Source organism: Pan paniscus, chromosome 20 (genome assembly GCF_029289425.2).
Source record: "Pan paniscus chromosome 20, NHGRI_mPanPan1-v2.0_pri, whole genome shotgun sequence".
Classification (NCBI taxonomy): domain Eukaryota; kingdom Metazoa; phylum Chordata; class Mammalia; order Primates; family Hominidae; genus Pan; species Pan paniscus.
In genome coordinates this window covers 53,974,658-54,213,275 of record NC_073269.2, presented here as the reverse complement: position 1 = coordinate 54,213,275, position 238,618 = coordinate 53,974,658, and the positions used below count along the sequence as shown (strand labels likewise).

Sequence of the window (238,618 nt, the reverse complement as noted above, 5' to 3'; positions counted from 1 at the left end):
ATTACGGCCTCATATCTATTTTTAAAAAATAAGAATTCAAGCTGGGTGCGGTGGCTCGCGCCTGTAATCCCAGCACTTTGGGAAGCCGAGGCAGGTGGATCACTTGAGTTCAGCAGTTCGAGCCAGCCTGGCCAACATGGTGAAACCCTGTCTCTACTAAAAATACAAAAATAATTAGCCGGGCATGGTGGCAGATGCCTATGTTCCCAGCTACTCGGGAGGCTGAGGTAGGAGAATCGCTTGAACCCAGGAGACGGAGGTTGCAGTGAGCCGAGATTGCACCACTGCACACCAGCCTGGGTGACAAAGCGTAAGACTCCATCTCAAAAAAAAAAAAAAAAAAAAGAATTCAAAACCCATCGAGTTGGGATGACGCTTAGTGCTGGGCTTCAGGAAGAGTAGGCAGGAGGGTAGTATGGGAGGTTTCTAGGAGCCACTCTTGGAAGCGGTGCTCCCCACAGATGCCCCATTGCACTGACTGGAACTCGGTCACATGACCACATAACTCGCTCACATGACCACACCTAGCTGCAAAGGTGCTGGGAAATGTGGTACCCTGTTGGGAGGCCACTTCTGGGCTTCAAACCTTCACTGTGAATGGAGCTCACAGGCTTTCTAAAAATGGACATTAAATGAACCAGAGTTGGCCCTAAGGATCTGGCTCACTGCAACCTCCATCTCCCAGGATGAAGCACCTGCCTCAGCCTCCCGAGTAGTAGCTGGGATTACAGGCACACGCCACCATGCCGAGCTAATTTTTGTATTTTTAGTAGAGAAGGTGTTTCACCATGTTGGCCAGGCTGGTCTCGAAGTCCTGACTTCACGTGATCCGCCTGCCTCAGCCTCCCAAAGTGCTAGGATTACAGGCGTGAGCCACCACGCCTGGCCTCAATATTTCTTTTTCTGGGTATTTGAGTATGATATTATATATGATGGTTATTAGACAGCCAGTTGCATAGGAAGATTAGCTAATCTGTTTTGAGGAATACTTATCTCCAATATAGTTATATAACGACAACATTCTTTTTTTGAATACTGGTCTCGGGTGCCTAATGACAGAAGGGTGACATCACTAAGGAAGCCTGGAAAGTCCCAGCCCTCCACGTGATCCCACGGATGAAAATAGCTCCGGGTGAGCTCTGGAACAGCTGAAAAAGCTGGAGCAACCAAGCAGGGCCCACAAGCCGAGGAGGGCTGTATAAAAGCGCAGGGGCCATTTTACCTCCAGGTTGGCCCTGCTCAGGACCAGGAGGAAACACCTCCAGCCCGCGACCTCCTCCCACAGGGGGAAAAGGAAAGCAGGAGGACCACAGAAGCTTTGGCACCGAGGATCCCCGCAGTCTTCACCCGCGGAGATTCCGGCTGAAGGAGCTGTCCAGCGACTACACCGCTAAGCGCAGGGAGCCCAAGCCTCTGCACCGGATTCCGGAGCACAAGCTCCACTGCGCATGCGCACACGCCCCAGACCCAGGCTCAGGCAAGCCGTGGGGGCAGGGAGGGCTGTTTCATCCCGCTGGGGCGGCCATAACCAAGTACCAGGGATTGGGTGCAATTAAATAACAGGATTTCTTTTTCTTTTTTATTTTATTTTATTTTATTTTATTTTATTTTATTTTATTTATTTTTTTTGAGACAGCATCTCGCTCTGTCGCCTAGGCTGGAGTGCAGTGACGCGATCTCGGCTCACTGCAAGCTCCGCCTCCCGGGTTCAAGCGATTCTCCTGCCTCAACCTCCCGAGTAGCTGGGATTACAGGCGCACACCACCACACCCGGCTAATTTTTGTATTTTTAGTAGAGATGGGGTTTCACCATGTTGGCCAGGCTGGTCTCAAACTCCTGAACTCGTGATCCACCCCACTCGGCCTTCCAAAGTGCTGGGATTACAGGCGTGAGCCACCGCGCCCGGCCAGGAATTTATTTTCTAACACTTCTGGAAGCTAGAAGTCCAAGATCAAGGTGTTGGCAGGGTTGGTTTCTCCTGAAGCCTCTTGCAGAGGCCCTAATCTCTCCTTATAAAACCAATCAGGCTGGGCGCGGTGGCTCACGCCTGTAATCCCAGCACTTTGGGAAGACGAGGCGGGCGGATCCTGAGGTCAGGAGATCGAGATCATCCTGGCTAACACAGTGAAACCCCGTCTCAACTAAAAATACAAAAAATTAGCTGGGCGTGGTGGCGGGCGCCTGTAGTCCCAGCTACTCCGGAGGCTGAGGCAGGAGAATGGCGTGAGCCCGGGAGGTGGAGCTTGCAGTGAGCCGAGATTGCGCCACTGCACTCCAGCCTAGGGCACAAAGCGAGACTCCGTCTCAAAATAAAATAAAATAAAATAAACCAATCAAACCAAATTCCAGGCCACCCTCAGGACCCCACTTTAACTTAGTCACCTCTTTAAGAGCCTATGTCTGGCCGAGTGCGATGACTCATGCCTATAATCCCAGCGTTTTGGGAAGCCAAGGTGGAAAGCTCTCTTGAGCCTAGGAGTTCAAGACCAGCCTGGGTGACATAACAAGACCTGATCTCTACAAAACATAAAAAATTTAGCTGGAGATGGTAGCATGTACCTGCACTTCCAGCTACTCGGGAGGCTGAGGTGAGAGGCTCGCTTGAGCCCAGGAGGCTGAGGCTGCAGTGAGCCACGATCACACCACTGCACTCCAGCCTGGGTGACAAAGCAAGACCCTGTCTCAAAAAGCAAACAACGAAAAAGAATCCTATGTCCAAATACAGTCACATTCTGAGGTTCTGGGGGTTACAAGTCCAACATATGAATTTGGAGGTGGTGGGGGGAAGCTGATTAATTTCATAAGGGGGGTCTTGAAACTGCCTTCGCAGAAATGTAAGTAACGAGAGAAAGCTAACATGACTGACCATCTTGTTTCTAACCTCACAGGCTAGATTTTTTTTTTCTTATTCTAGTGCAGAGGCCAAAATTACCATGAGAGGAATTTAATTCATAGTTAAACTTTGAGACAAAGAAAACTGACCCCCAGTCCTTGTTGAGAGATTGAAGCCACATTCATTTACTTTTTATTTATTTATTTATTTTTGAGACAGAGTTTCACTCTTGTTGCCCAGACTGGAGTGCAATGGCATGATCTCTGCTCACGGCACCTCCACCTCCTGAGTTCAAGTGATTCTCCTCCCTCAGCCTCCTGAGTAGCTGGGATTACAGGCGCCCGCCACCATGCCCAGGTAACTTTTGTACTTTTAGTAGAGATAAGGTTTCACCATGTTGGCCAGGCTGGTCTCCAACTCCTGACCTCAAGTGATCCTCCCACCTCGGCCTCTTAAGGTGCTGGGATTACAGTCATGAGCCACTGTGCCTGGCCTGAAGCCACATTCATAAGACAAGGTTAGAATCATGAAGGTGCTGGAACTTTGCTAAAGAACAGTCGTGGGTTGAAGAATGACCTGCCATCCCTTAGCTTCCTTTTCTATATGTGCTCCAGAGTCACGTAACCAGGGGTTGCATGACTTATAACTTCCCCAGCTACTTCTATAAATAATATCACTGTCGTGAAACACAGAACTCAGCTTTTTAGTGGGGTGTGGTAGCTAACACCTGTAATCCCCACTTCTTGGGAGGCTGAGGCAGGAGGATTGCATGAGCCCAGGAGAATGAGACCAGCCTGGGCAACATAGTGAGACCTCAATCTCTACAAAAAAATTAAAACTTTGCCAGACGTGGTGGTGCATGCCTCTAGTCCCAGCTACTCAGGAGGCCAAGGCAGGAGGATTGCTTGAGCCCAAGAGTTGGAGGCTGCAGTGAGCTATGATTGCGCCACTGTAGGGACCAGCCCTGCAGGGTCTGTGGGTCTTTCTCCCCATGCGCGGAGACGAGAGATCGTAGAAATAAAGACACAAGACAAAGAGATAGAAGAAAAGACAGCTGGGCCTGGGGGACCACTACCACCAAGACGCAGAGACCGATAGTGGCCCCAAATGCCTGGCTGTGCTGTTATTTATTGGATAATAAGGGGCAGAGTAAGGAGTGTGAGTCATCTCCAATGATTGATAAGGTCACGTGAGTCACGTGTCCACTGGACAGGGGGCCCTTCTCTGTTAGGTAGCCAAGGCGTAGAGAGAGAGGACAGCTTATGTCATTATTTCTTTTATGTTCTTTTCAGAAAGATCAAAGACTTTAATATTTTAGTACTTTCACTCATTCTGCTACTGCTATCTAGAGGGTGCAGCCAGGTGTACAGAGTGGAACAGGAAAGTGAAACAGGAGTGTGACCGCTGAAGCACAGCATCACAGGGAGACGGTTAGGCCTCTGGATAACTGCGGGCGGGCCTGACATCACTCAGGCCCTCCACAAGAGGCGGTGGAGCAGAGTCTTCTCTAACTCCCCCGGGGAAAGGGAGACTCCCTTTCCTGGTCTCTAGGCACTGACGCAACCGCTAGACCAAGGTCCGCTAGGCAGTGGGCGTCTTCCCAGACGCTGGCGTTACCCCAAGACCAAGGGGCCCTCTAGTGGCCCTATTCGGGCATGACAGAGGGCTCACACTTGTCTTCTGGTCACTCTTGACCTCAAGTGATCTGCCTGCCTCGGCCTCCCAAAGTGCTGGGATTACAGGCATGAGCCACTGCTCCTGGCAATAATGTTTCGTTTTGTTTTTGTTTTTGTTTTAAAAAAAAAAGGACTTGTCTTTGAGATAGTTTTCAGAGTGAGCATTTTGGCAGACCAAGAGCTACCACCTGGTCCTGAGACCCACTCCCAGGAACTGACTCAGCTATACAAAGATAGTTTTGGACATACCTGTGATTTCATCCATAGCCGATCAATTGTTTCAGTTCCCTCAGCCCCTTGCCCACCAAAGTTTCCTTAAAAAACCCTAGTCTCAGGCCGGACGCGGTGGCTCGTGCCTGTAATCCCAGCACTTTGGGAGGCCAAGGCGGGCGGATCACCTGAGGTCGGGAGTTCAAGACCAGCCTGGCCAACATGGAGAAACCCCATCTCTACTAAAAATACAAAAATTAGCCGGGCATGGTGGTGCATGCCTGTAATCCCAGATACTCAGGAGGCTGAGGCAGGAGAATCGCTTGAACCCGGGAGGCGGAGGATGCAGTGAGCCGAGATCATGCCAATGCACTCCAGCCTGGTCAACAAGAGGGAAACTTCATCTAAAGAGAGAGAGAGAGACAGACAGAGACAGAGACAGAGGCAGAGAAAGAGAAAGAGAGAGGAAAAACCCTAGCCTCCAAATTTTCAGAGAGACACGCTTGAAATATTTCTCCCATTCTCCTCGCTTGGCCGCCCCTGAGATTATTAAACTCTCTCTCTTTGCTGCAACACCTGCTGTTCGCATTGGTTTTGTCTGGGCAGTGGACAAGGAGAACCCATGAGCCCGTGACAGTCCCAGCCCTCCCCCACTGTCTTTGCTGAGCCCAACAGTGGGCACAGGACTAAGAAGAGCCATTTCTTTGGCAGGAGGACTGAGAATTTTCTGACGGCAGTGCACCATGGGAAGGTAAGTCCTCTTAGAGCTGACCACTATGGGGAAGCAGAGCATTTGTGTAATGGAATGCATAGTGAGTGTCAAGAGGTGAGGGCTGTGACAGTTCCTCTCGCTTGGTGGAGATAGATGGAAAGAGCTGAAGGTCGGGCATGGTGGCCCATGCCTGTAACCCCAGCACTTTTGGTGGCCGAGGCAAGAAGATCTCTTGAGCCCCAGAGTTCGAGACTAGCCTGGGCAACATGGTGAAACCCTATCTCTACAATAAAAGAAAATATTTTTTAAAATTAGCCAAGCATAGTGGTACACACCTGTAGTCCAAGCTACTTAGGAGGCTGAGACATGAGGATCACTTGAGTCCCGGTGTTCAAGGCTGCAGTAAGCCATGATTGCACCACCGCACTGGTGGTGGGCAACAGAGCAAGACCCTGTCTTATCGTTGAACCGGGGAGGTGGAGGTTGCAGTGAACTGAGATTGCACCACTGTACTCCAGCCTGGGCAACAGAGCGAGACTCTGTCTCAAAAAAGAGAGAGAGAGAGAGGGAGAAAGAAAGAAAGAAAGAAAGGAGGGAGGGAGGGAGGGAAAGAGGGAGGGAAGGAAGGAAGGAAGGATAGAAGGAAGGAAGGAAGGAAGGGAGGGAGGGAGGGAGGGAGGGGAGGGAAGGGGAGGGAGGGAGGGAGGTAGGTAGGTATGTCACCATGTTGGCCAGGCTGGTCTTGACCTCCTGGGCTCAAGTGATCCACCCACCTCGCCCTCCCAAAGTGCTGGGATTACAGGTGTGAGCCACCGCGTCTGGCCCCACAATTAACCATTTTGAAAAGTGAATAATTGACTGGCATTCAATGCATTCACAGTGTTGTACAACCATCACCTCTATCTAGTTTCAGAATATTTTCCTCACCCCAAAAGGAAACCATGTACCCGTGGGCTGGTGGCTACCTGCTTGGACAGACCAGTTCTAGGTCAAATTCTGTGTTTTATCCCTTTTCCCTGTGAATTTTCTGGACTTCTTTGTGTTTTCTCCTGGGAAGCTCTGAAGTTTCCGTAATTCCTGGGCTCCAGAAAGAAGAAAAGGCGGCCGTGGAGAGACGAAGACTTCATGTGCTGAAAGCTCTGAAGAAGCTAAGGATTGAGGCTGATGAGGTAAGTGAGGGGAGGAGGGTGGCCCCAGAGATCCCAGAATCGCCCCCTCTGTGCCCAGTGTCCAGGGCCCATCTCAGCCAGGGAGAGCTGGACCGAAGGATATGAACTTCTATGGGACAGAAATAGAAGGATATGAACTTCTATGGGACAGGCATTGCCCCTGCCTAAGGGAGATCCTAGGTCTCCTTCTCCTTCTCCTCCTCCTCCTTTCTTTTTCTTTTCTTTTCTTTTTTTTTTTTTTTTTTTTGAGACAACGTCTCGCTCTGTCACCCAGGCTGGAATGCAGTGGCATGATCTTGGCTCACTGCAACCTCCACCTCCCAGGTTCAAGCTATTCCCCTGCATCAGCCTGCTGAGCAGCTGGGATTACAGGTGTGTGCCACCACGCCCAGCTAATTTTTGTATTTTTAGTAGAGATGGGGTTTTACCACATTGACCAGGTTGGTCTTGAACTCCTGACCTCAAGTGATCCACCTGCCTCGGCCTCCCAATGTGCTGGGATTACAGGCGTGAGCCACGGTGCCCGGCCCCAGGTACCCTTCTTCTTGTTCCCACCTCCATCCTCAGGCTCTAAACCTCTGATCGATTTTCTCCCCAATGCCTAGGCCCCAGTTGTTGCTGTGCTGGGCTCAGGCGGAGGACTGCGGGCTCACATTGCCTGCCTTGGGGTCCTGAGTGAGATGAAAGAACAGGGCCTGTTGGATGCTGTCACGTACCTCGCAGGGGTCTCTGGATCCACTTGGTAAGCATCACTCATGTTTCAGATTGCTTTCTGACACATAAATGGGATTATTTTTTTCCTCCTGACACCAAATGTGTGTGGTTTTTTCCAACGCTGCTTCTCGAGCTCTCTGGTACTAGCTGGGTGTCCTACAATTCTGAGCAATTCTGACGCTGGCTACCTGGAGTTCACATTAGATTCCACAGGTGAAAGGGGCTCAGTCCCAAAAAACTGCTCCCACTTCAGACACGAGTTGCAATTACCTAGCCGCTGGTGCTTCTGACCGACTGGCAATAGTTTGGGGTTTCCCACAGCTTCCGCCTCATGTTCAATAATTTACTGGAATAGCTCACAGAACTCAGGAACACACTTTACTTACAATTGCTGGTGTATTACAAAGGATGGGCCAGGTGTGGTGGCTCACGCCTGTAATCCCAGCACTTTGGGAGGCTGAGGCAGGAAGATCGCTTGAGTCTAGGAGTTTGAGACCCAGGCTGGGCAACATAGCAAGACCCCATCTCTACAAAAAGTGAAAAAATTAGCCAGGCGTGGTGGTGCATGCCTATGGTCCCAGCTACTCAGGAAGTTGAGGCAGGAGGATTGCTTTAGCCTGGGAGGCTGAGGCTGCATTGAGCTACAATCACACCACTGCACACCAGCCTGGGTGACAGAGAGACCTTGTCTCAAAAAAAAAATTTTTTTTTCTAAAAAAGAAAATTCCAAGGGTTTTAGGAACTCTGCACCAGGAAGCAGGGGAAAACACCAAGTATCTTTCTTTGCTACACAAAGCCATGGACAAAGCATAATAATACTACCTTCTGACATTAAAGGAGGATTTACATGTTCAGGTGCACTTTTCACACTGCAGGTGGATAGAATACAGCCCTTTTAACTTATCAGCCTCTATGATAAAGTATTGCATTAATCTGTGTAGGACTGTCTCATTCAGGAGGCCCCAGATGGCAGGTATGAAACACTCATGTCTGCATGTTTGTTGCCAAGCCCAGGGAAGACATGACTAATCGATCTTGGCACATTTTCAGAGCAGGTGGTAAGGCTAGGCAGAGCAGCGGAGGCTCGAGTGAGATAGGCAGGGCAGAGGCATGAATGTTGAGCCTGGCTGGCCTGATTTGTTTTCCTTTCTGTGCTCAAAGTTTGATCTGGAGCTGGGTTCTGAGCTGGATGTGGAGGATGAGGTTCATGGAGACGACAGCATGAAGAGCAGAGCTGCAGAGCTTGGCAGGGGGAAAGGTCCTGCAGAGTCACACCGGACCCCTCTATTCCTCCAAGGCTCATCTAACATGTTGAGTGACATGGTGTAGGGGTTTAGCCGTACTGCACATTGCAGAACTCCAGGGGGCGCTATTGAGATAGGAACTCCATGATTTCTTCTGCAATCTTTCCGAGACTGCTGTGGTTAAAAAGGCAGGCCTGGCTGGACACAGGGACTCACACCTGTAATCCCAGTACTTTGGGAGGTCGAGGTGGGAGGATCTCTTGAGCCCAGGAGTTCAAGACCAGCCTGGGCAACATAGCAAGACCCCATCTCTACAAACAACAACAACGAAAGCCTTATATTTCAACAGCTTTGGGTTAGTTCCTGGAGCTGTCCTTTGTGGGCTGTTATGAGCCCAGACATACTTCTTTGTGCCTTGGTTTCCTCCGCTGTTGAGCATTGTAAGTGTGGACGATGAAGACTGGGAAAGGATGTGTGTGAGGAGGTCCTTCACAGGAACGCCTGCCTCGTGGAGAGGGTGACACACAGAGGAAATGGAAAATTTACATGAAATAAATATAACTGCCGAACGATCAAGTTCAAAGGAGCACTCAAAATCATCTGGGACAGTCCTTCCATTTCACAGGCAGGAAAATGAGAGCACGATGGGAGAAAGGCCTCATCAGAGTCAAATGTTTTTTGCAGCCAGCATTTATTAAAGGTTTACATGTGACAGCAACAAACTGTGCTGATCTCACAGGGCTGTTTGAGAATTAAATGATGAAACACATGCAAATCGTCCCAACCTGAGCTATCAAGTAGAACTATGTAACATGAGCCACATCTATTCTATCATTTAAAATTTTCTTTCTTTCTTTTCTTTTCTTTTCTTTTTTTCTTCTGGAGACACAGTCTTGCTCTTGTCTGTCGCCCAGGCTGGAGTGCAGTGGCGCGATCTTGGCTCATTGCAACCTCTACCTCCTGGGTTCAAGTGATTCTCCTGCCTCAGCCTCCCAAGTAGCTGGGATTACAGGCACTTGCCACCACACCCAGCTAATTTTTGTATTTTTAGTAGAGACGGAGTTTCCCCGTGTTGGCCAGGCTGGTCTCAAACTTCTGACCTCAGGTGATCTGCCTGCCCTGGCCTCCCAAAGTGCTGGAATTACAGGTGTAAGCCACCATGTCCGGCCCATTTTAAATTTTCTAGTAGCCTCTTCTAGAAGGTAAAAAGAAACAGTGAAATGATCCATTTTCTTTAACCCAATATATCCAAAACATTAGCATTTTGACACATCATTAAGAAAAAAATTGTTAATGAGATATTTGACGTTCCTTTTGTCAGACTAGGTCTTTGAAAGCTGCTGGGCGTTTTATACTGAGCGCATTCCAAGTTGGATGCAGAAGTCTCCTTAGATGTTAAAGGAGGCCCGGGGCAGTGGCTCACACCTGTAATCCCAGCACTTCGAGAGGCCGAGGCAGGTGGATCACCTGAGGTCAGGAGTTTGAGACCAGCCTGGCCAACATGGTGAAACCCTGTCTCTACTAAAAATACAAAAATTAGCTGGGTGTGGTGGCACGCACCTGTAATCCCAGCTACTTGGGAGTCTGAGGAAGGAGAATCACTTGAATCCGGGAGGCAGAGGTTGCAGTGAGCCGAGCTCAAACCACTGTACTTCAGCCTGGGTGACAAGAGTGAAACTCCGTCTCAAAAAAAAAAAAAAAAAAAAAAAGATATTAAAGGAAAGAACTTTTCATACCCAGCTTGTTCCAAACATACTTCAGAGTTTCCCAATAACTGAATGGAGTACCAGTGTTTAAATTTAAGCTAATTAAAATGAAATAAAAATTTTAAATCATGCTAGCCACACTTCAGGGGCTCAAGAGCTATGATGTATGTTTAATACATTGGATGGTGTGAGGGTAGATAGCACCCGATAAGCAGCATTAAGAACATCAAAAATTTTTATTGAGCCCGGGCACGGTGGCTCACACCTATAATCCCAGCATTTTGGGAAGCTGAGGTGGGAGGATTGCTTCAGGCCACAAGTTTGAGACCAGCGTGGGCAACATAGTGAGACTCCATCTCTACAGAAAATAAATTTAAAAATGAGCAGGGCATGGTGATGCACCTGGTGGGTAGTGGTCCCAGCTACTTGGGAGGCTGAGGTGGGAGGATCATTTGAGCCTGGGGGTTTGAGACTGCAGTGAGCCAAGATCATGCCACTGCACTCTAGTCTGGGCAACAGAGCAAGACCTGTCTCAAAAAAAAAAAAAATATATATATATATATATATATAGACTCTATGTGACACACCAGCTCCCTTGCCTTCTGCCATGAGTAGAAGCTTTTTGCACCATGCTTCTTGTACAGCCTGCAGAACTGTGAGCTAAATAAACCTCTTTTCTTTATAAATTAATATATATAATATATATTTATTGAGTGAACAAATGAATATAAAGTCTTTTTTTTCTTTTTTTTTTTTTCTTTTTGAGATAGAGTCTTGCTCTGTTGCCCAGGCTGGAGTGCAGTGGCGCGATCTCGGCTCACTGCAAGCTCAGCCTCCTGGGTTCACGCCATTCTCCTGCCTCAGCCTCTGGAGTAGCTGGGACTATAGTAGCTGGGACTGCAACCACACCCAGCTAATTTTTTGTATTTTTAGTAGAGACGGGGTTTCACCATGTTAGCCAGGACAGTCTCGATCTCCTGACCTAGTGATCCGCACACCTTGGCCTCCCAAAGTTCTAGGATCACAGGCGTGAGCCACCACGCCCAGCTTTTTTTTTTTTTTTTTTTTTTTTAGATGGAGTCACGCTCTGTCGCCCAGGCTGGAGTGCAGTGGCACAATCTCAGCTCACTGCAACCTCCGCCTCCCAGGTTCAAGCGATTCCTCTGCTTCAGCCTCCCGAGCAGCTGGGACCACAGGCGTGTGCCACCATGCCTGGCTAATTTTTGTGTTTTTAGTAGAGACAGGGTTTCCTGAGTATCCGGCACTAGAGGTACCCACCACCACGCATGCCACCACGCCTGGCTAATTTTTCTGTATTTTTAGTGGAGACGGGGTTTCACCATGTTGGCCAGGCTGGTCTCGAACTCCTGACCTCAGGCAATCCTCCCGCCTCGTCCTCCCAAAGTGCTGGGATTACATGCATGAACCACCACACCTGGCCCCGTTCATTGATTTTCTAGGATTATGTGAGTTAATAGGTATAAAAGACTAAAGACAGTTTGTCGCTGTCACATATAAACCTTTTAATAAGTGCTGGCTGCAAAAAACATTTGACTCTGATGAGGCCTTTCTCCCATCGTGCTCTCATTTTCCTGCCTGTGAAATGGAAGGATTGTCCCAGATGATTTTGAGTCCTCCTTCGAACTTGATCGTTCTGCAGTTGTATTTATTTAATGGAAATTTTCCGTTTCCTCTGTGTGTCGCCCTCTCCATGAGGCAGGTGTTCCTGTGAAGGACCTCCTTGCACACATCTTTCCCCAGTCTTCATCGTCCACACTTAAAATGCCCAACTCACTCTCTTCCTCTGTCCTCCAGGGCAATATCTTCTCTCTACACCAACGACGGTGACATGGAAGCTCTCGAGGCTGACCTGAAACATCGATTTACCCGACAGGAGTGGGACTTGGCTAAGAGCCTACAGAAAACCATCCAAGCAGCGAGGTCTGAGAATTACTCTCTGACCGACTTCTGGGCCTACATGGTTATCTCTAAGCAAACCAGAGAAGTAAGTCATTCCCAGCTGGGGACCTGGGGTGGGGGTAGGAGCAAGGGGTCTCAGGGTGTGGGGTTACCAAAGATGCTGACCAGCACCACCTTTTAAGTCCTTCAGGATTTTCAAGTCATCAAAATCTGGGCACTTCGGTTGATGCCTCAAAACTAAAGTATATCAGGATTACTGTGGTTGCAAGTGACAGAAATTGACTCTGATTCGTTTATGCAACAAATAAAGTGATATGATTTACTAGAAAGATACACAGACATCCAGGGCAAGAAGAACAATGAGGACTTATGATGGAATAAGGCAGAAATAGGGAAAGTGTCAGACCCAAGACAACTTTCCTCTCCATCTCTGCTTGGCCATTTGATGTCTTGAATTCACTATTTTATTTTATTTCATTTTATTTTTGAGACAAGGTCTTGCTCTGTCACCCAGGCTGGAGTGCAGTGGCAAGATCATGGCTCACTGCAGCTTCGACCTCCTGGGCTCAAGCAATCCTCTTGCCTCAGCCTTTTGAGTAAGCTGGGGCAACAGGCATGCACCATCGTGTCTGGCTAATTTTTAATTATTTTTTTTTTGTAGAGACAGGGATCTTGCTATATTGCCCAGGCTGGTCTCAAACTCCTGAGCTCAAGCAATCCTCCAACTACTGGGTTCAAGTGATCCTCCTATCTCAGCCTCCTGAAGTGCTGGGATTACGTGTATGAGCCACTGCATCCAGCCTATCCTAACACTTCGGGTTTTTGTTGTTTTTTGTTTGTTTTGTTTATTCTTGAGACAGGGTTTCACTCTGTCGCCCAGGCTGGAGTGCAGTGTTGCAATCACAGCTCACTGCAGCCTTGACCTCCTGGGCTCAAGCAATCCTCCCAGCTCAGCCTTCCAAGTAGCTGGGACTACAGGCACACACCACTGGGCCTGACAATTTTTTTTTTTTTTTTTTTTTAGAGACAGGGTTTCACTTTTTTGCTCGGGGTGGTCTCCAAATCCTGGGCTCAAGTGATCCTTCCACCTCAGCCTCCCAAAGTGCTGGGATTATGGGTATGAGCCACTGCACCTAGCCTATCCAAGCACTTTGGGTGGCTGAGGCGGGAGGATTGCTTGAAGCCATGAGTTCAAGACCAGCCTGGGCAACATAGCAAGAGCCTGTCTCTATCAAAAAATAAAGTAGCCGGGCATGGTGACATGCATCTGTAGTCCCAGCTACTTGGGAGGTTGAGGCGGGTGGATTGCTTGAGCCCAGGAGGTTGAGGCTGCAGTGGCCCATTATTGTACCACTGCACTCCAGCCTGGGTGACAGACTGAGACCCCTCTAAAAAAAAATGTGGCCTACGTGCAGAGGTTCCACCCTGTGGGACCCACATGCCTCCCTCACACTGTCTTGGCACCTTCTCCCAAAGCTGCCGGAGTCTCATTTGTCCAATATGAAGAAGCCCGTGGAAGAAGGGACACTACCCTACCCGATATTTGCAGCCATTGACAATGACCTGCAACCTTCCTGGCAGGAGGCAAGAGCACCAGGTAAGCAAACATTTAGAGGGAGGGAGAGGTAGTAAGGGATGGAACGGCACGGAGTGGAATGGAAGAATGTTTCCCTGCCCTTCCCTTGGGGAGCCCAGGAAGAGGGAAGGGCTCAGGATTGCAGAAAACAGGGTGCTCAGCTTAGACGAGAGAAGAGGGAAGTCCCAGAAGTGACCAGAGGACGTGCACTTGCTTTGCATGGATCAAGAAAACCTTTAAGAGGCCAACATGGTGGCTCACGCTTGTAATGCCAGTGCTTTGGGAGGCTGAGGTGGGAGGATCGCCTGAAACCAGAAGTTGGAGACCACCCTGGGCAACATAGTGAGATCCCATCTCAAAACAACAACATTAAAAAACAAAACAAATCAAAAAACACAATAAATTAGCCAAGCATGGTGGCAGGAACCTGAAGAATCTACCCAGGAGACTGGGGCAGGAGGATCACTGGAGCCCAGGAATTCAAGGCTTCGGTGAGCTGTGATTGCACCATTGCACTACAGCCTGAGTGACAAAGTGAGACCCTGTCCCCCCAAAAAGAAGAAGGAAAAAACAAAACAGAGGAGAGGAGGGACAAAAGAAAAAAAGGGGCCGGGCGCAGTGGCTCACGCCTGTAATCCCAGGACTTTGGGAGGCCGAGGCGGGTGGATCACGAGGTCAGGAGATCAAGACCATCTGGCTAACACAGTGAAACCCCGTCTCTACTAAAAATACAAAAAATTAGCTGGGCGTGGCGGTGGGCGCCTGTAGTCCCAGCTGCTCGGGAGGCTGAGGCAGGAGAATGGCATGAACCCGGGAGGCGGAGGTTGCAGTGAGCCGAGATCACGCCACAGCACTCCAGCCTGGGCGGCAGAGCAAGACTCCATCTCAAAAAAAAAAAGAAGAAGAAAAAAGAAAAAAAGGAAAGAAAACTGTAATAAGGGATGTTTGAAGGATGGCGGGGTGGGTGGGTGGGGCTGTCTCTCACTTTTTTTTTTTTTTTTTTTGAGACGGAGTTTCGCTCTTGTCACCCAGGCTGGAGTGCAATGGCACGATCTCGGCTCACCACAACCTCCGCCTCCCAGGTTCAAGCGATTCTCCTGCCTCAGCCTCCCGAGTAGCTGGGATTACAGGCATGTGCCATCACGCCCAGCGAATTTTGTATTTTTAGTAGAGACGTGGTTTCTCCCTGTTGGCCAGGCTGGTCTCGAACTCCTGACCTCAGGTGATCCACCCGCCTCGGCCTCCCAAAGTGCTGGGATTACAGGCGTGAGCCACCGCACCCGGCCATCTCTCACCTTTTAGATGTCTTCCTTCTCCATAGGTCCAATTATCACCCAAATGCTGGCAGCTCTCCAGACATTCCAGTTTCTCTTTTGAGCTCATCTCTCTCCTGAGATCCAGACCTCCTTACCCTATTTCCTAAGCATAAAATGCACTCACTTGTTCAGCAACTGTGTCCTGGTAAGTTCTCACGATACATCAGGCAATGTTACCAGTTACCTGTGGTTGGGCGTCTCCTGGCATCTCAAGGCTCAGAAGCCCCCAGTGTGAATGGTGTTTGTCTGTTTGTTTGTTTGTTTGAGACAGAGTTTTGCTCTTGTTGCCCAGGCCGGAGTGTAATGGCACGATCTCGGCTCACTGCAACCTCTGCCTCCCAGGTTCAAGTGATTCTCCTGCCTCAGCCTCCCAAGTAGCTGGGATTATAGGCATGCGCCACCACGCCTGGCTAATTTTTGTATTTTTAGTAGAGATGGGGTGTCACCATGTTAATCAGGCTGGTCTCGAACTCCTGACCTTAGGTGATCCACTGACCTCCGCCTCCCAAAGTGCTGAGATTACAGACATGAGCCACCGCGCCCGGCCATGAATGTTTTATATCTCTCCTCGGTGTGGATCCTTGTGCTGTTTTCTCACCAGAGCAGATACAGCTGACTCCGTCCTTTCCATAAGCCCCACAAATTCAGTCATTCCCAGACCTAGAAATCACCCCCTCCTCATTTTCATCCTTTGTGCTCTTCTACATCACCCCCAGACCAGGTCTCCCAGTCTCCTGGGAGACTCTTGTAATTAGTTCCTCACTGGCCCACCCATCCCAAGCTGTCCACCTCCTTCCCTGGCTACCTGATGGAAGTTTCCAGGATGAAAATCTGATCATGTCATTTTCTTCCCTGGAATATTCTAATGACTCACATTGGAATCATGCATTAGATTTATGCCCACAGACAATCCTCCATGCAATCGTGTGGCCACACTCTTCCTTTGCACTCCAGGATTCCATGGAGTTGCAGCCACAATGAGAGGGAAGAGAGAGGCAGGGCTGAGGGTTCAAGCTCTGGAAAATATTGGAAACAGGCTGCTGTGGAAGTTATGAGCTGCCACCAGCAGCGTAAAGACTCAGGTCTGAGGATGAGATCCCCAGTGGTTTCTGATACAACACAGTCCATCTCTAACATTCTCCTGTCATGGTTGTAATTCCTCATTAATAGATTTCTTTTTCCTGCACACCCGCTACATTCCTGGTTCTGTGCTGGGACTCACTTGCCCTTGTATTTCCTCTGCAGAGACCTGGTTCGAGTTCACCCCTCACCACGCTGGCTTCCCTGCACTGGGGGCCTTTGTTTCCATAACCCACTTCGGAAGCAAATTCAAGAAGGGAAGACTGGTCAGAACTCACCCTGAGAGAGACCTGACTTTCCTGAGAGGTCAGCGCTGGGGTCAGAGGGGATTAAAAGGGGGTGGGAAGTGGAGGAGAGGCAAGAATTTTCCTTCTGAGGGTCTAGTTTGCCCAGCTCTTAAATTTCTTGGGGGAAAGAAAAGGACTTGGTAGGCTTCCGGAAAGAGGAATGGTGTATTCCTTCTGCTGAGTCTTCAGTGTCTCTCAAAGGTCTCCTTAATGCGGCAGATACCTGATATCCTATCAAACAATCCAGGAGAGGGAGCTTAATAGAGGGGCTCAAGTCCAGGGCTGTGGCTTCCAATAAGCAGATTCAGAATGTGTTTGGGATTACATGGTGCTTTGGGAGGCTGACCTGGGAGGATCCCTTGAGACTGGGAGTTTGAGACCAACCTCGGCAACATAGCAACACTGTGTCTCTACACAGATTTAAAAATTAGCCAGGCATTGTGGCATGTGCCTGTGGTCCCAGCTACTCAGGAGGCTGAGGCAGTGGAAGGATCACTTCAGCATGGGAGTTCAAGGCTGCAGTGAGTTATGATCGCCCCACTGCACTCCAGCCTGGATGACAGAGAAAGATCTTGTTTCAAAACAAACAAACAAACAAACAAACAAACAAAAAACTAGAATGTGTTTTGGGCACCAGCAAAGCAAGGGGCATACAATTTTTTTTAAATAGGGTATTTCCAGAAAAAATTACAACAAAAACCAAAAACAAAACAGTCATAGTGAGTAAAATCAGAACTTGATTAAATGTCCTTGACTGTAGCTTACACACTGGTATCACTTTTAGTTGTGGCTTCATAATCTTCTCAGCATTCGGGGTCTGATGGCGTTACCCTGCTGGGCAGACAGCTCTCCTACATAGGACCAACCATGCCAGCTTGAGAAAGTCATTAATGTTACCTGAGCCTCGTTTTTCTCATGGGGAAAGTACTTACCTCAAAATGTGGGTGTGAGAGTTAGGTATGATCCACAAATAAAACACTCAGCCCAGTGCCCAGCACATGGTAGGAATTTAAGGATGGTTGAATCTCCATGATTTTAGCATACACTTTTGAGACACACTAGGAGCCTGATACTATTTTAAATGCAGGGGATTCAGTCATGAGCAGGACAGTGAAGGCTCATTCCCTAATGAAGTTTGCACTCCAGGGAAGGAGATGATGAATGAACACACACAAAAATAAGTATGTATTATAATGTCAGATCATAGTAAATGCTATCTTGAAAAATAATTCATGGTAAGGGACTGGAGAGTGACTACAGTATTATTTTTGATTGGTGGTCAGAGCTTCTGACAGGAGACGGCCTTTGAGCATGGACCTGATGAAAAGTGAAGCCATGCAGATATCTTAGAGGAAAAGCATCATGGACAGAGGGAAGAGCAAATGCAGAGACCCTGTATTAGTCCATTTTCATACTACTATAAAGATACTACCCGAGACTGGGTAATTTGTAGACAAAGGAGGTTTAATTGACTCACAGTTTCACATGGCTGGGGAGGCCTCAGGAAACTTACAATCATGGCAGAAGGTGAAGGGGAAGCAAGAACCTTCTTCACGTGGTAGCAGGAGAGAGAAGAGCAAGCCAAAGAAGAGCTGCCCAACACTTATCAAACCATCAGATCTCGTGAGAACTCACTCGCTATCACGAGTACAGCATGGGGGGATCTGCCCCCATGATCTGATTACCTCCCACCAGGTCTCTCCCTCAACATCTGGGGATTACAACTCGAGAGATTTGGGTGAGGACATAAAGCTTAACCATATCAGACCCTAAGCCAGGACCATGTTTGTCTTACTCTAGAACCAATGAGAAGACCAGTGAGGCTGGAGCCTCCTGAATGAGGCTGAGAGAGAGGGCTGGAGAGGTAGGCAGGGTCCAGATCATATGGGACCCTGAAGGACACAGATGAAGTTTAGTTTGGATTCCAAGTGCGATGGGAGAGCCAGGGAGGCGGTTTAATTAGGGTGGTGACCGATTCAGTTTATATTGTAAAAGATCTCACTCTCTCTCTCTCAGCATGGAGGATTCCAAGTGCGATGGGAGAGCCAGGGAGGCAGTTTAATTAGGGTGGTGACCGATTCAGTTTATATTGTAAAAGATCTCACTCTCTCTCTCTGAGCATGGATTAGGGGTGGGTGTGTAAACTTAGAAGTTGGGAGCAGTTGAGAAGCTAATGGTCCTGGTGACAGATAATGGCAGTTTAAGGTTGGGTACCAGAATGGATATGGGAGGGAAGTGGATGGACTCTGGAAACCTGGAGATGGATGAAGAAGAATTACACCTGGATTGGATGTGGAGAGTAAGGAGAATCAGAGATGACATCAAAGGTTCCAGCTTCTGCAACCTGGTAGATGGAGGGGTGTTCTCAGGGGAGGAGAACGAGGTAGGATGAAGGGGATCTTCCCCTTTTCTCTGGTCTGGACAGACGGGGTCCTTCACATTGCCAAGCCTGGCTCCTGTCTCCTATCCCCACCATCTCTTTGCTAAATCTGGTCTTGGGCATCAGAGATTCTGAAATTGTCACTCCCAGGTACTCCCTATGACATTATTATTTCCTTAGATGTATGTATCACCTACTGAAGGGATTCTGTACATGTATTTTATCCCTCCCCTCACACACCAGGGTGCTTTTTATTTATTATTATAAAATAAACATAACATAAAATTTGCCATTTTAACCATTTTAAAGTGTCAAGTACAGTGGTATAAATACAATACATTCATAATGTTGTGCAACCATCACTGCCATCCATCTCCATAACACTTTTCATCTTGTAAAACTGGAACTCTACGCCCATTGAATACTAAGTCCCTGTCACCCCCTCCCTTAGCCCCTGACAACCACAATGCTACCTTCTGCCTCTACGATTTTGACTACTCTGAGTATGACATGTAAATGGAATCATGCGGTGCTTGTCTTTTTGTGTCTGTCTGATTTCGCTGAGGAAAATGACTTCGAAGTTCATCCATGTTGTACCATGTGTCTGAATTTCCTTCCTTTTTATGGCTGAATCATATTCCATTGTATGAATATACCACATTTTGCTTATCAATTCATCCATCGATGGACACATGGATTGCTTTCACCTTTTGGCTGTTGTGAAGGAAGCTGCCATGCACGTGGGTCTATGAATATCTCTTTGAGACCCTGCTTTCAATTCTTTTGGGTATATACTCAGAGGTAGAATTGCTGGATCATGTATGTGGTAATTCTACTTTTAAAATTTTGAGGCCAGGTGTGGTGGCTAATGCCTGTAATCCCAGCACTTTGGGAGGCCGAGGCGGGTGGATCACCTGAGGTCGGGAGTTGGAGACCAGCCTGACCAACATGGTGAAACCCCATCTCTACAAAAAATACAAAATTAGCCAGGCATGGTGGTGCATGCCTGTAATTCCAGTTACTCGGGAGGCTGAGGCAGGAGAATTGCTTGATCCCGAGAGGCGGAGGTTGCAGTGAGCAGAGATCGCGCCATTGCGCTCCAGCCTGGGCTGTCTCAAAAAAAAAAAAAATTTTTTTTTTTGAGGAACGACCATACCATTTTCCACAGTGGCTGTACCATTTTATATTCTGCCCAATGGTGTCCCAGGGTTCCAATTTCTCCATGTCCTCATCAACACTTATTGTTTTCTGGGGTTTTTTGGATACCAGCCATCCTAATGGGTGTGTCTTTTTTTTTTTTTTTTTTTGAGATGGAGTCTCACTCTGTTGCCCAGGCTGGAGTGCAGTTGTGTGATCTCTGCTCACTGCAACCTCCCAGGTTCAAGTTATTCCCCTGCCTCAGCCTCCCAAGTAGCTGGGACTATAGGTGCATACCACCAGGCCTGGCTAATTTTTGTATTTTTTAGTAGAGATAGGGTTTCACCATGTTAGCCAGGCTGATTTTAAACTCCTGACTTCAATTGATCCGCCCACCTCAGTCTCCCAAAGTGTTAGCATTACAGGCGTGAGCCACCGTGCCTGGCTGATTATTCATTTTTTATGTCTCCCTGTATCATATACAAATGTGTTTGGCTAAAAGTCACTAACCAACCACAGTGCCCCGAGGAAATGTGGGATTAATTTTCTTACAAAAGAAAAAGACCGGGCACCGTGACTCACAGCTGAAATCTCAGCACTGTGGGAGGCCGAGGCGGGCAGATCACTTGAGGTCAAGAGTTCAAGACCAGACGGGCCAACATGGTGAAACCCCGTCTCTACTAAAAAAATACAAAAATTAGCAGGGCGTGGTGGCGCATGCCTGTAATCCCAGCTAGTCGGGAGGCTGAAGCAGGAGAATCACTTGAATCTGGGAGGCAGAGGTTGCAGTGAGCCGAGATCACACCACTGCACTCCAGCCTGGGCAACAGAGCGAGATCCCATCTCAAAATAAATAAATAATACAAAGATAGGTGGCTGGTGACATTGGTTTAGCTGTGCAACATTAAGCAGAAGGACCCAGGTTTATTCTAGATTTTCTGCTCCTCCATCCTTAGCATATTAAGTCACCCTCATGCTGAACTCCTCCACACCACAGGATGGCGGCTGCATCCAATGAAGCTGCAACTTTTTTTTTTTTTTTTTGAAGTCAGGGTCTCTCTCTGTCACTCAAGCTGCCGTGCAAAAGCACAGTCATAGCCCAATACAGGTCTCGAACTCCTGGCCTCAAGCGATCTTCCTGCCTCAGCCTCCCAAGTAGCTGAGACTAGAGTTGCATGCCACCATACCTGGCCTGCTCCTTCTGAGAAGGAGAACAAGCACTTTGCAGAAGTCCCCCCAGCAGTGTGCATGGACCAGAGCTTGACCTTCCCCTAGCTGCAAGGGAGGCTGGGAAATATTTGCCCTTCCTGCCTGTGTGCTGAGAAGGGTTGGCATGGAAGGGAGCTTGAAATGGCCTTGGGGTAGCCAGTCTACAGTGCCCGGCTGGCTCCACCCATAGAAGGTTCGTGAGGACAAGGACCTTATCTGTCTTGTTTCCTGCTCTATTCCAACAGCCAGAAGAGTGCCGGGTGCCCACTAATTGCTTCATAAATATTTATGGAGTGGAAGAATGATCTTTCTTCCTGCTGCAGATCCCTGCAGTGCTTTATGCCAGTCTGCTGGTGCTTTGAATATCAAGCATGACAGTCACGTGATGGAGAATGTTTGAATTTTATTGCTCTTTTCTTGGCAGGTTTATGGGGAAGTGCTCTCGGTAACACTGAAGTCATTAGGGAATACATTTTTGGTGAGTATTTGGGGAACAGAAAGGTCAAAGCCTAGAGATATTTTATGCAAGGAGATTCACAGTACTTTTCCTACTCATGGCAGAAGAGAGACCTGTGTGTAATTGTTCTAGCAACTGCTTTTCCTGACATTTATTCTCATATAATTGGGCAGCCAGGATGACCACAGAGTGGATGAGAGTACAGACTCCCTTGGAAGGAATGTTGCTCTGGTACATGTAAGCTTTGTGACCTCCAAAAAGTTACTTAACCTCTCTGTGCCTCGGTTTCTGCCTCTGCGCCATGCGGGTGATAATAACAGTAGTTATGAATATTTGATGAGTTAATTTATTGAAAGCTTGTAGGACAGTGCCTGGTAGATAACGGCACTCAGTAAACATTAGCAATCATTACCTGGTCCCTCATTTAACATTTAACCCCTTCAATACCCTAAGAGGCAGACGCTTTTGTCCCTTCCATTTTGCTGAGATCCACCAAGTCGTGGGAAGGATGCGTGACTCACCCACACTGCTGGTCAGTGAGTGCAGACGCGGGGATCTGTAGGAGAACGGGGTGGTGGATCTCTAGGGGAATAGTGTGGTGGTTCTGATCCAAAGCCTGTCTGCCTGGATCCACATCCCGGCTCTGCTTCTCCTGCACTGCTCACTCTGGAAAGCTGCTTAAATTCTCTGTGACCCAATTTCCCCTTCCTAAAATGGAGACAATAGTACGTAGTCGCAGTCTCGTATATTTGATGTGGGGTTTAAATGACCTCATGTATGTAAAATGCTTAGAGCCAAGCCTGACACACGGGAGTGTTTCATTATATGTTAATCTTATTTTTAGGATCATTATTGAGTTCACACCCTAAACCACTCGTCATTCATTTAATGTATATTCATGGGACCTCCTGTGTGCCAGGCACTGTCCTAGTTCTTACGCTTTGACTTTTTTTGTTGTTTGATTTTTTGAGACAGAGTTTTGCTCTGTTGCCCAGGCTGGAGTGCAGTGGTATGATCTCAGTTCACTGCAACCTCCACCTCCCAGGCTTAAGCAACTCTCCTCCCGAGTAACTGGGACTACAGGCGCACGCCACCATGCCTGGCTAATTTTTGTATTTTTGGTAGAGACAGGATTTCACCATGTTGGCCAGGCTGGTCTTGAACTCCTGACCTCAAGTGATTCACTGCCTCAGCCTCCCAGTGTGCTAGGATTACAGGCGTGAGCCACCATGCCCAGGCTGATGTTGTTCTTTGACATTGGTGTTCACCATAGCTTGGTTAAAAACAAACCTAAAAAGGGAATCTATCTATATCCAACCTCCAAATGGCTGACTGAAGGTGTGAGGTGGGTCTGAGTGTTACTTCTCCAGTGGGTCTGCTAAGCTTTCTCTCTAAAAAACAAAAACAAAATTCCTGATATGTAGTGTTTGCCAATTCCTGTGGTGTAAATGTTCCCACCGTGGCCAACTTCAGGCTACCAACATGAGGTCACTGAGCACAGAGTTGGAAGAGAGGTGCAAAATTGGCTCTCGAGAGCCATTGGCTGCCATTGGAGCCCATGGCTGCCATTTCTATTAATGAAATATCCCTGCAGGTCATCTGTATTTTTTATATTATAACTAGGGACTTTGTTGTACAGATAAACATTCCTCCTGCTTCTACTCTTTTGCAGACCAGTTAAGGAATCTGACCCTGAAAGGTAAGCATCCTACTTCGTCATGAATCCCTGATGATAATGGGGACCGCACACTTGCTTGAGGCCAGTCATTGTCCTAGGAACATTACATGTATGATTCATTTGGTGCCCCATTTGAATTCTTTATCTGGTATTTCAAAGATTTCATCTTGATTTGGATCTGTTGCTGGAGAGGTAGTGTGATCTTTTGGGGGTGCTGTAGAACCATGTTTTGTCATATTACCAAAGTTACTTTTCTGATTCCTTCTCATTTGAGTAGACTATTTCTTTTAATTATTCTTGAATTTATGTTGGATTTGACTGTGTTTTTTTTTTCTTTTTTCTGCTTAAGGATGTGACTTTAATGTCCCTAGCTAATTATAGCCTAATTTGGTCCTTGGTGCTTTCAGGGGTGAAGACTGTAAGAGTTCCTTGGATATAGGGAGTCTTCGTGTGATGGCTTTCTCATGTGCTGGTTGTAGAAGCGATGTGCTCACTGTGTGAGCAAGTTCACTGTTGCCTACAGGGCTGGAATGGTAGAAGTCTCTTGAAGCTTAACTCATTCCCCACAAGGTATGCAATTTTTTCCCCAGTATTTTATTGACTGGTTTGATGGTTCAGGCTTCAGGTCTGTAGGGGAGTGCATAGGAAGTGATTGTGGCCAAAGCATGTGAGTAAATGCAGCACCCAATGGTGAGCAAAGGTCCCAGCCTTGACAGAGTTGGCTGGAGGAGCTCTCAGTGAGTTGCACCGAGATTTTTTTTTTTTTTTTTTTTTTGAGACAGAGTTTGGCTCTTGTTGCCCAGGCTGGAGTACAATGGCAAGATCTCAGCTCACCCCACAACCTCCGCCTCCCAGGTTCAAGGAATTCTCCTGCCGCAGCCTCCTGAGTAGCTGGGATTACAGGCACTTGCCACCATGCCCAGCTAATTTTGTATTTTTAGTAGAGATGGGGTTTCTCCGTGTTGGTCAGGCTGGTTTCGATCTCCCGACCTCAGGTGATCCGCCCACCTCGGCCTCCCAAAGTGCTGGGATTACAGCCGTGAGCCACCGTGCCTGGCTGTGCACCGTGGTCTTATCAGGCAGAAGGGTTGGAGCCACCTCAGCTCCCCTGCCAGGTCAGCCAGAAAGCCATCCATCTCTCAGACACACTCGTGATCCAGTGCTCCAGCTATTCAGATCAGACGGGCACCTCTTTTCATCTGTAGGAATGTTGGTGTTCCAAGTAGAGAGGAACTGTGAATCTGTCTCTTGTGCAAGCCTAAACCTAGAGGGGCTCCTCCTGCGGGGATGCAGTCACCCTGATGTGTTCCAGAAAGGCTGTCTATAGTTGTACCCATGCTGAGCTCCCATGGGAGAAACCCCAACTGTGCCTGTGGCAATGGAAGAGAGGGGAAAGACATCCCCTTATCCAAGACCCTTCACGCACACCAGGGCTGTCTGATGGTTGGGTTAGAGCTGTGGGCTTTCCGTGCTGAGCCCAGCACTGAAACTGTGTCCCTGCTGAAAGAAACTTCCCACCAGCAGAAAGATCTGATTTTCAAGGCCTGCTGTCCAGATTCTTTTGTCCCATGGGATGCTCCCTTGATGTCGTGCACTCCCCATTCCCCTAGGATAGGAGTCACTGAGCACCAGACTACAGTGAGTGTTATTGTTCCTCTGGGTCTAGCCACCCAGTGAAGCTGCCACACTTCAGGCTGGTTCTTGGGAATGTTTCCAAGGAATCCGGTAATGTCACCTGTCCTCGAGACTCCCAGCAACGGGAAGCAGCACCAGCTCTAATGGGGGTGGCAGGAGAGAGACACAGGCTCTGTGAGATTCCTTGCTGATAGACAGCCTTAGTAGGTTGGCTTCCTTGAATGCTAGTTATAGTAGTAATGAACTGATCATGTGGACAGACTCAGGACCTCCTGGTTAGCCAGAGTGGTGCACGCAGTGGTGATAGCTGAGGACATAGAGTCATTTTCTCCTTCCTGGGCCCAGTGTTATCCTACCAGGAGATGCTGTCATGGACTGTGTTGGTTGGCCTCCACCCAGCAGGTGGAGCACCAGCTACAGGAGTAGCAGTGGGATATTCACTTGCCCTATGTTGCCCAGGGTGGCTACTCTTGTTTCTCAGGCAATGGGCAGAGCCATAGAGTTCCCAAAAGTTTCCGTCCTTTGTATTAAAGCCACCAGGGCGGGTGGCAGGGCAAAGCCAGGTGTGGGCTGGGTCAGGCAGTTTTGTGCTCTAACTCTCCCTGTGCAGGGCAAGCAGCAGCTCCTGTGGGTATCAGGGGGTGGGGGTGGTTTTCAGACCCATGTGCTGATAATCCAGAGAGGAATGTTTCTGCCTCTGCTACACAGAAGAGTTTGTGTAGGGAGTGGGGAGTGGCAGGTGGCAGTAAGCCCCACGCAGATCCCACACACTTGGCGAGGCAGATCCCCTCCCACCCTGTTCCACTGGCAGTGGTGAGCTAAGTTCCAGGCAGCCTGTGCTCAGAACTTGCAAATGCCCCCAAGTCATAAGCTTTCCCTGCAGAGATAGCAACCACTGCTCTCAGGCCATGCCCCTCCCCATCTATCCCACCTAGCCATGTGCCAGGGTCCTGCACACGTGTCTGCAGCTTGCTTTTCATTCACCCCATGTGGGTGGAGAAGTTCACCTCCACCCACAGTTATCTCATGAAACCCAGCTGGGGGCTTCTTTCAACCTGTGACCACCCACCTGAACTTTTTGGCTGACCACTGCAGGGTGCCCTGTGAGGAACAATAAGGAATGGCTTCCCTGGGTCCATACTGGGATCTGGGAGTGCATGCAGGGTTCTTCCCACAGCTGCTACTTATATTCCCAAGTCATATCCTGCACTGAATAGGGTTAAGGCCTTACCGCAGAGACTGGACTTTCAGGCTCCCTGGTGTGGTGGGGGCGTGTGTCCTGCAAACAGTCTTTCCCCATCTCACACCCTGGGGACTCGCAGCCCTTCACTTGAGTCACAGTATAGGCTGCAGCCCGTCACTTCCTTCAAAGGGACTGTGGATTCCTTCAGATTTCCTGTCTAATTCCTGAATCACTTCTTGAAAAAAAAGTTCACAGTGTGAATCTCTACACAGTGTTTTGTCCTTCCAAGTGGGAGGGGTATGCCAGCAATGCCTCTAATCCAACATGTTTGCTATCCTGCTCTTTCATAGTAGGACAGCTAGGACTTTCCAGAAGTGCCCCCATAAATCTGCATGGGCCAGAGCTTGACCTCCCCCTAGCTGCAAGGGAGGCTGGGAAATATTTGCCCCTCCTGCCTGTGGGCTGAGAAATGTTGGCATGGAAGGGAGCTTGAAATGGCCTTGGGGTAGCCAGTCTACAGTGCCCGGCTGGCTCCACCCATAGAAGGTTCCTGAGGACAAATCTGTCTTGTTTACTGCTCTATTCCAACAGCCAGAAGAGTGCTGGGTGCCCACTAATTGCTTCATAAATATTTATGGAATGGAAGAATGATCTTTCTTCCTGCTGCAGATCCCTGCAGTGCTTTATGCCAGTCTGCTGGTGCTTTGAATATCAAGCATGACAGTCACGTGATGGAGAATGTTTGAATTTTATTGCTATTTTCTTGGCAGGTTTATGGAGAAGGGCTGTTGCTAATGCTAAAAGCATTGGACACCTTCTTTTTGGTGAGTATTTGGGGAACAGAAAGGTCAAAGCCTAGAGATATTTTATGCAAGGAGATTCACAGTACTTTTCCTGCATGTGGCAGAAAAGAGGCCTGTGTATAATGGTTCTAACAACCACATTTCCTGACATTTATTCTCATACACTGAACATTGATTATGGGCAGCCAGGAAGACCACAGAGTGGATGAGAGTACAGACACCCTTGGAAGGAATGTTGCTGTGGTACATGTGAGCTTTGTGACCTCTGAAAAGTTACCTAACCTCTCTGTGCCTCAGTTTCTGCCTCTGTGCCATGTGGGTGATAATAATAGTCGTTATGAGGATTAAATGAGTTAATTCATCAAAAGCACATAGGACAGTGTCTGGTAGATAAAGGCACTCAGTAAACATTAGCAATCTGGCTGGATGCAGTGGCTGACACCCATAATCACAACACTTGGGAGGCTAAGGCGGGCGGATCACTTGAGGCCAGGAGTTCAGGTTTCTGATCCTGGCCAACAGGTGTGTGGAGCTGGTGCCTGCTACTTCCAGGCCTGGCTACAAAAGGCCTTCTGTGGCTCTCCAGCTCTCTCCTCTCATGGAACAGACAAGGAGACCTTGTGCCAAGAGGAGAAGCTCTTAAACCCAGGAGGCGGAGGTTGCAGTGAGCTGAGATCACACCATTGCACTCCAGCCTGGGCAACAAGAGTGAAACACAGTCTCAAAAAAAAAAAAAAGAAAAAGAAAAAGAAAAAGAAAAAAAAGACATGAAACAAACAAAAAGAAAAGAAAAGAAAATCAACAACAACAAAATTCTCTGTGACCCAATTTCTCCTTTGTAAAATGGATACAATAGTGCATAGCCCCAATCTTGTATATTTATATCAAATAAATGTAAATATACATCAAATATACAAGATTGGGACTATGTACTATTTGATGTGGGTTTTAAATGACCTCGTGTATGTAAAGTACTTAGAGCAAAGCTTGACACATGGGAGTGTCCTCTTAAATGTCAATATTATTTTTATTATGTCTTGTATTGTTAGAAAAAGCAAGCCAGGGCCAGGCGCGGTGGCTCACGCCTGTAATCCCAGCACTTTATGGGGGCCGAGGCGGGTGGATCACGAGGTCAGGAGATCGAGACCATCCTGGCTAACACGGTGAAACCCCGTCTCTACTAAAAAATACAAAAAATTAGCCGGGCATAGTGGCGGGCGCCTGTAGTCCCAGCTACTCGGGAGGCTGAGGCAGGAGAATGGCGTGAACCTGGGAGGCAGAGTTTGCGGTGAGCCAAGATCGAGCCACTGCACTCCAGCCTGGGCGACAGAGTGAGACTCCGTCTCAAAAAAAAAAAGAAAGAAAGAAAAAGCAAGCTGGGCACAGTGGCTCACGCCTGTAATCCCAGCACTTTGGGAGGCTGAGGTGGGTGGATCACTTGAGGTCAGGAGTCCGAGACCAGCCCAGCCAACATGGTGAAACCTCGTTTCTACTAAAAATATAAAAATTAACTGGGCATGGTGGCGGGCGCCTGTAACCCCAGCTACTCGGGAGGCTGAAGCAGGGGAATTGCTCGAACCCGGGAGGCAGGGGTTGCAGTGAGCCAAGATCGCGCCACTATACTCCAGGCTGGGCAACAGATCGAGACTGTGTCTCAAAAAAAAAAAAAAAAAAAGAAAGAAAGAAAGAAAGAAAAAGAAAAAAAAGCAGACAAAATTTATTTATTGACAATTCAAAAATTTGAAAAAGAAGAAGCAGAAGCTTGACCTAACCGACATGTATCAGGACTCAGCTTTCTATTGCATTTTCAGCACATGTGGAAAAATTGAATTTTGATTTGGCCTCAAGTAAAAATTTATAACATGTACAATATTTTAATTATAGGGATCAACACTGCTACTATTAGGTAATAATATTTTGAAATATTAAGATTTTCTTGTTTTTTTTGAATTTTTACTTCAATAGCTTTTGGGGTACAAGTGGTTTCTGTTACACGATGAATTATGTAGTAGTAAATTCTGAGACTGTAGTCCACCCATCAGTGTATGTTTTAGAGTATGTTGCATTCAATATGTAGTTTTTTGGTTTTGTTTTTTGAGACAGTCTCACTCTGTTGCCCAGGCTGGAGTGCAGTAGCAAGATCTCGTCTCACTGCAACCTCTGTATCCTGGGTTCAAGTGCTTCTCCTGCCTCAGCCTCCCTAGTAGGTGGAATTACAGGCACGTACCACCATGCCCGGCTAATTTTTATATTTTTAGTAGAGATGAGGTTTTGCCATGTTGGTCAGGCTTGTCTCGAACTTCTGAGCTCAAGCAATCTGCCCGCCTCAGCCTCCCAAAGTGCTGGGATTACAGGCATGAGCCACCACACCTGGCCCCAATGTGTAGTGTTTTTTTGTTTTTGTTCTTGTTTTTTGAGACGGAATTTCACTCTTGTTGCCCAGGCTGGAGTGCAATGGAGCGATCTCTGCTCACCGCAACCTCCACCTCCTGGGTTCAAGCCATTCTCCTGCCTCAACCTCCCGAGTAGCTGGGATTACAGGCATGCACCACCATGCCTGGCTAATTTTGTATTTTTTTAGTACAGACAGGGTTTCTCCATGTTGCTCAGACTGGTCTCGAACTCCTGACCTCAGGTGATCCACCTGCCTCGGCCTCCCAAAGTGCCGGGATTACAGGCATGACCCACCACTCCTGGCCCCAATGTGTAGTTTTTTATCCCCACCTCCCTACCCTCCTCTTTCTGAATCTCTGAAGTCCGTTATGCCACTCTGTATGCCTTTGCATACCCATAGCTTAGCTCCCACTTATAAGTGAGAACATATGGTTTTTGGTTTTACATTCCTGAGTTACTTCACTTAGAATGATGGCCTCCATCCAAGTTTCTGCAAAAGACATTATTTTATTCTTTTTTATGGCTGAGTCATATTCCATGGTGTTTATATACCACATATTCTGTATCCACTCATTTGTCAATGGGCACTTAGGTGGGTTCATATCTTTTTTTTTTTTTGAGACAGTCTCACTCTGTCACCCAAGCTGGAGTGCAGTGGCGCGATCTCGGCTCACCGCAAGCTCCGCCTCCCAGGTTCACGCCATTCTCCTGGCCCAGCCTCCTGAGTAGCTGGGACTACAGGCACCCACCACTGCGCCCAGCTAATTTTTTTTTTTTTTTTGTATTTTTAGTAGAGACCGGTGTTAGCCAGGATAGTCTCGATCTCCTGACCTCATGATCCACCCGCCTCAGCCTCCCAAAGTGCTGGGATTACAGGCATGAGCCACTATGCTCGGCTGGTTCCATATCTTTCAATTGTGAATTGTGCTGCTATAAACATACATGTGCATGTGTCTTTTTTTTTTTTTTTTTTTTTTTGAGGCAGAGTCTCGCTCTGTTGCCCAGGCTGGAATGCAGTGGTGCAATCTCACTGCAACCTCCAACTCGTGGGTTCAAGTGATTCTCCTGCCTCAGCCTCCCAAGTAGCTGGGACTACAGATGTGCACCACCGCATCCAGCTAATTTTTGTATTTTTAGTAGAGATGGGGTTTCACCATGTTGGCCAGGCTGGTCTTGAACGCCTGATCTCGAGTGATCTGCCCTCCTCGGCCTCCCAAAGTGTTGGGATTACAGGCGTGAGCCACTGCACCCAGCCCACAAGTGTCTTTTTCATATAATGGCTGCCTTTCCTTTGGGTAGATACCCAGTAGTGGGATTGCTGGATCGAACGGTAGATCTACTTTTAGTTCTCTGAGGACTCTCCATACTGTTTTCCATAGAGGTTGTACTAATTTACATTCCCACCAGCAGTGTGTGAGTGTTCCATTTGCACCGCATCTGCACCAACGTCTATGGTTTTTTTTGAATTTTTATCAATGGCCATTCTTGTGGGAGTAAGATGGTATCTCATTGTGGCTTTCATTTGCATTTCTTTAATGATTAGTGATGCTGACCATTTTCTTCATATGTTTCTTGGCCACTGGAATATCTTCTTTTGAGAAATGTCTATTCATATCATTGGGATGCTTTTCGGTGGGATTATTCGTTTTCTTCTTGCTGATTTCTTTGAGTTCCTTATAGGTTCTGTATAATCGTCTTTTGTGGATGCCTAGTTTGCAAATATTTGCTCCCATTCAGTGGGTTGTGTGTTTACTCTGATAATTATTTCCTTTGCTGTACAGAAGCTTTTTAATTTACTCAGGTCCCATATATTTATTTATTTTTGAGACGGAGTCTCACTCCTTCACCCAGGCTTCAGTGCAGCAGCATGATCTCGGCTCACTGCAATCTCCGCCTCCCAGACTCAAGCAATTCTCCTGCCTCAGCCTCCTGAGTAGCTGGGATTACAGGCATCCAACACCATACCTGGCCAATTTTTGTATTTTTAATAGAGATGGGGTTTCATCATGTTGGTCTGGAACTCCTGACCTGAAGATCCGCCCAGCTGGGCCTCCCAAAGTGCCAGGATTACAGGTGTGAGCCACCATTCCCATATATCCATATGTTTATTTTTGTTTTTGTTGCATTTGCTTTTGGGCTCTTGGTCATGAACTCTTTGCCTAAGCCAACATCTAGAAGAGTTTTTTTGATGTTATCTTCTAGAATTTTTATGGTTTCTGGTCTTGTATTTAAGTCTTTGATGCAAATTCACATTGAATTTGTGAGTTGATTTTTGTATAAGGTGAGAAATAAGGATCGAGTTTCATTCTCCTACATGTGGCTTGCCAGTTATCCCAGCACCATTTGTTGAATAAGGTGTCCTTTCCCCCACTTTATGTTTTTGTTTGCTTTGTCGAAGATCAGTTGGCTGTACGTATTTGGCTTTATTTCTGGGCTGTATTCTGTTCCATTGTTCTACATGCCTAATTTTATACCAGTACCATGCTGTTTTGGTAACTATAGGCTTGTAGTATAATTTGATTGGGTAATGTGATGCCTCCAGATTTGTTCTTTTTGCTTAGTCTTTGCTTTGGCTATGAGGGCTCTTTTTTGGTTCATATGGATTTTGGGATTGTGGCTGGGCATGGTAGCTCACGTCTGTAATCCCAGCACTTTGGGAGGCCAAGGCGGGTGGATCACCTGAGGTCAGGAGTTTGAGACCAGCCTGGCCAACATGGCGAAACCCCGTCTCTACTACAAATACAAAAATTAGCCAGGCATGGTGCATGCGCCTGTAATCCCAGCTACTTGGGAGGCTGAGACAGGAGAATCGCTTGAACTTGGGAAGCAGAGGTTGCAGTGAGCCGAAATTGGCCATTGCACTCCAGCCTGGGCAACAGAGCGAGACTAAGTCTCAAAAAAAAAAAAAAAAAAAAGAAGGATTTTAGGATTTTTTAGTTCTGTGAAAAATGATAGTATTTTGATGGGAATTACATTGAACTTGTAGATTGCTTTTGGCAGTATGGTCATTTTCACAATATTGATTCTACCCATCCATGAGCATGGGATGTGTTTCCATTTGTTTGTGTCATCTATGATTTCTTTCAGCAGTGTTTTGTAGTTTTCCTTGTAGCAGTCTTTCACCTCCTTGGTTAGGTATATTCCTGAGTATTTTATTTTATTTTTTTGCAGCTGTTGTAAAAGGGGTTGAGTTCTTGATTTGAATCTCAGCTTGGTCATTGTTGGTGTGTAGCAGTGCTACTGTTTGTGTACATTGATTTTATATCCTGAAACTCTACTGAATTCATTCATCAGACCTAGGAGCTTTTTGGATGAGTCTTTAGGGTTTTCTAGGTGTACAATCATATCATCAGTGAACACTAACAGTTTGACTTCCTCTTTACTGGTTTGGATGCCCTTCATTTCTTTCTCTTGTCTGATGGCTGTGGCTAGGACTTCCAGTACTATGTTGAATACAAGTGATAAGAGTGGGCATTCTTGTCTTATTCCAGTTCTCAGGGGGAATGCTTTAAACTTTTCCCTGTTCAGTGTAATGTTGGTTGTGGGTTTGTCATAGATGGCTTTTATTACATTGAAGTATGTCTCTTGTATACCGATTTTGTTGAGGGCTTTAATCATAAAGGGATGTGGGATTTTGTGAAATGCTTCTGCATCTCCTATGATTTTTGTTTTTAATTCTATTTCTGTGATATATCACATTTGTTGACTTGCATATGTTAGGCCATCCCTGCATTCCTAGTATGAAACCCACTTGATCACATCATGGCAAATTTCAAGCTACCAACATGAGGTCACTGAGCACAGAGTTGGAAGACGGGTACAAAATTAGCTCTCCAGAACCCGTATCAACAGACTCCAACCCATGGCTGCCATTTCTATTAAAGAGATGTCGCTGCAGGTAATCTGTATTTTCTATAACTAGTGACTTTACAGTTAAACATTCCCCCTGCCTCTGCTCTTTTGCAGCCCGATTACTGAGGCTGCAAGAAAGTTCACAAGGGGAACATCCTCCCCCAGAAGGTAAGCATCCTACTTTGCCACGAATCCCTAATGATAGTGTGGACTGCACACTGGCTTGAAGCCAGCCATTGTCCTAAAAACTTTACGTGTCTGATTCATGTGATGCTCCTTTGGGAATGGAGAGGAGCATGGACTCTCACAGGTGCCTGAGGCCACGCAGCCAGGAGGGGGCAGGATCGGAGTTCAAACTGACACTCTGTGAAAAACGATAGTATTTTGATGGGAATTACATTGAACTTGTAGATTGCTTTTGGCAGTATGGTCATTTTCACAATGTTGATTCTACCCATCCATGAGCATGGGATGTGTTTCCATTTGTTTGTGTCATCTATGATTTCTTTGAGCAGTGTTTTGTAGTTTTCCTTGTAGCAGTCTTTCACCTCCTTGGTTAGGTATATTCCTGAGTATTTTATTTTATTTTTTCGCAGCTGTTGTAAAAGGGGTTGAGTTCTTGATTTGAATCTCAGCTTGGTCATTGTTGAGGTATAACAGTGCTACTGATTTGTGTACATTGATTTTGTGTCCTGAAACTCTACTGAATTCATTCATCAGACCTAGGAGCTTTTTGGATGAGTCTAACCATAGGATCCATGTACATAGTCGTCAGATATACCCTAGGTATGCCTAGGATCCAAGTGTCAGAGGCAGAAAATGGGAACAGCCTGAGGCAATTAGCAAATTGAGAGGAAAAATACTTCCAAAACTACATGGGTTGGGAGTCATGAAGGTGCCAGACTTGACCCATGGTGGGAGTATGGAGAACAAGAACAAAGTATCAGATGAATTCTGTATGGAGAAGTTAGATTATATTATGGAGGAGACTATATTTGTTCAGGAGAGGCTATGCTGCGCAAAGAAACCACAAATTGCTATAGCTTAAGACACAAAGGGTTTATATTTTGCTTACCCAAAAAGCAATATGGGTTGAGTGTTCCTCCAGGGCAACTTGGCTCCATGTGGGGACTTAGGCATCCAAGCTGTTTGCGTCTTTTTTTTCCTTTCCTTTTCTTTTTTTTTTTTTTTTTGGAGACAGAGTCTAGCTCTGTCACCCAGGCTAGAGTGCAGTGGCACAATCTCAGCTCACTGCAACCTCTGCCTTCCAGGTTCAAGCTGTTCTCCTGCCCCAGACTCCTGAATAGCTGGGATTACAGGCACCTGCCACCACACCTGGCTAATTTTTGTATTTTTAGTAGAGACGAGTTTTCACTACATTACCCAGGCTGCTCTCGAACTCCTGACCTCAAGTGATCTGCCTGCCTGGGCCTCCCAAAGTGCTGGGATTACAGGTGTGAGCCACCGCGCTGGGCCAAGCTGCTTGCATCTCGTTGCTTCTCCTCTTGGCACAAGGTCTCTTTGTCTGTTCCATGAGAGGAGAGAGCTGGAGAGCCACAGAAGGCCTTTTGTAGCCAGGCCTGGAAGTATCGGGCACCAGCTCCACACACCTCCTGTTGGCCAGGATCAGTCACATGGCCCCAACCTAACTACAGCAGAGGCTGACAAAGGTGGTCTTCCTTCCAGTTGTGGAAGATGCAAGTGTGGCTTTTTCACAGGTCAACAGTCAGGTACAGAGTGAAGGTAGGTTCTGAGCACAGCCCTGCATCCACTTCATGCCTCCCTCCCTGTTTTAGTTGTGAAGGCTGCCAGAACAAAGTGCCATACATAGGCTGGCTGGCTTAGCAACAACAGAGATTAATTTCTCAGTTCTGGAGGCTGGAAGTCCAAGATCAGAGTACCAGTAGGGTTGGATTCTGGGGAACCCTCTTCTGGGTTGCAGAGAGCCAACTTCTTGCCACATGGCATGCTTTAATGTTGTTTTTTGACGTCAGCATTCACCATATGCTGGTTATAGACAAGTCTGGAAGGAGAATCTATCTCCAACCTGCAAATGGTTAACTAACGTTGTGGGATGGTAGGCTGGTGATTGTACCACTGCACTCCAGCCTGGTGACAGAGTGACAACCTGTCTCAACAACAACAACAACAAAAAAGAAATGGCAACCCCAAGGTGATGGTATTAAGAGATGGGGCCTTTGGGAGGTGTTGAGACCATGAGGGTGGAGCCCTCTTGATTTGGATTAATCCCTTATAAAACAAGCCTCAGAGAGCTCACTCCAGGGAATGCGGTGAAGGTTGAAGGGTAGAATTTATGCACAATGCCAAGATGAGCCTGGCAGGTGACGTTCTCAGCAAATGTGAGCAGAGCTATTATCAGTGTGTGTGTGTGTGTGAGAGAGAGTTGAGCATCACCTAATTCATGAGTGTGGATAAAAATAAAAGAGGGGATGCCAGGCATGACAGCTCAATGCCTGTAATCCCAGCACTTTGGGAGGCTGAGGCGGGTGGATCACTTGAGGTCAGGAGTTCGAGACCAGCCTGGCCAACATGGTGAAACCCCATCTGTACTAAAAATACAGAAATTAGCCGGGCCTGGTGGTGGTGCGTGCCTGTAGTCCCAGATACTCCAGAGGCTGAGCCAGGGGAATCGCTTGAAACTGGGAGGCAGAGGTTGCAGTGAGCTGAGATTGCCCCATTGCACTCCAGCCTGGGCAACAGAGCAAGACTCTGTCTCAAATAAATAAATAAATAAATAAATAAATAAATAAATAAATAAATGGAAGACTTTGCCTCCAACCCTGAAGAAAATAAGCGTGCAAAAGATGAGTAGAGGTGGAGGCAGAGATGAAGGAGCTAGAAAAAAGAGGCCAGAAAGTCAGAGAGAGTGAGGTAACATGGGGGTCAGCAGAAGGCAAAGGGAGAGAGGGTCACCTGGAGAAGGAGGTCACCTCGGGAGGAACCGCAGGGCACTGCAGAAGATGAGGCAGAGCAGGGTCTGTGATGTTCTTGGTAGGGTACTTGGACAGTGTCTGAGACCACCTGGATTTCTTGACGTAGATGAAGGCGGTGAGCCTGAACACACCTGGCTGACTGAGATGCTCGAGAATTGGACCAGGACCTCCCTGGAAAAGCAGGAGCAGCCCCATGAGGACCCCGAAAGGAAAGGTACCATGTGTAGTGTGATAAGTGTCATCAACAGTAAGTGCCACCAACCTTCTCCCCCCTCTTGCTCTTCCCCACCCCTGTGGGCCAGTCCTGCAGGGGACATGACAAGATGTCCCACTGGTACAGTTTGGATGTTTGTTCCCTTCCACATCTCATGTTGGAATGTAATCCCCCAATGTAAATTAGTTCAACCATTGTAGGAGACAGTGTGGAATTCCTCAAGGATCTAGATCCAGAAATACTATTTGACCCAGCAATCCCATTACTGGGTATATGCCCAAAGGAATATAAATCATTCTGTTAGAAAGATACAGGCATGTGTATGTTCACTGCAGCACTATTCACAATATCAGAGACATGGAATCAACCCAAATGCCCATCAGTGATAGACTGGATAAAGAAAATGTGGTACATATACACCATGGAATACTATGCAGCCAGAAAAAGGAACAAGATCATGTCCTTTGCAGGGATATGGGTGGAGCTGGAAGTCATTATCCTCAGCAAACTATTGCAGGAACAGAAAACCAAACACCTCATGTTCTCACTTATAAGTGGGAGCTGAATGATGAGAACACATGGACGCAGGGAGGGGAACAACACACACTGGGGCCTGTTGGGGGCGGGTGGGGAGAAGAAGAGCACCAGGAAAATTAGCTAATGCATGTGGGGCTTAATACCTATGTGATGGGTTGATAGGTACAGCAAACCACCATGGCACATGTTTACCTGTGTAACAAATCTACACGTCCTGCACATGTATCCCGGAACTTAAAATTAAATTAAATTAAATTAAATTAAAAGAAAAAGAAATGTAATCCCCAGTGTTGGACGTGGGGCCTGGTGGGAGGTGATTGGATCATGGGGGCGGATCCCTCACGAACGGCTTAGCGTCATCCTCTTGGTGATTAGTGAGTGCTTGCTCTGAGTTCATGTGAGATACGGTTGTTTAGAAGTGTGTGGCACCTTCCCCCTCGCTCTCTTGCTCCTGCTCTCGGCAAGTGATGTGCCTGCTCCCCATTCACTTTCCATCATGATTGGAAGCTTCCTGAGGCCCCACCAGAAGCAGATGCCAGCACCATGCTTCCTATACAGCATCCAGAACTGTGAGACAATTAAACCTCTTTTCTTTATAAATTGTCCAACCTCAGGTACTTCTTTATAGCAATGCAAGAATGGACTGATACGCCCACCCTCTATCCACCCAACCGGCCATCCATCCATCTAGGATGTCTTGAGTCATTAGCATGAAATAATAACTCTCCTACTAGCAGGCTGGGGGTAGGGGTGACAAAGGGGAAATGTCAGACCAAGTGCCTGCCTGGAGGACTCATGGTCTAGAGGACGAGATGGAGAATAGACAGGTAAGCCAACCACAGGCAAGTCCATCCCCGACTGGGCTAATTTCTATGGAGAGGGCTGGGTGCAGTGGCTCACACCTGTAATCCCAGCACTTTGGGAGGCTGAGGCAGGAAGATCACTTGAGCCCAGGAGTTCAAAACCAGCTTGGGCAACATAGCAAGACCCCATCTCTACAAAATGTTTTGTAAAAAATTAGCTGGACATGGTAGTGCATTCCCATGGTCCCAGCTACTCAGGAGGCTGAGGCAGGAGGATCACTTGAGCCCAAGAGGTCGAGGCTGTAGTGAACTATGATTGTGCCACTGCATTCCAGCCTGGGTGACAGAGCAAGACCCTGTCTCGAAAAAATAATAAATAAGTAAATTATATGGAGAGACAAGGAGAGGTGAGAGCAGGTACCCGGTGAAAAATTCTGAGAGTGAAGTAGCGTGGATGAGGGACAATGAAGACAGTTGGTCGCTAAAGCCACTGCCTTCCTGAGATGACCCAGGGACAGCCAGTCTCACCCCCAGACATCCAACCTCTCACCTCTGTGATGACCTGGTGTCCAGGCACAGACACACCCAGAGTCCTCCCAACCAGCTGATCAGCAGCTCACCAAGGAAAGGAAATCAAGGTGTCCTCTCTTCAGACTCTAGATTTCCCTTCCTCCTCCTTTTATTCATGTTACGTAAATTCCTGTTTTTATCTCTGTTGGATGAAATCAGTCTATTCTCTGGTTTCCTTTGTCTACAATTTAAAGAGGGAGCCGACTATTAACTTGGTGTCTCTGAGCTATTGTTGGCCAAGCTCCCCTTAGATGGGGTTAATGAAGAAGCCTCCTTTTCCAAGGTGATAGCTCAGAAGCAACTTGAAGAATGAGTGACAATGAGCCTACCCAGTGGAAATGTGGGGAAAGTCAGCCAGAGTTCATCTACTGACTTCAGTCTGGCAGATGAGAGGCTTGGGTTTACCCCTCCGGTGGGTAATGGAGAGAGACGGAATGTGCCACATGAAGCCTCACTATGACTTTCTATAATGCCTGGCTCCTGTGCTGAAATGAGAACATACATCCTAGCCGGGCATGGTGGTGCGTGCACCTGTAGTCCCAGCTATTCGGGGAGGCTGAGGTGGGAGGATTCCTTAAGCCCAGGAGTTGGAGGCTGCAGTGAGCTATGAATGCACCACTGCACTCAGAGACCCCCATCCCTTAAAAAGTTTTCTTTTAAAGAACGTACTTTTTTTGTTTTGTTTTTTGTTTTTGTTTGTTTGTTTGTTTGAGATGGAGTCTCGCTCTGTCACCCAAGCTGGAGTGCGGTGGTGCAATCTTGGCTCACTGCAACCTCCGCCTCCTGGGTTCAAGCGATTCTCCTGCCTCAGCCTCCCGAGTAGCTGGGACCACAGGCATGCACCACCACACCCGGCTAATTTTTGTAATTTTAGTAGAGACAGGGTGTCATCATATTGGCCAGGCTGGTCTTGAACTCCTGACCTTGTGATCCACCCACCTCAGGCTCCCAAAGTGCTGGGATTACAGATGTGAGCCACTGTGTCCGGCCAATTCTTAACTTACTATAAAATATACTTGAGCCCAGGTATTCAAGACTAGCCTGGAAAACACTGTGAGACCTCATCTTTTTTAAACAAAATTAATAAATAGATAAAACATTTTAAAAAGCCAGGTGTGATGGCTCACGCCTGTAGTCCCAGCTACTCAGGAGGCTGAGGCGGGAGGGTCGCTTGAGGCCAGGAGTTCAAGACCAGCAAGCCTGGGCAACGTAGTGAGACCTCCTCTCTAAAATAAATAAATAAAAATATAAGATAGAATGGCCGGGTGTGGTGGCTCATGGCTGTAACCCCAGCACTTTGAGAGGCCGAGGCGGGCGGATCGCTTGAGGTCAGGAGCTTGAGACCAGCCTGGCCAACATGGCAAACTCTGTCTCTACTAAAAATGCAAAAATACAAAATTCGCCGGGCGTGGTGGCACATGCCTGTAATCCTAGCTACTTGGGAGGCTGAGGCAGGAGAATCACTTGCACCCGGGAGGCGGAGGTTGCAGTGAGCTGAGATCGTGCCATTGCACTCCAGCCTGGGCAACAAGAGTGAAACTCTGTCTCAAAAAAAAAGAAGAAGTATGGAGTCCTCAGGCCACATTTAGTTTTCTTTAACATGTTAAATATTAAAGGGCTATCAAAGCAATGTAGGTGTGATTTGCTTTTCTGCTGCTAAACTCTTGTAGAAGTTAATATTTATTAAGTGCCTACTATTTGCTGGATGTGTTAGGTTTCTTCAGAGAAACAGAGCCAATAAGATATCTATCTATCTATATCTACCTATCTATGTTTCTGTCTGCCCAAATCTATGCATCTATATCTATGTATTTATAGCTATCTATCTCTATCTGTCTATTTAACTAGAGATATTTATTTTAACAAATTGGCTCATGGGATTGTGAAGATGACAAGTCCAAAATCCATGGGGCAGGCCAACAGGCCGGAAACCGAGACAGGATTTTTAAAAATTTAATTTAATTAAGTTTGAGGATACATGTGCAGGACATGCAGGTTTGTTACCCAGGTAAACGTATGCCATGGTGGTTTGCTGCACCTATCAACCCATCACCTAGATATTAAGCCCCACATGCATTAGCTGTTTACCCTGATGTTTTCCCTCCCACCACCCCCTCAACAGGCCCCAGTGTGTGTTGTTCCCCTCCCTGTGTCCATATATTCTCATCATTCAGCTGCCACTTATAAGTGAGAACATGTGGTGTTTGGTTTTCTGTTCCTGCATTTGTTTGCTGAGGATAATGGCTTCCAGCTCCATCCCTGTCCCTGCAAAGGACATGATCTTGTTCCTTTTTCTGGCTGCATAGTATTCCATGGTGTATATGTGCCACATTTTCTTTATCCAGTCTACCATTGATGGGTATATTTGGTTGATTCCATGTCTTTGCTATTGTGAATAGTGCTGCAATGAGCATACGCATGCATGAGGCAGAATTTGACGCTCCAGTCTGGAGGTAGAATTTCTTTTTCTCTAGAAACTGTTTTGCCCTCAAAGCCTTCAACTGAGTAGATGAGACCCACCCACATTACTGAGAATAATCTTCTTGAAGTCAACTGGTTTTAGCTGTCAACCACATCTACAAAATACCTTCACAGCCACATCTAGGCTAGTGTTTGATTAAATAACTGGTTACTGTGGCCCAGCCTAGTTGACATGTTAAACCATCCTCCCAACATCCTAAGTGCTATAGGCAGGCTCTTACTTATTCCTTATAAATCTATAAGGGATAGGTGTTACTCTCTTCCTGGTTTTACAGATGAGAACAGAGATGTTAAGTAACTTGCTCAGGGGCCCGGTGCAGTGGCTCATGTTTGTAATCCTAGCACTTTGGGAGGCCGAGGTGGGTGGATCACCTGAGGTCAGGAGTTCGAGACCAGCCTGACCAACATAGCGAAACCCCGTCTCTACTACAAATACAAAAAAATATTTAGCCGGGCGTAGTGGTGGGTGCCTGTGGTCCTAGTTACTCGGAAGGCTGAGACAGGAGAATCACTTGAGCCCAGGAGGCGGAGGTTGCAGTGAGCCGAGATTGCACCACTGCACTACAGCCTGGGTGACAGAGCAAGACTGTCTCAAGAAAAAATAAATAAATAAAAGTAACTTGCTCAGGGTCACACAGCTAATGAGTGATGAAGTCAAATTCAAATCAGCATCTAGCTCAAGCACCCACCTCCCTACTAGCTTTGCTCTCTTGCCACTCTGCCCCTGCTGTTCAGAGAAAGGATTGGAGCTGAAAAACCAGGAAGAGGGAAATCAGGGGGGGAGGCAGTGTTGCATCCTGGATGGAAAAGATGCTGCATAAGGTACTGGCAGATGAGATTGGGAGGAGCAGAGACACTGAAGAGGAGGTGGAATTGGCAGGTCTTGGTGATAGTCCAGGGTGAGGGTGAGGAAGAGGCAGGCGTCTGGGATAATGACCTGGTTTATCCCTGACTGACTTGGCAGCCTCGTGGGCTGGGGAAGGGAGCACGGGAAAGTGTGCTGGGCATTTTGGAACAGCTCCTGGAACATTCTGCATCGTTCTCCCCCATGAACCTAAAGAGAACAAGCTCATTTCCCCAGATACACAGGTGATCATACAGTCATTAAATCGCCATCTTTTCCTTGCCAACTCCCCCAACCCCAACGGCTCAAAGTCATCTCACCTGTGGCTCAATGATAGATGCTGGATCTGATGGCCAGGACCCCCAGGCCCCTGTATGCCAACCTTTCCCAGCTCACCAGATTTGTCAGCTCTGCTGCCCTAACAAAAGTTGAAGCGAAGCGGGGTGGCTTCAACTATAGGCTTTTATTTCCTCACCGTTTTTTTTTTTTTTTTTTTTTTTGAGATGGGGTTTCACCATGTTGCCCAGGCTGGTCTCGAACCCCTGACCTCAAGTGACCCACCCACCTGGCCCTCCCAGAGTGCTGGAATTACAGATGTGAGTCACTGTGCCCGGCCTTATTTTCTTACAATTCTTCAGGCAGGAAGTCCAAGATCAAGGTGCCAGTGGGGTCAGTTTCTCCTGAGGCCTCTCTCCATGGCTTGCAGAGGGATGGCCGCCTTCTCACCGCATCCTCTCAGCCCAGCCTTTCCTCAGTGCACACGCATTCTTGGTGTCTTCTTTTTTTTTTTTTTTTTTTTTTCTTTTTTAGATACAAGGTCTCCCTTGTATCTAAATGATCTGAGTGATACAAGTGAGGCTGGAATGCCCAGGCTGGAGTGCAGTGGCACAATCATAGTTCACTTCAGCCTTGAACTACTGGGTTCAAGTGATCCTCCTGCCTCAGCCTTCTGAATAGCTGGGACCACAGGCATGCATTAATATGCCCAGCTAATTTGTTTATTTTATTTTATTTTTGTAAAGATGCGGTCTCGCTCTGTTGCCCAAACTGGTCTCAAACTTCTGGGCTCAAGCAATCCTCCCACCTCGGCTTCCCTAAGTCCTGGGATTACTCTGGTGCCTGGCACTCTTTCTCTTCTCATAAAGACCCCAGTCCTATTGAATTACGATCCCACTCTCATGACCTCAGTTATCCTGAATGACCCCCCCACTTTTTTTTTTTTTTTTTTTTTGAGATGGAGTCTCGCTCCGTCATCAGGCTGGAGTTCAGTGGCACGATCTCAGCTCACTTCAGCCTCTGCCTCCCAGGTTCAAGTGATTCTCCTGCCTCAGCCTCCCCAGTAGCTGGGACTACAGGCATGCGCCACCACCACGCCCAGCTAATTTTTGTATTCTTAGTAGAGACAGGGTTTCACCATGTTGGCCAGGATGGTCTCGATCTCTTGATATTGTGATCCTTCTGCCTCGGCCTCCCAAAGTGCTGTGATGACTGGCGTGAGCCAACGCGCCGGCCCTGAATGACCTCTTTAAAAGTCCTGTCTCCAAATACAACCCCATGGGGGATGAGGGCTTCCACATATGACTTTGGTGGGGGCAGAAACCACTCAGTCTCCTGAACTCACCTTGGCTGTCTCGGCTTCTTTCCCTAGGCTCACTCAGTAACTTTATGGATTTTGTGAAGAAAACAGGCATTTGCGCTTCAAAGTGGGAATGGGGGACCACTCACAACTTCCTGTACAAACACAGTGAGAAAACCCTCCTCCCACCGCCCTGGTCTGTCTTTGCGTGTGAATGGGCTGGAGTAGGGGAAGGGGGCGGGCCTGAAACAATCCCAGGCTGGTCCTTCCCCAGAGCTTTGGAGGGGGGTGGTGTCAAGGTGCCCAGGGATCTGATTAGGGGAACTTTCGCTCAGTGGTGTGGTCCATACTGAAAAATGTGTGGCCTCGCTGTGAGTCCCAGTCATCGTGAAAAGCCTCACTGATGGCTTTCTCTGGTTTTGCAAAAATGCAAAAAACCCTAATTTCTTGTCAGCTAGTCCTAGGACCTGGTCTTCAAAAACACTTGTATGGGCTGGGCGCAGTGGCTCATGCCTGTAATCCCAGCACTTTGGGAGGCTGAGGCAGGCGGATCACTTGAGGTCAGGAGTTCAAGACCAGCTTGGCCAACATGGTAAAACCCTGTCTCTACTAAAAATACAAAAATTAGCCGGACAGGGTGGCAGGTGCCTGTAGTCCCAGCTACTCAGGAGGCTGAGGCAGGAGAATCGTTTGAACCCAGGAGGCAGAGGTTGCAGTGAGCCGCGATCATCCCACTGCACTCCGCCTGGCAACAGAGCGAGACACCATCTAAAAAAAAAAAACCACATACACTTGTATGGGTTTTCCCTTCAGGGGACTGACCCTCTCATTCGGGTGGAATTGATGTCAGACTCCTGGGAACTCACACTAAGGCCATTTAATAGTCTCCATAAGCTCCAATGTTCATAGCTGGTGGAGATCCTCTCCTATGACCATGCCAGTCCCTGCACCACTCGTGTATGTGTGTGTGTGTGTGTGTGTGTGTGTGTGTGTCTTGCTCTGTTGCCCAGGTGGGAATGCAGTGGTGCAATCATGGCTCACTGCAGCCTCAGCCTCCCCAGCTCAAGCAATCCTCCCATTTCAGCCTCCCGAATAGCTGGGAACACAGGCACACAGCACCATGCCCGGCTAATTTTTCTTTTTCTTTTTCATAGAGATGGGATCTCACTATGTTGCCCAGACTGATCTTGAACTCCTGGGCTCAAGCGATCCTCCCACCTCAGCCTCCCAAAGTGCTGGGATTACAGGTGTGAGCCACCCCATGCCTGGCCTTCCCCACTCTTTTGTTACAAGACTATCGTGAACATCTTTATGTTTGTGGCCCTGTTGCCCTTGTGCAAATCAAGAAAAGGTGCATCTTCCAGGGGGGTGAATTCCAAAATGTGCCCCCCTGGCCAGGGCTGTGTGTGGCCTGGGAAGGGAACCCTGGCTGGATGTCAGTCCTGCTCACCTCTCCTGGGGTGCTTCCTACAAGGCACACAGGACTTCAGCTGTGTCTGAGCACCATGCCATGCAGCTGCCGGGTCTTATGGCCTCGGAATACACCATCAAGCATCGAGTCACTGGATCATGGCGATGAGTGTTTTAGCATCAAATTTCTCCCTGAAGCGGTTGGATGAAGTCGCTTTCTCAGTAGCAATATATGAGAGTATAAACCAAAAATAAAATTCTAGCCCCCCACCACCCAACCATCTGAATAGACCTCTCCTGTCAGCCAGGGCACTCCAAAGTTAACCTGAAAAATGGGTTCAGTCCCTGATGGGAAGTGGGGGTCGGACATGCCTCCTTATACCCTCCTCCCTTTTGGAATTCAGGAAAAGCCGACTAGCAGTCATGTCAACACAATTTTTTTTTTTTTTTTTTTGAGATGGAGTTTTGCTCTTTTTGCCCAGGCTGGAGTGCAATGGCGCGATCTCAGCTCACCGCAACCTCGGCCTCCTGGGTTTAAGCGATTCTCCTGCCTCCCGAGTAGCTGGGATTACAGGCATGCGCCACCACGCCTGGCTAATTTTGTATTTTTAGTAGAGACAGGGTTTCTCCATGTTGGTCAGGCTGGTCTCAAACTCCTGACCTCGTGATCTACCCACCTTGGCCTCCCAAAGTGTTGGGATTACAGGCGTGAGCCGCCTCAACACAGATTTTAAGTCTGATAAGAAACATTTACATTCTGTTCTCTCTGAAGCCTGCTACCTGGAGGCATCATATACGTGATAAAACTTTGGTCTCCACAACCCCTTGTCATAACCCAGACATTCCTTTCTATTGCTAATAACTCTTTAAACCAATAGCCAATCAGATATTTTTATTTTATTTTCCATATATTTATTTATTTATTTTATTTATTTATTTATTTATTTATTTATTTATTTATTTTGCGATGGAGTCTCGCTCTGTCACCCAGGCTGCAGTACAGTGGTACAATCTTGGCTCACTGCAACCACCACCTCAGCCTCCTGAGTAGCTGGGATTACAGGCACATGTCACCATGCTCAACTGATTTTTGTATTTTTAGTAGAGACAGGGTTTCACCACATTGGCTAGGCTGGTCTCAAACTCCTAACCTCAAATGATCTGCCCACCTTGGCCTCCCAAAGTGCTGGGATTATAGGTGTACAGGTGTGAGCCACTGTGCCCAACCATCAATCAGAAAACTTTAAATCTACCTATAACCTGGAAGCCCCCCCACCGACCCCTCCTCACCCCTCACCTCTACCCCTCCACGACTTCAAGTCATCTCACCTTTCTGGACCGAACCAAGGTATATCTTAGATATATTTGATTGATGTCTCATATCTCCCTAAAATGTATAAACCTAGGCTGTGCCCCAACCACCTAGGCCACATGTTCTCAGGATCTCCTGAGGACTGTGTCACGGGCCATTGGTCACTCACATTTGGCTCAGAATAAACCTTTTCAAATATTTTCCAGAGTTTGACTCTTTTCATCAACAAGAGGAACCATTCCCAGAGGTACTGTCTTAGTCTGCTCAGGCTGCTGTGACAAAATCCCACAGACTGGGTGACTTAAACGACAGACATTTATTTTCTCACAGTTCTCAAGGCTGGAAGTCCAAAATCAAGTTGTCTGTGGGGTGAGTTCTTTCTGAGGCCTCTCTCTGCGATTTGCAGACAGCCACCTTCTCATATCCTCATATGGTCTTTGCTCCATGTGTGTCTCTGTTCTAATCCCCTCTTCTTAGAAGAGCACTAGTCATTCTATTGGAATGTTTCAAAGTTTTATCATGCAGATGTGTGAGAGGCATTGGAACCAGAGTGACTCCATCTTGAATGAGGGCTAGGAAAAATGAGGCTCAGCCTTGCTGGGCTGTATCCCCAGGAAGTTAGGCATTCCTAGCCTCTAGATGGTTATGGTTAAGGGAACAGATTAATAATGTTTACTAAACAGACTCAGACCCAGGAATGTCCTGATATCCTGATATCTTGAGAACAGACGCATTCCTAATTTTGCTTTAAAAATAATAATATAAGTTCTTGTAAAATATAGTAATTATGGTTTTTGGGTTTTTTTTTTTGAGACAGAGTTTTGCTCTTTGTTGCCCAGGCTAGAGTGCAGTGGCACAATCTCAGATTACTGCAACCTCCGCCTCCCGGGTTCAAGCGATTCTCCTGCCTCAGCCTCCCGAGTAGCTGGGATTACAGGCAGGTGCCACCACGCCTGGCTAATTTTTGTGTTTTTAGTAGAGACAGGATTTCACCATGTTGGTCAGGCTGGTCTTGAACTCCTGACCTCAGGTGATCCACCCACCTTGGCCTCCCAAAGTGCTGGGATTACAGGCGTGAGCCACCGTGCCCGGCCAAAATAGAGTAATTATGAAAATTAATCCTTTATCACAAATACTTGTAGCAGAGCACATCTCCCCATGTTTTTTTTTTGTTGTTGTTTTCCTATATATAACAAAAGGAGGAGGTGGTTGCATTTCTCCTCTTACTTTCCGTAACACCCTACTCTGTGGAGTAACTATTCTTTCACCCCTTTGCTTTCTTAACAGACTTGCTTTCACTTTGCACTGTGGACTCACCCTGAATTCTTTCTTGTATGAGATCCAAGAACCCTTTCTTGGGGTCTGGATCGGGACCCCTTTCCAGTAACTGATGAAGGCTCCAGGTAGCAAGCTTCAGAGAGAATAGATTGTAAATGGTTCTTATCAGACTTAAGCTCTGGGTTGATATTAAATGCTGGTCAGCTTTCCTTACATTCCCAAAGGGAGGAGGGCATCATGAGGCATGTCTGACCCTCCCTTCCTGTCACGGCCAGAACTAGGTTTTCAGGTTAACTCTGGGGTGCCCTGGCCAAGAGGAAGGGTTCATTCAGATGGTTGGGGGGGTGTTGTGGGGGGGTAGGAGTTGGGGAGGGTGTTGGCGGGGGGACGGGAGGGACGGGGGTGGGGGGGAGGGGCTTATCATTTTATTTTTGGTTTACGCTGTGAAAGGAAAATAAATCTTGGGACCCCAAAATCACCAAGTTAAAGGGAAAAGTCAAGCTGGGAACTGCCCAGGGCAAACCTGCCTCCCATTCTATTCAAAGTCACCCTCTGCTCACTGAGAGAAATGCGTATCTGATTGCCTCCAGTTGGAAAGGCTAATGGAAACTCTAAAGAATGTTGGCCGGCCCTTGGCTCACGCCTGTAATCCCAGCACTTTGGGAGGCAGAAGCGGGTAGATCACGAGGTCAGGAGTTCAAGACCAGCCTGGCCAAGATGGGGAAACCCTGTCTCTACTAGAAATACAAAAATTAGCTCAGCATGGTGGCGGGTGCCTGTAATCCCAGCTACTTGGGAGGCTGAGGCAGAGAATCACTTGAAGCCAGGAGGTGGAGGTTGCAGTGAGTGGAGATTGCGCCACTGCACTCCTGCCTGGGCAACAGAACGAGACTCCTTCTCAAAAAAAAAGAATGCAACCATTTACTTCTTATCTACCTGTGACCTGGAAGCCCCCTCCCTGCTTTGAGTTGTCCCACCTTTCCAGACCGAACCAGTGTTCATCTTACATATATTGATATCTCAGGTCTTCCTAAAATGTCTAAACCAAGCTGTGCCCCAACCGCCTTGGGCACATGTCATCATGACCTCCTGAGGCTGTGTCACGGTTGTGCATCCTTAACCTTGGCAAAATAAACTTTCTACACTGACCGAGACCTGTCTCAGAAACATGGGGTTAACAACACTCTCACATATTGCTGCTGAGAAGGCAGCTTCATTTGGAACTTCACGCCAAAAACCCCATTTTACCTTAATTACCTCTTTAAAGACCCTGTCTCCAAATACAGTCACATTCTGAGGTACTGGAGGTAAGAGCTTCAACATGTGTTTGTCTGTTTATTTGTTTATTTATTTGAGATAGAGTCTCGCTCTGTCACCCAGGCTGGAGTGCAGTGGCGTGATCTCAGCTCACTGCAACCTCCGGCTCATGGGTTCAAGTGATCCTCCTGCCTCAGCCTCCCAAGTAGCTGTGATTACAGGCACCCGCCACCATGCTGAGCTAATTTTTGTATTTCTAGTAGAGACAGAGTTTCCCCATCTTGGCCAGGCTGGTCTTGAACTCCTGACCTCAAGTGATCCGCCCGCCTCAGCCCCCAAAGTGCTGGGATTTCAGGCATGAGGCACCGCACCCAGCCAGGGCTTCAACATATGAATCTGGGAAGAGAGAGAAGTCAGCTCCTAGTCGGCAACCTCACAACTGCTGTCTACACTGACAACGATCATTTTCCCATCCCCCTCTCTGCCTTCCATTTACAAGTCTTGCTTTCAGTCCCCGGAAGCAGCTGATCCTCTTTCTTCCTGGGCACCACAGGTGGCATCCGGGACAAGATAATGAGCAGCCGGAAGCACCTCCACCTGGTGGATGCTGGTTTAGCCATCAACACTCCCTTCCCACTCGTGCTGCCCCCGACGCGGGAGGTTCACCTCATCCTCTCCTTCGACTTCAGTGCCGGAGATCCTTTCGAGGTAATCGAGAAGGGCCTTGGGGCCGGTCCCAGGTGGGAGGTGGGCTGCGGCGAAGCTGACTTTGCGGAGGAACTGAGGACGCGGGCTGGGAAGCGGGCAATGGGGAGGTGCTGGCTGGGAAGTCCAGAGAGCAAAATCAACTCACCCATCGCTCCCGAAGCACCCGCAGTCGGCCACATCCAACGAACTTCTGATCCAAAGCCATCCCAGACCTTCCCGGGCCCCTCTTCCTGGCAGATGACTCTCCCCGCTTCTGCGTCCTGCCTGCCCATTCATACCAGTTTGAACTGCAACAGCCTAGCTCCTCACCTGTGCACCTCCTTCCCCAGGTGTGCACGTCTCCAGCCCCGAGCGCGTGTCTTCCTGCTCATCTGGGTTTCCTGGGCAAATAGTGGCCCTCAATAAATGTTTGCTGAGTGAGAACATATGCAAGTATATTTGTCTTAGCACATATTGCACCTTCCCAGTGGCCACTAGGATCCGTTCTCCCTGCCTTCATATCCCATCTCTGCCACTTACCAGCTGTGTGGCCTGATCCAATGTGTGTAACTTCTGTGCATGTCGGTTTCCTCAGCTGTAAAATTGGGCTAACGATGGCTCCACCAGGAGTTGTTCTGTGGATTAAATTAATACTTGTTAATACATGTGAAGTGCTTAGCACAGTATCTGCCACTTACTGTGGGGTTTATAAACATTTTCCTCCCCTCCCCTCCCCTCCCCTCATGGCCTCCTTTCGAGACTGGGTCTTATGGTGTGATCATAGCTCACTGCAGCCTCAACCTCCTGGGCTCAAGCGATCCTCCCACCTCACCCTCCCAAGTAGCTGGGACTGCAGGCACACACCGCCACACCAGGCTAGTTTTCTAAATTGTTTTAGAGACAGAGTCTTGCTATGTTGCCCAGGCTGGTCTTGAACTCCTGGCCTCAAGCGATTCTCCCACCACCCAAGGCTAGGATTACAGGCACAAGCTGCCCTGCCCAGCTATTTTATTAAAAAATATATACACGTACATAATATATAACTATATCTATTACATGATACATACCGATACATAGTAGTATATATAAAATAATCATGGTAGAACATATCATCTCTTATATTTATGTGTAATGTAATATATATTTATATTCACACACTTCTATCAGTTTACATTCTATAATATGAATTAGGAACATCCATCCTCCTCCCCATACCATGATCCAGAACCAACTTGTCACCATCTTTCTAGACCCTTGGCCCAGGAATACCCAGGCTTTCTGGTCTTAGGATTTCTGCTGAAATAAATATCCCAAGACAATATGATAAAGGTGGAATGAGATATCAAGGTCTTGGGAGTCCTTTTCTGCCGAATCTCTGCTGCATGAGCCCGAGCGACAGGCGTAACCTCTGAACCTCAGTTTTCTCATCCTGAAAATGGGAACCACATCCTCTGGCTCGCAGGAGATCTGCAGAGTCTCTGCACCATGCCTGGTCCATAGCTGGTGTTCAGGATTAACAACAATGCTTATCTGGTGATGATGAGAATAGCAAGAGTAATAGGAAGAAACCCGGCAGCATTTGTTAAACTTCAATCAAAGACGACTTCAGAGACCTAAGCTGTCCACTACAGTGGTTGCCGGCCACATGTGGCACTTGAGCACTTGAAATGTGCCTGGCCCAAGTTGAAGTGTGCTATGAAGATAAAATACACCTCGGATTTTAATGACTGAGTATGGAAAACGCATGTCAAAGACCTTATTCGTAATTGGTATATTGACATACTAGGCAGGGCTCTCCAGAGGGACAGAACCAATAGGATCTATGTCTAGATGAAAGGGAGTTTCAGGATCACAAGGTGGAGTCCTACAATAGGCCGTCTGCGAGCTGAGGAAGAAACAAACCAATAGTGGCTCAGTCCGAGTCCGAAAGCCTCAAAAGTAGGGAAGCCCAGCCAGGCGTGGTGGCTCACGCCTGTAATCTCAGCATTTTGGGAGGCCGAGGCGGGTGGATCAGAAGATCAGGAGTTCGAGACCAGCCTGGTCAACCTGGTGAAATCCCGTCTCTACTAAAAATACAAAAAAATTAGCCGGGCGTGGTGGCAGGTGCCTGTAATCCCAGCTACTCGGGAGGCTGAGGCAGGAGAATCACTGGAACCCAGGAGGTGGAGGTTGCAGTGAACCAAGATTGCGCCATTGCACTCCAGCCTGGTGAACAAGAGCAAAATTCCATCTCAAAAAAAAAAAAAAAAAAAGTAGGGAAGCCCACAGTGCAGCCTTCAGTCTGTAGCCAAAGGCCGTAGAGCCCCTGGCGAGCCTTTGTGTAAGAGCCACTGGTGTAAGTCTAAGGGTCCAAAGGCCAAAAAACCTGGAGTGTGATGTTCAAGGGCAGGAAGGATCCAGCACAGGAGAAAGATGAAAGCCAGAGGACGCAGCAAGCCAGCTTCTCCCACCTTCTTCTGTCTGCTTTGTTCTAGTCACACTGGCAGCCAATTGGAGGGTGTCCGCCCACACTGTGGGTGAGTCTTCCTCTCCTAGTCAACTGACTCAAATGTTCATCTCCTCTGACAGCACCCTCAGAGACACATCCAGAAACAATACCAGCTTTCCAGGCACCCTTCAATCAAGTCGACACCTAATATTCACCATCACAATTGATTACACATCGAGGCAATCACACTTTTGACATATTGCATGAGATGAAACTTTTTCCTACAAATTAGGTGGTTACAAAGTAATAAACAGAAATTTTTTTTTTTTTTGAGACAGAGTCTCGCTCTGTCACATAGGCTGGAGTGCAGTGGCGCAATCTCGGCTCACTGCAACCTCCACCTCCTGGGTTCAAGCAATTCTCCTGCCTCAGCCTCCTGAGTAGCTGAGATTACAGGCATGCGCCACCACACCCAGCTAATTTTTGTATTTTTAGTAGAGACGGGGTTTCACCATGTTGGCCAGGCTGGTCTTGAACTCCTGACCTTGTGATCTGCCCGCCTCGGCCTCCCAAAGTGCAGGGATTACAGGCGTGAGCCACCACGCCCGGCCAATAAACAGAAATTTAAGCAAGACATATCTGTAACAATTTAACAGAACCTGATCGTCTAAGTTTTTTTCATTTTTCTCAAATTCATCTTTAATTCTTTCCATGATGGGGCTTATAAGGAAACTAACCAACATGTAGCTACTATAGTTGAATGTCAAATCTTTTTTTTTTTTTTTTTGAGATGGAGTCTTCTGTGTCGCCCAGGCTGGTGTACTGTGGTGCGATCTTGGCTCACTGCAACCTCCGCCTCCCGGGTTCAAGTGATTCTCTTGCCTCAGCCTCCTGAGTAGCTGGGATTACAGGCGCGTGCCACCATGCCCGGCTAATTTTTGTATTTTTAGTAGAGACGGGGTTTTGCCATTTTGGCCAGGCTGGTCTTGAACTCCTGACCTCAGGTGATCCGCCCACCTCAGCCTTCCAAAGTGCTGGGATTATAGGCATGAGCCACCGTGCCCAGCTGAATGTCAAATCTTTAGAAGGTACTTATGACAGTAAATTCCTCTGTAATACAGGTATGAAGCACCTTCATGATATTTCTGTTTTATGTGTAGAAAAGTGGCTGGGTGCGGTGGCTCACTCCTGTAATCCCAGCACTTTGGGAGGTAGAGGCGGGTGGATCACCTGAGGTCAGGTGTTTGAGACCAGCCTGGCCAACATGGCGAAACCCTGTCTCTACTAAAAATACAAAAATTAGCCAGGCATGGTGGCACATGCCTGTAATCCCAGCTGCTAATGGGGCTGAGGCAGGAGAATCGCTTGAACCTGGGAGGCGGAGGTTACAATGAGCCGAGATCCCGCCACTGCACTCCAGCCTGGGCAACAGAGCGAGACTCTGTCAAAAAAAAAAAAAAAAAAAAAGAAGAAGAAGAAACACTTGTTGAGACTGCATCTCCTTTTGCTAATGAGTGGTTTCTAGTTGTAATATCACTCCTCTGAATAAAGAAGCCACCTTTGAGTACATAAGGAAAAATAACCACATGTTAAAAGGATAAGACATTACTCCGACATCTCTACTGGGCCATCTCTTCCTCTAACACTTCAGAAACTTAGAAATTTAAAATATTCTTACGTTAACTGCAAGAACAAGATAAAGGAGAAATGCCCTTTTTCTTGAGATCGCAACTATGAAGTCATATGCTTATGCAACTTCTGCATTTGTGTGCAAAACACAAACACACTGATCTTTTTTTAACTTTTAAGTTCAGGGGTTCAAGTACAGGTTTGTTCCATAGGTAAACTTGTGTCCTGGGGATTTGTTGTACCGATTATTTCATCACCCCAGTATTAAGCCTAGTACCCATTAGTTATTTCTGCTGACCCTCTCCTTCCTCCCGCTCTCCACCCAACGCTAGGCCCCAGTGTGTGTTGTTCTCCTCTGTGTGTCCATGTGTTCTCATCATTCAGCTCCCACTTAGAAGTGAGAACATGCAGTATTTGGTTTTCTGTTCCTGGAAACACATTTATACATTTATCTTTTTTTTTTTTTTTTTTTTGAGACAGAGTCTCGTTCTTGTCGCCCAGGCTGGAGTGCAGTGGTGCTATCTGGGCTCACTGCAATCTCTGCCTCCCATGTTCAAGCGATTCTCCTGTCTCAGCCTCCCAAGTAGCTAGGACTACAGGCATGTGCCACCATGCCCGGCTAATTTTTTGTAATTTTAGTAGAGACGGGGTTTCACTGTATTAGCCAGGATGGTTTTGATCTCCTGACCTCGTGATCCACCCGCCTCAGCCTCCCAAAGTGCTGGGATTATAGGCATGAGCCATGAGCCACCATGCCCAGTCTCTTTTTTTTTTTTTTTTTTTTTTTTAGACGGAGTCTTGCTCTTGTTGCCCAGGTTGGAGTGCAATGGCGCTATCTGGGCTCACTGCAACCTCTGCCTCCCGGGTTCAAGCGATTCTCCTGTCTCAGCCTCCCAAGTAGCTGGGATTACAGGCACCTGCTACCATGCCTGGCTAATTTTTGTATTTTTAGTAGAGAAGGGGTTTCACCATGTTGGCCAGGTTGGTCTCAAACTCCTGACCTCAGGTGATCTGCCCGCCTTGGCCTCCCAAAGTGCTGGGATTACAGACATGAGCCACCACGCCTGGCCCACATTTATCTTAATTCTCCTTGCTTAGTTTTGTCAGTCAGCTTGCAGGACTTAACAGATGCCTTTCTAAGACACAGAGACTGAGATGTGTTTTATGTACGTTTAGTAACCTCAGTGCTACAGTAATGAGACATGCAGTGTCCTTTTGCTCTGGTTCAGGATAGCACGGAAGGAGGTCACAGGAAAGAGAATAAATGAAACTTGTTACAACTGAGAAACTACTTCTCATTAAGTTTCCCCATGGTGTCACCTTTATTTAATACTTATTTTTAAAATTAATTTCTCCTACTTCTTTTTACTTTCTTCAAGTGCAGCAAGTAGACAATTGAAAAGTACCTTTACGGCTGGGCACAGTGGCTCATGCCTGTAATCCCAGCACTTTGGGAGACTGAGACGAGCGGATCACCTGAGGATCACCAACCTGACCAACATGGAGAAACCCTGTTTCTACTAAATATATGAAATTAGCCGGGCGTGGTGGAGCATGTCTGTAATCCCAGCTACTCGGGAGGCAGGAGAATCGCTTGGACCCGGGAGGCGGAGGTTGCAGTGAGCTGAGATCGTGCCATTGCACTCCAGCCTGGGCAACAAGAGTGAAACTCTGCCTCAAAAATAAGAAAAGAAAAGAAAAGTACCTTCACGGTGACATTATATTTCTGTTACACAGTGATGATGGAGAATATCTCATTTATCTTCCAAATACCCCTGTGAGGTGGCTATTACAGAGATCCTTTGCAGAGGTGATGAGATGCACCCATACCACATATCTCGTTGGGCTCCTGGGCTCAAATGATCTTCCCATCTCAGCTTCCTGAGTAGCTAGGGCTACAGGTGCACGCCCCCATGCCTGGCTAATTGAAATATATATATATATATATATACTGTAGAGATGAGGTCTCCAACATCTTTCTGTGGCAGAGCTGGGATTCAAAGCCTCATCTAGGCACCATTTTCCTTGCCCTCTGAGTCCCGCAGCCCCCAGCCCCAAAGGTTACTCTCTAACCTCGCGAATGTTGTCTCTAGGTGGGCTGGGGAGTGCGGGTGATGGCAGAGGCTTACTCTTTCCCTTACGGAAGATGTTGTCCCTGTCCAAGCTGACCCTTGCTCTGTTGTGTGTCTGGGCTGTTAGCTGAGGTCCCGTTGGGTCTCCAGGCCCCAGGGGTCTTCTGGAGAGGTCTTGCAACCATTTCTTATTGCCTCCTTCTCAGACCATCCGGGCTACCACTGACTATTGCCGCCGCCACAAGATCCCCTTTCCCCAAGTAGAAGAGGCTGAGCTGGATTTGTGGTCCAAGGCCCCCGCCAGCTGCTACATCCTGAAAGGAGAAACTGGACCAGTGGTGATGCATTTTCCCCTGTTCAACATAGATGCCTGTGGAGGTAGGTGCGGGGAGGAGCAGGTGAGAAGCCACCTGTATTAGTCCATGCTCACACTGCTAATAAAAACATACCTGAGACTGGGTAATTTACAAAGGAAGAAGGTTTAATTGACTCACAGTTCAGCGTGGCTGGAGGAGCCTCAGGAAACTTACAGTCATGGTGGAAAGCGAAGGCCAAGCAAGTCACCTTCTTCACAAGGCGGCAGGAAGGAGAAGTGAGTGCCAGCAGGGCAATTGCCAGATGCTTATAAAATCATCAGATCAGCCGGGCGCGGTGGCTCATGCCTGTAATCCCAGCACTTTGGGAGGCCGAGGCGGGCGGATCACAAGGTCAGGAGATCGAGATCATCCTGGCTAACACAGTGAAACCCCGTCTCTACTAAAAATACAAAAAAAAATAAATAAATAAATTGCTGGGCTTGGTGGTGCGTGCCTGTAATCCCAGCTACTCAGGAGGCTCAGGCAGGAGAATTGCTTGAACCTGGGAGGCGGAGGTTGCAGTGAGCTGAGATCGCGCTCCTGCACTCCAGCCTGGGGACAGAGCAAGACTCCTTCTCAAATAAATAAATAAATACATACCATCAGGTCTCGTGAGAACTCAACTCACTGTCACGAGAACAGCATGAGGGTAACCACTTCCATGCTTCAATTACCTCCCACGACACTTGGGGATTATGGGAACTACAATTCAAGATGAGATTTGGGTGGGGACACAGCCAAACCATATCACCACCAGGCCAGGCCAAATGGAGCTGTGCTGTGCCCTGGGGACATCTTGTTACGCTCCAACATCTGATGGTTGAGTGAGTCATCCTGTCCACCCTTGGGCCTGGAAGATGCCAGGCTGCCTCTCTCGGTCTTGCATGTTTATGCATGTTGCTGCCTCTCTCTGCAGCCTTCTTGTCCTACCTGAATATCCAACCCCTTCCACCTGGGCATCCCACATTCCTCATCCAGTCTCAGGTGAGCAGCTGCTTGGAAGGCCTAGCATCCAGGATGGGTGGTCTTCCGGGGCCTGATTGTGCCACTTCCCACAGTGGGCTCCTTTTAGCTTGTCAGTCGTGTCTCCTGCGATGAGACTCCCATTAGGGATAAATTGTGTCTGTTTTCTTCCTTCATTTAACGAACATTTATTGGTTACCTATGCTGCATCAGCCGTGGTTCCAGGAGAGGCAGGCTAGAGTAGTAAAGAAGACAGGAAGCAGGGGGCCGGGCGCGGTGGCTCACGCCTGTAATCCCAGCACTTTGGGAGGCCAAGCCGGGGCAGATCACCTGAGATCAGGAGTTTAAGGCCAGCTTGGCCAACAGGGTGAAACCCCATCTCTATTAAAAAATACAAAAAATTAGCCAGGCGTGGTGATGCACTCCTGTAATCCTAGCTACTTGGGAGGCTGAGGCAGGAGAATCGCTTGAATCTAGGAGGTGGAGTTTACAGTCACCCAAGATTGTGCCATTGGACTCCAGCCTGGGAGACAAGAGCGAGACTGTCTCAAAAAAAGAAAAAAAAAAAAAAGACAGGAAGGGGCATGGATCATAAAAATATAGATAAATCCATAACCTCATATGTCAATAAAACTTTATTTATAAAGCCAAAGTAGTGGGCCGACTGGATTTGGTCCACAATTGTAGTTTGCCAAGCCCTGATGTAAATAGACAAAATCTGCAGAATTAATTGTCCAAACTCACGATGCATTTTCTTTGTTGGTTTGGTTATGCTTCAGGTGATATTGAGGCATGGAGTGACACATACGACACATTCAAGCTCGCTGACACCTACACTCTAGATGTGGTGGTGCTACTCTTGGCATTAGCCAAGAAGAATGTCAGGGAAAACAAGAAGAAGATCCTTAGAGAGTTGATGAACGTGGCCGGGTAGGTGGGAGACCATAGTCACTCTGATGCCTATACTCGTTCAGTAAGTATCTGTTGGAGAACTTTCTCTGCAACAGGCAGGAGGGCTGCATGGGTGCAAAAAGATAGGCAGTTTCTCCCCTACTTGAGCTTGCATCTCAGTAGGGGACAGACCATGAACAGGGTCAGGAGTGAATGGTTTTCTGAAGAGTGAAGCAGGCTGTGTTCGTTTGCTAGGGCTGCTGTAACAAAATACCTCTAGCTGGGTGGCTTCACAGAAATTGATGGTCTCATGGTGCTGGAGGCTGGAAGTGTGAATTCATGGTATCAGCAGCACTGGTTCCTTCTGGGATCTGTGAGGGAGAATTTGTTCCATGCTTGTCTCCGTGTATATTGGTCCGTTTTCACACTGCTGTAAAGAACTACCCGAGACTGGGTAATTGATGAAGAAAAGAGGTTTAATTGACTCACAGTTCCGAAGGCTTAACAGGAAGCATGGGTGGGAGGCCTCAGGAAACTTACAATCATGGTGGAAGGTGAAGGGGGAGCAAGCACATCTTTACCATGGCAGAGAAGGAGAGAGAGAGAGCAAAGCGGGAAGTGCTACACACTTTCAAACAACTGGATTTCATGAGAACTCCGTCACTATCACAAGAACAGCAAGGGGGAAGTACGCTCCCATCAATCACCTCTCACCAGGCCCCTACCCCAACACATGGGAATTACAATTTGAGATGAGATTTGGGTGGGGACACAGAGCCAAACCATATCTCTGTGAAAGGAAAATGAAATCTCAGGACCCCAATTCACTATGCCAAAAGGAAAAACTTAAGCTGTGGCTGGGCACTGTGGCTCATGTCTGTAATCCCAGCACTTTGGGAAGCCAAGACAGGAGGATCGCTTGAGCCCAGGAGTTCAAGATCTGCCTGGGCAACATAGTGAGACCAAGTCTCTACAAATAATTTTAAAAATTAGCTGGGTGTGGTAGCACAAGCCTATAGTCTCAGCTACTCAGGAGGCTGAGGTGGGAGGATTGCCGGAGCCCAGGAGTTTGAGGCTGCAGTGAGCTATGATGGTACCACCCCACTCCAGGCTGGGCGACAGAGCAAGACCTTGCCTCTAAAAAAAAAAAAAAAAAAAAAAAAAATTAAACTGAAAGCTTAATTAAGCTGAGTCATGCAAGAAACTGTCTTTCCTTTTGTTCCTAAGCCACAGATAAAAGGCCACAGATATCTCCACAGGTAACTTACTCTATCGATATGGTTTGGCTCTGTGTCCCCACCCAAATCTCATCTTGAATTGTAATCCCCACATGTCAAGAGAGGGACCTGGTGGGAGGTGATTGGATCTTGGGGGTGGCTTCCCTTATGCTGTTCTCGTGAGAGTGAGGGAGTTCTCACAAGATCTGATGGTTTTTAAGTGGCAGTTTCCCCTGCTCTCTCTCTCTCTCGATCTCTCTCTCTCATCTCTCCTGCCACCCTGTGAAGAAGGTGCCCTGCTTCCACCATGACTGTATTAGGTTGGTGCAAAAGTAATTGCGGTTTTGCAACTAAAAGTAATGGCAAAAACCACAACTACTTTTGCGCCAACCTGATAAGTTTCCTGAGGCCTCCCCAGCCACATGGAACTGTGAGTCAGTTAAACTTCTTTTGTTTATACGTTACCCAGTCTCAGGCAGTGTCTTTATCGCAGTGTGAGAATGGACTCATACAGTTCTAGAAGTCAGAAATCTGAAACGAGTGTTATGGAGCAAAACCCAAAGCGTTAGCAGGGCCAACTCCTGCGGAGGCTCCAGGGGAGAAGCTGTTCCTTGCCTTTTTCAGCTTCTAGGGGCCACCCGCATTCCTTGGCTCATGGCCCCTCCTTCAGCCTCTTGCTTCTATCATCTCATCTCCTCCTTGCTCTGACCTCCCGCCTTGCTCTTATAAGGAAAGATCCATGGGATTCCACTGGGCCCACCCAGATACCCAGGATCCTCTCCTCATCTCAGGATCCTTAGATTAATCTCATCTGCAGAGTCCCTTTTGCCATGGAAAGTCATGTACTGGCCAGGAGCCGTGGCTCACACCTGTAATCCCAGCACTTTGGGAGGCTAAGGCAGGCAGATCACTTGAGCTCAGGAGTTCAGACCAGCCTGGGCAACATGGCAAGACACCATCTCTACTAAAAGTACAAAAAAATAGCAAGGCATGGTGGTGTATGCCTGTGGTCCCAGCTCCTTAGGAGGCTGAGGTAGGAGGATTGCTGAACCCTGGGGAGCAGAGGTTGCAGTGAGCCCAGATCACACCACTGCACTCCAGCTTCGATGACAGAGCGAGACCCTGTCTCAAAAAAAAAAAAAAAAAAAAAAAACCACATACTCACAGGCTCCAGGGATTAGGATAGGGACATCATTAGGAGACATTATTCAACCTGCCACAAAGACACAGACACAACCAGATGACAGAAGCCAGGGGAAGAGTTGGAATATTATTCTGAATATGGTGGGAAGCTGCTGTTAAGTTTTGAGCAGGGAAGTAGCTTTATCTGAGTCACCTTTTCAAAGGCCCACCCTAGCTCCTGTGCGGTTGGTCCCTAGGTGAGATAATTAGCACCCTGAGGAGCAGTTTGGGTCAATGACCTCAGGGTCGCAAGGTAGAGGGAAGAGAAAGCCATTCTGGGCCTCTGGACCAGTCTATGTTCCCCAGAGAGTTTCCCCAAAAGCCCTACCTGGCATGGGGCAGGGCGGTTATTTGCTGCTCATCTGTCTTCTAATGAGGGGTTGTATATTAGTTTGCTGGGGCTGCCATTAAAAAGTACCACAGAGGCCGGGCACGGTGGTTCACACCTGTAATCCCAGCACTTTGGGAGGCCGAGGTGGGCAGATCACGAGGTCAGGAGTTCGAGACCAACCTGGCCAACATGGTGAAGCCCCATTTCTACTAAAAACACAAAACTTAGATGGGCATGGTAGTGCACACCTGTAGTCCCAGTTACTTGGGAGGCTGAGGCAGGAGAATCGCTTGAACCCAGAAGGTGGAGGTTGCAGTGAGCCCAGATCATGCCACTGCACTCCAGCCTGCTGACAGAGGGAGACTCCGTCTCAAAGAAAAAAGTACCACAGATCAGGTGGCTTAAACAACCGACACTTATTGTCTCACAGTTCTGGAGGCTGGAAGTCCAAGATCAAGGTGTGAACAGGGGTGGTTTCTCCTGAGGCCTCTCTCCTTGGCTTGCAGATGGTGCTTCCCTGTGTCTACACATGATTTTCCTCTGTGCCTGTCCACGCCCCACCTTCTCACCTGTAGAACTCAGGGCCTATTTATGCTTATTTGTTGACTCTCTCTCCTCATAATAAGGTGTGCAGCACTGTGGGGTCAGGAACCACATCACTTTGCTCACCACAGTGTTCATTCTTTCATTCATTGATTCCACAAACATTTCCTGGATGCCTGCTAGATCCAGTCTGCCCAGGTTCTGCAGCCATGGCTGCATACAGGTCAGATGAGGCTCTTGCTCTTGTAGAATGTACCTCCTCCCGGGGGGGCAACATGACATAAACAGGTAAACAAAGGAGTCAACTGGATGGCCATGGAGAGTAAGTGCCGTGGAGACGACCGAACGTGCGGTGTGCTGAGGAGTGAAGTGAAGGCTTTTTAGGAAAGGGTCTGGGGGTCTGGGAAGGCATCCTGAGGGAGAGACCTTTCACCTGGGGCTGAATACTGAGAAGGGGTGGCCATGAGGAAGTCTTGGGGAACAGAATTCTGTGCGAAGGAAAAGTAAATGCAAAGTGTCTGGAGTGGGAAAGACCTTGATCTGTGTCTTACCTATGTCTATAACATTCTGTACTAATATAAAGGCATATCTGAGGCTCGGTAATTTATAAAGGAAAGAGGTTTATTTGGCTCATGGTTCTGTAGGCTGTGCAAGAAGCATGGCGCCTGTATCTACTTCTGGTGAAGGCTTCAGAGAGCATCCAATCCTGGTGGAAGGGGAAGGGGGGCTGGCGTGTTACATGGTGAGAGAGAGCAAGAGAGAGAGAAGGGAGGAAAGCACCAGTTTCCTTTTAACAACCAGATCTCAAGTGAACTAATAGAGCAAGAACTCACTCATTACCGCAGGGAAGGCACCAACCCATTCATGAAGGATCCACTCCCATGATCCAAACATCTCCCTCTGGGCCCCACCTCCAACACTGGGGATCACATTTCAACATGAGATTTGGAGGGGACGAATTTCCAAACTATATCAGTCTATTCGAGGAACAGAAGGAAAGCTGTTATTGCTGGATCAGGGTAGGGGAAGCACGGAATGAAATGTGATTGGAGAGATGGACAGAGATCAGATCTTGTGAATTCTGGCAGGTATCATGACATTCGATGTAGGCCAAAGAGTTACCTCCTAGCCCAGCTCCTGATACATGCTTAATAAGCGTAGTGTTGGATAAATAAACGTTTACGTGGTAAAAGTAGATCACAAGAGCTCCACAGGAGGAGGTGGTGGAGCTCCAGCTCTTCTCAATGAATGAAAGAATGGATGAATGTCTTTCTCCTAAGTCATGTTTGACCTGTAGAGGCTTCCAGGTCTTCTAATCTTATCCAATGTGCAACACTGCCTACAAAGCACAGTGGTAACTTCTAACTTTCCTTTCTCCCCAGGCTCTACTACCCGAAGGATAGTGCCCGAAGTTGCTGCTTGGCATAGATGAGCCTCAGCTTCCAGGGCACTGTGGGCCTGTTGGTCTACTAGGGCCCTGATGTCCACCTGGCCTTCCTGTTCTTCACTCCCTTCAGCCACACGCTTCATGGCCTTGAGTTCACCTTGGCTGTCCTAACAGGGCCAATCACCAGTGACCAGCTAGACTGTGATTTTGATAGCATCATTCAGAAGAAGGGGTCCAAGGAGCTGAAGGTGGTGAAATTTGTCCTGCAAGTCCCTCGGGAGATCCTGGAGCTGGAGCATGAGTGTCTGACAATCAGAAGCATCATGTCCAATGTCCAGATGGTCAGAATGAATGTGATAGTTCAGACCAATGCCTTCCACGGCTCCTTTATGACTGCACTTCTAGCCAGTAGCTCTGCACAAGTTAGCTCTGTAGAAGTAAGAACTTGGGCTTAAATCATGGGCTATCTCTCCACAGCCAAGTGGAGCTCTGAGAATACAACAAGTGCTCAATAAATGCTTGCTGATTGACTGATGGATTAGCTGTGTGTGTGTGTCTTGGTCTGCCACCACCCCTGCTGCGGCCCTTTTCACCCTCTGTGTACCCTTTACTTGTTCCTTTCTTCCCTTCCCCCTTTCCTTTCCATCTTCTTCCATCTATAGCTCAGCAATTAAGCATGGTGGTTCCACAGCTGGGTTTGGATCTTACTTCTGTTATCTGCTTACCATGAGAACATGGGCAAGAGCCTTCGCCTCCATGCCTCAGTTCCATCATCTGTAGAATAGACCATCACGGAGCCTGTATCCTAGAAAGGCTTAAATGAGTTAATGAGTCTCAAGACCTTAGAATAGTTAGTCTGGCACCGACGGAGTTCCAGAGCAATTATTATTCATACAGGCTTTCCAGAATTAAAGCAGGACTGTTATGGGATGAATTGTGTGTCCCACCCCCACCAAAAGATGTGGCCATTGTAACCCCCAGTGCCTGTGAATGTGACCTTGCATGGAAATAAGGTCTTTACCAATGTAATCAAGTGAAGATGAGGTCATTCGTGTGGACCCTAATCCACAATGACTAGTGTCCTTATGAAAAGGGGAGATTTCGCCGGGCGCAGTGGCTCACGCCTGTAATCCCAGCACTTTGGGAGGCCGAGGCAGGTGGATCACAAAGTCAAGAGATTGATACCATCCTGACCAACATGGTGAAACCTCATCTCTACTAAAAATACAAAAATTAGCTGGGCATGGTGGCACACACCTATAGTCCCAGCTACTGGGGAGGCTGAGGCAGGAGAACCGCTTGAACCCAGGAGGTGGAGGTTGCAGTGAGCCAAGATCATGCCACTGCACTCCAGCCTGGCTACAGAGTGAAGACTCTGTCTCAAAAAAAAAAAAAAAAGAAAAAAAAAAAGAAAGAAAGAAAGAAAAGGGATTTAGGGGAGGGAGAGCATTACGACAAATACCTAATGCATGCAGGGCTTAATACCTAGATGACGGGTTGATGGGTGCAGCAAACCAGCATGGCACATGTATACCTATGTAATAAACCTGCATGTTCAGCACATGTATCCCAGACTTGAAATAAAATTCTTTTAAAAAAGGAGGGGGGATTTAAAGACAGAGACAGGCATGTATACAGAGAGGAAACCATGTGAACATGGAAGCAGGGATTGGGGTGAGGCTCTACTGGCCAAGGGCTGCCAAACTATTGCCAGCAAACCACCAGTCATCCGAAAGAAGACCTTGATAGCAGAAGGATCCTGTTCAGAATTCTGTGTTGCATTCAGTCGTAGCTTTTTTTTATTTTTTTTTGGACAGAGTTTTGCTCTTGTTGCCCAGGCTGGAGTGCAATGGCATGATCTTGGGCTCACTGCAACCTCCGCCTCCTGGGTTTAAGCGATTCTGCTGCCTCAGCCTCCCGAGTAGCAGGGATTACAGGCATGTGCCACCATGCCCGGCTAATTTTTTTGTATTTTTAGTAGAGACGGGGTTTCTCCACGTTGGTTAGGCTGGTCTCGAACTCCTGACCTCAGGTGATCTGCCCACCTCAGCCTCCCAAATTGCTGGGATTACAGGTGTGAGCCATCGCGCCCGGCCTCGGCCATGTCTTCTTAGTCTCCTCCAATCTCGAACGGTTCCTCAATCTTTCCTTGATTTTCATGACCTTGACATTTTTGAAGCTTACAGGCCAGTTATTTTGTAAACCATCCCTCCATGTGGGTTCATCTGACGTCTGATTATGATGAGATTCAGGAATCTTACAGAAGCGATGCTGTTCTCGTGACATCCTGTCAGGTGGTGTGAAATTCCAACTTGTCACGTTACTGATGATGTCCACTTTCATTGACTAAGATGGTGTTTGCCACGTTTCTCCACTATAAAGTAACTCCTTTGAAATTGGTATTTTGTAGGGAGGTATTTTGAGCTCTGTAAATATCAAACTTCCCACTTAGCTTTTTATTTATCTGAGTATGGACTCCTGGTTTCTCCTGTGGTCCTGTATAATTTGTTATTATCATTATTTATTTTGACTCTCAAACTGCCCAGTATGGCCAATGGAGCTTCTTCAAGCAGACTCCTGTGTTCTTTCCACATGTTCTCACAACTCTTTGAGCAATTTCTTGCTTTAAGCATAGGACGTTTGTAGGCTCATCTTGTTCTTTTTTTGCTCTAGACATGGAATCAGCCAAATTTCCTAGGCACTCTGGTTCCATTTGATGGAGAATGGTATATAGAAGTCAAGATTTGGATGCTAGTGGTGCTCATTCGTATGGGCCATCACTGTTTCTATGTTCTCTTAGTGGAGAGAGCTAGAGAATATGTGTACAAATGTTCCTATACACACTGAAACTATGTGTTTATTTTTATCTCTCTATGTGTAATTGAGATCCATGAAGACATACCAATGCCTCCAGTTATAGTCCAACACCACAGGGCTCATTCGACTTTCCTCCTTTCTGTCTTAGTAACTCCCTTTTCCAACAGTAGGAGACCTGGCCCCCATTCCCCTTACTCACTGTGTGTAGCCAATTTCCCTTTTCCTTTGCCATTTCACCCCTGTGGGGATGTCTTTCCCAGCCTAGTCTGGCTTCAACACCATACACCATGCTATTCCCATGAGTGGACATTTCTCTCTCTGCTTGGGTTATGACAACCCATGCCAGATCCCCTCTATGTGGCCTCCTTCCTAATTGCCTTACAGTGCAAACCCCCACCCCAGACAATGCCTGCATATAAATGCCCCCGCCCCACTCAGCTCATGTTCCAACATTGCACACCAAGCTGCCCATCTGTGGATTTATCCCCACCATCTCCAGCCCCAACACCCTGGGTCATGCTGCCCCTCTATGTGGACTTCTCCTCACCCCACTACCCCACTGGAATGCTGGCTCTCCACGCCAGATGGCCCCCAGCCCCCTCCTCCCCTAACCCTACCTAGTGTGGAGTCGCAAAACCCCTTTGGGCTTTGACACCACCATAACTTCACACCCTCCCTGACACCCCCACCTTGCTTTTTCCCTCTAAATCATTCAGGAAAGACAGAAGGAAAGAGATGAACAGAGGAAGAGCAAATGCCATGCTCTTAGTCACCGTGTACGCCCACTTCCTGAAGTCCATGCTTGCATCCTGCTCACTCTCACACATTCCCGACTCACCCAGGAAAACTCCCTGAGGCCAGGGGTGCTGTGCTCTCCATCTCACTGCCCAGAGGCCAGTGTTGGAGTGACCCTTCACATGCTTGTTGGGACATTGAATAAATGATGCCATCTGCTCTAATCCTCCATTTTCTTTTCTTTTTTTTCTTTTTTTTCTTTTTTCTTTTTTTTTCGAGACAGGGTCTCACTATGTCAGCCAGGCTGGAGTACAATGGTGCAATCGTAGTTCACTGCAGCCTGGAGTGCAATGGTGCAATCATAGCTCACTACAGCCTCGAACTCCTGGGCTCAAGTGATCCTCCCATCTCTGCCTTTGGAGCAGCTGGGACTACAGGTGTGCACCACCAGGCACGGCTAATTTTTTTATTTTTTGTAAAGACAGCCTCTCTGTATGTTGCTCAGGCTGGTCTCAAACTCCTGGGCTCCAGCAATCCTCCCACCTCAGCCTCCCAAAGCGCTGGGACTACAGACGTGAGCACCACATCCAGCCTCTAATCCCCATTTATAAAATGCACTTTCCAATTCCACTCTGGGGATAAAGGCGTCACAGAACCTGACTCTGCATTTCCCCACCCATATCATTCAAGCCAGATGGGGAGGCAGGGACAGCTCTGATCCCTCCCCAACCCGGGTAGAGATTTCCAGCCCAGCTGTCACAGCTCTAAGACACAGGGACCGAAGGAGAAACCAAGAGAGGCAGGAAGAGGTGGCAAAGGAGTGCTAGAGAAGATAAGGAGGCTGAGCTCCGACAGGGAGCAGGGAGGAGGGGCCATCTTGAGACTGGTGCCCTGCGAGCTCCACCCCACCCCTCCATGCAGTTCCCCATGGGCCCTGCCTGCATCTTCTTGAGGAAAGGCATTGCTGAGAAACAGCGGGTGAGGTGGGGAGTGAGGGGGAAGGGCGGTGGGCAGGGCAAAGGGAGCAGGGGTGTGGGACAAAGAAGGGGACATGATGGTGCCACAGAACCAGGGGAATAGGTGGATAGAGCAGGAGCTGAGAAAGTACAAGAAATTCCAAGGACCCTGGTGGGGTCATGTAAGCCAGTGAGATAAACGGGTGGGGGTAAAATCAAAAGTCAGGAGCAAAGAGAAGGAGAGAAAAGGAAGAAAAATGAAAAGGGAAAGTGGGATGATGTCATTGTTGAGATTACCATCATTCTTTTCCATGGATGCTCATTGTGATAATGGTGGTGATGGTGATGGTGAGATGGTGGTGATGGTGAGATGGTGGTGATGGTGGTGGTGATGGTGGTGATAATGACGAGGTGGTGGTGATGATGATGGTGATGATTATAGTGGTGATGGTGATGGTGGTGGTGGTGTTAATGATGGTGATGATGGTGATGATGGTGTTGATGATGGTGATGATGGTGTTGATGATGGTGATGATGATGGTGGTGGTGGTTATGATGGTGGTGATGATGGTGATGATGATGGTGGTGATGGTGATGGTGGTGGTGATGATGGTGGTGGTGGTGGTGATGGTGGTGGTGGTGGTGGTGGTGGTGATGGTGGTGGTGGTGGTGGTGGTGATGACGGTGGTGGTGGTGATAGTGGTGATGGTGGTGGTGGTGATGGTGGTGGTGATGGTGGTGATGGTGGTGATGGTGGTGGTGGTGGTGATGGTGATGATGATGATGGTGTTGATGGTGATGATGATGGTGGTGGTGGTGTTAATGATGGTGTTGATGATGGTGATGATGGTGGTGGTGGTGGTTATGATGGTGGTGATGATAATGATGACGTTAATAACAATAGCTGCCATTTATTAAGTCATTGCTCTGTGCCCAGCCCTGTGCAAAGGGATTTGCACACCTGATGTTATTTACACCTCAGAACAACTCATGAGGTCAGTGACTTTCATTCCCATTTTACAGGTGAGGAAAGTGAAGCTCTGAGTCATGAAGTCATTTGTCTTAAGCTTACACAGTTAGTAAGTGGCAGGGTCGGCCAAGTATAGTGGCTCATGCCTGAATCCCAGCACCTTGGGAGGCAGAGGCGGGAGGATCACTTAAGTCCAGGAGTTTGAGACCAGCCTGGGAAACACAAGACCCCATCTCTACTAAAAATACAAAAAAATAGCTCAGCATGGTGGCATGCATCTGCAGTCCCAGCTACTCAGGTGGCTGAGGCAGGAGGATCGCTTGAGCCCAGGAAGTGGAGGCTGCAGTGAGCCCTGATTATGCCACTGCACTCCAGCCTGGGCAACAAAGTGAGACTTTGTCTCGTTAAAAAAAAGTAAGTGGCGGGGTCGGGTTTGCTTGATTCCTGTGGGCATGCTTTTTAAATTTTTTTTATTTTTCCATATATACCAACTTGTCCAGATATGTGGGCATACTTTTCATTGTTAGGCTTTAAGATCACCAAAAAAAGAGAATAAAAAAGGCCAAGCAGTGGCTCACGCCTGTGATCCCAGCCCTTTGGGAGGCCAAAGCAGGTGGATCACGAGGTCAGGAGGTCAAGACCAGCCTGGCCAAGACGGTGAAACCCTGTCTCTATTAGAAATACAAAAATTAGCCGGGTGCAGTGGCAGGCGCCTGTAATCCCAGCTACTCGGGAGGCTGAGGCAGGAGAATCGCTTGAACCCGGGAGGCGGAGGTTGCAGTGAGCCGAGTTCGTGCCACTGCACTCCAGCTTGGGTGACAGAGCGAGACTGTGTCTCAAAAAAAAAAAAAAAAAAGAGAGAGAATGAAAAAAAGGGTGATAAGGGACTGCAAGGAGGGGATCAGATGAAAGAGAAGCTGAGGGAAAGGCTCCAGGGATAAAGGGAGATGGGAGGCTAAAGAGACCAGAGGTCAGTAGAATTTCCTTGTTAACATGCCATGTATATGTAAGCCCAGCCCTTCAGGTATGTGCAGGAGTAGGTGGGGCAGCAATAACTGGACATTCTCAGAGTGTTTAGGAACTGGTCATGCTGGCAGTGACCCTCCTGCCTGAAAGCCATTGAATGCTGTTTCCATGCACAGAGATTCTAACCTTTGGCAGGAAGATTGGAGGCAGGTGAGAAAGGAGTGAATGGGGGCTCGTGTGAAGAATTCTGACTTGGGAGTCAGGAGCCCTGAATTCAAATCCCAATACTGTGTCTGACTTGCCCCATGACCTCCAGGGAGCAGGTGAATGCCTTCCTCCCTTGGGAGGGGATCTGCCGCTTGTGAGCTGTGTGACCTTGTGCAGGTTCCTTAACCTCTCTGTTCCTCAGCTTTCTCATGGGTAAGATGGAAACGAGATGTAGATCTGCATCACAGAGCAGTACTGAGGTTTAAATGAAATGATTGTGGAAACTGCCTGGCACAGAGTCAGCACTCTGAATGAGTTAGCTGTGGTTGTGAAGTCTCGCTTTTTTCATCTGGAGATGGAGGAGACTGGACTCCCCAGTGTTTAAGACCCCCTTTGACACAATGTGATGGATGTTTGTCTAAGAAAGGAAGAAAAAGGGAGATTGGGATTCATGGGTGGGAGAGAGACGTCGAGAGGGGGGTGGGGAGCCAAGAACTGTGGAACAGGAGTCAGGAGATGGGAAAAGGAATGGGAGGGATGGAGGAGGAGAGAGAGAATGGAAAGAGAACCATGAGAGAGTGGGGAGGAGCTTGGGAGAACAAGGAGATCCTTTGGAGAATGGGTGACCCTCTCTCCAAATTCCCTCTCACCTGCATTCCTTTCCAGGAAAGACCACTGGGACAAGATGAGATTGAAGGTAACACCGTCTTCCCCAGTTGCTTCCACGTTGCCATCCACCCACCTGACCTGCCCTCAGTCCCTTTGTGCATTTCTGTATAAATTCCATTACATGGAATTTTTACAATCCCTCTCTCTTCCCACTCAACTGTAATTTTGTAGAACTCTTTCTCGTGGCAGTTGAAGGACCTCCCAAAGTATTTCGAAGGCATATCCATCCTCAAGTGTCTCCAAGACTCAGGAGTGAAAACAAATGAGTTTCTCTCTTGGTGACTTTGAGGTTCCCCATAACTTCATCCAGGAATCTGGAGGACGCCAGTGCTCTCATTTAGTGGTCTCAGGAATGATGCCTCTTTTGCTAACACATTTCATACATCACTCCTTTTTGAATTTTTTTTTCTTTTTTGAGACAGAGTTTTGCTCTTGTTGCCAGGCTGGAGTGCAATGGCACGATCTCCTCTCACTGCTACCTCCGCCTCCCAGGTTCAAGAGATTCTTCTGCCTCGGCTGAGGCAGCCTCCCTAGTAGCTGGGATCAAAGGCATGAGCCACCATGCCCAGCTAATTTTTTGTATTTAGTAGAGATGGGGTTCTGCCATGTTGGTCAGGCTGGCCTCAAACTCCTCACCTCAGGTGATCCACCCACGTCGACCTCCCAAAGTGCTGGGATTACAGGCATGAGCCACCACATCCAGCCTTGGTTTTTTTGTTTTGTTTTGTTTTGTTTCTAATGTACGCTCCTTTAAGGAGTCTCTAGTTGGAGCCTCATTGATAGCTTCAAGAGATGCCACTCTTCCCCACTGACTGCTTCAAGTTCCCCCAAAGTTCTCTCTTAACTTTCAGAGCTGCGGGAAGCATTTCTTGAGTTCGATAAGGACCGAGATGGGTTCATCTCTTGTAAGGATCTGGGGAATCTCATGAGGACGATGGGTTACATGCCCACGGAGATGGAACTGATTGAGCTCGGCCAGCAAATCCGCATGAACCGTGAGTCCAGGGAATGGGAGGGATGGCTGGGGTTAGGGAAGGGATCAGGGCAGAATTGGGAAGGATGTAGAGGTTAAGAGTAGAGTTGGGGGTGGAGAGGAGGATGAGAGGGACTAGAAGTCTGGAAGAAAACAGGTCAGATTCGACTCAGGAAGGCAGCATTTGAAGTGGTTAAAAGCTTTTAGAGATAGGTCTGGGTTCAAATCTCAGTTCTATTATTTACTAATTACAGTCATTTTGAAAAGTGAAGTTATCCGCTACTCTTGAGTTTCCGTTTCCTCATCTATAGAGGAAGATGCCTCTCTCCTTACCTCATGGGACTGTGGAAAGGAAGAGATAAAGATGCTGATGCAGTTAAAGTCTTAGCCTCCAGTAAATTCTTATTAAATGTAGTTATTACTATCACCACTAAGATTCATCAGTGGAGCACGAGATTGGAGCTGTATTGGATGTTGGAAACAAACTTGGAGCTGGAGCTAATGTTGGTGAATACAGCTGCAAAAAGGATGGATGGATTTTTGGATGGAGATCATAACTGATTTTGAGATTTTAGCTAGAATAAAATTCCTATTGAGGCTGGGCGCAGTGTCTCACACCTGTAACCTGTAATTCCAGCACTCTGGGAGGCTGAGGTGGGCAGATCACCTGAGGTTAGGGGTTTGTGAACAGCATGGGCAATATGGTGACACCCCGTCTCTACTAAAAATACAAAAAATTAGCCAGGCGTGATGGCGTGCACCTGTAATCCCAGCTACTCGGGAGGCTAAGGTACGAGAATCGCTTGAACCCGGGAGGCAGAGGTTGCAGTGAGCCGAGATCGCACCATTGCACTCCAGCCTTGGCAAGAGAGTGGGACTCTGTCTCAAAAAAAAAAAAAAATAGCTATTGGGTTTGCTTCTGGGCATGTAACGAACTAAACAAGGTTGAACTCAAGGTAATGATAGTATTCATATCTGAAAAGAATCTGTATGCTCATTTAATTTACGCTCCCCTTTCTACGGGTCTACAGAGGAGGAGAAACATCTTAACCAACTGTCTGAAAGTCACACAGGCAGTTACTTCCACCATACCACACCCTATCCACTCCTGTTCAGGCTAGAGGGACATGAGTTTGGAGCTTGGAGTTAGCTGCTGGAGGGAGGAAGTCAAAGACGGCTCTTATAGGGCAGGGAGAAGGGAGCTGATCTAACTGACTCGAAGCACAAAGTGAGGTAACGGAAGGCCGGGGCTTGTGGGGTCTCGCTAATCCTGTGCCATCTTCCTCAGTGGGTGGCCGTGTAGACTTTGATGACTTTGTGGAGCTGATGACCCCCAAATTGCTTGCAGAAACAGCTGGGATGATCGGTGTCCAGGAGATGCGGGATGCCTTCAAGGAGGTGAGTTAACAGTGTCATGGTGCTGGTGATGGTAGAGGCAGACCCTCTGGGGTCTGCCTGTAATTAGCCAATGCCATGGACAGCACCCACCAACCAGGCCCCCATCTTTTTTTTTCCAGCCATGGTGGGATCGATAAATAGGGAAGAAAAATAATGTATTCCAAACACCTGCAATGGATCAATGCCTCTGTATACTTTATCTGATTTAATCCTCAAAAAAACAAACAAACAAAAACAAAAACACACACACAAACACATTAGGAGTAAGCAAGCAGTCATGTATCCCAATTAAACAGATGAGAAAAGTGAGGCTCATGAAGATTATAAATCGTATCCAAGATCCTGCCATCTCTAGAATAAATGTTAGGACTTTTTTTTTTGAGACGGGGTTTCACTGTTGTCCCCAGGCTGGAGTGCAATGGTGCAATCTTGGCTCACTACAACCTCTGCCTCCCGGGTTCAAGCCATTCTCCTGTCTCAGCCTCCCAAGTAACTGGGATTACAGGTGCGCGATACCACACCCAGCTAATTTTTGTATTTTTCGTAGAGACGGGGTTTCACCATGTTGACCAGGCTGGTCTCGAACTTCTGACCTCAAGTGATCCACCTGCCTAGGTCTCCCAAAGTGCTGGGATTACAGGCATGAGCCACCATGCCTGGCCAGGGCCTCTATTCTTAGTGCCTGTAACAGGAAGAATCCAAGAATTTGAGATCCCAGAAGGGAATGCAAAGTGGTCATCTGGTACAAGCCACTTGCTGCAGACATACTAAAAAATATCAGACCCAGTGAGAATAACAGACTTGCTTATATCCCCTGATAAAATACCTTCTCGTTCTGAGAGCTTTCAGCAACACAAGGTGAAAATAGAGTAGTAGAGTGTTTGGGAGCAAAGGATTTGGAACCAGGCAAACATGGGTTCAAATCCTAGGAGGCCTCCACCTATTGGCTGTGCAAGTGCCTCTCCCAGCTTCTTATAAAGATCTACAGCTGGCCGGGCTCAGTGGCTCACACCTGTAATCCCAGCACTTTGGGAGGCCGATGCAGGTGGATCACAAGGTCAGGACTTTAAGACCAGCCTGGCCAAGATGCTGAAATCCCGTCTCTACTAAAAATGCAAAAAAATTTAGCCAGACATGGTGGTGGGTGCCTGTAATCCCAGCTACTTGGGAGACTGAGGCAGGTAATTGCTTGAACCTGGGAGGCAGAGGTTGCAGTGAGTTGAGATCGCACCATTGCACTCCAGCCTGGGTTATAAGAGTGAAACTCCATCTCAAAACAAAAAGAAAAAGTTGTCTGGATTGAGAAGTGCTGTAAGTGTAACGTGAACACTGGATTAAGACTTAGTGTGCTAATATAATTAGCATAACGTACTTGTATACTTAAGTAAACTTCTAGGCTAAGTATCCTAATTAAGCATGCTAAGCACCTACTAAGAACTTAGAACTTACTGCCTTATGAAATCCAGTGTGCATAAAAAGAATGCTACTTACATAGCTAAATTAATAATTTTTAAGTGGATTACATGATGAAAGGATAACACTTTAGATATATTGGGTTAAATAAAAGAGAATATTAAAAATTAGTTTCATTTGTTCCTTTTAACATTTTTTTAAACGTCACTACTAGAAAATTTTAAGGCCAGGTGCAGCGGCTCATGCCTGTAATCCCAGCACTTTGGGAGGCTGAGGCAGGTGGATCACCTGAGGTCGGGAGTTTGAGACCAACCTGACCAACATGGAGAAACCCCGTCTCTACTGAAAATACAAAATTAGCTAGGCGTGGTGGTACATGCCTGTAATCCCAAGTACTCAGGAGGCTGAGGCAGAAGAATCACTTGAACCCGAGAGGCAGAGGTTGCAGTGAGCCAAGATTGCACCACTGCACTCCAGCCTGGGTAACAAGAGCGAAACTCCACCTCAAAAAAAAAAAAAAAGCTGAATAGTATTCCATTGTGTACTTATGCCATGTTTTCTTTATCCACTCTTCTGTTTTGATGGACACAGGTTGCTTCCATACCTTGGCTATTGTGAATAGTGCTGCCATGAGCAGGGGACTGCAAACATCCCTTTGATATACTGATTTCAATTACTTTAGATACATACCCAGAAGTGGTATTGCTGGGTCATATGGCAGCTCTAGGTTTAATTTTCTAAGGAACCTCCATACCATTTTCCATAATAGCTGTGCTAATTTCCATACCCAGCGAAAGTGTACCAGGGTTCCCTTTTATCCACATCCTCACCAACACTTGTTATTATTCATCTTTTTAACAGTAGCCATCCTAACAGATGTGAGGTGATATTTCATTGTGGTTTTAATTTAAATTTCCCAAATGATTAGTGATGCTGAGCATTTTTTTCATGAACTTGTTTGCCATTTGTCTGTCTTCTTTAGAGAGATAGCTGTTCACGTCTTTTGCCCATTTGTCTTCTTTAGAGAGATGGCTGTTCACGTCTTTTGCCCATAGTTATTAGATTGATGCAAAAGTAATTGTGATTTTGCCATTAAAAGCAATATTTGTCGTTATGCAGTATTATTAATTATAGGCACAATGCCACACAGCAGATCTCTAGAACCTATCTTGCGTAACTGAAACTTTACACCCATGGTACAATATCTCCCCATTTCCCTGTCCTCCTAACCCCCAGCAACTATCCTTCTACTCTCTGCTTCTATGAGTGTGGTTATTTTAAGTACTTCATATGTAAGTGGAATCATGCAGTATTTCTCCTTCTGTGTGGTATATATTTAAATGCAATATTCAGCCTTACAAAAGAAGGAAATCCTGCCCCACACAACAACACAAATGAACCTGGAGGACAGTATGCTGGGTGAAATAAGCCAGGCACAGAAGACAAGTATTTCTAAGTATCTTGCTCGCTGCTCCGTGCTCAGTCCCAAGAACGGTGCCTTCCACATGGGCACTATTGACACTTTTTTTTTTTAGCAATATGGATACATATATGTTGAATTAATGAACTGCCTCCAAAGCTCTGCCCTGCACACCCTTAACTAGTCTACCAGAAAGTCTAGTACGTTCAATTTCCAAAACATCGGGGAGTGAACTCTCCTTCTTGAGCTCTGCTGGTGCTAACTGGCTCAAACCACAACCATCTCCTACCAGGATGATCATGGCGGCCCTCTAATTGGTTTCCTGGCTCCCATCGTGGTCCTACTGTGGTCTGTTCTCTACACAACAGGGTTTCATGCTCACATTCTTTTAAAATGTATATCAGATCTGGTCACTCCCCTGCTTAAAATTCTCCAGTGGCTTCTTGTCTTACTCAGAACCAAATCCTGACAACGTCCCATGACACACAAGCCCCTACGTACTTGGGCCCTGCCTTCTGCAACACTGAGACCTTGTCTACTTCATGCTCATTTCTCCCCAGCTCACGCCTCCCTAAACACTCCCCGCTTCTGCCTCTTCCTCAAGTACACCTTCCTGCCTTACGGCACTTGTTAACTTGCAGCTTCCTCAGCCTATAGCTGTGTCATCCAAAATAAATACAATGTAAGCAGCATGGGTCATTTAAAATTTTCTTTCTCTTTTTTTGAGACAGAGTTTTGCTCTTGTTGCCCAGGCTGGAGTAGAATGGCACAATCTTGGCTCACCACGACCTCCACCTCCCAGGTTCAAGCGATTCTCCTGCCTCAGCCTCCCAAGTAGCCGGGACTACAGGCATGCGCCACCACGCCTGGCTAATTTTGTATTTTTAGTAAAGACGGAGTTTCTCCATGTTGGTCAGGCTGGTCTCGAATTCCTGACCTCAGGTGATCCACCCGCCTTGGCCTCCCAAAGTGCTGGGATTACAGGCATGAGCCACTGAGTCCGGCATATTCAGCTTTTAAAAAGAAGGAAACTCTATCATTTACAACAACATGAATAAACATGAAGCACATTATGCTAAGCTATATAAGCCAGGCACAAAAGGACAAATACCACATGATGTTACATGCAGAATCTTAAAAAATTGAACTCATGCAAATAAAAAGAAAGCTGGTTAGCAGAGGCTGGGGAGCCACAGAGAAGGAATGGACAGTTGCTTGTCAAAGGGTACAAAGTTTTGGTTAGACAGGAGGAATAACTTTTGAGATCTATTGCACAGCAGGATAACTATAGTAAATAATAATGTATGTTTCAAAAATCACTTAAAAAGTAAGTTTTAAATGTATCGCTGGGCACCTTGGCTCAGGACTGTAAGCCTAGCACTTTGGAAGGACAAGGTGGAAGGGTTGCTTAAGGCCAAGATTTTAAGACCAACCTGGCCAAAATAGTGAGACCCCGTCTCATTAAAAAAAAGTTTCGGCCAGGCACAGTGGCTCAAGCCTGTAATCCCAGCACTTTAGGAGACTGAGGCAGGTGGATCAACTGAGTTCAGGAGTTCAAGATCAGCCTGGTCAACATGGTGAAACCCTGTCTCTACTAAAAATACAAAAATTAGAGGGGTTTGGTGGCATGCGCCTGTAATCCCAGCTACTCGGAAGGCTGAGGGACGAGAATCGCTTGAACCCAGGAGGTGAAGGCTGCAGTGAGCCGAGATTGCACCACTGCACTTCAGCCTGGGTGACAGGGTGAGACTGTCTCAAAAAAAAAAAAAAAAAAAGAAAGAAAGAAAAAGAAAGAAAAGAAAAGAAAAAAAACCACAACAAAACTGTCTTTTGGAGCTGACGTTCTAGTGGCTCACATTCCCAAAGCTCTTATCTCAGTGCTTGACCCACAGTAAGCGATAGGTAAACTCCATCGTCTCGTGGCTATCATCATTGTCATTGCTGATATAATCTATTTCTGCTTCTATTCAGTTTGACACGAATGGAGATGGGGAGATCACCCTGGCGGAGCTACAGCAGGCCATGCAGAGACTCCTGGGGGAGCGGCTCACCCCCTGGGAGATCTCTGAGGTTGTCCGGGAGGCTGATGTTAATGGAGACGGCACCGTTGACTTTGAAGGTGACATTGACGGGGTGTGGTGGGGAGCGGGGGCAGCCACCGCAGGAATCCACTTCCAACTCACTGTCAGATTTTCCAAGTTGGCCACTCCTTCTCACTCCTCTCCAAGTTTGAGAATGGAAGCGGGTGGCAGGTTTTGGAAGCATTTGTTCTGTCCCTTTCTTCCCAGGCTATTCATTTCAAAGAGCTTGGTGTCCCTCACTTCCGGTGGCTCCGAGGAACACCTCAGCCAAGGCCCTTTCCTTCCCATGCTCAGGACGCCCTTCCGCCTTGCCCATTCCTTGTTAGTTTGCAGGGCACCTTTTATCCTAGGAAGAACTTGTCCCATCAGAAAGAGACTGGACTGGCTAGCAGCTGGAGCTCTGGGGTCAGGTTCAGGGGCTTCAAATTCAGGATCACCGCTGACTCAGCATGTGGCTTATGCTACTCCCTTTTTCTCTTTAAGGGTCAGTTTTCCCATCTGTAAAATGAGGTGGATGATGACACCTTTTGGAGAAAACTAAAAGAAATCATGCACAAAGCACCACTGTATTTTTAAATTTTCCTTCCCTGTCTTTGCTCAAGTTGTCCTTCCGTCTGGAATACCCTTTCCCCTCTCCCCTGGCTAACTCCTAGTTATGTTCCTGGAAGGTGCCTCCCACCTCTCTTACTGGGCTCCGTGTCCCTCTTCTGGCTCCCCAGTAATACCTCACGCTTGCTTCTGCAGTAATACGGATTCGTGGCATCTCTAGAGTTTATTGCCTATTTCCTTCTGAGACCATGGACCAATTCCTTCATCATCACTATATCCCCAAATCCTAGCACTGAGCCCAGCATGAGTATATTGGATCACTGAATAAGTGAAAAGGATTGGGGTTCTACATGGATGAGACGTGGGGTTCTTTTTTATGTGAGGCATAGGAAGGCATGTCGGCCGGACATGGTGGCTCACGCCTGTAATCCCAGCACTTTGGGAGGCCGAGGCGAGTGGATCACCTGAGGTTAGTAGTTTGAGACCAGCCTGGCCAACATGGCGAAATCCTGTCTCTATTACACATACAAAAAAATTAGCCAGACGTGGTGGCAGGTGCCTGTAATCCCAGCTACTTGGGAGGCTGAGACAGGAGAATTGCTAGAACGCTGGGGGCGGAGGTTGCAGTGAGCTGAGATCGCGCCATTGCACTCCAGAGCAACACTCCGTCCAAAAAAAAAAAAAAAGCACGTCAAGTTCTAATTGTGACATTCTTTGGTTCAAAGATCTCAGCACCTATCTGCTGCTTATGGACAAAAATCCAAAATTCTGGCTGGGCTCAGTGGCTCATGCCTGTAATTTCAGCACTTTGGGAAGCCAAGGTTGGCGGATCACCTGAGGTCAGGAGTTCGAGACCAGCCGGGCCAACGTGGTGAAACCCCATCTCTACTAAAAATATACAAATTAGCTAGGAGTGACAGTGCACACCTGTAGTCCCAGGCTACACGGGGGCTGAGGCAGGAGAATTGCTTGAACCCAGGAGGTGGAGGCTGCAGTGAGCCGAGGTCACACCACTGCATTCCAGCCCGGGCAACAGTGAGACTCCATCTCAAAAAAAAAAAAAGAAGAAGAAAAGGCCAGGCGCGTGGCTCACACCTGTAATCCTAGCACTTTGTGAAGCTAAGGCAGGCAGATTGCCTGAGCTCAGGAGTTCAAGACCAGACTGGGCAACACCGTGAAACCCATCTTTACTGAAATACAAAAAGTTAGCCAGGGGTGGTGGCATGTGCCTGTAGTCCCAGCTACTTGGGAGGCTGAGGCAGGAGAACTGCTTGAACTTGGGAGGTGGAGGTTGCAGTGAGATCGCCCCACTGCCCTCCAGCCTGGGTGACAGAGCGAGACTCCGTCTCCAGAAAAAAAAAAGTCCAAAATTATTTGTCTGATATCCAAGCCTATCCATCATCTGGCCTCGCCCACCCCCCCAGCCTGTATCTTCTGTAGCTATTCTCTGAACTTTTAAGTTCTGGCACAAACTTGGTGCCTGCTTTATGTTCTCCAACCTCCGTTCCTAGGCATCAGATGCTCCGTCCACTTACCACATCTTTCAGTCTCATCCATCCCTCAGGAACTCACATCAAGGCAACCTTTGCCAGGAAGCTTCTCTCCATCCTTCCCTCATGTCTTCCTCACAGCTGTGAAGTCTTACGGAAGTTTTTCTGTTCCTCTCCATGGAAGTTATCACAGCAGACCTTGCTGTGTTGAGTTGTATTAGCTTCCAAGGCCTCCATCCTAGATAGAGAGGAGGGAGGGCCATTCTCTAAACCATATATGCTCTATGTCCCAGTATGGAAACATAGTAGAGGCTGGTTGGACACCTGCTAGATCTAGCCAGGATTAGGTGTGCAGTGGACATCAAGTGACATCTGGAGAAGGTGGGGTGGGGGTGGGAGATGATCCTCAGGCCAACCAAAGGCAAGGGAAGGTCAGGATGACCTCAGGACCCGGGTGGGCAGCAAGATCGTCTTGAGCCACAGCAAAGTCAGGTGCAACCTGCGTTCCTTCCAGGGTTCACCATTCACTATCCACGTGACCTCAGGCATGTTGGTGACCCTCGCTGGCCTAAGTTTCCTTATCTGTAAAATGACACATCCCTCCAGGATGGTTGAGATGATGAAATCTGATAGTGACAATCACAGGTTTTTTGGGTTTTGTTTTTTAGATGGAGTCTCACTCCGTCACCCAGGCTGGACTACAGTGGTGCAACCTTGGCTCACTGCAACCTCGGCTCACTGCAACCTCCATCTCCTGGGTTCAAGCAATTCTCCTGCCTCAGCCTCTGGAGTAGCTGGGATTACAGGCGCCCGCCACCACGCCTAGCTAATTTTTGTATTTTTAGTAGAGACGGGGTTTCACCATGTTAGCCAGGCCAGTCTCAAACTCTTGACCTCAAGTGATCCACCCTCCCTGACGTCCCAAAGTGCTGGGATTACAGTTATGAGCCACCGCGCCCGGCCAACAATAGCTGTTTATGGGATACTTAATCTGTTTTATGAGCATTATGCCATTAATGGTCTTAAAAACCATATAAGGAAATAGCAATACTAGGATTCCCATTTTTTAAATTTAATGTTTTATTTACATGCAAGATTATTTTCATAACAGAAATGAAGAAACTGCAACATACTGAAATTAGTCTTTCAGAAGTAGGAGCATAATAATAACCACAGTAATTTACATGGGGTGACTGTGATGGCAGGCACAGTTCTGAGCAAATTTTATTTACCTATTATATTTTTTATTTTTTTGTAGAGTTGGGGGGTCTCGCTATGTTGCCCAGGCTGGTCTCGAACTCCTGGGCTCAAGCGATCTGCCCACCTCGGCCTCCCAAAGTTCTGGGATTACAGGCGTGAGCCACCGAGCCCAGCCTGTAAGCCAATTTTATCTCAACCTCATGAGGTAGATCTATTAAACATGCCAACTTGACAGATGAGAAACTGAGGCACAGGGTTAAGTAACTTGCCACAGAGATCTGATTCCCATTTCATAGATGGAGAAATGGAAGCATAGAGGGATTAAGTAATTTCCCAGGGATCACCAGCAGTGCCTGCCACATAGGAAGGTCTCAAAAAATAATGTTGGGGGCTTTTACAACGAGATGCCTTACTGGGGATTTTTTTTTTTCTTTGCAGAGTTTGTGAAGATGATGTCTCGCTGAGGAGGTCCTGGAAGCCCCAGACCCTCTCCACCTGGTCAACATGGAGCAAGCGCTTGTGGAGAACCAAAGCCCCAAAGCCCCAGATCCCCTTAAAGCAGAGAGGGAGGGCAGGCAGGAGGGAGGGCATTGGCATGCAGCGCTGTGCATGGGGTGAGACCCAGAGCGGTATCTTTGCCAAGATGGGGGCGTCTGCAGAACTAGATTAAGAAGGAAGAGTCTGTGGATGGAAATAGGAAGGGTGGGAGGGTCCAGTTGCCACCCCCCAAAATTCCAATGATTCTTGACATCTTTTCACTTCACGTAGTCCTAAGTCCCTGTGACCTGCCAGAGTCTCTTCCCCAGCTTCCCCTTGGGTGAAAATAGTCTCTTCTCCTGTTGGGTATCAAAAGGTTCAGAACATAGTCTCTACTCTTCCCCTGCCTGCATCAACTGTTGCAAATCCCCTGTTTCTCTCTCCCGGTAAGGGGACAAATTATACTTTATTCAGGTGATGGTTACACGAACAGCCCAGACTTCACCACTATGCAATATATCCATGTAACAAAACCGCACTTGTACTCCCTAAATCTATAGAAATACAAAATGAAATAAAAAGGATGCAAATCAATCACAGAGCTGGAAACAGAGTTGTTGTTGAGGCTGGGCTTGGAAATGACTCATGCAAGTGGCATTCAAAGTCAACTCCTTCCTTTTCCTGATTTCCTGGAAGCACTGTCTGGTTTCTCTCTCTCTCTCTCTCTCTCTCTCTCTGTCTCTCTCTCCCCTCCCACATCCCTTCCTTTGTGTAAGATACTCAGGGGACTGAATTAAACCACAAATCTGGATTATCAAGGTTTAGAGCTAGCTGATCCCTGGGGAATTAATCCCCTGAAAAAATGTCATCATGCAAAGAGAGAGATGACAGGATCCCCCAAATCCCCAGTTCAGCCAGATTGTTGCAAAGTCTTTCCTAGAAGCCTCCTACCTCCACGCTGGTCTGTCCTGGACCACCCAGAGGTTGTGTCTCTGTTAGATGGGTCGTCTGTTCCGTCCCTCACGTCCTGACATCGATCTGTGCCATGAAACAGAAAAGAGAGATTCCTCCTGACCTCCGCCCAAAGCAAGACACTCCAGCAATGCAAAGGTTAAAATAAAAGTCAAAATAAAGAATTAACTTCATGCCTTCCTCCAACTTTTTCTTGCTTTGAAGTCCATGAATTAGATGTTTAAAATGAGTCATCTGGTTCAATAGCTTTGTTTTATTTTATTTTATTTTATTTTTGTATTTATGTATTATGTATCTATGTATGCATTTGTTTATTTATTTTTGAGACAGAGTCTCACTCTGTCACCCAGACTGGAGTGCAGTGGCGCGAATTCGGCTCACTGCAACCTCCGCCTTCTGGGTTCAAGCGATTCTTACGCCTCAGCCTCCAGAGTAGCTGGGATTACAGGCGTGCACTCGTGTGCCACTATGCCTGGCTAATTTTTTTTTTTTTTTTTTTTTAAGTAGAGATGGGGTTTCACCATGTTGGCCAGGCTGTCTTGAACTGACCTCATGTGATCTGCCTGCCTCAGCCTCCCAAAGTGCTAAGATTACAGACGTGAGCCACTGCACCCAGCCTATTTATGTATTTATTTTTGAGACAGGGTCTCACTCTGTTGTCCAGGCTGGAGTGCAGTGGTGTGATCTCGCCTCACTGCAACGTCTACCTCCCGGGCTCAAGCCATCCACCCACCTTAGCTTCACCCTCCTCAGCTGGGACCACAGGTGCATGCCACCATGCCTGGTTAATTTTTGTATTTTTTTTTTTTTTTTGTAAAGACAGGGTTTTGCCATGTTGCCCAGGCTGGTTGCAAACTCCTGGGCTCCAGCTATCCACCCTTTTCAGCTCCCCCAAAGTGCTGAGATTACAGGTGTGAGCCACCACACCCAGCCAATAGCTTTGTTTTATAAAATAAAAAAAATTAAGAAAAAGTGGAGCCCTTGGGGAAGCCGAGGAGGGAGGGTCACTTGAGGCTAGGAGTTCACAACCAGCCTGGCAACATAATGAGACCCTGTCTCTACAAAAAAAAAAAAAAGAAAAGAAAAGAAAAAAAAAATAGCCAGGCATGGCAGTGTGTGCCTGTGATCCCAGCTACTCAAGAGACTGAGGCAGGAGGATCGCTTGAGCTCAGAAGTCAAGGTTACAGTGAACCAAGATGGCACCTTGCACTCAGCCTGGGTGACAGAGTGAGTCCCTGTCTCTAAAAAAGAAAAAGTGGAAGCAGAATAATGTTATTTCCTAATCTCAACCTCTTTCCTCAGCTCCATCCCATTCCATCCACACATGCACCCATCCGCCCCTTCATTTCTTCAGTCACCCATTCAAAAAAGATTTTCTAAGTACCTGGTCTATGCCTGACATTGTTTCAGGTAATGGAAATAGAGTAAGGACAAGGTATTTGGCCTCAACAATCTCATATTTTAGAACCATGCAATTCAATAGAATCTTCTGCGAGGATAGAAATATTCCAGACCCGCGCTGTTTATTACGGTAGCCACATGTGACTACTGAGTATTAAATGTGTGAGCAAGGCTGAGAAACTAAATTTTATTTTATTTTTATTTTATCAAGTGAGCACAGTTTTATTAAGGAATACATAATTGCATTAGTCTGTTTTCACGATGCTGATAAAGACATACCCGAGACTGGATAATTTATAAAGAAAAAGAGGCCAGGCATGGTGGCTCACGCCTGTAATCCTAGCACTTTCAGAGGCCGAGGTGGGTGGATCATCTCAGGTCAGGAGGTCGTGACCAACCTGATCAACATGGTGAAACCCTATCTCTACTAAAAATAAAAAAATTAGCCGGGTGTGGTGGTGCATGCCTGTAATCCCAGCTACTCAGGAGGCTGAGGCAGGAGAATCACTTGAACTTGAGGGGGTGGAGGTTGCAGTCAGCCGAGATCATGCCACTTCACTCCAGCCAGAGTGAAAGAGCAAAACTCCATCTCAAAAAAAAAAAAAGAAAAAAAGAAAAAGAAAAAAAGGTATAATGGCCTCACAGTTCCACGTGGCTGGGGAGGCCTCACAATCATGGCAGAAGGTGAAAGGCATGTCTTACGTGGCAGCAGGCAAGATAGAATAAGAGCCAAGAGAAAGGGAGCTCCCCCTATAAAACCATCAGATCTTGTGAGACTTATTCACTACCATGAGAACAGTATGAAGGAAACCGCCCCCATAATTCCATTATCTTCCACCAGGTTTCTCCCACAACATGTGGGAATTACGGGAGCTACGATTCAAGATGAGATTTAGGTGGGGACACAGCCAAACCACATCAATAGGTAACATGGGAATTATGGGAGCTACAATTCAAGATGAGATTTGGGTGGGGACATGGCCAAACCATATTTCCATCCTTGCAGAAGATTCTATTGAATTGCATGTTTCAAAATATAAGCTTGTGGAGGCCAAATACCTTGTCCTTGCTCTATTTCCATTACCTGGAACAATGCCAGGCATAGACCAGGTACTTAGAAAATCTTTTTTGAATGGGTGACTGAAGAAATGAAGGGGCAGATGGGTGAATGTGTAGATGGAATGAGAATTGTGGGAGCTATCATTCAAGATGAGATTTGGGTGGGGACATAGCCAAACCATATCGATAAGGAATGTTATTAATTACTTAAGTTAAATGTAACTAGCTCCTTATGGCTAGTGGCTACTATATTGGACATCACAATTTCATGCTATATGCCTGGGATTATTCTAGGTCCTGGAATGTGCCCAGCAATAAGGTCTTTTGGTTTCTTGCAGGCTACATTCCAGTGCCAGGGGAGGAAAAAAATTAAATCCATCAGAAGCAGCTAAGATTGGGACAAATACTTTGAGGATAAAGTGGGATGGTTAGATACAAAGATAATTTGGGGAAGGGGCTTAATCAGAGGGGTCAGAAGGGACATCTCTCTATTTTTTTTCCTCAGACAGAGTCTTGCTCTGTCACCCAGGCTGGAGTGCAGTGGCGCAATCACAGCTCACTGCAGCCTCAAACTCCTGGACTAAAGCAATCCTCCTGCCTTAGTCTCCCAAGTAGCTGGAACTACAGGTGTGAGCCACCACACCCAGTTGATTTTTGTATTTTTTTGTGGAGATGGAGTGTTGCTATGTTGCCCAAGCTGGTCTCAAACTCCTGGCCTCCAGTGATCCTCCTGCCTTGGCCTCCCAAAGTGCTGGGGTTACAGGCATGAGTCACCATGCTCTGCCAGAATGGGCATCTCTTAAAGATGAGCTGTCTCAGGTTGGGTTCCCCAGGGCTCCTCCTCTGTCCAAGAGCAGAGACAGCAGGCAGGAGGCTTATCAGGGAGTTTCCTTGGGATCAGTTATGGAAGGGAAGGGAAGGAACTGGGATTGGACAGAGGGAGAGGTTGAGCCACGGTGCAGGCTCTACAACCTCAGCTGAATGACGGGGGCTCTGGATGTAGCTCTTTTTGAGTTATCTCACTTGGACTGGAATAGCCAGGCCTTTAAACCCAGCATTGGTCATTCGTTAGTTGTGGCCTACCCTGGGAAGGGCATGGTTTGGGCGAGGGAGGCCATTTTGAAGCTGAGACCATCTCTGATTTGGGCTGAACACCAAAGGCTGCCTGCAGACAGCACTCACTGGAGCTGGGCAGCAAGTCCTTTCTTGAAGGGGGATCTAGGAAGCCCACGTCCATCTCCATCACAGGGGCAATTCCACGGACAACGAGTAAAGGGAGGAGGAGACTGCAGGAAGACAAGGGGTAAGAGAATTCCAGCACAAGGAAGACACGGAGGCGGGGGGAGGAGGAGGAGAGGGAGAAGGAGAGGGAGGAGGAGAAGGAGAAGGTGAAGAGGGAAAAGGGGGAGAGGGAGGAGGAGAAGGAGGAGGAGAAGGAGAGGGAGGAGGAGAAGGAGGAGGTGAAGAGGGAAAAGGAGAAGGAGAGGGAGGAGGAGAAGGAGAAGGAGAGGGAGGAGGAGAAGGAGAGGGAGGAGGAGAAGGAGAAGGAGAAGGAGAGGGAGGAGGAGAAGGAGGAGGAGAGGGAGGAGGAGAAGAGGGAGGAGTAGAAGAAGGAGGACAAGAGGGAGTAGGAGAGGAGTAAGAGGAGATATGGAGGAGAAGGAGGAGAAGATGGAGGAGGAGGAGAGGGAGAAGAAGAGTGAAAGGACGAAGAAGAAAGAACAAGAACAACAATGTGAATTTCCTTCTGGGCTGAGAGGGAATCAGATTCTGTAATCAGTTCTTGATATCTGCCATGGGCACAGGGAGGGAATGGTTGAGGCAGTCTTGTGGTGAATTTTCTACCCTCTGTTTACTTCCTAATTTATTCATTAATAATTTAATACGTATCTACAAACACCCCACCCAAATCTGTGATTTCCCTCAGAAGACAGAGCAGGCTGTAATGGCTCCTAGAGGTCCCTGGCCTGAGAGTCTGACCTCTCCACATTATGAGACTCGACAGCCTGGCTACCAATCTTTCCTTCCCCACACATTCACCATCGCTCTCATCTTAGGAAGCAGAAAAGGCAGATCCCAGGGTTAAATCAAGACTCCTTTATTGGTGGTTATGCCGCATTCTCTCTACATTCCTCACAAAGGACCAGCTGATTGAACCAGGTGGTGCAGAGGGTATTTCTAAAGGTGGTTATTTAAGCTTGACAGATGCAATGAAAAAGACGAATCTGTGCTCAGCCTCAGTATGGCGGCAGTCTTCCTCTGAAGATATTTCTCCTCTCCTTGAAAATAGAAGCAAAGATCTGAGTTTAATGAATAAGTAGGCATTGGCTCAAAGAGGAAGGTGAATTAAAAATGACTTTGTATTGATTTTCCAGACTTAGTCGGAAGCAGCTGAGCTGAGAGGAATCAGACGCCCCCACCCCCACATCCCTGCCTGGCTCATAGGAGCAAGGAGATCAATGAACAATGAGCCCCTCAACCTCACCTCTATGCTAAGGGGAAGGGGACCTGCAAAGAGCCAGTTCTGCTGTGATGGACAGAAGTCAGAGGCTGGACACTGTTCCTAGTCCTAGCCACAGACTGAAGGCCACTGTGGGTGTTTTTTAATATCTACCCTGTTAAGATGGTGCCCAGAGTTCCAAACCCCCTCCTTTCCCTCTCCTCTATTCCAGGAAGATGATTTTCATTACCAAGGCAAAATTCAGGAAGGGCCCACTAATTTAGTGTCATCCATAAGCCACATGCATTGTAAGGACAGACATTGCTAGAACCACCAGGGTTTTCCACCCCAAAGGGAGGAGGGATGGGGTTTTGTCTACACATCTGATGAAAGGGCTTCTCTTTTTTTAGATTCCAGAAGTCACAGAGCAGTGAGGTCAGTTGATCCATGCGGGAGATTTAAAGACCATTTCTACAGGCTGGAGAACATCTTTCAAGCTTAAATAACCACCTTTAGAAATACCCTCTGCACCACCTGCTTCAATCAGCTGGTCCTTTGTGAAGAATGTAGAGAGAGGAAAAGACTAGAAGAAAAGGAGGGATAGGCCAGGTACAGTGACTCACGCCTGTAATCCCAGCACTTTGGGAGGCCGAGTTGGATGGATCACCTGAGGTCAGGAGTTTGAGACCAGCCTGGCCAACATGGTGAAACCCCGTCTCTACTAAAAATACAAAAAAAAAAAAAAATTGCTGGGCATGGTGGCACACCCCTGTAATCCCAGCTACTCGGGAGGCTGAGGTGGGAGAATTTCTTGAACCCAGGAGGCAGAGGCTGCAGTGAGCTGAGATTGCACCACTGCACTCCAGCCTGGGCGACAGAGTGAGACCCCATCTCAAAAAAAAAAAAGAAAAAGAAAAAGAAAAAAATAAAGAAAGAAGAAAGAAAAAAGAAAAAAGAAAAGAGAGATAAAGTTGGTTCTGTGGAGGTACTTGATGACCAGTGGGCTGAGGTGGGGCAGGAGGCCCAAATGGTGAAGGAAGAGAAGTAAACCCCATTTTTCCCTTGGTCAGCTACTCAGTGATGGGGGCAATGGATGCACACCATGGCGTCTTGGCTTCTGGGTTATCCTTCCTTTCCTTCCTTCCTTCCCTCCTTCCCTTTCTTCCCTCCCTCCCTCCCTTCCTTCCTTCTTTCCTTCCCTCCTTCCTCCCTCCCTCCCTTCCTTCCCTTCCTTTCCCTTCCCTTTTCTTCCTTCTTTCCTTCCTTCCTTCCTTCCTTCCTTATTTCCTTCCTCTTTTCCTTCCCTCCCTCCCTTCCTTCCTGCCTTCCTCTCTTCCTTCCCTCCTCCCTTCCTCCATTCCTTCCCTCCTCCCTTTCCTACTTTCTCCCTTCCTCCTTCCCTCCCTCCCTCCCTCACTTCCTCCCTTCTTTCCTCCCTCCTTTCCTCTCTTCCTTCTTTCCTTCCTCCCTCCCTTCCTTCTTCCCTTCCTCCCTCCCTTCCTTCTTTCCCTCTCTCCTTCCTTTCTTCCCTCCTTCCTTCCTTTCTTTCCTCCTCTCTTCCTTCCTCCCTTCCTTCTTTCCTTCCTCCCTCCCTTCCTTCTTTTCCTCGTTCCTTCCTTCTTTTCTCCCTCTCTCCCTCCTCCCTTCCTTTCTTCCCTCCTTTCTTCTTTCCTCCCTCTCTCTACCTCCTGTCTTTCTTTCCTCTTTCTTCCTTCCCTCCCTCCTTCCTTCCCTCCTTCCTTCCTTTCCCCTCCGTTCTTTCTTCCCTCCCTTCCTCCTTCCTTCCCTCCCTCCCTCCTTTCTTCCCTTCCTCTCTCCTTTCCTCCCTCTCTCTTTCCTTCCTTCCTTCATCTTTCTTCCTTCTTTCCTTCCTTTCGTCCATCTTTCTCTTTTTCTTTCTTAAACAAGGTCTCACTCTGTTCCCCAGGCTGGGGTACAGTGGTGTAATCATAGCTCACTGCAACTCCTGAGTTCAAGGGATCCTCTGACCTCAGCCTCCTGAGTAGCTGGGACTACAGATGTGTGCTACCACACCCAACTAATTTTTTTTTTTTTTTGTAGAGGCAGGGTCTTGCTACATTGCCCAGGGTGGTCTCAAACTCCTGGCCTCAACTGATCCTCCTGCCTTGGCCTCCCAAAGCACTAGGATTACAGGTGTGAGTCACCACAGCTGGTCAGTTATCCCCTTTTCTGGGTTGTTTTTTCATACCATGCTCCATTTTGAGAAATTCCACTTTTCTAATCATCAACAGCCAAAGCCTCCCAGACTTGAAACTTGGAATGATACCTTCCTGGGTCTGAAAAAGTTTGCCAATCCCCCTCTGCTCTCCTGCTTCTGGGGGAAATCCCAATTTCTTTCATCCTTCTAATCTGGGGAGTTGTTCCAGTCTTCCCCAACTCCACCTTATCTTTGACAACAGGAGCCCGCATTGCTGGGAACCTCAGCTAATCAGACATGCTGGAAAAGCAACAGATCTTGCCTTCACATCAGCGACGCTAATCAGACACGCTGGAAAAAGCAGATCTCGCCTTCGCATCAGTGACACACCAGTTGTGCACCTGTCTCACCTCTGCATCCGTGAAATGACCACTGTTGGTCCCTGCTCTCACCTCAGCATCAGCAATACACCCAGGTGTGGTCTTGGTCGTAGTTGTAAGAAGTTGCACACCACACAAGGTTCTCCTTTGATCCTTTGTTAGTGCAGTTAAAATAATTCTTGTTTTTATAGTTGAACGGAAAGTGGCAAGGAAAGCCAGGGACCAACGCGGAAATTCCTAGGAAGCAGAAGGGGATAAAACAAAGGTTACTCCTCAGGCTTCACACTGTCTTAGAGGCGTGGGCTTCAGGCCCACCCTAGATTTCAAATTGGGGCTGAGTGTGGTGGTTCGTGCCTTTAATCCCAGCATTTAATCCCGCGCATTTAATCCCAGCTCAGTTGTGAGGCTGAGCCAGGAGGATCATGTGAAGCCAGGAGTTCAATACCAGCCTGGGCAACATAGTGAAACCCCGTCCCTACAAAAAAAATTTTTTTAATTAGTTGGGTGTGGTGTATGCCTGTAGTCCCAGCTACTCAGGAGGTTGAGGCAGGAGGATTGCTGGAGCCTGGGAGGTCGAGGCGGCATTGAGCCATGATTGCACCACTGCACTGTAGCCTAGGTGACAGATGGAGATCCTGTCTCTAAAATATAAAATGTGGCTGGGCTTTGTGGCTCATGCCTGTAATCCCAACACTTTGGGAGGCTGAGGCAGGCAGATGACTTGAGGTCAGGAGTTTGAGACCAGCCTGGCCAACGTGGTGAAACCCCATCTCTACTAAAAAAATACATATATACAAAAATTAGCTGGGTGTGGTGGCAAGCGCCTGTAATCCCAGCTACTTGGGAGGCTGAGGCAGAAGAATCGCTTGAACCCAGGAGGCGGAGGTTGCAGTGAGCCGAGATCACGCCACTGTACTCCAGCCTGGGCGACAGAGTGAGACTCCGTCTCAAAAATAAAACAAAATATAAAAAAAAAAACTAAAAAATAAAATCTGGGTAAACCCTACACATGAAGGCACTGCCTGGGCACTGCTCAGAATGCCGACCTAAACCTAAGCAAAAGAAGAATTTTGTTCACAGTACAAGAGCTGAAATGAGCCGAAAGAACACCCCCTTGTTCCCCCTTGGCTGAGAACATGAGTGTTGGGAGACTCAAACTCAAACTTCCTAACTCTGTGTGTGTCCACAAATGACCACAGAAGCACCACAAGTATCAATTTTCTGAGTGACAAAGTTTAGCGAGTTGGCACATTTGCACCTGTGGAATCCATGAAAGACGAGGACGTAAATGATGTCCTCATGAAAGATGACCCCATAAATAGTACAAACTGGAAGCCTCTATCCACAGCAGCTTGAGGCAACAGAGGGTAAATGAGTCTCAATTTTTGCCGTCACATCTCCCATGACCAGCTGAGAAATAATTTATTTTACTTAGGAAAGTCCCAAGTTGTTGGAACAACACACACCCCCACCCACAGCTATTCGGACTGACCCCTTGCCCGGAGTGGTGCAGAAATATAACTCCTTCTAGTTCCTCTTTGCCCAAGGACTTCCCTTTCCTTTCCACTGGGTCTTGGGTATTTTCTTCCCTCAGAAGCTATCAGAGTGTAGGACGTGAGAAAGGCTGGAAGATAGGGCAGGCACTGGAATAGGGAAGAAGGGCAGAGTGGAAGCACAGAGGGCCCTGGAGGAAGGAGGGAGAAGGAGAATGCTGGTCACCAGGAGGACCTGGTGGATGGAGGATTTGTCTCAGAGGACCAATTCCAGTGTCCTCATCTTTCATGGATTCCACAGGTGCAAATGCGTCAGCTCGCTAAACTTTGTCACTGACGAAATCGACACTCATGACGCTTCTGTGGTCATTTGTGGACACACACAGAGAGAGGAAATTTGAGTCTGAGTCTCCCAACACACATGTTCTCACCCGAGGGGGAACAAGGGGATGCTCTTTTGGCTCACTTCAGCTCTTGTACTGTGAACAGGTGCAGTTTAGCAGTATAGTATTATGTTTTCCAAATGTTTGAGCCTTTTGTTGGGTGATTTCACTGTTTGTTTGCTTATTTATTTATTTGAGACGCAAGGTCTCACTGTGTCACCCAGGCTGGAGTACAGAGGTGTGATCACAGCTCACTGCAGCCTCAACCTCCCAGGCTCAAGTGATCCTCCCATCTCAGCCTCCCAAAGTTCTGGGATTATAGGCGTGAGCCACCATTCATGGCTCGCACTGGGGTTTTTAAAAACCCTGGCGTGTGTTTACTCTGTATTTGCATCATGGTTAGGTGTTTAACATTTTGAGCATTTCATTTTGGCACCTTTCTCTTGGATTTTAAAGCCTGTGGCATATCACATCATTGACATTATTCGTGAGCCAGAACTCTGTCTGCCGGATTCATCACCAGATCCTCAGTGCCCAATTCAGTGCCTGGCTCACAGTGGGGTTTCAGGAGGTGTTTGTTGAGCAAATGAAAGACAGACTCCACCCACACCCACCCAACCCCCATCCCCAGATTGCTGGTGTCGGCACAGAAACTCCACTTTCCATCCTTATCCATGTTCTCTGTGGTTGGGCACCAGAGCTTGTTGCTTTCATCCTCCATGCAATCAGAGATCACATTATTTCTGTAGATGGAGGGGAAGATGCAGGGCTTGCTGAGAGAATTTCCCCCATACTCTGAAAAGGATTATGGAAAGGTTACGGGTCAAGAAGAGGAGATGAAAAGAGCTTCCATTTATGACACACAAACTGTGCCATGCTTTATCCCATGAAAGGTAATGTAGCATTGGATTCTCCAAGCAACTTCCGGATGACGCTATTATCCCAATGTTACGGATAAGTGAGAACCAAAACTATCAACTCGTGCACAGCTTACTGTCTCTATTAACACGACTTCACGGTTCTGCGGTCGCCATCACCTTGACTCTACTAAGCTAGGAAATTCTTGCCCAGGAAGATAAGAGTTGCGAATAGCCCTATTATTCATTCCAGAAGCCTCCAGAAAAGCTATTTACATAAATATCAGACCGTTCAACTTTTCCAGTAGATTGTGTCAAAACACTATTTACTCTTCCAGACTCTTTAAAACCCCGTCTTTGGTCATTTCACCTTGCTGTGAACACCAATCCTAACTATTATATCATGATCCTTACACAATCCAAATCACATCCCCCATTGAAAGACCCACCTTAGACAAGACTCTAAGACCCCATCAATATGCTGAGTTTTCCCTCCCCACTTCGAGACGTTATTTTTAATTTTTTTAGATGGAGTCTTTTTCTGTCAACCAGGCTGGAGTGCAGTGGTACAATCTCAGCTCACTGCAACCTCCACTTCCCACGTTCAAGAGATTCTTCTGCCTCAGCCTCCCGAGTAGCTGGGATTACAGGCATGCACCACCATGCATCGCTAATTTTTCTATTTTTACTAGAGAAGGGGTTTCACCATGTTGGCCAGGCAGGTCTTGAACTCCTGACCTCAGGTGATTCACCTGCCTCGGCCTTCCACAGTGCTGGGATTACAGGCATGAGCCACCACGCCCAGCCCAAGACGTTATTAAGATGCTGTCAAGGAAGTGAGCAATAAACTCAGTCTTGCCTAATTAGCAGGCTTTTTTTTTTAATTTCCTTTGGTGGTCTTTTATGGGGAGCTAGAATTTTACTAAGGGGTTGGGGTTTTCAGGCAGTAATGACTGGTGATTAAGAGCACAAATTCTGAAGGTTAGACTTCCTGGGATCAAAATCACAGCTTTGCTTCTATTAACCTCAGTTTGTCCATGTGTAAAACTGGGCTAATAATCACATTTACCTGATAGAGATTGTTGTATGGAATAGATGAGTTATTTCATGTGAAGCACTTAAAATACTGCCTGGCACATAGAAAATGCTTATTAAAAGTTCATTATTTATGATAATTATTACTTCTATTATCTAATGTGTCCAAGATCACATAGATGGTAAGGGCAACAACAGAATTCCAACTCGGGTCTAACTTCAAAGCCCATTTTTTTGCCTAGTGTCTCAGATGATAGCAGAAGAAAGCTCACATTTCTTGGGTACCTGGTATGGCATCGCCATCAATCCTGCATGAAAATAAACTCCAGTCTTTACAAAAACCCTGTGATGCCAGCCTTATTAGCATTCTCATTTTGCAGATAATAAAAGTGACTTCCCAGGCACGAATTTCCTGGGTTAGTAGAGTCAAGTTGATGACGACTGTGAAGCGGTAAAGCTATGTTCATGGAGACAGTAAGCTGTGCAGCCATGGGTGGTCTTGGTTCTCACTTATCCATATAAAGGAAATAATCAACAACTTTCTTAACCTAATGGGGAAGCCAAAGCTAAAAGGTATCTCTTCTTGGACATCCATTTGGTGATTTATGCAAATTTGAATCTGTTACTCCATCAAAACTTGGTCTAAGGAGATTGGATAGTTTTAAGGATAAACAGGAGCTTAGATATTAAGGTTATATTACCACAAAAGTGATGTTTCTTTTCCTCCTTTTTTTTTTTTTTTTTTTTTTTTGAGACAAGATCTCACTCTGTTGCCCAGGCTGGAATGCCATGATGTGATCATAGCTCACTGCAGCCTCAAACTCCTGGGCTCAAGGAATCCTCCCACCTCAGCCTCCCCAAGTAGCTGGGACTACAGGCATGCACCACCATGATCAGTTAATTTTTTAATTCTTGTTTTTACAGAGTGGGTCTCCCTATGTTGCCTAGGCTGGTCTCAAATTCCTGGCCTCAGGCAATTCTCCTGCCTCAGCCTCCCAATCCCTTTTGGGATTACAGGCATGAGCCACTGAGCCTGGTCTCACTGATACCTTTCCTAATTCATCTATTTGGTTTAGGGTTAAGAAATGGCTAAGGTTATGAATTAATGATGTATTAATGACAGAGTATATTATTAATGTATTTATTAATGATGGAATGTATGTATTAATGATACAATTTAGAGTTAGGAATGGAAATGGAGAAAGAGTTGGACTTGGGATGAAAAATTAGGTTAACTACTAGGACAAAGCTATAGTGAGATTTAAGGTTAAGGTTGGTTTATAGTAAAGAACACAAATGGTGGATGATTAGGGCTAGAATAAAATTAAGGTTTAGATGGAATTAGGATTTGTTGAGTGCTAAGAGAACAACAGAATTAAGATTTTTATGCAAGAGTAAGCATGCCTACGAATAAGTGCCTTCACACATCTTTGTCTCTGTGGACGCAACAATGCTTAAGGAGAGAGCATGGGCTTTGGAACTATATGGACTAGAACTCAAGCTCTAATTCTAATATAGCGTAGGACTGTGACCTTGGGAAGGGCTCAGTTGTACTGGGACCATTTATTGAACAGGTGGTGGCAAGCAGCAGCTCATAGAGCTGCTATGGAAAGATTCAACAGGATATTGTATACAAAGCTCTTGGATCAGTGTAGTACAGAGAGGACATTCAATGAATTTTGGTCATTATTCACCTAAGATTATGTGTAGACTTAATAAGATGTTAGGCTGCATTGAAATGCAGGTCATGGCCAGGCACAGTGCCTCATGCCTGTAATCCTAGCATTTTGGGGGGCCGAGGCGGATGGATCACCTGAGACCAGGAGTTCAAGACCAGCCTGGCCAACATGGCGAAACCCCGTGCCTGCTAAAAATACAAAAATTAGCTGGGTGTGGTGGTGGGTGCCTGCAATCCCAGCTACTCAGGAGGCTGAGGCAGGAGAATCCTTTGAACCTGGGAGGCAGAGGTTGCAGTGACCCGAGATCATTCCACTGCACTCCAGCCTGAGTGACAGAGCAAGACCCTGTAAAAAACAGAAGAAAGAAAGAGAAAAAGAAGGAAAGAGAGAGATGAAGGAAGGAAGGAAGGAAGGAAGGAAGGAAGGAAGGAAGAAAGAAAAGAAAGAAAGAAAGAAAGAAAGAAAGAAAGAAAGAAAGAAAGAAAGAGAAAGAAGGGAGGGAGGGAGGGAGGGAGGAAGGGAGGGAGGAAAGGAAAGGAAAGGAAGGAAGGAAGCAAGGAAGGAAGGAAGGAAAGAAAAGGCAGTTTGGGTCCATCAGTGAGTGAATCTCACTATTGTCAGTTCTAGAAACAGAAATACTCAGAAGCCAGTATCAGGACTTCAGCTCATTGTTTCAGTTCTCAGGACACCTGTCTTTTCATGCTGGACTGGGGACTGGGCAAATGGCCTCGGGATACCTCTGTCTGTCGTTGTCATAGTGAACTCTCTGAGCAGACACTTGGCTGCTGTAAGTACTTCCCCCTGGGTGCTCTGGTCTCTACCTTGCCCAGCCTCCCCTCAGGAGGTCCATGCTGTCCACTCTCCCTCCCACCACACATCCCATCCCTGCTACAGGGGCTCACCATTCGTTTCACAGAATTTCCACTGCTGTTTCTCATCGAAGACAGAGGTGACCGAGCACCACAGACTGCCTAAGAAGCTGCCCTGGGAGATGCAGCTGTTATAAGCCTTTCCTCAATAGATGAAAGGGAAGATACAGCGTGGGTAATCTGTTAGGAACAGAGTTCGTGAGTGGCTTAACTTCCTCTAGTCATTCACAGGACAGAGTCATTTAATCATCAATCAACCATCATAGGACAGGACAGACATAAGGTTCAGAAGAGACTTTATGCATTATTTAATCAAGCATTTGCCTATGCCATATACATCTGATTCTTGAACAACACAAGTTTGAACTCGGGTCCACTTATATGTGAGTTTCTTTTCTTTTCTTTTTTTTGAGACAGAGTCTCACTCTGTTGCCCAGATTAGAGTGCAATGGCAAGATCTTGGCTCACTGCAACCTCTGCCTCTTGGGTTCAAGCAATTCTCCTGCCTCAGCCTCCCGAGTAGCTGGGATTACAGGTGCCTGCCACCACACTGAGCTAATTTTTTTTAATTTTTAGTAGAGATGGGTTGTCGCCATGTTGGCCAGGCTGGTCTCGAACTCCTGGCCTCAGGTGCTCCACCCGCCTCGGCCTCCCAAAGTGCTGGGATTACAGGCATGAGCCACTGTGCCCAGTGGGCATGGGTGTTTTTCAAAAAAAGTTATGTTGCATGTGTCTGTCTCTCCTGCCTCCCCTTCCACCTCCTCCGTTGCTTCTGCCTCTGTCATCCCAAGATGGTGACACCAACCCTTCCTCTTCCTCCTCCTCCTCAACATGAAGATGATGCTAATGACCTTTATGCTGATCCATTCCCACTTAATGGATAGCAAACGTATTTCCTCCTTTTTACAGTTTTCTTAATAACATTTTCTTTTCTCTAGTTTCCTTTATTATGAGATACGGTATATAATACATAAGACATAAAACATATGTGTTAATTGACAGTTTATGTTACTGGTAAGCCGTCTCGTCAATAGCAGGCTATTAGTAGTTAAGTTTTGCTGGGATTACAGGCATGAGCCACCTCGCCCAGCCTCAAATCCTGTTTCTTACACTTTGTTTCCTTTTTCCTTATTAACTTAGAAAATTAAGAAAGGCATAAAGAAGGGATGGTTCTATTGGGTCAACTAGTCTTACAGTATCACAAGACCCTCATCCAGAGAGCACCATTTTTAACACTAGCATTATTAACATTATTACCCATTATTAGCATTCATTGTCAGGCATCCCAGAGCCTTTTCTTTTTCTTTTTCTTTTTTATTTGTGGAAATTAAAAACAGTAATTATATATCATTTATTACCCATTACATTATCACTGATTTTTTTAAATTTTATTATTATTATAATTTAAGTTTTAGGGTACATGTGCACAATGTGCAGGTTTGTTACGTATGTATACATGTGCCATGTTGGTGTGCTGCACCCATTAACTCGTCCTTTAGCATTAGGTATATCTCCTAATGCTATCCCTCCCCCCGCCCCCCACCCCACAACAGTCCCCGGTGTGTGATGTTCCCCTTCCTGTGTCCATGTGTTCTCACACAAGTTAGAATGGCGATCATTAAAACCCAGAGCCTTTTCTACACACGCATACGTATTACCGTTTGTCTGCAAAAATGTGATCATGTCATAGACAGTCACACATTCTCTTTTGTGATCCACCCTATTCAAAGGCCACTGGCCAGGGTCAATGTGATACCACTCACCTTCACTCTGGCAGTACTTCCACTGGCCGTTGTACACCGCTCTGGTGGCACACCAAGGGGATAAGCTATGAATATGGGTGCAAGTGAAGTAAACAGATCCCTTGTAGGTGAAAGGAAAGACACATTCCTCATGCATCCCTGAAGGGCAGAAGGAGGAAACAGGAGTGGGGAAGAATCACGATGAATTAGCAAAGGATGAGTCTTGGTTTGGCTCTTGCTTTAATATGAATGTCCGTGTTCCCTCCCTGCCCCCGCCGCAAAATTCATATGTTAAAATCCTAACCCCCATGGTCATGGTACGAGGGGCCTTTGGAAGGTGATTAGGTCGTAAGGTCAGAGCCTTCATGACTGAGATAAGAACCCTTATAAGAGACCCCAGAGAGCTAGCTAGCCCCTTCTACGATGTGAGGATACAGCAAGAAGGCACCATCTGTGAACCAGGAGGCAGGCCCTCATCAGCAACTGAAACTGCTGGTGACTTGCCCTTGGACTTCTCAGCCTCCAGAACTGGGAGACAGAAATTTATATTGTTTATAAGCTACGCAGTCAATGGTACTTTTTAAATTTTATTTTATTTACTTTTTTTTTTTTTTTGAGATGAAGTCTTACTCTGTCACCCAGGCTGGAGTGCAGTAGTCTGGTCTCAGCTCACTGCAACCTCCACCTCCTGGGTTCAAGAGATTCTCCTGCCTCAGCCTCTAAAGTAGCTGGGATTACAGGTGCCCGCCACCACACCTAGCTAATTTTTTATTTTTAGTAGAGACGGGGTTTCGTCATGTTGGCCAGGCTGGTCTCAAACTCCTAACCTCAGGTGATCCTCTCACCTTGGCCTCCCACAGTGCTGGGATTACAGGCATAAGCCACCATGCCTGGCCTGTGGTATTTTGTTATGGCAACCCAAATGGACTGAGACAGTTCTCATGGTGGCCTGAAGGCTACACACCTAGGCTTAGCATCCAATTTCCTAATGACATGTCAGAGCATATCCAGTTCATGTTGGGGCCAGGAGCACTGGGGAAGAGTTTCATACACAACCAAGACAACCATGGTGTGTTGTTCCTTGAGACCACTGTTTCTCAGAGCATAAAATGGGGGGCCAATGACATTACACAAAATAATTTTTGGTGGATCACAAGATCACATTAGGTTATGTAGGGACACACATTAAATAATTTTGAAATATAGACTGGAAAAAAATCATTTTCCAGTGGTCCTTTTAGTCCTTCTGCTTACGCAAAAGAGAAAGCTTCAATTTAATAGTAGTATTTCTCTACTGCATCTCTAATACTTAATAATCTCCCATTTTAACAAAAAAGAGAGGGGGGTGGGGAGCAGAACTCAAACTCAAAGCTTTATTCGGACGATAGTCTAGCAGAATTTAATAATGGGATTTTGTTTTCATAGTACAGTATTTCTTTTTGGTCGTACTTCCTATTTATGGAAAGTGGTAGTGCTTTTTTATATTATAATACTGATGTTAACCAATCTCCCAAAATGAATTTTTTAAAGTGAAAAAAAGTAAGCAAATTTAAAGAAAAATGTTGAGTAAATAATAGTACTGGTGGTACCTAGATGTGGCAAATATTGAGGGGACAACTTTCGATGTCCTTATTCTTCTCGATGAGTACAGGAACTTTGTTTTTTGTGCAGTGTATCTACAGAACCTAGAATAATTACTTGCTCAGGAAACAACAGAAACAATAAAATAAGTTTGGGAAAATGCCACGTGAAATAAAGTTAAACAGGTTTCTTTAATGAAGGACTCAACAGAAAAGTTAATATGAAAATGAGAATTGATGAATACAGTATATCGAGTTGTCCTTCTTTTTTTTCAAAATTCAATGGCACTAGAGACTAATGGTCCCTGAAATATATCAAAAAATGCTGTTCTCGGCCAGGCACAATGCTCCATGCCTGTAATCCCAGCACTTTGGGAGGCTGAGGTGGGCGGATCGCTTCAAGACCAGCCTGAGCAACAACGTGAGACCCCATCTCTACAAAAAACAAACAAACAAGATTAGCCGGGCATGGTGGTGTGCCCCTGTAATCCCAGCTACTTGGGAGGCTGAGGGAGGAAGACCCTTTGAGCCTGAGAAATTGAGGCCACAGTGAGCCATGATTGCACCCCTGTACTCCAGCCTGGGTGACAGAGTGAGACCCTGTCTGAAAACAAAACAAAACAAAACAAAACAGAACAAAACAAAAAACAAAAATGGTATTCTGCAGAATTTTGATGTGTAAATTTTTTCGAAAAGAGAAAGAAATGCTATTCTATCCCAAATTCCTCATTACATGAAAACCCACGTACAATAAGGACTAATTAAAGTTGATTGCTTTTTTTGAGCAGACCTGGGATGAGAGCTCAACTTGCTCGTCTGTTAGTTCATTGCATTTTTCACCTCTGTTTCTCAGAACTGTTTGGTATTTATTTTTGTGAAACTTAAACCAGTTTAAATCTGGAAAGTGCTTAGAAGAGTACCTGGAGCATGGCTTCTGCTTAACAAATATTAGCTATGATTATCATTGTCATCATCATCATCATTACCATCACTGTCATCATCATCATTCTCCACGCTATTGTCATTGGCATCATCATAATGATCATCATCGTCATTGTCATGATCATCATCAGTCATTGTCACCATCATCAGTCTCATTATTGTCATTGTCATCAGGATGATGATCATCATCATTGTTGTCATCATCATCGTCATCATAATCCACCTTATTATTGTCATTATCATGTGATGATGATCATCATTGTCATCATCATGTCATCATTATCAGTCATTGTCATCATCATTGTCATCATCATCAGTCATTGTCATTATCATCAACCTCATTATTGTCATTGTCATCATCATCGTCATTGTCATTGTGATCATTATTCTCCTCCTCATCACATCATTACTGACATCATCATTATCATCATCATCATCATCATTGTCACCATCATCATCATCGTCATAATTGTCATTATCATCAGTCATTGTCACCATCATTATCAACCTCATTATTGTCATTATCATGATGATCATCATCGTCATTGTCATCATCATTATCAATCATTGTCATCATCATCATCAACCCCATTATTGTCATTCTCATCATCATTGTCATCATCATTATTGTAATCATTGTTTTCCTCCTCATCACATCATTGTCATAATCGTTATCATCATCGTCGTCATCACTGTCACCATCATTATTGTCGTTGTCACTATTATTGTTGTCATCATTACCATCATCATTGTCATCATCATCGTCATATCATCATCATCCTTATCATTATCATTGTCATCTTCACTATCATTATTGTCATTATCAATGCTTTGCCTCAGTCACGAACACCACTGAGTATATAGGATACTGTGTTGAGGGGGAGGGCAGATGCCCCTGTAGGTCAGGTTATCTTTGGGAGTTGTTAGTAAGAATCAGCACATAATGAATACTATTAGCCATCTGCAAAGTAATCCAGCAGATGGCCTAATCTTCTTAACTGGGTTACAATCCTCTATAATCCAGACCCTGCTGACCTGCTTGTTCTCACTCCCTGATTAACATTCCCTTGACCTTATTCCATGTTCTTTCTCGTCTTTGAGATTTTGGTCCTGCCCTTCACCCTGCCCTGAATGCCTTTCCTCTCTTCCCAGCTTTAGTCCCTGCTATTCATCCATGAAGACTTGGCTCAGTCTGGGTCAATACTCTTCCTCACACTTATAATACTCAGAGTCAATCTCTATAAATGAACGCAGTTGCCAATTTTTTAAAAATAATTCATTTATGTGTCTATAACTCCCGATTACTGTGAACTCTCTGAGTGGAGGGTTAGGTTTTGTTTATTTCTGCACTTCTGGTCCATAACACAATGCCTGGAACTTAAAGATCACTCAGTAAGTGTATACTGAATAATTTATCTGTAAATACACGCAAAGGGAACTTGGAATACTGAGTTTCACCACAAGTATATGGGTGTGGTCTCAGGGAGGCATGACAAAAATGAGATTATAACTAGAAAAGTGGATACCCCATCAAGTACATTGTTTCTTGCCTGAACAAACTGTGAGTTCCTGACCTTTCAGGAATTTTTCAATTCTTTGAGAACCCAGAACTTCTCTCTAGGAGGATATTCATATGCCCTTATGGTTGAGATGGCTGTGTGTTCACCGAAATCAGTTTCACTTTCCTCCCAAATGCACTGCTACACTGCATCTCCCAGACTTGCTTGCAGTTAAGAGCCATATCAGTTCTGGCCAGTGGAAGCAGGAGAAAGGGATGAATGTCACTTCCTGTCCTGGCCAAAAGAAAACAAACAAACAAAAAACCCTCTCCTCCAAGATCCTCCAGACTCTCTTGATCCTTGTCTACAAGCTAAAAGCAAAGAAACCTCAGCAGACTCTGAAACCGTAGGGGATGGTGGAGCTCCAGGATGGAAGAAGCTTGGATCCCTGAATGACCATGTGGAGCATTGTTTCCTGACCAGATGCACCCTTCTGGGATTTTGCAGAACCAAGAAAAAAAAATGTTATTGTGTCAAGCAGCTGATAGTTTGGATTTTGTTTGTTACAATAGCTATTCTCACTACCCTCATAAATACACACTTTTTTTAAAACGTAAATTCCAGTTTTCATGGACTCTAATCCTCACTCAATGACCCCAGGTTAGGAATCTCTGGAATAAAGAATGTGGGATCAAGGTGCATCAATATGCAAATGGTTCCTGAGCCTTATCCAGAGGAGAACGATTTATCAGGCAGAAAAGGATTCTAATTGTGAAGAATGACTCACCAAGGCTTGAGTGAATGACATGTAAGCAAGGTTTCCTCTTGTTCTGTTTCCATGCTTACCCTACAGTCTTTTAGTGGTTAATTTAGATTCTGAGATATATTAAGATATAATTAGGGTGTCCAGGTTGGGGTCTGAGGGTTCTGTTCATGGGAATTATATAGCCTGCCTTTTACCCCCACCATGTGCTGAGCATTATGAAAGATGCTGGTGCCCATTATTTTATTTGATCTTCAAAATAACCCCGTGAGATAAATGCCGTTACTTCTCTTTTACAGTCTGGAAATTGACTTCAGAGAGCTTATGTTGCTTGACCAAAGTTACCAAGAAAAGAAGTGGCAGATCCAGGGTCCAAACCCCAGGTCTTCTGAGATTTTTTTTTTTTTTCTTTTTGAGAGGGAGTTTTGCTCTTGTCTCCCAGTCTGGAGTTCAGTGGTACGATCTCGGCTCACTGCAACCTCCACCTCCTGGGTTCAAGCGATTCTCCTGCCTCAGCCTCCCAAGTAGCTGGGATTACAGGCGCCCACCACCATGCCTGGCTAATTTTTGTATTTTTAGTAGAGATGGGGTTTCACCATGTTGGGCAGGCTGCTCTGGAACTCCTGACCTCAAGTGATCTGCCTGCCTCAGCCCTGCAAAGTTCTGGGATTACAGGTGTCAGCCACCGCGCCCAGCTTCTTCTGAGATTTTTGCTAAGCTGTCTCCTGCCTACTTAGTTCCAGGAATCTTTGCTTTGCCCCATTCATTCTTCTCCAGCTTCTAAATCCTCCCTGTTGTTTTGAGTGTCCTTACCTCCACTTGACTCATAGGAATAGAGAAGGAAGGTTGTCCATCCCAACAGGTAACTGGACCATCGGGTCATCCTGGCTGCCCTCTTCTCTGTGGAAAAGAAGACAAAAATTTTCATCGCACACGTCCCCTTCCTCTTCCCACTACCTCCTAGATTTGACGTCATACATGCCATTTTTCTTTCCATCCACAGTAATTTAAAAAATAGACCGGGCATGGTAGCTCACACCTGTAATCCCAGCATTTTGGGAGACCAAGACAAAGGATCGCTTAAAGCCAGAAGTTCAAGACCAGCCTGGACAACATAGTGAGACCCCACCTCTACAAAATTTTCATTTAAATTAGCCAGGCATGGTGGTGTATGCCTGTGGTCCCAGATATTCAGGAGGCTGAGGCAAGAGGATCACTTGAGCCCAGGAGGTCAAGGCTGCAGGGAGCTATGATTGTGCCACTGTACTATAGCCTCAGTAACAGAGTGAGACCCTGTCTCTAAATACACACATACACACACATATACCACACACACACATACGTTTCTACATATGTGTGTGTGATATGTGTGTGTGTTTCTACATGTGTGTATGTACAGGTTTGTAGCCTGGAAGCACAGGCTGTATCATATAGCCCAGGTGTGTAGCAGGCACTACCATCTAGGTTCGTGTGAGTACACTCTATGATGCTCACACAAGGACGACATTGCCTAACAATGCACTTCTCAGAATGTATTCCTGATGCATAACTCTACTGTCATGTACTGTCCTTAGGAAAGTGTGATGGAAAGAAAAAAATGAAACACTTGTTGAACACTTACTGTACTCCAGGCTCGATGTTCAACACACTTTATGTCACTTGGCTTTCATAAATCAAGTAATACACGTTTTAACCCCCATTTTATAGATGCAAAAACTAACACTCAGACCTGGATTGGTCACCCAGGGAGGAAAGGGCAGGGTCTGGGTTCTAACCCATATTAATGGCTGCAAGGGCCCTTCTCATTGTTGGAACCTTAACAATAGCCTTAAATCCTGCCCATGAATCACACTCGTCTCCTTAGCTGGATACGAAAGTCCTTCAGTGATTAGCATTTACCGTCCTCATTAACCATAATTATTACTAGCTCTATTTTCCTTCGTGCCGTTCCCTTGATGACAGATGACCGTGCCATTCTCAGCAGCAACAAGAACCCACAGTTTGGAATTGGTGGTCTGGATTTGACTTGAGTCTCATCTACTATTACCACTTCTACGGCTGGCTCCCTATTATTGACTGCTTACTGTATACCGGATGTCCTAAGCTTTGTATCCACAATCCAATTTGCTCCTAAAAATCTAAGGGCAGGCATGATCATCTCCACTTCACAGAAAAGGGAAACTGAGGCTTGGGAGGTTAAGTAACTTACCAAAGGACCACAGCTGGTACGTGATGTATCTCAGAGTCAGTGCGGGCCTGTCTATACTAGTGTCAGAGTTCTTAGGCAACGTAAACCCCTTCCCCTCTATGAGCCTTTGTTTCCTCATCTGCAGAATGTATTTAGTCATTCCTGTGTCTCCGGGTGGCCACGAGGGTCCAATTAGACCTTGATGTGAAAATGCTTTTCACTTGTAGATTGTTAGTGGCATTTATGAATTATTAAAGCCAAGGTCAAGATAGCTCGGGAAGGCATCAGATGGAACCAACTTTTAGCAACAAACCCAGATACCGCCAGGAATCAAAATCCCAAAGTTACTGATTTAAGTCCTCCCACAGGTAGGTGGCACCACTGACTATCTGAGCCACACAACACGCCCCAAACTTTTTTCCTCTCCCAACAGTGCTTGGCTCTCCTGCTACACATCAAAGTGTCTTTCTCCCTTATTCTTGTTGTTCTTCCTTGAAGCCTTTACTCTTAACCCCAGCACCATGCCTCAAACAGGCTTTTTCTGAGTGATGTCTCATTCACTGCTTGTGAAGGACTCTCATTCTCTTTGGCTAGTGGCTCAGTCAGGACTTTGACCTGACAATGCAGGATGAATGAGTCAGATTCAAATCCCAGCTCCACCGTTTACCAGCTGGGTGACTTCAGGGAAATTACTTAAATTTTCTTTTTCTTTTTTCTTTTCTTTTTTTTTTTTTGAGACAGGGTCTCACTCTGTCGCCCAGACTGGAGTGCAGTGGCACCACCTCAGCTCACGGCAACCTCCATCTGCCAGGCTCAAGCGATTCTCCTGCCTCAGCCTCCCAAGTAGCTGGGATTACAGGCATGTGCCACCACGCCCGGCTAATTTCTGTATTTTTAGTAGAGACAGGGTTTCACCACGTTGGCCAGGCTGGTCTTGAACTCCTGACCTCAAATGATCCACCCGCCTCGGCCTCTTAAAGTGCTGGGGTTACAGGCGTGAGCCACTGGGCCCAACCTTAAATTTTCTAAGCCTCAGTTTCGTCGTGTCAAAACATGAGGATACTAATCCTATCTACCACTCAGCCTTGTTATGATGAGTAACGACAATCATAAAAATATGACAGATTTGGGAGGCCAAGATGGGAGGATTGCTTGAGGCCAGGAGTTTGAGATCATCCTGGACAACATAGTGAGACCTCATCTCTACAAAAATTAAAAAAAATAGCCTTGCATGGTGGTGCGTGCCTGTAGTCCCAGCTACTCAGGAAGCTGAGGTGGGAGGATCACTGGAGCCCAGGAGGTCGAGGCTGCAGTGCACTATGATCGCACCACTGCACTCCAGCCTGGGCGACACAGCAAGGCTCTGTCTCAAAACACAAAACAAAACAAAAAACAGATAAAACTCATTGAGTGCTACACACTATTCTAAATTCACTGGAATCCTGATAGGAAGTAGCCCAACGTGGTAGGTACCATTACTACCCCAGATATGCACAGATGGGGCACAGTAAGCTTAAGCACCTTGCTGAGGGTTACAGATCATGCAAGTTGGAGAACTTGCAGGTGAACCCCAACAATCTGACTCAGTGCAGAGTAATTGAGCTCTTAACCAATGTACAATGCTGCCTCTAGGCTTAACATAGGACTGGACATGTGCTAAGAACTCATAAATATCATCCAAAATAGTATTGTTCATATAGTATTGTTTCACTTCTGAGAGCCAGAACTGTATTTTCAACTGCCTCCCAGACATGTCCACCTAGATGTCCTTCAAGCATCTCAAATTCCAAGCTTTGGCTGTTGAGATACAGCCCAAAATATGCTATCCTTCCCCCATGTTACTTTATTTAATTGCACTATGTTCTTCTCAACCACCTGAGTTGTAGTCCCCAGTGTAGATCTGCTGTCCCTGTCTCTTGCTGTGTTCTATCAGTCAGTTGGTTCTACTTTCAGAAGCTCTTGAATCTATCCGCTTTTCCTGCCTCTGCTGTTAAAGACTAAAGGAAGGCCTTTTTCATTTCTCTTCTCAACTATTCAACTGTTGTCCTGTTGCCTCACTGATATGCAGCCTCCAGCCTCTCTCCTCTACAAGGCTGAGCTCTTTTTCTCTTTTTGTTTTTTTCTTTTTTCTTTTCTTTTTTTTTGAGACAGGGTCTTGCTCTGTCACCCAGGCTGCAGTGCAGTGGCGCCATCATGGCTCACTACAGCCTCCATCTCCCATCAAGTGATCCTCCCACCTCAGCCTCCCAAGTGGCTGGGACTACAGGCACGCATCACCACACCCAGCTAATTTTTAAACTATTATTATTGTTTGTAGAGACGAGGTCTTGCTATGTTGCCCAGGCTGGTCTCAAACTCCTGAGCCCAAGCCATCCTCCTGCGTAGCCTCCTAAGCACTGGGATTACAGGCATGAGCCACTGTGCCCAGTATGGGCCCTTTCCTGATGCATGCTTTATGCATCCACTCAGGAATGAGTATTTATTGAGCATTTACAAGATGTGGGGCCAGGGCTACACGGTGAGTATGCAGCAGTGGGTAAAGCAGGCATAGGCCCTGCCTTCGTGGGGCTGAGAGTCAACCAAGGAGACAGATATGAGGCGAAGAAACCAGAAACAAATACAACTCTTTGCTGTGATCATTGCTGTGGACGAGTCTCAGAACAACTAGGACAAGGTCACTTTTGATTGAGAGGTGAGGGGAGGGTGCTCTGAGAAATGACAGGTAAGCTGACACCTGGAGGAACAGATGGAGGAGGGAGACATGAGAGGAGCTGGAGGTATGGGGGTGGGGGATACATCCAGGCAGGAGAAGCCGACGTGGAAACTGCCTGAGATGGAAAAAGCTAGATGTGCTCAAGGAGCAAGTGGGACCCGCATGGCTAGGGCCCAGGCTGGGCACAGTGGCTCATGCCTATAATCCCAGTGTTTTGGGAGGCTGAGCAGGAGGATGGCTTAAGCTTAGGAGTTTGAGACCAGCCTGGGCCACACAGTGACACCTCGTCTCTACAACAAGTGAGGAGGAGCAAGGCCACAGAGAGGCATGGTGAGGTGGATGGGACCGGACCCTGTAGAGCCTCCCTCAGATTCTAAATGCAACCAGAAGGCCAGGTGCGGTGGCTCATGCCTGTAATCCCAGAACCTTGGGAGGCCGAGGCGGGGAGATCACCTCGGCCTCCAAGTTCTTCTATGATAGGGGAAGTAGCGTCTTGTAGACCTGAGGTCAGGAGTTCATGACCAGCCTGGTCAACATGGTAAAACCTCATCTCTACTAAAAGTACAAAAATTCCCTCCACATGATGGTGCGTGCCTGTAATTCCAGCTACTCGGGAGGCTGAGCCAGGAAATCGCTTGAACCCAGGAGGCAGAGGTTGCTGTGAGCCGAGATCATACCACTGCACTCCAGCCTGGGCAACAGAGCAAGACTGTCTCAAAAGAATAGAATAGAATAGAATAGAATAGAATAGAATAGAATAGAATAGAATAGAAGAGAAGAGAAGCAACCAGAAGCCACGGGAGGGGTTAAAGTGAGGAGGAGTGGGCCGGACATGGTAGCTCATGCCTATAATTCCAGCTCTTTGGGAGGATGAGGTGGGCAGATCGTCTGAGGTCAGGTGTTCGAGACCAGCCTGGCCAACATGGTGAAACCCCATCTCTACTAAAAATACAAAAAAAAAAAAAATTAGCTGGGTGGGGTAGCAGGTGCCTGTAGTCCCAGCTACTCAGGAGGCTGAGGCAGGAGAATCGCTTGAACCTAGGAGGTGGAGGTTGCAGTGAGCCGAGATCGTGCCACTGCACTCCAGCCTGGGTGACAGAGCAAGACTCCATCAAAAAAAAAAAAAAAAAAAAAAAGAGGAGGGGTGGCATTTATTAATTCAAAATCCTCCATCACCTTTAGAATACAATCCCTAGTCCATACTGTGCCTTCCCTCAAACTCATTTCTTATCTTCCTTCCCCTCCCTCGATCTGCCTTTTAGCTGTTTCCTGCAGAAGCCACCTCAAGGCCTTTGCGCTCGCTCTTCTCTTTGCCTGGGATGATCCCTCGATCCCCAGCTATTTGCATGGCTTGCTTCCTTGTGCAATAAAGAGTTCTGTGCAAATTCGAAGAATTGGTAGCAACTGATGATCTGGAAGGTTTATGACTCTGCACAGACCAAGTTATGGATATTCATAGAAAATATTTTAGGGACCATTCGAAATAATTATTCAACTGTAAAACAAGCCCTAATAGCCAGACACCCACGTCTCGTCTGGAACATCCAGGTGAGGACCAAGTTATGCTTTGGGCACTGGCAGGTTCAGATGCTTGGAGAACCCTCTGTCCTGAGCCCCGGGGTGGTTGGGACCAGCATCCTGCCACCGCTGCTGTTTCTTGGCTGGTCGGAAAAAGGGTTGCTGTGGCTTTGGAGTCAAACCACAGGCAAATATGGGGATAGTTTTTCCAATCATCAAATGAGGGAGAATAAACTCCACCTTGGGATGTTATACATGCAGCAGATGCTGGAAAGCACTGTGTAAATGTCAGAGGGGGCATACAAGCCAGATATTTTCATTACTATTTATGAAGACAGCATACAAGCCAGAATTTTTGTTTGTTTTTGAGATGAAGTCTTGCTCTGCACCCCAAGCTGGAGTGCAGTGGCACGATCTTAGCTCACTGCAACCTCCGCCTCCCCGGTTCAAGCAATTCTCTTGCCTCGGCCTCCCGAGTCACTGGGATTACAGGCACGAGCCATCACGCTCAGCTATTTTTTTGTCTTTTTAGTAGAGACACGGTTTCACCATGTTGGCCAGGTTGGTTTTGAACTCCTGACCCCAAGTGATCTGCTTACCTGGGCCTCCCAAAGTGCTGGGATTACGGGCATGAGCCACTGCGCCCGGCCCAAGCGAGATGTTTTAATTACTATTTATGGAGATGGGGGAGAGACAAATTTTGCCACCTCCTCTAAACCCTTGACTACCTGCAGTGTCATGCTTATATTCCTGCCTGGCCCAAAACCCCAATTCCTACACCTTAATTGGTTCATTAACCTCAAGCTTTCATTTTGACCCTTCTCCCCAAGATTCAAATGAATAATTTTTGGCTTAGATGCTAAGATCCAGACAGGCAGAAGATTATAATGCCAGAAAGAGCCTGCCCTGGAGCCCAACCACCTGGGTTTCCATGCTTTGCCTCTTACTACCTTTGTGACCCCAAGAAAGTACTGAGTTTCCTGGGTCTCAGTCCTCATCCGCACAGTGGAAGGGATGGTGATCACTGTTGCTGCTACAGAATGTTAGTGTCATTCATAGACGCTTGGTGGGTAGAATAATACCCACCCAACACAAATCTGTCCACGTCCTAATTCCTAGAGTCCACGAATATGCTAGGTTGCATGGCACAATGGATTTTGCGGGCCAGTCATGGTAACTCATAATTGTCATCCCAGCACTTCAGGAAGCTGACGCAGGAGGATCACTCAAGCCCAGGAGTTTGAGATCAGCCCGGGCAACATAGTGAGACCTCATATCTACAAAAAATCTTAAAATTAAAAAAAAGTAGCCAGCATGGTGGCATATGCCTGCAGTCCTAGCTATTCCAGAGGCTGAGGTGGGAGGACTGGTTGAGCCCAGGAGGTCGAGATCAGCCTAGGCAACATAGTGAGACCCCTATCTACAAACAATCTTAAAAAAAAAAAAAGAAAGAAAACTAGCATGGTGGCACATGCCTGTAGTCCTGTCTACTCAAGAGGCTGAGGCAGCAGGATCACTTGCACCCAGGGGTTTGAGGCTGCAGTGAGCTATGATCCAGCCTGGGTGACAGTGCCAGACCCTGTCTCAAAAAAAGGAGTGTGGAAGACTTTGCAGATGTCATAAAGCTAAGGATCTTGAGATGGGAAGATGATCCGGGATTCCCCAGATGGACCCAATGTCATCACAAGGGCCCTTATAAAAGAGAGGTGGTGGGATGCCGAGGCGGGTGGATCACAAGGATCATGAGGTCAGGAGATTGAGACCATGCTGGCCAACATGGTGAAACCCCATCTCTACTAAAAAAAAAAAAAAAAATAGCTGGGTGTGGTGTAATCCCAGCTACTCAGGAGGCTGAGGCAGGAGAATCTTTTGAACCAGGGAGTTAGAGGTTGCAGTGAGCTGAGATTGCACCACCACACTCCAGCCTGTCAACAGAGCAAGACTCCGTGTCCAAAAAAAACAAAGAGAGAGAGGCAGGAGAGTCAGATAACCAGGTGTGACAACAGAAAGCAGAGGTTAGAGTTATGCCAGGAAGAGGCCACGAGCCAAAGAATGCAGGCGACCTTTAGAAGCTGGAAGAAGCCAGGAAACAGATTCTTCCCTACAGCCTCCAGAAGGAACGCAGCCTGGCTGGTACCCTGATCTTAGCCCCAGTGAGACTGACTTACAGAACTGTAAGAGAACAAGTGTGTGTCAAGTCGGTTAGGTGTGTGGGGATTTATTACAGCCACTGCAGAAAACTAATGCACACACAGGGGGCTGAAAACCCTGCCTGCCACATAAAACGTGCTTTGTAAATATTAATCATTATCATTTTCATTATCTCTGTCCCATTTGAATCAGCCATCCTGGAAGAGGTACGGAGCAAAGGTGTCTAACCTTAGGCTCCCTCTCAAGCCAGCTGTGTGGCTCCATGGGACACACGCACAGCTCGGAGTCCTCATCTCCACAATGGAGAAATACGTAAGTGGTTGTGGCTTCGGAAAAGGGTGGCCTGTATACGAATTTCTGCTCATCCGTGTGACCTTGAGAGTGTTATGGAATGTATTTGACTCTCAGCTTTCTTTTCTATATATGAGACAACTGAAATCTACCCCGTAGGACTGTTTAATAATTAAATGAATGTAATCCCAGCACTTTGGGAGGCCAAGGAGGGCGAATCACAAGGTCATGAGTTCGAGACCAGCCTGACCAACATGGTGAAACCACGTCTCTACTAAAAATACAAAAATTAGCTGGGCGTGGTGGCGCGCACTTGTAATCCCAGCTACTCAGGAGACTGAGGCAGGAGAATTGCTTGAACCCAGGAGGCAGAGGTTGCACTGAGCCAAGATCGTGCCAGTCTTGGCTCACTGCATTACAGCCTGGGCGGAGTGAGACTCCATCTATGGGGGATGGGGGAGGGGGCAGGATTTGGGGGGGCGGCCGGGGTGGGGGAAGAATGAAATGATACAATGTTAAGGAGAGTTCTTGGCACGTGCTGAGTGCTCAACAAATAATCATGGTAAACATAGGCTGGGCGTGCGGGCTCAGGCCTGTAATCCCAGCACTTTGGGAGGCCAAGGTGGGAGGATCACTTGTGTTCAGGAGTTCAGGACCAGCTTGGGCAACATAGTGAGACCCCCTCCTTCTCTACAAAATATTAAAAATTAGTTGAGCAAGATGGTGCACACCTGTAGTCCCAGCTACTCAGGAGGCTGAGGGGGAAGGATCACTTGAGACCAGGATATCGAGGCTGCAGTGAGCTATGATTGCACCACTGCACTCCAGCCTGAATGACAGAGCGAGACCCCATTTCCTAAAAAAAAAAAAAAAAAAAAAAATCACGTATGTGATAAATATTTGTTGTGTTCCTCCTACTATGTGGAGTTGTCGGTAGAATGGACAGGTGAAATTCCTTCTTGCATGAGGCTAATATTTTACTAGGGTGGGAAAGACAAAATACAAATGAGGTTTTCTGACCAGGGTGGTGGCTCACGCCTGTAATCCCAGCACTTTGGGAGGCCGAGGTGGGTGGATCACTTGAGGCCAGGAGTTCAAGACCAGCCTGGCCAACATGTTGAAACCCCATCTCTACTAAAAATACAAAAATTAGCCAGGCATGGTGACACATGCCTGTAATCCCAACTATTCCATAGGCTAAGGCACCAGAATCGTTTGAAGCCAGGAGGCGGAGGTTGCTGTGAGCCGAGATCACACCACTGCATTCCAGCCTGGGTGGCAGAGCAAGACTCTTTCTCAAAAAAAAAAAAAAAAGAAAGAAAGAAAGAAATGAGGCTTTCCGTTTGGGGTGGTGACAAGTTCCTGGAAATAGATAATGGTGATGATGGTGCAACATTGTGAATGTACTTGTCGCCACTAAATTGTGCACTTTAAAATAGTTAAAATCATAATCTTATGTGTATTCTACCACGGTAACCAAAACCAAAATCATTTCAGAATATGAAAAGTGCAATGAAAAAACAATAATGAACAGGGGAATGTAAACAATCATGCCTGATAGATGTCTCCTTTGGTGGTCAGGGAAGGCCTCTCTGAGCAGGTGATATTTGAACCAAAACCTAGAGTCAGCCACACACAGTGTGAGGAACAAGCATTCCAGGCAGAGGGATCAGTGAGGGCAAAGCTGCTGATGTGGGAAACAATGTGACATGTTCTGACGCACAGAAGGGAGGGCCACATGGCTGGACCCTTCATTTTTCCCCTTAGGGTGGGCCTCCCGCATGCGCAGTGCCTCCTTTAGGCTTGGGAAGTGAGCATGAGCGGTGTGTTTACTGGACTTGTACACAAGCTCATCTGAGACTTTCTTCCCCTTCCAGTGAAATGTCCCCCAAAAGGTTGGACTCTGCATTTTTTTTTTTTTTTTGAGACGGAGTCTGGCTCTGTCACCCAGGCTGGAATGCAGTGGCGCGATCTCGGCTCACTGCAAGCTCCGCCTCCCGGGTCCACGCCATTCTCCTGCCTCAGCCTCCCGCGTAGCTGGGACTACAGGCGCCCACCACCACGCCCGGCTGATTTTTTGTATTTTTAGTAAAGACGGGGTTTCACTGTGTTCGCCAGGATGGTCTCGATCTCCTGACCTCGTGATCCGCCCGCCTTGGCCTCCCAAAGTGCTGGGATTACAGGCGTGAGCCACCGCGCCCCGGACTCTGCCATTTTGTCTCTTAATGCGCATGCCCGGGCTCATTAGCCCAATCCCTGAGATTGATTGATTGATTGATTGATTGATTGATTTTTTTTTTTTTGAGACGGAGTCTCACTCTGTCACCCAGGCTAGAGTGTAGTGGCATGATCTAAGCTCACTGCAACCTCTGCCCCCCGGTTCAAGCGATTCTCCTGCCTCAGCCTCCCGAGTAGCTGGGATTACAGGCGCCTGCCACTGCACCCGGCTAATTTTTGTATTTTTAGTAGAGACGGGGTTTCACCATCTTGGCCAGGCTGATCTTGAACTCCAGACCTCATGATCCACACACCTCAGCCTCCCGAAGTGCTGGATTACAGGCTTGAGCTACCGCGCCCAGGCCATCCTTGAGATTTTACTGGAAGCTGCTGACTACGAATTATGGAGTAAGTGCAGAGGAACGAAAAGATGGTGACACTAGCAAACCTAGGTCAGAGCCTTGTAGTTCTCAGCAAGACACTGCATCTGTGTTCCCCATGCACATACATGCACAGAATGTTTTCCTGAGCGGGCATGTGAGAAGCCACTGATATCAATCACCTCTGGAAGTGGGAACCAGGGGTAAATAGGAGACTTCTTTCCAATTAAGTTTTTATCACAGATGTGTGACTTATGTCTTTAAAAACAATTTAATTATGTATATACCTAGAAGAGAAGAGTTGCAATATTCCCAACACAAAGAAATGATAAATGTTGGAAGTAATGGATATCCTAAATACCCTGATTTGATCATTACTGTCTGCATGTATCAAAATATCACATCAGTGGCTCACACCTGTAATCCCAGCACTTTGGGAGGCTGAGGTGGGAGGATCACTTGAGACCAGGAATTTGAGACCAGCCTGGACAACAGAGTGGGACACCATGTCTATTAAATAAATAAATAAGGAAAAGAAAAAAAATCACGTGTACCTCAATAAATATATACAATTGTTGTGTATCAATAAAACATTTTAGAAACAGTAATTATACATGTATATGCACATACATAATGTGTATATACATATACGTGCACATGCCTGTATACATTATAGATGTGTATATATGTATACGTAATATACACACATCATATGTGCACATATACAGGTATATGCATGCACATATGCTCACATGAAAACATGCAGAGTTAAAATGGTTTTTAAAAAAGATAGAACACCCTGAGTAAAGCAATAGGAGGCAGTTTAAAATAACAAAATGAAAAATCTACAACAATGAGATGGCTGTCTTAAGAATGGATTAATTTTATGAGGTAGTTATTGACTTACCAAATTTATTGAACATCTATAGAGCAAAGCGCTGTGCCAGGGGCCTCTTGGTGTTGGCATTCCAATTCCACTGGCATTCCAGTAATTAAAAACCTGTGTGGATGTTTCAGTGGTGCCTAGCAGAGTGACATTTAATAAGGTACTTCACAGCTTACCCCTCTATAAAATGGGGATGCTAATAAACAGTTCTACTTCATAGAGTTGTTGGGAGGATTGAATTAGATGAAAGATACAAAATGCTTAAGACAATGCGTGCTATAGAGATAACTCACAATAAATGTTGGCCATTAATGATGACGATGATGATGATGATAACATTCATTCACCATGCTAGACTGGCAGTAATTAATTAATTAAGCAAACATTTTGAGAATGTTCTAATTCTCTTCTTTTACTTTTGTTACTTATTGGCTTTCAAACTTTCCTGAAAATATTACCTTCTGAGAAATTTTTTCCCTGCTTAATGATACTCTTCATTGTTAATATTCCCTCATCCATCCATCCATCAACCATCCTTTTACCAACTCTTCTTTCATCATCCATCCATCCACCCATCCACCCATGTATCCTTCCACCCATTCTTACATCCATTCCTCCATCTATCCATCTTTTCGTCTATCTTCTTCCATCATCCATTCATCCATCCATCAATTCATCCACCCATTCATCCTTCCACCCATTCTTCCATCCATCTATCAATTCTCCCATCCTTTTGTCCATCTTTCACCAGCCATCTATCTATCCACTCATCTGTCCATTCATTTATCCTTCTATTCATCCGTTATTCATTGAATCCATCCTCTTATCATCCATCCATCAATCATTCATCCAATAAGTATTTAAGAAACCCACCATCCATAAGAAACTGTGTCAAGTACCAAGAGGAACCATACATGATTTCTGCCCTCAACAATCAGAGATAAATCGTTTCATCCATCCTTCAATTTATTCATCCACTTCTCATCCATCCTTCCATCCATCCATTCTTTCACCGTTCATCCATTCTTCTATCCACCCATCCTTCCTTTCATTCTTTAATCTTCCATCAATCCACCACCCATCCAATGAGTATTCAAGAACCCTATCATCTATAAGGAAATGTGGTGGGTACCAAGAGGAACCAGATATGATAGCTGTCTTCAAACAGCTATAGATAAGACATTGGCACCAATATCTACCACCCAACATGGAAAATAATGGCAGACACAACTGGTAGTATTAAGGCCCTGATAGGGTGCCGAAGAGGCAGCTTAGCCCACAGCCTCTGCCCTCTCGTTCTCTTAAGCCAAAACAATTTCACAGTGGAGCGGTCAGAAGATAATAGCACCCAACCAACCAGGGTTCAAATCCTACCTCTCCCATGTTTCAACTGGGTGGCCTTGGGAAGGTCATTTCACCTCTCTGAACTCCAAGTCAGTATTCCTATCTGTTTAGTGGAGATAAAACCTAAACTATAGAAGCCATTGTGATAATTACAGGCACACATGGGGCTGTAAAGTCACTGAAGTATAGTGTACCTTCAAAATAATGAGTCCTTCTGCTTCTCAGCAGCAAATGACCCCAGATCTGAAACAAAACTTCAGTGTAAGCCTTCCCTCCACCTCTAGGCGCACACACACACCTCTTCTATTACATATTTAGGCTGCCTTTGGAGGGAGAAGCAACAGGATCTCAGTAAGCTCTTTTTGAATCTCAACTTTCTTTTTCCTAAAATAGGGAGAGTAAGCCTTACCTTGGAGAAATGGTCCAAACATTGATAGAACCATGAAGATTTTAATCCACTACCAAGAATTTAATAAGTAATTCACCCAGTCTCTTAACAGGTAACTTGTTCCCTTTTCTTCAGTTTCTTCCCTAAACTTGGGATTCAGGCAACCTTCCTTAGCATTACATCATTCATAGAATCTGGTTTAACCCATTTCTTTGAGTTTATTAACAGAGAAAGGACCTCACCCACAAGACCACCTTCCCTACTTTCTCTGGCTGTCCCCTTCCAGAACCAAGATGGCAGCCACCAGCTACTTCTGGTTCTTGAGCACTTGAAATGGGAAAGTTCAAATTGTTCTATGTTGTAAGTGTAAGATACTTATTGATTATGAAGACAAAGTATAGGGAAAAAATGTAAAGTATCTCATTAATGATTATTTGTATTCATTATGTGTTGAAATGATAATCGTTTAGATATACATGGATTCCACAGAACATGTTATTAAAATAAATTGCACTCTTCTTACTTTTTTAAAGTGCTTCTGCTATAAAACTTACAATGATTTATGTGGCTCGTATTATATTTCTAGTGCACCATGATGCTCTAGACCTTCCTTCTTTGCTATGGGGGCCCTAAGACCCCAGTTGTCATACCCTCCCAAGTTTCCGGGTCAAAATGTACCTTTGAGAGAGTTCTTCTGGGCCCTGGCTCTCTCCACGATCTCTCTTTAAGGTTCTGCTCCCAAGAGCTCTGGATTATCTGGGGATTGGTTGAATGGCTTTGGCCCCAGCCTGTCTGTAGGACACAACGGCAGCTTCTCAAAGGAGGGTTCTTCACCAGTGGTTACTGTCAGAAGACAGTTTGGATGAGATCAGCTGTGGTTAATTTATGATGTCTGGAGATAAGCCCATGCATATCCATGAGGCCCATAAAATTCAGTCAAGTGTACATGGACGGGGCCTTGCGGGGGCTGGGGTCAGGGACAAGAATATCAATGAACAGAGGAGGGAACGTTCCCAGAAATTCAGCTATGAGGAGCTGGAGAGGTTTCAGCTGAACAATGAAAAAGCCCTACTATTTTCTTTTCTTTTCTTTCTTTCTTTTTTTTTTTTTTTTTTTTTTAGATAGAATTTTGCTCTGTTGCTCAGGCTGGAGTGCAATGGTGTGATCTTGGCTTACCACAACCTCCACCTCCCAGGTTCAAGCCTTTCTCCTGCCTCAGCCTCCCGAGTAGCTGGGATTACAGGCATGCGCCACCACACCCAGCTAATTTTGTACTTTTAGTAGAGACGGGGTTTCTCCATGTTGGGCAGGCTGGTCTCGAACTCCCGTCCTCAGGTGATCTGCCCACCTCAGCCTCCGAAAGTGCTAGGATTACAGGCATGAGCCACCGTGCCCGGCCAAGCCCTAGAATTTTCTAGTGAAAAGGCAAGCATGGAATAATTGAAACTAGCCTTCTAAAATACGTCATTTTATTTTATTTTATTTTATTTTATTTTATTTTATTTTATTTTATTTTATTTTATTTTATTTTTGAGACAAGGTCTCACTCTACCATCCAGGCTGGAGTACAAAGCCGTGATCTCGGCTCACTGTCACCTCCACCTCCTGGGTTCAAGCGATTCTCCTGCCTCAGCCTCCTGAGTAGCTGGGATTACAGGTGCCCACCACCACGCCCAGCTAATTTTTGTATTTCTAATAGAGACAGGGTTTCACCATGTTGGCCAAGCTTGTCTTGAACCCCTGGCCTCAGGTGATCCACCTGCCTCAGCCCTGCAAAGTGCTGGGAGTACAGGCCGTCATTTTTAAATGATTCTCCACCATCCTGGGATTTTGTGAAGAAGTCCACAAGCCTTCTCTTGGGATCTTTCAGAGTTGGCCACATGTTACAGCTGACCCTAGTATGACTCCTTGGTTTTACAGATAAGGGAATCGAGGCACAGCTAGGCTCAGGGACTTACTGAACCTCATACAGCAAATTGTTGGGGAGAGTAGGGCTTGAGTCAGCGTGTCTGGGGCTCTTCGTTTTATTGATTCTTTGGTGCTGCATCCTCATGTTCCAGGCGTGGGTGTTTTCAGAATAAGAGGCTCGCAGGCTGGGGGTTTCTCACATGGCAGCCTCCTCTGCCCTGACTTCTCTGTCTGTCTGCCTTCACCTCTTTTCGCTGGCTGTCTCTCTGGCCCTCCCTGTCACTGTCTTCCTCAGTCTCTCTTTCACCATCTCTCCACTCCCCTCTCTCTTTCTCCCTCTGTCCTTGCCTCCTTTTCCTTCCTCTTTGAAGCTCTTTCTCTGTCTTTGGGTTTTGCTCAGTGTCTCTCTTTCTGTTTGAATGTCTCACTATATATTGATGGGTTTGTGTGTGTGTGTTTTCCTCTCTTTCCCTTTCTCTTCTTCCATCAACCTGCTGCTGCTGCTTTTTTTTTTTTTTTTTTTTTGAGCCAGAGGATGGAGTTTCGCTTTGTCACCCAGGCTACAGTGCAGTGGCATGATCTCAGCTCACAGCAACCTCTGCCTCCCAGGTTCAAGCAATTCTCCTACCTCAGCCTCCCAAGTAGCTGGGACCACAGACACATGCCACCACACCCAGCTAATTTTTGTATTTTTTAGGAGAGACAGGGTTTCACCAGGTTGGCCAGGCTAGTGTCAAATTCCTGGCCTCAGGTGATCTACCCACCTTGGCCTCCTAAAGTGCTGGGATTACAGGCATGAGCCACTGCACCCAGTCCACATTAACCTGCTAAGGGATTTTTGGATCTCGTATGGCTAATAATAAAGGGAAACTGATTGAAGAAATACTTGCAGAATGGGAAACTGATGACATGCAATGCAGTGAAGAGTGACATGAAACAAAGATGTTAAAGGGGAGAATGGGTGGCTCCGCAAATGTACAATGTCTTAGCACACTTGGTCTTCATAAAGTATCAATAATAATAGCAAAAAGGCAGTGTGCCAGAGACCACCCATTATGTTGTAGACTATAATCAAGATCTGTAAAAGATGTTCAAACAAGAAGGAAAGAGGTGCCAGGCACAGTAGCTCATGCCTGTAATCCCAGCACTTTGGGAGGCCGAGGCCGGTGGATCACCTGAGGTCAGGAATTCAAGACCAGCCTGGCCAACATGGTGAAACCCCATCTCTGCTGGGGTCTGCTGGCACACCCCAGCACACCCCAAAAAAAATATTTTTTGTATTTTTGTAAAAATACAAAAATTAGCTGGGTCTGCTGGCACACGCCTCTGGTCCCACCTGCTTGGGAGGCTGAGGCAGGAGAATCGCTTGAACTCAGGAGGTGGAGGTTTCAGTGAGCCAAGATCACGCTACCGCACTCCAGCCTGGGAAACAGAGCGAGACTCCAGGTAAAAAAAAAAAAAAGAAAAGAAAGAAAAAAAAAAAAGAAAAGAAAAAAGAATTGTTAGAAATAAGTGAAGGCAACAGTCATTTCCAAAAACTAGGATTCCTCAAAGGTATTTTTAAAGTCTTGGATAGGCTTTTATTTCATAAGAGTTTCTAATTTGATAGTTGCTGACATTTTTGACAGTTTAGTTGGGGGGAGGGCTTTCTTTTGACACTGTTTTCCAAAGGAAATTCCATCTTACTGAGAAAAAAAAAATGGAGATGAAAAGATAGCCCGTTTTCCACAATTTTTTTCTGAGACAGGGTCTCACTCTGTTGCCCAGGCTAGAGTGCAATGGTGCGATGATAGCTCCTGGCAGCCTCAAACTCCTGGGTTCAAACGATCCTCCTACCTCAACCTCCCAAAGTGCTGGGACAACAGGCACATGCCACCATGCTCGGCTAATTCGTCAATTTTTTTTTTTGTAGAGATGGGGGGTCTCATTATGTTTCCCAGGCTGGTCTCAAACTCCTGGGCTCAAACAATCCTCCTACGTCAACCTCCCAAAGGGCTGGGACAACAGGCACATGCCACCATGCTCGGCTAATTCGTCAATTTTTTTTTTTGTAGAGATGGGGGGTCTCATTATGTTTCCCAGGCTGGTCTCAAACTCCTGGTTGCAAATGATCCCCCTACCTTAACCTCCCAAAGCACTGGGATTGCAGACGTGAGCCACTGTGCCCAGCCCCTCTTCTAAGAATAGTAACTAAGGGCCAGGTGTGGTGGCTCACGCCTGTAATCCCAGCACTTTGGGAGGCCAAGGCAGGTGGATCACCTTGTTTGAGATCAGCCTGACCAACATGGTGAAACCCTGTCTCTACTAAAAATACAAAAATTAGCCAGACGTAGTGGCAGGCTTCTGTAATCCCATTTACCCGGGAGGGTGAGGCAGGAGAATCGCTCGAACCTGTGAGTCGGAGGTTGCAGTGAGCCAAGATTGCACCATTGCACTACAGCCTAGGCAACCAGAGCAAAATTCTGTCTCAAAAAAAAAAAGGAACAGTAACTAAGAACACGTTGTGTTTCAGAATTCATGATTAATCTGATTTTTCTTTTTTTAATACTTTTATTTATTTATTTATTTCATAGTTGGAAATGTAGGTGTCCATAAGGCTGCACCGCTTGTTCCTCAGAACTTCAAAGCCATCTGCAGCCCATTAGGTTAATCACCAAGGGCCTCCAGAGAACAGTGGCCCACACTGAAGGTTTGTGGAGCATCAACAAAGGTGCTTATATTAGGGAAGCAAACCTGCTTTTCCAAGAAGCCTCCCTGGGCCTCTCCAGGGGATTCTTGAGCCCTGGCTGACAAAGACCAGGAAGATCTGAGATACCGGGAAACCTGTGACTGCCCATGGGCTCCCTGATGCTTCTCTTCGTGGAAACGACGCGAAATTCCTCAGCTTGCATCTTCCCTGTTATTTTAAGTATTTCTTTTTCTATATTTCTTCCTATGCAAGGTAGATGGCTTAACTTTGGAGCAGAGTGAGAGCAACGAAGGAGGGAGAAGGTGGGGATGAAAGATGAAAGAAGAGGAGGAAGGGGAAGAGGGGAAGGAGGAGGAGGGAGAAGAGGCAGGGAAGGAGGTGGAAGAGGGAAGAGGAGGAAGAGAGGAAGGAGGAGGAGGGGAGAAAGAGGGAAAGGAGGGGGAGGAAGGGGGAGGAGGTGAAGAAGGAAGAGGAGGAGGGAGAGAAGGAGGGGAATGAGGGAGAGTAGGAAGAAGGAGGAAGAGAGGAGGAGGGGAGAAAGAGGAGGAAGAGGAGGAGGGGGAGGAGGAGCAGACGAAGGAGGAGGAGGGGAAGGAGGAGGAGGAGGGAAGAGAAGAAGAAGGAGGAGGAAAGGAAGGAGGAGAAGGAGAAGGGAGAAAAAGAATGAGGAGGAGGAGAGGAGAAGGAGAAGGGAGAAAAAGAAGGAGGAGGAGAAGGTGAAAAAGGAGAGGGACAAGGAAGAAGTGGGGAGGAGGGAAAGAGAGGAGGGACAGGGAGGGGAAGTGGTTGTGGTTAGTTCCAGGGGCTATAAAATCTTGGACATCAGCTGGTCGACCACGAGTGTCTGACAGGAGCATGGCCCGGCACATGGGGCTCCTGCTGGTTTGGGTCTGCCTGATTCACGGTGTGGTCGGTGGTGTGGTCGGCGCTCTATTCAACGTTCTGGAAGAAGGTGAGGAGACAGGTGACCCTGGCTGGGACGGAGTCCTGCACATTGGCTGCTGTATGTAATCAAATCCCAGTCGCCATGGAGGGCAACAGTCTCCCTTGCTTTAGGTACCTTAAGAAAGAAAAACATACTCTCCCTTTCACGTCAGAAACACAATCCATGGGTAAAGATTTTTTAAAAAATAAGAAAGTTCGGCTAATAAAATAATGAAAGACTAAGAATGTAAATTGGAAAATCCTAGTGACATGTTACTTGAAAACCATGTGTCTCCTCCCTTCATGCTAGGAGATTTTAAATGCCTCCTGCAGAGGTTTTGAAAATGAGACTAATTTTCATAAAGTCGATTTTATTCCTTTTCCAAAGTGGTGTTGCCTGTAACAATTATGAAGCGAAATAGAAAAATAAGAAGGGACTTCACTATGGATGCATCTGATAACGTTTGATGAGGACTAAGCATAGTTTCAAAAACAATTTTTTGTGGAATGACCAAGAAGAATGATCTTGCAGATATTTCTTTTAAGTATTCTTCAGGACATCTTTGCATTAAAAAAAAATAACACTGCTTGCTTTTTTTTTTTTTAAAGAACAGAAAAGAAAATATACTCCCAATGTAACTATGACCACTGCTTTCTTATCCACTAGAATTATTTTATACTTACTGAAAAATAACACTGTACTTGGCCACAGGTTTTTTTTTTTTTAAATCAGACATCATGTTTGTAGATATATAAAAAGGAATATAGATAAGTGGGAAAAGGCAAATTAAGACGATCCTAAAGCTTCTCCGCTGTCAATGTCTGGTCTCCTAATTTATGGATGTCATATTTTTCCACATAATACTTGTGCTATTCAGAGCCTTACTGATGAAGCATTTCTCTTAATAATGCATCAGAGAATAAAAACTCATGGGCCCCGGGCTCGTTAGCCTGTATTTTAAATGATGTGGTGCTAGTCTACTTTTGATCTGCAGAACTGTTGCCTATTCACTATCTCCCTCTCTCTCCTTTGCAAGCATCTGCCTCCTGGACTTATTGTCTCTCTGTTTTTTTTTTTTTTGAGATGGAGTCTTGCTCTGTCACCCAGACTGGAGTGCAGTGGCATGATCTCAGCTCACCGCAACCTCAGCCTCCCAGATTCGAGCAATTCTCCTGCCTCAGCCTCCCGAGTAGCTGGGACTAAAGGCACGTGCCACCATGCCCAGCTAATTTTTGTATTTTTAGTAGAGACCAGGTTCCACCATGTTGGCCAGGCTGGTCTCGAACTCCTGACCTTTGGTGATCCACCCACCTCAGCCTCCCAAAGTGCTGGGATTATAGGCAGGAGCCACCGCACCCAGCCTATTGTCTCTTAAGAGTTTCTTTTGAGCTACTGAGTAGCAAACTGCAAGTTTTTGATGGTGGTCGAATTCAATACAGACAATAACAACTGGGTCCCCACAGCAATCCGGCTTGCAGATAATAAGATGTCATCACAAATAAGGGGAAGGTGGGAACTCACAGACATCTAGGGCTCAAAGTCTTGCTGGAGGCCATAGGCTAAGCTTCGTTGGAACCCAGAGATGCTGGAGGGAAATCTGGACTCCTGAGCTTGCCAGGAGCAGTCAAGTGGGACAGAGGAGGTGAAGGGAGTCCCAGTTCTTGATGAATGGGGATGTATGAGAGCTCTCAGCTATGGTTCCTCCTCATCCTCATCAGAGGAGCACTACATTTTGACGTTTTAGAAGCAGTGACAGACTGGGTGCCGTGGCTCACACCTGTAATCCCAGCACTTTGGGAGGCCGAGGCGGGCAGATCACAAGGTCAGGAGTTCAAGACCAGCCTGGCCAACATGGTGAAACCCCGTCTCTACTAAAAATACAACAATTAGCCGGGCATGGTGGCAGGTGCCTATAATCCCAGCTACTCAGGAGGCTGAGGCAGGAGAATCACTTGAACCCAAGAGGCAGAGGTTGCAGTGACCTGAGATCATGCCATTGCACTCCAGCCTGGGCAACAAGAGCAAGACTCCATCTCAAAAAAAAAATAATAAAAAAAAATAAAATAATAATAATAATAATAAAACGGTGACATGATAGGTTTGCTAGATACACAGGATGCAGAGACTAAATAGCATGAGCGTCTCCACTCATGAGCATGCGATATGCACCCCCACCTCTTCCCACTAGTGCACGATCTAGTGGGAAGACAGAAGAGGAAACAGACCATGTGTGTGGCACATGCTAAATCAGCTATACGCCTAGCCTGAAAAAGAAAAAATAATTGAATTGGCAAGACTTCACAAAGGACTTGATTGAGTGATCTTTTTCCAGGGCTAGGAATTTGCCATGTCCAACATGTAATTACTATTCCAAGTTGATGGGTTGTCTAAGGGATTACATGGGAGTGGGGTCCCTTGTGGGGAGAACTGTCCAGGTGTGTAGACCTGGACATGCTTCGTGCACCGAGAACTCTGGGGTTTTCACTTTTGCCAGTTCAGGCTTTGGTGCGGTAGGACTGCCCGCCAACCGATCGTTTGATGTCAACAAAGGTTTGGGCTAAAATGTGAATCTTGCATTGCAAGAGCCATTATTATTTAAAGAGGATGAGGAGGAACCATGGCTAAGAGCTCTCATGCACCCCCACTCACCAAGAACTGAAGGCTCCTCTCGCCTCCTCTGTCCCACTCGACTCTGCTCCTGGCAAGCTCAGGAGACCAGTTTTCCCTCCAGCATCTCCGGGTTCCAACCAAGCTTAGCCTGTGGCCTCGAGCAAGACTTTGAGTCCTGGATGTCTATAAGTTCCCACATCTGAAACAGGAGGATCATGATTCTTTTTGCCTCCCAGCATTGCTGGAAGATTAAATGGGTTAGCATGCATGACGCTCAGAACAGAACTGCTATCATTATGTCATTATTACTACTATTACAGTACCAAAAGTACTATTACAGTATTAAAGAGGCAGGATAAGGGTTTGGATTTAGTAGTCGATAATCACAGAGTGAGTTTAACTACTTTAAACTTCTCATACACGTGGAATCGTGCAATATTTGTCCTTCTGTGACTGGTTTGGTTCACTTAGCATAATGTCCTCCAGGTTCATCCATGTTACTGAAAACTGCAAGATTTTCTCTTTTTTAATTTTTAAAATTTTTCTGATTTTGTAATTTTTATTTTTATTTTATTTTATTTGTTTTTGAGACAAGGTCTCACTCTGTCACCCAGGCTGGAGTGCAGCGGCGTGATCTCAGCTCACTGCAACCTCCACCTCCCGGGACTGAAGTAATTAATCCTCCAACTCGGCCTCCCAGTACGGGGACCACAGGAGCACACCACCATGCCCATCTAATTTTTTTGTAATTTTGGTAGAGATAAGATTTCGCCAAGTTGCCCAGGCAGGTCTCAAACTCCTGAGCTCAAGCGATCTGCCCACCTCCGCCTTCCAAAGTGCTGTGAGCCACCACACCCAGCCCTGCCTAAAGGTTCTTTGATCAAGGTTGTTTTGACCTAAGGGCAGGATCAATAGTACAGACATGCTCTGGCCATGCATAGTTCAAGGTGGGAGGATTGCTTGAGCCCAGGAATTCGAGACCAGCCTGGGAAACATAGTGGGACCTAGTCTCTACAGCAACTTTTGAAAATTAGCCAGCTATGGTAGTGTGTGCCTGTAGTTCCAGCTACTTGGGAGGCTGAGGCAAGAGAATCACTTGAGCCTGGGAAGTCAAGGCTGCAGTGAGCTATGACAGCGCCACTGTACTCCAACCTGGGTGACAGAGTGAGATTCTGTCTCCAAAAAAAAAAAAAAAAAAATAAGTACATGTAGTACATGTTCTTACACAAAGAACAGTAGATAAAATAGAAATTTTAGGGACATCCCGAGAACGGGGTTAATCAGAAACCAACACGGTGAATTAGCATCCAAGACAGAGGTGTTTTAGCCTCCACAAACTGTATTGCCTAGTGACACTCAAATTCTTCGTCTTCATCCTCACTGTCTGGGGTTGCATTGCATAGTGTCCTTCCAGAATTCATGTTTACCAGAGATCTGTGAATATGACTGTATTTGAAATAGGTCTTTGCAGATGTCGGTAATTAAGATGCAGTCACAATGGATACGGGTTGGCCCTAATCCAATGATTGGTATCTTTATAAGAAGAGGAAACAGACACACACAGAGAAGACAAGCACGCATAGTCACAAGAAGAGATTAAAGCGATGCTGCCACAAGCCACAGAATGCCACAGCTTGCCAGCAGCCACCAAAAGCAAGGAGAGAGGCATGGAATAGTTTCTGCCTCTGAGCTCCTAAGAAGGAACCAACCCTGGCATTTTGGCCTTCTGGCCTCCAGATCTGTGAGACAATAAATGTCTATTGCTCTAGACCAAACAGTCTATGGTACTTTGTCTAGATTTTTTTTTTCTTTCTTTTTTTTTTTTTAGATAGGGTCTCATTCTGTCACCCAGGCTGGAGTGCAGTGGCACAATCACGGCTCACTGCAGTCTTGACCTCCCAGGCTCAAGTGATCCTCTTGCCTCAGCCTCCCAAGTAGCTGGGACTACAGGTGCATGCCACCATGCCCAGCTAATTTTTGTGTCTTTATTTATTGCAGAGATGGGGTCTTGCTATGTTGCCCAGGCTGGTCTCGAACTCCTGGGTTCAAGCAGTCCTCCTGGCTCAGCCTCCAAAAGTGCTGGGATTACAAGCGTAAATCACCATGCCTGACCAGTAAAATTCTACAGCACAAAACCAAGGAAGAAGCAATCACAGAGGCCACGCGGCTCTCCTGTCTGGGGGATGAGCCTCCCATGGTTTGGTACCCAAGGACCCCAACTCCTCCCCATTCATTGTTATTGCTCTTCATCAGTGCTCTTCCAGGCCTTCTGACATTCTCTAGATTCATAAGTTTTGTCTTCTATCTTGTGCTGTATTCCATTGAACATAGAATGGAACAGCAAGTGCAGCCCTTTGGGAAGACTCCTGACCCAGCTCTTGAAACCCAAACAAGAATCTTGGCCAAGTTAGGATCATAGGACTACCATGTAGCAGGCTACAGCAATTCCCCACGATAGGGAGGCGACTGCAGCTTTTTTTCCCTAGTCTGTTCGACCAGCTTCCCCAGCCTCCTCCCTCCTCTGGGGCTCCATAGCTTGGAAGAATAAAGTCTGATAAACTATATCCTCCTGCGGGCAACTGCAGGAATGCCAATATATGCTGTTGACGATGCTGAAATTCACTGCTCATCCTCTGGAAAAGTGATTGGGTTCAGGGGACTTCATAAGCTCCTGAACACATTTCACATGCTTTCATTTTATTTACATTCACTTATTCTTTTCCTTTTTTTTTTTCTAGACAAAGTCTTGCCCTGTCACTCAGGCTGGAGTGTAGTGGTGTGATCTCAGCTCACTGCAACCTCCACGTCCCAGGTTCAAGTGATTCTCCTGCCTCAGCTGCCTGAGTAGCTGGGATTACAGGCGCACACCACCATGCCCAGCTAATTTTTGTATTTTTAGTAGAGACAGGGTTTCACCATGTTGGCCAGGCTGGTCTCGAACTCCTGACCTCAGGTGATCTGCCCGCCTTGGCCTCCCATAGTGCTGGGATTACAGGTGTGAGCCACCATGCCGGGCCTACTTACTCTTTTTCTAATGTGCTTCCTCTCTTTATATCTCTGAAGAACTTTAAACATTTCTTTCAAGGCAGGTTTTCTGGTAGCAAATTCCCTCAATGTTTGTTTGTCTGAGAATCTTTGTCTTTCTTTCTCCTTCACTTCTGAAGAATAATTTTGCCGGGTACGGAATTCTAGATTGAAGATTTTTTTTTCTCTCAACACTGTAAATGCTTCATTCTTATCTTCATGGTTTCTGGAAAGAAGTTGGACATAATTCTTATCTTTGCTTCTCTACAGGTAAGGTATTTTCCCCCCCTCTGGCTTCTTTCAAAAGATTTTTCTTTTAAAAAATTTTATTTTAGATGCAGGGGGTACATGTGCAGATTTGTTACATGAGTATGTTGCATAAATGGTGAGGTTTGGGATTCAATTGAAGCCATCACCCAAATAATGAACATAGTGCCCAGTAGGTAGTTTTCTTTTTCTTTTTTCTTTTTTTTTTTTTTCAGACAGAGTCTTGTATTGCCCAGACTGGAGTGCAGTGGTGCGATCTTGGCTCACTGCAACCTCTGCCTCCCAGGTTCAAGCGATTCTCCTGCCTCAGCCTCCCGAGTAGCTGGGATTACAGGTGCCCACCACCATGTCCGGCTAATTTTTAGTAGAGACGGGATTTCATCATGTTGGCCAGGCTGGTCTTGAACTCCTGACCTCATGATCAGTCCACCTCAGCCTCCCAAAGTGCTGGGATTACAGGCATGAGCCACTGCACCCGGCCATCAATAGGTAGTTTCCAAGCCTGGGTCCCCTCCTTACCTCCCCACTTTTGTAATCCCCAGTGTCTATTGTTCCCATCTTTGTGTCCCTGTGCACCCAATGTTTAGTTCCCACTTATAAGTGAGAACATGTGGTATTTGGTTTTCTGTTTCTGCACTAATTTGCTTAGGCTAATGGCCTCCAGCTGCATCCATGTTGCTAAAAAGGACATGATTTTGTTCTTTGTTATGGCTGCATAAAACAATTTCGATTTGGGTTTAACTGAAAAAATGAGACTCATTTTTATTTCAAATAAGGGTATTTTTAAAACCTTATATATTATAACAGAATTTAGCTTGAATTATGACCAAAGGTGAATTCTTGAGAATGAAAAGAATTGGGATGCAGGACTTTCCTGACAAAATTGTTACGATTTTCCAGTGCATAGCTTTGTCTTCTTCCATTCTACGCTTTCCTCAAAGGGTCATAAAGAAAGCCAGTTTTGTATAAGTATTCTAAGACTAATTCTAGGACTATATTAATTTTTAGGGGCCCTTCTTAATCCTTTGAATTTAAAAATATATACTATATATATTTATATTTTATGTATAATATACATATTATATATATTTATATTATATATATATATATTTTTTTTTTTTTTTTCTTCAAGCCAGGCACGGTGGCTCACACCTGTAATCCCAGCACTTTGGGAGGCCGAGGTGGGTGGATCACCTGAGGTCAGGAGTTTGGGACCAGCCTGACCAACATGGCAAAACCCTGTCTCTACTAAAAATACAAGAATTAGCCAAGTAAAAATACAGGTGGTGGTGCACACCTGTAGTCCCAGCTACTTGGGAGGCAGAGGCAGAAGACTCCCTGGAACCCAGGAGGCAGAGGTAGCAGTGAGCCGAGATCATGCCACTACACTCCAGCCTGGGTGACAGAGTGAGACTCCGTGTCAAAAAAAAAAAAATTCTCTTCAAAGCCCTTATGGAGTCACAATATGTGCTCTTTTTAACTTTGTTGTATCACTGTCATTAAATTCATACATTCTTGCATCTTTCACAAAGTGACCGGCTTCATTTTGTAGTCCACTTGCTTCGCAGTTGCATTGTACTTGCAAGGTATTTTTTGAAACATAACATCACAACATTCAGAACAAATGATCCACCAGGTGGATGGCAGAATTTCTGGTGTTAATCAGAGTGGGACATTTGAGTGGGGACTCATAATTTTATAGCACCGAGGATGGTGCACTGTGTTTATGATATGGGGATGTTGCATTCTGATGCTTACCTGGTGATATCTGTTCTAAGATCATAGTGCTTAGCAGACAGGCTATGTTGGACTCGCTCGTCTGTATCTCCCCATTCATGAAATCAGGCCTATGATGGTCCTCAAAACCAAAATCCATTTCCTAATAGTTTCACTATGGAATGCATACTGAATGAATCCAACAAATCCAGGAAGTAGAAACAATTATAATCCCCATATTTCAGAGAAAGACAAGCTTAACTCCTGATGAGTCCATTGATCTTGGATTCCCACCTGAATCTCATGGTTTCTGTAGTCCAGAGTCTACCATTTCAGCCACTCCCTTTTTGGATAGCTCAGAACCTAGCACTAGGCTGGGCACATAGTAGTCATTCAATCCATATTTGTTGTCTACATGAGTGGGTTGATGGACTGGCTGAATAAATGCAGATCCCTTCATCGTGAGATCTTCCCTGTATACTGGAACCAGTGCACAGTTCAGTGGCATTCAATGCATTCAAATTATGCAATCCATCTCCAGAGCCTTTTCATTGTCCCAACCTGAAACTCTGCACCCATTAAATAATAACTCCCCATTCCTCCCTCCCTCCAGCTCCTAACAACCACCATTCTGCTTTTTGTCTCTATGTATTTGACTATTCTAGTTACCTCATATAAGTAGAATCATATAATATTTGTCTTTTTGTGTCTGGCTTATTTTACTTAACCTAGTATTTTCAAAGTGCATCCATGTGGTGGCATCTATTCAAATTTTGTTCCTTTTTAATGCTGAATACTACTCCATTGTATGTGTCTACCATATTTTGTTTATTTACTCATTTGCTCACGGACATGTGGGTTCTTTCCACCTTTTGGCTATTATGAATAATGCTACCATGAACATGGGTTTACAAATATTTCTTTGAGTCTCTGCTTTAAATTATTTTGTATATATACCCAGAAGTGGAAGGGATCTGGGTTTTTAAAAACTCAGCTGGTGATTCTAATATGCAACAAAGCTTGTGAACCATTGTGCTGGTCCATTATGACTGTTTCTTAAATAAGATGTGCCTAAGGAAAAACGTTTTACTTTCAAGCCACAATGGCAGCCAGGACAATTTAGCTGAAAAACAAACTTGTGGAATGAATAAACACGAGCAAATAGCAAAATCGTCAGTAATAAATGAAATATACGCAACAAATTCAGAATTAACATCATTGCTTTTGCAAAAATCTTTTCAAAAAATAAAAAATTAAGTCATTGCTCTTTCAAGTGTAATCCACAAATTTGATGAACTAGTTATGAACACAGAATATGTCGAGTTATAATGCTTTAATATGAGAGATATCTGCTAATTACATTATAGTACGTGGATGTTCTCTTAACCAAACATGACATTTGTAAATTTACTTGTTGGTAAATTGTGCTTTTCTATCTGACATCATCTTAATGGTTATTAAGCATCATCTATTACGGGCTATTTGGGAAAAAATCAAATTTTTCACTCTATATTTATTCTACAATTCATTCTATGTTGTATTTCATCCTAAAGTTATGACTGTTCTTAAAGCCTCAATTAAATGAACTTTGTAACAGTTATGTAATATTTAACTAAAACATGCTGGTTTTAAATCAAATAGCCTTTGCCTAAAATCACTTCATCAGGAACCATGCAAAGTAACAAAACAAAAAATTCAAGTTCTAAGGAGGGGGAGGTAAATATTACAGGTTGAATGGCTCATGAAGGAACAATGGTTGAAAAATGCTGCTTTAAGAAAAAAAAAGTAAAGCTATCAGGCAGTTTCCTCCATTCCAAGAATATTAGGATATTCAAACTGGGGAGGACTTGACATCCTAATGTTCTCTCTCCATTTTACAGCAGAGTAAACTGAGGGCAGATGGTTGGTAAGTGGTCGAGCCTGTGCCAGGGTTTGGGCCGTTACTTCCTACTGAACCAACCCCTCCGGGGGGATTCGAATTGAATTGCCATATGCTTAACTTTTTAAATTTAATGGAACCTAACATTTCTGAACTTTGTCTCTAAGATGATGGAAACAATGCCTGCCTCACAAAATTGTTCTGATAAGTTAAATAAAATATAGTGCCCAGGATAGAGAAGATGTTCAGAGCATTTATTTGCATTTCCTACATACCTCAGAGGTATCATTCTTATTTTTCCCTCCTAGAGGAAGAGGTTTCCATTTTGAAAGTGGCAACTCCAAAGACATGAATCTCTAATAGTAGAATTCAGGTATTCAGTGAGAAGTGGTGACAGAAATAAAAACCTGTAGTGTTCCATATCAGAAACCTATCATGAAGTGGTTTATTTTACAGAAAAATGTGAGAAAAGTAAATCATTTCCTTTGCCTGCTGAATTTTTTGTTTTAAAAATAATTTTAATCATTCCTATCCTTTAATAATATTTGAAAAATACAATTAAAGCAAAAGGAAAGTAAGAAATCACCCACAATCACACTACTAAAAATAAGCTCTATTGAACTTTGATGCCTAACTTTCAAAATAGTATTATTCTTACTAGAATAGAAATTGGTGAAATCCTTTCATCTCTTTTATTTTAAAGTGACATAAATATTTGTTCAAAATTGTGTTTTTCAGATGAATTATCATCAACTGTGGGTGAGTTGATCAAAAAACTTTTATTAGCGTTTCTTTTCAAATTTTTGCAATAAAATGTGAAACCATTGAGTATTCCCTTTCCTGGTAAGAAATCATACTTTTCATTAAAGATTACTATTTTATGTACTTATATATAAAGTAAATTTCATGTTAAAAATGTTAAGAAAAAATAAGAAGAGTCCCAGCACTTTGGGAGGCCGAGGCAGGGAGATCACGAGGTCAGGAGATCGAGACCATCCTGGCTAACAAGGTGAAACCCCGTCTCTACTAAAAAACTATAAAAAATTAGCTGGGCATGGTGGCGGGTGCCTGTAGTCCTAGCTACTCCCGAGGCTGAGGCAAGAGAATGGCGTGAACCCAGGAGGCGGAGCTTGCAGTGAGCCGAGATCACGCCACAGCACTCCAGCCTGGGTGACAGTCTCAAAAAAAAAAAAAAAAAAAAAGAAAGAAAGAAGAAGAGGAGATAAATCATAATTTTACTGTTAATTTTACTTTTGGGTGATTAAACATGTCATTACATGTAACTTCATAATGTGATTTTTAGCAAAAATCAAGTATTATGGAAAAGAATGAAATAGAAAGTGCCTTTTGCCACCTAAAAATGAAGTACAAATTTTTCCATATCTATTTATATACTCATCTTTATTAATGCCTACTTGATATTATAAAGCCAATTTCATTTTAAAATTCCCTCAGGGATTAATATTTTTTAATTAATTCTTATTTTTTAATCTAATACTAATCATGCTGAAATAAACATTCTTAATCTAAGTGTCATTCCAATTAAAACCAGGAAAGCACAGGGGTGTTACATTAACACTATTTTAGATTCTAACATAAGTGATATTGTAGAAAGGAAAAAATCTATATAAAATAACAGGCAAAATTATTTTATGATTGTATACCTTAAATCCCTAAGAACGTGAATAAAAATTATTAGTTTTAATAAAGTAATATGGCTATGTGGCTGGATGCAAGATAAACATACAACAGTCAATAGTTTTTCTCTATACTGGTAAGAACCAACTGGACATTGATGGAAATGGAAAACATTCTGTTTAACATCAGTGACCAAAAAAAAGCACTTTGGAATTAAATTTGTGAGAAATGTGTAGGATTTATATAGAATAAATAAGAAAATCATATTGAAGAGCAAAAAAATACATTTTGAAAAAGAGCCGATGCCATGTTCTTGGATGGAAAACATAATGCCATAACAATATCACTTTTTCCTAAACTAACATTTTTATTTAATTTTATTTTACATAAGAGCCCATTTTAAAGCCTAATAATAGTGAAATAAATGTCAGCTCTAAATTTTATTTTTCAGAAACTATAACTCATTTTCCAGAAGTTAAAGGTAAGTCAATCAGAAAACTTTGATTATTAATGTATATTTTCTTTTAATTTTGTAAAAGTGGGGAAATCAGTAATGTTTTTCCAGTAAAAAAAATCATTTTTTCTCCTTATATAAAATGTAACATAAGTGCCTCATGAACAGATAAAGAAAACAGAGGTACAGAAGTCACTCTGAACTTTCATCAGCACTAAATGTGTCTACTCTTTAATTTCTGCCAATCTAACAGGAAATAATAGATTTTAAAACTTATATAGAAAAAACATCCAATAATAATTAGAAGTATGAACAAAGTGCTGTAGTAGAGAAATATTTTCTCATCAGATATGTAGACATACTAAAATATTGTAATATAAACAACATGGAATCAGCCTAGAAAAATAGAAGGAAGAGGAGGAGGAGGAGGAGGGAGGAAGGAAGAAGAAGAGGAAGAAGAAGGAGGAGGAGAAGAGGAGAGAAGAAAAGAAGAAATATTTTGTGATGCTTGCTGGCTCCAGAGCCTGCTCATTTTACCACCATGCTTCCTTACCTCTCTAATAATTTCAAGAAACTTTATAGAAAATATAGAATGGATCCCAGGATATATTAGAATAATCCATGGTTTTAAACATGATTGTTTAAATGTACAGGTGATTTATTTCATCATCGATCTGTCATTACTAAATATGTTTGAAAGAAAATAAAGTTGCATTGCCCTTTGGCATCATATACAAAACTAAATTCTAGCTTAATCAAATTTTAAATGTAAAAGGAACAAAATTGTTTAATTTAAGAAGAAAATGGAAAATGTATGTATGGTCTAAAGACCAGTAGATCTTTTAAAGCAAGGCAGAAATCTTCTGTAATACAGGTAAACATTTCTAAAGTGTGTAAATGCTTCGTGCTAATGAAAATTCAGGTAAAGGAGCACAATTGGTGGGAAAGACTAATTGCCATTTTCCTTTGACAAAGCAATATTCATCAATGTTAAAATTGTATATACATTGTGTCCTTGCAACCTTGCTTTGGGGATTCTATAGAAACAAATGCTTCAATACATAAGGACTTAAATATGTGAAATGTTTACTACAGCTCTATTTACAGTAGGAAAAATCTGAATGTGGAAATACTGAATAAATTGTGGTGAATCCATATCACAGAACATGAATCAGCATTAGAAAGAAGTTAAGGCCGGACTCAGCGGCTCATGACTGTAATCCCAGCATTTTTGGAAGCCGAGGCAGGAGGATGCTTGAGCTCAGGAGTTTGAGACCACCCTGGCCAACATAGTGAGATCTCATCTCTACAAAAAATTTAAAAATTAACTGGGCATGGTAGCACGCACCTGCAGTCCCAGCTACTCCAGAGGTTGAGGTGGGAGGATTGCTTGAGCCCAGGAGGATAAGGCTGCAGTGAACCATGAAGAAGTTAGAGCTACACAATCACTTTAAGAAGATTTCTGTGATGTGTTAAGTCAGAAACTCAAGTATAAAATATGATTCATTTTGAAGGGTAGCAAAAAATTATGTATGTGTGCCTGTATGTGTGTATGCACATATAACTATATATATATATCCTGTATTAACCATACAGCATATATACAAAACCATATAACATATATAAGTATATATATAAAACCATACAACATAGATATACCCAGGTGACACACATACACACATGTATAGTTGTATGGGAGAGGGAGAGAAAGAGAGATGATGGAAAGAGGTAAAAATAAGAGATCCAGGGGCAGGGGGGAAGAATTGTTGGGTAGATAAATGCCCACATTTATGTTTCTATGCTTAGGAGAGATTTCTGAAACTGGGGCAAATGCTAAGCAAAATTTTGAGACTGTTTATAACCTGGAAAAGAAGTAGGGCAGGGGCAGGAATATAAAACAAAAGAGCTTTGTCATTAGAGAGCCAAAGCTCTGCTATTGAGTGGTACAATAACATTTACTACAGCCACAGCCAATGACTCTGATTTCAAAGGGCAACAGCGCCTAGGAAGACAGTCGCTTGATAACCTCTCTCCTAACACACCCAGAAACAGAGGAAGAATTTTGTTTTCTCTAGATGGGGAGTGTGTCTTTCCATTCCACTATAAAAATGGAACATACTATGACTGCATCAAGTCCAAGGCAAGACACAAGTGGTGCTCGTTAAACAAGACCTACGCAGGATACTGGAAGTTTTGCAGTGCAGAAGGTGAGTGTCCTGTTTCTAAATACCTCAGAGCAGTAATCTTGGTCTCTGAGGCTGGGATCTGAGGCAAAACACAAGAGGGTTCTGAAAATACAATCCATAGCCAATTAAGTTGTGAAAATAAAGGATGTTCGATTTCTGACGATATAAAAATCACATTGCACCATAGATATGTTATGAGCATTTCAACCACATTATTTTGAAAAGAATCTTTTTAGTAGAACATCAAAGTAAGGTGGGATCTGAATCCCCCACCAATATTGTTCCCATGTGCCTTTGGTGAAATAGGGCAGAGCAGATGATACTGAATAGGAAGCAAAAGTGTGTATTTGCGCGTGTGTGTGAGCGCACGAGTGTGCATACATGTATGTCTGTGTGAGTGTGCATGTGTATGTGTGCACATTTGTTCACGTGCATGCACGTGTGTGCATATGTGTGCATGTGTGTGCATGGTGTGGTGGAGGTGGGTGCAAACTAGAAAGGTTTCTTACTCTGCTTCTTCCTCTTCCTCCTCTGCAGATTTTGCAAACTGTGTATTTCCCTTCTGGTACAGACGCTTGATCTACTGGGAGTGTACTGATGATGGGGAAGCATTTGGGAAAAAATGGTGTTCACTGACGAAGAATTTTAACAAGGACCAAATTTGGAAATACTGTGAATGATGGTGAGATTTACCAGGGGAGGGGGATGAAGACGTCTAATCATTCTCCTTGGAAAGAACCCTTTCTCATTAGAGAGGGTTTTTTTTTTTTTTCTGGGATGTGAGTTGAAGGTGATCTAACTATAAATAAGTAGAGGTTTTTGATTAAGGATTATGGGGTTTTAATATGGAAATCTGTAGTTTAGCCTCAGCACTTTAATTGCTAACCGTGTAAAATTAGTCCCTTTTAAAAATTAAGTCTATGGGGTAGGCGTGGTGGCTTATGCCCATAATCCCAGCTCTTTGGGAGGCCAAAAAGGAAGGACTGCTTGAGGCCAGAAGTTCAAGACCAGCCTGGACCAACATAGCAAGACCCCGTTTCTACAAAAGAAAAAATTTAAAAATGTAACTAGGCATGGTGGCACACACTTGTAGTCTCAGCTACTCGGGAAGCTGAGGCAGGAGAATCACCTGAGTTCAAGAGTTCAAGGTTGCATTGAGTTGTGATGAAAGAGAGACCCACCTCTAAAATAAAATAAATGAAGTAAAATAAGCTTATGGATTTTGGGTGATAGTGATGTGTCAATGTAGATTCATCAGTTGTAACAAATGTTCCACTCTGGTGGAGGATATTGATAACACGGTGGCTAGGTGTACATGGAAATTTTTATACCTACTACTCAATTTTTCTGTGACTTAAAACTGCTCTAAAAAATAACGTGTATTAAAAATGCATTACCTTGGCTGGGCACAGTGGCTCACGCCTGTAATCCCAGCACTTTGGGAGGTCGAGGCGGGCGGATCACGAGGTCAGGAGATCGAGACCATCCTGGCTAACACGGTGAAACCCTGTCTCTTCTAAAAATACAAAAAATTACCCGGGCGTGGTGGCGGGTGCCTGTAGTCCCAGCTACTCAGGAGGCTGAGGCAGGAGAATGGCGTGAACCCGGGAGGCGGAGCTTGCAGTGAGCCGAGATCGCACCGCTGCACTCCAGCCTGGGCGACAGAGCGAGACTCCGTCTCAAAAAAAAAAAAAAAAAGCATTACCTTAATAAAGAATATTTCTAAAACAGAAAAAAAGTGATAACTGAGGTGATACCTGAGGTAGGAATACAGGTGTGGAGATAAAGTATCAGAGTGAGGTTTAAAAAGGGTCAGATATGAACCACACGAACAAGGGCAACAAAGATGGGTGCACTGTACAAAGTGAGGGAAAGCCACTGGGGCTGGTCCATGGTGAGTGCCCTGGGAGCCAGGCAGTGGGCAAGCCAGCACTTGAGAGCTGGCTAAGTCCAAAGAGAAGCCACAGAGCATCGTTCGGTAAGCAGAATCTGGATACAATCCAATTTGATTATAGAGGCCAGGAGCAGTGGCTGACGCCTGTAATCCCAGCACTTTGGGAGGCAGAGGCAGAAGGATTGCTTGAGCCCTGGAGTTCGAGACTAGCCTGGGCAACATAGCAAGACCTCATCTCAAAAGGAAAAAAACATGAAAGAAAATAACAAAGAATAGTAGAGAGGAAATATCTGATAGAAGGCCCAGAGAAAAAAGGAAGAGATGGGATGATCCCAGGAGGAGGGAGTGGAGTCACCTTCAGTAGAAACTGGTCTTCCATTGTTACGAGGTATAAGAAAACGTAAGTGCATGTGGATATAAGCAGATTTGTAGATTTGAGGGGATTCATATGTGAGAGAGTTTTTTTTAATTGTATTTTATCAGGAAAGTAGTAGGAAAAGTAATCTTGTGACAATGAGAGGGATGGGTATAGTGGGGTAGGTGTGTCATGGTCATTGAAGAGAGTGGAGAGTGAGGTGACCAGAGAAATGTTGGAAGACGTCTGGCTAGTGTAGGGGGTTTGCTTGAGGTTAATGTGTCAGTCAGGAAGCTTACTGCACGCTCAAATTGGGTAGTTAGAGGAAACTGGAAACTATAGATAATAGTGCAGTATTCAGGGATAGTAAGAGCAATACCTAAACAGTGAGGGGAAGAGAAATTCCTGGAATTGAGAGCGTGGGAGAGCAAGGGAGGAAGAAAAAGGACAGAGATGGAGAGCAAGCGAGAGACAGAATAGGAGAGAATGGAAAGGAGGGAGGAGAGAGGGTCGGGTAGAAAAGAGAGAGGCCGGGCACAGTGGCTCACGCCTGTAATCCCAGCACTTTGGGAAGCTGAGGCAGGAGGATCACCTGAGGTAAGGAGTTTGAGACCAGCCCAGCCAACACGGCGAAACCCTGTCTCTACTAAAAATACAACAATTAGCCAGGCGTGGTGGCCGGCACCTATAATCCCAGCTACTTGGGAGGCCGAGGCAGGAGAATCGCTTGAACCCGGGAGGTGGAGGTTGCATTGAGCCGAGATCGTGCAATTGCACTCCAGCCTGGGTGACAGAGCAAGACTCCATCTCAAAAAAAAAAAAAAAAAAAAAAAAAGAGAGAGAGAGAGAGAAAGTGGCTGTGGAAGTGACCAATCCATGGGAGCCAAGGGAATTAATACCTCAACCTTCTTCCCTTTAATCTCCTGCCAGTGCATCCCATTGGTCAAGCCCAAGTAGAAAGCAAAGGGAAAGGAGCTCAGAGCAGAATGAGGGGTGGAGAGTGAGCCGGGAGGTGCATGCAGATAGCACTCAGCATGGCTGGGGAACATGAGTTTGTAATCCCACCAAACTAAATTATGAGATTTCACCACAGCTATACCTGCTCATGGGATCACACTGAGAAGGGCCATGTTTGGGTTTATTTCCAAGTGGGTGTTTGGTGGGTGTGGGAGAAGAACAGAGTGCTAAGGATAGAGTATGTGCAAAAGAAAGATCATAAGGATAAACGTGGAGCCAGAAGTGAACAAACAGCAAAGAAAAGATGGCAGTGAATGAAAGGAGAAGCAGGGAGAGGCTCAGTAGATTGGAAGCCCCAACTGATTTTGACTTCTTCTTGCTGCGTCAGAGCAGTGGCGGGAACAAGAACAAGATGGCGCCCTCCCCGCGTGTACTTCGCTTGCTTATTTCTCTTGTAATACCCAATAATATCCAGGCAAACATTATCTTTCTTTTTTGGCTGAATGGAAGGGTCCAATCTCTCAACAACCAACTGTTGTAGCAACCAGCAACTCTCAAATGCTGAACCAGAATTTCAACCAGCTTCCCCTTTCTCTTAACCTCAAAATATTTGCAGAATAAAATGGGAGCTGTACTTTTTATTGTCGTTATGAATGAAAAGTGTATGTGTTTGTGTGCACACATATGGATCCCCATGGAAGTGGAAGGACCACAGAGATGTATGAGTTGTCCTAAAATGAATTAATTGAGCGTGCTGGTGATTGATGAGATGGTACCAATAAAATGACAGGAGACTGTTCCCTAGAAGTGAGTAAAATATTCCAAATTTTTTATGAAAAACACAGAATCGTGTAAAAACTACTGTCTCTGGCATGTTACTGCCTACATTATTATTTATTTTTATTTTATTTTATTTTTTTTTTTGAGACAGAGTCTCGCTCTGACACCCAGGCTGGAGTGCAGTGGTGCAATCTCAGCTCACTGCAAGCTCCGCCTCCCGGGTTCACGCCATTCTCCTGCCTCAGCCTCCTGAGTAGCTGGGACTACAGGCGCCCGCCACCACGCCCGGCTAATTTTTTGTATTTTTAGAAGAGACGGGGTTTCACCGTGTTAGCCAGGATGATCTCGATCTCCTGACTTCGTGATCCGCCCGCCTCGACCTCCCAAAGTGCTGGGATTACAGGCGTGAGCCACCGCGCCCGGCCGTCTACATTATTATAGGAAGACTTATTTACCAAATCTGGGTATGCTCTCAATTACGTACGTGTGGGGGTGGGGGTGGGGATGTGTGTGTGTGTACACACACACACACACACACGCATATATAGGAAGGAAATAAAACTGGGAATTTTTTAATTTTTTAAAAATTACATTAAAAAGAAATACTATGCTATTTTAATATATTAAAATAAACACTCTCTCCACCTCAGCTTCAATATTCTAATTCCACACATCCGAGGTAACCATGGTGAAGAATTTTCTATTTCCAATTTCTATTTAAAATCCAGCTCTATATAACTACCTTAAAGAATACAGTAAGATATTTGGTTCACGTAACTATATCAAGGTTATAAGCAAACTAATGCAGGAACAGAATACCAAATACTGCATGCTGTCACTTATAAGTGGGAGCTGAGCATTGAGAACACATGGAGAAAAGAAAAGAACAACAGACACCAGGGCCCACTGGATGGTGGAGAGTGGCAGGAGGGAGATGATACAAAAATTACCTACAAAGCACTATGTTTATTATGTTGGTGATGAAATAATATGTGCGCCAAAGCCCTGTGACACACAATTTACCTGTATAATAAACCTGCACATGTATCCTGAACCTAAAAGTTAAAAAAAAAAAAAAAAGAATATCAAGGTTAGCATGGGACAACTGGAATCAAGCATTCAGTCTGTCAACCTAAATGAGGTAAGACTTTTAACACCACTCCCTTGTTAAATTGTGAAATCTAGCAGATTTTAGATTCCACTCACTGTTTACACATGTTGAAGACGAGGAAAGTGCCAATTATCTTCCAATTTAATAGAGCAAACCCCAGGTATTTATCTTGTTTAGGAATGCAGAGACATCAATTACAACCAGCGAAGCAGATGAACAAGTATGAAAAACAGTCAGAATGATAACTTTTTCTTCAAAGACTATGAACATAGGACTGAACAAAAATTTCTAAAGACTTTTCAGTATTCCAAAACCTTTTTATTCAAATTATATTTCCAAGGCTTTGACAATGAACAAGACAAATTGGTAACAGATATTAATGTTATTATAAATCTCCTTCTTGCACAATAAAACAAGACGCGTGTTCTTAGGAATGCCCTCAATTAATAAGAAAGGAATTTAGTATGAATGGATGCTATGCTAAAAATTAGGGTAATAAAATATTAAGTGACAGACAGTCTGTTTCAGATTGGTAGGCCAGCTATGTGAAGATCCAGTGAAAGGTTATCTGGGGACAGTGAGAACATCAAGTCAAAGTTCCTAATGCAGGAACAGGTGTGGCATATTGAGGACTAGAACAAGAGAAATGTGGCTATACTATAAAAAATGAGAGGGATTCGGTCAAAGAAGACCTTTCATGAGTCTGTGCAGACAATAAAATCTCTTTATTTTAAAAGACAGAATACAGGCTGGGTGTGGTGCCTCACGCCTGTCATCCCAGCACTTTGGGAGGCCGAGGCGGGCACATCACCTGAGGTCAGAAATTCGAGACCAGCCTGGCCAACATGGTGAAACCCCATCTCTACTAAAAATACGAAAACTAGCTGGGCTTGGTGGCATGCGCCGTAATCCCAGCTACTCCGGAGGCTGAGGCAGGAGAATCGCTTGAACCCAAGAGGCGGAAGTTGCAGTGAGCCGAGAGATCATGCCACTGCACTCCAGCCTGGAAGACAGAGCAAGACCCCATCTCAAAAATAATTAATTAATTAATTAAACGATAAAATACAGAGAATTAGTGGCTCACAAAATCACTGGAAAGGTAGGAAGAGCCAAAGCAGGGACGCTCCCAGTGATAATGCTTTAGAGATCCCAACACCATGGCTGTGGTTCAGAAGTCAGGAAGTTGCCACTGCTGAATCCATTGGTGCCACCACCATATTTTTCTCCCTGTATCAGTTAGCTATTCACAATGCTGCTGCATAACAAACCACCCTCAAAATAGTAAGCATTATTTTTGTAACCATGCAATCATGGGTCAGCTAGGATTTGTCTGATTTAGGCTTAGTTTGGCTCCGAGATGCAGATTTTTTATCCTCCCATAAGGAGCGACTATCTGAGCCATCCTCTTCTCATGACTAAAGGCAGAAGCACAAAGACTGAAGAAACACATTTAAAATGACCGCTTGTATCCATCCTGCTAACATCCCATTGCCACATCACGGCACATGAACAGGTCCACTATTAATAGGACAGGGAAGTAAATTCTGCTCATGGTAGGAAGAGGAGAAGAGTATTTGGTAAACAATAACCAAAATAATCACAGCCCACCTGTTCATCACTATTATTCATGTTTCTTCCACATGCAAGTCAATCTAGCCAACATCCCAAGAGTGCCCAAATCTCATCGGGACACAGCATTAGGATCTTGCGATCCGCATCAAGTCAACCTTTGTACTATCCTTATTTGGAGACTTCTGAACTAAAAATACACATTTTAGTCCTTTTCCCCAACATATCATGATACAATGTTGGGACAGAAATAGGATAACAACAACCAACCCACATATCTGAAAAAGAGAAGAATAAGACACTGGTCTCATAAATTCTAAAGTTGACCAGGCGCAGTCGTTCATGCCTGTAATCCCAGCACTTTGGGAGGCTGACGTAGGTGGATCACTTGAGGTCAAGAGTTTGAGACCAGCCTGGACAACATGGTGAAGCCCAGTCTCTACTAAAAATACAAAAATTAGCTGGGTGTGTTAGTGAGCACTTGTGATCTCAGCTACTCCAGAGGCTGAGGTAGGAGAACCACTTGAACCCAGGAGGCGGAGGTTGCAGTGAGCCAAGATCGTGCCACTGCACTCCAGCCTGAGTGACAGAGTGAGACTCCATCTCAAAAATAAAATAAAAATAAAATAAAACAAAAATAAATTCTAAAGTCTCTCTCTCTCACACACACACACAAACATAAATTCTAAAGTCTCTCTCTCACAAACATAAATTCTAAAGTCTCTCTCTCTCAGAAACATAAATTCTAAAGTCTCTCTCTCACAAACATAAATTCTAAAGTCTCTCTCTCACACACACAAAAATAAATTCTAAAGTCTCTCTCTGTCTCTTACACAAACATAAATTCTAAAGTCTCTCACACACACACAAATAAATTCTGAAGTCTCTCTCTCTCTCACACACACAAATAAATTCTAAAGTCTCTCTCTCTCACACACACATACATTCTAAAGTCTCTCTCTCTCTCTCTCTCTCTCTCCCTCTCCCTGCCTTACAGGTAGTGGCTTCTTCCTACAATCTGCTGTTCCTTAGGGTTCTTAAGATTCTCTTTATCCCTTCTAGTTAATACCCTTTCACCATTTATAATATATCCTTATATTACATTTTTCTCCATTTGAATTACAGGTGTCGTTTCTGTCTCCTGATTGAATCCTGAATGACACAGGAATCTTATAAAGCCTCATGACTTGAATATCCCCCATACATCATTGATGCACAAATTTCTATTTCCAGTCCTGAGTTCTCTCCTAAACCCCAAAAGCATATATCAAACTGGATAAAGGATATGTTTACTTGGATGTTGAATAATCATGCAAAACAAAATAGAATCTCAATTCTGCTTCTCCCCAGGCCAGGAACTCTGATAATCTTCCCATCTCATGACCATCCACCCATTTGCCCAGCCCCAAACCTAAGAGTCTGTTTTTACTCTTCTCTTTCCCATGTCTACCACGTCCAACTAATTTACAAGTTTTACCAAGACTGTCTTCAAAAAACGTGCCAAATCCATCTACTTGTCTGCAGGTGCACTGGTGTCACCAGCACCAGCCCCAACAACAATAGTCTCCAAGCTACTTTTACTGTTACCACTCACACCCTCCTAAAATCCACCCTCCAGGCAGCCATCAGTGATTTCTTTTTTTTTTTTTTTTTTAAATCTGAGATAGAGTCTCGCTCTCTCGCCCAGGCTGGAGTGCAACGGTGTGATCTCGGCTCACTGCAACCTCCGCCTCCCATGTTCAAGCAATTCTCCTGCCTCAGCCTCTTGAGTAGCTGGGACTACAGGTGCACGCCACCATGCCCAACTAATTTTTTGTATTTTAGTAGAGACGGGGTTTCACCGTGTTGCCCAGGTTGGTCATGAGCTCCTGAGCTCAGACAATCCACCCACCTCAGCCTCCCAAAGTGCTGGGATTATAGGCATGAGCCACTGTGCCTGGTCCATCAGTGATTTCTTTTTTTTTTTTTTTTTTAAGACAGGGTCTTGCTCTGTCACTCAGGCTGGAGTGCAGTGAGTTATGATCATGCCACTGCAGTGCAGTGGTGCCATCATAGCTCACTGCAGCCTCAAACTCCTAAGCTCAAGTCATCCTCCCACCTCAGCCTCCTAAGTAGCTGAGGCCACAAAAATTAGCTGGGCGTGGTGGAACGTGCCTGCAGTTCCAGCTACACAGGAGGCTGAGGTAGGAGAATCATTTGAACGCGGGAAGCAGAGGTTGCAATGAGCTGAGATTGCAGCACTACATTTCAGTGTGGGAGACAGATACTCTGTCTCAAAAAAAAAAAAAAAAGAAAAAAGAGAGAGAGACTGATTTTATATGCAGAAAAGATGTGTGTCTTCACAGACTCCAGGTCAGATGTTTTAGTACCTGGCAGAGAATGAGCAGGAAATGTTGGGGCAATCTGTGTCTGCTTTCTGATTTCTGCTTCTGTTCTTTGGGTTAGGTTTGCTTGCATCTGCTGGCTATCAGATACAGACAAAACATGATCGATGCATCCAGCAGTAATAATCTTCTTCCTGAAAGCCATGGATTCTTCAGCAGGTCAGAATGGTCTGATATACAGTAACCCCCAATTTTCTTAATAAAATAAAACTCTTTTTCTCCAGCATTTCTAGCAAAAGGGAAATCTTTGCAGGGAGAGTGATGAGTGGACATCAGAGTCCAGGCATCCATCCACTAAGATGCATCTTCCTTCGGGCACCTCACATTCACTGTGGTTCCTACCAACATGGTGGCCACAGGAATCAATGACTTCCCCTTCAATATCGTTTCTATGGGTTGACATATAACTTCTATTTCCAAGAAACACAGATGGAAGTAGGCTGTAATGTTCAAACAATACCTCAGAATTGGCTAGAGATGTTGTTATGGGCTGAACTGTGTCCTTTCCAAAATTCATATGTTGAAGCCCCAACCCCCAGGACCTCGGAATGCAACTGTTTTTGGAGAAAGGGTGTTTAGAGAGGCAATTAAGCTAAGATGAAGTATTCAGAGTAGGCACTAATCCAATATGACTGGTGTCCTTATAAGAAGAAAAAATTTGGACAGACAGAGAGATGCCAGGGATGTGTATGCACAGAGGGGAGCCCTTGTGAGGACTAAGGAGGTGGCCATCTGCAAGGCAAGGAGAGACGCTTTGAGGAAACCAACCTTGATGTCACCTTGATCCTGTATTTCTACCCTCCAGAACAGTGAGAAAATAAATCTCTGTCGTTTAAGCCACCCCATCTGTGTTACTTTTTTATGGCAGCCCCAGCAAACTAATACAGAAGACAAAGGAGAAAGAAGACAGCAGCATGCAGCTTACTAGAAATGGCCAGTCTCCTATAACAAAGAATGAAATCGTATCCTTTGCAGCAACATAATTGCAGCTGGAGGCCATCTAAGTGAATTAATGCAGAAACAGAAAACCAAATACTGCGTGTTTTCACTTATAAGTGGTTGCTAAACAAACCTCATGAACATAAAAGATGGAAACAATAGACACAGGGGACCCCAAAAGCGGGGGGAAGGATCGAGGAAAGGGTTGAAAAATTACTTGTGGGGGTGCTATGTTCACTATTTGGGTGACGGCATCCATTGAAGCCCAAATCTCAGCATCATGCAATATATCCATGTCACAAACCTGCACACGTATCCCCTGAATCTAAAATTAAGTTAAATTAAATTTTAAATCGTTAAACATCCATTGAGTCAAAAAAAGAAAGAAAGAAAAGAAATGCCTGGTCTCTTGAGCCCTAGGCTTATCCCAGTGCTTTTTTTTTTCTTTTTTTTCTTTTGAGATGGAGTCTCACTCTATCACCCAGGCTGGAGTGCAGTGGCATGATCTCAGGTCACTGCAGCCTCTAACTCCCAAGTTCAAGCAGTCCTCCCACCTCAGCATCCCGAGTAGCTGGCATTACAGGGGTGCACCACCGTGCCAGGCTAATTTTTTGTATTTTTAGTAGACACAGGGTTTCACTATGTTGGCCAGGCTGGTCTCGAACTCCTGACCTCAAGTGATCTGCCCGCCTCAGCCTCCCAAAGTGCTGGGATTATAGGCATAAGCCACCGTGCCTGGCCCCAGTGCTTCTGAACTTTGATCTAGTTTACATTCAACTGTAGAACTTTAAAAATTCTCCATGGCCGGTATGCTGCCCATATCAATTCATTCAGAAAGTCCTAGGGTGGTGCCCAGGCATCACACCTTCTAAAGCTCCCCTGGTGACCTCAGTGTGCACCCCAGCTTGAGTCCCCTTGATCGACCCCATTCATACATCCCAAGAAGATAACAGTATGCTCAGGTACTTCCCCTGCAGGTTGTCTCCTACTCCAGCTGCCAGTATACTTTTTTTTTTTTTTAACGTGGCAGAGGACGTTTATTTTCCAAACACCTATGAGCTTTGTGAGCTTCCTTAAGTTTTTTTGTTTATTTTGTTTTGTTTTGTTTTGTTTTTTGTTTTTGTTTTTTGACAGAGTCTCATTCTGTAGCCCAGGCTAGAGTGCTGTGGCGTGATCTCGGCTCACTGCAACCTCCGCCTCCTGGGTTCAAGCGATTGTTCTGCCTCAGCCTCCCAAGTAGCTAGGACTATAGGCACATGCCACCACACCCAGCTAATTTTTGTATTTTCAGTAAAGATGGGGATTTGGCCAGGCTGGTCTCGAACTCCTGACCTCAAGTGATCCACCCTCCCTCGGCCTCCCAAAGTGCTGGGATTACAGGCGTGAGCCACCACGCCTGGCCTTTCTTGAGTATTCTTTGAGCAACAGGACAAAGGATATGTTTGCTATCCAGGCTGCATCATTGATGAAGGGCAAGTTTCTTGATCTCTCTAAGACTCAGTTTCCTCATCTGTAAAGTGGAGATAGAAGTCTCATAGGTCTTTGTGAATCTAAAATAAGCTGATGCGGTCAATTCTTGCTGTATGTGGTAAATGTGTCCTAGAAAGTAGCCATGTACACTGAATGAGTGAACACCGAGCTGGTGCTTTTAGGGGAAATAGAAGGTTAGTTTCTTGAGAGCCTCTGTTAACAATGTTTTTGTTAACTGACTAATACATAACCTTCTTTTATATGTGTTTCTGTTTAAAGATGTTTCATTTAATACATAACGTCGATTCATTAGCACTGAACTCAAGACCAACAGGGCTGAATGCAGGCCTCAATGAAGCTTCTCTAATACACATATTTCCTCCATAAGGTGCGCCATAACCCCTTGCTTTTAGGACTACACTTGGGGGTGATTTAAACAGTGACGTCGCCAAGAAAAAATACAAAAATGGGAAAAACATGAGACTAAATAGATCACAAGGACACTTGTTTATTTTTTGTTTGTGTGTGTGTGTGTGTGTGTGTTTTGTTGGTTGGTTGGTTGGTTGGTTTTGAGACAGAGTTTCACTCTTGTTGCCCAGGCTAGAGTGCAATGGCGAGATATCAGCTCACTGCAACCTCCGCCTCCCGGGTTCAAGCAATTCTGCTGCCTCAGCCTTCCGAATAGCTGGGAATACAGGCATGCACCACTACACTCAGCTAATTTTGTATTTTTTAGTAGAGACAAGGTTTCCCCATGTTGGTCAGGCTGGTCTCGAACTCCCGACCTCAGGTGATCCGCCCGTGTCGGCATCCCAAAGTGCTGGAATCACAGTTGTGAACCACCACGCCCAGCCTGAAGGACCCTTGTATACACTGAAAGCCGAAACAAGAAGGTGGAGCATCACCTTGTTCAACCTCAGCAGGGCATGAGGGCATTGAACAACTCCAGTTCTTCCCTGCTGTTCACGTGTTCATGAATGGCCAAGAAAACAGTGAGTATATGCCTGGGCACAGCAGCTAATGCCTGTAATCCCAGCACTTTGGGAAGCTGAGGCAGGTGGATCGCCTGAGGTCAGCAGTTCGAGACCAGCCTGGCCAACATGGCGAAACCCTGTCTCTACTAAAAATACAAAAATTAGCTGGGTGTGGTGGTGCGTGCCTGTAATCCCAGCTACTCGGGAGGCTGAGGCAGGAGAATCACTTGAACCCGGGAGGTGGAGGTTGCAGTGAGCTGAGATTGCACCACTGCACTCCAGCCTGGGAGACAGAGTGAAACTCCGTCACAAAAATACATTAATTAATTAACTAATTAAAAAAAAAAACCAGAGACTCCAGGGGTAAGAGGAGGCCAGAGAACAGGACCCTTGCTCAGCCTGCAGGATCAGGGATCACTTCTAGGAAGGGACAAGGGACAACAACCAGGCTGGGTCCCGATAGTTTAATGACAATTAGGCAGGTGCAGAGGTGAAGGGGGATGGCAATGTCCAGAGGCCCCGTGACCACACACACACACACACACATACACACACACAAACGCCCACCTTCCACTCTTAAACCTATCCATGCTTATGTTAGAAAACACTTAGGGCCAGGCACGGTGGTCCACGCCTGTAATCCCAACACTGGGAGGCCAAGGCGGGTGGATCACCTGAGGTCAGGAGCTTGAGACCAGCCCGGCCAGCATGGTGAAACCCCATCTCTACTAACAATACAAAAATTAGCCAGGTGTGGTGGCAGGCGCCTGTAATCCCAGCTACTCGGGAGGCTGAGGCAGGAGGATCGCTTGAATCTGGGAGGCTGAGGCTGCAGCGAGCCGAGATAGCAACACTGCACTCCAGCCTGGGCGACAGAGTGAGACTCCATCAAAAAAAGAAAGAAAAGAAAAGAAAAAGAAAGATACACACTTAGGCCAGCTCTTTTCAAATGGTGAGTCATAATCTTCCATTTATCAAAGCACAACCAGCATTGTTTAAATTAAAAATACTGCAAACGTGGATGGAAAAACACAGAGTGTTTCATGTGTATGGCATGAGTTATTTCTAAAAAGGTTTAGAGATTGTATAGATAGATAGGGATGCCTAAATAGAAAGATATAGATGATGGATAGATAGATGTCAGCTCATATTTTAAAGTCTATTCTTTCTATAGATTATGGTTAAAAAAATGGAAACATTGTCTTTGTGAACCCACAAATCTCATCTTAATCTTTCACAAAGCATAGGAAATCTTTTGTAAAGAATATGGCTGACTTGCTTTTCCGCTCTAGGAATGCTAGCGGAAAGCCATGCTTTTTGAAGTGAGCTTCAGGGTTCCAGTGGAGACAGGCAGAGCCTGGTGTGATTGAGCCCAGGTGGTGGCAATTAATCCCTAAGAAGCAAAGTGATACCAGGCAGCAGGGTATAATTACTAATCAGATCATAGAGAATGGCTGGTGCAAGAGCGACATCTGGTGGTGATAATCATAGGTTTTTCAGAAATGAATTCAACTGACAGTTCGCTTAAAGACATTCATTGTGGCCAGGTGCAGTGCTTCATGCCTGTAATCCCAGCACTTTGGGAGGGCGAGGCGGGCAGATCATGAGGTCATGAGATCGAGACCATCCTGGCCAACATGGTGAAACCCCCGTCTCTACTAAAATACAAAAAATTAGCCGGGCATGGTGGCACACACCTGTAGCCCCAGCAACTTGGGAGGCTGAGGCAGGGGAATTGCTTGAACCCGGGAGGGGGCGGTTTCAGTGAGCTGAGATTGCACCACTGCACTCCAGCCTGGTGACAGAGCAAGACTCTGTCTCAAAAAAAAAAAAAAGACGTTCATTGCACAGAAGATCCACAGTATAACAGCCAGACTGGAACCATCGCGCTAGAGTCATGGCTTTTCTCCCAGTTCCAGGCACAAGACAGTTCACCAACTCAATGCCCCTTGAGTGAAGGCAAGGCTGGGTAACCAGGCACTGCTATAAGGCCATAGGCAGACACAGTAAGAAAATGCAAAGGGACCAGGCACGGTGGCTCACGCCTGTAATCCCAGCACTTTGGGAGGCCGAGGGGGGTGGATCCCCTGAGGTCAGGAGTTCGAGACCAGCCTGGCCAACATGGTGAAACCCCATCTCTACTAAAAATACAAAAATTAGCTGAGCATGGTGGCGTATTCCTGTAATCCCAGCTACTCGGGAGGCTGAGGCAGGAGAATCGCTTGAGCCTGGGAGGCGGAGGTTGCAGTGAACTGAGATCGCGCCATTGCACTCCAGCCTGAGAGACTAGAGCGAAACTCTAGTCTCTCAGAAAAAAAAGAAAGAAAGAAAGAAAGAAAAAAGAAAGAAAGAAAGAAAGAAAGAAAGAAAGAAATTACAAAGGTAAATACATAAACTTTCCAGAGCCTACTGAATACTGGTTTTGAGCAAAGATTAGTTTTCAAGGACTAGGAATACCACTTATATCCAGTGATTAGAGTGGAAGATTATAGGAAAATGAGATAGAGTCCTGAGTTAAGTTCACTTCTCTGTGTTAGCTCAGTGTGATACCAAATACTTTCTGCAATGATTTCCGCAGGGCCCAGGAGTAATACAGTTTGAAAAAAATATTTTCAGAAAGGCGTATGACTCACATCGGTTCCCAGACCCGTGGGCCCAGCTATTAAGATAGGGAAAAGTCACATTGCACGTCATCGTAGTTAGCCTCCTACGAGAATGGAGCACGTGAAGAAACATTATGTTCCTTGGGAATTTCAGAGCTTGGTGGCACCAACAAAGACATGAAAGACTGTTGTCAAACTCTATTCATTTATCTAAATGGGACAGTACAAAAAAAATGCTGAGGCTTAAGCAATTACCATGATTTATTTTTATGTCATTCAAGTCAACCGACTCCTTCTGTAGCTGCTCTTCTACATTGATCTTATTCCTGGAGACTCTGGACCTGGGTAAGCACCTACTTAGAGTGTGTAGTTACATGCCCCCAGTCTAAATGCAGGAGAAGCTGATAAATACAGTGTAGCCAAGCAGCCATGTCATCAGCTTCCATTGTGTTACAATGATGATGAAGCGGAGAATGGGCTTCTGTAAACTCTCCTTCATGGCTCCTAGAACGTAATCCACTTCCTGGCACTGGAAGAGCATCTTGCAGTGGGGTCATTCTACAGAACTGACTTCCTCCATGAGACCTTTTTTTTTTTTTTTTTTTTTTGAGTCGGAGTCTTGCTCTGTCACCCAAGCTGGAGTGCGGTGGTGCAATCTCGGCTCACTGCAACCTCTGCCTCCTGGATTCAAGTGATTCCCCTGCCTCAGACTCCCAAGTACCTGGGATTACAGGCCCCCACCACCACATCCAGCTAATTTTTGTATTCTTAACAGAGACGGGGTTTCACCATGTTGGCCAGGCTGGTCTCGAACTCCTGACCTCAACTGATCCACCTGCCTTGGCCTCCCAAAGTGCTGGGGTTATAGGTGTGAGTCACTGCGTCCGGCTGCATGAGACATTTAATACTTACCCGTCTTTAACACACTCATGCAAAATTTGTGCAGGATATTGCTACATGCTCAAAAGCTCTCAGTGATTCAAAGAACACAAACTTGCTTACGAATGTTAAACCACATAAAAGTTGGAAATTGAAAAAATTGTCCTTTAGAAAATTTCAATGTATTCTATTCCATTGGTCTATGTGGCTGTCTTTATGCCAGCGCCGCACTGTTTTAATTACTGTGGTTTTGTAGTAAGTTTTGAAATTAGGAAATGTGAAGCCTCCAACTTTGTTCTTATTTTTCAAGATTGTTTTGCCTATTCGTTTTTTTGTTTGTTTGTTTTAGACAAAGTCTTACTCTGTCACCCAGGCTGGAGTGCAGTGGCGCCATCTCAGCTCACTGCAACCTCCGTCTCCTGGATTCAAGCAATTATCCTGCCTCAGCCTCCCAAGTAGCTGGGACTACAAGCATGTGCCACCATGCCTGGCTAATTTTTGTATTTTTGGTAGAGACAGGGTTTCACCGTGTTGGCTAGACTGATTTTGAACTCCTGACCTCAGGTGATCTGCCTGCCTCAGCCTCCCAAAGTGCTGGGATTACATGGTATGAGCCACCATGCCCAGCCTGTTTTGGCTATTCTGAGTCTCTTGAGATTCCGTATGAATTTTAGGATAGATTTTTCTATTTCTGCGAAAACAAAACAAAGCAAAGAACCTTTATAACTTTTGTAGGAATTGCATTGAATTGGTAGATTGCTTTGGGTCCATACTGACATCTTAATAGTATTAAATCTTCCAGTCCATGAACACGGAATGTCTTTTCATTTATTTATATCTTATTTAACTTCAAGTCTTTTACCTCCTTGGTTAAATTTATTCCTAAGCTTTGGGAGGTTTTGGTGTTATTATAAATGGAATTGTTTCTTTTTTGGATTCTTCGTTGTTAGTATATAAATGCAACTGATTTTTATGTGTTGATTTCATATCCTGCAACTTTGCTGAATTCATGTATTAGTTCTAACACATTTTGTATGTAGAATCTTTAGAGTTTCCTATACACAAGATCATGTTTTCTGTGAACAGAGATAATTCATTTCTTCCTTTCCAGTTTGGTTGCCTCTTACTATTTTTTCTTGCCTAATTGCTCTGGCAAGGGCTTCCACTATTCTGTTAAACAGTAGTGGCAAAAGTGGACATCCTTGTCTTCTTCCTGATCTTAGAGGAAAAGGTTTCACAGTTAAGTGTGATGTTAGCTGTGCTATTCTGGGACTAGCTTTAAGTTAAATATTTTTCAGTTTAATTTTAGGTTAAACTTTGATTGCTCAGAATGAATAATGATTCTCAAATTCTAGAACCAATATTCAACTGAGGAATCAAATTCTGTTCACAAGTTCTTCACACATGTAAGACACTAAACCAGTCTATGTTACTACATTAATTATTGCTAAGTTTTTGTTTTATGTTTGTGAAAAGAAATTTTATTCTGACATTTTGTGATTTTTGTATTGTATGTCTGTTTATTTAGAACAATTAGCAGAAACTAAAGCAATTCAACACTTGTTTAAATAATTTAAATAATTAACTTGTTTAATTAAAATAAATTAACTAAACAAGTTAATTATTTAAATAAGTGCTTCAGATAGTTGAATAAAGAAGACACTGGAGTTTGTTCTGTACCTTCTCCTTTCAAATTCTGTGCCATTTGAATTTTTTCCTATTCCTTTTATCTATTTTTAATTGACAAATTGTACATATTTATCATGTACATATTGTTTTGAAATATGTATATACCGTAGAATGGCTAAATCGAGATCATTAACGTGTGTATTACTTTACCTATTTTTCTCTTTTCGTTGTGTCTCTGCCAGGTTTCGGTATCAGAATGACTCTGACCTCATAGAATGAGTTCGAGAGCAGTTGCTCCTCCTCAATTTTGTGGAATAATTTCAGTAGGATTGGTGCCGGCTTTTCTTTACACAGCTGGTAGAATTCGACTGTGAATCCGTCTAGTCTAAGGTTTTTTGTTTTGGTTGGTAGGTTTTGTAAGACTAACTCAATTTTGGAACTCATCGTTGGTTTGTTCAGGGTTTCCATTTCTTCCTGGTTCAATCTTGAGAGGTTTGATGTTTCCAGGAATTTATCTATTTCTTCTAGTTTTCTAGTTTGTGTGCATAGAGGCATGTGGAATAGTCTCAGGGTTTCTTGTATGTCTGTGGGTCAGTGGTAATGTCACCTCTGTCATTTCTGATTGTGTTTATTTGGATCTTGTCTTTTTTCCTTTATTAATCTAGCTAGTGGTCTTTCCATGTTATTTATGCTTTCGAAAATATCAACTTTTTATGAATTAACAGCATTTGCAGTGACCTGGATGAGACCGGAGACTATTATTCTAAGTGAAGTAACTCAGGAATGGAAAACCAAACATCGTATGTTCTCACTGATAAGTGGGAGCTAAGCTATGAGGACGCAAAGGCGTAAGAATGATACAATGGACTTTGGGGACTTAGGGGGACGAGTTGGCAGGGGCGAGGGATAAAAGACAACAAATAGGGTGTAGTGTATACTGCTCAGGTGACGGGTGCACCAAAATCACAAATCACCACTAAAGAGCTTATGTAACCAAATACCACCTGTACCCCAATAATTTATGGAATAAATAATAAATAAATAATTTTTTAAAAAAATCAACTTTGGGTTTCATTGATCTTTTGTATGGTTTTTTACATCTCAATTTCATTCAGCTCAGCTCTGATTTTGGCTTTTTTTTTTTTCTTCTGCTAGCTTTGGGGTTGATTTGCTCTTGTTTTTCTAATTCCTCTAGGTGTGATATTAGGCTGTTCATTTGAGATCTTTCTAGCTTCTTAATGTAGCCATTTAGCACTATAAACTTCCTTTGAGCACTGTTCTAGCTGTGTCCCAGAGATTCTGGGATGTTGTGTGTTTGTTTTCATTAGTTTCAAATAATTTTTTTATTTCTGCCTTAATTTCAGTCTTTACCCAAAAGTCATTTGGAAGCAGGTTGTTTAATTTCCGTGATCACTCTAGGCCGGGCATGGTGGCTCATGCCTGTAATCCCAGCCACTTGGGAGGCTGAGGCAGGAGAATCGCTTGAATCCAGGGGGCAGAGGTTTCAGTGAGCCAAGATCACGCCACTGCACTCCAGCCCAGGCGACAGAGTGAGGCTGCGTCTCAAAAAAAAAAAAAAAAAAAAATTGCCCCTTCTTAAGTTTGCATTTAGATCTCTTCTCCTTTGATCACTTTTAATTTATCTTCACTTCTGATATGACATTTAATTTTTTATTCATTTTCTGCCTGTTTATTATTGTTCCTTTTTTAACTTAAAAAAAAATTTCTGTACTTTATGAATTTCTGTTTCAAGGTGTTTTTCCCATCTCCAAATGCTTATTTGAAAATATTTCCTTTCCTCTCGGTTCATTTCTTGTGGTGTGTGTGTGTGCGCGCGCCCGCGTGCATGTGTGTACTCGGGTCTCATTTTCTGCTTTCTTCCTGCAGTACCTCGTTTATGGGAGATCCACGTCGCTTTTCTTATTTTTTTAGTAGAGAGGGGGGTTTCACTGGTTTAGCCAGAACAGTCTCGATCTCCTGACCTCGTGATCCGCCCACCTCGGGCTCCCAAAGTGCTGGGATTCCAGGAGTGAGCCACCGCGCCCGGCCGTCCGCTTTGCTTCTTGCAGAGGCTGATGGTTTGAGTAATTTCCGAGATTCATAGCTCGAGCGCGCCCTCTTCTGTCTATGCAGTGAAGGGCAGCTTTTTGCATCCACGGCTTTTTGTTGGCAAGGAGGAATGTGCAGCGGCCAGATTTGTTTCTTCCCCTTTTGTTGCTGTTGTTGTTGTTGCTGCTGCTGCTGTTATTGTTGTTGTTGTTGTATTTTATTTCGTAGCATCCCAAAGTGTCCCCTCCTTCTATTTCTTATCCTTATCCAGGTAGGGTTTAGAAAAGCTAACTTAAGGGGCAGGGGAGAGAGAGAAAGAGAGGAAGAGAAAATGAGCATGAATGACAATACATGAACCCATGGGTCAACCTTTATTTCAAGGCAGCCCAAAAGGACGGCTGTCCCTTCTCTTTTACTCTCTTCTCTAGGTGTGAAGCTGATGCAGCACAGGCGAGCCCCAAAATTGAGGCTTAGCCCGGGGGGGTTCTTGGCTTCTCCTAGAAACTAATTCAAGAAGCCGGGCGCAGTGGCTCACGCCTGTAATCCCAGCACTTTGGGAGGCTGAGGCGGATGGATCACTTGAGGTAAGGAGTTCGAGACCAGCCTGGCCAACATGGTGAAACCCCGTCTCTACTAAAAATACAAAGATCAGCGGGGCATGGTGGTGGGCACCTGTAGTCCCAGCTACTCGGGAGGCTGAGGAGGGAGAATCACTTCAACCTGGGAGGCAGAGTTTGCAGTGAACCAAGATCATGCTACTGCACTACAACCTGGGTGAGACTCTGTCCCAAAAAAAAAAAAAAGGCCAGGCGCGGTGGCTCATGCCTGTAATCCCAGCACTTTGGGAGGCCAAGGTGGGCAGATCACGAGGTCAGGAGTTGGAGACCAGCCTGGCCAATGTGGTGAAACCCCGTCTCTACTAAAAATACAAAAATTAGCCAGGCTTGGTGGCATGTGCCTATAGTCCCAGCTACTCAAGAGGCTGAGGCAGAAGAATCACTTGTACCCAGGAGGCGGAGGTTGCAGTGAGCCGAGATTGTACCACTGCACTCCAGCCTGGGTGAGACTCTGTCTCAAAAAAAAAAAGGTGCATTAAATGTTGCCTGGAAGGTGCAGGGATTGAGGGGAAAGGGACATCCTGTGTTTGTGGCATCCAGGAAGGGACTGTGGGAGAATCCCTGTGAGGAAGCAGAGGACCTTTATCCCTTGAAGATTCACATAGCTGCTACCTAATGCTGAAGACAAGACCCCTATAAATTTGGTAAGACAATAGTAAAATAACCTTTTGGATCTCAAAAATCTGTAGGACTCTGTGTACGGATGGGAACTGTCTGAACGTCATTAAGGTTAATGATGTGAAGAACGGAGTTCAGCACTTTGTTCTATCTCTCGGGTGCCTGAACATTCTGTTCAAAGCAGAAACAGAACTTGATCTGCAAGTGCTACTTAATGGAGCATCACTGGTCCCCTGGAGCAAAGAATGTCCCCAGGACTGCTTTTCCTTCCTCCCATCCCCGGCTGAAATGTTCACGCTCACTGCGGCTTCTCTAGTAAGAATATCTGCAGATGCTGCAGATTTTCTGGCAAGATTGATGAACCTGAGAGAAATATCAACGAAAATGATGCAAAAGTCTGCAGATTTCTTTCAGATGCAAACGTTTGTTTGTTGTTTTGTTTTTTGTTTTTTTGTGTGTAACAGAGTCTCACTCTGTCACCCAGGCTGGATTGCAGTGGCACAATCTCGGCTCACTTCAACCTCCGCCCTCCGAGTTCAAGCAATTCTCCTGCCTCAGCCTCTGGAGTAGCTGGGATTACAGGAGCCTGCCACCACGCCCAGCTAATTTCTGTATTTTCAGTAGAGACGGGGTTTCACCATCTTGGCCAGGCTGGTCTTGAACTCCTGGCCTCGTGATCCACCCGCCTCGGCCTCCCAAAGTGCTGGGATTACAGGCGTGAGCTACCATGCCCCACCACAAACGTTTGGCTTATTAATTTTTGTTTATATGGTTAGAGAAGAGTACAGAATGGGAGAGAAGTTCTGGGTTCTGTATTAAAAACTCACTGTTGGCTGGGCGCAGTGGTTCACGCCTGTAATCCCAGCACTTTGGGAGGCCGAGGCAGGCGGATCACCTGAGTTCAGGAGTTGGAGACCATCCTGGCCGACATGGTGAAACCCCATCTCTACTAAAAATACAAAATTAGCCTGGAGTGGTGACACATGCCTGTAATTCCAGCTACTCGGGAGGCTGAGGCAGGAGAATCACTTGAACCCGGGAGGCGGAGGTTGCAGTGAGCCGAGATCTTGCCATTGCACTCCAGCCAGGCAATAAGAGTGAAACTCCCTCTCAAAAAAAAAGAAAAAGAAAAGAAAAAAAACAAACTCACTGTTTCTGGATTCTGTCCTCCCTAACAGGTACCTTACCTTAGACAGCCTAGAACCCTCAAGGTCCCTGAGGATGTGTGGGATTTGAGTACCGTTGTTGGACATCTTCAGCTTTGTGCAATAGAACTGATGAACATCAACTAATAGGGAAGGCCCACGTAGCTCTGGAGGAAGCGGGGCCATGTAGAACTAAAGAGCACTGTATTAGCTTCCTGTGCCTGCCAGAACAAACCACCACACTATTGTGGGTTATTCTCTCACAGTGCTGGAGGCCAGAAGTCCAAAATCAAGGTATCGGTCAGGCCACATTCCCTCTGGAGGCTCTGGGGAAGGATCCTTCCTGGTCTCTTCCAGTGCCTGGTGGCTGCAGGCCTTCGGTGGCTTATGGCTGCAACACTCCAATCTCTGCCTCCAACTTCATGTGGCCTTCTACTCTGTGTGCCTGTGTCTTCTCTTTTTTTATCTCATAAGGATACTTGTTATTGGATTTAAGGCCCACCAGGTAATGAATGATACTCTCATCTTGAGATTCTTCACTTGATGCCATCTGCAAAGACCCTTTTTCCAAATAAGGTCACAATGGTAGGTTCCAGAGGTTGGGACGTGAACGTATCTTTTGGGGACCATAAGTCACCGATTACAAACACAGACTTGGAATGAAAGTGCCTGGGATCAAATCCCAGCTCTGCCACTTAGGAGCTACATGACTTCGAAAATGATTAACCACTCTGAACACCCCCTTTTTTAACTCTAAAATAGAGATAATAATAGTTCCCTGGTATGTATGAAAGCATTTATGAAACATCAAATATTGGCATTTTGTCCTCACTCCTACCTGACTTTATATATTTGATTTCAACTCATCCTCAGATTCATTTCTCAGATGTGATCCATTGAAATTTCAGGTTGTTCTACGTTAGTGAAGACATTTCCCTCCTGACACATCAAGCGCTCAAGCCTTTCTGCCCTCACCTCACTGCAGCATTGAGAAAACCATTTGTTTAAATTAAGTGAAATTTGGCCTAAAGCTGCCTCCTTATGTGGCAAACTGTAACCTAACAATATATAAACAAACTTCAACCAAACTTAAGAGTATATGGCTGGGCACGGTGGCTCACGCCTGTAACCTCAGCACTTTGGGAGGCCGAGGCAGGCAGATCATTTGAGGTCAGGAGTTCAAGACCAGCCTGGCCAACATGGTGAAACCCCCTCTCTTTTTACAAAAAAAAAAAAATTAGCCGGGCATGGTGGCGTATGCCCGTAGTCCCAGCTACTCGGGAGGTTGAGGCAGGAGAATCGCTTGAACCCGGGAGGCAGAGGTTGCAGTGAGCCGAGATCCTGCACTGCACTCCAGCCTGGGTGACAGAGCAACACCCTGTCTCAAAGAAAAAAAAAAAAGAAAGAAAGAAATAATTGAGGGAGTGAGGCTACAGATAATGATATATGAAGCAACCCCACTGGTTAAGCACTTAATCTCCAAAGGTGTTCGTATTTTGTCACAAAAGGTGTATATGTAGTCAGAAGATCAATCATATAGAATGAGAGAAATTCTGAATTCTGTGTTGAGAACTTACTGTGTTTGGTTTCTGTCCTCCCTTCCTAACATCTTCAATAGCCTGAAACCCTAGCTCCATTAAGGACATCTGGGCACTGGTGCATGTTTTAGGGATCTTAAATTGAGTCTGGGCTTATATGCAGAGGGGAAATTATTGGACAAGATGGGCCCAGCCCATAGTTAGTGTTCATATAATTCACCAAGTATCAAATACATGAAAGGATCAGAAGAGTAAATCTGTTCCATAGGATAAGGGGACAGTTAGCACTCTCCAGGAAAACAGAATCAACAGGAAAGTGATTGATTTCAAGAAATCGGGCTGGGTACGGCGGCTCATGCCTGTAATCCCAACACTTTAGGAGGCAGAGGCGGGTGGATTGCATGAGGTCAAGAGTTCAAGACCAGCCTGGCCAGTATGGGGAAACCCCGTCTCTACTAAAAACACAAAAATTAGCTGGGCATGGTGGCGCACGCCTGTAATCCCAGCTACTTGGGAGGCTGAGGCACAAGAATCGCTTGAACCCGGAAGGCAGAGGTTGCAGTGAGCTAAGATCGTGCCACTGCACTCTAGCCTGGGCGACAGAGCGAGACTCTGTTTCAAAAAAAAAAAAAACGGCAGGGAGGAGTAAAGAAATTGACGAAATTGACTCATGCAGTTGTAGAGGCTGGCAAGTCCAAAATCTGTAGGGCACGCTGGAAGTTTGGAAGCTTAGAGAGGATTTGATGCTGCAGTCTTCAGGCAGAATTTCTTCTACAGGAAACCTCTTTATGTTCTTAAGGCCTTCAACTGATTAGCTTGGGCCCACCCAGGTTATCGCCATTCATCTCCTTTATTTAAAATCAACTGATTGTAGATGTTAACTGTGTCTACGAAATACTGTCACAGCAACACCTAGGCTAGCATTTGATTAAACAAGTGGGTACTGGGCCGGGCACAGTGGCTCACACCTGGGAGGCTGAGGCAGGTGGATCACCTGAGGTCAGGAGTTCAGGACCAGCCTGGCCAACATGGTGAAACCCCGTCTCTACTAAAAATACAAAAATTAGCCGGGTGTGGTGGCGGGCACCTGTAATCCCAGCTACTCAGGAGGCTGAGGCAGGAGAATTGCTTGAACCCGGGTGGCAGAGGTTGCAGTGAGCTGAGATTGTGCCACTGCACTCCAGCCTGGGCGACAGGGCAAGATTCTGTTAAAAAAAAAAACAAAAAACTGCATACTGCAGGCTAGCCAAGCTGACACAAAAGTCTAAACATCACAGACATCATCAGGGTCAACCGGTAGAAATTAAAGGACTTAAATTAATGTTTCAGTAGGAATGCTTGAACCGGAATAGACACTGTGGGGGGAGGGGCGTGCAGAGTTCTGTGCATCGACTGCTGACTGCTCAGAGTCAGGAAACAAACCATACATATTCTGTTTGCCCCATCTGGGCTATGCCACTATAGTATCTTGCAATACATCCTAACAATTAGGAACCCTATTAAGGTTGGTGCAAAAGTAATTGCAGATTTGCCATTGAAAGTAATGGCCAAAACCACAGTTACTTTTGCACCAATCTATAGATTGAAACCAGACTGATGATTCCCTCCCTGGAGTCTTATAAACAGGATGGGAGCCATCCAGGCAGTTAGAGGGATTATACTTCCTGGGGGTGGGGGACTAAAATAGAAGTCCACAATAAAACCATTTCCTGGCTGGGCGAGGTGGCTCATGCCTGTAATCCCAGAACTTTGGGAGGCCTGAGGCAGGTGGATCACCTGAGGTCGGGAGTTTGAGACCAGCCCGACCGACATGCAGAAACCCCGTCTCTACTAAAAATACCAAATTAGCCACGCATGGTCGTGCATGCCTGTAATCCCAGCTACGCAGGAGGCTGAGGCAGGAGAATCGCTTGAACCCGGGAAGCGGAGGTCGCAGTGAGTCGAGATCGCGTCATTGCACTCCAGCCTGGGCAGCAAGAGCGAAACTCTGTCTCAAAAAAAACAAAAACAAAACAAAACAAAAAAACCCATTTCCTATCATCCAGCAGATACCAAATACAGAGCGCATTCAACCTCAGGCATTTGCTTCCTAACTCCTACAATTTGATCTATTTCCTTCTACAAAAAAATTACGTGCACAGCGTCAGAAGGGCAGTGAAAAATGAGGAATGTTCCACTTCTATTGTTGCCAGGGCGTTCCTAAATATCCTGCAAATGCAGGAGTCCTCTGCCAACGCTCAAGGCTTTGGCCTGGAATCAATGTGACACTTCTGTTCTCACTTCCTGCAAATCCAGATGGAGCCCCTGGATCATAAAATAAAAACGGGACCAATGTCCAGGAGTGGCTCCTATTAGGTTGGTGCAAAAGTAACTGCGGTTTCTTGGCTGGGTGCAGTGCCTCACGTCTGTAATCCCACCACTTTGGGAGGCTGAGATGGGTCGATCACCTGAGGTCAGGAGTTCCAGACCAGCCTGGCCAAAATGGTGAAACCCCGTCTCTACGAAAAATATAAAAATTAGCTGGGCATGGCAGCGGGTGCCTGTAATCCCAGGTACTCGGGAGGCTGAGGCAGAGAATTGCTTGAACCTGGGAGGCAGAGGTTACAGTGAGCTGGGGTTGCATGGTGAAATCCCATCTCTACTAAAAATACAAAAATTAGCCAGGCATGGTGGCACATGCCTGTAATCCCAGCTACTCAGGAGGCTGAGGCAGGAGAATCACTTGAACCTGGGAAGCGGAGGTTGCAGTGAGCTAAGATCGTGCCACTGCACTCCAGCCTGGATGACAAAGTGAGACCCCACCTAAAAAAAAATCAATAAAAATAAAAAGGCCAGGCATGGTGGCTCACGCCTGTAATCCCAACACCTTGGGAGGCCGAGACGGGTGAATCATGAGGTCAGGAGTTCAAGACCAGCCTGGGCAACGTGGTGAAACCCCCATCTCTACTAAATATACAAACATTAGCTGGGCATGGTGGCGGGTGCCTGTAATCCCAGCTACTCGGGAGGCTGAGGCAGAGAATTGCTTGAACCTGGGAGGCAGAGGTTGCAGTGAGCCGAGATCATGCCACTGCACTCCAGCCCGGTCAACAGAGTGAGACTCCGTCTCAAAAAAAAAAAAAAAAAAAAAAAAAGTAATTGCAATGTCGTAAATGTAATGGCAAAAACCGCAATTACTTTTCCACCAACCTGATGGAAGTAGATCCTGGTGCGTTGCCCAGGCATGCCATTTATATGTAAACAGAAAGGGCAAAGGTACACAGGGAGATAACTAGATAGCATGAAGCCCTGATCTCAGGTCTTTGTCAGCTTGTGGCAGGTGGAATTAAGCCTATTTAGCAGAAACTCAAAGGCACACTTCCCCTGCTGTACAGTGAACACACGCATTTGTAGAGCTTGGACCACAGATATCAGGGACCCCTGACTTGACATAGCGTGCAGATGGAAAGTGGGGTGAAAGTCCTTCTTCCAGAGTCTGAAGTTGACCCATGAGCTAGCTCTCTGAAGCTAGCAGGCCTGGCCAGGGCTTAACACATCCTCCCATAATGCACACACATTGTCCAGACTAAATGTTTATTTCTCAACCTACATATCAACTCTCCACTCTGTTTCAACAGTGAGCATCCAAAAACCTATCAAATAACCACAATTCTTACAGTCAAAGTGAATTTTTATCAATAGCATTCTTTTCAGATTTCTCCAGTAAACTGTCTACCAAAGGGAGGGTATAAAACCTTCTGCTATGAACAGTTATCACATAAAGGTATGTATTTCCATCCTGGCCATGTTATTTGGGTTTGTGTGATCTTTATTGGGCCACAAGAATATTAGCATCTGGAAGTCAGCAAGTTCTCTGAAAAATCAAACTGGTGGCTTGTTCCCAAAGATGGTACCCAAAGAGCGATCTAGCCAGTATTTATTCCCTGTGTCATTCCTTCCCCTTGAATCAGGACTGGACCTATGACTAGGTTTTAACCAATAGAATAAAGCAGAAGTGATGCCTGTGACTCCTAAAGTCAGATCCTAAGAAACGTTGAAAGTATCACCTTAAGTCTCTTGGAGCATCCTCACTGGGAGACGGCCATGCTGTAAGGAAGCCCAAGCTAGTCACACGGAGAGGCATCTTTTAATTTTTTTCTTTTATTTTTAGAAATCAGAATGGGGGAAATAAAAGAAATTGGAATAGGAGTATGAGAGGCATCTTTAAGATACAGATGTCCAACCAGCCCCAAGCTGTTCCAACCTTCAGAGCCCAGGTGCAAGCCGTGTGAGTGAAGAAGTCTTCAAACAATCCCAGCCCTAGATATTATCTGGCTGCAGTGTCATGACAGACTCCAAATTAGAACCACTCAGCTGAGCCCAGTAAAGTCCTAGAACCACAGAATTGTGTTTTAAGCCAGGAGTCAGCAAACTACCATATACAAACCAAATCGGGCCCACTACCTTGTTTGGTAAGCAAAGTTTTATTGGCACACGGCCACACTCATTCATGGATGTATTGTCCATAATGTTTTCATGCTGTAATGGCAGAGTAGTAGAAACATGGCCTTCAAAGCTGAAAATATTCATTCTCTAGCCCTTCTCAAAAAAAAAAAAAAAAAAAGTCTGCCCTATGGAGTCACAGAACAGAAAACAGTTCTGTGCCCTCCCTTTGCAGGTGGGATGGCAGTGAGGGAGGTTGGACCATGGAAGACCTTGGGTCAGGGAGCCACCTCACTCCCTCCCTCCACCAAAAACAAACAAACAAAAAAAAGTTTGCCAAATCTCTACTTTAAGCCACTAAGTTTGGGGGTGGTTTGTTAGGTACTAGTAAAGAAAACAGAACATTAATAATTTCACAATCTGTATTTTGCAACTGAAGGATACTGAAAAATTGATTTCTAAACTAAGTACTATAAAATGTTGCCAGGACCACTTGTTCCTTTCCTAACATTCCTTCCTGGAACAAATGTTCTAAGTTTTCCAATTCCATTAGCAGAATGATGACTCAGCACAAATTCAAAGGACTAAACCTGAGTTTGAATCACAACTAGGTCACTTTCTTTTTTTTGAGACAGAGTCTCACTCTGTGCCCAGGCTGGAGTGCAATGGCACGATCTCGGCTCACTGCAACCTCCGCCTCCCAGGTTCAAGCGATTCTCCTGCCTCAGCCTCCTGAATAGCTGAGACTACAGGCGTGCACCACCATGCCCGGCTAATTTTTGTATTTTGAGCAGAGACAGGGTTTCACCATGTTGACCAGGCTGGTCTCGAACTCAGGTGATCCGCCCGCCTCGGCCTCCCAAAGTGCTGGGATTACAAGCGTGAGCCAACATGCCCAGCCACAGCTGGGTCACTAACTCTGTAACTAAGGATGAGTTAATTAATCATTTTTTTCCTGCGGGAGAAAAGGGAGCCTAACAGTGTTGTGATTAAGAGCACATGTTCTGGGTTTCAACTTGAGGTGGGAACTTGTTTGCTGTGTGTTCTTGAGCCCACAACCTAACCTCTCTGTGGTTCAGATCCTGCATCTGTAAAATGAGGAAAATATTATTAACTGCTGCCGGGCACGGTGGCTCACACCTGTAATCCCAGCACTTTGGGAGGCCGAGGCGGGAGGATCACGAGGTCAGGAGTTTGAGACCATCCTGGCTAACACGGTGAAACCCCGTCTCTACTAAAAATACAAAAAAAAAAAAATTAGCCAGGCATAGGTGGTGCACGCCTGTAGTCTCAGCTACTTGGGAGGCTGAGGCAGGAGAATGGCGTAAAATCCAGGAGGTGAAGATTGCAGTGAGCTGAAATCACGCCACTGCACTCCAGCCTGAGAGACAGAGCGAGACTCTGTCTCAAAAAAAAAAATTAACTGCTTCATAGAGTTCTTAGAAACATTCAAATCATTTAATGTTTTGTAAAGTACTTAGAATGTCTGGCACAAAATAGTCTTCATCTAAATGTTTATGGATGAAAAAATACTGACTTTATGGCCGGGCGCGGTGGCTCAAGCCTGTAATCCCAGCACTTTGGGAGGCCGAGGTGGGCGGATCACGAGGTCAGGAGTTCGAGACCATTCTGACCAACATGGTGAAACCCTGTCTCTACTAAAAATACAAAAAAATTAGCCAGGTGTGGTGGCGGGCGCCTGTAGTCCCAGCTACTGAGGAGGCTGAGACAGGAAAATGGCGTGAACCCGGGAGGCAGAGCTTGCAGTGAGCCAGGTTCACGCCACTGCACTCCAGTCTGGGTGACAGAGCGAGACTCCATCTCAAAAAAAAAAACAAAAAAGAAAAGAAAAAATACTGACTTTAGACCGGGTGTGGTGGCTCACCCTTGTAGTCCCAGCACTTTGGATGGCCAAGGCAGGCAGATCACCTGAGGTAAGGAGTTCGAGACCAGCCTGGCCAACATGGTTGAAACCCCATGTCTACCAAAAATACAAAAATTAGCCAGGCATGATGGTGGGGGGCTGTAATCCCAGTTGCTTGGGAGGCTGAAGCATAAGAATGGTTTGAACCAGGAAGTGGAGGTTGCAGTGAGCCGAGATCGCATCGCTGTACCCCAGCCTCGGAGACAGAGTGAAACTCTGTCTCAAAAAAACAAAAAAAGAAAACAAAAGAAATACTGACTTTAAAAGTTCAAAAGTATCCTTTAAGATCTGTGTGTCTCAGTTTCATCATCTGTAAAATAAAGTAAAATAATTTCTTACCCTTCCCATGGTCACTGTGAAAACTAAATAACATAATCTTGTTGTTGGCAGTATTATTATAATTGTCTTTAAAATACATGATTGCTTATATGATTGCTTTTAGAATTTTATAATCTAGTTTTTTGTTTGTTTGTTTGTTTGTTTGTTTTGAGACGTAGTCTTGCTCTGTCACCCAGGCTGGAGTGCAGTGGCGCGATCTCAGCTAACTGCAAGCCCCGCCTCCCGGGTTCATGCCATTCTCCCGCCTCAGCCCCCCGAGTAGCTGGGACTACAGGCGCCCGCCACCACGCCCGGCTAATTTTTTGTATTTTTAGTAGAGACAGGGTTTCACCATGTTAGCCAGGATGGTCTCGATCTCCTGACCTCATGATCCGCCTGCCTCGGCCTCCCAAAGTTCTGGGATTACAGGTGTGAGCCACCGCGCCTGGCCTATAATCTAGTTCTTTTAGAAAGAATGAATGTGAAATGGAAGTATGTGCCCATGTGAAAGATGGCATCTATTCTAAATGTGCCTCCAGGAGATGAACTCTACCCTTCTCTCTGCTGATGACACCAGCATTCACCCGTCCTCTTTGTCTGAATAACAGCTTTTACATCTAAGACAGTGGTTCTCAACTAGGGGCAATTTTTTTTTTTTTTTTTTTTTTTTGAGACAGGGTATCACTCTGTCGCCCAGGCTGGAGTGCAGTGGCATGATCTCGGCTCACCGCAACCTCTGCCTCCCGGGTTCAAGTGTTTCTCCTGCCTCAGCCTCCCAAGTAGCTGAGATTACAGGCACCCGCCACCACGCCTAGCTAATTTTTTGTATTTTTAGTAGAGACAGAGTTTCACCATGTTGGCCAGACTGGTCTCAAACTCCTGACCCACCTTGGCCTCCCAAAGTGCTGGGATTACAGGCGTGAGCCACTACACCCAGCCCTGTTGCAGCTTTTCCACTACTGATGTTCAGTGAATGGGAGGGAGTGTTGTAGCTCTTTTACTCCCACCACCAGCAAGCTCCAGGTTCTTGTCCCACAACCAAGAAGAATAAGAAACGTCGACACTGGAGACTGAGTAGGACAGAGTGGGATTTATCAAGTGAAAGTGACAGAAAAGCTCTCAACAAAGAGAGGGGACCCAACAAAGAGTTGCTGGCTGCAGGGCTAAGTTCAGTGGTTTTATGGACTGGGAAGTGGGAGGAGTGTGCTTGACTGGTCTGTTGGCCACTCAGAAAGACACACAACAGTGAAAAGAGCCAATTAGAGGCTGAGGTGAAGGCTTGGCCTGCAACCAATTAGGGGCTGGAGTGATGTTACACTTTACGCAAATGAGGATTTTGCCCACGGCCAATCACAGAAAGATAAGTATATGTAAAATAGGTGAAAGGTAAGGATCAATCCAGAGGAAGCATGTGAAATGAGACAAACATGCATCAAAGGGAGGAAAATGTGTCCAAAAAAGGAGTGGAATTTGTTCATCTAGGTTCACAGAGTAGGCATTTCCATTCAAGGACGCGGGCTGTTTCTTATCTAGGGCCTGTAGCTTGATATTCAGGCTGTTCTTGATTTGAAGAAATTTTGCTGATGTGAGCTCTTTCTTATCTGGGGCCTGCAGCTGGATTTTCAGGCTGTTCTTCATTTGAAGGAGTTTTACCAAGGACTCACCCTAACTGCCTGTCTGACCACTTTCTTCCTACCTCCTCTCTCACTATCCACAGCCCTGATCTCAGCCCTGGGGGGACATTGACATCTTCTCCCAGATCAGCTCCTCAGAGGCCTCACTCTGGGCCACAGTTGAAGTGATTCTTCCAGCTCCAGAGATTACTGCCAGATATGGAAAGAACCCAAACCAGATGCTGGAGATAAGATCTCAGGAGCTCATCCCAGCCAATCTGCCAGTGCCCACGTGGAGCCATGTTTAGGTTTTATCTATTCATTTTATAATGAAATGTCTCACACATATAGAAAAGCATGTAAACAGGCTGGGCACGGTGGCTCAGGCCTGTAATCCCAGCATTTTGGGAGGCTGAGGCAAGCAGATCACTTGAGGTCAGGGGTTTGAGACCAGCTTGGCCAATATGGCAAAACCCCATCTCTACTAAAGATACAAAAATTAGCCAGGTATGGTGGTGCCTACCTGTAATCCCAGCTACTCAGGAGGCTGAGGCAGGAGAATCACTTGAACCCAGAAGGCGGAGGTTGCAGTGAGCCGAGATCACGCCATTGCACTCCAGCCTGAAAAACAGAGTAAGACTCTGTCTCAAAAAAAAAAAAAGAAAAGAAAAGCATGTCAACAAAACTCTTTAAGGCTATCATTTTGCCCTATGGCTTCAGATAAAGACTCCAGTGAGAAAGTCAAAACACAATTGAGGCTTCTTCTAAAGTCTTTCCTGAGTCTGCTGCTCTGCTCCCCTTTCCAGAGGTGAAATTGTTCTGCAACTTCCTGCCCGTGGTGTTTACGATCATGGCACCTCTCCCCACTGCTCTGTGCCTGTGAACGTGGCCTGAGCACCATCTCTTCATAATTAGGAATCTGCCTGTTCCTCTAACATTCTGTGCTGAGTGTGTGCAGGCTGACAGATGTAAGTCCCATTCATTCATTCATTCATTCATTCATTCATTCAACTATAGTGTCATCTTCCACATATTCTATAACTTATCCTGTGTTTTAAATTAATCATTCATCCCCAAATTCAACTGGTTTCCCATTTTTCACGGTTGCAATGTTGAAATACACATTTTTTTTCGAGTTTCCTTGTCCATGTATGAAAATGTCTCCAAGGACATATATCTCTGCAAGTTTCAACTCCAGTTACTTTCTGAAACTCTCCTCCAATACCACCATGCAAATGAACAGATCCACCAAATTCGAACGGCCTGACCAACAGGTAGTATCATCCCATTTTTTTCTTCCAACGTATAAGAAGTGACAACCTACATGCATTACTGTGATTTTGATTTGTATTTCCCTGATTACAGGTATGATTAATAATCAATTGTATGGTTTAATGGCCCTTTTATTTCCCTTTTCTGTCAAATAATAATATCCTTTGTCTTTTTAAAAAAGATATAAGTATGGCCAGGCATGGCGGCTCATGCCTGTAATTCTTTGGGAGGTCAAGGCAGGTGGATCACCTGAGATCAGGAGTTCAAGACCTGCCTGGCCAACATGGTGAAACCCCATCTCTACTAAAAGTACAAAACTTAGCTGGGCATGGTGGCACACCTTTGTAATCCCAGCTGCTCAGGAGGCTGAGGCAAGAGGTTCACTTGAACTGGAGAGGCAGAAGTTGCAGTGAGCTGAGATTGCACCACTGCACTCCAGCCTGGGCAACAGAGTGAGACTCCATCTCAAAATAAAATAAAATAAATAATAGGCCAGGCGCAGTGGCGCATGCCTGTAATCCCAGTACTTCGGGAGGCCGAGGCAGGCGGATCACGAGGTCAGGAGATCGAGACCATCCTGGCTAACACGGTGAAACCCCGTCTCTACTAAAAAAATACACAAAATTAGCCGGGCATGGTGGCTGGCACCTGTAGTCCCAGGTACTCGGGAGGCTGAGGCAGGAGAATGGCGTGAACCCAGGAGGTAGAGCTTGCAGCGAGCTGAGATCGTGCCACTGCACTCCAGCCTGGGCAACTGAGCACGAGACTCCGTTTCAAAAAAAAAAAAAATTTTCACAATTTAAAAAGTACAGGCCCGTCATTTTGCAGACTGTCCCTCATTTGGGGTTCATATAATGTTATCTCACTAATATATTCAGGCCTAGAGTTTATGTTTAAAATATGGCCACATAGAAAGGGAAGAGGGAGAAAAGTCAAGTGAACTCTGGTGACCAAGGTCAACATCATTAATGCCAGGTCATGTTGCTAATAAGTCCCCTTGACATGGTGTGATGATCACGGTATTTTACCTCTGTGACCTTCCTCTCCAAAACCCATGAACTCATTTGTTGGATGAGAAAACCTGCGATAAATCCCAAAGGAGGAACATTGTACAAAATGCCTGACCAGTGTTCTTCAAAACCATCAAGGTCATCAAAAATGAGGAAAGTCGGCCGGGCGCAGTGGCTCGCACCTGTAATCCCAGTACTTGGGGAGGCCAAAGTGGGCGGATCACCTGAGGTCAGGAGTTCGAGACCAGCCTGGCCAATATGGTGAAACCCCGTTTCTACTAAAAATGCAAAAATTAGCCGGGTGTAGTGGCGCGTGCCTGTAATCCCAGCTACTCGTGAGGCTGAGGCAGGAGAATCACTTGAACTGGGGAGGCAGAGGCTGCAGTGAGCCAAGATTGTGCCACTGCACTCCAGCCTGGGCAGCAGAGCAAGACTCCATCTCAAAAAAAAAAAAAATGAGGAAAATCTGAGCAACAACTGTCACAGCCAAGAGAAGCCCAAGGAGACAGGATGAGTGTATGTCATGTACTGTACAGGATGGGATTTTGGGGCAAAAAAAGGGCATGAGACAGTGAGCCAAGATCATGCCACTGCACTTCAGCCTGGGCAACAAAGAGAGAACTCTGTCAAAAAAAAAAAAAAAAAAACACGAGCATGAGATAAAAACTAAGGAAATCCAAATTAAGTATGGACTATGGGAACTCTGTACTCTCTTTGCAATTTTTCTGTAAGTCTAAAAGTGCCCTAAAAAATGAGGCGTATTAAAAATATTTTTTTCCTGTTTGGGAAGAGTTTAGAAACTGGAAATACTAGATTCAGGAGAAGGGCAGACTTGCTTGATAAGGGACCGATGTTTGTGCAGTAATTTGGAGTGTGGTTTGTTTTTGAATCTTTAATTAAATCCTGGGATTGGCCGGGTGCAGTAGCTCACACCTGTAATCCCAGCACTTTTGGAGGTCGAGGCGGGTGGATCACGAGGTCAGGAGTTTGAGACCAGCCTGGCCAACATGGTGAAACCCCGTGTCTACTAAAAGTATAAAAATTAGCCAGGCGTGGTGGTGGGCGCCTGTAATCCCAGCTACTCAGGAGGCTGAGGCAAGAGAATCGCTTGGACCCAGCAGGCGGAGGTTGCAGTGAGCCCGAGATCATGCCATTGCACTCTAACCTGGGTGACAAGAGCAAGAGTCCATCTCAAAACAATAAATAAATAAATAAAATTAAAAAGTAAAACCTGGGATTATATATCGCTGATAGATATTCACGCTTGAACCACAGTTACTATAAAATGCAAAAATTCTTAATACTGTTATTCTTTGCACTTTTTCTTAATCATTTTATATATATGCATATATATATGCGCATATATATATGCATATATATACACATATATATCTTGTTTAGATTGTTTTGTACAGATGTGGGCCACCATTGCAACAAAATAAATTCTTTTTGCTCTAAAATATTTATAAAGAAAATACTTAAATGTGATGTACAGGGTGGTAATAAGGGAAAAATCAAGTATTATAAACAAGAAGGAAGGCTTTTTTTCTTTCCTTTATTTTATTTATTTTTTTTTTTGAGACGGAGTCTCGCTCTGTCACCCAGGCTGGAGTGCAGTGGCGAGATCTCGGCTCACTGCAAGCTCCGCCTCCCGGGTTCATGCCATTCTCCTGCCTCAGCCTCCTGAGTAGCTGGGACTACAGGCACCTGCCACCATGCCCAGCTAATTTTTTGTATTTTTAGTAGAGACGGGGTTTCACCGTGTTAGCCAGGATGGTCTCGATCTCCTGACGTCGTGATCCGCCCGCCTCGGCCTCCCAAAGTGCTGGGATTACAGGCGTGAGCCACCGCACCGTGCCCAGACCAAGAATGAAGGTTTTTGTAAAGATTTCTGTTCAGTGTTTTGCAAGGTAAAATTCTAGGCACGTTTTCCCTGAAGTTATGTGTATGTGAGTATTCTCATTCTTCCCAACTTGCCTTTGAAGAGTGAAAAAACATTATTATCAAGTAGACTTCTATTCAGCTTTTGCTCCTGCCCTGCTGTTTATCCCTTAAGAATGAGTTTCTTGGACTTTCCCAATATGTGATTTTTTTTCCCATTTAGAATGGTGATTTTAAATGTGTGAGTGCATGCATTATCTTATCTCAGATATTTGCACCCCCAATCCACCCCCATCTCCCTAAAGCTAGAACACTGCCAACTGATCTGTTGTATAGGTCCTTTAGAAACACATAATTAGGCTGGGCGTAGCGGATCACGAGGTCAGGAGATTGAGACCATCCTGGCTAACACGGTGAAACCCCGTCTCTACTAAAAATACAAAAAATTAGCTGGGCGTGGTGGCGGGCACCTGTTGTCCCAGCTACTCTGGAGGCTGAGGCAGGAGAATGGCATGAACCCAGTAGGCAGAGCTTGCAGCGAGCCGAGATCGCGCCACTACACTCCAGCCTGGACGACAGAGTGAGACTCCGTCTCAAAAAAAAAAAAAAAAAACAAAAAAAAACACATAATTAACACTTAAGGTTGGGTGCTGCCAATTCTTTGTGAAAATCCAAATATTATTAAGGAAACAGGGAGATGCCACTACCTCTTGATTTTCCGTCTAAAAACATACATGTTTATGTAAACAAATCTTTCCATATTCATAGTGACTTTTCAAGTATTTGAGTCTAAAGATTTTCATCTCACATTTTTATACCGTTTAAATTGTTCACAATTATTACATACACGTCAGCCATCAACTAAAGTTGTACTTTAAAAATTTACTACAATATATACACTGCTAATATTTGTACTTACTCTTTTTTTCTCTAGAGTGGAGGTATAATTGTGTGATACTTCAGAAATACAGATAAATGATTCAAAAAGTCTCAGGGAGAATAATGTTTCTTTGATCATGAATAACTGATTAGTAATTCTTGCCTATATTTTCCTGAGAGCATATGACAAATGTTTCTAAGGTAACAAGATGAGAACAGATAAAGACTGTGTGGTCTTTTGGATTTGGAGAGAAATATTTTAATTTTTAAATGCAGTTACAAATTATAATGTATTCATATTTGTACTTTCTGTTAAAATGCACGATTGCAGGATTATTTAGATTTTGTGTTTATTCTTGATGAAAAGCTTTGTTCTTGTTTTTAAGTTTGCACTCAAACCTTAAGAAATAAATTCACCCATATTATCAAAAAAAATATTTGTCCTCGTGTTTGTTATTCGATCTTGCAGTTCACTCTCATGAACGCAAGCTCAGATGACCCCTAAAATGGTCTGTAGATAAGTTCATGATTGCTCAACATCTTCAATCTTTTGAGTACGGGTCACATTATACCTCTCTTTATCAGCAAGTAAACTTTACAACAAACATGTGACATGCTGGGACAAGGTTAAAGATCGTTTTATCCTTGCTGTAAAAGCTGATCTGCCTGTAGCTGCCACAGCCTCCAGCGGTGGCTACAGTTGAAACCCTCACACCACGCAGGAAGAGGTCATCATCATGTCGGACGATTTCTTATGGTTTGAAGGCATAGCTTTCCCTACTATGGGTTTCAGATCCGAAACCTTAAGAAAAGTACGTGATGAGTTCGTGATAAGGGATGAAGATGTAATAATATTGACTTACCCCAAATCAGGTAAGGAGGCAGAATCGTGAACTGAGAAAGGCTGTGGTTGTGTTCCTGTCCATTCAGTGCATGATTGGAGTTCTTCTTTATGTCAGACAGTGTACAATGCTTTAAGGGGAAGAGAGGAATGCCTAATACCATTGACAATCAGAGAAAAGGATTTAGTCAGGAAATTACACAGTAGGATGAGTGTTCAGAGGGGTAATCTAAGGTATTAGGAGAATCCACAGGAGTGAATCCCAAGGCAAATTCAGGTGTTTGTTTGGTGGCAGTGGGAGGGAGGATGGCTGAGGATGACCAATGATGTCCTGAAAGAAGAAATAGCATTTAAATGGAAATGCAAAGAATGAGTATGAAATTACTTGGGGGAAGGGCTCTTTTCAGATAGGAGAATCATCAGGGCAATGGCCAGGAACCACAAAAGAGCCAGGCAATCTCAAGGGGCTGAAAGATGAGGATCATATGTCTCTCGGAGTGGGGCTGTGGGTGGAGGGTGGTAAGAGCACTGCGGATGTGGTGAGGATTGAGGCTGAAGACATTGGAAGTGGCATGGCCCTGAGAGGCCAAGAGCAATGGGAACATAATACGAGGGATTTCAGCAAATAGCCAAAAGATGGAAGCAACCCAGATATCCACTGACAGGTGAGTGAGTAAACAAAATGTGGTATATAGCTATAATGGAATGTTATTCATCCTTGAGAAGGAAGAAAATTCTGATGCATTATACAACAGAGATAAACATCAAGGACATTATGCTAAATGAAATAAGCCAGTCACAAAAATACAAATACTGTGTGATTCCACTTACATAAGGTACCTGGAGTCATCAAGTCCATAGAAACAAAAAGTACACTGGTAGCTGCCAGGGGCTGAAGAGAAGGGTAAATGGGGAGTTGGTGCTGGCTCTGCGTAGAGTTTCGGTTTTGCAACACAAAAATCCTCTGGAGATTGGTTGAGCAGCACTGGGAATATACTTAACACTTAACACTACGAAACTGTAGGCTTAAAAGTGGTTGACAGGCTGGGCATGGTGGCTCATACCTGTAATCCCAGCACTTTGGGAGGTCAAGGCAGGTGGATTGCCTGAGGTCAGGAGTTCGACACCAGCCTGGCCAACATGGCAAAACCCCGTCTCTACTAAAAATACAAAAATTAGCCAGGCGCTGTGGCGCACGTCTGTAGTTCTAGCTACTCGGGAGGCTGACCAAGAGAATCACTTGAACCCAGGAGATGGAGGTGGCAGTGAGCCAAGATCATGCCACTGCACTCCAGCCTGGGTGACAGAGCAAGACTCTGTCTCAAAAAAAAAAAAAAAAAGTGGTTGAGAGCTGGCTGCAGTGGCTCACGCCTACAATCCCAGTGCTTTGGGAGGGCAAGATAGGCAGATTGCTTGAGGTCAAGCGTTCAAGACCAGCCTGGGCAACATAGCAAGGCCTGATCTCTACAATAAAATTTTTTCAAAAAATTAGCCCAGTGCGATGGCACATGCCTGAGGTCTCAGATACTTGCGAGGCTGAAGCAGGAGGCCGAAGTACAAGGATCACTTGAGCCCGAGTTCAAGGCTGCAGTGGGCTATAATTGCACCACTGCACTCTAGCCTGGGCTACAGAGGGAGACCTCATCACTAAAAAAAAAAAAAAAAAAAAAAAAAAAAAAGGCCGGGCGCAGTGGCTCACGCCTGTAATCCCAGCACTTTGGGAGGCCGAGGCAGGCAGATCATGAGGTCAGGAGATCGAGACCATCCTGGCTAACATGGTGAAACCCCATCTCTACTAAAAATATATTTAAAAAAAAAATTAGCCTGACGTGGTGGTGGGCGCCTGTAGTCCCAGCTACTTGGGAGGCTGAGGCAGGAGAATGGCATGAACCCGGGATGCACAGCTTGCAGTGAACTGAGATCGTGCCATTGCACTCCAGCCTGGGTGACAGAGCAAGACTCTGTCTCAAAATAAATAAATAAATAAATAAATAATAAAAAAATTAAGGTTGAGATGGTACTTTTTTTTGTTTATGTTTTTGTTTTTGTTTTTGTTTTGAGACTGAGTCTCACTCTGTTGCCCAGGCTGGAGTGCCATGGCACGATCTCGGCTCACCGCAACCTCCGCCTCCCAGGTTCAAGCAATTCTCTGCCTCAGCCTCCCAAGTAGCTGGGATTTTAGGCACCCGCCAGCATACCTGGCTAATTTTTGTATTTTTAGTAGAGACGGGGTTTCACCATCTTGGCCAGGCTATTCTTGAACCCCTGACCTCATGATCACCTGCCTCAGCCTCCCAAAGTGCTGGGATTACAGGCGTGAGCCACCATGTCCGGCTGAGATGGTACATTTTATATATTTTTTTCCTTCTTTTTCCAGGAACAAACTGGTTGGCTGAGATTCTCTGCCTGATGCACTCCAAGGGGGATCCCAAGTGGATCCAATCTGTGCCCATCTGGGAGCGATCACCCTGGGTAGAGAGTGAGATTGGGTATACAGCACTCAGTGAAACGGAGGGTCCACGTTTATTCTCCTCCCACCTCCCCATCCAGTTATTCCCCAAGTCTTTCTTCAGTTCCAAGGCCAAGGTCAGTGCATAATGGTTAGGACGTGTTTGATCAGTGCCTTTCAAACACTGATATGCCTATAAGTCATCTGGAGATCTTGCTGAAATGCATTCTCCTTCAACAGGTCTGTGTTGTTGAGACCTGAGATTCCGTATTAGGTGACACCTATGTGGCTGCTCCCAGAACTGTCCTTGAGTTCAAGGATATAGACCATTCCACAGATTACCCCAGCCAGATTTAAACCAGGGATAGGGTGAAACACTAACCCAGAATCTTAGAAAACTAGGTTCTAAGTGCAATCAGAATGTATAGCCATATTATATACTAGATAACCGCCTTTGGTTGCCCTAAAAAATAATTAGCCAATCTGAGTTCAACAAATGCCTCCTGCCACAGAAAAGACACAGAGGTGTTCCTATGGGAAGCAGCATGTTCATCAATCAATGCCTGTATCCAGGGTGACTGCCCCGGGGCCAGGACTGGGCTCTGTACACACTTCGTCTTACTGTGTGTAAATATGTGTTGATATCAGCAGCCACATGCATCTCCCATGGGGCGGAGGGGTGATCACAAGAGGGACAAGGCATATCCAGGACCTTGCATGGCTCAGACTGCTTCTAGAACTGTACTTTCCTGGAAGGTGTTTATAGGTGTGTGAATTATTATTATTATTATTATTTTGAGACACAGTCTCATTCTGTCACCCAGGCTGGAGTGCATTGGTGCGATCTTGGCTCACTGCAACCTCCGCCTCCCCAGGTTCAAGTGATTCTCCTGCTCCAGCCTCCTGAGTAGCTAGGACTAGAGGTGTGCGCCACCATGCCTGGCTAATTTCTGTATTTTTAGTAGACACAGGGTTTCACTATGTTGGCCAGGCTGGTCTCGAACTCCTGACCTCGAGTGATTCAGCCTCCCAAAGTGCTGGGATTACAGGCATGAGCCACCATGCCTGGCCCAAAGGACAAAGTAATGTCTCTGAAATGTATCCATGATCTTGGGTGTTGTATATGGATAATATTGCTATATATCTATGAATGTAGCTTAATTTATGAATTCAATCTCCTGTTAATGATCTTTAAACCATAGTACACAAATATACATCACTCACCTTTGGAAACCTTCCATGTTCTTCCCATTGTGAGCAGACTGTAATATCCCAGAGGGAAGGAACGATGCTTCCTTCTTCCATTGATATATTCCTAGTGCAGTGACTACTTCATAGGCACGTCAAATTTGATTAGTGAGTGCAGTAAGTAATTTGTTAAAAGAATCCATTGATATTATTAGGCATTATCCAGGAATTGGCTTTTTCTCCATTTTTGTGAAGATCAAAAAGAGTGAGGATTGACTGTATTGATTTTTCATTCTCCCGTTTTTCCATTTAAGGTGATTTATCTCATGAGAAATCCCAGAGATGTTTTGGTGTCTGGTTATTTTTTCTGGAAAAACATGAAGTTTATTAAGAAACCAAAGTCATGGGAAGAATATTTTGAATGGTTTTGTCAAGGAACTGGTGAGTGTTTCGCAAAATATGGGGGTGCTTGGAGTCTTCTAGCCGACCTCTTTTGACACCCAGCCTCACATCTCTACATCTCACCAACCCATGGGTTGAAAGGCTCCACCACCCCTGGAGGCCAAACCTGCTAAGTTCGCTTACTCTCTCGCATAGCAGCAGAACTCTAGCCGGCCCCTCAGCTTGCCCCATGATAAACCATCCTAGCTATTTTCTAAGTCTCTAGAGCCTCCAATACTAGCACAGGAAACTTATATTCTCCTCTAGTCTCCTAATGCGTAGATTTCTGGAAGTTAGCTTTTCACTGGCTTCCGGGACAACACAATCCTGACCTTCCGCCATTTTTTTCTGATGCCTCTTTCCAAAACCCTCTTAATATTCTGTTTCTATCTGTCTCAGAACTGTTTGCATGACTCTAGGATCGCTATATATTTAGTTATGCAGAATTTCTGGGCTTTTTCAGTACTTTCCATTTTGCAATTGATCTCAAAACTCTATGAGCCTCTATCTCAGCTGTGATGTGTCTCTCTGCAATACACCAGCTACAGATACCTCCATTAGAGAGAGCCACCAATGCCTCTAATTCAGTACACTCAAATTTGAACACCTTTCTGGCTGGGCGCGGTGGCTCACACATGTAATCCCAACACTATGGGAGGCCGAGGTGGGTGGATCACCTGAGGTCAGGAGTTCGAGACCAACCTGGCCAACATAATGAAACCCCGTCTCTACTAAAAATACAAAAAATTAGCCAGCCATGGTGGCTCACACCTGTAATCCCAACACTTTGGGAGGCCAAGGCAGGTGGATCACCTGGGGTCAGGAGTTCGAGACCAGCCTGGCCAACATAATGAAACTGTCTCTACTAAAAATACAGAAAAATTAGCTGGCTGTGGTGGTGGGTGCCTGTAATCCCAGCTACTCAGGAGGCTGAGGCACGAGAATTGCTTGAACCCGGGAGGTAGAGGTGGCAGTGAGCCAAGATCACGCCACTGCACCCCAGCCTGGGCAACAAAATCAAAACTCCATCTCAAATAAAAACATTTGAACACCTTTCTTAACTGCGTGGGGTTTATCTTACTCCACCCCTCACGCAAAGACTAGCATGAGTCTAATATTTCATAAGCATTCTCTTTTCCCATCCCACTCCCCTAGGCCCCTCACCACTTTCCTATCTCTAATTATTAATTAAGTCCTACCATCTTGATTAATATCTTCATTCTGGTCTCAGCACTTTGGGAGGCCGAGGCAGGCGGATCACCTGAGGTCAGGAGTTCAAGACCAACCTGGCCAACATGGCAAAGCCCTATCTCTACTAAAAATATAAAAAATTAGCTGAGTGTGGTGGCATGTGCCTGTAGTCTCAGCTACTTGGAAGGCTAAGGCAGGAGAATCGCTTGAATCTAGGAGGCAGAGGTTGCAGCAAGCCGAGATCGCTCCATGGCACTACAGCCTGGGTGACAGAGTGAGACTCTGTGTCAATAATAATAATAATAATAATAATAATAATAATATATTCCATACTTGACAATTGCTAAGAGAGACCATCTTAAATGTTCTCACTGCCCCAACAAAAAATGGTAAGTATATGAGGAAATGAATATGTTAATTAGCTTGATTCTGTCTGATATGGTTAGGCTTTGTGTCCCCACCCAAATCTCATCTCGAATTGTAATCCCCATAATCCCCACGTGTTGTAGGAGGGACCTGGTGGGAAGTGATTGGATCATAGTAGTGGTTTCCCCCATGCTGTTCTCATGACAGTAAGTGAGTTTTCACGAGATCTGATGGTTTTATTTATTTATTTATTACAGCTTCAGGTTTGTTTTTTTTTTTTTTTTTGAGACAGAGTCTTGCTCTGTCACCTAGTCTGGAGTGCAGTGGCGCGATCTCAGCTCACTGCAAGCTCCGCCTCCCAGGTTCACACCATTCTCCTGCCTCAGCCTCCCGAGTAGCTGGGACTACAGGCGCCCGCCATCACGCCCGGCTAATTTTTTTGTGTTTTTAGTAGAGACAGGGTTTCACTGTGTTAGCCAGGATGGTCTTGATCTCCTGACCTCGTGATCCACCCGCCTTGGCCTCCCAAAGTGCTGGGATTACAGGTGTGAGCCACCGCACCTGGCCTAGGTTTTTTTTTAATTTTTTTTATTATTATACTTTAAGTTCTAGGGTACATGTGCACAACGTGCAGGTTTGTTACATATGTATACATATGCTATGTTGGTGTGCTGCACCCATTAACTCGTCATTTACATTAGGTTTATCTCCTAATGCTATCCCTCCCCCTCCCCCCGCCCCATGACAGGCCTCGGTGTGTAATGTTCCCTGCCCTGTGTCCAAGTGTTCTCATTGTTCAATTCCCACCTATGAGTGAGAATATGTGGTGTTTGGTTTTCTGTCCTTGCGATAGTTTGCTCAGAATGATGGTTTCCCGCTTCATCCATGTCCCTACAAAGGATATGAACTCATCCTTTTTCATGGCTGCATTGTATTCCATGGTGTATACATGCCACATTTGAGATCTGATGGTATTATAAGTGTCTGGCATTTCCCCTGCTGGCACTCACTCCTCCCTCCTGCCGCCTTGTGAGGAAGTTGCCTTGCTTCCCCTTCCTCCACGATTGTGAGTTTCCTGAGGCTCCCCCAGCCACACTGAACTGCGAGTCAATTACACCACTTTCCTTTGTGAATTACCCAGTCTTGGGCAGTTCTTCACAGCAGTGTGAAAACTGACTAATACACTGTCATTCCATAGTGTATGCATACATCAAAACATCTGTTATATACTGTAAATATATACCATTTGTTGGTCCCCTTCGACCAAGTTTCATTCAAGTTTTATTTGTCAATCATACGTTAACAAGCCGGTGGGGGGATGAACATAATAGACTGGATGCCTGCTCTCATAAAATTTGTAACCTATCACTTTTTCTGCCACCCCATGCAGTGCTATATGGGTCATGGTTTGACCACATTCATGGCTGGATGCCCATGAGAGAGGAGAAAAACTTCCTGTTACTGAGTTATGAGGAGCTGAAACAGGTAATCCCATCATTTTTAGAGTCAGTGCACACCCTCTCACCACCATCCTTACTTTCCTTAAATTCCCTCCATCCCGCTGTCTTCATTCCACCTTCTCAGTTAAAGTGGAGCCTGGTGAAGAGTCACAAAGAGCGGGATTAACTCCCTGGTCTTCATTGCCCTGTTTCTGGTTGACCCTTGCCCAAGCTTCACGCTCCTTATTTTATCTTAAAACATCTAAGCCAGGCACGTTGGCTCGCGCCTGTAATCCCAGCACTTTGGGAGGCCAAGGTGGGTGGATCACAAGGTCAGGAGTTCAAGGCCAGCCTGGACAAGATGATAAAACCCCATCTCTACTACAAATACAAAAATTAGCCGGGTGCAGTGGCGAGCGCCTGTAATCCCAGCTACTCGGGAGGCTGAGGCAGGAGAATCGCTTGAACCTGGGAGGTGGAGTTTGCAGTAAGCCGATATGCCAAGATCATGCCACTGCACTCTAGCCTGGGCGACAGAGCACGACTCTGTCTCAAAAAAAAAAAAAAAAAAATCTAGAGAGGTTTTTTGGCACCGGGTGCAGTGGCTCACACTTGTAATCCCAGCACTTTGGAAGGCCGAGGTGGGAGAATCACTTGAGGCCGGGAGTTTGAGACCAGCAAGACTCCAGTCTACGAAACAGCAAGACTCCAGTCTACAAAGGAAAAAAAAAATTAGCCAGATGTGGGGGGTGCACACCTCTAATTCCAGCTACTCGGGAAGCCGAGGCCAGGGGAATTACTTGAGCCCATGAATTCAAGGCTGCAGTGAGCTATGATCACACCACTGCACTCCAGCCTGGGGCAGCAGAGCAAGACTCCAGCTCTAAAAATAAAAATAAGGAGCATATTCCATGCATTGAGGCAGAGTGTGATGTCTCCTGCTAGCACTGGTGTATGTAAACATTTCTCTGGGTGAGACCTATGGTGCTGCTGATAACCAAGCGTTGAGAGGGCGCTGGAAGAGAGGATGGGACTGGGTAGAAGTGATTTAGTTCCTGAGATGGTTCCGAGTGTCTGACATCTCAGCTTGGCTGGTATGAACAGAAATGAAGGCATGTAATCAATTTATCTCACTATTCTGAGATCCAAGTACTGGAGTGAATAGTGACGGAGAGGAAAAGCTGTCAGCTGATACTCAGAACCAGCGAGTATTGAAAGAACAACTTGAGGTCAAGCTCAGTGGCTCACGCCTGTAATCCCAGCACTGGGGAGGTGAAGGCAGGTGGATTGCTTGAGTCCAGGAGTTCGAGACCAGCCTGGCCAACATAGCAAGACCCCGTCTCTACTAAAAATACAAAAAATTAGCCGGGCATGGTGGCAGGCACCTGTAGTCCCAGCTACTTGGGAGGCTGAGGTAGGAGAATCACTTGAACCCAGGAGGAAGAGGTTGCAGTGAGCCGAGATCACACCACTGCACTCTAGGCTGGGCGACAGAATGAGACCCTGTCTCAAAAAAAAAAAGAAAAAAAAAAAAAAAAAGAAAAAGAAGGCTGGGCACGGTGTCTCACACCTGTAATCCCAGCACTTTGGGAGGCCAAAGTAGGGGGATCACTTGAGGTCAGGAGTTCGATACCAGCCTGGGCAACATGGCAAAATCCCATCTCTACCAAAAATATAAAAAATTAGCCAGGCGTGGTGTTGTGCACCTGTAGTCCCAGCTACTCAGGACCCAGCTACTCAGGAGAATCGCTTGAACCCAGGAGGCGGAGGTTGCAGTGAGCCGAGATCATGCCATTGCACTCCAGCCTGGGCGACAGAGCAAGACTCCATCTCAAAAAAAAAAAAAGAACTTGACCTATTAGTGATATCTCACATAAAAGAGAAAATAACACCAACATTGGATTTTGTACCACCTGGGAAACATCACGTCCCAACACCTTCATCTGGCTCATCCTCTCCAATCCTCTATGGCCTATGGTCTGGGCATGAATTTCTTTTTTTTTTTTTTTTTTATGAGGTGGAGTCTTGCTCTGTCGCCCAGGCTGGAGTGCAGTGGCACGATCTCGGCTCACTGCAACCTCTGCCTCTCGGGTTCAAGCGATTCTTCTGCCTCAGCCTCCTGAGTAGCTGGGACTACAGATGCACGCCGCCATGCCCAGCTAATTTTTTTTGTATTTTTAGTAGAGACAGGGTTTCACCATGTTGCCCAGGCTGGTCTCGAACTCCTGAGCTCAGGCAATCCGCCCGCAGGCCTCCCAAAGTGCTAGGATTACAGGCATGAGCCACCGCGCCCGGCCATCTTTTTTTTTTTTTTTTTTTTTAGACAGAGTCTTGCTCTGTCACCCAGGCTGGAGTGCAGTGGCGCAATCTCAGTTCATTGCAATCTCCACCTCTCCGGTTCAAGTGATTCTCGTGCCTCAGCCTCCCAAGTAGCTGGGATTACAGGCATGCACCACAACACCCGGCTAATTTTTGTATCTTTGGTACAGATGGGGTTTCACCACGTTGACCAAGCTGGAATGAATTTCATTTCTGTTAAGAAGCCCTTTGTAATAAGTTTGGTTGGCTACCTCAGATACACGATCCCATACCTTCCTGGGATCTTCCTTTCGGATCACACAATGAACTTATTTTAGTTATTTCCATAGTTGTACATCTTCTTATTAGATAACCACGGTAGATCTAAGAGTAAGGCCTATGATTCAAAGCAAAGTCCTTCTGGTTACAATAATCCATTTTGTTGGCCAGGTGCGGTGGTTCACATCCATAATCCCAGCACTTTGGGAGGCTGAGGCGGGCAGATCACCTGAGCTCAGGAGTTGGAGCCCAGCTTGGCCAACATGGTGATACTCCCTCTCTACTAAAAATACGTAAATTAGCCGGGAGTGGTGGCGCACGCCTGTAACCCCAGCTACTCGGGAGGTTGAGACAGGAGAATTGCTTGAGCCTGGGAGGTGGAGGTTGCAGTGAGCTGAGATCACGCCACTGCACTCCAGCCTGGGCGACAGAGTGAGATCTTGTCTCTAAATAAATACAAAAATAAAATTTTAAAAATAAAAATCTATTAATCTCCCAGGATCATGTACCTAGTCCTAATTATTGAGATGAAATATAAGAAGATATTGTAAAACTCTGTGTGTTATTCAAAAGCTAGTTATGGGAAACAGTACTATCTGACAGTACAGCCAGGATTTGAAATCAAGCCTTCAATCTCCATCAGATTCTCCCTGAACCTCTCCTTGCTAACCCTAATTACTGTCTAGAAGCCTCTCTAAACGTCTCTTAGGAAACCCGAGGCTCTGTGTTTTACTGTTAAGTTGTCCTAAACTCTACCATACGGGAAAATCCACGATGATCCTTGCATCTTTTGTGGTTTTCTGGTTGGTTTTGTTTTGTTTTGCTTTGTTTTGTTTTTGAGACACGGTCTCACTCCAACGCCCAGGCTGGAGTACAGTGGTGCAATCACAGCTCACTGCAGCCTCAACTTCCTGGGTTCAGGTGATCCTCCCACCTCAGCCTCTCAAGTAGCTGGTACCACAGCTGTGCGCCACCATGCCTGGCTAATTTTTGTATTTTTTGTAGAGACAGGGTCTCACTATATCGCCCAGGCTGGTCTAAAACTCCCGGACTCAAGTGATCCGCCTGCCTCAGCCTCCCAAAGTGCTGGAATTACAGGCAGGAGCCACGGCGCCCAACCCATCCTTGCATCTTTTACATACTTCATGCCCTCTCTTCTTTACCTTTTTTCTTTCTTTCTCCTAATTGCATTCAACTCAATCCCTTCTCACATCTGCATGTGGTTCCTCTCTTCCTCCTCCTCCTCCTCATTCTGTGGTTCCCTCCTTCTCATCTTACTTTTTTCTATTGTCTTTTTTTTTTTTTTTTGACAAGGTCTCACTCTGTCACCAGGCTGGAGTGCAGTGGCGTGATCTCAGCTCACTGCACCCTCCACCTCCTGGGTTCAAGCAACTCTCCTCCCCCAACCTCCCGAGTAGCTGGGATTACCGGCGCCCACCACCACACCCTGCCAATTTTTGTATTTTTAGTAGAGATGGGGTTTCACCATGTTGGCCAGGCTAGTCTCGAACTCCTGATCTCAAGTGATCCAACCGCCTCAGCCTCCCAGAGTGCTGGGATTACAGGCGTGAGCCACCACGCCCAGCCTTGTCTTTCTCTTTCGTATCCTCTCTCTTGATTTTTCTTTTTTAGGACACAGGAAGAACCATAGAGAAGATCTGTCAATTCCTGGGAAAGACGTTAGAACCCGAAGAACTGAACTTAATTCTCAAGAACAGCTCCTTTCAGAGCATGAAAGAAAACAAGATGTCCAATTATTCCCTCCTGAGTGTTGATTATGTAGTGGACAAAGCACAACTTCTGAGAAAAGGTAAAAGAAAATCCTCTGGTTTCCAAATATACCAGAATACACGGCATGCACGCCTATGGTCACAATTGGGCGCTAACAGTTGAGATGAAAGAGTGCTTTTTTTTTTTTTTTTTTTTTTTCCGAGATGAAGTCTTGCTCTATCACCCAGGCTGGAGTGCAGTGGCGCGATCTCAGCTCACTGCAACGTCCGCCTCCAGGATTCAAGTGATTCTTCTGCCTCAACCTCCCGAGTAGCTGGAAATTACAGGCACACGCCACCACACCCAGCTAATTTTTGTATCTTTAGTAAAGACGTGGTTTCACCATCTTAGCTAGGCTGGTCTCAATCTCCTGACCTTGTGATCCGCCCACCTCGGCCTCCCAAAGTGCTGGGATTACAGGCATGAGCCACGGCGCCCGGCCAATTTATCAGCTTTAATTGCTCATCGCCCAGAACACTTCTCCCGTGGCCTCAGCAGGGAGCCTCTTCTTGTGGTACTGATGTGGGCTGTAGGTGCGTGGGGAAAATTGGTTCCGCCTGGGAAGGTTATCTGACTTACGTGAGGTCATTCAGATTCTCTTTCCTCAGAATGTGACATGAGCATTATCCATTCTACAGACAGTGAGCAGGTTAACTAGCAACCCTTGCTAGACCTACAAGCTGTGATTCACCTGAGAAACGAGGACAAGGACGGGGTTGGGGATGGCCACAGTGCAGCTGCCCCACTGGTGAGTTAGCATAGAGATCTGTCCTGGATGGGCCGGGTGCGGTGGCTCATGCCTGTAATCCCAGCACTTTGGGAAGCCGAGGCGGGCGGATCACAAGGTCAGGAGATCGAGACCATCCTGGCTAACATGGTGAAACCCCGTCTCCACTAAAAATACAAAAAATTAGCCGGGCATGGTGGCGGGCGCCTGTGGTCCCAGCTACTCGGGAGGCTGAGGCAGGAGAATGGTGTGAACCCAGGAGGCGGAGCTTGCAGTGAGCCAAGATCGTGCCACTGCACTCCAGCCTGGGTGACAGAGCAAGACTCCGTCTCAAAAAAAAAAGAGATCTGTCCTGGATGAAGAAATGTGTGAAGGAATGCCTCACCTGGAAAAGGGAGAGAAGAGAGACTTTGCTATCACACGCTGTAAGGTGCCAAAATGAATGGAAATGTCTGTTGCATGGGGTGAAAGAATCCATTTTTCCAGGGCCAGGCGTGGTGGCTCACGCTTGTAATCCCAGCACTTTGGGAGGCCAAGGCGGGTGGATCACCTGAGGTCAGGAGTTCGAGACCAGCCTGGCTAACACGGAGAAAGCCCGTCTCTACTAAAAATACAAAAAATTAGCCGAGTGTGGTGGTGGGCACCTGTAATCCCAGCTACTCGGGAGGCTGAGGCAGGAGAATCACTTGAAACTGGGAGGAGGAGGTTGCAGTGAGCCGAGATCCTGCCATTTGCACTCCAGCCTGGGCAACAAGAGTGAAACTCCGGCTCAAAACAAAAATCCATTTTTCCAAAATCCTACAGTTCTAATACATCTGGGACAGTCCTCCGTGGAAGAAAAGAATTAAATCCTTCAAAAGACCCAGAGTCTTGGGCAATCGTAAAAGTAAACGTTGGCCGGGTACGGTGGCTCACGCCTGTAATCCCAGCACTTTGAGAGACCAAGGCAAGTGGATCACTTGAGCTCAGGAGTTCGAGACCAGCCTGGGCAACATGGTGAAACTCTGTTTCTACTAAAAATACAAAAATTAGCCATGTGTGGTGGCACCCACCTGTAGTCCCAGGTACTTGGGGTGGGTCTGAGACATGAGAATCGCTTGAACCCAGGAGGCAGAGGTTGCAGTGAGCCGAGATTACAACACTGTACTCCTGCCTGGGAGACAGAGCAAGACTCCATCTCAAAAAAAAAAAAAAAAAAAAAAAGATAAATGCTGAGACTTTGTATAACTTATCTATATTAGGGATACATACCATATACATACACCACAGAAAGAAAATACACAGAACCTGTCCTACATGATATGCGTTATGAGGCGAAATACAGCAAGGATGGGGAGTGACCTCTAAATTGGGTGGTGAGAGAGAACCTCGCTGAGAAACTTGAATTGGAACAAAGACTTGAAAGAGGCAAATAGGCAAGTCATGGGCCAATCTGAGAGAGCAGCGTTCCAAGGAGAAGGAGCGTGGGACGCCAATAGTCTGAGGAGTGGGGATGCCTGCCACGTTTGAGGCAGAATCAGAAGTCCCCGTGTGAGTAGAGTGACGGAGAAGGTAGTTTTAGGGGATGAGCTCAGAGAAGCCACAGGGGCTGGATCACCTGGAGCCCTGTAAGCGCCTCCAGCACTTGTACTTGAGTGAAACCGAGAGTCCTCGGAAAATCTGAGCAGAGAAGTGGCATGATCTGGAATCATGAGGGCTGCCATGCTGAGACTAACTTATGAAAGAGAACTTATGAAAGCAGAGGCCAGGCCGGGTGTGGTGGCTCACGCCTGTAATCCCAGCACTTTGGGAGGCCAAGGCGGGCGGATCACCTGAGGTCAGAAGTTTGAGACCAGCCTGGCCAACACGGCAAAACCCCATCTCTACTAAAAATACAAAAATTAGCCAGGCGTGGTGGCAGGCGCCTGTAATCCCAGCACTTTGGGAGGCCAAGGCGGGCGGATCACCTGAGGTCAGAAGTTTGAGACCAGCCTGGCCAACATGGCAAAACACCATCTCTACTAAAAATACAAAAATTAGCCAGGCGTGGTGGCAGGTGCCTGTAATCCCAGCTATTCGGGAGGCTGAGGCACGAGAACCGCTTGAACTTGGGAGGCGGAGGTTCCAGTGAGCCAAGATCGCGCTACTGCACTCCAGCCTGGGGGATAGAGCAAGACTCTGTCTCCACATAAAAAAAAAAAAAAGCAGAGACCAGTTACAAGTGTACTCTAATAATCCAGGTGAAAAATGATGTTGGCTTGAGTCAACGTGGTAGAAACAGAGGTGGTGAGACGTGACTCGATTCTGGACATATCAGATGATATACTGGCGTTATTGCTGAGGAATTGTACACAGGATGGATGGGAGAAAGGAGAAGATAGGAAATTGTTTCCAGCTAGGTGAATAACTATGTGACCAGGCAGGATAAAGGCCCACCACGAACCATCGGCCATTCTGCTATGTTAGCCACAATGTCCATGTCAGGTGCCTGGTGGAGACAGGCCAAGGAGATGTGTGGTCTGACCTGAGTTTCTGCTTCATGTTTCCAGGTGTATCTGGGGACTGGAAAAATCACCTCACAGTGGCCCAAGCTGAAGCCTTTGATAAATTGTTCCAAGAGAAGATGGCAGATCTTCCTCGAGAGCTGTTCCCATGGGAATAACGTCCAAAACACTCTGGGTCTTATATGGAGAATGACATTGATTCTCCTGTCCTTGTACATGTACCTGACTGGGGTCATTGCGTAAGACTTATTATTTTATCCTGAAACCTTAAATATCAAACCTCTGCATCTCTGATCCCTTCCTTGTTAAAAGTTACCAGGGTTGGCCAGGCGCGGTGGTTCATGCCTGTAATCCCAGCACTATGGGAGGCCGAGACGGGCGGATCACAAGGTCAGGAGATTGAGACCATCCTGGCTAACACGGTGAAACCCCGTCTCTACTAAAAATACAAAAACCAAAAAAAATTAGCCAGGCGCATTGGCTCATGTCTGTAATCCCAGCACTTTGGGAGGTCGGGGGGGTGGGGGAGGATCACGGGGTCAGGAGATCGAGACCATCCTGGCCAACATGATGAAACCCTATCTCTACTAAAAATACAAAAATTAGCTGGGCATGGTGGTGCACGCCTATAGTCCCAGCTACTCGGGAGGCTGAGGCAGGAGAATCGTTTGAACTCAGGAGGCAGAGGTTGCAATGAGCCAAGATCGCGCCACTGCACTCCAGCCTGGGCGACAGAGCGAGACTGTCTCAAAAAAAAAGAAGTGACTAGGGTTCAGAGAACCAGGGTTCAAAGCCCAGGGATGCAAAAGTTGTAGTGAGCTGAGTCATGGGATCCCAGACTTTTTTAAATGTTTGCAATATTTCCCGTTTACAGAATGCTACAAGAATAATGTACGTACTACCTAAAAGGATGTCTAAATGTTTGTTAATAAAAATAAGAAATAGCTACAGTGACAGATTTTAGAGCAAAAATTAGTAATAAAAATAAGAAATAAAATTACAGGAGCAATTAAGGTTCCATTTCTTTTCATCACATGTATCTCCACAATTTATTACTCCTCTGATCTTAAGGAGTGTAATTTGCAATCTAATTTTATCCTCTTACTCTGTGTTGTTAAACCATATACAATAAACGGTGCTTATGGAGGCTTTTAAAACTTTCATAAGGCCAGGTGCGATGGCTCACACCTGTAATCCCAGCACTTTGGGAGGCCAAGGAGGGCGGATCACTTGAGGTCAGGAGTTTGAGACCAGCCTGGCCAACATAGTGAAACTCTGTCTCTACTAAAAATACAAAAATTAGCTGGGCATGATGGCACATGCCTGTAATCCCAGCTACTCGGGAGGCTGAGGCATGAGAATTGCTTGAACCTGGGAGATGGAGGTTGCAGTGAGCTGAGATCATACCATTGCACTCCAGCCTGGGCAACAGAGGGAGACTCCATCTCAAAAATAAAAAATAAAAAAACTAAAGTCTTGTTCCGCAAAAGAACCAAAGAACCTATAAAGAGAATGAAAAGATAGGCCAGGTGCGGTGGCTCATGCCTGTAATCCCAGCACTTTGGGAGGCCGAGGCAGGTGGATCACTTGAGCTCAGGAGTTCAAGACCAGTCTGGCCAACATGGTAAAACCCCGTCTCTACTAAAAATACAAAAATTAGCCAGATGTGTTGGCGGAGGTTGCAGTGAGCCGAGATTGTGCCACTACATTCCAGCCTGGGCAACAAAGTGAGACTCCATCTCAAAACGAAATGAGAAAACAAGAAGACAAACCAGAGATGGAGAGGAAGTACTTGTAAATCTCATATCTGGCAATGGACTTGTTTCTAGAATACATAAAGAACTCCTAAAACCCAGAATTAAACAAATAATCTTTTAAAAGAAAAAAAAGAATAAAAGATTTGAACAAACATTTCACCAAAGAGGACATAGGGATGGCAAATCAGCACATGAAACGCTGTTTTGCATGATTTGCCTCTAGAGAAATATAAATTAAAACCACAACAAGGCCGGGTAAGGTGGCTCACGCCTGTGATCCCAGCACTTTGAGAGGCCAAGGCAGGTGGATCACTTGAGCTCAGGAGTTTGAGACCAGCCTGGCCAACATGGTGAAACCCTGTCTCTACTAAAAATACAAAAATTAGCCGGGCGTGGTGGCGGGTGCCTGTAGTCCCAGCTACTCGGGAGGCTGAGGCAGGAGAATGGCGTGAACCCGGGAGGCGGAGCTTGCAGTGAGTTATGATCCTATCACTGCACTCCAGCCTGAGCAACAGAGCAAGACTGTCTCCAAAAAAAAAAAAAAAAAAAGTATATTTTCTAGCTGTTTGGCTTTAGCTTAAATTACACAAGTGGAAAGAAATATGTTGCCTCTGTGTCTTTTCCATGTTTTTCTCCCACTCGAATGTGGGGTGTCTCTCCCCCATCCCACCTGGAGGTCTCTTGTATGGGAGGAACCAGCTGGTCTAGGTGGCTCCTGGGACACCCCAGGTCCAAGCTCTGGCTGGCCGCTCCCTGGGCTGGAACAGTGATGTATTGTTGCCCCCTGGTGGCCACGGAGCACCACAACAGATATGTGGAAGCCGAGGACTCTCCCAGTTCTGGGGGTGCCCCTGAATGAACCCCATCTCTGATCTGACCCCACTGTGTCTCTAGAGATACAACTGCATCTCAAAGTAGCAACAATAAAAACCCACAATATCCTTAAGTTATTTCCTGTCAGGCATTTTCTTTAGAAGAATTTCAGGGAAGCAGTCTGAGGTTTTTTGCTGTTTTGGGGGGATATTCTTGAGATGGAGTCTTGCTCTGGCATCCAAGCTGGAGTGCAGTGGCACGATCTCAGCTCATTGCAACCTCCGCCTCCCGGATTCAAGCGATCCTCCTGCCTCAGCCTCCTGAGTAACTGGGACTACAGGCGCCAGCCACCATGCCAGGCTAATTTTTGTATTTTTAGTAGAGACGGGTTTTCACCATGTTGGCCAGGCTGGTCTCAAACCCCTGACCTTAAGTGATCCGCCCTCCTCGGCCTCCGAAAGTGTTGTGAATACAGGCGTGAGCCACTGCACCCGGCAGAAACAGTCTGTTAAAATGGGAGTTTGGAAAAAAATTTTTTTTGAGGCAGGGTCTTGCTGTGTCATCCAGTCTGGAGTGCAGTGCTACCACCACAGCTCACTGCAGCTTCCACCTCCCAGGCTCAAGTGATCCTCCCGCCTCAGCCTTCCAAGTAGCTGAGACCACAGGTAGTGCCACCACACCTGGCCAAATTTTTAATTTTTTGTAGAGACGGGGTCTTACTATGTTGCCCAGGCCAGTCTCGAACTTCTGGGTTCAGTCCATCCTTCCACCTCGGCTTCCCGAGATTAGAAAGCGTGAGCCACCTCCTTACCTGGCCTTGAAAACCCTTTTTTTTTTTTTCTAGACAGAATTTCTGTCACCCAGGCTGGAGTGAAGTGGCACAATCTCGGCTCACTGCAACCTCCACCTCCCGGGTTCACGCCATTCTCCTCCCTCAGCCTCCCAAGTAGCTGGGACTACAGGTGCCCGCCACCATGCCTGGCTAATTTTTTGCATTTTTAGTAGAGACGGGGTTTCACCATGTTAGCCAGGATGGTCTCGATCTCCCGACCTCGTAATCCACCCACCTAGGCCTCCCAAAGTGCTGGGATTACAGGCGTGAGCCACCATGCCCAGCCGAAAACCCTTTTTAACTAATGAATTTACTGGTGGCTACTATATTTATTTGGTATAAAAATAATGACCATTCACAGGCTGGGCGCAGTGGCTCATGCCTGTAATCCCAGCACTTTGGGAGCCGAAGCAGGCAGATAACCTGAGGTCGGGAGTTGGAGACCAGCCTGACCAACATGGAGAAACCCCGTCTCTACTGAAAATACAAAAATTAGCTGGGCATGGTGGCTCATGCCTGTAATCTCAGCTACTCGAGAGGCTGAGGCAGGAGAATCACTTGAACCGGGAGGCGGAGGTTGCGGTGAGCCAAGATCAAGCCACTGCACTCCAGCCTGGGCAACAAGAGCAAAACTCCATCTCAAAAATAAATAAATAAATAATAAATAAAATAATGACCATTCACATCTTTCTCTTTATGGCATTTGATTTTATCTAGATGGATTTCTGTGAAAGGGACAATCAGATAAGGCAATTTTGAGTTTTCTTTTACTAAAATAGTTTTGTTTGTTTGTTTGTTTGTTTGTTTTTGAGACAGTCTCGCTCTGTCACCCAGGCTGGAGCGCAGTGGCGCAATCTTGGCTCACTGCAGCCTCCACCTCCCCAGTTCAAGTGATTCTCATGCCTCAGCCTCCTGAGTAGCTGGGATTACAGGCACCCGCCATCACGCCCTGCTAATTTTTTTATTTTTAGTAAAGATGGGGTTTCATCATGTTGGCCAGGCTGGTCTCAAACTCCTGAACTTAGGTGATCCACCCACCTCGGCCTCCCAAAGTGCTGGGATGACAGGCATGAGCCACCACAGCTGGCTTTGGTGTCTTCTTAATAATGACAGTTAGGCATCAACTCCCAGGAGTTTGTCTACTCCACGGCAGGGATTTGACTGAGAACAGCAGTACTCAAGCTTTGCACACTGGAATTGCCTCAGAGCTTGAAAACATACTGGTGCCCCACCCCACCAACCTCACTATTTTTTTTTTTTTAAGAGATGGGGCAGGCCAGGTGCCGTGGCTCAAACCTGTAATCCCAATGCTTTAGGAAGCTAGATGGGAGGATCGCTTGAGCCCAGGAGTTCGAGACCAACCCAGGCAACATAGCAAGACTCCATCTCTACAGGAAAAAAATTAAAAATTAGCCTGGCTTGGTGGCACATGGCTGTAGGCACAGCCACTAGGGAGGCTGGGATGAGAAGACTGCTTGAGCCTAAGAGTTCAGGGTTGCAGTGAGCTATGATCACACCACTGTACACCAGCCTGGGTGACAGAGTGAGACCCCATCTCAAAAAAAGAAAAAAATCAGGCCAGGTGCGGTGGCTCATGCCTGTAATCCCAGTACTTTGGGAGGCCGAGGCGGGCAAATCACCTGAGATCAGGTGAGGTCAGGAGTTCGAGACCAGTCTGGCCAACATGGTGAAACCCTGCTCTACTAAAATTACAAAAAAAAAATTAGCTGGGCGTGGTGGCAGGCGCCTGTAATCCAAGCTACTCGGGAGGCCGAGGCAGGAGAATCACTTCAACCCAGGAGGTGGAGGCTGCAGTGAGCCTAGACCGTGCCATTGCACTCCAGCCTGGGCAAAAAGAGCAAAACTCCATCTCAAAAAAAAAAAAGAAAAAAAAAAAGAAAATCAGAAACTAGATCCAGAGACCTAGGATGAAGCAGGGTGTTAAAGCAAGAGGTTTTGGCGTGGCGCAGTGGCTCACACACTTTGTAATCCCAGCACTTTGAGAGGCTGAGGCAGGAGGATCACATGAGGTCAGGAGTTCAAAACCAGCCTGGAAAACATGGTGAAACCCTGTCTCTACAAAGTATACAAAAATGCCAGGCATGGTGGCTTATGCCTGTAATCCCAGCACTTTGAGAGGCCAAGCAGGTGGACCATGAGGTCAGGAGATCGTGACCATCCTGGCTAACACGGTGAAACCCCATCTCTACTAAAAATACAAAAAATTAGCGGGCGTGGTGGCGGGTGCCTGTAGTCCCAGCTACTAGGGAGGCTGAGACAGGAGAATGGCGTGAACCCGGGAGGCGGAGGTTGCAGTGAGCCGAGATCACGCCACTTCACTCCAGCCTGGATGACAGAGCGAGACTCCATCTCAGAAAATAAAAATAAAAAAATTAGCTGGGTTTGGTGGTGGCAGGCGCCTGTAGTCCCAGCTACTCAGGAGGCTGAGGCGGGGAATCGCTTGAATCCGGGAGGCAGAGGTTGCAGTGAGCCAAGATCGCGCCACTGCACTCCAGCCTGGGAGACAGAGTGAGACTCCCTCTACAAAAAAAAAAAAAAATTGGCCCTTTTCCCCCTCTTTCCGATCCTTACAAGACAATGACATTTCTACCTGCACTGCCTCCATCTCCATCCCGGAGCATGCAGGGCAGTATTAGCTTGAACTTGACCCATTTGTCGAAGGTACAATGAACTGTTCTCATACGTACCCTGAATCCTTTCTTGTTATGCTTTTCAGCTACAGGCAGGAAAACAAGAGAAATTCTTGCTCTTGCCAAGACAGACATGGGGAATTTCGAAGGCCCGCCTTCTGAACGTCACCTCGTCCCCTCTTCCTTGGCCCAGTGAGAAGTCCAGATGCTTCCCTTGGGGATGCCCAGAACACAGCCTGGGATGATGAGGAGAGGCGGGAGAGCTTCCTAGGAGATGGTAAAATTCCCTTGGAATTTTCAGTTTCCAAAGGGAGTGAAGGGGGCTGCTTGCTTGGGTGAAAAAGGAGGGAAATTGAATGGAGAAGATATAGCCGGGGGCAGTGGCTCCTGCCTGTGGTCCCAGCACTTTGGGAGACATGGGCTGGAGGATTGCCTGAGCTCAGGAGTTCGAGACCAGCTTCAGCAACATGGAGAAACCCTGTCTTTATAAAAAAAAAAAAAAAAAAAAATAGCCAGGCACAGTGGCATGCACCTGTAGTCCCAGCTACTCAGGAGGCTGAGGTGGGAGAATTGCTTGAACCTGGGAGGCGGAGGTTGCAGTGAACCGAGATCACACCACTGCACTCCAGCCTGGGTGACAGAGCAAAACCCTGTTTCCAAAAAAAAAAAGAATTGAGGCCAGGAGCAGTGGCTCATGCCTGTAATCCCAACACTTTGGGAGGCTGAGGTGGGTGGATCATCTGAGGTCAGGAGTTCAAGACCAGCCTGGCCAACATGGTAAAACCCCATCTCTACTAAAAATACAAAAATTAGCTGGGCGTGGTGGCTAGCCCCTATAATCCCAGCTACTAGGGAGGGTGAGGCAGGAAAATAGCCTGAACCTGGGAGGTGGAGGTTGCAGTGAGCCGAGATTGCATCACTGCAGTCCAGCCTGGGCAACAGAGCGAGACCCTGTCTCCAAAAACAAGAAGAATTGAGGAGATTAAAAAGAGAGGAATTCTGTTCTACTTAATCCATTCACTTTCTGTTCAGCTAATCAGGGCACGTGCAAACTCCATCTTCATTCATTAGCAAACTAATCCGTGGCCCGGCCTGGTGACTCATGCCTGTAATCCCAGCACTTTGGGAGGCCAAGGCAGGTGGATCACCTGAGGTCAGGAGTTCCAGACCAGCCTGGCAAACATAGTGAAACCCCATCTCTACCAAAAATATAAAAATTAGCCGGGCGTGGTGGCGGGCACCTGTAATCCCAGCTCCTCGGGAGGCTGGGGCAGGAGAATCACTTGAACCGGGGAGGCAGGGGTTGCAGTGAGCTGACATCGCGTCACTGAACTCCAGCCTGGGTGACAGAGTGAAATCCTGTATCCAAAAAAAAGAAGAATTGAGGAGATGAAAAAGAGAGGAATTCTGTTCTACTTAACCCATTCACTTTCTATTCAGCTAATCAGGGCACATGCAAATTCCATCTTCATTAATAAACTAACCCATTTTCCATTCACTGATATGCCTGCAGGGCCCTGGAGCACCACCGTCCCTCCCCCAGGCCCAGGATGTGATTCTGAATCTACAGTCAGACTGGACCACCTCTCCCCCATGCCCCCAGAATGTCCACAGGGGCTCCCTCGCCTACAATAGATGGATTAGGTTCCTCCCTACTCTTCCCACACTGTCAGAGTCTGACTGGTGTGAAGTTCCGGTGTTTTTGTGTGCATTTTACTACCAGGGTCGGCTAGATAAGGAGGAGCTTTCATTACATCCTGGAGGTCTGTCCCCCGCACACACGCACAGCCGTCCTCCCTTCCCCCAACATCTGATCTAATTCTCTCTCTGCTTTGCTGAGGCTGGCCTGGCCTAAGAGGATTAGAGCATTTGCTAAACGGGACCAGGACAGGCAGGGTCAGAGAACCCGCTGTGGGGAGACCCAGGGCCAGGACGGCCACTAGGGGGCGGCAGAGGAAGCGAGACGCGGAGACGGGTGTGGAGGGCTGAGGAGGAGGCACTCGTCGGCTTAGCAGGAATCAATGTCCACAAAGTAACCATGAAGTTTTATTCATTTTTAAATTTACAATGTCCAGCTAAGCTATGAGAATTCAAAAGAATTGAACTAGGTTCCCGGAAACAAGATAAACAGATCAACTGAATCCTATGTGCAAGACAAACATATTTTTTAAAAATAAGAAATTTAAAATACCATGTAAAATATCAGACAATAATAAAAATGAAGTACAAGAAATAAATCTACAGAAAGAAGCATGCAAGAGCTCTGAGATTAAATAATAACATTTCAGCCAGGCGCGGTGGCTCGCGCCTGTAATCTCAGCACTTTGGGAGGCCGACGGGGATGGATCACCTGAGGTCAGGAGTTCAAGACCAGCCTGGCCAACATGGTGAAACCCCATCTCTACTAAAAATACAAAAATTAGCCGGGCGTGGTGGTGTGCGACTGTAATCCCAGTAAGCCCAGCTACTCAGGAGGCCGGGGCAAGATAATCACTTGAACCCGGGAGGTAGAGGTTGCAGTGAGCCAAGACTGCACCACTGCACTCCAGCCTGGGCGACAGAGCGAGACTCTGTCAGAAAAATAATAATAATAATAACAATAACAACATTTCATGAAGAACCTTTGTAAAACACCGATTGAATGAATATAAATAAGTACTAGGTCGACTAGACTTTGTAAAAATTTCAATTTCTCCCAAAAACATTTCTAAATTTCATGTCATTCCAATTAAAATTCCAACAATTTTCTTGAAGAAACTTGAAAGCTCAAGTCTGGGCAACATGGAGAAACCTTGTCTCTACAAAAAAATACAAAAATTAGCCAGGTGTGGTGGCCCACACCTGTAGTTCCAGCAAGTCAGGAGGCTGAAGTAGGAGAATCACTTGAACCTGGGAGGCGGAGGTTGCAGTGAGCCAAGATGGCACCACTGCACTCCAGCATGGATGACAGAGTGAGACCCTGTCTCAAAAAAAAAAAAATAAACTTTTATAACAGTCCTTGTCCATCAAGTCTGATTTTTAAATTGGGTTTTTTCTTCTACTGAAGAATGAATCTGCTGATGAATGTTTTGAATGCTATGCACAGTGATCTACTTAACAAAAGCAAGAAGACGAGCCACATAATAGGAGAGCCTCGCAGAATATTAACTCCCAATGGAGTTTTATTTTAAAACATCGTGGCCGGGTACAGTGGCTCACACCTGTAATCCCAGCACTTTGGGAGGCTGAGGCAGGCGGAACACTTTGAGGTCAGGAGTTCAAGACCAGCCTGGCCAACATGGTGAAACCCCATCTCTACTAAAAATACAATTGGCCAGGCACGGTGGTGGGCACCTGTAGTCCCAGCTACTCAGGAGGCTGAGACTCTAGAGAATCACTTGAACCCAGGAAGCAGAGGCTGCAGTGAGCCAAGATCGTGCCACTGCACGATAGCCTGGGCAGCAGAGAAAGGCTTTGACTCAAAAAAAAAAAAAAAATTATAAACATTTGTAAAGAAATCAACTACAAAAAATGGGCCAAAAAGACCATGAATAGTCACTGTTTAATAAAAATGAGAAAAAATTCAAAAAAAAAACGAAAAATAGTCACTATTTGAAAATGCCTAATACCCATATGAGAATTTCTCAATCTCTCAATCATCAGGGAAATGGATATTACAACCACAACAAAACCACAAGTCACTGGATCGACAAATGTTAAAAAGTCTCACAATCCTCAGTGTTGGGGAGGACGTTGACCAGAAGGAGGGCTGGGAAAAGCCCTTTACAAAGCTCTCGAGCAGCATCCACTAATGCCAAACATCCCAGTGAGCAGCGACTCCAGTCTCAGCAGAGAAATGCTCAGGCTCAATTCAAATGACAGGCAGGCACATTCACAGCAGAGCCACCTGTGATGGCTGCACAGTGAAGACAGCAAATGTCCACCTGCAGCAGGGTGGGTAAAGGGTGATGCATTCACTGCAGAAAGTCACCAGCAGTGTAGATCAGCCACTCCAGGCCCTCTGGGATCTGAAGAACTTTGCAGGCACAGGCACCCTATAAATCCAGTAATGACCTGGGGACTGAGTGATTTTTCTCCACAAAGCCATCCTCCTCTTTGTACTGAGACATCGTGGTGGAGAGTGAGGATTCCTCGAACGGGTCTAGGAGCGGGAGCAGCTTGGTGAAGTCAGGGTATAACTGGGTGTCTGGCGACAAGTTGGAGGCATAGGGGCTCTGAGGCCACAAGGCGCCTGGGGCTGGGGTTGGGAGTGATCCTGGGCCTGGCATCAGGGTTCCGCCTAGGACTGGGTCTGGGATTGGGCCTGGGCCAGAGATGGGGGCTGGTATTGGACCTGGGATGGAGACTGAGAGTGGGCCTGACATTGGGCCTAAATTCGGGGCTGGGCCTGGGACTGGGCCTGGGATCTGGGCTGGGCCTGGGATAGGGGCTGGGATTGGGCCAGGGCCTGGACCCGGGGCAGCCTTGAGGCCCTCCTGTGTTCCACACTCAGGGCCACCCCAGGTCCGGGGGAGGCTGTAGATCTTCGGTTCTGCTGCTGGGAGGACTCCCCAGGGGCCCGGCTGAGGGGAGATCCAGGAACCCCTGCCCTGCGGGAACTCAGGACCCCCAGGGAAGGAGGCAGCGGCTGCAGGGACTAGGGGCGCAGCGCGGGCTCCTCGGCCTCTCCGCCCAGGGACGCGCTGGGGCTGCTGCTGGAGCCGCCGCTCCCGAGCTAGTTTGGCGCGGCGATTCTTGAACCACACCTGGGGGGCAGAGGGGACAGGGAGAAGGTGTGAAGGAGGGACTCGCGCGGCCCGGGTGAGCCGCTCGGGGGCGGCGCCGGCCTCAAAACTCTCCCGGTGTTCACCCCCACCCCGCACCCACCATATGAGGGCCCCCGGCTCCCAGGCCTGGAGAAGGGAGGGGAAAGTAGGGGGAGGAGGGTGGGGTGGGAGGGGAGGAGCCGGGTCTGCCGCCCAGGTGCCCGGGGGGCCAGGGAGGGTTCGAGGGGAGGGACCGCGGGTTCTCACGGGTGCCTGAGGTCCGGGCACCGGGAGACCCCGTGGGGGACAGCCTGGGCCGATCATGTGGGCGAGTTTGGGCTAGCATAGAGTTGGAACAGGACTCAGGATGCAGCCCGGGTCTACACTGGCGGGACCCCTTGCGTGGCAGGGCGGGAGGTGGTCGGGCGGGCCAGGCCCCGGTGAGTGACAGCGGTGGGGAGGCTCCTTGGGGTGACTGGGGCGGGCGGGGTGGGGGTGGGGGTCAGACCTGCAGCTGTTGCTCCCTGAGGCTGAGCATCTCCGCCAGATTCAGTCGCTGGTCGTAGTTCGGGTACTGGTCCTTCTGAAAGTAAAATTCTAGCACTTTCTGCTGGCTTTCAGTGTAGACCGTGCGCTCCTGCCGCTGTCTCCTTGGAGGGTCCAGGGCCAGGGGAGGGCCTGGGGGCGGGAGGGAAACAGGTCACAGAAACCCCCAGGCAGCCCCCAGCCCCCCTAGGGACCCCGTCCCCTGCGCCAGGCCAGGAGCCCAGGCAGTGTGGGCTGGGGCGGCACCGCGGATAGCAGCCTGGTATCCAGACCAGACCTAGCACCCCTGCCGCTGTCTCCTTGGAGGGTCCAGGGCCAGGGGAGGGCCTGGGGGCGGGAGGGAAACAGGTCACAGAAACCCCCAGGCAGCCCCCAGCCCCCCTAGGGACCCCGTCCCCTGCGCCAGGCCAGGAGCCCAGGCAGTGTGGGCTGGGGCGGCACCGCGGATAGCAGCCTGGTATCCAGACCAGACCTTGCACCTCTCTGGGCCTCAGGGTCCACATCTAGGAAATGGGCGCGATAACAGCTCCTGGGAAGGCAGGCAGCGTAGGCGCCTCACCTCGGAGCAGACGGGGCTGCCTCAGGCCTGCTCAGCCCTCCCCAGCTGCCCCGTCCCCTCCCATCCAAGGGTTATAGGGACCCTGACACTTGCAGGGGCGCCACCACCTGCCCAGTCCTCTGCTCCACTCAACTGCATGGTTTAATTTCTTTCCTTCTTTCTTTTTCTTGGAGGGGATCTCGCTCTGTCACCCAGGCTGGAGTGCAGTGATGTGATCACGGCTCAAGGCAGCCTCCACTTCCTGGGCTCAAGGAACCCCCCACCTTAATCTCCCGAGTAGCTGGGACCACAGGTGTGCACCACCACCCCTGGGTAATTTTTGTATTTTTGCTAAAGAGGGGTCTCCACTATGTTGGCTCGGCTGGTTTCAGAGTCCCGGGCTCAAGTGATCCTCCCACCTTGGCTTCCCAAAGAGCTGGGATCACAGGCGTGAGACGCTACACCCAGCTGCATGATTTTTCATTTCCCAGACACCACTAAGTTCTCCCCCGTCTGCAGGACAGGAAGCCGCCCGCACAGGCCCAGCCCTTCTCTGGCTGCCCAGATTTGCACTCTGCAGCCTCAGCCACAGGATCAGCCCAGACCCCTCACACCTCTGTCCCCGCTCACCTTGGAGATGACCAGGGTCTTGCATCCTGAGTCCTGATCTGTTCCCAAACACAAGTGTGTACTGACAAGGGCTTGGCTCTTAAATCACTTCTCTGCTGTGCCCACCCTGGCCCACCCTGCCAGGACCCTCCGTTTCCCACCCTGCCCTGCAGTCCCGCCCCCTGGAGGAGTTGAATGGTGGATTAATCCTTCATCACTGATCAGGTACTGCCTGCCGAGCTGTGCTAGGAGCTGGAGAACCTCAGTGGACAACACAGCCTTGGTTTCACCCTCATGGGCCCTAGCCCAGGTGAGGTGGCATTCCACATGGGATCGGGGGAGTCAACATCATGACCTGTGGTTGGGGTCCCCATCTCAGGAGAGGCACTGCCAGCCAGCCCCCAGGAGTCATCCTTATTCCTTCCCAGGGCTGGGGCCCCACATGATCAATGCCAGCGAGTCTACCCACTCCTCCCGGCTCCCGGGCTGCCCGCCTTGTCCAGTCACCATCCCTCTCTCCTGGATGACCCCACCACCTCCTCTTTGGTCCTTTGAGGCCACTCTGGCCCCTACTATTCATTCTTGAAGTTTCCTGCTCCCCCAACCAGGAGGGGACACAGGTCTGATGGACATTTCCATGGACTGCTGCTGATGTATGCAGGGGACCCATTACCTTGGTTCACACAAGTCAGGTCCCTCAGAGATGCATCTGCTGTGTCAGACCCCTGGCTGCCCTCATCTCCTCATAGCAGGACCCACATGGGTTCAGGGGTCAAGGAGATTGACAAGGCTTATGATCCAGGAAGCTAAAAATGACTCATGCAAGGCCGGGCGCGGTGACTCACGCCTGTAATCCTAGCACTTGGGGAGGCCGAGGCGGGCAGATCGCCTGAGGTCCGGGGTTCGAGACCAGCCTGGCTAACATGGCAGAACCCCGTCTCTACTAAAACTACAAAAAGAATAGCTGGGCCTGGTGGCAGGCACCTGTAATCCCAGCTACTTGGGAGGTTGAGACAAGAGAATCACTTGAACCTGAGAGGCAGAGGTTGCAGTGCAGCCTGGGTGACAGAGGGAGACTCCGGCCCCCTCCCAAAAAAAAAAGAAAAAGAAATGACTCATGCAATCAATTTCAAAATTCAATAAAACGTAGACATTGTTACCACGGGCCTCGCTCATTGTTTTCACCTGCTACTTAGAGTTCTATTGTAGAAAGCAGCATCCCCAGCAATGATTCCTCATCGCACACGTTGTCCGGCTTCATCTACAGGACATGCTGGGAACACAGTAGTGACCACAGAGATTTTGCACTGTGGCTGTTTATTTGGCCAATAAAGACATAAGCAGATGAACAAGCTCACTGGTACTATTTTGTGAAGATAGACATTTAAATATAAGAAAGTTCTGCCGGGCGCAGTGGCTCACGCTTGTAATCCCAGCACTTTGGAAGGCCGAGGTGGGTGGATCACCTGAGGTAGGGAGTTCGAGACCAGCCTGACCAACATAGACAAACCCCATCTCTACTAAATATACAAAATTAGCTGGGCATGGTGGCACATGCCTGTAATCCCAGCTACTTGGGAGGCTGAGGCAGGAGAATTGCTTGAACCCAGGAGGTGGAGGTTGTGATGAGCCAAGATCGTGCCATTGCACCCCAGCCTGGGCAACAATAGTGAAACTCTGTCTCAAAATAAATAAATAAATAAATATAAACTGAAACAAAACAGTGGCTGGGCATGGTGGCTCATGCATGTAATCCCAGGGCTTTGGGAGTCAAGGGGGGGAAGATCACTTGAGGCCAGGAGTTCGAGACCAGCCTGGGCAACATAGCGAGACCTTATCGCTACAAAATATATTAAAAAAAAAAAAAAAAAACTAGCCAGGTGTGGTGGTATGCACCTGTAGTCCCAGCTACTTGGGCTGCTGAGGGGGGTGGATCGCTTGAGCCCAGGAATTCGAGGCTGCAGTGAGCCATGATCAAACCACTGCACTCCAGCCTGGGTGACAGAGTAGAGACCCTGTCTTGGAAATAGATAAATAAATAAATTATAAAACAAATAGATGGTATGTTTACAAGTTCCCTGCACGCTCTTAAAAGGTTGCTTAGTATCTCATTGTGGCATTCTTCCATCATTGTATCTATATTCTGCTTCCTTTCTGGAAACATTTTACCGTAATTGCACATTTTGTTCGGCTTTTAGGTGGCTGGGAACACATTATTCACCAAAGCAGATGATGGCCCTGCTGTCAACAGGAATGATCTCACAGTTTTCTTGGTCTATAAGATGTGAGTAGATTGTCCCCCTCTCTATAATTTCTAAAATAAATTAAATGTAAAACTTTGCATATTCGAGGCCAGGCGTGGTGGCTCGTGATTGTAATCCCAGCACTTTGGGAGGCTGAGGCGGGCAGATCAAGAGGTCAGGAGTTTGAGACCAGCCTGGCCAACATAGTGAAACCCCATCTCTACAAAAAAATACAAAAAAATAGCTGGGCGTGGTGGCGGGCACCTGTAACCCCAGCTACTTGGGAGGCAGAGGCAGGAGAGTTGCTTGAACCCAGGAGGCAGAGCTTGCAGTGAGTGGAGATCACGGCATTGCACTCCAGCCCAGGCGACAATTCGAGACTCTGTGAAAAAAAAAAAAAAAAACTTTGTGTATTCGATTGGCAAAGATTAAGACGAGAGACTCTAGCTGGGCTTCGTAGGTGAACGGGTAGGGAATCTGATTATTTCCCCAGAAATGGTTTTGGAGCATAGGTTGTTGTTTGTTTTTGTTTTTGTTTTGTATTTTTGGTTTTGAGACAGGGTCCTGCTCTGTTGCCCAGACTGGAGTACAGTGGCAACAGGTCAAGGTCACTGCAGCCTTGACTTCATGGGCTCAAGCATTCCTCCCACCTCAGCCTCCCAAGTTGCTGGGACTACAGGCACCCACCACCATGCCCAGCTAATTTCTTTTATTTTTTGTAGAGACAGGGTTTTGCTCTGTTGCCCAGCCTGATCTCCAGCTCCCGGGCTCAGGCGATCCTCCTGCCTCAACCTCCCAAATTGCTGGGATTGTAAGTGTGAACCACCATGCCCAGGTGGTTGGTTTTTAAGACTGACTTGGTGAAACCTGTCAATGTTGATCAGCTGAAGACCATCAGAGGGACACCAGTAGTCAAGCAAAGTTGGGTTTATTGTCTTGTTGCAAGAAGGAGGAACACAAAGGGAACCTTTGGGGCCTCTCAGTAAGAGGGTGTTTGAAAGGATGTTTTAGATTGATGTGAAAGGAATTGTGGCTTTTGCCCTTGCTTTTTTTTTTTTTTTTTTTTTGAGACGGTGTCTGGCTCTGTTGCCGGCGCGATCTTGGCTCATTGCAGCCTCTGCCTCCCGGATTCAAGCGATTCTCCTGCCTCAGCCTCCCGAGTAGCTGGGATTACAGGCGCCCACCACCACACCGAGCTAATTTTTGTATTTTTAGTGGAGATGGGGTTTTGCCATATTGACTAGGCTGGTTTCAAACTCCTGACCTCAAGTGATCCGCCCACCTTGGCCTCCCAAGGTGCTGGGATTACAGGCATGAGCTACCGCGCCCGGCTGCCCTTGCTTTTAATGGCAAATGTTATAGGATTTGAGCTTGTTTGATAATTTTGGAAAGGATTCAAAACAGAGTGACTTTTATACCTAAAAGAATGCAAACCAAAAAAAATATTTAAAAACAGGAAAAAAAAAGAATTTAAATCAGGGAAGTGAACAAATATTTGTGCACTAATGTTCATAGCAGCATCTTTTACAATAGCCAAAAGGCTGAAACAACCCAAATGTCTATCAAATGAATGAACAAAATGTGGTCTATCCATGCAATGGAATATTCTTCAGCCTTAAGAAAGAAGTTCTGGCACAGGCTACAACCTCCATGAACCTAGAGAGTATTTATGCTAAATGAAATAAGCCAGGACAAATATTGTATGAGTCCACTCCCAAGAAATATCTAACATAGACAAATTCATAGAGACAGAAAATAAGTTAGAGGTTCCCAAGGGCTGGGGATGGGGAGAATGAGGAGTTCAATATTTGATAGGTACAAAGTTTCAGTTTGGGGCCGGGTGCCCTGGCTCACGCCTGTAATCCCAGCACTTTGGGAAGCTGAGGCGAGTGGATTGCTTGCCCAAGAGTTCCAGACCAACCTGGGCAACATGGTGAAACTCCGTCCCTACTAAAAATACAAAAATTAGCCAGGCGTGGTGGCGGGCACCTGTAATCCCAGCTACTCGGGAGGCTGAGGCAGAAGGATCACTTGAGCCCGGGAGGTAGAGGTTGCAGTGAGCCAAGGTAGCACCACTGCACTCCAGCCTGGGCGACAGAGTGAGATCCTGTCTCTAAAAACATAAAAGTAAATAAATAAAGGTTAGGATGGTAAATTGTATGTTATGCCTATTTTACTGCAGTTTTAACAAATAAGAAAAGTGGTTTTGCTCTGGGTTCGATGCTGTCGGGAAAAGAGGGTCACTCTGATTCTCTTACCTTGAAGGTAAGGAGGATGAGGAGTGCCCAGAACTAGGGTTTTTGTCTAGAAACAGTGTCACTTGTATTCGACAGAATAGGAGGACACGGATCTCTTTTGTGGTTTGAACAACATGTTTTTGTGGTTTGAACTCTCTGGGTTCAGACATGATTACAGAGAGCTCAGAGCAACATAAAGAATAACCTTGTCCGTTTGTCCTTGTTTCTTTGTTTAAATCCAGTTCTTGCACAATGCATTGTGTTTTATGAAATCCTCTCTTTTTTTAATAATGTTTATTTGTTTACTTATTTATTTATTTATTGAGATGGAGTTTCACTCTTGTCACCCAGGCTGGAGTCCAATGGTGCGATGTTGGCTCACTGCAACCTCTGTCTCCCGGGTTCAAGCGATTCTCCTGCCTCAGCCTCCCGAGTAGCTGGGATTACAGGCACCCGCCACCACGCCCGGCTAATTTTTGTATTTTTAGTAGAGATGGGGTTTCGCCATGTTGGCCAGGCTGGTCTCGAACTCCCAGCCTCAGGTGATCCGCACGCCTCAGCCTCCCAACGTACTGGGATTACAGGCGTGAGCCACCACACCCGGCCTGAAGTCCCTTCTATCCGAAGAGAGAGCATGGAGGCCTGGCTGTGAGTGCAAGGCCAGCCCCTGGCCATTGGGGGCTGCTTTTCTCTTTCTGATATTTCACCAACTCCCTTGTACTGAACATTCTGGGCACAGTGTCTCAGAGCAGCTGGGAAGCCCTGGAGGTCCTCATCATTATCAGCTGTCTGACCTTGGGCAAAAGCCTTCCTCCCTCCAGGATCAGTTTCCCCACCTATACAATGGGCCTGGGTGGATTCAGGTATCTCTTATCATGACATCTGCTCAGGAGGGGACCTGGAACAGAGAACCCTCCCTAATCCCTCCCCTGGCTCCCCTGGTTTGGAGAATCCTCCCCAGTCCCTGCAAGTTTGTCCCCAGGGCAATGTCACTAGTGGCCCTGCCTCACCTCACCTCCTCCCTGCAAGAGATACTGATCAAACGTTATTACCTTGAAAACCAGCCTCCTCCCCAGCCCCCACCAATGCACCAAGTTTAAGCCAGCAATCTTCTTTTTTAATTTTTTGTTTTCTGTTTCTTGGTTTTTTGAGACAGAGTCTCCCTCTCTTGCCCAGGCTGGAGTGCAGTGGCGCAATCTCGGCTCACTGCAACTTCCGCCTCCTGAGTTCAAGCCATTCTCCTGCCTTAGCCTCCCGAGTACCTGGGATTACAGGCGGCCACCACCATGCCTGGCAAATTTTTGTATTTTTAGTAGAGATAGGGTTTCGCCACATTGGCCAGGCTGGTCTCAAACTCCTGACCTCAGGTGATCTGCCCACCTCAGCCTCCCAAAGTGCTGGGGTTACAGGAATGAGCCACCGCGCCCGGCCATAAGCCAGCAATTTTCAAGGTCTAGTTGGCATTAGAATCCCCTGAAGAGCTCCTTAAAACCCAGATCCCTGGGTCTCACCCCTAGAGTTTCAGTTTCTGATTAGCAGGTGATGCTGACGCCACTGAGAAGCAGCAGGAACCACACTTTGAGAATGGCTATGGTCAGCTCAGCGGCAAACCTCTCTATCCACCTCAGCCCCACACCTGGCCTCTGTCTCAGAGCTTGCCTTGTTTAGGGACAGGAAGAGGCCGGCAAGCCAGGGCAGGAAGGATGGAGACTTGAGCCAGGGCCGGATGGCATCAGACCTTGGAGGAGCTCAAATGTTATTCCCAGAAAACAGAAAATAAGAGAGAGGTGCAGAAGTAGGAAGACATCATGAGCTTGCGAAGCCGGGCGTCGCGGGGGGGCGCAGCGGGGAGAAGAAAAAAAAATAGGAAGACAGATAGAAGAAATAGAGGCCAGGCACGGTAGCTAACGCCTGTAATCCCAACACTTTGGGAGGCCAAGGCAGGCAGATCACAAGGTCAGGAGTTTGAGACCAGCCTGGCCAACATGGTGAAACCCCATCTCTACTAAAAATACAAAAATTAGTCTGGCGTGGGTAGCAGGTGCCTGTAATCGCAGCTACTCGGGAGGCTGAGGCAGGAGAATCACTTGAACGTGGGAGGCGGAGGTTGCAGTGAGCTGAGATCGTGCCATTGCATTCCAGCCTAAGTGACAGAATGAGACTCTATTAAAAAAAAAGAAAGAAAGAGAGGGAGAGAGAAAGGAAGGATGGAAGGAAGGAAGGAAGGCAGAGAAAGAAAGTAAAAGAAAGAGAGAGAGAGAGAAAGAGAAGAGAAAGAAAAGAAGGAAAAGAAAGAAAGGGAGGCCGGGCGCAATGCCTCACACCTGTAATCCCAGCACTTTGGGAGGCTGAGACAGGGGATTGTGGGGATCGCTTGAGCCCAGGAGTTTGAGACCAGCCTGGGCAACAAAGTGAGACCCCATCTCTACCAGAAATACAAAAATTAGCCAGGCGTGGTGGTGCATGCCTATAGTCCCAGCTACTCGGGAGGCTGAGGTGGGAGGACCATTTGAGTGTGGGAGGTCAAGGCTGCAGTAAGCTGTGGTGGCATCACTGCACTCCAGCCAGGGCAACTCAGCAAGAACCTGTCTCAAAAAATTAAAAAAATAAAAATAAAAAGCACAGAAGTTTCTTGAACCATGCTTGAGGAACAAAGTAAAGAGATAAGAAAGTGTAAAACTGAGCCGGGTGCAGTGGCTCACGGCTGTGATACCAGCACTTTGGGAGGCCGAGGAGGGCAGATCACCTGAGGTCAGGAGTTTGAGACCAGCCTGGCCAACATGGCGAAACCCCGTCTCTACTAAAAATACAAAAATTAGCCGGGTGTGGTGGCACACGCCTGTAATCCCAACTACTCAGGAGGCTGAGGCAGGAGAATCTCTTGAACCCGAGAGGCAGAGGTTGCAGTGAGCCGAGACCACGCCATTGCCCTCCAGCCTGGGTGACAGAGCAAGACTCTGTCTCAAAAAAATAAAAATAAAAATAAACATAATATGAAAGTGTAGAAATTGGAAAACAAGACATAGGCAGTTTTGCTCCCATATGCACAGCAGGCATGAAGGGTGACACACAGGAAGCTGCTGAGAATGGTAGCCCCATGGAAGGGCCGCCATGGGGCTGGGGACAATTTTCATGGCATGCACTGTGAATTCCCCACGGTGCGGGGTTTTTAACGATGCAAAATATAAGTAAAATAGGCCAGGCGCAGTGGCTCATGCCTGTAATCCCAGCACTTTGGGAGGCCAAGGTGGGCGGATCGCTTGAGGTCAGCAGTTTGAGACCAGCCTGGCCAACAAGGCGAAATCCTGTCTGCGCTAAAAATACAAAAATTAGCTACACGTGGTGACGTGCACCTGTAGTCCCAGCTACTTGGGTGGCTGAGGCAGGGGAATCACTTGAACCCAGGAGGCAGAGGTTGTAGTGAGTCCTGATCGTGCCATTGCACTCCAGCCTTGGTAACAGAGTGAGACTCCATCTAAAAAAAAAAAAGTAATAAAATAAAATAAGGTCTATTCTGTTTTTAGAAAATTGGTTCCTTTCTCTGATCTCTCTAGACCACATTCCCTTTGTCTTGGGAATGGAGTTTCTTTTTCCCAAATTCATAGAAAATAGCCGCTTTTTCCTCTACTGCTCTGGGCCTCAGGTTTTCTCTGGAAAATGTCTCCTTTCTGGCCCACCTATAGGGGCACTGAAGTAAAACATTGGTTGAGGAAAATTCACAAACCAAGTGTAGTGGTGCAGTCACGGCTCATACAGCTTGGTGTTGCTGGGAATATTCTGTTTCTCACTCTGGGTAGTGATTACACAGGTGTGTCCTTCCTTCCTTCCTTCCTTCCTTCCTTCCTTCCCTCCCTTCCTCCCTTTCTCTCTCTCTCTCTCTCTCTCTTTTTGAGATAAGTTCTCCCTATGTCGCTCAGGTTGGTCTCAAACTCCTGGACTCAAGCAATCCACTCTCCTCAGCCTCCCAAAGTGTTGGGATTACAGGCGTGAGCCACCGCACCCAGCCATGTATGCATTTCTGTTAGTACAATACTAGAAGTAGAATTTTGGGGTCACAGAGAAGCCATTTGTTCAAATTTTATAGATAACGCTGAACAGATTTCCAAATCGGTTTTACCAGTTTACATTTTCAGTTACTCCATATCCTCACCCAAACTTGGCATGTTCTGTCTTTTTTTGTGTGTGTTTTTGTTGTTGTTGTTTGTTTGTTTTTGCCAGTGGTTGGGGGTGGGGAGGGGGACAGAGTCTTGCTCTGTCACCTAGGCAGGAGTGCAGTGGCGCAGTCTCGTCTCACTGCAACCTCCGCCTCCCAGGTTCAAGCGATTCTCCCACCTCAGCCCTCCAAGTAGCTGGGATTACAGGTGCCCGCCACCGTGCCTGGCTAATTTTTGTATTTTTAGTAGAGACGGGTTTTCACCCTGTTGGCCAAGCTGGTCTCAAACTCCTGGCCTCAAGTGATCTACCCGCCTCAGCCTCCCAGAGTGCTGGGATTACAGGCGTGAGCCACCGTGCCTGGCCAGACTGTTGAGTGTTTATTCACCATTTATATATCTTCTCGGAGCACTGTCAGTTCAAGTCCTTTGCCCATTTTTAAATCAGGGTTTTTTGGTTTTTTTGTTTTTTTTACTGTTGAGTTTTAGGAGTGGGTATATTCTGATTATCAATCCCTTAAAAAATGTGTGATTTCCAAATGTTTTCTCCTATTCTGTGACTTGCCTCTTTACTCTGTTGACAGTGAGGTTTTTTGTTATTTTTTTAGATGCAGGGTCTCGCTCTGTCGCACAGGCTGGAGGGCAGTGGCGCGATCATGACTCACTGCAGCTTCAGACTCCTGGCCTCAAGCGATCCTCCTGCCTGGCCTCCCAAAGTGCTGAGATGACAGGTGTCGGCCTCCGTGCCCACCCGTCCCCTCACTCTGTCCTTAATTATCCCTCCCTCACAGTCATTGTCTTTCCCAGCGCCCCAGGTGCATGTCAGGAGCTGGATTCCCATGGTGTCCTTTGTATTGCAAATTGCACAGTGAGGTATGAATGTGGCCGGTGGATAACGTCCTTCAGCTCCTCCTGGCGTCTGTTTTGTCTGTTCTGTTCCCACCTAATCTCTTCCTCCACCTTGCTTTCCGTTTCTCCTCTGAAATGCATTTTCTCTCTCTCTCTCTCTCTCTCTCTCTCTCTTCTCTCTTCCACACTTTACGGAGGCTAAAACTTTGGGAGGCCAAGGCGGGTGGATCATCTGAGGTCAAGAGTTCGACATCAGCGTGGCCAACATGGCAAAACCCCGTCTCTACTAAAAAATACAAAAATTAGCCGGGCGTGGTGGCAGACACCTGTAATCCCAGCTGCTCGGTAGGCTGAGGCAAGAGAATCGCTTGAACCCGGGAGGCGGAAGTTGCAGGATTTCGCCATTACAGAGCAAGACTCCGTCTCAAAAAAAAAAAATCGTCCCGAAGTTACCCAAACAGAAGCTGCGCCCCCGTGCGGTGTGACCCCCAGGCCCATTCAGTTTACTTCCCTCCAGTGTTTTTTCATCTTTAACCTGAGAAGCACCAAGAAGGCTGAGATTGGATCCCATTTGCCTCAGGAAAGTTAATTAACCTCTCCTGATCCTTAAATCCAGGGAGGGGCACGGCCCCTCCCTCAGGGAGCTGCACCGACGTTTCAATGAGTGAAGGGGCTTAACAGTGCCTGGCACATAGGAGGCGCACCGTGAAGGGTTTAGCTGTGATTTTATCATCATTGTGTGCCCCAGGCACGAGTGCTTTTCCGTGGAGGGGATAGGAGGGGAGGAGGAGGGGGCATCGTTTCGTTAAAACTCCCCAAAGTCCCCTCCCCCACGGGTCATGCGTCTGAACCTAATTCCCCTGCCATTCTGCTGAGGCTGGGCTGTTGCCATAAGAGGATTGGAGCATTTGCTAAATTAGGCCTGGTCAGGGGCAGAGGAAACAGCTGGGGGAAGGGAGGGTGTTTGGAGACCAGGAGGGACAGAGACATACGGGGATGAGGGAAGAGACGGAGAGAGGGAACGAGGGGAGAGAATCACTCACCGTTGAGACCTAGGAAGGGGAAAACAAGAGAGAAGAGAACACGAGTGGCGGTCAGGCACAGTGGCTTGCCCCTGTAATCCCAGCGCTTTGAGAGGCCGAGGCAGGAGGATCATTTAGAGCCCGGGAGTTCAAAGCCAGACTGGGCAACATAGCAAGACCCCATCTCTACAAATGCATAAATAAAAATTCGAGAACAGGAATAAAATGAAGGACAGAAAATGGAGGGGACAGAGACCAGCAAGGAGGCTGGCCACCTGACAAGATGAATATCAAGACTGGGTCCATCCCCTCCTAGCTTGGGACCTTGGGCAGGTCACCCAGCCGCCCTCTGCCTCAGTTTTCTCATCTGTGAAACAGGGATCATAAAAATAGTATCATTCTGAGGATTAAAAGAGTTAGAACCGGCTTACACCACTGCCTGCTCAATAATTTTATTTTCTTTTCCTTCTGATTACTAAGGTATAATTTATGTCCTATAAAATCCATTCTGTTTTTTCCCCAACTCTCTTTTTTTTTTTTTTTGAGATAAGAGTCTCAGTGTCGCCCAGGCTGGAGTGCAGTGGCACATTCTCGGCTCACTGCAACCTCTGCCTCCCAGGTTCAAGTGATTCTCCCACCTCTGCCCTCCAAGTAGCTGGGATTACAGACACCCGTGACCACATCCAGCTAATTTTTATATTTTTAGTAGAGACGGGGTTTCACCATGTTGTCCAGGCTGGTCTCGAACTTCTGACCTCAGGTGATCCGCCCTCCTCGGCCTCCCATTGTGCTGGGATTACAGGCGTGAGCCACCGCACCCAGCCTACCTGACTCCCTGTTCACTCTCTTATTGAAATACATTTGTTTTCTAGGGTGTGATAAGTTTGGGGAATTATATACAGTCCCAGAACCATCACCATAATCAAGATAGGGCACATTTGTAGCACCCCCAAAAGATCCTCATTTGTTCCTTTGCAGTAAATCTCACCAGCTGCTCCCTAGGTCCTGGCAAGCACTATCTGCTCTCTGCCCTGTATAAGTTTTATCTTTTCTAGAATCTCATAGGCATGGAATTGTACAGTATTTGCTTCTTTTTAAAAATTTTTTATTTTTATTTATTTATTTCAGCAGTATTTGCTTCTTTGTTTCTGGTTTCGTTTCTTTTTTTTTTTTTTTTTTTTTAGACAGGGTCTCACTCTGTTGCCCAGGCTGGAGTACATTGGTGCAATCTCAGCTTACTCCAGTCCCAACTTCAGGGGCTCAAGCGATCCTCCCACCTTAGCACCCCAAGTAGCTGGGTCTATAGGCATGTGCCACCATACCCAGCTAATTTTTTGAATTTTTTTAGTAGAGACAGGGTCTCACTATGTTGCCCAGGCTGGTCTGGAACTCCCAGGCTAAAGCAATCCTCCTCCCACCTCGGCCTCCCAAAGTGCTGGGGTTACAGGGGTGAGCCACCGTGCCCAGCCTGGATTTAATTGTCTTTCTTTCTTCTTTTTTTTTTTTTTTAAAAGACATGGGGTCTCACTCTGTTGCCCAGGCTGGTCTTGAACTCCTGAGCTCGAGCAATCCTTCCACCTCAGTCTTCCAAAGTGCTGGAGTTTCAGGTGTGAATCACTGTGCCCAGCCCTAGTTTCTTTTCCTGGGGTATTGACTACTGGGAGTTCATTCCTTTTCATCAGTGAGGAATATCTTTTTTTTTTTTTTGAGACAGAGTCTTGCTCTGTCGCCCAGGCTGGAGTGTAGTTGCACAATCTCAGCTCACTGCAATATCTGCCTCCTGGGTTCAAGCGATTCTTATGCCTCAGCCTCCCAAGTAGCTGGGATTACAGGCACGTGCCACCACGCTCAGCTAATTTTTGTGTTTTTAGTAGAGACAGGGTTTCTCCATGCTGGCCAGGCTGGTCTCGAACTCCTGACCTCAAGCGATCCGCCCACCTAGGCCTCCCAAAGTGCTGGGATTACAGGTGTGAGCCACCGTGCCTGGCTCAGGGTATCCTTTTGTATGGATGCATCAGGGTTTGTTTCTGCCTTCACCTGCTGATGGACGTCTGGATAGTTTTCAGCTTGGGGCCATTACGACTAAAGCTGCCAGGAATAGCATAAGTACAAGTTGAGTAAAAATAATAATAATAAAGACCCAAGTACCTGGCCAACATGGTGAAACCCCGTCTCTACTAAAAATACAAAAATTAGCTGGGCATGGTGGCACGCATCTGTAATCCCAACTACTCGGGAGGCTGAGGCAGGAGAATCACTTGAACCTGGGAGGCAGAAGTTGCAGTGAGCAGAGATCGCGCCACTGCACTCCAGCCTGGGCAACACAGCAAGACTCCATCTCAAAATAATAATAATAATAATAATAATAATAGGTTAAGAGAAACGTTTAGCAGCCGGGCGTGGTGGCTCACACCTGTAATCTCAGCACTTTGGGAGGTTGAGGCGGGTGGATCAGGAGGTCAAGAGATGGAGACCATCCTGGCCAACATGGTGAAACCCCGTCTCCACTAAAAAACACAAAAATTAGCTGGGCGTGGTGGTGCATGCCTGTAGTCCCAGCTACTCGGGAGGCTGAGGCAGGAGAATTGCTTGAACCTGGGAGGTGGAGGTTGCAGTGAGCCGAGATCGCGCCACTGCACTCTAGCCTGGTGACAGAGTGAGACTCTGTCTCAAAAAAAAAAAAAAAAAGAAAGATAAATGTTTAGCATGATGATTTCAAGGTCATCCAAGTTGTGTTTATCAGTGCTTCTTCCTTTTCATGGCTGAGCAATATTCCCTTGCATGGGTAGACCTCATTTGTTTCTGTGGACAGACATTTGAATTGCTTCATCTTTTGGCCATTGTGAATCATCCTGCTATAAATTTGAGCTTACAAGTTTTTGTCTGAACACCTGCTTTCTGTTCTTTGCAGCATATACTTCAGAGCAGAATTATAAGGTCACTATATTGCTCCAGAACATTTTTGTCATCCCAAAAGGAAACCCCATATTCATTAAGCAGTCACTCCCCATTCCACCACACAGCACCCCTCACCCCAGCCCCTGGCAGCCACTACGTTTTCTGTCTCTATGGATTTGCCTTTTCTTTTTTTTTTTTTTTTTTTGAGCCAGAGTCTCACTCTGTTGCCCAGGCTGCCAGGCTGGAGTGCAGTGCTGCGATCTCAGCTCACTGCAACCTCCACCTCTCAGGTTCAAGTGATTCTCCTGCCTCGGCCTCCCGAGTACCTTGGGTTACAGCCACACGCCACCACACCCAGCTAATTTTTGTATTTTAGTAGAGATGGAGTTTCACCATGTTGGCCAGGCTGGTCTCAAACTCCTGGCCTCAAGTGATCCACCCACCTCAGCCTCCCAAAATGCTGGGATTACAGGCATGAGCCACTGTGCCTGGCTGGATTTGCCTATTCTGAATATTTCATATAATTAGGATAATACAATATATGGTCTTTGTGTCTGGCTTCTTCTGTGAATGTACTTAATGCCACTGAATTAAGTAACTTAAAATGGAAAAAATGAATTAAGAATCATGCAATGGGAAAAGTGGTACGTTTTATAGTATGTGTATTTTACCACAAAATAGATAAATATTTATTGAGCTCTTACCCTGGACCCGGCTTCAGGTCCAAGTAATTAATAGAATAACACCATTTCGTTCTCTTGAGATGGGTCTCCTTAGATGCTCCATGCTACAGGTGGGGAAATTGAGGCTGGGAGAAATGAATCACCCGAGGTCAGATGACCAGAAGAGGCTAAGCCAAGCTTGGACAGCAAGTCTGCCTGACCCTCCCTCCTGTATATAATTCCTAGTCATCCCCCAACAAAAATCTTAACGTGGGATTCAGCAACTGAGAGGAATACAGGCAGAGAGAGATGACCTAGAGGCCAGGAGCGGTGGCTCACGCCTATAATCCCAGCACTTTCAGAGGCTGAGGGGGGTGGATCACTTGAGGTCAGGAGTTTGAGACCAGCCTGGGAAACATGGTGAAACTTCGTCTCTACTAAAAAATACAAAAATTAGCCAGGCGTGGTGGTGGACGCCTGTAAGTCTCAGCTACTTGGGAAGCTGAGGCAGGAGAATCGCTTGAGCCCAGGAGGCAGAGGTTGCAGTGAGCTGAGATCGAGCCACTGCACTCTAGCCTAGGTGACAGAGCGAGACACTGTCTCCAAAAAAAAAAAAAAAAAAATGACCTAGAGCTGGAAAAACAAGAACTCAGAGGTGGGCCAGTCATGGTGGTTCACACCTATAATCCCAGCACTTTGAGAGGCCGAGACAGGTGGATTGCTTGAGCCCAGGAGTTTGACACCAGCCTGGGCTGCATGGCAAAACCTTGTCTCTACTAAAAATACGAAAATTAGCCAGGTGTAGTGGCAGGCACCTGTAGTCCCAGCTACTCGGGAGGCTGATACAACAGGATCGCTTGAACCCAAGAGGCAGAGGCTGGAGGGATTCAAGATCACGCTGCTGCACTTGAGCCTGGGTGAGAGAGTGAGACCCTGTCTCAAAAAAAAAAAGAAAGAAAGAAAGTCAGAAAAAAGTAAGCAGCAAAGAAAAAGAGACGAGAGGGAAGGAAAGAAAGAAAAAGGTGAAAATCCATCCAAATGAAATGAGGAGCTGGGAGTCTGAAAGGCAAGAGGAAGAAAGGAAAGAGAGAGAGGAGAAGAGATGACAGAGCAAGGGTGAGATTGAGAAACTGAAAAGCATCCGGGGGAAGAGATGGAAAGCAAAGGGGTGGAAGAGCTGAAGCTGCAGAAGGCTGGATGCTGAGAGGGAAGGCGGGCCAGAGGCTGGGCGTGGCTCTAAATGCTGGCGTTAAGCTTCACATCCTGCCACTGAGGCAGGGAGCATTCTCGTCACCCCCGTTTTTTCGGGAGGGTCATTGGAAGGTTACAGATGGGTGGGGCTGGGGCTGGCCCTGGCCCTGGGGACCCCTGTTCCTCCTCCTCCTTCTTTTTTTTTTTTTTTTAATTTTTTGTTTTTGGAGACGGGGTCTCTTGTTGCATCACCCAGGCTGGAGTGCAGTGGTGCAATCATAGCTCCCTGCAGCCTCAAACTCCTAGGCTCAACCGATCCTCTCATCTCAGCCTCCCGAGTAGCTGGGACCACAGGCACACATCACCACACCCGGTTGATTTTTTAAATTTTTTGTAGAGACAGAGATCTCGCTATGTTGCCTGGGCTGGTCTCAAACTCCTGGCCTTAATCAATCGTCCCTCCTCAGCTTCTCAGAGCACTGGATTACATGCGTGAGCCACTGCACCCAGCCCCTGATCCTTCATAAATTGGCTTTAGAGAGATGTCAAGGAAAGGAGGGTGATGAGACAGGAAACACATGGAGGGACCCAGGCCCCACAGACAGAAGGAACAGGGCAGTTCCTGTTTCTACCTGCCCCTCCTGGAGAAAATACAGAAACTAAAGAATCACCCAGACTTTAAATGAGATCCAACATTTTAATTGGTTTCACTCTGTGGGTGGACAGAGAAGGGGGACCCGGAGGCCAGTGTGTGGGGAAGAGGAGGACAGATAAGGTGACACCTTCTCAGGGAGGCTCCTGGCTTCTTCCTTCTGTCCCCACCTGCCTTGTCACTCTTCCTGGCTTTAGGACGTAGAACGTTTGAAATCCCCTGTGCACAGCTGGAAGAACCAACACTCAGGAGCCCAGCCCAGGAAAAGCAATCTGTAACCTCCTAGCTGGATTTGGCTCCCTGCCCTCTCCGGCTCCTGGTGGAGTCTCAGAAGACCCCAGGATCAGGCTCTCTCGAAGTCTTACCCCATCGGCCTGTGATGGGGGCCCCTTGGCCTTCACTACTTCTCACTCCTTCCCAGAACCTTGCATGCATCCTTCAGTCCCTCCCCGACTCCCATCAAGTTTCTATGACTTGTTTGCACAAGACACAGCCTCCCCGGTGAATAAGGAGAAGATTCTCTTCCACGCCTGAGTCCCGGCCTCCAGTGCAGAGCTTCCGTGTCTCCGAAGAATGAAACTTATAGTGGATTCTGGTCCCAACGTTTGCACAGACCCAGGACACAATATTGTCTCATCCCTGCCCCTCCCGTGTGAATTTTGTCTAGCTCCCCCAGCCTCCCCAATGACATATGTTGTCTTCCTCTGTTTATATTTTCGTCCCACACTGGACTCTTGAGCCACTCCTGGGTTATTTTTGTTGTTGTTATTATTGAGACGGAGTTTCGCTCTTGTGACCCAGGCTAGAGCACAGTGGCACAATCTCTGCTCTCTTCAACCTCCGCCTCCCGGGTTCCAGCAATTCTCCTGCCTCAGCCTCCCGAGTAGCTGGGATTACAGGCGCGTGCCACCATGCCCGGCTAATTTTTGTATTATTAGTAGAGACAGGGTTTCACCATGTTGGCCAGGCTGGTCTCGAACTCCTGACCTCAGGTGATCCACCCGCCTCGGCCTCCCAAAGTGCTGGGATTACAGGCGTGAGCCACCGCACCCGGCCCACTCCTGGGCTTAATGTCCCAGAACCCAGCATGACTCAGGCCTATGAGAGATGAACACGTTTTATGTTGAATAAAAACCTCTTTGTGGGCTCTAGAGATCAGGGTGTGCCCCTCAGGGGGTCTAGGCTGTGTGCACCTCTTCTGGTCTGGTGCTGGAAACGTCATCTGATACCTCCCGGCCTCTCTTCACATCTCGCCTTTCTCCTGACCCTGGCTGCTGCTGACAGTGTGTACCAACTCGTAAGCATATATTGTGCCCTATCTCTTCCCAACTCTTAGTTCAGTGACCTCCGGTAGCTAGCTTGAAGTCAGCCGTGATGGGAGTATTTACACCACGGAAATTGACAAACGCTCCACAACCAACCTTTTCCTCTTCCTTGGAGAGCCCATTGTTAGACCTCTGCCAGCACACCACTGTCTTCCTGCCCTACTTTTTTTTTACACCTTGCCTTGTGAACTCCACCAATGAAGGGCTCTTGGAACCCGCCTCCCCACCCAAAAATGAAAGGAGAACTCGGACTGAGAAGGCAGGGACCCAGCACCCAACTTCTGAGCATCAAACGACCTCAATCCGTCTTCAGGTTCTCACAAGTGCTTGCCAGTGTCACCATAAGTAAGATTCTATTTCAAGAAATAATGGTGCCACCCCAGGAAAATGTCCTCAAGCCAAGCTCTATTTTCCAATCCCACCATCAAAACTGAAAACCAAAAAAAAAAAAAAAAATCTAAAAAAGGGAATGTATGTTTGAAATGTAGGGCTGCCTCCTCCACATCTATTTCCCCCTCTTCCTATCTCTTGTTTATTTACAGATGGGAGTCTGTCTAGCTGCTTCTTCTCTGTGAAATAGCCACAACTATAGGTGGTACGTCCCATGCAGCTACCCCAATTCCACCAGTGTCTCACCTTTAGAAAATCCTAAAACAAAAGAAAAAAGGAGTAGAGATGGAACAGGCAAGGTGCCTTTCATTTCCCTACCAAATATACACATTCCCAATGTGCTAATGAGCAAATGAGTGATAAAATATCTTTAAAAAGAAACTAAGAAGAAAAAGTACATATATGTATAGCTATATATATGAATGTAGATCTTTGTCTCTCAAACAGTCCCCTAAACCTACCATGTAAGCCTGACATTTGTGAAGTCTGTGAAATTCCCAGATAATTTATTTTTAATGTAACCACATCATTGGCCTAAGGTTTCCCGACGGGGCTTCTTAAAGTCTGTCTTTGGAATTTCTAGAAAGGTCCCTAACCATATGCTAAAGAAGTGTCCACGTGTAGGGCCAGGCACAATGGCTCATGCCTGTAATCCCAGCACTTTGGGAGGCCGAGGCAGGCGGATCACTTGAGGTCAGGGGTTCGAGACCAGCCTGGCCAACATGGTAAAACCCTGTCTCTACTAATAATAGAAAAATTAGCCGGGCATGATGGAGCACACCTGTAATCCCAGCTAATTGGGAGATTGAGGCAGGAGCAACTCTTCAACCCGGGAGGTGGAGGTTGCAGTCAGTGAGCTGAGATCACACCACTGCACTCCAGCCTAAGCAAAAGAGTGAGACTCCGTCTCAATTAAAAAAAAAAAAAAAAAAAAAAGGGCCGGGCGCGGTGGTCCTAGCACTTTGGGAGGCCGAGGCGGGCGGATCACGAGGTCAGGAGATCGAGACCATCCTGGCTAACACGGTGAAACCCCGTCTCTACTAAAAATACAAAAAAAATTAGCCGGGCGTGGTGGTGGGCGCCTGTAGTCCCAGCTACTCGGGAGGCTGAGGCAGGAGAATGGCGTGAACCCAGGAGGTAGAGCTTGCAGAGAGCTGAGATCGTGCCACTGCACTCCAGCCTGGGCGACAGAGCTAGACTGTGTCTGCAAAACAAAAACAAAACAAAACAAAACAAAAAATTCTGTCCACGTGGAAAGTTAAGGAATCAAGCCCCCCTACCTGCTTGTTCAAGGGCACGGTGATTCTGACCTAAACATGACCCCAAATCAACTGCAAGTTTGGTTTGACTTCTTCTTGGAGCAAGTTCTCAGCACCACTTTCTGAAGCCTGGAGCTCATGGTGTACTTCAGCGGTCACAATCGGGCCAGACCGTGTTAGGGTTGAGAGAATCACTAGGACCTGTGAGCTGTCCCAGGAGAGGGAGGAGCCTCTCCCTGTGGAGGAAAGGGGTGGGCTCTGTAAGCTGAACACCGAGCCGCAGAGACCACGGCTGTCGACTGTCGGAAGGACAGCTGGTTCGGGTTGCTTTCTCAGGAATGCCATCCCGGGATCTAAACTGCAGGGAAGCAGATTCAGAAGAGAAAGGGTCCCGAGGCCCGATGGAGAGAGATGGAGACTGCATCCTCTACAAGATCTGAAACTTCCAGGCACTCTGATCCTTGTAGTCCAGAGGGTCCATGGGATTGTAGGTGAATTTCCAGGTGCCCGTGGGGTCCTTGAATTCCAAGCTATCCACGGGGCTGTAGGCGCCATAGCTCTGGCCTGATAGGGAGGTGGGGGACTGGGCCAGGGAAGGTCCCACGGAGGGGCCAGAGAGGGGGCTAAGAGCTGGGCCCCCTAGCTGGGGCACCATGGGAGAAAGGTAGGGGTCTAGGCCGCTGAAATAGGAGCTCGGAGACCCATAGGCAGAGGGGGAAGAGCAGAAAGCGGAGGCCGGGGCGTAGGTCATGGCATAGGGGGCGGAGGTCAGAGATGGCCCTGAGGCCACCAGCCCAGCCCGCTGCGCCTCAGGCAAAGGGGACTCTGAGGCTGGGCTCCAGATGGACACAGTGGCCACTGCCGTGGTTGGGGAGCCTGAGGGGCCGGGCAGAGGGGGACTGTAGGAATCTGAGATGCCCAGAGGGTCTGGACACACATCTGTGGAGGGTCTTGGGGACGTGCCCGCCTTCCTCTTGGCAGGCCGGGCCTTGGCCTGGCCCCCTGGGGGCTGCTGCTGCTGTTTCTGCTGCTGTCGCTGCTGCCTGCATTTAGCCCTCCGGTTCTTGAACCACACCTGGGGGATAAGAGCGGAGATGGGGGTGGGTAAGTGGGGAAGAGGCCCAGGAGAGCCGCAGGGTGCCCGGGGATGAGGACACTTATTGGTGAGAGGTGCTGGGTTCACATCTGTCTACTTTGCATCCAGCTGTGGGGCGTCTATTCACCCATCCATCCATCTATCCATCCAATCATACCTGCATGTGTGCATGAACACATGCATACATCATACCTATGTGCATTCATCCCATCCGTCTAATACAAACATGCACACGTACAATTATACACACATACACCATACGCACATACATCATGCCTGCATTTACCCATCGATATGATCATACATACATCATACACATATTCATCCACCCATCTAATACAAACATGCACACGTACAATTATACATATATACACCATACGCACATATATCATGCATACATTTACCCATCTATATGATCATATGTACATCATACACATTTTCATCCATCCATCTAATACAAACATGCACACATACAATTATACATACATACACCATACGCACATACATCATGCATACATTTACCCATCTATATGATCATACATACATCATACACATATTCATCCACCCATCTAATACAAACATGCACACATACAATTATACATACATACACCATACGCACATACATCATGCATACGTTTACCCATCTATCTGATCATACATACATACATACATCATACACATATGCATCATACATTCACTGGCTCATCTGATCATACATGCAAGTGTACATGCATCACACACACATACATCATACATGCATTAATGGAGCCATCTGATCATACATACATCATACACATTCATCCATCCATCTGATCATACAAACATACAATTATACATACATACATTGTACACACATACATCATACATATATACACATTAATCCATACATACAATCATGCAAACACACATTTCATTTATCCCTCTAATTATATATACATGCATACACTCATATATACATAAATAAACCCACCCAGTCACCCAATCATGCATGTATGCGTACATACATGATACCTACAGGCATTTATCCATCTAATGCAAACATACACACATACACTTATACATGCATACACCATACATACATGCATCATGCATACATTTATCCAGCTATCTGATCATACATACATCATACACATATTCATCCATCTGATCATACAGACATACAAATATACAATTATAGGCACATACTTTGTACACACATACAGCATACATAGCTACGCACTAATCTATCTAATCATACATACATACAATCACACAAACATACATATTTCATTTATCCTTCCAATCATACACACGTGTGTATGCACATATATGTAACATCATACCTACAGCATACAAACATACACACATACAATTATACATACATACACCATACACACATACATTATGTAGACATCCATCTGATCATACATGCATACCTCACACATATATATGTCATACACACATTCACCAGTCCATCTGATCATACATACATCATACATAGACTTATCCATCTGATGATACATACAATTGTACACACATACATCATACATAGATTCATCCATCTATCTTATACATATAATTATATAAACATAGGTCATACACACATACATCATACATGCATTAATGGATCTAATTATACATACATCATATACATGTTCATCCATCCATCTGATTATACAAGCATACAAATATACAATTATACACCCATACATCATACACACATACATCATGCATACATACACATTAATCCGTCCAATCATACCTATATACAATCATACAAACACACACATTTTATTTATCTGTCCAATCATATATACATGCATACACTCATATATACATAAATACACCCATCCGGCCGGGCGCGGTGGCTCACGCCTGTAATCCCAGCGCTCTGGAAGGCCGAGGCAGTAGGATTGCCTGAGGTCAGGAGTTTGAGACCAGCCTGGCCAACATGGTGAAACCCCATCTCTACTAAAAATACAAAAATTAGCCCGGTGTGGTGGCACATGCCTGTAATCTCAGCTACACAGGAGGCTGAGGCAGGAGAATCACTTGAACCCAGGAGGCAGAGGTTGCAGTGAGCCAAGATCATGCCACTGCACTCCAGCCTGGGCGACAGAGCGAGACTCCATTTCAAATAAATAAATACACCCATCCATCCAATCATGCAAGCATGTATACATACATGTGCACATACACCACGTATACATATATCATGCATGCATACATTCATCATCTATCTAATCATACCTATGTGCGTTCATGCAAACACACAAATATACATGTATCCATCCCATCATACACACAGACACTCATATATACACATACATACACTCATCCATGCTTCCAGTCATACATGCACACACACACCTACAGTCATACATACATACATTCATCTATGCATCCACCCACCCATCCATCCATCCGTCTATTCAGTCAGTTAATAAACATGTATTAACCATTTTCTACTACTCTGAGGGTCCATCAGTGGAATTGACATTCTAGTTGGGAGAGACAGAGTCTAAATAAACAGACTCTGAGATACCATATGTAAATCATACGCAATTTTAAATGCTGTGTTCAGTGTGGGTCTCACTGATGGATATAAGCAAAGACTCGAACAAGGCGATGGGGCCTGCTGTGTGGTTATCTGGAAATAGGCATTCCAGATAGAGGAAACTGAATGCAAAGGCCCAAGGCAGGAGGGTGCTTGGCAGGCAGGTCAGGGCCAGCGCAGCTGGAGAGGAGCGAGGGGCAATGAGAGCCATGAGGCGGTCAGTGGGATGGTGGGGAGAGGAATTATTGTCCCCTTTATAACTTTGGCTGTCACTCTGTGATCTCTCCCTCCTCCCATCACTCTTTGTTCCGGGCAGGGCCCCTGAGATCACAGGAAGTGTCGGGAGGGGTCCAGGGACCCACCACCCCACCTGAACCCTGGACTCAGGCAGATTGATCTTCAGAGCCACCTCCTCGCGGGCATAGACGTCTGGGTACTGGGTCTTGGCAAACAGTGTCTCCAGCTCCTCCAGTTGGCTCCGGGTGAAGGTGGTGCGCTCCCGCCGCTGCTTCCTGGGAGCGCCTGGGGTGGGACGGGAAACAGGACCCTCAGGTCATCCACATGGGCTGGTGTGAGGCCCTGAGGCTGGGTGGGATGCCAAGAATTCCATCCTGGTTGCCATCTGCCTAAACTAAGGATGGAATACACATTCCCTGCCCTTCTACACCTCACTCTGTGCCTGGCACTCTGTGGCTCATGCCTGACCCCAAGGCTTTAGCTCGACGAGGAGGTGTGTGAGTCGTTTTTCCCTCTTCTAAACTTTCTTATGCACTAAGACATAATCAGTTGAAGCGTGACATTGCTGACATTCAACCGTTTCTAGCCTATAAAAGTAGCAAGTCTGGGCCGGGTGCGGTGGCTCACGCCTATAATCCCAGCACTTTGGGAGGCTGAGGCAGGCAGATCACAAGGTCAAGAAATTGAGACTATCCTGGCCAACATGGGGAACCCCTGTCTCTACTAAAAATACAAAAAATTAGCCAGGTGTGGTGGTGCATGCCTGTAGTCCCAGCTACTTGGGAGGCTGAGGGAGGAGAATCACTTGAACCCAGAAGGCAGAGGTTGCAGTGAGCCAAGATTATGCCACTGCACTCCAGCCTGGTAACAGAACGAGGCTCGGTCTCAAAAAAAAAAACAAAAAAAACAAAAAAAACAAAAAAAAACAAGAGCTAAAGAATAATGCTACAAATAACTGAGTACTCACTTAAAAATAAGGCTTTACAAAAATTGGCCGGGCATGGTGGTGTGCGCCTGTAATCCCAGCTACTTGGGAGGCTGAGGCAGGAGAATCACTTGAACCTGGGAGGCAAAAATTGCAATGAGCCAAGATCGCGCCATTGCACTCCAGCCTGGGCAGGAGCAAAACTCTGTCTAAACTGTGTCTCAAAAGAAAAAAAAAGAAAAAGAAATAAGGCTTTGCAGACCAGGTGCAGTGGCTCATGCCTGTAATCCCAGCACTTTGGGAGGCTGAGTCAGGTGGATTATTTGAACCCAAGAGTTTGAGACCAGCCTGGGCAACATAGGGAGACCCAATCTCTACAAAAAAAAAAAATAATAATTTTTTCTATGTTTTGTATAATCCAGATCCTGCAAAATCTACAAAAACTTTAAAAAGTTAGCCAGGCATGCTGGCGTGCACCTGTAATCCTAGCTATTTGGGAGGCCAAGGCAAAAGGATCGCTTGAGCCCAGGAGTTCAAGGCTGCAGTGAGCTGTGATTGCACCATTGCACTTCAGAGTGGGCAACAGAGTGAGACCCTGTCTCAAAAATAAAATTAAAAAAAAAAAGTGCACCCAGCCTAGGCACAATGGCTCACACCTGCAGTCCCAGCTACTCAGGAGGCTGAGGTGGGAGGATTGCTTGAGCCCAGGAGTTCGAGGCTGCAGTGAGCCGTGACCACCACCACTGCACTCCAGCCTGGGTGACAGAGTGTGAGACCCTGTCTCTGAAAAATAAATAAATAATAACGTTTTGGTAACAGATGAAAATTCCTCTTGATTCCCCTTCCAGATTACATCCCCTCTTCCTCACCCCAAAAGGAACCTCTGTCCTGAATTTCTAGGACTGCTCATGTTTTTCTAAGTGACATACATTTCAGATGAACCCAGAGGGCTGGTGTATGGCCCTGAAGTCGCCCCTGTGATTGCCTTCTTCCTGGGGGCAAAGGGACCCCAGAGGTCCTCCAAGAGATGAGGCCAGCCTGGGGTGCCAAGAGAAACAACCGTACTCACTTGGGTAGGGCACAGCCTGGTGCATCAGATCCACACTGGGGCCACTTAGGGCCAAGGCGTTGACAGAATAGTGGGGCCCCGGGTTCATATATGCCATCATGATCTTCGGGGACACTGAGGCCCAAGTCAGGGGGCCTGCAAGAGAAGAGGAGGGATGCTCACTCACTTACTAGTTACGCACCATGGGGTGACATGCAGGCTGAGATTCAAATCCTGCCTCCTTCTCCTCTTCGGTATGTGACCTTGGCCATTTCTCTCACCTCTCTGTACCTCTGTGTCCTCACGTGTAAAATGGCCTCTGCTTAAGGTTCTCAGAGCTTTCTTGAGACTCTGCAAAGCAGACAGCTGAAGCCATCATGTGCCTCATAAGTGCAAGCTCTTATTCCTACTCTACCCTCTAAAAATCTCGTCCTGGCTGGCCACAATGGCTCACATCTGTCATCCCAGCACTTTGGGAGGCCAAGGCGGGAGGATCACTTGAGCCCAGGAGTTTGAGACCAGCCTGAGCAATATAGCAAGACCCTGTCTCTAAAAAAAAAAAAAAGTGTTCTTTAAAAAGTTAACTGGGTGTGGTGATGCATGCCTGTAATCCCAGCTACCCAGGAGGCTGAGGTGGGAGGATCACTTGAGCCCAGGAGTTTGGGGCTGCAGTGAGCTGTGTTCAGGCCATTGCACTCCAGCCTGGGTGACACACCAAGACTCTAAGAAAAAAACAAAACAAATCTGATCCCGTAACACATCCTCATCCAAGATCCCTTCTTTCTGTGACCATGGGCAAACACGCTCAGCCTCACTTATAACCCAGGACTGCAGGTTGACCAACCAACCGTCCCTCTTTGCCCAGGATGGAGGAGAGGTGGGTGTTTCTTGGAACATAGGACTTTCAGTGCTAGAGCCAGAATGGTCCCAGGCAAACTGAATTGGTTGGTCACCCTAAGGGAGAGTGGCATTAAACCAACAGTAAGGGCCAGGCAAGGTGGCTCACGCCTGTAATACCAGCACTTTGGGAGGCTGAGATGGACGGATCACCTAAGGTCAGAAGTTCAAGACCAGCCTGGCCAACATAGTGAAACCCCATCTCTATTAAAAATACAAAAATTAGCCGGGTGTGGTGGCGGGTGCCTGTAATCCCAGCTACTTGGGAGGCTGAGGCAGGAGAATCACTGGAACCCGGGAGGCAGAAGTTGCAGTGAGCCAAGATCGCACCACCGCACTCCAGCCTGGGCGACAGAGCGAAACTCTGTCTCAAAAACAAAACAAAACAAAACAAAAAAACAAAAACAAAAACAAAAAAAACGACAGTAAGGGCTAAGCAAGGGGGCTCACACCTGTAATCCCAGCACTTTGGGAGGTCAAGGCAGGAGAATCACTTGAGCCCAGAAGTTCAAAACCAGCCTAGGCAACATAGTGAGACCCCCATCTCTGAAAAAAAGAAAAAGAAATAGTGAGACCCCCCATCTCTGAAAAAAGAAAAAGAAATAGTGAGACCCCTATCTCAAAAAAAAAAAAAAAAAGCGAGTGTGGATCTTCCATGATCACTTTTGACCTATCAGGTTGGCAAAGATGAAGGAGGTTGATAACTTCCAGCACTGGTGTCAGTGTGGGGAAAGGCGCACTCCCATGGCAGATAGGTAGCAGTACAGGTTGTAACAAACTGTTATTGAAGTAAAATGCCATCTTTCTTTTGTCCTAGTAATTCACCTTCAATGTATACCTCAGTCGCCTTGTTGGAAAATGGGAATGAAAATCGCATTTATAGGCCAGGCGCAGTGGCTCACACCTGTAATCCCAGCACTTTGGGAGACCAAGGCAGGCAGATCACTTGAGGTCAGGAGTTTGAGATTAGCCTGGTCAACATGGTGAAACCCCGTCTCTACTAAAAATACAAAAATTAGCTGGGCACAGGGGTGCACGCCTGTAGTCCCAGCTACTTGGGAGGCTGAGGCAGGAGAATCGCTTGAACCCGGGAGGCAGAAGTTGCAATGAGCCAAGATCAAGCCACTGCACTCCAGCTTGGGCGACAGAGCGAGACTCCGTCTCAAAAAAAAAAAAAAAAAAAAAAACATAAGGCTGCTCTCTGAACTGATTTTAAAAGATCTCTATTATATAGTTTTAAAAAATTGTTCTAGGGGCCAGGTGTGGTGGCTCACATCTGCAATCCCAGCACTTTGGGAGGCCAAAGCAGGCGGATCACCTGAGGTCGGGAGTTCGAGACCAGCTACTCGGGAGGCTGAGGCAGGAGAATCGCTTGAGCCCGGGAGGCAGAGGTTGCAGTGAGCCCAGATCGTGCCACTGCACTCCAGCCTGGGAGACAAGAGCGAGACTTCATCTCAAAAAAAATAAAAATTAAAAAATGTTCTAGGCTTGGCAATAAGACAAAAAAGGCTGACAGCATGCCATTTCCAAGTCGTCTGGGAGTCTTGTCTAACAGACCCACCCAAAGTTTGCTTCATATTCCAAGGCAGCAGTCCTCAACCTTTTTGGCACCAAAAACTGGTTTCGTAGAAGATAATTTTTCCGTGGATGGGGGTGGGCAGTGCCTTAGATTTTCATAAGGAGTGTGCAACCTAGATCTCTCGCACGTGCAGTTCACAATAGGGTTCACGTTCCTGTGAGAGTCTAGAGCCACCGCTGATCTGACAGGAGGCAGGGCTCAGGCAGTAATGCTTGCTCACCAGCTGTGCAACCCCATGCCTAACAGACTACAAACCGGGGGTTGCGGACCCTATTCTAAGGGACTGTACCTGTATTTGATTTACTATTCTTTTTTTTTTTTTTTTTTTTTTTTGAGACAGAGTCTTGCTCTGTCGCCCAGGCTGAAGTGCAGTGACGCGATCTCGGCTCACTGCAACTTCTGCCTCCTGGGTTCAAGCGATTCTCCCGCCTCAGCCTCCTGAGGAGCTGGGATTACAGGCATGCGCCACCATGCCCGGCTAATTTTTATATTTTTAGTAGAGACAGGGTTTCACCATGTTGGCCAGACTGGTCTCGAACTCCTGACCTCGTGATCCGCCCGCCTCGGCTTCCCAAAGTGCTGGGATTACAGGCGTCAGCCACTACACCCGGTCTATTATTCATTATTGATTAGAGTCTAGACTTCGACAAGGTAAATGGTAACCCCAGGAAGTTTGGTTGCAAATGATTTCTCTCTGGTAGAAAAGGTAACCTCAAAGGTTACAGTTGTATTGTCCTGTAGGTCTTTAACCAGTTTTGTATCTAACCTGGCAAACTTTCTCCAGCCCGTCTTTCCTGACTAAACCTATTAACTTCTGTTCATCAAATTCTCCTTTTTTTTTTTTAATGGAGTCTTGTTCTGTCGCCCAGGCTGGAGTGCAGTGGCACAATCTCGGCTTGCTGCAAACTCCACCTCCTGGGTTCAAGTTATTCTCCTGCCTCAGCTTCCCAAGTAGCTGGGATTACAGGCATGAGCCACCACACCCAGCTAATTTTTTGTATTCTTAGTAAAGACAAGGTTTCACCATTGTTGGCCAAGCTGGTCTCGAACTCCTGACCTCAGGCACCCGCCACCACGCCCAGCTAATTTTTGTATTTTTAGTAGAGTCGGGGTTTCACCATGTTGGCCAGGATGGTCTCAATCTCTTGACCTCGTGATCCACCCCCCTCGGCCTCCCAAAGTGCTGGGATTACAGGCGTGAGCCACTGCACCCGGCCCAAATTCTCCTTTGAAACAGCTGGTTCCTTCATTCATGACTTAAATAAATCTTTGACCTGTGCTTATTATATATGCGTCAGAGAATCAGATTTGTTTTTTGGGGTTTTTTAAGAGACAAGGTCTCCCTCTGTCATCCAGGCTGGAGTGCAGCGGCGTTGCCATAGCTCACTGCAGCCTCCAACTCCTGGGCTCAAGTGATCTTCCCACCTCAGCCTCCCAAAGTGCTAGGACTACAGACATGAGCCACCACACCTGGCCAAATGGTTTTTTTTTTTTTTCCATTTAATTGCACTTTGACAATAAGTGTTTGTGAATGTTATTTTATATATTGTATATGACCAAACCATATATATTTATTATTATTTGTGTTATTATATATTATAAATATTATAAAATTATAATATTTATATATTCAAAGGAAACAAGTATGGTGCTGGGCAGTATGTATATCTCGCAACCATTTGTGATTTTTAAAACAATGCAGATGGCCAGGTGCTGTGTCTCACACCTATAATCTCAGCACTTTGGGAGGTCAAGGTGTGCAGATTGCTTGAGCCCAGGAGTTTGAGACCAGCCTGGGTAACATGGCAAAACGCTGTCTCCACAAAAAAAAAAAAATACAAAAATTGGTCAGGCATGGTGGTCCGCACCTGTAGTCTCAGCTACTCAGGAGGCTGAAGCGGGAGGATCACTGGAGCCCAGGATTTGGAGACTGCAGTGAGCTATGAGCATGCCACCGCACACCAGCCTAGGCAATAGAGGAAGACCTTGTCTCAATAATAACAATAAATAGGCCAGGTGCAGTTGCTCACGCCTGTAATGCCAGCACTTTGGGAGGCCGAGGCAGATGGATCACCTGAGGTCAAGAGTTCAAGACCAGCCTGGCCAACATGGCAAAACCCTGTCTCTACTAAAAATACAAAATTAGGCAGGCGTGGTGGTGGGCGCCTGTAATCCCAGCTACTCCAGAGGCTGAGGCAGGAGAATCACTTGAACCCGGGAGGCAGAGGTTGCAGTGAGCCGAGATCACGCCATTGCACTCCAGCCTGGGCAACAAGAGCGAAACTCCATCTCAAAAAAAGAGTCATAATAAAGTAAATTTAAAAATAAAAATACAATAAAATAAAAATACAAAAATTAGCCAGGCATGGTGGTACATGCCTGTAATCCCAGCTACTTGGGAAGCGGAGGCAGGAGACCCTCTGGAACCTGGGAGGTGGAGGTTGCAGTGAGCCGAGATTATGCCAGTGCACTCCAGCCTGGGAGGCAGAGTGAGACTCCATCTCAAAAATAATAAGTATTATAATTATGAATTAATAAATAAAATGAGGCATTGATTTTACTCATGTGTAGAATATACGCTTGTATATGCATAGAAAATTCCCAGGAAGGAAGCAAGCTACTGGCACCAGTGACTGCCTCTGGGAAGGAATGCTAAAGCCATATCTTGTCTCTATAGTTTGGATTACTTTTTAATTGTGTGTGTGTGTGTGTGTGTGTGTTCTTGTCAAAAGCAAAAACAACAATGAAATCTTCAAAAAAGCAAACAGAACATGAAAACCTTCTGAGGGTTCCTCATTGCCCTCATTAGGATGGCCTCAGAAAACCTCTCAGCCTCCACAGCTATTTGCATAAGCCGTTTCCTGGGCTAGGAACGCCTCTCCCCCACCCCAAAGCCCCTCTCACCAGCTAACCCCTTCTCCTCCACGTCTCAGCTCAGCTACTTTCCCCAGAGAAAGCAACCTACGCCCCTAAACTGGATTTTACACACACACACACACACACACACACACACACTCCCTACCTCCTTTTCTTCAAGACACAGCTTGTATTAAACGACATATTTATATGTTTGTTTATCTATCTCTCTCCCTCAAATTCTATCAGTTACCTGAGTTCAGGGACTGGGAATATCTCGGTTCCTGCCATGTCCCCAGCACCCCCAATAAATATTTGAAACATAAGAAAAAGAATTAAAAATGGATGGTGTTTATTGTGAGCTCCCACTCTTCCGTTCCTCTCACTGTCCTTTCCTTCTCATCCCTCACATGAGGAGGGGGACAGATTCTGTTTATTTTAAGTTGAGATTCTGCTGTTCATTCAGTAAATATTTTTTGAATGCCTTCCCTGCTCTAGGAACTAGGAATATAGGAAGAAATAAGACCGCAGCTTCTCTGTTCTCATAGAATTGAACTTCTTGGTTCCGTTCCTAGAGAAACCAATAACGAACAAGGAAAAAAAAATTTTTTTTTTTGAGATGAAGTCTCACTCTTGTCCCCCAGGCTGGAGTGCAATGGCGTGATCTCAGCTCACTGCAGCCTCTGCCTCCCGGGTTCAAGTGATTCTCCTGCCTCAGCCTCCCAAGTAGCTGAGACTACAGGGGCCTGCCACCATACCTGGCTAATTTTTGTATTTTTAGTAGAGATGGGGTTTCACCATGTTGGCCAGGCTGGTCTCGAACTCCTGACCTCATGTGATCCACCCGCCTCGGCCTCCCAAAGTGCTGGGATTACAGGCGTGAGCCACCACACCCGGCCTTTTTTTTTTTTTTTTTTTAATAAAGATGCCATGGCCGGGAGCAGGGGCTCTTGCCTGTAATCCCAACACTTTGGGAGGCTGAGTTATGAGGATCACTTGAGGTCGGGAGTTTGAGATCAGCCTGGCCAACATGGTGAAACCCTATCTCTACTAAAATACAAAAATTAGCCAGACATGATGATGGGTGCCTGTAATCTCAACTACTTGAGAATCGCTTGAACCCGGGAGGCGGAGGTTGCAGTGAGCTGAGATGGCACTACTGCACTCCAGCCTGGGCAACAGAGCAAGACTCTGTCAAAAAAAAAAAAAAGCCTTCAGAAAGTTTCAAGAACTCCCAGGAAAATAAAACAGGTTGTTATGAGAGTGAAGGCATTTGGGGTGGGTAAGGCATCTAGGAAGTTGTGTGGATCTGGAATAGAGATTTCCAGGCAAAAAAAAAAAAATTTTTAAAAACGGCAGGTGCAAAGGCTTGGAGGCTGGAATCTCACACTGTCACCCTGAGCAAGACAGGGTCTCCAACTTGGTCTTGTTGGAGGAGAAACAAGGCACCCTGTGTGACCATAGCAGATTGATCATGGAGAAAAGCAGAAAGAACAAGTAAAACCTGGTAGGAATGTCACGAGAAGGCTCAGTGCTGACAATAAAATCAAAAGCAGCTACATTAAATCCCCAAAATCAAACTGCCTCCAAGGTAACTCCCAGTAATCCTTACCCCCTGATATTCATGCCCTGTGCAGTCCCTACTAACAAGCTGGCTGACGTGTGTAACCAACAGGATATTGCAGAAATGACAGAGTGTGGCTTCCAAGGCTAGCTCTAAGGAAAGCCAGCCGCCATGTTGTGAGGATGCTCAAGCCATCCCACGGAGAGGTCTATGTGGCAAAGAAATGAGGCCTCCTGCCAACAGCTATGAGAGTAAGCTACCATGGAGGTTAGTTCCCCAGCCTCAGCCAAGCCATTAAGTGACTTCAGTCCTGGCCAACATCTGACCACAACCACATGGAACACCCTGAGCCAGAATAATCCAGTTAATCCACTCTTGGATTCCTGTCCCTTGGAAACTATAAGAGATCAGAAATGTTTATTGTTTGAAGCTGCTAAATTTTAGGATAAGTGTTACCCAGCAATAGGTAACTAATACACAAGCCTTCTCTATACAGGAAGTCATTAAATCCCCAGCACAACCTTGGGAGGTAGAGACTGTATTACTATGATGCTTACATTTTGGTTTTGGTTTTGGTCTTAGGGACAGCGTGTCACTCTGTCACCCAGGCTGGAGTGCAGTGGCACAATCATAGCTCACTGCAGCCTCGACCTCCTGAGCTCAAGCCATCCTCCCACCTCAGCCTCCCAAGTAGCTGGGACTACAGGTGTGCCACAACGCCTAGCTAATTTTTTAAATTTTTGTGTAGAGAGAGGTGTCTTGCCATGTTGCCCAGGCTGGTCTTGAACTCCTGGCCTGAGCAGATCCTCCTGCCTCAGCCTCCCAAATTGCTGGGATTACAGGCATGAGACACTGCTTTTGCCTGATGCTTACAGTTTAGAGAGCATCTTCAGGCTCAAAAGTGTGACTTACCCGGGATCACACACAGGCTGGCAGTGGAGAATCCAGGATTTCAAGGCTAGAGTAATTCCTGAAGGTCCTATTCCCCCAGCCCCCTAACCTGGGTTCCCTCTGTCCTCTCCCACTTCTCCAAAAACCAATAATGTTAAATATGAACCTCCAGAGAGTGGAGACAAGGAAACTGGTGAACCTGCCCCACTGGGGACCATTTGCAGGGCCTGGAACAAAAGCACACACTTTCATTGTCTTCGCCGTCAAATCTGAGTCAGGTTGCCTGGCTAAGCAGTTAACCTTCCAGAAAAGCCAAGAAAGCTCACATTTACGATCACTACTTTCTGGGTTTTTGTTTTTGTTGTTGTTGTTATTTTGAGACGGAGTCTCTGTCACCCAGGCTGGAGTGCAGTAGCGCGATCTTGGCTCACTGCAACCTCCACCTCCCAGATTCAAGCGATTCTTCTGCCTCAGCCTCCCAACCTGGGACAACAGGCATGTGCCATCATGCCTGGCTAATTTTTTTTTTTTTTTTTTTTTGTATTTTTAGTAGAGATTGGGTTTCTCCATGTTGGCCAGGCTGGTCTCAAACTTCTGACCTCAGGTGATCCGCCCACCTCGGCCTCCCTAAGTGCTGGAATCACAGGCGTGGGCCACAGTGCCTGGCCAGGATCATCCCTTTTAACGGATAGGGGAGAGGAGGCTCAGCAGGAGGAAAGTGTGGGCCCCAGATCAAACAGCTGATAATAATGATAAAGTGCTGCCTAGACAAGATGTCAGCAGAGAATAATAACAATAATAATATTGAACATCCACTGAAATCTTTCCCTGGGTTTGGCAGCAACCTGAGGCAGCTGATGACAGAAGGGCCTCCAGTGAGGGCTGGGCGTGGTGGCACGTACCTGTAATCCCAGCACTCTGGGAGGCTGAGGTGGGAAGATCGCTTGAGCCCAGGAGTTGGAGGCTGCAGTGAGCTATGATCCAGCCACTGCACTCCAGCCTGGGCAACAGAGCAAGATCCTCTCTCAAAACAAAACAAAACAGGCCAGGCCAGTGGCTCAGCACTTTGGGAGGCTGAAGCAGGCGGATCACTTGAGGTCAGGAGTTCAAGGCCAGCCTGGCCAACGTGGTGAAACCCCGTCTGCTAAAAATACAAAAATTAGCCGGGCATGGTGTTGTCCCAGCTTCTGGGGAGGCTGAGGTACAAAAATCTCTTGAACTCGGGAGGCGGAGGCTGCAGTGAGCTGAGATTGCACCACTGCACTCCAGCCTGGGCGACAGAGCACGACTCCATCCCAAAAAAAAAAAAAAAAAAAATCAATCAATCGAAAGAGGACCTGTCTCCTGGGGAGGAAAAAAAAAAAAAGAATGTCCAGGAATTCATCACTCGGCAGACACTTGGCCCAGGCTTTATATACAAGATCTCACAATGACAACAATTTCCAGACACTGATGTTTTATGATTTCAAAGGGTGGAACAAAGAATATCAGTGTCTCTGCCCTGGGGATCAACCTGGGAGGCCCCAGGCTGATTCTCAGAGCTGTGGGGTTCGGCACCCACTGGGTCCCAGGTTCCCACCTGAGCAGTTGTTCCCACAGGTGAGGTCTGAATGCTCACAGCCACCTGGTGGGGCAGACATGCAGATAACTCCATTCTACAGCGGGGGAGACTGAGCCTGGGAGGGAGGGAGGTGCCCACAGTTCAGGTGGCTGATGACCTTAAGGACCTCCAGGGGGCCCCAGCTTCTCACACACTGCATGCACCATGGACCTTGGGAACAAGATCTCAGGCAACAATAACTCCATGGAAACTTCCTCCCAGGCGGCTTCTGGTATCATCCCCACTTTACAGAGGAGGAAACTGAGGCTGAGAGAAGTGCAGTCTCCAGTTCTGTCTCACGCATCATCGGCAGAGCCAGGGCTGGGCCAGCACCTGCCCCGGAGCTGGTGCCCTCCTGATCACCAGGCGATATGGCCTCTTAGGCTGCTCACCACAGCCCCACGGAGCTCAGAGATCCCTTTCTCAGAGGAGGAAACTGAGGCTGAGAGAGGTTTCATCAATTCCCAAGGCCACACAGGTGATGAGTGGAAGAACCAGGGGTAGAATTTAAATCTCTTTGGCCCCTGAGCCCCGCTCTTCACCCCCAAGTCTACCTAGGGACCCTAGAAACAGAATGAGGCTGGTCTTCTGCCCTGCTCCCACTGCAGGCCAGGCCTGCAATATGGCTCATCTGGCTGGATCATGGTGACAGCTTATCATTGTCCCCACTTTGCAGAGGAGGCAACCAAGGCCCAGAGAGCCCACATGAGGGGTACAAGGCCACACAGTGAGAAAAGAACAGGATTTAAACGCAGACTCGGCCGGGTGTGGTGGCTCATGCCTGTAATCCCAACACTTTGGGAGGCCGAGGCAGGTGGATCACCTGAGGTCAGGAGTTTGAGACCAGCCTGGCTAACAAGGTGAAACCCCATCTCTACTAAAAATACAAAAATAAGCCAGGCATGGTGGTGCACGCCTGTAATCCCAGATACTTGAGAGGCTGAGGCAGGAGAATCGCTTGAACCTGGGAGGTGGAGGTTGCGCTGAGCTGAGGTCATGCCACTGCACTCCAGCCTGGGCCACAGAGTGAGACTCTGTCTCAAAAAAAAAAAAAAAAAACCAGACTCATGTGGCTTCATGCCAGCCCTTGGCAAGACCCTCCCAGCTCAGCCACATTCAGGGCCCTCCCTTGTCAGCCACTCCAGCCTCTCTCTGCAGCCTCTGTTGGCTCCTCTGTCCAGCGGGGACAAGGAGCTGGGTGGATGCACCCACTGCCGGCCATGAGACCTGGGGGAAGCTGGGATCCACGGCACAGTTAGAGCCTGAGCAAATCAACTCGATGATCAACAGTGTGATCCCTGAAGCATCCAGAAATTCACACACAGTGGGCAGCCCTGAAGTCGGACCTCACTCTGTGGCAATCACAGCCCTCGCTCGTTCCTTTTGGGAAAACCGCATCACACCTCCTCTCTGTGGCAGTCTGTCTACCTGCTTCTACCCTTCTGCCCTTCATTCATTCATTCATTCTCTGCATATTCACTGAGCACTCACTGTGTGTCTAGGACTGACCCAGGCACTGGGAATACAGCCGAGAGCAAGACAGACAAGGCCTCAGCCCTCCTGACAGGGGCAGACGGGAAACAAGGTGTCAATCAAGAGTTTTGCAGGAGACCGGCTGGGCGCAGAGGCTCATACCCATAATCCCAGCACTTTGGGAGGCTCAGGCGGGCTGATCACTTGAGGTCAGGAGTTCGAGACCAGCCTGGACAACATGGAGAGACCCCCCATCTCTACTAAAAATACAAAAAATAGCTGGGCATGGGGGCACGCGCCTGTAATTCCAGCTACTCAAGAGGCTGAGGTGGATGGACTGCTTGGACCTAGGAGGTAGAGGTTGCAGTGAGTGGAGATCGTGGCACTGCACTCCAGCTTGGGCAACAGAGCAAGACTCCATCTCAAAAACAAACAAAAAAAAACTTTGCAGAAAGAAGATCAGAGAGAGTGACTGTGCTGGAAGCTAAGAGGGCGGGGGCGTGAGGATTCCCCAGTCCCGAAGTAGAGCCTGGGCTGAAAGCCAGAGCCTCTGGGTGCATTGAGGCCCTAAGTGATCAATTCACCAGCACAGTGATCCCCAGTCATCACATATCTGGCTCTCTCAGGCAGGCCCAAGTCCACCCGGAGTTCTTCCTGTTGCAGCCACAGACCTGGGCTCTCTGCGTATATGTCTGTTCCGTCCCTTGTCTGTCATTCATCCATCCATCTACGCAACACATATTTAGGCAAATCCCAACCACACGCTGGGCACTGGGGAAAAATCAGTGCTCAACAAGGGAGGGAGACAGGCCATTTGTGGATCATCGCGCAAATGAAAATTTCAGGCAGTGCTAAGAGTTTTAAAGAACATCCAACAGAGCGGTGTGCTGAGGAGTTGCCTTAGAACCACGGTGAGAAGCCCCCAACCCCGGATGCCGTCAGGGCTTGAGGAGACCCCCTCTCCCACAAGCCACCCTGAATCCTCCCAATGCCCCGAGTGCCGTCAGCCAGTCCCTGCTGTCTAACCTTACTCCCTCCTGCTGCAATCACAGCCTAGCCCCGTTTCCACAAATGCCAGGACGGCACCTCTGTTTTGTGTGTGCCTATTCAGCAAACATCACCTGCAGAGCACGGCAAACACAGCCACGAATAAGATAAACCCAACTTCTCCCCTCTCTTTCTTCTCCCCCGTTCCCTCTCCCCTCCTCGGTCCCCTCCGCCTCTCCTGCAGATGCTCACCTTCAGAAAGGAGGGACAGGGCTCTCCGGTGGCCCAGGACCTAGACAGAGCGGCCAGACAGCAGAGGCTGAAGGAAACACATCCCCTCACATGGGGAGATTTTAAGCCTGGGCCAGGAGTGATGTCATTTGTCATGGCCTGGATCTCGGAGGGTAATCCCGGCCAAGGTGGGGGACTCGACTGGGCACCAGGAGGTGACATTGGCTGGGAGGGGGAGGGGCACCCGTCTGCTTAATCCCCTCCTCTTCCCCCCATGACATCTTGGCAATTAGGGCTGATGGGGAAGGGAGGCCCCAGCTCCTGCCGGTGACCATAAGCCCCTACTTCTCAGGGAAGTCCTTCCTTAGGTCTAACTGGTGTCTCTCCAGCTTCAGCTAGTATCCCGAGAGAGGCATCAAAGAGGAAGGAGAGCACTGTCAGAGGGTCCTGAGAGATCGTCTGAAAAAAGAGAGGCACGGAGCTTTCAGGATCCCTCTCCTGGGTCCCCCTTTCTCTCCACAACAGTCTGTCCGACAGCTAGTTTATCTCTGTAGTGCCTCATTGTTCTTGGTCTCTGCCTCAGTTTCCCCTGTTTCTCTCTCTTTGACTTGGTCAAGTCTTGTCTGTGGCCTCTCTGTCTCTGTGTTGTCAGACATGATATTCTCCTCTTTTGGGGGGCGGAGGTGGCAGGGGCTGCTTCCAGCACTGAAAATAGGCAGACTTATTAGAAAGGGTGTTTTGTTTTTCTGTTTTTGGTGGAGTTTGGGGGTTTGGGATTTTTTTCTTTTTTTTTTTCCTTTTTTTTTTTTTTTTGGTTGAGACAGGGTCTCACTCTGTCGCCCAGGCTGGAGTGCAGTGGCATGATCACGGCTCACTGCAGCCTTGACCTCCTGTGCTCAAGGGATCCTCCCTCCTCAGCCTCCCCAGTAGCTGAGACTTTACAGGCACATACCATGATGCCCAGCTAATTTTTTTATTTTCGTAGAGATGGAGTCGCTCTATGTTGCCCAGGCTGGCCTCAAACTCCTGGCCTCAAGCAATCCTCCCACCTCGGCCTCCCAAAGTGCTGGGATTGCAGGCGTGAGCCAACAAACCCAGCACTCACCATCTCTCTACACACCATTGGTCTTTGTCTGGCTTCTCTGTACCTCAGTTTCTTTTCCTGTGGGCCTTGGGCTGTGGCATTTCTGCCTACTTGCCTGAATACCACTCTTTCATTCTCCATCTGCTCCTCTCCATCCCTGTCTCTGTTGATAAACCTGCATTATCCCCTTGGTCTCTCTTATTCTCTTTCTCTGTCTCTCCCTGTCTATCTTGCTCTCTCTCCCCTCTCCCTCAGCCTCCGTGTCCTTCTGTTCCTGTCTGTCTGTCCCTCTCTTTGCTGTCTTTCTGCCTGTCCACCTGTCCCTGTAACTCCAGCCTCATCTCTGTCCCTCTGTCCTCGCTTATCCTCTGCAGCTCCAATCTCTGTTCCTCCTTCTCTTTTTCCCTGTCTCTCTCTCTCTCTCTGATTCTTGCTTCCCCTCTCCCTGGATTGCCCTTCATTTTTGTTTTGTTTTGTTTTTGTTTGGAGACAGAGTCTTGCTCTGTCACCCAGGCTGGAGTGCACTAGCACCATCTCGGCTCCCTGCAACCTCCACCTCCCCGGTTCAAGCAATTCTCCTGCCTCAGCCTCCCAAGTAGCTGGAAGGATTTCCTTTCATTTCTGTCCTTCTCCCTGTCTTGGTACCTCTGTTGCTCTGTATTTCTGATTTTCCTGGTCTCTGGCCCTCTTTGTGTCTCTCTCCTCTCGTCTGTCTCGCTAGATATTAATATGTCCCTGAGCTCCTGGGTCCCACACGGGTCTGTTTCACTTCCCCGTGCACCCAAACACGCACGCAAGCGCACACACACACACACACACACACACACCCGCCCGGTAATCCCTCCTTGCGGCTGGGTCATTGTGTCTCAGCCATAAGGGGCCCTTTCTTTCTCCTCCTCCCTC

At 46.5% G+C, this 238,618-nt stretch overlaps 7 protein-coding genes across 48 annotated transcripts; 4 read left to right on the top strand and 3 right to left on the bottom strand.

Moving 5' to 3' along the window:
- Window positions 1–966: 966 nt before the first annotated feature.
- PLA2G4C (phospholipase A2 group IVC) lies at window positions 967–63,541 on the top strand. 41 transcript variants are annotated; one of them, XM_063600449.1, is made up of 19 exons: window positions 1,028–1,477; window positions 3,054–3,191; window positions 5,432–5,471; window positions 6,490–6,601; window positions 7,207–7,343; window positions 12,081–12,270; window positions 13,662–13,782; window positions 16,323–16,463; window positions 21,595–21,648; window positions 23,267–23,326; window positions 26,894–26,947; window positions 33,287–33,340; window positions 36,233–36,340; window positions 43,224–43,319; window positions 44,306–44,398; window positions 48,962–49,116; window positions 55,431–55,602; window positions 57,323–57,473; window positions 62,090–63,541. In XM_063600449.1, exons 3-19 carry the CDS (start codon window positions 5,464–5,466, stop codon window positions 62,133–62,135), a joined length of 1,752 nt encoding a protein of 583 aa, XP_063456519.1. In that variant the 5' UTR covers window positions 1,028–1,477; window positions 3,054–3,191; window positions 5,432–5,463; the 3' UTR covers window positions 62,136–63,541. The 41 variants fall into 41 exon arrangements, with proteins under 41 accessions (XP_063456522.1, XP_034800027.1, XP_034800026.1 ...); XM_055103498.2 differs by having other exon boundaries at window positions 5,327–5,471; XM_063600451.1 differs by having other exon boundaries at window positions 1,030–1,477; window positions 23,300–23,326; window positions 62,090–62,633.
- Window positions 63,542–65,284: 1,743 nt separating this feature from the next.
- CABP5 (calcium binding protein 5) lies at window positions 65,285–78,949 on the top strand. Its single transcript, XM_055102860.2, has 6 exons — window positions 65,285–66,624; window positions 69,412–69,442; window positions 70,266–70,409; window positions 71,676–71,785; window positions 76,590–77,020; window positions 78,880–78,949. The coding sequence occupies exons 1-6, from the start codon at window positions 66,562–66,564 to the stop codon at window positions 78,947–78,949; spliced, it is 849 nt and encodes a 282-aa protein (XP_054958835.1). The 5' UTR covers window positions 65,285–66,561.
- A 9,955-nt stretch (window positions 78,950–88,904) lies between these two features.
- Window positions 88,905–102,550, bottom strand: ELSPBP1 (epididymal sperm binding protein 1). Its single transcript, XM_003814104.3, is given in 5 exon segments — window positions 88,905–89,062; window positions 91,338–91,496; window positions 95,175–95,321; window positions 96,905–97,042; window positions 102,481–102,550. Coding segments are annotated over 5 exon segments (672 nt in total).
- Window positions 102,551–116,313: 13,763 nt separating this feature from the next.
- On the top strand, window positions 116,314–135,722 carry BSPH1 (binder of sperm protein homolog 1). Its single transcript, XM_034945634.3, has 5 exons — window positions 116,314–120,559; window positions 131,500–131,520; window positions 132,851–132,880; window positions 134,929–135,060; window positions 135,577–135,722. The coding sequence occupies exons 1-5, from the start codon at window positions 120,487–120,489 to the stop codon at window positions 135,717–135,719; spliced, it is 399 nt and encodes a 132-aa protein (XP_034801525.1). The 5' UTR covers window positions 116,314–120,486; the 3' UTR covers window positions 135,720–135,722.
- A 36,772-nt stretch (window positions 135,723–172,494) lies between these two features.
- On the top strand, window positions 172,495–188,487 carry SULT2A1 (sulfotransferase family 2A member 1). Its single transcript, XM_003814106.6, has 6 exons — window positions 172,495–172,742; window positions 175,088–175,296; window positions 176,662–176,788; window positions 179,736–179,830; window positions 183,994–184,171; window positions 187,387–188,487. Exons 1-6 carry the CDS (start codon window positions 172,607–172,609, stop codon window positions 187,497–187,499), a joined length of 858 nt encoding a protein of 285 aa, XP_003814154.1. The 5' UTR covers window positions 172,495–172,606; the 3' UTR covers window positions 187,500–188,487.
- Window positions 188,488–195,733: 7,246 nt separating this feature from the next.
- TPRX2 (tetrapeptide repeat homeobox 2) lies at window positions 195,734–204,016 on the bottom strand. 2 transcript variants are annotated; one of them, XM_055103496.3, is made up of 3 exons: window positions 199,854–204,016; window positions 198,648–198,817; window positions 195,734–197,535 (listed from the first exon to the last, which is right to left on the bottom strand). In XM_055103496.3, exons 1-3 carry the CDS (start codon window positions 199,876–199,878, stop codon window positions 197,377–197,379), a joined length of 354 nt encoding a protein of 117 aa, XP_054959471.2. In that variant the 5' UTR covers window positions 199,879–204,016; the 3' UTR covers window positions 195,734–197,376. The 2 variants fall into 2 exon arrangements, with proteins under 2 accessions (XP_054959471.2, XP_054959470.2); XM_055103495.3 differs by having other exon boundaries at window positions 195,734–198,139; window positions 199,854–199,878.
- A 9,857-nt stretch (window positions 204,017–213,873) lies between these two features.
- CRX (cone-rod homeobox) lies at window positions 213,874–229,712 on the bottom strand. Its single transcript, XM_034945317.4, has 3 exons — window positions 224,575–229,712; window positions 222,714–222,865; window positions 213,874–219,786 (listed from the first exon to the last, which is right to left on the bottom strand). Exons 1-3 carry the CDS (start codon window positions 224,672–224,674, stop codon window positions 219,139–219,141), a joined length of 900 nt encoding a protein of 299 aa, XP_034801208.1. The 5' UTR covers window positions 224,675–229,712; the 3' UTR covers window positions 213,874–219,138.
- Between the last annotated feature and the right edge of the window lie 8,906 nt (window positions 229,713–238,618).

Bases quoted from the DNA above. Each gene is read 5' to 3' on its own strand.
- PLA2G4C (XM_034944119.3), top strand. The intron at 6,602-7,206 runs GTAAGTGAGGGG...CCCAATGCCTAG, and splicing joins TAAGGATTGAGGCTGATGAG to GCCCCAGTTGTTGCTGTGCT. The intron at 12,271-13,661 runs GTAAGTCATTCC...CTTCTCCCAAAG, and splicing joins TCTCTAAGCAAACCAGAGAA to CTGCCGGAGTCTCATTTGTC.
- CABP5 (XM_055102860.2), top strand. From the start codon at position 66,562: ATGCAGTTCCCCATGGGCCCTGCCTGCATCTTCTTGAGGAAAGGCATT. The intron at 66,625-69,411 runs GTGAGGTGGGGA...ATTCCTTTCCAG, and splicing joins GCATTGCTGAGAAACAGCGG to GAAAGACCACTGGGACAAGA. The intron at 70,410-71,675 runs GTGAGTCCAGGG...CATCTTCCTCAG, and splicing joins CCAGCAAATCCGCATGAACC to TGGGTGGCCGTGTAGACTTT.
- BSPH1 (XM_034945634.3), top strand. From the start codon at position 120,487: ATGGGCTCCCTGATGCTTCTCTTCGTGGAAACGACGCGAAATTCCTCA. The intron at 132,881-134,928 runs GTAAGTCAATCA...TGTTTTCTCTAG, and splicing joins TCATTTTCCAGAAGTTAAAG to ATGGGGAGTGTGTCTTTCCA. The intron at 135,061-135,576 runs GTGAGTGTCCTG...CCTCCTCTGCAG, and splicing joins GAAGTTTTGCAGTGCAGAAG to ATTTTGCAAACTGTGTATTT.
- SULT2A1 (XM_003814106.6), top strand. From the start codon at position 172,607: ATGTCGGACGATTTCTTATGGTTTGAAGGCATAGCTTTCCCTACTATG. The intron at 176,789-179,735 runs GTGAGTGTTTCG...CACCCCATGCAG, and splicing joins ATGGTTTTGTCAAGGAACTG to TGCTATATGGGTCATGGTTT. The intron at 179,831-183,993 runs GTAATCCCATCA...TTTCTTTTTTAG, and splicing joins GTTATGAGGAGCTGAAACAG to GACACAGGAAGAACCATAGA.
- TPRX2 (XM_055103495.3), bottom strand. From the start codon at position 199,878: ATGCAAGACCCTGGTCATCTCCAAG. The intron at 198,818-199,853 runs GTGAGCGGGGAC...TCCCGCCCCCAG, and splicing joins AGACCCTGGTCATCTCCAAG to GCCCTCCCCTGGCCCTGGAC. The intron at 198,140-198,647 runs GTCTGACCCCCA...TCTGCCCCCCAG, and splicing joins TCAGGGAGCAACAGCTGCAG to GTGTGGTTCAAGAATCGCCG.
- CRX (XM_034945317.4), bottom strand. From the start codon at position 224,674: ATGATGGCATATATGAACCCGGGGCCCCACTATTCTGTCAACGCCTTG. The intron at 222,866-224,574 runs GTGAGTACGGTT...GTCCCACCCCAG, and splicing joins CCAGGCTGTGCCCTACCCAA to GCGCTCCCAGGAAGCAGCGG. The intron at 219,787-222,713 runs GTGGGGTGGTGG...CTTATCCCCCAG, and splicing joins TGCCTGAGTCCAGGGTTCAG to GTGTGGTTCAAGAACCGGAG.